The 243,752-nt window shown below is 40.2% G+C and overlaps 9 protein-coding genes and 1 long non-coding RNA gene across 19 annotated transcripts in view; 4 read left to right on the top strand and 6 right to left on the bottom strand.

The window, feature by feature from the left end:
- Window positions 1-5,885: 5,885 nt before the first annotated feature.
- ccn1 (cellular communication network factor 1) lies at window positions 5,886-8,695 on the bottom strand. Its single transcript, XM_018693999.2, has 5 exons — window positions 8,432-8,695; window positions 8,015-8,240; window positions 7,351-7,695; window positions 7,022-7,224; window positions 5,886-6,904 (listed from the first exon to the last, which is right to left on the bottom strand). Exons 1-5 carry the CDS (start codon window positions 8,477-8,479, stop codon window positions 6,602-6,604), a joined length of 1,125 nt encoding a protein of 374 aa, XP_018549515.1. The 5' UTR covers window positions 8,480-8,695; the 3' UTR covers window positions 5,886-6,601.
- Window positions 8,696-9,640: 945 nt separating this feature from the next.
- ddah1 (dimethylarginine dimethylaminohydrolase 1) lies at window positions 9,641-88,602 on the top strand. Of its 2 annotated transcripts, XM_018694003.2 has the most exons (8): window positions 9,641-9,751; window positions 10,060-10,137; window positions 16,646-16,985; window positions 67,974-68,073; window positions 69,392-69,465; window positions 75,566-75,685; window positions 81,385-81,528; window positions 85,768-88,602. In XM_018694003.2, the coding sequence occupies exons 3-8, from the start codon at window positions 16,692-16,694 to the stop codon at window positions 85,882-85,884; spliced, it is 849 nt and encodes a 282-aa protein (XP_018549519.1). In that variant the 5' UTR covers window positions 9,641-9,751; window positions 10,060-10,137; window positions 16,646-16,691; the 3' UTR covers window positions 85,885-88,602. The 2 variants fall into 2 exon arrangements, with proteins under 2 accessions (XP_018549519.1, XP_018549520.1); XM_018694004.2 differs by lacking the exons at window positions 9,641-9,751; window positions 16,646-16,985 and having other exon boundaries at window positions 9,773-10,137.
- Window positions 88,603-89,094: 492 nt separating this feature from the next.
- On the bottom strand, window positions 89,095-98,096 carry mpl (MPL proto-oncogene, thrombopoietin receptor). 3 transcript variants are annotated; one of them, XR_007814910.1, is made up of 13 exons: window positions 97,827-98,096; window positions 96,589-96,703; window positions 95,663-95,844; window positions 94,993-95,144; window positions 94,531-94,681; window positions 94,282-94,396; window positions 93,695-93,849; window positions 93,018-93,160; window positions 92,257-92,416; window positions 91,852-91,924; window positions 91,454-91,541; window positions 90,791-90,936; window positions 90,475-90,612 (listed from the first exon to the last, which is right to left on the bottom strand). XR_007814910.1 is itself a non-coding variant. In XM_018693996.2 (12 exons), the coding sequence occupies exons 1-12, from the start codon at window positions 97,954-97,956 to the stop codon at window positions 90,145-90,147; spliced, it is 1,932 nt and encodes a 643-aa protein (XP_018549512.1). In that variant the 5' UTR covers window positions 97,957-98,095; the 3' UTR covers window positions 89,095-90,144. The 3 variants fall into 3 exon arrangements, 2 of the variants coding, with proteins under 2 accessions (XP_018549512.1, XP_018549513.1); XM_018693996.2 differs by lacking the exon at window positions 90,791-90,936 and having other exon boundaries at window positions 89,095-90,612; window positions 97,827-98,095; XM_018693997.2 differs by lacking the exon at window positions 90,791-90,936 and having other exon boundaries at window positions 89,095-90,612; window positions 95,663-96,044; window positions 97,827-98,094.
- A 3,830-nt stretch (window positions 98,097-101,926) lies between these two features.
- On the bottom strand, window positions 101,927-140,665 carry tie1 (tyrosine kinase with immunoglobulin-like and EGF-like domains 1). 3 transcript variants are annotated; one of them, XM_018694013.2, is made up of 24 exons: window positions 140,528-140,665; window positions 118,492-118,791; window positions 118,247-118,357; window positions 117,924-118,079; window positions 117,013-117,144; window positions 115,348-115,488; window positions 115,087-115,215; window positions 114,382-114,527; window positions 113,272-113,416; window positions 112,988-113,146; window positions 112,268-112,408; window positions 111,012-111,314; window positions 110,232-110,522; window positions 109,406-109,596; window positions 109,144-109,290; window positions 108,975-109,038; window positions 108,663-108,773; window positions 106,066-106,256; window positions 105,708-105,821; window positions 105,132-105,202; window positions 103,928-103,968; window positions 103,466-103,562; window positions 103,241-103,340; window positions 101,927-102,974 (listed from the first exon to the last, which is right to left on the bottom strand). In XM_018694013.2, exons 2-24 carry the CDS (start codon window positions 118,769-118,771, stop codon window positions 102,903-102,905), a joined length of 3,333 nt encoding a protein of 1,110 aa, XP_018549529.1. In that variant the 5' UTR covers window positions 118,772-118,791; window positions 140,528-140,665; the 3' UTR covers window positions 101,927-102,902. The 3 variants fall into 3 exon arrangements, with proteins under 3 accessions (XP_018549529.1, XP_018549528.1, XP_018549530.1); XM_018694012.2 differs by lacking the exon at window positions 140,528-140,665 and adding an exon at window positions 119,991-120,331; XM_018694014.2 differs by lacking the exons at window positions 111,012-111,314; window positions 140,528-140,665 and adding an exon at window positions 119,991-120,330.
- Window positions 132,662-142,172, top strand: LOC108895291 (uncharacterized). Of its 2 annotated transcripts, none has more exons than XR_001962936.2 (4): window positions 132,662-132,832; window positions 137,938-138,517; window positions 138,753-138,975; window positions 140,588-142,172. It is a non-coding gene; the product is annotated as an uncharacterized LOC108895291 (long non-coding RNA). The 2 variants fall into 2 exon arrangements; XR_007814909.1 differs by lacking the exon at window positions 132,662-132,832 and adding an exon at window positions 132,901-135,941.
- Window positions 142,173-143,572: 1,400 nt separating this feature from the next.
- On the top strand, window positions 143,573-171,199 carry ap1m3 (adaptor related protein complex 1 subunit mu 3). The gene is made up of 12 exons (XM_018694006.2): window positions 143,573-143,778; window positions 150,209-150,365; window positions 151,096-151,163; window positions 152,194-152,324; window positions 156,677-156,824; window positions 158,627-158,753; window positions 162,377-162,519; window positions 163,611-163,682; window positions 163,973-164,131; window positions 165,980-166,105; window positions 166,684-166,759; window positions 169,527-171,199. Exons 1-12 carry the CDS (start codon window positions 143,737-143,739, stop codon window positions 169,547-169,549), a joined length of 1,272 nt encoding a protein of 423 aa, XP_018549522.1. The 5' UTR covers window positions 143,573-143,736; the 3' UTR covers window positions 169,550-171,199.
- Window positions 171,200-173,900: 2,701 nt separating this feature from the next.
- On the bottom strand, window positions 173,901-187,731 carry LOC108895287 (transmembrane protein 125). 3 transcript variants are annotated; one of them, XM_018694009.2, is made up of 3 exons: window positions 187,349-187,731; window positions 180,719-181,797; window positions 173,901-176,469 (listed from the first exon to the last, which is right to left on the bottom strand). In XM_018694009.2, the coding sequence occupies exon 3, from the start codon at window positions 176,074-176,076 to the stop codon at window positions 175,378-175,380; it is 699 nt and encodes a 232-aa protein (XP_018549525.1). In that variant the 5' UTR covers window positions 176,077-176,469; window positions 180,719-181,797; window positions 187,349-187,731; the 3' UTR covers window positions 173,901-175,377. The 3 variants fall into 3 exon arrangements, with proteins under 3 accessions (XP_018549525.1, XP_018549526.1, XP_050933104.1); XM_018694010.2 differs by lacking the exon at window positions 180,719-181,797; XM_051077147.1 differs by lacking the exons at window positions 180,719-181,797; window positions 187,349-187,731 and adding an exon at window positions 180,281-180,704.
- An 18,351-nt stretch (window positions 187,732-206,082) lies between these two features.
- Window positions 206,083-209,310, top strand: ebna1bp2 (EBNA1 binding protein 2). The gene is given in 10 exon segments (XM_018694007.2): window positions 206,083-206,294; window positions 206,665-206,748; window positions 206,852-206,950; window positions 206,952-207,025; window positions 207,215-207,338; window positions 207,471-207,560; window positions 207,774-207,849; window positions 207,951-208,041; window positions 208,151-208,322; window positions 208,444-209,310. Coding segments are annotated over 10 exon segments (954 nt in total). The 5' UTR covers window positions 206,083-206,198; the 3' UTR covers window positions 208,492-209,310.
- Window positions 208,865-210,581, bottom strand: cfap144 (cilia and flagella associated protein 144). The gene is made up of 4 exons (XM_018694011.2): window positions 210,384-210,581; window positions 210,005-210,064; window positions 209,751-209,854; window positions 208,865-209,431 (listed from the first exon to the last, which is right to left on the bottom strand). Exons 1-4 carry the CDS (start codon window positions 210,502-210,504, stop codon window positions 209,342-209,344), a joined length of 375 nt encoding a protein of 124 aa, XP_018549527.1. The 5' UTR covers window positions 210,505-210,581; the 3' UTR covers window positions 208,865-209,341.
- Window positions 210,582-240,375: 29,794 nt separating this feature from the next.
- Window positions 240,376-243,752, bottom strand: part of dmrt2b (doublesex and mab-3 related transcription factor 2b) — a 5,195-nt gene continuing 1,818 nt past the window's right edge. For both annotated transcript variants that reach the window (XM_018693994.2, XM_018693992.2), the window contains exons 3-4: window positions 243,202-243,304; window positions 240,376-242,581 (exon numbers count right to left, since the gene is read on the bottom strand). In XM_018693994.2, the coding sequence (XP_018549510.1) occupies window positions 241,728-242,581; window positions 243,202-243,304 (957 nt within the window). In that variant the 3' untranslated portion in view covers window positions 240,376-241,727. The remainder of the gene's footprint in view (window positions 242,582-243,201; window positions 243,305-243,752) is intronic.

Raw genomic sequence — 243,752 nt, 5'->3', positions numbered from 1 at the left:
CATTACCACCCATTTAATTTTAGCAGTTCTCTTAATTTTCTGTCTCAATAAAGTTACTCTATGTGACCACACAAAAGCTGTGCTTTTGTTTCTGTTTGCTGTTAAAAGTAAATCTGAGCTGTTTTTAGTCTGTGGAGAACACAGGCATTGGAAATAATGCCTCCAATTTGACTAAATTGCCCTTTGAAAAGTCTGAAGTTGGTTTGCACTTAATTATTCTTGATTTGGTGGGCAGGGCTCAATTGTGCTGCGTGCAGAGCTGGGTTTTATGAGACCAGCTTTAGGACACAGCTCTGCTGTGGTGGCCTTATCCAGAAACAGGCTAATGTTGGCAGACGTCAACACCAGGAAAGGCAGGTACTGAAGCACAAAATCATGTTTCCAGCGCCTGATGTCACTCATTTTCACATGGCACACAGACTGGTTGACATTAAGCACACTAAAAATAATTTATCAAGCAGAACCTCCAAAATGAATGGAAAACATCTTCAGTGTTCAAAATCAAACACTTTTCATCTGAAACCAAGTCTATAATTTTGCATGCATATTTGACATTTTGAATTGACATTCAGCTGATATTTCGCTTATCTCATTGTTCCAAGCACAGAGAAGTACTACTAAACAAGGCCATCTGTTCTCCTTAAAAGACATGCTGATATGTGGCATTTTAGAAGACTCCACCATTGTGGTTTTCTATGGGCTTTTCATTGTTGAGCTCATAAAACAATTATAAAATCTGAACACAGTTATTTTGTAATACTACAAGTTGTCTTTGGTCAACAAAAACGTTACCTTTTCAGGATACAAAGGCTCAGTCTGTGATTTTCCTTGTTTTCCACATAAATCTGTACTCACAACATGCAAGTCACTCATAGTATGAACCCTAAATTTGTGGGAAGACTTTAGTGTTTTATGTATACTTAAATCACTTATTACTCCATTAAATCATCCTTAAGGACAGATTGATTTAACTCATTGTTCACTTAGAATAAACAAACCAGCAATGTTGTCACCACTGTCACCTCGGAGACTGATCCCCAGTAAGATGTTTGCAGGAAGTGATTCACTTGTTCCCTTTTGTCTGTCTTGTTTCAAACTGACAGTCTGAAGCGTCTGAGCCTGCTGGTTGTCTGTGTTATTCTTTTATTATCAGTCTGGAGTTATCATGGTGAAGTAGCTGTTAGAGCACCTTCCACCATCTCACGAGACTTTCTGGTTCTAGTTTCTGTCTGCTACCAACTTTGTCCTAACTGACCTGATCTCAGGTCATGAACATTAGCAAGTCATTGATCAATAGCTTTCGTGTCCCAACGTCATACCCCAAATTGCAGCTGGTAGTTCTAGCAGGGGATCCTGAAAAAGGCCTTGTCTATGGACGCCACAGTTCTGTAGAGGGTGTTGTTAGTGGAGATTTATGTCTGTCATGGACTGTCCATAACAAACACCTTAGGCCTAAAGTGATTGATAGGCTTTGATGATTTGATGATTAAGTTTTAGCTGTATCATCTGACCTGGCATGATTGATCTTTTTGGCTTTGTTTGCTGTTGAGGGGAGCCAGGGCATCTCCTCGGGGGTGGTGTGCAGCTGAGTGTGAACCAGCTGGGATGAGACGTAGATCTATCCAGATTTCTACCCTCATTTATTGCCATGAACTGTGGTTATTGATGGAAAGAGTATGATTGCAGGTACAAGTAGTAAAATGAGGTTCCTGTGAAGGGTGTCTGGGCTATCCTTAGGGATAGATATTCATAGGAAGCTCAGAGTGAAAAGCTGTCTATTTGCAGAAGAGACTTTTCAGGCATTTGAGCAGGGTTCCTCTTGAGCTTCTCTCTGTGGAGCTGTTCTTGACACATCTGATCTGACACATCTGGCCTAGAGTGTGGAGAAATTGATATATCCCACTGGAATATGACATTTAAAAGCGTGATATGTGCTGAAATCATTGACACTTATATAATTCATCACATTCTCTTTACAACTGAGATAAAAACAATAAAATTATCATGACATTTTTAATTGTCAATAAACACCCTAGATGTCATCACATTGTGCTTTATGAACTATTCTGTTTAGTCTGTCACTTTTTATCCTGGCATTAAGACTACTAAATGTAATGCTTCTTTCCTTACATTTACATCTGTTTCTTTGTGTGTTAACTTAATTGCAGTTTGTGACAGGGGAGGCCAGCAGGCACGTTTTTAGTGCCACAAACCCTACAGTCATAGTTGCCACTCATTAGCGACATTTCCATGGCAGAACCAAAGTCAGCTCCACAGATCAAAAGATGCAGAAGAGATCAGAAATTGTGTTACAGGGGAAAGTGGGTGGCAATATAATGACTAAGGCCTTACTAGCCCTTATCCCTTCACAAAAGTGGAAACCAGGCTGCAATTACCCAGCATGGGGGGAGACAAAAGAGTCGGAAAATACATCACTCTTGTCACTTAATGTTCCATAGGAACATCAACACAATCCTGATCCTGAGGCCCACCACTGCTGAGGAGTTCAAAGCACATTTTAAAACTTTAACCAAGAAAATTGTATTTTATGACATTAATTCTTGTGGTGCAGATTTAAATTGAGTGTGAAAGAAATTAAATATATCTCCTGCAATTATATGTCCCACATTAACTAGAAGTTTTAGAGTCAATTATGAGCATATCTACGTGGACTGTAGCACTTGTATCACTTTTGGAAACCAGTGTCCACTAGAGTTACACTTTTTTGGGATTCTGTGGCTGTTAATCTACCTCATATTAAGAAGTTATATTGGTTGGATGTCTACAGGTGATACAAGGGTGAGTAAGGCAATTGGCATTCAGTACTGTCTCTGTATTCAACCCTTAATATTGAGAGTCAGCATTAATATATTAATTACATTTTAGCCATTTGGGGGTGCAGTCATAATAATAATAATTGTTAAAAGAACACAAAGGAGCTGTAGTGTTAAATCCCCCTAACATTTAATAGGGAAGTGAAGGCAACAATACAGCATCTGATTATGTGACCTCATTGGTCTGCCCATGTTGAACAATGGTGAGAGCGTCAAATGCCAACATTAGCTCAGCTGTTGACGGTATGTGCCCCCTTGGAGATTATTCAGTCCAACATTGTCTCCGTTGGGCTGAGATTCAAGACGCCCAAAGACTGAGCGCTGCCTCTCCCATCAATGCTCAGCTTGTTTGAGCAAATAATCACTGCAGTAGCCAGCGGCCCTCTGGGGACAGACTGAACAATCCAACAGCCTGGGAGGGAATTGACTCTGATTTTCCCCTAAGCCTGCTCATCAGTTATTCTTATGTAATTGCAGATGGGGATCTGATGGGTGTGTCAGAAGACTTTAATCACTGTCACTGCATGTGCATATGTCTGTGTGTGTGTGTGTGTGTGTGTGTGTGTGTGTGTGTGTGTGTGTGTGTGTGTGTGTGTGTGTGTGTGCGCTCAGGCTGACTGCTGTGAGAGGGTCCCACACCCTGTCAAGATTTGGCAAATGGATGTCCTTTACATCACAGTGCTGCAGTGAGAAATGTAACTTGTAATATGCAAATACATAATTCATAATAGTATTTGTAAGGTGTAAGTTTCTGTTGTCGTTTGATAGCAGTAATGTGCAGGTGTTAACAGGTGAGGCAGTCTGGATAAAAATCACACACAGACTGCTTTTTCCTCTTTCATCCAGCAGATGGTGCTTTTTAAAACAAATGGATGCCTCTGTATTTGTACTTGGTGCCCAGGCTCTAACCCTCCCTGCTTCTTGCCCCTGGGTTCCTTATAACAGGGAATATTAACCTGAGGTTGTAGACAGAGGGGTTGTAAAATAGCTGACATCAGTGCTCAGCAGCTTCCAATATGTTGTAATGGCCATTCTCGATCCTGTTAGCTTCTGGCTGCACAGCATTACGTAGTGCTTGATGAAGCTTTAATGCTAATGTCTTTGTCATATAAACACATTTTGGGTTCAGGGAATGAGGTAGTCGCTGAGTGACTTAATTGCAGGGGCGCCTGTGTGTGAGAGTCTTGTTTGCCTGTGCGTCTGAGAGCAACAATTTTTACAGGTTTGCACTGTGTTGGCTGGGACGCCGCAGTTTATTTCTGACAATAAACGTGATCTTTGGGTTCTCTGAGACGGTTAAGGCTGAGGGATTGTGAACCTCGCTACTGTGCTTGTCTGTACATTATGAAGGAATGCTACGGATGACCGAAAGGACTGCTCACATAACATACAGATGCCATTACATAACCAAGCTAGCTGCGTTGTGTTAACAAGACAAATGACAGTCTGATTGCCTGGCACTTTCCAAACTATGAAGGACAGAGATGGAAATTTTCTTCTTGAGGAAGCAACAGAAAGGGAAAGAGCAAAAACAGGTCTCCCTGAAAGTGTTTTGACTGTAAATCCAGGCTCCAAGGGGCAGCCACACATCTTTGTGATTAGGTAAACCTCAGAAGCCTTTCATGTGAGCAATCTGTAAAACCTCAGTGGGCACATCCTGTGTGGTATGCAGTTCAATCAAAGGCAACGTGTCCTGCTCAACCTCTTATTAAATAGACTTGATTAAGACTTATTTCCAGCAGCTATGCAGGAAAGTTGTGCACAAGTGCCATGTAGATTGAGATAGACAGCTTTTTATAGTTGTTTGTGAGGAGATAAAATGCCTTTTGTGGATACAAGTGAGTACTTGGGAGTGTTTGTGTATATTTGGAAAATCTTCTTAGCTAAAGTGAACATGTTGCTCTGAAATATTTTCCAACATCTGCCGCCCATCAGGATGTCTGCTTTCTGAGCCACTGCTGCATTCCTGAGCCGCTCCCTCTACCTGGATCAAAAAAGAAACCCTTCCCTGTCGTTGCCCCTGAGCTCTGCTCTCCCTACCCCAGTTCAAACTGTACTGTAGGTATTTATACCAGGTGCAAGCATCTGCCATCAGACCATGTGTCTCAAAAGTAAGAATAACACATCCTTTTCAGCTCAATACTTATTGTGTTGTTATATATTTCATATTGCATGAGGTTCATGTACCTTGGGGTCATAAAACCTGCAGGCTTAAAGCATACAGTATCAATCTGAGCTCAGGTAACATAAATAATGAAAACACCAGAGAGGAAGTCAAGTGGTGTTTATGTGACAGTAGCAACACACCGTTTCAGTAGCTGGAAAACTGAATTTGAAGTTTCTATGACCACAGAAGCAACTATGTCACCCCTGTTTCCTGTCCTTCCCCTTTTTCTCCCTCATAATAGTATTTCTTAATGCCTGTTAAAATGAAACCTGGAAGGGAAGCTTAAGCCCTTCGTACTCTGCAGGGCTGTTTACAACTCTTTAGCAGACCCCTGCAGTTTAAGAGCCAGCAGAGGCCAATGCAACTAATTCACCTTTAAAGGCAACTGCTGATGAATTAGGTTGATTTGGTAGTGCTATTCCACTGTGTGAAAAAAAAGCTTACCCGGGAATGCATGCTTTGTATACACCCCATTGTATACAATAATAGTCATTGTCCTTGTTGCATAGTGTCTAATCCCAGCCCATTCAGAGCAGCACTTAAGATTCTTGGCATACTCCCATACTCATTGCTACTCGTAGACTTAATCTTTTTTTTCCCCCTCTCAGAATCAGTCAAGTGTATGGCTTAGCCAGATCAAATGAAAGCAAGCTAGCTTGCTGCAGAATGGCATTCCAAGGCACAGAAAGTCAGGAGAGAGAGCCTCCAAGGTTGAGTTATATAAGAACAGACTGACCCTGCTTGGTGTCTGTCTGAGAATCAGTTGGGTTTACACAATGATATAACAGGAGGATTTAAATGTCCTCCCCCACCTTTGTGCATGGGAGTATTGCTTGTTTACTCTGTCCTGCAATGTCATTTGAACAAACTGAACTCAGGCGGTGTCATATTTCATAAATAAATCAGTTTTATTTGTAGCATATAAAATTAAATCATTTTACAATTTATTCCAGTATGACACATAATATCCAAATAAAGTAGCTACATTTTTTGATAAATAATATTAATAACAATAATAAAAACATTCATTCATCCTTTGACATGTTTCGCTTTGTCTTTTTCATGAAGGGAGTTCAATAGCTGCCACAAAACATGAACAATAATGCCCACGTCAGGAAGGAATGAAACCGCACACTTGTTAAACAAGTCGAGAGGTTACATTTCGGTGTTGTGTTCTTAAGATACAGGATGGTATGCTAATTGAAGTTGCGCATGTGCATATCTACATATACACACACAAGTCTACAGTCTGGGTCATGTCTGATGTAAAGGATCAAAATATACACAGTGAATTGATATCAGCGACTAACATAAATGTACAAATATTAATTACATCCTGCTCCATAACGAAGCTACTTCAGATGCTCCATTAATATGAAGCAGTTCTTATTAAGAATGCTGATGTAGTCACAGCAAACAGTGCACTTCATTAAGTCCTCATGATGTAAGCCCACAATTCCTTGGGAATCTAGTTACAACAAGAAGCTGGTAGTTGATTGGTGGTCTATCTACACCCCTGCATTCATCTGGACTGCCATTGGCTGCCAATGATGCTGATGATCTCTCTGTCTCGTCGAGGGGTTTGCATGTTTTTCGCCAATCAGTCTCTGAACTTGTGGATGTCATTGGAGAGGCGGTAGAAAGGGTAGGAGGCTTCGTTGGCATGGGGACAGTTGTAGGTGCACTTGCAGGACTCGATCATCATGATGTTCTTGTTGAAGGTCTCGCCGTCCTCGCAGCGGAACTTGACCCGGATGGTTCTGGTGTCGTGGGGGCTGCAGCAGCGCCCGTCCACGCAGGCTCCGCAGTACTTGGGCCTGTACTTCTTCAGGCTGGAGCAGCCGGCGTAGGTGAACTTCACTGGCTGACTGGACCTCTTGGTTCTGCTACACTTCTTTCCTTTCTGCAGGGGAATAAAAAAAGGGAGATAGAGATTAGTTTTCCACTCAGACCAAGCAGTGATGTATTTTCAGTATCATCCATGCTTCCATCTCATTCAGCCATGGTGGCTCAAGCTTACCTTCAGACTGGAGTAAGGTGACTGGGTGCATGGCCGCACTTCACAGATTCTTGACTCTTTGACCAGCTTGCACTCGCTGTTGTTGTTGGTGACTCTGGTGGAGATGCCAGTTCCACAGCTCTTGGAGCACTGGGACCAGGGTGTGGTTTGGACGATGCACTTCTGGTTGTCAAACATGTGGACTTCAGGCTGTGGTCTGAATGCTGTGATTAAAAGAAATGAGAAAAAACATCAGGTTAGCAACTTCAAACCTTACATATTTTAAGATCTTCCATGTATGCTTCCCAAAAAAAAACATTTCATTTCCAGAATGAAAGGCTGCTTCTTACCAGGTAGAGACTTGAGTCCTCCTTTGACAATTGAAATGAGCTCATTCCTGTTGGTGAGGTCTCTTTCCAACTCATCAGTCAATGTGTCCTTTCCAAAGATCCTCTCCAGGATGTCTGTCTCCTTGCCATCATCACACACCCACTCTTCGCAGCACTGGCCAGCAACCTTGACCAGTCTGGGGTTGGCGCAGCCCAGGTTGGGCAGGGAGAGCTCCTGTGGGCAAAGCGGGACGCATCCCACTGCCCCGTCGATGCATGTGCACTGGTGTTTACAGTTGGGCTGGAAACTCTCTCCATTCTGGTAGATCCTGCTATTGTACTCGCAGGGTCTGCCCTCTGACTTGGCTGCAGCGGGGAGAAAAAACAGGAGGAAAGGAATGTTATTCTTTCCTGCTCTGCTCAGAGACGTCTGCTGAAGACATCACATGGCTGCCAGATAAGGATCAGTTAAACTGTGAAATTCTTCAGGCTGCCTGAGGAGTCTCTTTCCCTCCACAGTGGGCTGTCTGTGCTTTGAGGTTTAGACTAAGTTTCCTCCTAGCTGCATTCCACAGTGTTGAAATCACACAGGTTCCCATACTCCTGAATTAAGCCCTCTTATTTTTTGAAAAAACAACTAATTCAACGGCATGCGCATCTGGAGCTGAATGATCTTTATACATACCTCGGCAGATGCCACGAGTAGTAGCAGCAGCAAAGCTGGCCCCAAAGTTACACTCCAGCCCTTTAGTGTGGTCACAAGGCTCGGTCAGGCTACAGTCCTCGTTCAGCTGCCTGGCGCAAACTTTGCAGCAGCCGCAGCCGTCCAGGACGACGCTCACGCCGGGTGCGCACTTGGGCATCTCCGGCGGACATTCACACACGGAGGGGCAAGAAGAGGAGGAGAGGACCTGCACAGCCAACGACAAAACCCCTTATTAACGACTGGAACTTCTGAAGACATGCCATACAGAATATCTACAGTAACTCTCCTGGCAATTGATCCCCTTAAAAGAAACAGTTGTTCATTCTCCTTTTACTTAGGCTAAATTAGAACAGCTTAAACGTTTCCCTCTTAAACTGAAAAAGAGAAGTAACTCACCAAGTTCAGGCTTCCAAAGAAGGAAACGACAACAGTAAGCATCAGCATCTTGGATAAATTTTCTTGTGCGCGTTCAAGAGGAATCCTGTTCCCAGTTTATGAAAAGTAGATATAGTCTGTCTTCGGAGGAGTCCTTAGGTATTCCCTCACTCAGTCGTCTGTCTCTCTTGACTTGTTTGCTGGTAGTCTCTAGTGTTAGAGGCTCCTTTAGAGTAGATGAAGCTCTTGGTAAAGCGGTTGCAGTCTGCTGAGGTCCGGCCACCTCCGGACTTTTATACCGTAGTGGGAAGCTGACGTCGTTCCTGGGCTGCCTGCTGAACTGTTCCCAAACTATGCCAGGAATGTTTCTCGGCGCATTTTCCATCCAAGACCTAAGCTCCACCCTGTCTAAACCTTTCTCTTTTTTCTCTCAAATGGATTTTTCCCCCCTGGATCCCATCTGAACACACTTTTCCGTCTCACATTTTTCCCTTCTTGTTTATCCCCCACCTTTCATTTTCTTCCTCTGCTCGCTTCTCACATCTATCAACTCAAGTTCAATGGACTTTTCTGTAGAAGTGGTGGAGTTTATTTGCTTTGTTGTAACTTTTTTTGGTCTAAGATAAAAGATAAATCTTGTTTTTTTTTCTTCCTTCACTTTTCTTTTTTTTTCAAAATTCCTTGATATTTTATAACTTATTGGTTTCAGTTAATCAGCTGACAGGTTTTGAAACATGTTGCCCTGTGATTTAAATATCATAAAAAAAACATGCCACCTTACATCCTAAAGTATCATCCCAATGTGCAAAAAACATGCCAAACACTATTTTTATGTTACTAGAAACTCGTGTGAGTGTCATTTATACGGTGTCCTCTCTATCAGATCAATGGTCATTTCGGTGTCAGTGATGCTTTTGCTGATTAAAGCAATTTCCAAAATTCACTTTTATAGGCTGTTGAAGTGGCCACGTTTAAAATAGTTTAAAATAGTTTTTCTCTGTGAGTCTTAAAGGTGTGGGCAGAAATACGTTTAACAGTGTCTATTTCTGGCTCTCCAGTGCCTTTATTCAGAGAAGCTAAGCATTTCCAGATGCGCACCAGAACTCAGACGTAACAATATTGCCATATTTGGTATGGCAGTAGCCTACATTATTAACATATTTCTCTCCCTTTGGCCAGCAGACCACAAAGCATTCCTGACAGCTTAAAGGCTTGTTAAATATGTTCTTCATGCAGGGAAATTCCTTTGCATTCATTCCTTGGGGCAATTTGACTTTTCACGCAATCTGTCCATCACGTTTCGAGGGGGGGAGAGGAAAAAAAAAGTGGGTCCCGTTGTAGGTAAAGTGATCCAAATTTCCACAAGAGATGTTGTGGTGTTAGTGGTGTTGGTGGGGGGAGACAAATACTTGGTCTTTGTCTACTTTTCACATCAGGGGTCTCAATAAGTCCCCTCCACCCGAAGTTTTCAAATTATTCCGATTGATGAAAACACTCACCAGAGGGGAAACGATATGCGTAAAGTGGCAACACAAACCGTTATTATTGCCATGAGCGGCTGGCAGATCCTAAAGAGGACACTTTTGCATGAGTGTTTATTTGTGTTTATAGGGATCGGACATTTCTCTACTTCTCTCTTCCCCTTGTAGCCTCCTGTGTCTAGACTTAACATAACGATACACTGAGACAGCAGCACTGAACCAGACGGCCGAAGAGGTGCCTCTCCGGTGAGTCTTTCTACTTCTTTTCTTTCTCACTTTATTCCACGGGCTCTGTAGTTGACTTTGATGGCTGTGAATCAGCTTTTACCTGCAAAATCCTGACTCAGCACCGCACTCCAGGTATATTAATATGAATATGAATCATAGCAGCTAAAGTTAATTCTTATCTTAAGATCTTTCAGCAAAAGTAAATAACTGTAGGTAGTGATTTTCCTTTTCGGGTAGCTCCGTACCCGAGTTGGGACAACTTGACTCTTTTTTTAAATAAACTTAGTGGTTTCTCACGCGGACTGTCTGGGCTTCGGTTTTTAATTTAATGGACATATTTTAATACTTCCAGTTCAAGACACTAGATGGTGATGTGTAAAGGATCACTGTGTGGGTGACATGTTTTTATTTAAAGAATGACCAATGTCCAGATGCCAGTAATCACTCCCATCTTCAAATAGAAAAGGACAGATTCATACGATTACGTTGTTGATCCATATAGCCTGTTGCTTGTGTATATGTGACTAGGTGCGTCTGTGTGAGTGTGTGTGTGTGTGTGAAGCCTATTTGGATAGGGGGTGTGTCTGTGTGAGCACGTGTTTTCTTCTCTCTTGTGTGTATTTCTTGGCTGTACTATGTAGATGTGTGTGTCCATTTGCCCATTTAAACATCAAGTTTAAGATTCTAAAGGGGCACTCCACTGATTTAATACATCAACATCAGTTTACTCATCATGGTGGGTTCTAGTCAGCTCATGAAAACAGTTAGAATAGATCCTCTGAGGCCCTGAAAAGAGCTTAACAAAGTTTGAAAAACCCTGATGTTATCATCTCTGTTTGGGCACATGGGCACTTACCAGGCAGGCATGGTTTAATGACAACATGATACTGGCTGCATTATGGAGAGTGTTGGATCCAGAATCCCTGGATCATGGCTATGGCTGGGCAATTGGGCCAAAATATATTGATAATTATCACAAAAATGTATTTTTTTTCCTCTGAGTGAAAGTTGAAAACCGAGGGAACCAGATGCTTATTAGTAGTTTTAAACTATTCTTTATGGTCAGAACATGATCATAAACACCGTGAACACTCAACATTTCACAGAGCTGAGGTAGAGAAGGTTATAATGATAAAATCTAACCTAACATATCTGTCTCTGGACTGCTTGGACAGCAGGTCTTATGTCATGTTTTGTTTGATTGTCCTCTGCTGTGTTGACCTAAAGTCTCTCGAGTGTGTATGTGCATGCTGTGTGTGAGTCTATGTATACGGCTGTTATGGTGAGAGGAAACAGTGTTGTCATTGTGCGTCAATGGAGACTAACATTCATTCCATAATTACCCATTCAGTTCAGGAAACATTCCAAAAGCTGGACATACGGCTCCGCGTTGTAATTGTCCTGGCATAATAGTTTCCATTAAGGCTGTCTGAGAACCCCCATCACACACACACACTTGCATACAGTATACACGCTGCTTAGCCCCCCCGGAAAAAAAAAATGAGGAGGGGGTGTCTTTACTATACAGACATTATCATTGGACTGTACTCTCAGCTCTGTATCATGGCTATCTGAGCAGCTTCACAGCCTCCAGCTGGGACGCTTATGTGATTTCACTGTTGACTAAAGTTTGAGAGACTGCGTGTTGTGTTGTGGCTCAATGTAATGGAAACCCATTGTCAGTTCCCACCAGGAGCACTCGCAGCTGAAGAGACAGCGGCCTTCAGAACTGGTCCTCAGGAAGTCTGTGGCGAGCTGCCCTCAGCCTCCCCATTTATGTCTAAGTGACAGATGGAACAGAACAGGACAGCCCGGCATGTTTAGACAACCGATTCCATTGTACTACATTCAAGATAAATGTCATAACTGGTATGCAGTGTGTATTAGCAACACTTCCTCTCCTGGAGCAGCAGGAAGTCAGCTGAGTTATGGGTCAATCTCGTGTAATCGGGGGCAGAGATGAAGCTGATGAGTAAAATACAGAGTCTAGTTGTGAAGAAATCTGATGGAATTGAGAGAATTAGATCACAGATTCACATGAATTTCATGGGATCATTTGTGTACGTTTGGTTTCTGACTCTTTAACAGCGAAAACAGGCAGAGTCCTGGCTTTAACCCATTGAGTTAGATCATTTATCTTTGACGTAATTAAACGAAAAGTCCTTGAGTGAGGATCGACATTTCATAATCTTGTTAGAATACACTTTGTTCATTTTTATTATTATTTCTTAACGCGTTTATACATACAATTGAAGATTGTACGTTTTAACTTGAAATCAGTCAGAATTATTATGAAATTATCTGCACGTAGTCCAGCTCTCTGTCCATGATCTTGCGCAACAAAAAGTCAGTACGTACCTTGTAGCACGTCTCCTGTTTATCTCTATAGTAATGTTAAGGACATTTTTGTCACAGGTCTGTTCAATAGGATTGTGGTCAGTGCTGAGCTAAAGGTTAAGGTGAAGCCAAAGGCCATAACACAGGACAGTCAGGCCTGTTCTATAAACAGCATTATGCAAGGGGTTTCTTGTGTTGTGTACAGTGAAATGAGTAGTCCAAAATTTCTAAAGTGATGCCAAACTCTGCTGCAGTATCAGGAAGGTGTTAGCTATGTGGGCAGAGAGCTAGCATATCCTTCATCCTAGTGTTAATGTAAGGTCAGTTTGACAGTCCTCGTTGTCTTTTCTTTTCAGGCTAGATAGCTTTTTGAGAGAGGTCATCAACTGTTGAAGTTGGCTGTAAAGGTTATATTCAAATGTGGGGTAACTCACCCTGAGAAATTGAAACATATGAAACAGGGAGGGACAAAGTAATCCCAGAGAAATAAGGTCAGTTAACATTCACATACTGACAGAAACTTACCGTAAAAATTTGAGGAATCTACTGGCCCTGTCAAAAAAAGACAAAAGAGGAGCCTTCGCTTTGTCAAAAAAATGTAATCAGCAGTTATGATTGCGTGGAAACATGTCTGCCATTTGTGTCTAAATCAATTACGGGAAAGACAAGTTCAAGGAAAAATTCTCTCTTTGATACTCCGACACAGTATCATCAATCTCCAAAATTCAGTGCATTCCAGGGGTTATTGTGTGATGAAGTGTACTACTTTTTTAGTATCCGATTCCTCTCAACCTGCCTTGTCTAGTTTTAGACACTTAATGTGTAAATCTATTACTTAAAGGATAAGGCCAGTAGTATTCACTTTTTCATTTTGTGATCAAATCCAAAGGAAAGACCAAAGCAACAGATGTGGTAGTCAGTCTGTCGATATATTATGATTTCCTTGGGCAGTGTACTTTCTAGCAAACTTTACTCAAACAGGAGTAAATTGTGCATTTGTTTAGAACTATTTTCAGCCATGGATTAATACACATTTTGTACACTGGCGAGTATTCACAACAACAGGACAATGTATGCTGGATTTTATGTTCAAAAGCTCTTACCTATAGTACCTATACCTTACTTATAGTATCTATAGCATCTGCCTCCTCTTCTGTGTGTGATTTTACTTGCTCTAAGTCCTTTAAGACTTTGCTCTCACTCAGTTGTTGGCGTAAATGCATGTAAATAGCTAAACAACTAGTTTATGACAGTGGTACAAGATGAGAAATGTCCTTGCATCACTTCCTCTAAATGAAACTTATCTTGTCCGTTGCTGTTGAATGCTGAGAAACTCTTAGCAGAACTGTCATTTACTCCAAATTATCTTTGATAGCAGAAAAACATCTTGTATCTAACCCAATTGAAGCTGCTATCAGAATGCCTCACTTACAATCGTTTCTATCTAGAAACATCCATTTTTATCACTTCATCTCATGTCATTTCATCACTTTATCCCCTGTGGTAATTAGGCTTGTAAATTCACTTGACTGCCAGGAGTTAAATATGCTCTGTGCACCTGGGTAATTATGCATGTCTGTGTCACTTTAGACGTCTCATCGTGAGTCCAATCATACCAGACAAATAAAGAGGTGCTGCTTTTGGTGCTGCAGCTGGAGCATCGTGTCTGCTTTCACTCATTCTCTTTTATGGCTGCACAATGTACCAGCCAGGTGTGCCTAAAGTATGAGGGCTTTCCTTCATCTGAAGTAACCCAAATTCCTCAGCTTGGAGAGAAAAGAGAAAGAGAGGGTCTTTTCTTGGGCCACGTCCATCCATGATGAGGAATGATGGAAAAAAAAAAAAAAGAAGTCTGGGTGGGGGCAGGTGTTAGTGTTGGGAGGAGGGTGGTGGTTGGTGATCCTGGCTGGAGTGGAAAAAGGAATGTGGGGCTCCTGGAATGTTTAGAGCAGTCGGGGATAATTGAGTGAATCTGGAACAAGAAAAGACAAACCGAGGTCCCGCGGTGGAAGAATGTGCTTCTGGGACGTCTGAAGAAACATTCCATCCATTCAGACGGCTTCACTGGGCCCAGAACCTTCCTTAGATGGCACCATAGGGAATATAACCCCCCCCACACACACACACCCTTCCTCCTCCCATACACACGCATACTTACACTGCTCTTCATTTCACACTCTTCTTGCCTTACACTTCACACACTGCAGGATATACAGGGACCCTCCTTTATACTGTATATATTGTTTGCCCTTGAAGGTTGTGTACATTATTTCTTAAGGTCTGCCAAGAATGAAGCAGTTACACATGTCTTCAAGCTCTTAAGTTCAAGAGTTTACGGTCTTTCCATCTTGGTTTTTATTTGCAGCAATAGAAATGTATTTTAACAAAGCATGGGAATCGAGTAGGGTCCACACATCTTTCTCTCTCTATGTCCTTGGCTTTACATAGATCCAGATCCAGCATCTCTCTTGTTTCCAATAAAGGTCCATTGCTTTCATTTTCCTTAAGTTAAACATTACTATTTTCATCAAATACATCCCTTACTATGTCCATCCAGTGGTAAGGATGTTCTGCTTTATACTTTATTTTTTCAGTTACAGTTGCTTTTATCAGTTTTATAGAGATACTGGTCACTTTTTAATACTACTTCTTCTGTAATAAAACCAAAATAGAATATCTCGGGGATCCCATAACCTTAAAATGTCTATATATATTTTGGCAACATATGTCAGTCTTGTTACATGTCCAGATTAGAATTACCCTCTTTCGGTTTTATGCCAACCAGTCTAGTTGCAGTTAGTTAGCATGCAAATTCTTGAGTTATGGCCACCAAAATCTAAACAGTTCATCGTTTAGTCGAAGTGGACGTTTGTGCCAAATTTGAAGACACTCCATAAAGTTGTTCCTGAGACACTGTGTTCATGGGGCTAAAACAGGTTTTGTGAGGACACAGTGACCTTGCTCTTTGAGAACCACATTCTGATCAGTTCATTCTTGAGTCCAATTGAGTCTTTGTAGGTGTTACTGAGATATTGTGTTCACAAGGATGGGCTTGATGGACAGACAACATGGCTGTCACTGGTATGGAGGCATAAAATGCTCAAATGATTGGTGTCCATGGGCCCACACAACTTCCAGTACTGCTGCTGAAACGGTTAATGTTCAATTCACTTCAATTCAATTAAATTGTCTTCTCATATTGCATATTGACAAATAATTTCTTTTGATCTCAATGTCACTTGTTTGTTGCAGATTTAAACAACTTAAAATAACCTAATTCCAGAAAGCATCATTGATAATTCTTAAAATACAGGAGCATTTTCTGCAGGAATATTGAAGTGGTCCAAAGTCAGCCATCATTATAGGAGAAATCAAGCTGTAACCAACACTTAATCGTCTCAGATTAAGCGGTTAATCTAAAAAAAAAAAAAAAAAAAAAAAAAAAAAAGAGAGAGAGAGAGAGAGAGAGAGCTGAAAAGACTGGAAATTGTTAAAAATGACCATCACAGTATTTCAGAGCAGTTCAGATTGTTTGTTTTGTCTCGCCAACAGTAAAAAACAGAACTATTTTCAGTTTACTATCATGAGACTAAGAAAAGCAGCAAATCCTAAATACCGAGACGCTAGATCTTGGTAGATGCGTTGTGTTTTTGCTTGAAAAATGACATAAGCCGTTGATTAGGTATCAAAATATTTGCCGGATAACTTTCTGACAATCAACTAATGGATTTATCAGTTAACTGTCGAATTATCTCTCATTGGCTCCTTTGGTAACTTGTAAGAACGATAGAAATATGGAGAAATAATATGGTATGTATAATAATAAATGGAGCATATTTTTAGGACTTTTTCATGAGACTGTTAGAGCATGGATGCAGATCCAGTGTGAAATTGATTGAGCCATAGGTTCAGTGTGTTTCTGACTGTCACTTGTTGGGCTGGACGCCTCACTGAGAGCTGACAGACTCGCAGGCTACACGTGATGGTCGGTGCGCGTCACCGAAGCACTGTCGCTCGCCTGGAGACTGGAACAGGGCTGACTGACACTGTGTGTAGCAGGCGACTGTAAATAAAGAATAAAAACCCAACAAACTAACGAGGAGCAAATAAGCAAGCCAGGCAGCATCGGGTTAACTGATAGTAGTTTCTCTCATTCATTCGCTGAGTTGTCTTTGAGGGTGTTTTTCAGTCCTTTTTTTCAGGTTTGAGCGTGCCAAGTGAAGGGAAAGCAAAACATGGCTGGTTTAATGGCAGGTTTCGGTCATTACACCCACGCCGTCGTCCGGGGAATCCCCGCGTCCCTGGCCAAAGAAGCGCTCCGGAGCAGCCAGTCGGATGTGGACCTCGCCAAGGCGCAGAGGGAGCACGAGGGGTACGTCGAGGTCCTGAGGACGAGGCTCGGACTGGAGGTGGTCGAGCTCCCCGCGGACGAGTCGCTCCCGGACTGCGTGTTCGTGGAGGACGCGGCCGTGGTGTGCGGTGACACGGCGCTCATCACCAGACCCGGGGCAGAGAGCAGGAGAAGAGAGGTAGGGAAGTGTCAGCATTTGTTCCACAGCATGATTCATTACGCCGAAAATTTAAAAAAAAAAGTTTGATGTGAAAGTGGAGAGGAAGGCGTCCTCCCCCCTCGTTTGCCTGTGGTGCTCACTTGGCATGTAATTAATGAGCTGCAGAGATGCATGCCATAGTAACACTAAAGTGGCTGATCTATGTGACAGTCTATAGGTGATTATAAGCAATGGATTTTAAACAAACAAAAATTATTCTTGCCAAATCATCATTTCCCCTCGAAGTGTTTGAATCAATTCATAATTAACCCAATTAACGCTCTCTCCAGCTGTGTAATGCAAAATAAAATCTTCTGCAAAAATATGTTAAACTTGACTTTTAGGAGTGTGTGCCCTGCAATAGATCAGCATCTGTGAAAGATGCACAAGTCACCAGCTGTGCCACATCGAGATCATATATTAACCATATTGTGCAACAGCCAATGCAAAGAGATAGGGACATGGTGATTAGGCACGAGGCAACGCCCATTTCAAACATGGCAATGCTTTTGTACACAAAATGTGTGCTTGTGCAGCAACAGATCTGTTTGGAAAAGATTGATTTTGTGAAGTGATTTGTTTTGGTTTGTCTGTATAGTGTACTTTTGTGATAATGTGTGGTTACTAATGTCTGCTGTCACTTCATATTGTTGTGTAGGTTATCAGTAGAATTCATGGGATGTTCCTCAAAGCATTTGTAGAGTTTTTACTTTATAACTCAAACAGTATTAGAATCATTGCATGACTTAAAGAGCAAGGAAAAAAGAAAGTAAAGGCATGCAGTTTAGGAACTGAGAGGCTCTATGGCTGCTGAAATGAATGAATCAAGACATTTTTTGGAGACAAAGCAACAGTATGAGTGCACTCAGTTGCCTCGTGAGGGTAGCAGCAATGTAGGGTAGCCTTGTGCGTGTGCGTTGGAGTGTGCGTGTGTGAATGACAATGAGGTAAATGGTAGGACAGCTTCTGTGAAAGCCCCTGTCATTTCACATCAGAGTCACTTTACTTGGCTCACTGGTGCTAATGGTCCCCAGCCTCACTGGCGACCAGGATATTGATTGAAAAGCTTGGTGCTGCTACCTTCAGCCACCACATTTCATTTATGCTTAACGCGGTACAAGTTACATTTGCATGCACATGTGTGCACAGCATTAGTACTCTGCCAGAAACCCTTTCGCCCATTTAAATTGTGAAATTTTTCATATTTCATTCAGTGATAGCACTAGTTTGGTCTCTGTCCCGTATTTTGCTCGTGGGAGATGTCAGCTGTGATGAATGTTGAATTGGCAAACTCTGGGGTACAAGCGCATAAATAACATGTTTGCAAAAACAAGCCTGTACAAATCACAGATGGATTCCAGTGAATGCATGAGTATTTATTCTCTCAGGGAGAATTAGAAGTGATTCAGCTGAATTGGATACTCTTGTCCATAGGAGATCTAATTTTTCATTTCAATTTCATTATCATTGTGTGAGCTAAAGTGCTGTGGCCTGCTGGATGCACTGTGAAAAACCATTAAAATGACATTTAACACTGAAGAGAAAATAGAAGCTTTTGTTTAATTTTTGAGGTTATGTGATGGTTTAAGGGTCAGAGGCAAAGGATGGTCATTTTGCTGGTGGTCATCAATACCAAGATCCATGTTTCTGGACTGTCTGTCTATTTACACAGAGAAGAGTGCCACAACAATAAAACCACCTGCCTACTATTGCATAGGCCCCCTCTGTGCCGTCAAAACAGCTCAGATCTGCATGGACCATGGTGTCCTGTGGTTTGGCATCAGGACATTGGCAGCAGATGCTTTGGGCCCTGTGGGTTGCAGGGTGGGGACCTCCATGTATCTGGCTTGTTCCAACATGTCCCACAGATGCTGAATCAGATTGGGATCTGGAGAGTTTAGAGGCCAGGTCAACGCCTTGGGCCATTTCTGAGCAGTTTTTGCAGTGTTGTGGGTGCATTGTCCTGCTGGGGGAGGCCACTGCTTTGTGCTTGCTCTGCAACAATGTGTTTGTGGGTGGTATGTGTCAAAGTAAGATGAATACCAGGAGCCAAGGTTTCCCAGCAGAACATTGTATTGTAACAAGTGTTATTCACATCATCTGTTAGTGGTTTTAATGTTGTGGCTGATCAGTGTAGTGGAGTGATATTACATTTTCTGCCTTTTTTGTTTGCGTAAGCGAGGAATAATGGCTGTGATGACACTCAACATGCAGTGTAGTATATCATTAAACACATTTTTATCATTGTAGTTGTTATAGCTATAAAACTTGAGCTGTCAATCACGTTTTCTGGAAGTTCCAAACATTGTCAGCATCATCAAAGTACCGAATCATCATGGGAGATCTGTGCAAATACTTTCTGAAAAGTTTTCTTCAGATTCTTATCAAGCCCATTGTTTACACAGTTGCTATGACAACAGACGTATTTCAGCCATCAGTAATGTATGAGCACGTCTTTGAACAGTCAAATTGCTTGCCTGAACCTCCCTGGTGTGTAATATATTATACTGCATGTCAAAAATAATTATAATGCTTGTAATCTGCTAATGTTGTTGTAAGTTTTAAAAATAGTGCAGGTGCTTACAGTGTGTATGTGTGTGTGTGTGTGTGTGTGTGTGTGAGCGATGCCTTATTATTCACCTCTAAGCAGATGGTGCCATAATTATTAGGTGCATCTCTTTTGACCTGAGAAATTATTGAAAATGGGAAACAGCAGTTTTTATCAGGCCTCTTTTAGAATAAATCATTCAGCTCATGGAGCTGGAAGTGAACTGCAATTGTGTGATCAATCACTTCCTGTAGTTTTTTGCGAATGCTTTTCCTGCCTACTTTTGCTCAGTCAGTTACAATTATATCGTCATGTTTGAAGGCTCTGAGTATAATTCTGCCTGTGTTGAAATAATTTACATCTTCTACTCATTAATGATTGTGAGAGATGCTTTTTATCACTGTTACCTCTGACATTTCAGCAGTGCTGTATGCAGACTAGATTAAACTACTGCACCTCAGCCTAAGGCTGTGATAGTTGTTCATTACTAGACTGAACAGAAGTTTTATTCTCAAGTGTCAACAAACACACTTGGTGATTTAATATGATGCGTTTTCTAACCCTTAAGATTAACAAGTGACTATCAGGAAATGGCTTTTCTATCTGCTGCATGGTTGGCCTTGGCCCTGTCCATTCTGTCTGCCTTGATTCCCCTATTTTCAGCCCTGTAAATCTCCCATTTGTTACTGCCAGTTCACTGCCAAGATGTATGAGGCAAGCTTCTGACGGTTTCAGTTGCAGACAGAAGGAAGAACCTGTCACTGCTAGTCATTAATGTGGCCTATTATTCAACTTCTGTAAGTCAGTTTGTAGTTATACAGATATTAATATGCTGCAGGGGCAAGTTAGTGATCTTCTAATCTTGATATTGTGAAGATGATCATAAATTCAGGTTACTTTATCGCTTGCCAGGATAGTTATATTTGGTGCCAATGTAACTTGGACTTTATCCAGGTCCTTTGGACTGTCAGGGGACAAAACTTTGTGCTGAACTTGTGCTTAAAATCTTTGACTCAGACACTGTAGAGAGCAGGTGTGCAATGCAGCAAGAGAGTGGATGTGGGAATTCAGAGGTGTACTTATCTGAGTTCAGATGAATCACTTGTTATTTTTTATCGCTTCAGTCTGTTCTAAATGCTGTGGGATTTTGTTTTCTGGTCTAATGGCCTCTTCCATCAGACCTGCTTTGAGTTCTCTCTGCTTCTGTTGCTCTAATAATCGTATAAAGTCACTGCAGGGAATATTAACTACTTGTTTCACACAGTTTGATCCCTTTGCTCTCTGTCTTTCAAGGTTGAGATTACCACTTTTTGTAGCTGATTTAATGCAGCCTTATGAAGGCTGATATTGTTCAACTCCATAAGACAATATGGAATGGAATAAGTTATTAACTTTCTCAAAGGTTGCAGGAATCTTATCCATTAAGCTGTGGCTTAAAAGCTTTATTATTGAAGGAAATGCTTTTCTAAATGGACTGGCTCTCTGTGCACTGCAGACTGGAGCATTCACTGAAAACAACAAAGAGCCAAAGTTAATTATTCCAAGATACTCAACATTAGTCTGAGCTGAAACTGGTCACCAAGCTGGATGCAGAAGTGCAGATTGTCAGACAACATTTACTCTCTTACCTGTTGTGAACCCATTTACTCATGATGGAAAATAGCTTTTAAGGCTGCAACTAATTATTCTCAGTATTGATTAATCTGCAGATTATTTTCCCACTTAATCAATTTACCATTTAGTCTGAAATTCTAAGAAACTGTGAAAAATTAACATTCACAACCTGTTTTGTATTATTTATTACTTATTCAAAACAACAAATGTCACATCTAAAAAGCTAGAACCAGAGAATTTTTGTTTTTTTTGCTCAATCAATGATTAATTAATTATCAAAATGTTGCAGATTAATTTTCTGTTAACAGACTAATTGATTAATCAGCTAATCATTGAAGATCTAGTGGGAAATCCTATGCCTTAGTAACTTGACTGTTAACTGCTAAGGTGAGATACCAAATTGTTGTCTTTTTCAAAATTTAGATAAGCGTCCTTGCCTGCCACTGATGTGTTGCTGATGACCTACAACACCCCAGTTTTGCTCTCTTGAAGGTCTTGTCTTTAGGGTGTAACAGCACAGATCTGAAGGTGTTGAATGGTTTGTGCAGGCGTGTTGAATCCTTGTGCCCTCAAGACTCTCACTAGATCCTCTGACAGCCCAGCCACAAGAGAAGGTCTCACTGGGATTTGTTCTGCATGCATGGAATGACTGACTTGAGAATATCTCCCCATCAGCCCTTCTGTCCTTACATATTGGTTGCAGAGTAGCAGATGCTCCCAAACTTTGCTCCCTGTGACCTTCACTGTCTAAATAACTGATCTATACATTTGAAAGAAGAGTGAATCCAGCAGCTTGTTAATGTTCTAACTAAAATATCCTCAAGTATTTGTGTTAGGAAGGAAGTGAGTGTGCTGCAGATCTGTTGTTGATGAGCTCACATTCATTTTTATTGTTGAAGACTGTTTGACAGAGTGTCGTTACTACACTCTCTGGATGCTCTGATGCAGGTTTTGAACTGCTGGCACTCCTTGTGCCAATCAAAACCCACATGTTTTTGCTTGCTTACATACTTTATTGATCGTTTTTCAGCACCAGCTCAGGTAAAGGAGTTCAGGTGTCTCTACAGCTTGATATTCGGGAGGGTAAAAGAGTATTGCAAAACTCAAATACAGGGGGAGTTTAAGATACAAATGTATTACTCACAGATCAGGAGCTGTTTTTACACAGATTGACTTCAGATAAACGTCTTAAATTATCAGTTGCACTAAGCTGTTGACTATCTGAGGAGAATAGAGCATTAAATCTCAGCTCAGTACAGACCTGTAGCAGAGCTCAAATGCTGTGGTTTCTTAGTATGGCAGGGCTCTGCTAACTCGTCAGCCAGACAGGTAATTAGTAATCATTAATTAAGTGGTTCATGGGGTGGTTCTGAGGGATCATGTTTAAATCCTTGGCCCTCTCTGGTCCCTCTCTCTCTGGTTCTTTCCCAGACCAAAAGTGGGAGTTAGCACGACAAGGACAGCAGTGCAGGAATTAACCGTTCTTCATTTTTTAAAAATAAAAAAGGTGACAGAGTGATTTACTCCATATTGCCCATAATGTTTTATGTAGCAGTTTGTGTTTTTGAAGGTCAGTTTCTGAGGGTGAACTGAGCCACAAAACAGCATTCTCAATTGACCTTTCATTCTTCATTCTCACTGTTACAAGCTTGTGGTAGTGACTGAGAGGTAGAGAGAGGTGTTGGACACAAGTGACCAAAATGAGTTTTCCCCACAGGTATCTGGGTGTCCTCTTTGTGGCACAGTGAAGAGTTTAACAGTCATAGTCAGTTTGCTGCTCTGCCACATTCAGACAGTTAAAGGGTCAGTTCACGTAACTCTAATTCTTCTACTGAGCAATGCAGATATCAAAGAGAGACAGATACATACCATATATACATGAAATAGATTTTTGTGGTTTTTAGAGAGGTCTGTGTGCATGCTTACACTAGCTAAAGCCACAGAAAATGTTCTTTTTGCTTGCCTATGCAAGACATAGTGGCTGATTTCAAGCCAAAACTAGCTTCAAAATTGCACTGCGCCACCTAATCTCCATAAACACAACCCTGGCTGTGCCACTTCACCCACTTCAGAACAAGCAGGCTGTCTGGAGCTATAAAATTACTAAACAATCACAAAATTGGATATGTAAGGGAACTAGCATTACAACAGCTACCCTTGCATGTCGGTAGAACCCACTGACCGATAACGTCTGGAGAGAATTTTTTGCAGGAGAATATCAAAGTTGTGAGCCTTGCTTCAGCAGATACGTGGTTTTAATTTAATGTGGTTTTAATGATAGGTGATTGCTGGTTATTGCTTCAGGATCAGGGCAGGTATCTGCTACTAAGACATTTTGATCAAATTGGTGTAGTTGCACCTGTCTGACAGTGCCAGTTATTTGCAGTCACACTATGTAGCACATCAGTGACACTTTCAGTGCATACTCAACAACAACAAGGTGAAGCCACTCAACAAATACAACTCTAGAGTCTCCCTTCTCTAAAACGTTGTTAAGCTTATTCACATATCATTTCAGATTAGCTCTGATGAGGTTTACAAGAGCTTAATTAGCAAAGCTGAAAGGATTTGTGTTGTTGAAATTAGACTGTGTACAGCACTTGTACATTTTGCAGTACTCTTTTTGCAGTACAGATAGTCAAAACTGGACTCAACTCTCAACCCAGCAGCATGACAAGTAGTGATTTTGCTGAACTCCGATAAACTACTTATAATTTTAGCTGTCTCCCAGTGGCTGCAGTGGGGTTATTTTTTCTCTTTCTCTGCAGTCTCTCAGTTTACCATTCTAAAGAGAAAATCCTCTTCTGATTGTCCACTTTCACTTTTTATTTCTTTGCCACTGTTTTTACTCAAGCAAAAAGACCTGGGCTCAGAACAAGTGAACTGAGCAGTGATGTGTGATTTAGCTTTATTGATCAAATGAACTTCAGTTTGAATCCACCATGAAGTGATTATCAAACTTGCCTCCTTTTACTGGTACTGCTCAGACTCCATGATGACTTTAAGTGTAGCTGTTAACCATTTTAGAAGTGCCAGTCAATACCTACTTTATCTTATAATGGTATACTGCTGTTAGGACTTACTGTAAGTTAAGCTTACTGAGCCTGGAAAATAATGGTCATTAGAAAGTGCTAAAATCTGTCCTAACAAGTGTAAAAGGCTTAGGTGTCAATTTAAGTCTGGAGACAGGATGGAAAACTCTGCTCCACAGACACAATATTTAGGTCATGTTTTTATAGACGTAATATTTAGGTTCAGTCCTTGCAGTTTATGTGTCCATGCTGGCCCCTTTCCGGTCATGCCTCACGTAGCTGCCCCCAAACTAACACCAGACAGCACAGAGGCCTTGTTTTGACTAGACAGCCTGCAGATGCAGATTCCTCGCCGTCCTACCCACTCTTATATGACTTCCCTAACGGAACCGACCTGGTTTCCTACAGGGAGGCTTGACATCCGTGTGTGAACAGGGGAGGCGGTTGAGACACCTGGAACCTGCCAGCAGTATGTGGGCTGGGGGTCAACGTGCCTTCCCCAACTGTCTGTCACATTCCTACCACATTTAACCTGCCCTTCCCCTCACTGTTTGCCTGTCTGACTCCTCGTCTCGTCACTCTGCTGCCTCTTCTATCCTCTGTCTGTTATTCATTTTCTCACAGAGGATCATGTCAAAGCATAAGGTTTTCTAAGGTCTTACTCAGATTAATCTGGATACATTTACATTTAACAGCCTGAAATTCAGGATTATTGTTGCCATGAATCAACCACTCAATGATGCTGATGGTCTGCCAGTAAAAAGTAAAAAACCTTCTTTGAGTGAGCAATATAGGTTACCCTACTTTCAATACAGGAAAAATAAATTATATTTCCCGTAATACAATAATAGCGATAGTAAATTACTGTGCTGCCAAGATGTCTTTTGTTGGCATGAAAATGTACTCACATTGAAAACACATTGAGAGCCACCAGTGGGATGAAAATGCGGTCTTTGCATTCCACTCTAAACACTTTTGCAGTAAGCCGGACATGTCAACCTAGCTCCTCATGCTTTGAGTTGGAGCTCTCTGGTGTTATTCTGACTTATACTAAACCAGGCTAAATAAAAGGAGAAATATTCAAAGGATACGAGTCCAAAGGCCAGGACCTGGTTGCAAAAACCGTTCTCAAATTCAAGCCTAGCCTTGTTATAACAGTACCTTAATAAGCTGAATGACCAAAAACTTAAGATAGTTTAGTGTAATCATACACTCATTCTACACTGCATTTATCCACCCCACAAAAACAAACAAAACAAACAAAGCCAAGCTATGAACTGAACCATGGCTCAGAAATCACAATCTGAACTGAACTGTAGATTTGGAATATCGTTGCACCCCTTACACATTACTAAAGACATTTGTTTAAGTTTTAATGTTGCCTGTACTGTAACTTGATTTATTTGAATCACTGGTTTGTAACTAGCTAATTGTACTAAGATTTCAGGAAGGACTTGACACACAAGGTTAGTCAGTTGTTTTTTCTTGGTTTAGCGTCATCATTACAGTGCGTTCTGGAACACGTGCCAGGATTTTGCCTCTCAAACGTGTTGTGTAAAGACAGTGCCGCATGAATAGACAGCTCTCTCACCACCCTGCCCTCGTCTTGGAACCCTGCCCCCTTTTGGCCCCGGGTTCACCCATCACATCCCCTCCAAAGCCGCCACAGCGCAGCAGCCTGCAAGACAGCTGCGGGAGACTCGGGAACAGGAACTCCTCTCAGCCTCGCAGAATGACCGGGTCACGCTCAGCCGTCACCGTGGGTGTGTGAACGTCTGGTTTTGGTATGTGAGACCGAGCAGTGGAAGACAGGAAGTGGGCCAGGCATGGTGGTGTTGAGAAAAGTCGCGCTAAGGTCAGAGAGGGCGCAGCATAAGCTGAGACAAAACCCCATTTTTCCCTGAAAGGTTTTGGGGTCCAAAGTCTCTTTCATTTTATAAAAATGTCAGCTTTTGTCTGCAGTCTGAGTCAGAACCCTCATAGAATAAATACAGAGCAAATCATACAGTAGATTTGTGGAAACTTGGCTTCCAGAGAAGATTTACTTTTGTATAAGTGGTTGATAAATTCTTTCATTTTTTCAAAAGGATGATATTAAACATGAATAAGAAGGATTTGCATAGGCTTAAAAAAATCCAAGTCTGTATGTAATTTTCTCATTCAACATGCCTTTGCATGGTTTAGGAGGTTGCTTAGTAATATTTAACAAGTGTACAGAAACTGGAGTCTAGATGTCTTGAGCTTTGTTACTCTGAAGGGTGGCCTTGTTGACCTTTGATTCCAAGAGCGTTGATGAGAGTAAATGTATAAACCCACAACCCCCTCTAGCACCTGCACTTGAACACATGGCTAAAACAGTAATGGCTTTTTTAGATTTCTAAACTCTGAGAGGAGCTCTGAAATACTAAGTCATTGTTAATTTGTACTGGGTTGCGTGCTTTGGGCATGCTGGTCATATTTGCTTTGTTAAAACAGAACTGACAGATGTTGTTTGAAGGCAGAATATGCAACACACACCTCTAATACTGAGGACTCAGTGGATGCAGGAGAATTGTGTTTGTGTACTTAGTGGTGGCCCTAAGTTAACCAAATAAATACTTCACTGGTAATACCATGATTGCTTCTGCCACATTTTGCTGTGCTCTTTAAACAGCAGAAATCATTCAAGACTAATTGAGATAAATCTCAGCAAGCTCTTATAATCTCTCTCCCCCTTTTTTTTTCTCTCTCTCTCTCTCTCTCTCTCTGTACTTTCTCTGTCACTCTTTGACTTCTCACTCTCACCCCTCCCTTTTGTTCCCACCCTTAAAAAAAAAAACCTTGCACTCCCTGAGAGATACAAACTGTCAACATCAACGTTATTGATTGCTGGAGATGTAGAGCCAAAAGAATCTCTTACATCTCACAGGCTTTAACCATCAGTCTTGCCTGTCAGTCCAGCTGACAGTTATGGTTAAATGCCCAGTTTTCTGTTGCCACTGAACAACAACAGTCTTAACAGCCTTCATTTTATCTCAAGGCCCGTTGATGGGATTTGGCTGCCACCTCTGGAGGGTAAAAATGAGATATACCTGTGTCTGAGGAAGTGGTGCACCTGCTGCCCCTGCTCTGCATCCACTGCACATCCATTTGTTGATAATATACAGCTATAATATACAGTATGTATCAGTACTACAACGCACAGACATCATCTGTCCATTAAACTGTTTTATTGTCTTGGTCTTGGTGTTTGTGAGCAAAAACCTCAGCTGGTTCTCTGTTTCTGAGATGCTTTAACCACACTGTTTAGCATCCATCTATATATATATATAACATCCATTCTAGGTTTTTTGGAGCCATTTTAACCATAACCAGGACTGTCTGCTTTTGTTACCACTTTCTGACATTTTAAAGGCAATAGCTTGATAATGGGAAATGATCAGTAGTTGTAGCAGTAACAGAGTCTATCAGCATGCTTTATGCAGAATCCTGAGGCTCAGACGTGATTTTCTATTTGTGTTAATCAACAGGTATATCTCTCAAAGTGGCCTGGGAATGTAATGGAAATGTTGAATTTGTAGAAAAGTTGAAATGTGTCGTGCCTCTGCTGTGTGCGACTACAGGTGTGAACCTGTCAAAACACTCCTCATATCCTACTTGTAATTATCACCAGGAGGTTGATGTGATTGTGTTTTTCCGCAGTAGGCAGTTTAAACTGACAGAGCATCAAAGGAACCCGTGATCAGACTACTTACTTTAAATGGTCTACTTTCCAATGAGCTCATGCTAGCTGAAATAATTTAATTCTGCACACGATCACTCACGGCACTGAGTATGCAGACATGTAGTGTAGGCACGGTTCTGTGCAGTGTTGAAAGAACATGGTTGAAACTGTTTTGGTTTTGGCAGCACGTTTCTCTGTGAAACAGATCAGTGCTTCTGGTGATCTGGAGTTACATCAAGAGTGAAGTAAGCGATGAAATATTGAACACGACCAATTACATCATGATGGTAAGAAAAAGGGAAACAATGCACAAGTTAAAAAGTAACATCAAGGATTTCTAACTAGTTTGAAACCATCGCATTTTCTCCTTGTGAAATTCCTCCCAAGTGCCACTGTAACTTTAGGGCCTCCATGTCAATTCCACTCGGGTTGTTTCTGAGCGAACTGCCTCACAGACACTGGGCAAATTATAAACTCTTCACCCCTTCGCCTCACATCACTTGGAGGGGCTGGGTTTTGTATTTACATGTCAAGATTAAGCCAGCGTGAACCAGACCCCTGACGCACAATGGCACACTGCTATGATGCCAACATCCGTTTCAACACACATCTTAAAATAGACTGGCCTTTTTCACCCTTTTAGTCATTCACAGTATAACTAGTCTTTGTTTAAACCATGGAAAACAAACAATAGACAGGCAGACAGAGCTAACTTATAGTGGTATGCATATAAATGCAAACCAAATTCCTCACAGAGTAAAGCTTTCAGACATACCTGCATTTCACCCTCTTCCCCTCATCCCCATCTCTCTTTTTTCACTCGTATAGACAGCAGACACGCACTCAGTCATGTCAATTTCATGTCTCATTGTTGGATGGCGTCCTGGGAGGACAAGCTAAAGCAAAGCTCAGTCATATTTTCTACATCGCTGTAGCGGTGTCTGTTGAAAATGCGAAGCCTCCAGAGCACTGCCCAGGCAAAAACCGTGTTTTCACATCTGCTCGACTCTCAGAACACACAGCCAATATTGTTTCAAAATTATCTTTCTGACTGGAACATGAAGTGATTTGTCTCTGCAGCACGCTCCAGTTTATACTTCATTCCTGCCAGTTGTCTTCTTGTTTCTTGTCTGCAAAATTTCCTTTTTTTTCCTTTTCGCTTTCCACAACAAACGTGTGATAGTGCTGCGGATTCATAGAGATTCAACCTGCAACTGAAAAGGAATGCATCTTTCTGTATTTGTTGACATATTCACTAATCACAAACTGATGATAACTCATCATCAGTGTGAATACTTTGTCTTTGATGCATGGTTCACGTGTCTTCTCTTAATTTTTGGCCTATCCATCAGAGTATGGAGCAAATATTCCTGTCTCTGTATGAACTTGGTCTGCTCTCTGGCTCATTGGAAAGGCTTACTCATCGGTCTTTGATGAAAGTGATACATAACATACGTGGTTTGCTTTCCAGAACCACCCTCTCTGAGTTTGCATTTTTCTTTGCTCCATCATTCGGTCTGACTAATGCCGTTTGTAGAGTAGTTCTTAATCATGCCCGAGTACGAGGCACTCTGATAGAATTAAACAGTGAGTGAATGTTGGCCAAAGTATTATGGGAATCTGCTGCTGCTGAACAATACGTGTGGTCCTTGTTGTAGCCATGTGTTTTATTGTCATGTTTCTGAACAGGATAACATGTTTCTTCTATGCCACTGTGATTTTTATTCCCTCAGGAGAAATTACTGTTGGACTCCTGAATCGCTGAGCAATTTGAACTAAGTGGGATTAACAGAGGCCAGGCTCATGATCCAGTGATTTAGAGGATTCAGCAAGACACAGAAGCATTCATTATGCACTGAATTTGCTCTGTACAGAAGCACTCACAGCTGGAGTGAGTTCATTTCTTTTCATTAGTCCGTAGGAGGAAGAAGACATAAGCCGATATCAATATTCTGATACTGAACTAACTATTTAAATGTTAAATCATATTACGGCTGTTCTGATAGTCTGTCCCCTGGGTATAAAGTTTCTCTCAAATTGGATTATTTGGGTATTAGCATGTGTTTGAAAAAAAGCCCATTCCAAGTAATTAGTACAAATTAATTGTTAAAACCGAAGCTTATTGAACTCCGCAGTCACCTCAAGCTCTATGATGTGCCTTAACATCTTTCAGCTCATTGTTTTGGGTTTATGCCCAACAACTCTTCTGCTCTCTGCTTTTTTGAACCCCTTTTCAGTCCCAGCACGTAACTGCTTTCAGCAAGAAAACTATGCTAGTTTGCTACCTGCCCAGTGCAAAACAGCACTTAGCCACTAGCTGGTGGATGTAGTGAAGGATTTAACAGCTAAAACACCGGATATTTTCCTGACGAACTGGTGGAGACCAAAACAGAGCTAAAAGAGACTGACTCAGAGTGGAAATTAAAAAAAAAAGATCAGAATCGATGCAGAAGACCCAGAAATATCATCTATTACAATCCGTGTATTTTTCTTGCCTCTTCTGCCATAACCTGTCAGCTGTGTTACCCATAATGCAGTAGTGGCTAATGTAGCCTCAAGCCAGTAGCCTCAAGCAGAGATGAGGAGTAATACACAGAGGTCTGGTATGCTCACTATTTTTTTTTAGTTATAGTTAGGTAGTCAGATTTCTTTCAGCTCTTTCTGTAGCCAGAAAAGATTCACTACAGCATTTTCACATATCTAGCAGTGCTCCCCAAGTACAATGACTGTGGTGTGTAAAATACCGAAGTAGACGTTTCTGCCCTGCTTGTTAAAATGCATGAATTCATCATACAGATGTGTGTATTTGCATGTGTGTGTATTAACAGTTACGCATGTCTTCATTCACACAGACATGCTTGCTGTGAGTGTGCATGTCCATTCATTCTCATACGCAGGTGAGACTCAGGTGTCTAGTTTCCACACGAGGGTGAGTCAGGAGACAGTATGTGTCGACTGAGTGCCACAATGTTCTCAGAGTGTCAGGAGGAGGCTGGAGGCCAAGGGGAAGGCGCTCGTCTTTTGCATCTCTTGCACCGATGTGTAATTTGTGCATGTGTACAGTAGTGTTTTCCGGTTACATCTGTTCTGTGTGCTTCTGACATCAAACAGCCTTTAAAGGATTGGTTCACCCAAAACACAAAAGCATTTTATCACTTATATCCAGTGGTATTGAGCCATTAGGAGTTTTACTCGATCAGGTTTTGGGATGTATCTCAGATCTTTGCTGCCACACTAGTGCAATTGAAGTAAATAGACTTTTATTTGAGATGCTTAAAGCTTTGAAAATTGACTTTGAAAACTAAACAACAACATGTGTCAAGAGTCAGTGTCCCTGTTACTGTGGATAATCCATAGACATAGAATTCATTAGAATTACTGTATATCTTTAGTTGAAATAGGTTAAAAAGATTTCACTCTTTAGGAAACTGAATTCACCCTCAGGTTTTAAAGTAGTATTTTCTATTCATCCACCCTCCAACAGTCTGTCATACAGCTGCTCAATATATATAGCTTAGGGCTTTAGTCATTAGCTACCAACAAGCTAACACTCCTCTCAACATACCAGAATACTGTATACCCTACAGCAGTGGCCTACAGCTTGCGGCTACATGTGGCATTTATAGTGATTTGTGGTGATTTACATGCATGTCTTCATTGACATTCGTGCTCTGCGGTTTACAGCTCAGTCACTTTAAATGTGTCTGCCCACACTGCCAACACCTCTGATGTCATACTGTATTTATCTAATTGAAAAGAGAGAGAAGTGCTTAGACTTGAAGAAGCAGTCTCAGCCAAAATAATCAAGTATCAGTCATTAACTGCATATTTTCAGGTCTTTGATATGTCTGAGTGTAGTCTGATGATCGTTGTCTCCAGCAGCTTTGGACATGTTCACAAAGAGGCCATTAGCAGTTTTGTTTGGTGTCTTACACAAAAGGTTAAAGAACTAGAAGAAAAATGTCTGATAACAGGAATCCTGTGTAGATTGTTACGTTTCATCTGGTGGTTTTAAATGAAGCAGTGAAAAGTCACTGTATGTGTGTGCATGTACATATTCACATGTGCATGATAAGAGTAGCAGAGTGCATGGTAAGAGTTTGAGTGTGTGTGAGTGTGTGGATGTGTGAGAGGTCCGGAGGGGCAGGGCAGGTATCAGGGCTGGGCAGGGAGGTGTTGTGTTGCCTCCCCTGTCTGCTCTCGGCTGTCACAGTGTGGTGTGATGTCCGCTGTCAGTCTGTTCTCACGCCAAGGATCATACTGACAACACACGCTTCTTCTCTGCTCACCGTTCTCCTCAGTCACGCACAGGCAGAACCAGCGAAAATGTGCGTGACTAAACAATTAGTCATTTAATTCAGTGGTTGAAAAAACAAAAAGTAATTCATTGATAAAGCAATTTATGCCACATTTATTAGTTCCAGCCTCTCAAATGTGAGAAATTGATGATTTTCTCTGTTTTATATAATTATGAATTTAATATCTTTGAGGTTTGGGCAGATGGCAGAACAAAATAAGTAATATGAAGATGAGGCCCTGGTCTCCAGGAGATTGTGATGGTCATGTTTAATTGGTCATTTAAAGTTACAATCCCTATTGTGTATTCACAGTAATAAAACTTGCACAAATAACAGTTAAAATGTACATTAAAAAGAGGAAAACATAGATATGTAGTGCAAAACACACACATACATGTGTAAGCTAGCTTCTCTCTTGAAACTAAAGTCTCAAAGCTGGTCAGAAAAGCTTTGGCACACTGTACATTTGAGTTCCACTAGCTCTCCCATACATTGACTTGTAATGTTACACCACTGAGGATAGGGATACTTCTGTATTTTTTTTACTGTCAGAAGCTGAAGGTCTAAATATTTATTTCTTGCTTCCATTATTTTTAATTAACAGTATAGATTTATACTATTAAATTAGGCACACTGGACATTAAATCATTACTTTCCCTCAGAGACAACTTACATTTGTCTAAATAAAATTTCTGATAGATGAGATGTAGTCTTTGGCATCAGAGTTTAGGGAAGTTGGGTGAGGCCTGACAGAAGTTTCTGACAGATAGTACCTTCTGTTATGCACATATTGACTGCGTAGTCATGTTAACATTACTGTATCTTATCATGCAGCGGTCAGGGTTGTGTAAGTTGGGAATCCAGCAGGTGACGTCCTCAACTGTCATTTTTTATGTTAATTTAATTCTGGAAAGCAAACTGTATCATCTGTATCAATTCAGTCTCAGGTATTGATTCTTTTAGCTGCAGACCAAATTGCCTTTCTACTGTGACTCACAAATATGCCTGACCATGTATCACAGATAAAAACCTGTCGTACTGCTAAATTTAGAAAGTACAGCTGTGGTGGATGGGGCTGATAGTATCATAATCCCCAAAGTGTCTTATATATCATTGCAGCGTGTATTAGATGAGTAAATAATCATCTGATTTTATCATTAACACCTCACCTCTTAACTGTATGTGGTAAAATACAGAAGCAAGAATGCATTAGTGGATATTGAAAGATAAGTATGACCACAAGTGCATTTTATTTTTAACTCTGGGACCCTTGAAAATGCCACTGATCATGTTGCATATTAGTGACCTTAATATCATCACCCGTAACTGAGAGAGAGGTTAGCCTCATTCCCATGTTGTTTTTTTAGGCGCCATTCACAAATCCCTGCAGATAGACTAAGAAAACACGTTACATTGCAGGTGGATGTTGTATATACAGTATGTGTGTATACACATGCGTGGGTGGGTGGGTGGTTGAGGGGGTTTTCAAGTTCAGGGCCGTGAAAATTGTTACATTTGGGCCACAGCACGACTGGTGTTAGTTACATAAGACCCCTTTCCATTGTGTAACTGTGTTTATTTAGTTTTCCAGCAAATACTTTGGTAAAGAGGTGAATCTCGTACAGAGACTCAGGAGGATACACAGGCCTCTGAGGTGGAGCAGATGAAGTATTTTGTTGGCACTGCAGTTGGAAAAAAAGACATCAACAGTGTTGAGAAACGCTCTTGGGACTGCATGGGGAGGTGCAACATAGATTTTTTTTTTTTCATTCATGTAGGGAATGCTATGCTAGTGCTTTCACTGTTTATACTGTGTTTTTACTCTGCCTGTGGAAAGAATCTTTTGAATTTCACTCCTGTTTCATGCTACAGAGGAACACTTACTAACTCCTTTGTTTAAACTTATATTGTCTTTGTTGGTGTCTTTTGAAGCTGTTGGGTGTTTATACAGACCTCTGTAGCCTATGAATACCTACAACCTCCTACAGCACTTGGATTTTATGATGATTTTTTTATGATGATGGCCCACTTCTATTCAAAACAAATGCACTGTACTGCAAATATAACTAATAAGATCTTATATGAAAAATTGTTTGATAAGAGCAGAAGCCCCGAGGAAACCTCAGTGCTCCACCAAGCCACTGTGGGTCCATCTGTCTGTACAAATGTATCCCAAAATTGGCAAGATCCCATCAGTCCCCCTTCACTGGGTGAAAATTATTTACGTTGCCAGGCGTCAAGTACAGTTGCCACCAACAAGCATATTTTGGCTCTAATCACTTAGCAACAAAATATAGTTACAGGAAGTAAAAACTGAATCACTGCAGGGTTCAAAAATGTTCCACTTCCCTAAACACTTTTTTAAATAAATGGCTGTGGCCCACGTCCACCCTTGGCAGCCAAGAGAGGTCGGCGTTTGGAGCGTGGGGGAAATCAGCTCTGACAGAATGACAAGCTTCTCCGCTTCTTAGCGCTTACCATAAACTCATCTAATTGCTCTGGGGCTCCAAACCCACAATAAGAACTCATCCGCTGGGGCCCAGAGCAGTGGGAGGCTCCAACAGACTTCCGGAAAATTGGAAAGCGTAGAAAAGGCTCACACGTGTGCGCACACACACAGTGAGCTTGTAAATTTATCTTTCACAATTTGAAACTTTTTCTTCTTGCAACTACTGATGTACACAGATACACCCACACTTGCTATTGGCTAATTCTCTGCTTGTTTTTTCCCCCAAGCAGATGATCGCACAGAACTAAAAAACACGTGTCTGCTGCTAAGTGTGTGTGTGTTTATGTATGCGTACCATTGTATCTTTGTCATAAGATTAGGTTAATAATAAAAGCACTGCAGGGGGTAAATCACACTTGGCCGGTCTCTCACTCGAAGCCCAGGTTCACTGGAAACAGTCTTGGCAGGTGATCACAGGTCAGGGGCTGCAGGGTCAGGAGGCAGACTGTTGAAGTAGAATCCTGTTGGCCAGTAGAGGATGTTGCTATCAGCCGGTTAGCAGACTGGATCAGCACATTAGCACTCCAGGAAGCCTGATTGCCCGTATCAACTTTACAGGTCACACAGTTATATCAGCAACAGTAACTGAATGTGCTCCTGCAGTAGTGTTTGCCTCTTAGTGATTTTTTGTAGATCTAGGGCTTCAACTAATCGATATTTTCTTTATTGATTTCTGTTTTGGTCAGTAAATTAATTTACTGTGATCATTTGGTACATAGATAAATAAATCACCATCCTAATTTTCCAGAGCTGAAAGTTGAAGTTGAAATCTCCAGATTGCTTATGTTGTCAGTTTACAATGATATAAAACAGAGAAAAGCAGTAAAACCTTATAATTGTGATGCTGGAAATATGAGGTTTGGCAATTTCTACTCAATAAATTATTTAGATAATCAAAATTGAATTTGCAGCAGCAGACTTGATAATCATACCAGAATGTGCTGTGGTTACTGGGGCTGCAACTAAAAAATATTTTCATTCATTCATCAACTACTGGATTACTTGTTTGGAAAATAAAACCATGAAAAATGTTCCCAACAGTTTCCCAGTGCAAAGGTGATGTCTTAAGATAATATGTTTGTCTGACCAACAGTCCAAAACCCCAAAATCATAAATTTACAGTAATAGAAAACAGAGAAAAGCAGCTGTTTGAGAAGCTGGATCCAGCGAATTTTGCTTTTTTTGCTTAATAGATTACTGAAGCGATCAATTATTAAATTTTTTACTGATTACTCAAGAATGTTTTCTATGATCTAGGGAGGCAACAGATTATTATTTCTACTATTGATTAATCTGGAGATATTTATTTCCTGATTAATTAACTACTTCCACCAGGGAGGTTGTGTTTTCACCCATGTTTGTTAATTTGTCAGCAGGATTACACAAAAACTACCAAACTGATTTGCACAAAACTTGATGGAGGGATGAGGCATGGGCCAGGGAAGAACATTTCAGTGATTTTATTTGTTTATTTTTTTTTTGGAAGTTTTTGTTTGACATTGGCCTTGGTGGAGGTCTGCCCTTCTGATTAAATATTTGAACATGAAAAAGAATGAAACTATTGTGTAAAATGTCCTTCACAGCTTTTCAGAACCAAAGGTCAAGTCTTCAGAATATTTGTTTTTGTGACCATCAGTCCAAAATCCAAATATATTCAATTTACAATTATATAAAACTGAGAAAAGCAGCATATCATCATGTTTGAGAAGCTTGAATGAGAGTTTTTTTGGGGCATTTTTGCTTAACAAATTACTTAAATTATAAATCAGCTCATCACAATTTTTGTTCATAGGTTCTCTGTCAGTCAACTATTTGATAAATCAAGCTTGATAATACTCTAGAATGTGTTTTGGTTTGGCCCAGTGACATGCTAAGTAATTATATGGGCAAAGCATAACTACTGTGGTTGGAAGAGATATGGAGTCATATCACACTCAGTCACTGTCAGAGGTAAAAAGCTTTGCATGACTCAGGGGGATTTGTTAATGACTTGAAAGGTGGTGATGACTCAGATAGCCTGGAGTCAAATAAGCTCTTAAAAGACTAAATTAGGCTTGTTGTGATCTTTTGCCTTATCACAGAGCGCACAAATCTCTGCAGGGGTCCTACCAGTCTGGATGATGGCCAAGTAGCAGTAATGTTTTGGAGACTGTACAATGTCTGGTAGATGCCAGGGTCATTAAAGCAGAGCTATTAGGAAGAATCTGCCATCTTTTCCTCAGTCATAATGGGTCCATTTCCCTTTTAGCACACTCGGCTGTAAAGGTTAAAGCACATGGGAACCATTGGGTCGAATAAATTTGAAATTACACTGTTGTCACTTTGTGGAAATAGTCTAAATCCTCAATTTTGCTTGACAGCTCCAAGGTAATTACATAATATTGGTGAGATGCATGGCAATTATTGCTCAGAAACTGAAATGTCAGACACTGTTAAAGAGGAGGCATTTTGTAGCTTGTGGCATCTGTTGCAGTCGGTCCCAAGTATGAAGTTTTAGTTCTGGTACAAAATCAATTTGTTTAAGATGGAACATTGAGAAATCTGCTCACAAACGCTTGTCTAAAGCGATCTATCACATTATGAAACGTGTCTTCAGGGGGAACAACATGTGATGGAGAGGAGCATGTAGGTCATGTTTTGGGTCTTGTTTGCCAGAGATAATGTGGATAGACCACAGGAAGAGGTTTATGCAGCGGTAGCAGCTGCAAAAATAGAACAATAACTCAATAGTGCCGGGCTAAATCTATTACAACCTGTGGTCTTTCTGTCTGTCGTAGCTGAGGAGTCTGCAGTGCAGCACAAAATGTACACGCACACAGAAACACTATAAAGTTACATTTAGAGCTACATGTACAATATATCAAAGGTTTTCAAAGTCTGGGATGTACCTCCTCTGGGGGGGTGCAGGAGGCACAGAGGGAGAGACAGGGTGAAAAAGACAGGTGCATGGTGGTGTTAGTTATTGTAGTTTGGCTTGCTTTCCAACACAGTCAGCAGTTGGAGTAGTAGCAGCTGTGACACGCGGTTCATGGAGGCAGTTAAGGTACTTTAAAACCCACTGCGCCTGATTGCTACAGTTTGCATCAAAAATTGAAGTCATAACTCAACTCAGATCTGAACACACTTGATACACACTGTTAGATTCAGTGTGACTTGCACTTCACAAGGATACTATCTCCCTTGTGTCCATTTTGAATGGAAGTACATAAATATGCTCAGAAATCATAGAAAAAGACACTCCTGTCTCCAAAACTTGCCTGTGAATCATTATGTTTTCAAGGTTTCTTCAGTATCAAAGTAACCAGATGATAGTTGTCTGTACATCTATGAATTCAAGGCAAACAGGAACTACTAATGTGTAATTCAGGTTGCTTTTAATGGTGCCACTTTGCCAAAGCGTAAACAAATATTGGCTAAAGATAAGAAAACAGATCCAAAGCTGCAGCCCACAACCATGGCAACACTATACTTCCTGTTAATATTCACCAAAGTCTCCAGATTATGGGAACTGTAGCTCTCAAAGTTATTTCACGATTATCCCTCGAATATAAGTTAGACAAAGAATAACAAGAGGAGTTGCAAAATCCATTAATAATTATTTTTTCATGTTGAACCATCAATATTTTTGGCATTACTAACACTCAAAATGTATTCATAGAAGACCAGCACACTATTCTGTCTATTCATATACAGATAATTGCTATATACTGACAATGTGTGGACCTGTAGACAAAACACTCCATCTATTTTAAATTGAGGCCAGAGGGTGGTGGTGGGGGGGGGGGTGCAGTTGTCTTGATTTTTTTCATCACTTTCAAAAACCCCTGGTGTAGACTACACACACAGTTCTCAGATAAGCAGCCTGGAAGAAAGTATTGAGAACGTGCCAAGCTTGAGCCCATGATTCCTCTTCTCCATGTGTCTTAGACCAACCTATTAACCCCCCCAGACACACACACAGAAGTTTACAGATAAATACACAAATGCATCCAGAGCCAGACAGATGCATGCACACAATTAGATAAGAAAACAAAAGTCCAAGAACAGTACACTCCCTCAAAAGCTTGTCCCGTACACTCAAAATACAAACCAGTACACACAGACATCCCTCCCAGACACACACAGGTGGGTGTGTCCCAGCATGCAGCAGTGAACCAAACTCATTGTTTGTGTCCTGTTGGCCAAGAACCGCTCTCGTTGTCCAGCCATAACAGACATTGCAGTTCCTCCTCGTCACCGCTCTGCTCTGGGATGCTATTGATTGACCTTTTTTAAACCGGGCATGTCAGGTCAGCCTGTTGTTGCTGCTGCTTTGTGCACCAGTGTCTGTGTGTGTTTTACATGCTGCTACACTGTAAACTTGAATCGCAATTTATCTGATCACTGGCTTTCCTATATGTTTCTGTCAGAGATTTCCATGGATCTGCCCAGAGGCATCAGGTTCACTGATCCTCAGCTGCTTAATTCATCTACCTCATTAGCTCTGGCTATGTAACAACAGCAGCTACACTCTTATAGTGGTTAGGGAACCATGGAACAAAATTGGAGACAGCTAATGGAAAATAGGGTTATTTGTAGACGATATACAGCACTCACAGCAAGTACTGAGATATTGAGTTCCTAAGTAGTGGTCTGAAGGACTCAAGTTATTGAAACAGTTCTTCCAGTTTCAAGTGGCCTTAAATACAGTATGTTAACGTTATACCCAACAAATCAAAACCTAGACTGGTTTAAAAATAAAACTAGAAGCCTCAGAAGTATTTCTGATGCAGTTTCTGTTTGATTTTAGTGGAAATCCAAACATATGGCACTAGACTTTAGTTCTTCTGATTTAATTAATGCTGTGCAAATTTACCATGTCGAGGCTCGAGTACGCCTCTCTAGGATGCACTTATCATGAACGTTCTCAGGGGTTGTTTGGAGAGAAGGACATGGCTGTTTGTTTTGAACTTTGTATGGATTTTGATGATGAAAGTATATGACTTTGTCCTTTCAGTTGGATCACCCAATTAACTTGATGGACACTCAGGCCTGCACAACATGTTGTACAGATTAGGGAGGCGTATGCACTGGCTTTTCTGTGAATCTCTGCTTAACCTACAGTTACCCATAATGCTCTTCTATGCGCAGCCCTGCAGAAACGTTTACATGTGTATTCAGAGAACCATAAATCCAGCCTCAGACAACCTCCAGATTTACAATATACAGGTGACAATATAGTGCGGTGGCCTTAGTCCTGGCAGTATTGGTTGGTCAGTTAGAGCATTCATTCATTCATTCATTTAGCAGACACTTTGTTCTGTAAGCACAGCTGAAAGTCTGCACACATTTAGAACCAGCACTGTTACCTGCTATGTAACCTTGTGTTGGTGCTGTCATGTGCACAGGTTCTGTTTCTTGCCACTGTTTTACAATAAAATTTCATGGATTTTTAGTAGGATCCTGAAGGATTTTCACTGTAGTGAGCTGATATCACATCCATGCCCGAGTGTGTGTTATTAATCTAGGCCAGGTATGAAACATCCGTCGCAGCTCCATTCTTCCTGCTTCAGGCCTCTGAGGAGTTTGTCGTGTGCCAGGTTTCTTTTCATCACAACATGATTAAAACCCCTAATGTGACTTTGCCACATCATTGAGTATTCACTTTGCAAATCCACTATGAATAGCAAGCAGAATAAAATGTTTAACTGAATAGCTTTGGTGCCGCTAAAGGCGTTGCATTCATGAATACTAAACTACTCTGACATTTTCTATAATTGAGGTTGTAGCACTCAGGGATTGTAAACAATCCTCTTATTTACTGAGATGTTAATACTTGTGACCCTTTCTGACTGCTGAGAATTAGAGTGAGAAACAAGACACAGCGATAATGTCCGTTTATCACAGTAAACCATTTGAACATTAAAGATCGTCACGCAGCACTTTTTCTCCATATGTTTAGTCTGGACTTGATTGAAAGATCAAAAGGAGGCATTAGGGTGTCATCACCTACTGTGTTTGTTGTTAGCACAGTTTGAATTCTTGTCTTCTAATAATTAATGATATACACTGATCAGCCACACTGACAGATGAAGTGAATAACATTGACCATATTATTATAATGCAGTGCACATTCCCCAGTGGCAAGGGTCTCCTCCAGGCGTTGACCTGGTCTCCAAATTCTCCCAATCCGATTCACACATCTGTGGAACCTGCCTATTATTGTGTAGGTTCCCCTGTGCTGACCCATTTGGGCATGTAACCTCTGGAGCCGCCCTGTGGTGCCTGGCACCAGGACATTGGCAGCAGATCATTTGGGTCTTGTGGTTTGCAGGGTAGGGGCCTCCATGGACCTGCTTTGTTCTGGCTCATCCCACAGAAGCTTGATTGGATTGGGATCTGGGGAGTTAGGAGGCTGGGTCAACTCTTTAGAGTCTTTGTCATCCTCCCTGAACCATTTCTCAGCAGTATTTGTGGTGTAGTGGACACATTGTCCCGCTGGGAGAGGCTGCTGCCGTTGTGGAGTGCTGTTGACATGTTTAGGTGGTTGGCACGTGTCAGAGTAACATCCAGATGACTGTCAGGACCTAAGGTTTCCCAGCAAAACATTGCATTCTAACAAGATGATCAATGTTATTCACTTCATCTGTCAGTGGTTTTAATGTTGTGGCTGATCAGTGGTATAGTGTATGTACATGTCAGGTAGGTCTCCATGATGCCTCTCAGATTAAAGGTCCTCCTTTAAAATGTTTATCAGACCGATGAACTGAAGGCATGCATTACATCAGCCTTGCACACACTTTCTCTTACACACATACACACTCAAACACACACTGACACGTTTTTTGCATGCTGTCATCCACTTTAAATAGTCTCTCTCCTGCCATGCAGATATAGTTGAAGTCACCAGAAGGTTTACACACCAAACCTTTAGGTAACACCACTGTTTACACCAGTTTTTTATCATTAGTGTACTCAACTGCATGTGAATGGAAATATTAGTGGAATATTAATTTTCATACCATTTCAGGGGCTTAGTAGGGCAAAATAAATGGAATATATATATATTTTTTAGATATTGCATATAAATGTAGCGAGTGTTTCTTCTGTCTGTGAGGAAGATGACATCAGCTCCATATCTGCTTGAAAACACTTCCTCGCACACATTGCAGACCAAATATCCCCCATCCTCACTTCGTCTCCTCTGCTGCTGCAGACACACGAGCAATAACAATAACACAAGTAGTCTGTGCTGAGTTGGTGAGAGCTCACCTTTGCTTATCAACTGTGTATGTTTACTGTTGAATTCATGCTGAAGAGGAAAATCTAATATGCTTTGCTTTTTTTTTTTGCTCTTTGAGACTTTCACCACAATTGAGGATAGAGTATTTAAAGCGACAATTACAGCAAGACATGAAATTTTCTGCTTCTTTACAATCTACATTTCAAAATAGTTTTTTGGTCAGGTCTGTTTGGAAAAAAAACTGAAATTGCTTAAACATCTTCAAAGAAAGTGAATGGGGCAAGAAATGGGAGCAGTCAGATGTTTATACAAGTTTAAAATAGGTTAGCCAAGCTTATTTGGAAGACGAAGCGAAGGCGAACAGTAAAATTATGACCCAAACTGCCTGTTATAATCATTCATCACAGTTTACAGACTGTTTTTCTAGTTCTAAGTGACCTAGTGTACTCGTTGTAGTTCTACATAGTTGTAAAAGCACACAGTTTTCTTGTGCCATGAAGTATTATTTCAGACATCTCAGATGTGCACTCTTTCTGTTTTACTTTTAAAGAAAGTGGTTTTGATCATCTCGATAAACTGTTGGCTTATTTACAGACAGTCTGAACGTCTGATCTGTGTGTTTCCTGCCCTGTCAGACAATCCTCAGGTGCTGGCATGTTCTCAGATCTCAGCAGTGAGTGCAAATGATGGCCAGACTTACAAAAATAAACCTGAATTTTCCTTTAAAGCTCTGGTCAGTGGCAAATAAGGTCAAAGTTAAAGTGTTATGAACTTTCCACACAGCAGCACATTATAAAATCAGCCTGAGGCTACCATGATGTTTCAGCACCATTACCCTCCTTGTAGGAAAACAGCTCAACTTCCCTTCTCTTGTCACTACTACTCTCTATCAGACATAAACACAGCCCTGCAGACAGATGGATAGACAGACCAGGGGTGTGATAGACTAAACCGACTGATCAGACAGCAAGGGGAAGTAGAAATGAAAACATATCAGAAGGAGTTGGGGTCTAGTCAGGGAAATAAGGTCAGAATGCTCTGACTGTCGTTGTTGCTGCCCCCTCCTCTCTATTTCTCTCTCTCCTTCTCCCTCTGTGGCACTAGCGTAGCCCCAATCACAGCACCTGCTTTCCCCATCATCTCCTCGTAGCCATCCCACTTCTGTGCAGAGCGAGTGCTGTGCTGTTCTACGGCCCGCTGACTTCAAACATGAGCTACTCCAGGAATGATAATGACAGAAACATGCCTGGAAAAATAGGATTGTCCTCCAAAAATACACTCTGCTCTTTGTGTTGCTGGTCCGTTTTCTTGTGTGTGTGTGTGTGTGTGTGTGTGTGTGTGTGTGTGTGTGTGTGTGTGTGTGTGTGTGTAATTGGCATGAGTCAGGTCTCAGCGCACACAGTGATTGATGGTTGTTCTCTTCTACCTGTTTACCAGTGTTTGGATGTGACTGGATGGGCATGAGGCGGTAATATAAGGCTGGCTGGGCAATAACAGGGATTGTTCTATCCCAAGAAGCACACCTGTCCTGTGCCAGACCTGGGGAGTTACACACACACACACCAGGAGCCTGTGAGACATTCCCACTGTGCTCCATTTCACATTCCAATCCTCTGACAGCATGTCTGCTTTTATATGATCATATTCAAGGTTTACAAAAAAATAAATGACACCTTCAGTTTGAAAGACTTGTTTTTGTTTGACACTGTTTGGAAAAAAACTGATTTTTTTTTTCACATGGGTAACAGTCATTACCGTTACACAGCCCTCCAGACAGATCACCCTGTGGCTCCATCACTGTCTCTCTATTGATCCCCTCATTATTGATTTTTTAATTTTTTTATTATTCTATATTTTATGTTTGCTGTGACATTTTACTGCATTTCATTAGGTCATACACATAGAAATCACATGCAGACTGATGGAAAAATTGGAGAAAGTACAGCAATCGTAAACTACAATTAAACGCACAATTTCACATTATGGACTCAAGCTCAATTACTTTTGACTCTTTTAATGCATCGTGCAAGTCAGAATTACATTACATAAAGACACAGTGGGCAAAACTACATACAGTGTCTCCTAGAACAAAGTCACCATGATAAATCAACAGTTTGATAAAACAGTTATTTTGCCATATGTTGAGATTTTTTCTTTCCCTCTCTTTCAAAAATACATTTTAAGCCTGAGCACTTAGGCAAAACTCTCCACTCATAGTTGCACCCACTTGAATTTTCTATAGTTCGATGATGAATTTCTATGATGAAAATTTGATTCCAAGTTGGTGTCCTGGGTGTTCGTTTAGACTTGTGTACCTTTTTGCATTTCTGTTTTCAAGGGGATGTGGATCCTTGGTTCTGACTGTTAATGATGGTCTGTTGTTGGTTATTTGATTGGTGCAATAGTGTTTATTTAAAAAGTTCTTAATATCACTTAACGTCCTGTAACCAGAAACGTTGTGGTTACTGGACGTTTAAACAGTCTGGTCATGGAAAGAGAAGACAAAAGAAAGAGAGACAGCTCATTCTACCTAGATAGTTCTATTTTGTATTGGATGGACATAAAATTTACTGTGCAGGAGCTTCCAGTGATTTAGCCAGGAGTAAAATCTTGTCTAGGATTAGTGCTACTGGCAAGCCTCCATTTTCTGAATGGGAGCTACTTAGTCTAGCTTGCTAATATCTGAGAGAAATACAGAGTTAACAACAAAATGGGTTCTTTCAGATGTTGTATTTGATAAAGGAACAGATATCTTTAATTGGTACATAATCAGTTCTCTGTGAGTTTGTTGAGGAAGGGGAGAGAAACGTGTAATGTGAACATTTGTAGGGCTATACAACACTATGATGTTCTCCAGTTAATAGCACAACATAAAAGTTGACACCACGTCTCCTGTCATTGCCGGCTCACAAATGTCAGATGTTCATTGTTCATATTTTCTTACATAAAAAGTGAGTTCAATTTAAATTTCAGCTCAGTTTTTAAATGCATATAAATTGCAGGCCATGTGATGTCAGTGACATTTAAGAGGAGCGCAGATAATGTGATGCCTTCAAATATGATGACTATGAAAAGGTTATCTATTATAGGTTATTGCTGACACATTAAATGTCACAACTCCTTTAAGCTTCACAGCTCAGATTTGTTCATATTAAATCATTATGTGAGCATGAGTCATATATGAGATTCCCCCATCCGTCACCTGACTTCAGCAGTTACATCATGCTTGTCAACATGCCGGCCACATTACAGATAAACCTGCAAACAGATGGAAAGTCACGCATGCAGCTCGCAGGAATGTTCTTGTCATGGCTTCACAGCATCAAGGTCTCCTCAGGAATGTCACAGAGTCCCTGGCTGTCACCTGCTCAGTACGAGTCAACATGACTGGCAGAAGCATAAATGGACAGACTGACCATGTAAGGCTCGGGTGCCAGTATGGATCATGACTCAGTGTTGTATCTATGGCCTCATCGTACAGACTCATACATTAGGAATGAATAGAAACAGACACCTGTTGTTCCCATGATCTATAGGTCAGGGGTTTTTGGACCTTTGACCCTGTGAAACAAAGCTACGTCTACTTTATTTATACGTCTACTCCATTTTTATGACTTTCAATTGGTTTGTTGAGCAGTCACAGGTAACATTGTCCAGTAATTTGCAAAGTAAATAACTGAAAAATATTAGCACAAAATTTAACAGAACAGTCTCACCTCAAGGTGCCTTTAGTAGCTGTTCTGGACCTTTCATATCATGGTCTTAGTGGTAACATATTCATTGGGAGATGAAACTACTGAGGCTCCAGAACATCTTCTAAATTGACTTGGAGGTGAGATTGTTTTGTCAACTGTTTCCAAGGTTAAAAATGAACTTTGAGACTTAACACAGTTTTGTATAACAGAAATAAGGCTTTTGTTCTGCATTCCAGTCGTGTCAAAGGAATATTTTGGTATTTAGGGATGAGGAACTCTAAATATGAAGCTGGAACAGATTTGCATGCTTGCATGTCCGTTCTGTCCCTAAACGGCTCTCTAGTAAGTCAGAAGTCAAGCAGTGGGGATTAACCCTGGCTAGAGGGTGAGAACAAACCATTTATGGAGCCTAGCACATTGAGCAAGGAGTCAGCAGAGGAAGCGGATGGAATGACTTATTTAACCGCTATTTTATGATGGATGCAATGTACTGAAATACAACCTAAGGAATGTAAAATATGCGTGCTTTCCAACTGAGCAAAAGATGTTGTTCTTTGTGTTTGTCATACAATACCATATTTGATCACTTACTTAGTCATCTGCTGTACTTTTGTCCTTGGGAAATGTTCTGTGCTTACTTTGTTGTTTATTGAAGTTGATATGTAATGGAAGTGGAATCGCAATAATGAAACTGCTACGTTCTTCCACCTCAATTGTGATTCCCATTCAAGGACAATGACTAATGGAACATAAGAAACAGAGTGCCATTTTGTATGCATCCCCTTCCATTGTCTCAGACTCATTTTTTTGTTTATTTCCTGCCGTCTTGAGGAGGAATCTACTTTTGTTAGAGGAAATACAAGCGCAAGGCTGAGCATTTACAATGGAACAATTTGGTGTCGAGCCAAACCTTCCTCCGTAAGAAGGAAGAGATTAATGTGAGGCCAAATTCCTCGTCATTCTTCCCATAGTTTGCCAGAGGAATCCACATTTTCCTTCAGCTAACACACAGTTCAGCTCTCCCACCATCTGCATAATCCTCTCCGATTGGGTCCATGACATCATCTGGTGATAACAACATGAGAGCCATCGGCTTTTTTGGGGGAAACTCTTTAATAGATTGGGCCAGAAATCATAACAAAGTTTAAAGGATTTGGAAAGGTTTTGCAATGATGTACGAATAGATTGTTTCTGTCAGATCTTTTTCCTTTATGGTGCATGAGAACATTTGGTCCTGGTTTCCAATGCTTATAGCAAAAGGATAGAGCTGGTCATACTCGGCCTGTTCAACTCAGAGCAGAAGTTCATCTAGGGTCCTTTATGAATGGATAACGCCCCTTAAGTCACCCATAGAGCCTTAGTCATCCCAGACTCCTTTCCACTGAATATGTTTCTCCTCCATTTTCACCAGTCAGTTTTTGAAGTTTAATTTGTTTTCAAATTAGGCCTTTGCCTTCAAATGGTTAAATTGCCAGTTTACATCATGTGCTTTGGTTTCACTTTGCATTTTGTAATCTACTGTATTATGCAATCGTTTAGCAGATTCCTCAAGCCATCCAGCGGGGGGTTTTGGTGTCCGTGGAGACACTGATGGAACAAGTGGAACTGAACCAGCAGGGTCATGATTAGTCACAGGCATAAGCCACGGTCTGAACTCATCGAGCAGAGCCTCGTTTATCGCAGTTTCAGCCAGCTGAACTGAGAGCTTAACTGGAAGGGAATGATAAATTGAAGATGGAGAGGACAGGGCAAGAATATGTCAAATTAATCACATCTGACAGATATTTTATACGCTCGCTCACTGTCCTAAGATGGTGTCCATGTGATTGTTGAAGTTTACATAAACTTTGGCTTTGTGTTTTCTTGTCTTTCAGTCATGTGTTCATTGTACTACTCCAGACCTCTGTCCTTGAGAGTTGCAAATATTCAAGGCTCTACTATAAAGTGTCTTAAGCTTGTCATGATGGAAATATTTTCAGACCTGTGCAAGTTTTTCTCAGAACACCATCCTCACCAACGATAGCATCAACAAAAGCAGGCCTGGCTTGATATCAAGGAAAGGTGTTCAGTATCAGAGACCAATGTTTTAACGTCAGGTCCAGTGGTAAGTGTTAATGATAGTCTTCTCTGAAAAAGAAGTCTTCTTAGAAGCTTGGATTGTTTGTCAAGAGTATGGACTGAGTTGGAGAAACTGCTTTTTGTATTGTGTATGCTGACTGTGAGTGTGAACATGATTTTTTTTTTACAAATTAAGTTTGAAATGTGACATTAGATTTCATCCTCTCATTTCCAGCCACTGTATATTTTATAGATGTTATTCTTGATTTTATTTTGTGGCAATAATCATATATAGTTTTGCATGTTGTGACGTTAATGAGGAGGAGGCAGAAGAGGAGAATTTAAATAAACTTGACTAAAGGCACAGTTAGCATTTTGCAGGTGATAGGAAAAGACAAACTGGAGCTAAAGCATTTGCCCTTCAGCTGTCTATCACTAAACTATGTTACTACTTATTTGCATTAAGCTGAACTGTTCCGCTTCACTGAAGTTGTTAATATGTCTGCGACAGCTGTTGCTCCGCTTTTTGCCACTCCTCTCTTTGTCACTCCAATCATTTGAAATGAATGACTGCGAGTCACTTTGTCTCTTGATGTCACTGCTGGTATGAGCCACAGAAAGTGTGTCGAGTGTTTTACACCATGCATGGAGATCCTGCTTAGTCCGGTGACTGCATGGCCTGAGCAAGGGGCTAAACATAGCTGGGACCCTAAATGAACAGCCTTTGTTCAGCCCTCACAAAGGTATTTGTCATCATGTGTGGCCCTGAACTGTGACTCCAAAGTGAGGTATTACTCTTATTCTTGGCATGAAGTCAGCACTCTCATGTGTGCGCCTCAGCAGCTGTTGATTAGACAGTTAGGTGTCGACTTTGTCTGAGTGTATGCACATGCATTCATGCCTGATTATATGCACGCATGGCTGAATAAATGTGTGCTGTCTCTTTGAACTGCTGCATGTGTCCTCTTGACCTCAAGGTTGAACTTTGTGGCCTTGTCCCTGTAAGGCAGAGTGTTGGACATGCTTGCCATAATGAGCACACTTTAGGTTGCTTGTTCATGTGTCATGTTTATTCAGAGGACTGGGGAACTTAATCAGTATTCAATTTCGGATATGCAGCTGTGTGTCTCAAGTGCTACCATAACTAGATCTGATATGCTGTAGGTTCACTTGAGTCTGCTTCCTTTTGCAGCAGTACAGATATGAAATCTGAGTTATCTGACAGCTCTCGCCTTAAAGAAAGATCAAAACTGTTATAAGAGTTTAAAAATAGAAATGCAGAACACAGACTTTTTTTTAGTGTTCTTCTGTCAAGTCTCCGAACACAAAGCTTATCAGTTGCAAGTCACTCAAGACCATATCACTCTCAAGATGAGTTATGTGTTCATCTCAGACAGAATCACATTATTGACATCTTGTAGCAGTAGTTTCACCCAGTCTGTCTTGTCTTCCTACAAATTTCAGAAATGAGATGATGCAAATATTAAAAGATCTATTTGGCATCAAGTGTAGAGTATGTATTGTCATTTAAGGAGCACAGATTCTTATGTTTTCTTCTGCAAATAAATCCATTGCATCTGTTAGAAAGAAATGAATCCTGTTAAAATCTTTGCATTTCTTTTGAATTTGATAAACCTAGTTTCAAACTATTTTCACTTCCAGACCATTCAAACTGCATAAGACTGATCTCAGGTCATTCTATAGATAGAGAAGCAATTGTCATTCTCAGTAGTCTCTGTTCTCAAGAAGCATGGTCTCTTAGACGATTCTCCCTTTTTTAATGATTTCTTTTGGACATTCTGCCTTTTATTGGAATAAGTCATAGTAAAATATAGAGAGGAAATGGTGAGGAAAAGAGAGGAGGGTGCGACATACGACAATAGTCCCTCGCTGGAATAGAACCAGGGATGTTAGGATCACAGTTAATGGCATGTGTCTGAACCTCTAAGCCACCAGACACCCCGATTTGTAGAGACCTTTTAGCACCGTTTCAGTCTTAATCACATGGACGTGGCAGTGTAGGCAATCACAGCTGTAGCAAGAACATTTAATCTCCTTAGAAAGACAAGAAGGACTTTTAATTAGTACTTTTAATTAGTACTTTGAGCAGTTACCCACAGACTTACACCTCCATTAGTAACCAAAGCCAACTGGGTGAAAGAAGTTCAAGAAAGGGTAAATCATCAGGACAGGCTTTAAAAAAAAATCCACCTGCAAAAAGACCAAAGCATTGGTAGGAAATAACAAAGAGCAGAGGGTTACATTTCCCTTGTCGTGTGGAATGCTAAACAGTTTTCCTCCAGTGGTGAAGGAGCAGACTGCAGTATATATTAGCCTTAATGGTGCAGAATTTTCAAGAACTGCAGAGGAAGGGGAGGTTACTAGAATTCCAACAATGTTCCAGTTCAGACCTACCACCAGGAGGTTTTCTGTGTTTGCGTACGTGCGTCTGTGTGTGTGTGTTGCTGGCATCAACCAAAGGAATGGAACGATGTTAGATCAAGTGGTAACCGTGGAATTTTCTCCTCATCTGCTTTAAGCTTTCCTAAACCACCGCTGATGCTGCCAGAGACACCATCTCTAGATGATAACAAAGACTCACCAGCTGTGTGAAATATTCATCCCAAACCTTTAACCTAGCTCCTCTAGCACGCCTACGCTCAGACAGACACGTATACACATATACACACAACCTAAGGCCTAAAGTATTCAAACCCTTATAAGGTAAAATCGCAGGTCGGTTTAGAGTGAATCTGTTTTGCAGCGTCCTGGGCGAACTTTGGTATTTGCGGCTGGGAAAAGCATCAAGTATGCAGAAAGGACATCCTTCAGTGTTTGTTTTCTCTGCTTCCCTGTATGCATCCTGTGGTTCTGACTGACTGGCTGCTGGCATTACGTAAAAGCCAGACTCCATGCTTATATATTTTTTTCCACCTCAGTTTTGGTAAATGATTCAGCAGAGCCTGACTAAATGAATGTTTTCAGAGCCTGGTTATGAGTATAAACAGCTTTCCTTTTTTTCTTTTTTTTCTGGACCTGACGTGCTGATCGCTCCAAATTTGTGGTTTCTACATGTGTGTATGGTGCACATTCTAGGCGACGTGACATTTTATGCGTACATGTGCCATTTTTCTAAGCATTTGCAGATTTATTTAATAAAGCATTGATTATCTTTGATACATTTTCAGATGTATAGTCTACTATATGCAGGTGCATATGTCCCTGTGAGTCTGTGGGCGTGTGTGTGTGTGCACGCCTGTATGTGTGTCAGTGCATACCTGAGCTCCCAGCTATGTAGTTAATCATGTCCACCTACGGTCATTCAATAAACCCTAGTAGAAATGGCAACTCACGCCACAGCTATCCCACAATGCCCCCTTCTCCTCTTTTTTATCACCAGCTAGTAATTATGTGCTCCAGTGAGAGGCATGCAACTCACTCATACACAACACACACACACGCAGGTACACGCACTCGGCTTGATTAGCAAACCTAATGGATCGCCTTGCTCTGTATTCCAAGAACATTCCATAAAGCAGAGAGCCATATAATTGCTTTCTACCGTCAGAACTGTGACAAGCATTACCACACAACTTCAGGCACCTCCTCCTCCATCGCCTCTTCCTCTGCATCCACCTATACCTGTACCTCCTACTTCATCCTGGATCTAGCATGAAATCAGTCCTAGATGCCATGTAAATCTGCATGATGTGATGTTTTTTTTAATCCTGATATTGACTCAAGTGATTCCCCATATTGTGAAAAGGGTTGTTTGTAGTATCAAACCATTTAATTAGCACCTACTCAACTGCATCCCTCTATATAAAACTGTGGGCTGCAGTTTCCAGTAAACAGTCTCTGACAAGCCAAGTTTTTGCTGCCTTTCCCTTTCCAACATGAAACAGAACATCAAGAATCTACCAAACTGAATATTTTTCAGAGGAGATCATGGAGACTAAAACAGAACCTGAAACATCAGTGAATTGTGGACGTAAAGCGGCAGAAACATGAATCTAATGCTATGCTGAAGCTGCCTTGCTGTAGACAATTGTTTGCAATTGTTGTTAAATTATAGTTTTGTGTTATCATTTGTATCTAATTCCACATTCCACATTCCACATACAACACCAGCCAAGATTTGCTCCAATGGCTAGTTAAACTTCTACAGTTAGAAATATAAACAAGTTTTTTACTCACTAAAGCAAATAATTTGTTTATTTAGTGTCTAGCATTAGCCTTTCAAAAGTTACAATAGAGTTTTACAGTCACTTTGCGCAAACTGGATGAGGGTAGAGAACCGAAGGTATCATTCTACTATTTCTTTTATTTACTGTGAGGTGCACCTCCCCAAGGGGTGCAGGAGAGTTGAAATGAGGCAAAGATACTGCTTTGGTGCATGCCAGTGCTTTAAAAGCAACAGGAAATTAGTTATTGCAGTTTGGCTTGCTGATTTGGCCCACTTAACAACAACAAGGTCAGCAGCTGGAGCTCATGGAGGCAGTTAAGGTACTTTAATACCCTTAGTGCCCAACTGCTGCAATTTGCATCAAAAATCAGACTCCCTCTCAACTTCGTCATATCTGAACACACAGACATGGTATAGATATTTTTAGATTCATATGATTTCCAATGATGTCATTATCTGAAATGTCTATTGATAATGAAGGTCCATAACCATAGAACAAAAATGCTCCTTGTAATTGCAGAACAGCCTGAGAATCATCAAGTTTTTAAGTTCTCTTTAGTATCAAAATAATTCAGTGATAGTTGTCTGTAATTTGGCATGTGAATGCATGTTAATCACAGTGATATTTGAAGTGAAGTGCACCTTGAAGACTGTTATTATTAACATTCCAAACTTTGGTAAAACTTTGGTGATTTGTAGGTTATCAGGTTTCAGCTGACACAGTTGCTCTGTCAGTCTGATGCAGTTCTTTCAAGGTGCAGATAGGTGCAGTGCCACTGTGTTTGCCGGTGGTGTGTGAGCATGTGTGCAGCCTTGAACCATACAGATGCTCAGACTTACATTTGACATTTGCACCTACAGAATAATTTGCACACTGGAGTGAAAACACATTCGCATAGGAAAAGATGTTGTTTTCACTCACAAGTGCAGCCACAGTCAAGTTTGCACATAGTCATGCATTCTTTGTTAGCTTAAGTTTCCATGTTGAAGCAAAGGCTCGGCCGGGGGCTATTTTCCTACCAGCTTTGCTCACCCAATGAGGTCACACCATCCAGAATCCCGAGAATGTGAAGAATGGCCAGGTTTAAGAGCTTCTGAACAACACTATATGTTATCAGATGGAAGGCGGCTGATGGAGAGGGGGTAAGGCTGAAATTTGATCCAGTTCTATAACGGTGAAATGAAGGAGGGGAGGAGGGAATGACACACGTCCTCACCTTATAGCTTCTTCTCTAATCTGCAATCCACCTATAGCAGTTACCAAGACTTCACTTCAACAGTGCTTCATCACATTGGTGTTTTAAATATAGTGTGGACACCTCAAGATATTAACATTACCCTGACACTAAAACCAGGATTTAACACTGCACTCACAATTTGTTAGACCCAGTGTAGGTTGTGTCCCAATTTAACCCCCAAATCAGTTGTAGATTAGATTGGATTGCCCCACGTGACCTAGTTTGGAACAAATCCACATGCCTTATGACTCAGATGTATGTTTTCAAAGGTGAAACAGGTCATTTAGGCTAATTGGGTCTAATTCTATACAGTAACGCCTTTGTAAGCTGAGCATTTCTTTGAAGTTACACTTCAGCCTCAGTCTCAGCTTATGGAGCTGTGTTTTTATGTGCACAGTCCCACTGTTTGTTGTACACCATACAGTACGTCTGCAGCAAACAGTTATTTTGATTATCAACTCATCTGCTGATTATTTTCTTGATTAATTAATTAAATCATTTGGTCTATGAGATGTCAGAAAATAGTGAAATGTTTCTTTCATCATATCCAAGGGTCCAAGGAGATGTATTCAAAAACACTATCATGCATATCATACATTCTTGCAGTAAATCCTCAAATAGAAGGTGCCCAGGAGGCATCTTAATCAAATGCCTTAACCACCTCTGCTGGTTCCTTTCAATGCAAAAGAGCAGCATCTTTGCTCCGAGCTCCCTCCGGGTGTTAGAGCTCCTCACCCCCATCTCTGTCTGAGACTGAGCCCAGCCACCCTCTGGAGGAAAGTCATTTCAGCCACTCCGTATCCGTAATCTCATTCTTTCAGTCACTACCCAAAACTAATTATCTAAACAATAAGTTGATAATCAAGACATGCTTAATAATCAACTAATCAGCCCTCCCAAAATAAATGCATCCATCCCCAAATCTGGCAGGTACACAGGTGAAGCTTGAAATTACAGAAGAGAGACTTTTGGACAGATTATTAGAAATCTGGGAAGTCTAAATTTCCAGTTCATGAATCATCTGTTGAATCATAGAATGATCAGTATGCAACACAAAACACGGAAATGTGAGTCTTAGGAATGTCTGCACTTCCAACCCAAAGTTTGCAATACTGTGTAATCTTGCATCACAAAAAAACAGCAGGTACAGAACACACTGTATGCTGAATCCCAGATGAATGTGGCTTTTCATTGTTTTTGTTACATTTTAAAAATCCTCTCACTTGAGGGTTTATTATCTCCAATGTGTTCTAATCATTATAACCTGCCCAGTTATTTCCTGAAAGACAAGATGTCCCGTTGTCCAGACGAACAGAGAGGGTGGGAGTGGGGGGACCAGGGCTGGTAGTCTGCATGTTTTTTTTTGACGGGGCTCAGGCGGAGATGCTTGCTATTCCCTCAAGTGTCTGGAAGTGTGCCGTTTCCATTACAGTCTGTCTCATTTCGCTGCAGCAGTGGAGATGTTTTTGCATGGAGGCTCAGGGCTAAGAGGCAAGCTCTGTGGCCTTGCGAGCCCAGGCCTCAGGAAAGCGAGGTAGGGGAGGGAGTGGCTGTGGCCCTCCTAGACACACACATGCATTACATGTGGAGCTTCAAAGACATAGCTGGATGAGCCTGACTGCTGGCAGGCTGTTATCGCTGACAGGAAAGCAGAAGCAGACTGCCAGGGACTGGGTTCAGACTAGTTAGCTAGATGTTGTGGTGGCCAAGTAGAGGAATAACAGGATCACTGGTCAGCTAGATAGCAGACTTACTGACAAACTAGCAGGCAAACATATCGGCTAAGAGCACCATCATCAAGTTACAGTGTAGATTGCATTGAGAAAAATAGTTTTGAACGTTTTGAATACTATCTTTTCTTTCTTTTTTTTTAGTTTGAAACAAAGGCCTCTAAACACAATCAGTAAAATCTCATTCATTTTTATTCAGCATTTTATCAGCTTAGTCATCCTCAAACAGCTGTAGCCTCCATGATAACGTCGGTAGTAAACTTTAATAAGCTGGACCAAAGGAGACTGACACACAGCCAACAGCCCATCTTGGCATCAAAGTGTAATGATGCAGTTAAGGCAACTATTCAGCGATGCAAAATTAGCAAGGGTATAGAATATCAACTGTAGTAAAACTGTCTGGACGGTAAATATGCATGAGCAACTAACTGTAATCCTCTCACTAAAATGAGCATCATCGTTATACACTGACATAGTGCTTGCTGCTTTATTGAGTGAGAGTAAAATTGCCAAATAGTTTGGCTCTAATGGCATATCTAAAATAAATATTAAATATTTTATGAGTTCAGATGTCTCTGCTATTTCTCACTGTCAGGATACTTAGATAGGAAATACATCCTACATTTCAGTTACATAACCATTAAGTCTCACTTCGTACAAGTGAAACTTGCTTTTAATGTCTTTCCTGGCATTTCAAAGTCAGAATCTTGTTGGATTGTCACACTATAAAAAGTGTGCACAGTAACTTAAGTTAAAAGCTAAAAAGTTAAAAGATATTCATGCAGTACAGAATGTACTTTTTGGGTTGGGACTCTCAGAGGTGATGATTACACTGGCCAACAGTACGGGAGCAACTTGTAGGGTATGTTTCATCATCTGATATGACTGAACTTACAAGTGTTGAGTGTTGTGCAGCAGAACAGAGAGAGGCAAATAGTTCCACAATTACATTTTTGTCAATATTCAATTCATCCATTTATACACAATCCCAGAGCAGTTTCTGACTCAGTTCTTGCTTATTCCTTAGTGAATATCCTATGCATAGTTTTGTGTATCTTATCCTAAAATCTTACAGAATTGTTCTATAATCCAATCACTGAGCCCAGACTAGAAATGTACACATCAGACTGTCAGACTGGTACATCCATTCATTAAATGTGACAGAGTTAGGTGTGCAAGCTTAGATACACTGTGTCACTAAAGTTATTTAATAGCCTGAATGATTTGTTTCATCTGGGCTACATTTCCTTCAAGACAACATTGATCTGTGGTGTCCCAGACCTAACTGAAGCTGCTTCTGCTACCCTAGCCCAGCACAAAGAGTTGTGTTTAATTGCTCCTAAATGAACTTCTGAAGTAGCTATTGATTCAGAAACTGAATCAGAACTGACTCAGCTATTGCAGGCTGAAAGTTGGTCTTGACAGTTAGAAACCCAGTCATATCAACAAGCTAACAAAGACCCGGAACAATAAAGATAGCAGCAATCCCAAGCAACCATGCAGTAGTTGTGCAAAGAATATGTTGGCTAATGTGCAACAAACCCCAAAAACCAGCATTTAAATCTTTCAAAATATTCACCAGCCATAGTGCAGCTACAGCAACAGCTGTCTGGAAACATACCTGAGACATTACAGCAGTCTACCTGTGTGTAAATGTTGATGCTGTTTCTAAAAGTAAAAAATGATGCAGTCATCTTGGCTTTTATTAGATTTGTGTGCGCCTGTGTATAAGGCCTGCTCAATTCTTCTAACACATCATCATACAAAATTAGCTACCTCACTGCTAAATCCCTGCAGTATGGTTCATTCCACATGGTTTTCTTCTATTATACTTTAAAGGCAGGTCTCTGGATCCAGCCCTGCTGGTTAACATTAGCACCTGACCTCTTGTTTCATGCTGAAAGGAGGAAAAAAATCTTTCTGGGAAAGCCCTTCATTAACATTTATGGGAAACCTTTTGGCCCATCTCGTTTTTTTCCCCTTACAAGATTAAAACACATACTCCTTTTCCTCATTTTTCCATACCAGCCCCTCCCATACATCTAACTTCACATGGCTGTTTTGGGAAATCCCTCATAATGGGCAGTTAGTCTGTACTTTGCCTGGCAAATTTAACTTTTTTTCCCCTTTGGGAACACATCCATTGCATTCTTTGGAAAGCGTGGGTGTAACCGTGTGGTATGAGATGGTGTTTTCTTTCTGCAGAACGCACTGTGTTTCCAGGTTCTTTTTAGTATCCTGGACAGAGCAAAGAGGAACAACCACTGGAACACCTCAACAATGAAAAGAATGCAGATATGAAAAGACATCAACAGATTTTTTTTTTTTTTTTTACAATCGAGACAGTATGCGTGGCTTCAAAAGGTGGTCAAATACCGCAGTTATGCAACCTTTCAGCCAAATTCTGGTTCACTTTTTTCGCAGATATTCAGAATAGCATGACCAAAAACTAACAGTATCGGAACCCTTGGTGAGAGGAATTTTTGAGGGAGCAGCTCTTGTCAGTCAGACTCCTCATATCCAGTGAGGTCAAAATTCTTGGACTCCGACTCTCCTTTCCTCCCTCCTTACTTGTGTGGCTTCCCTGACCTCTCAGCCAGGGGGGTTCCTCTTTCTCTGAGCAAGCAGGCACCATACACTGAGAGGACTCCCTGCGTGGGAGGAAATAAAGAGAGAGGGGGAAGCCTTCAACAAAAACTTCATCTTAACATGACTCACCCAAACTCTCCACCTCTTTTCTCGGTCCTTCTCATAGCTCTGCACTCTGTTCTCTGCGCTGCACTCAAAGCACCAAACATATCTCCCTCCTCCCATGGAAAAGGCTATGGTAGGTCAGGCATAAATTCAGACAAACCTTTGCAGGCAGTTTTTGGTTGGACATTCTGTTCTGTGGCACACCTTGGGCCTCACAAATATTGAAACAGCTTAAATGTGTGGGAGCTCTGGGTATTTTTACTTTGGCTTTCCAGGGGCCTCAACTCGTGGAACAAAAACAAACACAATGGGGATTCCTACTCAAATCATCTCAATTGAATCATCTTTAGTACACGTGAGGCTGGTGCCAAGTTTTGATTCTGTAAGGGTCATAAGCGGTTAACCACAGCACTCGGAAAGCCTGACAGGTTATGGGAAATGACTTCTGGTGACAGTTGTCAGGCATTCCACTTTCCATTCAACTTTTAGTCCTCAACCATATGTACTTCCACAAAACCTCCCTGGCAGATGTCTACTGGAGTATATTGCCATAATACATTGGTTCATCCTGTTTCCAAATGTCAGTCAGTCATTGTGGTTTAATTGTTCAATAACAGCTTCTAGAAATTTCAGACAGCCCACACTTGTTTCCCAGCTCAAGGGTTGTTTCATCCAAATTACTGCACAGCACTTAGTGCATATTATTTGATTTTGGGCAATATAACTGAAATTGGTTTGACTTAACTCTAGTGGTACTAACAATGCATATCATTCTGGTTTTATTCCCCCAGGTTTTGAGATATCCTTGTCTGGGATTTCTGCCTCATTGCCAGTACACTGAATATGATTAGAACTTTATGCTGCACATGGCATTACAAATTGACATTTGAAAAATGCTACAGCAGCTTGTTTCCCCAGAGATGGTGTCCCCATCGTTTATAATAATCCACAGAACATTTTGTCCAGTTTTCATGGGCAGTTTTTCTTTGGTGGAAAGTAGTTCCAGTGAACTGTTGACAGTAATGTCTGTGAATTATACAGTTTAGGAAAAATTTCTGCTTTACTTTTTGTGTTACACACTAGAAATGTAATCCCTCCATTGTACTCGGGTGGGTACCACTAAGTATTTTGTTATTTGGGTGAACTGAGCCTTTATGTGTTGACCATTTCTACAGTTTTGTATTAGATTAGATTAATGTATTTTAACTAGCCTATCCAGACATTCATTAACAAAACAAAACAAAAACAAAGGCAGACTCGATGTTTAACCCAAGCAACTTTAAATACATTTTCATATTTTATAGAAATGAATGGAAACCAGTGAATGCTTGGTTTAATAGGAAAACACACTCAAACTTTCAAAACATGGTTTGTCATGGTTGTGATATAAAGTTTAAATGATTTGTAGTAAATCATCTAAAACATGGAAAAATCCTGGTGTTGTGCTTTAAGCACTATGGATACTATAGTCTTATAATATATGACCCTCTCTCAACACACAGACTTTATATTTACACTGCAGCACATGGAATGATTGACACACACAACATGCTCACCTTGAACTCCCAGCCTTGTCACCTTTTACCAGAAATGTGGGTGGTCTTGTTTCTGTCAGCGCAGGTAGGCCAAAGGTGATGGCGAGTAGGGTTTCCCGCTCAGGTTTCCTTCGAGGAAAAAGAAAGGGAGGAAGAGGAAAGGGCATAGAGCTTCTTTTCTCTGTACATTCTCAGTGTTGACAACACTGACTGTCTTGTGCTTGCTATAACGTTGAAATATGACTTTTCACTGATTTGGCTGTTAGCGTTTTATTGCTTTGGATAATAACATCAAGCAAATGCTTTAGTATAAATCTCAGTTTATCAGAGAAGAGCTGAGGAGGTTTATAGCCCTGCTTAAAATGTTGGAAGAGAGTGGAACAACCTTTAACTGGGCTAGCACTCACAGTGCTTACACCAGGCCCCCAATCTTCAGAATATTTCACTTTTTTCCAATTGATTTTATGCAGCACAGGAAACCTTGGTCATGAAAACAGTTTACTGGCATTGCCTGTTGGTGGTATAGAGCAGAGTGACCTGGAGGGCATGCAAGCTGTTCGTCTATTGCTGATGTCCAACCAGTCTGCATTGCAGAAGTGCTTGCAGAGGTTGCATATTGTTGCGTTGTTGTTAATTCAGCATGAATTCCTGGGTGTGAATGTAATGTGTAATAAATCATCCCCTCTGTGGTAACTAAATTTTTAGGTAGTGCAGTGATGTTTGAGATATTTTCTTATCAGATCAGTGTAGTCAGGCTAAGGTGAACTGTAATTCTCCCTGAGGTAGGCAAGTTTATTGGCTTTCCCCCCCTTTGGGTATAGAGGTCCAGTCCGTGGGGGTCAAACCCAATAAACACAGAGGAGTCGGTGCCAAGTGGAGATGTATTTACTGAAGCCCCCTCTGTTTTTCCCTACGGTGGAGGCTCGCGTCCATTTGTAACCAGCAGCCTCCATCCCTCTGCTTTCCAGCAGTTCCTAGCCTGCAGCTCTCCTGTATTTGTGGAGCCGTCACAGTGAGAGGTAGGCAGCAGACACATTCTTTACAGCCCTGCTGATTGGAGCGAGCACTTTATTTGCTCTGGGACAGACTTTGGACTTGTCAAACAGACTCATGTTACTGTTTATTTTTGCAGTACTCTGCTCTGCTTGGGTGTCTCTCTATGTGAGCGTGCCCTGTGACCAGCAAGGTGTTACAGAACGAGATGTTACTTAAGTCACTTCCCTTAATTGAATAAGTTTCACAATATTACCTTTTTTTCATTTACATTTTCTAATACTACATATTTATCTGCATATTTCACAGTTAACTTCAGTTTCTTGATATATTTGCTGTCCTGCTCAGAAATGAGGCCAGACCCTTTGACCCAAATGACTTAGGAGGTTAAGAGTGTTATCTAAGAGTGACTCTACAAGCCTTACTCAACAGAGTTACTCCCTAATCTTTAATAGTTTCTAAGAATTGCTGTAATTATGGTGTTTATCAGTAAAAGGGCGCAAATCTTTAAGGATGTGTAGGAGGTTTTATGATTATCTATCTTACATTTGAAATTCATTTGGAAAGTTTGACCTGAATTCTTGGAACTTCAGTATCATAGAGGTAGATTAAGGGAATGTTTTATGCCACAACCCTTCGTTAGACTTTTCAGGACGTGAGAAACTACTATTTCTGTTGCTTGGTAGAGAGTCTGTTGTATCATCAACCCAGGACATAAATTGAGACCCCTGTTTATTGAAGGATTCAATGATGAGATGTAATTTTGGTACTCTTTCAATTTCGGTTCTCTATCTAAAAATAATAAAAGGACTAGATAACAAAGAGTCACTAGAGCATTAATAGAAAACAAATTATGGAGAAATTTTTTATTCCTGTTTAATGAGTCTCTATACAGCCAGTCATCCACACTTTTTATGTGTAATTACATGAAGATTACAGCCTTTCTCAGTTCTCTGAAATGCAATAATCTGTCTCACACACCATATACTTTTACAAAGATGAAGATGCACCATTTAACAATCAGAGCCATGCCCTGCACATTTACTTTGTTTCTCCCTCTCTTTTCAGTTGATTTGTGTAATCCTGGCTTGGCCGCTATCTCCCACCATTCAGACGGCTGTTAATGTGTCCAAGCAGGACTATAGTGTGGCATTTTCTTCCTCGGAGCCCTGATATCCTGGGAGCCCCAAGTGAAAGTGTATTTCAGACAGTGCAGTGGGTTTGGCTGAAACAGCTCTTTTACTGGGGCAGACTGCCAGATCCTTGTGGTTGATGTGGTGCGAGGGTCTCCAGATCTGCTACTGTTAACTGTGCACGCCTTCACATTGACCTACTTCTCAACATTTATGTAATCCTAAAGCTGGTGGGGGACTGCAAGGGAGAAGGGGGGGATGTCATGACTTGGTTAACCACAGGTATGTTCCAACATACACCAAGGATTTGTTTAGATATTGCAAGGACAGGCCACGGAGGGTTTGTTTTCTCTTGGCTGCTTCTAAATGACTTGTTGTCATTTCATACTTTGGTTACGGGCTGTGTCAGTGCAAACCCTCGCAGTTAACTGCTTTTAGGAATGTGCCATTTGACCACCATGACAGCATCAGACTGGGCCCTTTTTTCCATGTATGCACCCACCTGTGTGACTCATGTATGAGTGCTTTGTGTGTCCTGTGTGATTACTGTTCCTGTAAGAGAGACTGGGGAAAAAAAATAATTAAGTACTGATTATCAATACCAGAACTTAACACTTTGAGATTAATATCTTTTCTGTGTGCGTCCTCTGTGTGTTGAGTGTGGGTGCATACATGTGTGTGACTGTCTGTGTGTGTGCAATGGAGTATAAGAGGTGTATGAATATAACAATAGCCCTGTCAGAACCCTATTACAGCTTCTGTAGATTTTCTCCCTCATGGCTGCCATTTATTCAAACCTTCAGGCACTCCTTCTAAAGAAGCACTCAGTGAAACCGCTGCCTCTGGCAAACTTTTGACAAATCTATAATTGAGCCATTTATTCGCACTTACTTTCCTCAGCAAACAAAGGGAATCATCTCCCCATTTCCTCCCTGACGTCAGAGACATAATACCTGAAAGGTTCAGATAGCCTTATCCACCAAGTTGTTCCATAGCTAACGCTGTGCATTTATTTAAAATTCCATGCGTTCGATTGCTTTGAAATGCACTCATTATTCCCATTCTGTACTCCACTGGTCTTTGAACTCTCTTCTGTGTTAGGCCACTGCTATCTGCTACGATCATCATCTGTGTCCCGGATGTCCAGCCAAAGCTTTAACTGTGACGCACGAGACTCACTGTTCAAACCTGCCCATATGTCAATACGATACACTTTTTTGTCTCTTTCTTTGTTTTTGCACACAGACTGCAACTTTTTATTGACTCTTTGTAATGTTTTTGTGCCACTTCAGGTGTCATGGTGATAAATCTGACTCTTGAGTTTGTCTCAGGTCCACAGAGCCAGTGTCTTTCAGCTTAATGTTTTGTATTTATGGCCCTCAGCTTTACTGGTTCACTCTCACTGCTCTCATTACCCAAGTTTCTCTGTCTTGCTCTGACATACCAACTTTAAGTTACCTGCTCAGAACCAAAAGGCAGACCAGTTGGGGAACATAGCTGAGCATTTAGCTGATGGAGGCCAAAACAGAGCTAAAAGAAGAGTGACTATTTGACTTGCATTTGCTAGGTGGACAGACATTTGACTCCAGATGAATGCTAATGTTGAGTATCAACTCTATAAGGTGATAATATGTCAATGTAGTGTTCGCAGCTTGTAACTGTCTGGCATTATGTGCAGTTGATGCACAAACTGCAGCTGATAACTGTCATTTAAAGAGGTTAACATCCTTGCGTGTGAAGCTCAGAGGAATGCTGTATCCCCATTATGTTGGAGCGTGGGACTCTGTTGCCTGGTGTAGGGAGGCTAGGATGACCTTCAGGAATGCTATTGTTGTGTACTCTATTCCCTTTCCAAATGCACCGTGCCCTATCAGACTGATGGTCCTTTTTAGCAGAATGCGATATCCACGGGTACCAGGGGCGAGAGAAGGGAGAAGGGGTCCATAAAAAGCCCCAAATAAAAGGCTGTTCTCTCTGCTCCGTCTCCCCTGTCCTGTGCTGGAACGGCAGGAATGTGGCAGGCAGACCGACTGGCCCTCAGAGCCTTCTGCCCCTAATGAATTTTAAAAGGCCTTTTTCATTCAAAGCAGGGTGCTGGCTAACAGCATGTTGCCTGGCCAAGCACTCAGGGGAAAAGGAGGAGAGAGGAGAGAAGAAGAGAGGAGCACAGGAGGGTTGGAGGGAGAAGAGAAGGAGGTGCTGGCAAAGTGAGTTGGCACCTAGGCAGGATGGGGTATTGGATATCCCTCACAGCGAGAGATAATAGGGCACTCTGCATGGGAAGCTACTGTAGGAGCATTCTTGACCCTGCCACGAGGGTCTAAAGAGAATAAAGGGAATGTGAGAGACAAAGAAAGAAAGAGAGTGAAGGAGGAGAGGAAGAGAAAAGGGCTGGGGGGGAAGTCAGAAACACTGAAGTGAGATTAATTGATGAAAGAGCCTCAAATGCACTCAAAGGTCATCATGTGCTGCTTTAAATATCAGCACTTGTTAAAGGAATAAGTTAACATTCTGGAAAATATGCTTTTTATATTCCTAGAGTTATATGAGAATTACTTTGCCACTCTCATGTCTGTTGGGTAAACTTTAATCTACAGCCAGCAGCAATTAGCTTAGTTTAGCACAAAGACTGGAAAAGGGGAAACAGCTTGCCTGGTTTACCATGCAGTCATGAAAGTGGTATCAGTCCTCTCATCTAACTCTTGACATGAAAGCCTGTGTGTGGATTTCCTAACATGTTAAAACTGTTCCTTTAAAGCCTGCCACTTTACTGTTGATGATAGAGTGTTCCTGCAGAAAATTACCCTCAGCTTGACAGTGTATTGATCTATACTTTATATCACCTTCTAAAACAAAGACAATGAGCACTAACACTTCCACAAACCAGTGAGGTAAAGTATTGACAAAGACATACCTGACTTGATGATTAATGGGCCTGATTTTGGTGACTGTACCCGGTGGATTTTCCTCTGAATGCAATATGAACCACGAGAGGAAACTGCAGAACATTAACTTTCAAGCTTAATCTACTCTGATTAGCAGTGTTTCTGTGGGGAGCTGTTTAGGACTTGCACTGGCATGCTAATTGTTTTCCTACTATGCAGCAGCCAGCAGAGCTTTGTCAGTCATGATTACTGCTCTTAATGCTCTGCCACAACCTATAGCAAAACTCATAAACAAGGATCAATTTGATTATAATGCAAGTGAAGATGGTTAAAGAAAGGAGACTTAAATGTCAGTTACATTCACTGGCTGCTTTATTGTCGAAGCACACCTGCCTGTTTACAGTAAAAGCAGGATCTCTGTTTTTCTGTACACATGGCAAACATGGTTAAAAGATTCAGGTATTTTTGACATGATGCTACAATGTGCAAGATGCATGATCTAAGTGACTTTGTCATATTCACTGACACAGAAATTTCATTCTCCTGGGACCTTCCTGTGTTGCAGAGAGTTTATTAAGAATTGAGTGATCCATTCATTCAGCTGTCGTCTTATGGACAAAAAAAATGACAGTGGACGTTTTTGAAAACTTTGAGAATAACAGCTTGAGATATGCATGATCACAGAGAGGTATGTCAGAACAAAAACCTCATTGCAACTCGAAGTAGATGTGTGACAGCAGGAAAAACGTGCACTCCTGCCAACTACACATAAATATATAGGTTATCTGCTTCAGTGATTCACTGTTTCTGTTACAACCTGCTGATGGCGTCAAAATGTGCTTTAAACAATATGAAGAATGTAGACAGGTGGAGGTGTGATGGTGTCAAGAAGGTTTTCTTGTCTCGTGTGAGGCCTTTTGCTGCCAGCTAAGAATTGTTTAAACACAGCAGCTTATGGAAATATTGTAGCTGAGCAGGTGTATCCCTTTATTACCATTGTAGTCTCTCTGTTGAAATGAATACTTCTAGCATGAACATTTGCTCCAGTGACTCCTGCACAGCTCCACAATAATTTGGAATGAGATGCAGTAAGATGTCTGTAGCTTTTGTTTTTGGCCTGTACTGGGTCTGACTGATGCTACTCAGTCTAGAGTTCTACTGGTTTATTTGGGACTCTGAATGCATGCTTTGAAATTCAGGCTACTTTGAAGTCAAAATGTAACAATTCATTCTAGATAAAACAATTTTGATGATTTCTTTTGCTGCTGCTACCAAGTAATTAAAATGGTTTGCGCCAAAAGTGGCTTAAATCCAGCACAGCCCATGCTTACCTGTCCCAGTTTTGACGGTGGCACTGGCCCAAAGGTAGCCTGTGGTACTGCTGAGTGGAGATGATTCCAAGTAGCCGTTCCAAGTCTGCGCCACAAAATTTACCCCAATCTTGCCACCATATATTGGGGAGAAACAGCTCACAATTGGTTCTTTAGTGCAAGGACACAGTTGAATGTGTCACTCTCAACCTGACAACCTGACAGACGACCGAGCAGAGTCATGCTACACCTGACATTGGAAACTGATGGGGAAGTAGATTGGATGATGATATGGCTGCTTTATGAACTGTAGGTTGACAGAATGTTATCTTTATTTTACAGGTATTTTGTATGCTATTTTTTTAATTATTATTGCAGGATTTAAGCATCAGATTTTATTCAAATGATAAATTACAGTAAGTATGTGGTGACCTAGTATAAATAAGTTATATTTTTCAAATATAGATTTTTCTTCAATTAGTTCTAGTTCTTTGTCTATGCAACCATCTTTTCTTTTTTGTCCACATCTCTTTTTCCATATGTACTAAATCTCTCATAGAAACACATGAGCAGCACTTTTCGCTTCCATGTGGAAGGATTGATGCTCTGTAACACGCATGAATACAGCCAACAGAGCAGATACCATACTGCTGTGTATCTATAAGGGCCATTACGTTTCACATGGTGCAGGGGGACTAAACACTCTTTGGGTCACATCACCTCCAGTGATGTCAGAGGAAATGCCAGAGAGCTGAGGTAAAGGGCTGCCTCACACAGTCCAGCAGATTCCTGGGCAGACAACCACTGTGATAGAGGGATCTGGAATCAAGAGTCAGTGTTAAACAGTGACTAATGAGCAGAGGTATATCCTCTCACAACAGTCAAACAGTTAAAATAATTTCTCAACCTTTTGGGCCACAATATGAAGACAGTGCTCCTCAGCTTTGTTGTGCAACCTCTCAGCCGATGGGCACAGACATGCACATGGGATTTTTATGAAAAAGTGTTTGACTTGACTCATTTCACTGATGTTTCCTTTGAAATGATGAATCAATGACTGTACAGTAATAACTTTGTTGGGACCAGCCAAGACAGCACAGAAGTGACACGCAAAGACCACAAAACACATGACTTCAAACAAACAAACTTCAAACCAAAGAAGCATAAGTTATCATCAACCATCTGGATTGTGTACTTCCTCGGGAACCAGACTCTAACTTTTGTTTGCCACCCAACATATCTACAAACCGAACAAAATGAAAAGCAGACAGCGCATTGGCGAAGCCTTGGCTTGCCTTTCCTTTGCTCGAACAAAAAATGAGAGGGATTAACTGTTACCTATACTTAATATGTTGCACGCTGTTGCTGTCAGAGCTTTTAAGAAACCACTAATGAATTTGTGAACCCAGTCACTTGGAAGGACGCTGTGTTCCTCCTGGTTAACTGAAGCAGAAAGATGAGTAGAATGCCTGCAGTGAAGATGAAACATGAAGGAGGAAAGTTTGATTATTCTGTGGGATTCCACTGTCTTACTTCTGGAAAGTGAATAGTTTGGAAGGATGCCATTGTGGTTGTGAGCCATTGGGTCATAAGGCAACTTAAAGAAACAGTCACTCAAGCAAAAAGCCGTAAAATCAAATAAATGGTAGCTTATTGATTGTGAGGAAGGGAGATTTGTGCCTTCTTTTGTGTATACACAGGCCTCTACTGTGTTATCTTGGAAGTGCATGGCAGTCTACCTGGATGACCTCATGGTTCGGCCTTCCACAAATGAGGAGAAGCAGAAGCATTGTGTTCGCCAAAAAGCACAGTGAGCAGGCTGAGGTCATAGTGAGATAGGGCTTGTGGAAACACTGATGCTCTTGCTAACATGACTGGCCTTGGAAACTACTCCCACAGGAACCCCAAAAACAGGACAGTAAAATCTCACTGGGCGGTCAGACAGTTCAGCCAAAAAAAAAAAAAAGCCCTGCTCTTTCCTCAGGTTTCAGGATCGGCAAGAGAGGACGTGCAGGTGAAATGTGGATTTCTCGTAACTTTCCATCCAGTGAATGCGTTTCATAATATATGCTAATGTTATCCCGGTGGCAGCCATCCTTCCACTTCCTTCCTATAAATATATAAAAGACAGATGACCCAGAACATGAGGACAGGAAGAGGCATTTTGTAGAGTTTGTGTTGGTCCTTCAGCGTACCTATTTTCCGCAGCCACTGCCTCGTAAAAGTTTTAAACATACTTCCCCCAAAATGACATCATTTCATGGCCCATTGAGATGATGTCATCGCAACCTGTTGGAGAGTAAAGGTTTTGTTTCACTGCACTCAATCTCAAAAACCTGGATATTACTAAATACTGTGTATTACAGAGACCCAGTGAAAATCCTCACTGATTTTCTCTTGTTTACTCATGTCTGATTAGAACTGGACCATATCGTAATATTCCTGAAGATAGGAAATGCTGATGGTTCGGAGCAGTTGATGGTTTAACTTACTGTAATGTCATCATGATTCAGTCTTTTGTTTAATATCCGCAGATGTTTTAAGTGAATCACTGTTTGTGTGTGTGTGTGTGTGCTTCTTCCAGACGGAGGCAATGAAAGGAGCTCTGAAGGATCTGAATCTGAACATTGTGGAAATGACTGACGAGAACGCTACACTGGATGGAGGAGATGTGCTTTTTACAGGTTCGTTACACTGTCGGTTGGATTACCCAGTAACTTCTACATGATCGTGTCTGTCAAACGTCCACTCACACATAGTAGACTTTCCTCATATGCTTATTGTTGCCAGCACAGGGCCATCATTTGTTAATTTTGGGCTTAAACATGAACTCAGGCAAGATTTTCCAAACATCCTTGGATTTGTTAATTTTGCTTGTTTATACAGGGTGAAATATACAGATAAAAATCATAGACATGAGACAGGCTAACTTTGGCCATGTTTTTTGTAGTGTACGTGTTTCACGCTGGTGTCTTTTAAAATCGTATAACAAGATGTTTTGTGTTGTGGTGTTACATAATACACTTCACATATGTCACTCTACAAAAGGTCTGGGAAACTGACCAACCACATGTACAATTTGAGTCTTACTGTAATCCATGAACTGCATATAAGAAATATGTATGTACTTGTTGAATGTACAGGAAATATTGCATATATAGCATATATAACAGTGAGATAGCAGAACATGAGTCTCACAGACAGTCCACCAAGTGAGCGTGAGACAATTGTGTGTCTGTGTTTTGGGATCCTCCATACAAACATTCCTCTCTGCGACCTCGATGACCCAGTGCCTCCGCATACTAAGCAGAATTTCCCCCGAAAATAATCTGTAGCAAAAATGTTGTGTATCATACTGCATGGTCAAATTACATCAGCAGGACTCCAGGATCTCACCACGGGCCTCTTAGTACTCTGGCATCAGGTAATAAAACTGATGAAGGCAGAGAATCAAGAGCATGGTGGTCTTTATTAGATTTTCTGTACATTCTGTTACAGTCGTGTGGTGAGTTAAAATGTGGGTCAGTGTCTTCTACACTGCGCAGGCCACTAGGAAAAAGTATAGTACACTTAATTGGGTTTCTAGACACTGGCTCTGTGCTCTCGTTCCTTCCAGCTGAAATCGGTTTCACATGGCAGGGCTAGAAACATTTCCTGTTGGCAGGGCCCCGGCTAACGGCTCATTTTGTAAAGGCTCAGCAGCTACATTAGGAGCCCATCCCTGAGCTCAGTGTGCTGCAGCCTCGCCAGGCATTCAGGGCTCTGTCTGTTTGTGCCCCACCATACTGACCACAGTTGGCCTTTCTCACAAGCATGCATAAAGTAGACACTGTGGTAACTGCAGTGTTCAGCTACTGTAGCTCCACAGACTCACTGTATTGCTTGTGTTTATATATTTTTGGATTTTATCACTGCAAACCTTACAGATACACCTTTCTATCTGTCATATGTATGTTCATAGATATTTTGTATAACTTCATTGGCCTTTGATTCTTTCTGCAGGTCGAGAGTTCTTTGTGGGCCTTTCCAAACGGACCAATCAGAGGGGAGCAGAGATCCTAGCAGATGCCTTTAAGGTGAGCTGAAGTGGTGCTTTGATTTGGAAAATGGCTAAATTACAGTTCATACTTAACTAAAAGTAACAATACCTTGCTGGACAATGACTCAAATAAAGTGTTAGCAGCCTATTACACAACTTACACACAAGTTTAACTCCTTAAGTATCTGAATTTATAATATTGTTAAACCTGGATTAATACATTTTCATGGTAACTGATAAAGGAACCAAACAAAGTGCATGGTGAGAGTCTCCCTGAGACAACTTAATGTGGCAGGTTTTGTAGTGGCTTGGAGCAGGTGCAGCCCCACCCACCAATCACCTGCAAAAGAGGAGAAAACAAGGCACAACCCAACAGGCCAGTGGACTGTCATATCATAGAATTTCCTGTGGACTCTTCACCATGAGCCATTTTTTTCCATTAACCCTCCTGACCAATTGTTTATATGAAAATATTGATTAGAGCAGCTACAGTGTCATGAACCGACTCAAATTCAGGACAAAAATGAGGGAGACCACACAAACAATCAAGGTTTATACCTAAATTAAATTTATTTAACTAACGACAAGTCAAAAGCAAAGTTTACTTAAAGTACTGTAAGTCAGTAAAGTCAGTAATGTAGTGTGTTTGAATAAGTGGAAAGGATGTATGGGTGTGAGCATAAAACTAAAGATAAGTCTAACAAAAATCCAAAGCCCTGGAAGAGAGAGAGAGAGAGAGAGAGAGAGAGAGAGAGAGAGAGAGAGAGAGAGAGCGAGAGAGAGCGAGTGAGCGGAGCGGTGCGCGAGCGAGCGCGAGCGCTGACAGCTTATAGCAATCAGGACCTGAGTGAACTCAGGTGCTACTCCCAGTCACCTGGCCCAACAGCACTGCCTCCTGAAGAGGAAGGGGAAAGAACACCAAACAAAGAAACCAAACAGAGAGAAAAGGGTCATGGGGTCATCACACAGCATATCACCTCTGTGTCTTTAAAGATTTAAAGATGCATATTAAACTTAAAGGAGCGACTGTCAGTGACACAAAGTACAGTGAGGTGAGTCACAAAAATGTAAGCAGAAGTTTTGCTTCAGAGGATGGATGCTAACTTTGTCATTATGAAAGTATGGAATCACATTGGATCTGTTGCTCCGGACACTATACAGTAAGAGTATTAATGGAAACTTAACAAAGCAGAAATCTACTTTTCTAAATACACAATCACCACTCAGCCTTCTTTATTCTCTTAAATGGTCCCTAAGCATGAGACTACTGTGAGAGATCAGACATCACAGAAAAGACAGGAAGAGATAAATATGTTATCAATCATAAAAGCTTTAGGGCAGGAAGATAACAGCATCATCACTCCATTCATCTTGCTTTTTCCATTCTGTTCCACCTCCCTTTCTCTCTAATTCCATTTCTCTCTCTAACCATGCCTCACTCCACCCCCTCTTTTTCTATCTATTATATCTATCCCTTATCCATCCACCTCTGCCTCCATTTCTTCCTTCCCTGTATCCACTTTGCTCTGCCAGCTGCAGATGTCTGACTTTCAGACTGCATCAAGGCTACACTGTTTTTGTTTTTGTGGACTATACAGTACAGTACATATAAACATATGAATTGTTGCTAGAAGATGTGGAAAAGGAAAAAAGCCTCATTTCTAGGCCTGTACATAGGCTAGAACATTGTATATATCTGTGTTTCCCACAACTGCCTGTATACTTTGCAGTAAACAACAAAAATAGTGTGTGTGATAATGTGTTATCAAAAAAAGTATTTTTGCTTTGTTACGTAGGGCCGTTGGAGCATAACACCCTGTGATTATTGATGGATATGGCAATAAAGATTCCCAGTGGCAATTAGTCGTTAGTGGCTGGTCCAGGCCTCAGCTGGCTTGGAGGTATTTTTAATCAGCTATTGATGTAGACCTCTGCCACCTCTGTACACAGTGATTAACAAGCAGTTGGTGACACTGATTAAATAGGTGATTTGGGAGGAAATTTTGTGAACATTCTCCCTCAGTGTTATCAATCAGCAATTAATTAATTTTTTAAATTTATTTTAATTTCCGCTCATAACTGCTGAATTGACAGGTTGTTCCCACTTATGGTAAAGAAAAGGAAAAATGTTTCCCACAATTCTCATTAAACTCAGATGAGTCATTTTTATAATTTAAGCCAATGAGCCTTGTTTGAATGACACTATCAACATCAATTAATGTCTCCACCCTTGAAGTTGCATTCAGAGCTCATTCTTGCATCATGCCTCACCCTGTGAGTAAATCTGTCTTCTTCTTTTTAGTCTCTGATTAAGTCTTTTGAAAGTATGATTTACAACTTTAGATTAAAAACTGTTACTTACTAAAAATTAAACTAAAATTACTCCTGTATTTTTCCTTTGGGTTGGACAAATTCAGTGTGATCTCCAACTTATTCATATTTAAAGAGCTGTCAGATGAACTCACATCAAGGGAAAGCACCGTGAAAAGAATTAATCTGGTGATAACCTGTATTTTTCTTATTGTTAATGACTGATCAAATGTTGTCTGTATAACTACAGCCTGATATAGCTTATTCCTCTCCTTAACCCACTAAAATCACATAAAGGAGCCACACTGTAGTTCATTTTAAGTTGATCACATGCACACTGTCCTTCCACTGTAATTATCCATTATAGTGCTCCAAGAGTAACATTTGCTAAAAACTACAGTGCCCAGCTACTTTAGGAATTATTGAGCCTTTTTTTTTTTAAATGTACAGTATTTGTTACCACGTTTTAAAGACTTAAGTCTTTGGTTTGATTTGTTGACAGTCAGAAAAATATTGATCACCAGCCTTATCCTTCTCGTAAAAGACAACAGTGTGCATGTAGTCCTGGTCTATGTCTCTTTTCAAACCCTGTTAATGTCAAAGAATTTGTATTTTCCTTTCCAACTATTTTCTGACTAATATCCCTGTGCTCTGGCCTGACCTTGATAAACACAACGGAGCTCAACAATCTCCACTCCCATATGACACAAATGTCCAAAGGCAACACTCAGAAAAATATCCCAAACATCACTGAAACAACAGATTTGTTCAGGGAGGATTTAGACATGCAGCCTACAAACAGGGTCACAGCGTGGGTCACAAACACAGACTGATCCTATCTATCTTGTTTATTGTTATTGCAATGTGAAGAAGTTTTATACCACAGACTTGTGTGTATCGCTTTTAGAGACCATGACAAAAGAGCAAAGTTCAGAAGTGGGTCATGGCACCAAGAGTTCAACACATTACGGTAACCTGAATGGTTTTATTGTAGTGCTTCCATCTTCCCATCTGTGTCTGATTTGAATTCCTCATTATGGATTCCTCTGTGTTTTCTGTTATCTTTGATAAGACGGGACTTAATGATGCGTCTCTGGCAAATGACAGAAGGAAAAATCACTTGGGCGTCCATTATTGTTTTTTCCGTTTTTTATCAGATCGATTTCCCCGTATCACTGTTGGTTTTTCCTTTCATTATCAAATTAAGGATCACTTTGTTGCCAGGTTTGTTTAGCACTCAGCAACTGCATACAGATGTTGCAGCTCTTTGCGGTCCTTGCAGAGGTCGGAGTAATTGGTGCTGCTGATGGAATCAGTTTGTTCGGGAAGTAATCTCAAGGTTAAGACACTTCTTTTCTGTTATAGCTAAGAGGTGTTGACTCCTAATTTGTACTAATAAGACACTAACATAGACTAATGTTCTTCTGGGTTTGTCAATAAGGTCTTTTCAGGTCACAACAGTACAGTGGCACAGCATCAGCCCGTTACTGTAGATGAAAAGCAACCCTGTCTCTCCCCTAATTCCCTTGAGGATTTATCTTGATAAAGAGAAGAGTATGACTCGGATTTCTAATTTTACACTGAAGCTTCCTGTTCATAGATAAGGAATGAAGAAAGTTCAGATTACATAATTCCCAGTTGTCCTTCTGTATCTTCTAAACAAGTACCAAGGAAAGGGTTCAGGAAAACATCAATGATTGGGGAATTCAAGTTTTCTGCATGATGAGCTGCCAAGTGTTATTCAGTTTTTCAGTCACAATAACTATTTCAGTGAATCAGAGCACTTTAATGGCACTAATGATGCCATGCAAATATTGACCTGAGACGTGTTAACATATACTTGAACAGAAAATGTCACAATGGAGTATAACGATGGAAAATGTACAGAATACTTCATAGGGTTTTATGAATCTTAGAGCTATAAAAACCCATTCAAAACATATTATGTGATTAAGAAAACACATGGATGTAAGTTCAAGAAGTTATTTTCTTAGGCGCAAACCATAATTTATGCAGTCATATAAATGTATTCACATAGATTCAGGAAGGAAAGGTCTTGGAAAATAATCTTAAAGTCTCATATCCTATCATAATTCACATTACAGCTTGGTATCACTTCAAGGTTTATAAGTCTCAGTAGGACCCAACTCTGGCTTTAGCAATTCTCAGAAGGCTTACAGTGTGTCACTGACTGTGAGTCCCCCAAATCAAAAGCTTAATCAATCAGCTTAAAAGTGGGAAATTCTTCCAGGCCAGTGAATCAAAATCAAAATAAAGTCAGTGGTAAAATAATGTTGTTTCGACAGGGTATGCTGTAATTCTTCAAATATGGACTCCAAGCTTTAATTCTTGTAACAATGAGGCTTTCAGCTGACATTTTAATGAAAGGGTCAGTCCAAAATCAACTCTTGAGGGCTAAAGACAAATAAAACACTATATGACCCTTTACAGTACTGTGGAAATGATCCTATCCTTCAGCAAAATGCACTTTATACAGTGTCAAACAATATGGATGCAACTGTTGAATGCTGATTTTACCCACAAGGGCAGAGATTTAAAAGCCCTGAAAACATATTTTCTACCACAACTCATGATTTTCTATACAGACATAGACAGGACAGCTGTGGTCAGGGACAAGGACAACAATCAGACTTGCAGATTTTACCAATATCAGTCATAAAAGGGAAAAAGGCCATTTTAGTAGTTGCAAGACAGCTCAACTATTGCTTACAGTTTTCAGGTGATTTACTCATTGTAGATTTGTGAAAGAGGAGATCATCTTCTGAAAGAGGCTTGACTTTTGCCACATCTTGCTAGCAAAGCCTGTCATGTGGTCACATGTCACCGTCCTTGTGTCAGTGCTAGTGATGTGACTACAAAACTATCACTACGATTAAATGTCCTTGTCTGGAATAACTAATAATAATTACTGTTGATGCATCATGAATAATATTGGATGACTATCTCTTAATTCATGGCCTACTTGGTATTTTTGTGGTAAGGCATATATAGTACTAATTACATTGATTTGGATGTTGATTACCATAGCAGTGGGCAAAGCCTTGACTCTCTGAAGCATTTGAAACTAGATTCTCAGGGGGCTCCACATTTCAAAGATGCTTGAATCCCTCATCCAGTGCCCAAGCTCAGGTCTTGAGAAAACTGTTACCACTGGCAGTTGTTTTGAGTGCTGTTTTATATAACTTCTGTTTTTAGAACATTTCTGATGACAACATATGGTATACAACATCCCTGCAGCCAGAGAGAGCCTCTCCAATCAGACTGCTACAAGGTGCTTTGTAATCTCCCCATGAGACCTCAGCTCAGTGACATCATCTTCCAGACACTCCTGCTGTTTCCGCTCCTGAGCTGCCCACTACTTTATTTTAAAGGTCACTTGAGACTTCATCTAATGATACTGCATTCCCTCTCTCTCTTTATATTGTAATATAAAAAAAGGAAGACTTAAACTGAGTTATCACACCTGTCTAATCCATTGTAGTATGATACAATAGCCCTGTAATACAATAAATCCTTCCTTTTACAAAGATGATCTAATTGGGATTTAACTTAATAGAAATTTCTTTCTAATATTTTGATAACCCACATTTGGATAAATGGGGAAGCATTACATTTGACAGCTATACAGATATTACCACATGTATACTGGGTTATGACATTGTTGCTGTACATAATATTTCTCTATCTTTCTCTCTTCTGAGAAGTACCATTAATTGAAATATTTTTTTATTACCTGCACTTATCCTGTCCTCACACAGCTTATCATATTCTGTTTTTGCTTCATCTAATTGAATTGTGTTTTGCAGGACTATGCTGTGTCTACTGTGCCTGTGCTGGAAGGGTTGCACCTGAAAAGCTTCTGCAGCATGGGGGGACCAGGCCTTATCGTCATCGGCTCCAGTGAACCAGCGCAGAAAGCCCTCAAAGTATGGAGCTTGTGTATGTGTGTATGTGTGTGTGTGTTGTATGTATGGTAAAAGCATCATCCCATTGCTATGCTTTCACCAGCCGTAGTCATGGAAACCACCGAATCAATGTAGTGGCATTGTGAATGGTGATGCACATTGACGCAGCAGATTCATTTTTTTCTCTGGTCGACTCTTGGCTCAATCCAGTTGGTATGAACCTTGTTTTGTTTTTTTTTCTCTTGTTCTGCAAAGTATTCAGCAAGAATAACACTACAAGACAGGACATTGCACGTGTTGATTCAGAACAGACTCACTTACTTACAGCTTGATGGCTGATCCCCACTGTAAGCACATTGAAACCACCTGTCACCTTAATCCTTCCTCATTAATTCATATTCTCAGTTAATCTGTGGGGATTGCCCCTGGCACTCACACTCGCAGCTTCAATTACAAAAGTATCGTCCTTCCATTAAACAGCTTGAGCTCATTACTTTCGAAAAGGCTTCTGAATCGATCGAGCTTCACTGCAACAATAGAAACCCCAAGGGATGCTTAAGGACAACATGAAGAAGAGACAGTTTACACCCTGACAGAGACAGATTGTCATTTTCACAACAGCCCATCCCTCTGGTGGAATTAGCCCTGAAATTCCCAAACTTCAGTATATGAGGCTGTATGTGAACTTTTATAGTGGTACACATGCAGTACATCTAATTTCACTTAGACACAAAAGCACATACACCCTTGCCTTGACAGATCCTCTCTGGCAGGGCTCCTCACCCGCCTCCTAGTGTGATATCCCCCCCTACTGGCCCCAGTGTTACTTAAGTCAAGTAAAGTCACTTTACTGTATCTCAGGAGTAATTAAAAACGGACCATCAGACAGCACGTCCTAATGAGGCAAAGCACTTGAGAGAGGTGCAAGGTCAGGCTTGTCGGTTTGTGTCTATGTTTGCATTGCTGAAGTGGCACACAGGAACTCAAGAATCTGTGCATAAACACACGCGCTAATTAATTTTGTATTCCAGCATCGACTCATTAACATTCCTGCCTGTTTGATCACCCCAGTAATTATCTGCTGGAGCGAGGAGTGGCCGTTAGCGAGACTTAATGACAGACTGCTCGCTTCCTAATTACGGCTTACGTCACCCTCTCTTGCTGCAATTAGCTCCTGTTTTAAAGGACTTTTTAACAACCCTGGATTTGTAATTAGGTAATGTGCTCTTTGTGGGGGGAGTGAGATCTTATGAATGTTGGTTTAATGAATTCAAAGTGCCTGTTTTGGATGTGGATGCAGCTCTTATAGCATAGGGGCTCTTTGTCTGTGGACAAAGACACTTTGTACAAATTAAAGTTGGAGCCTGACTAATTCAGTTTATCTTTAGGGAACTGAATTTTACTGCAATAATATATTCACTGAGAAGAGAGGAGGAGCTGATCTGTATCTGGTATGGGTTTAGAAAACTTGTAGAAGTGTAGAAGGTCTGTAGCGTGCTGTGGGACTGTTCATTTTTTTGTTTGTTTTTCCTGGGTTTCTTTAAGAGGAAGGTGAAGTCCTCAGAATATTTATATTTGTTGACCAGAGGTAGTTTCCTGTCTGTGTTTAGCTCCTCCTGGGATGAGAATACATGCTGACCTGATGGATTTCGTCATCCATCTGCTGCTGTCACTGCCAAGCTCCTCTCATGAAGTCATCATCCCAAAATATCGCCTCTGTCAGGGGATGCAGCACCCACTCCACCGCTCTCACACACTATTCCCTCGCTACTTTATAGCACGCTGACCGGCAAAGCTTTAGCTCACCAGTCACCAGCTTTTACTCAGCTCTGTTTGATTCATGAGGTCATTACTCTCCACTGGTCCGGATTTGATCTTCACCTCAAGGATGTTTACACGCTCTGGTTTTATAGATAATGAGGTGACAACACAGTGAAGGTCATATGTATTTGATGACCAAATCCTTATCACAAGTATTCCAACATACACGAATAAGATACCAAAATATTAGCATATTCTACCTTTATGATGCTCAAACTGATGAGTTATCTACTATCTGTTAATATCAGGAAAAGTACTGTGTATAGCTTTTGGAGCATTAGGTTTCCTTGCCTTTAATGTGAAAGCAGTCATGCACTGAGTCCTTGAGTCAGCTGCAGTGTCAGAGAGCAGCAGCTGTACCACAGTTTATGGTTTCAGATTTAGGTCTCTGAATTGTTGCCCTGTTTCTTCCTGAGAAAATAATCAAACAAAACTAAAACTGTGTCCCCAAACCATACTACATGGTAATCCTTTCATTACATACTAATCATAATTGTTACTGTTAAAGCAGTTAGTATTCAAGAATATCAACATACTTAACTATTTTATATTACCACAAAATTATACTTGTGACGTTAGCTGTCAAAATGGAATGTCACTGGAGGTTAATCTTCACAAATAGAAAACAAATGCTTTCCCCAAATACGTAATTATATATATATATATATATATATATATATATATATATATAAATTTGGATCTGGTGATGTTGCTGGATGAATACGAAATTGACCTTTAGAAATCAAATTGTTACATGATCATGAATGTTTGTACTGAATTTCACACAGCAACTCGCCCAGTAGTTGTTTAGGGTAAAAAATGTCAACCTGCTGGTGGAACTAGAGGTAAAGTTAGTAGGCTTCATCCTCTGAGGAGCATGAATGTCTATACAAAATATTATGGCAATCCAACACACTGATTCTGTGGCTAAGAAGACTGATGAGTTCTACAGCGTGTATCATATCAGGAAACAAGCCATATAAGACCTGTGGCTACTGGGTTTCCTCGCCAGTGATGTTATCATTGAGTCCCTGAGTCAGCGTCAGAGTCAGACAGCAGCTGATAATATATCAGTATAGGGTCTCTGATTGTGGCCTTGGTTATACCTAAAATCAAAACAATCAACTAAAATTATTTTCCACTGGATATCTTGGGGAGCAACAATAAACACTCCTTATAGACCAATAATATTTCCAGAGTAAATGTGTGTCAAGGAACCATAACAAACATTTATTGCATATCAACAGGAAGCAATTTCAGTCTCATTTCCCCACCGGATTTGGAAGCAGCCTCAAGACGGATTTGTCTTGTACATGCTGCTGTTGTTCATCAGTAAAAAGAAGTACTGTTAAACTTTTAAAGGCTCCTTGGGAAGTATTTCTAGAATGAGCATTATAAATATTCATAGCAGGAGCCAAAATCCTGATTATGCTGATGATACGCAGTGGACAGCATCAGGTCCAGTAAATTGTCAGTGTTTTTGTTAACCGGTTGAGATTGTCATTGCCCAGGGGGGATTTTATTACCTTCCAGTAAATATTTTGTTTTAGCAGCTCTGACTAAGCACATTCTGCTGCCCAGTTGCCACTCTGTGTATTAACTGGACTTCAGCCACTGTCCAGAAGTAAGCCGCTGCTAATTTGCTGTAGCTTTATGCTTGGTCGAGAGCCAGGATGACAGTGTAGAGGCCTGAGTTCTCCATTGTTTCTTTTCTCTTAAACACTTGAAAAAGATGAGGCACACTGAAGATGGCAGGCAGATAAACTGATGTTAGCAAGAGCCACTGAAAGTCTAAGAGTTTCTCAAAAACATGCACTGAGTTTGAGTTTTTATTTCTTGAGATCATAATAACATCTTAAATTTTTACAAGTACACAGATTAGTAATCTGGCTTTATACAGACCAGTTGTTCCTGCTGATGATGAACAGAGAACCAACTGTTCCATGAGTCAGGTGAATTTTCAGGATTTATTTGCATTTCGTGGCTCAGAACTTTACACGAAGCACGATGAAATCTTGCTCTGGGACATTTTCCTTACACCCCAAATAGTTTTTCCTCTCTGTTTTACTAAGAAAACTAGATGTTTTAGAGACGGTGAGTAAAGCAGGAACAACTGTGATCTTTGGTGGAGTCGACGTTTGTTCTCCCCTCTACCACTCTTAATCCCCCTGTGTGTGAGAGACAGTGTTGGCGGTCACGCACATGGACAGTGTTTTCATTTAGGGCCGCTGCAATCCCGTAACACACCCACAAGTGACCTGGGAATGTGTCTGGTCTGGTTACACACACTCAGGCCTACACACACACACACACATGCACACACACGCTGCTTGTACTCCACCCTGCAGCCCTGCACTCAGAAATGGCAATGTCAGCTCTTATAAAGTTGATTTAATTGATTTTTGCATTGTCAGTCATTTGCAGGATCTGTTAATCCATTAATCAATGAGTTCTTGTTATTAGATATATAAGAATATTAGTTACTCTAACAGTCTGATGGTATAATTTCCTTTTTTAGCCTTAAGTCTGTTTGTTTTTAACATTGTTACAAAAGCTCCATTACTCCAGAGATCACCATTCCATTTAACAATGAGTCCAGTCCTGTGACAACTTTTTCCTTGGTTTTTTTATTTAATGATGGGATTTACTGCTCATACTAACCACACAATTGTTCTTCTATTTATTCCAACCAAGCACTTCTGCTGCTGCCAGAAACATAAAATGTGTCACTTCCTGTGTGCTGAATAGATTTTCCCAGGAAAGCCCTAACAAAACACTTACAACAGCACATTTTCTGTTGGGTTGGATCACTTGGTAATAAACTCCTATTTACGTGACAATGACCCATTTTTTATTTCAAAGTACGAGGAGTGTGAGTATATTCAACTTATTATGCGAGTAATATAATGCAAAGCTATCCATATTTGTATATAACTCACGCAGCAAAAAGGCTTTTTCATCTCACTACACACCCGGTCTTTCCTATTTCAGCAGGAATAGTCAGTGGGAAGCGAAATGAAAACATCTTCAGCCACAAAGCCCATTGTGCTCACAAACCACACATTTTCCTCCCACATTTGCACTTGTGTGTCATTGCATTTGCTCACCACCACTCCTCTAACCTATATGTGCGTCAAACTGGCGTCACTCTTTTTGGATGCAATGTAAAGCTAAAGGTGACATTTAGTGAATTATGTGAGCAAAATCAGTTCTTTTAAATGACAATAAGAATTTGCATTTCTTTTTTCATAATTTCAACTTTTTATTATGACCTTTTTTGACTGCAAATGACCAATTCATCCTGCTCATTATTAAAGACAAAAGATGACTGAAGGAGAAATTGTAGAAAAGCACAAGAATAGAGAGAGAGAGAGAGACAGAGGAGGTCCATATCTGGTGAAAATCTCACTCCTCAAAATATCTTTTCTGAATGTTAACACTTTGGATTTTGTTAAAATTGCTCTCCACCTCCCCTCCCCTTCTCGTCTCTGAGGTATCCGTCTGCAGATGTTTGGCTCATAAACATTAAGAGGCACCTGCCTCTCCTCTGGTCATAACATCCTCACCCCCCGACTTCCACTTGGCAACACGGGCGTCTTCTCTGCCTCTCTTCCCCCACCGTCCGTCCCACCTTTGACTCTTTCAGATTACATAAATAACATGACATCTGCTGAGAAAGAATGTCTGTCTGCTCCTGTGTTCTCCATTAAGGCCCCCCAGGCCCCGAGAGTGGTTTGGCCAGCAGAAAGATGTGGTGCTGCCTTTGGTATTGTGGCCTTGCTTCTGACTCAAAGTGTCTGAATAACTGTTTTCTGTCTGTCTCTCTGAAAGCCCTATGGACTCTCACAGGCCCTTACCTCATTGTCTATTTTCTGTCTGTGTCTTATCTTTGTGTGTAGATCATGCAGCAGATGAGTGACCATCGCTATGACAAACTGACGGTGCCTGATGATCTTGCAGCCAACTGCGTCTACATGAACCTGCCTAATAAGGGACATGTGCTCCTGCACTGCACAGCAGATGAGTTTCCAGAGAGTGCAAAGGTAACGCCCAGCACATTTCACATCCATACACAATAACTCACACACCACAGTCACACATTCATTTACAATCCTGAGGTTACACCTTTGGGAGGAAGAAACACAGTCAGGACAGCCAGACTGGTTTAGTGGCTTAGAATTAAAGAGAACTGCCCTTTGTTGCTTTCTATCCTGTCCAGACCTCGGAGAAAAACAACTGGCTGGAGAGGGAAACCCTTCATAAGCTACGTGGTTGTTTTACACAGACCAACCACAGCCAGGGCTGTGTTTTTTGACAAAGGAACGTGCAGTTTGATGTCAAGTGACCTTTTGTGGACATGACTCAGACTGCAGACTAGGAGTCAGACACGTTGAAGTCTTACAGGAAAAAAACATATGTGCTTTTTTCTCAGAACTTGAGTTAATTATAGGTTGATCATCAAAACAGTTCTTAGAGCTGCTATAATCAATATTTGTATATCAATAATGGGACAAATGTCTACTTACTTGGGAAAGGGGTAGCTCATAGCGGTGAGCCCATAGATTATCACCTGACTCTGCAGATTAGCTTCTTTTAACTTGTTGTTTTTGTTTTCAGTCTGCATCTGTACTGTTTTGATTCAGTCTTGCTGCTCTAATTAGTCATAAATTTATAATAATATAACTTAATGAGATAATAAATCCACAATACCTGCCAAGCACCAAATAACAAACAAATTTAGCAACTAGCTGGTGAACATAGTGAAGCATTTAGCTGCAAAAGAGCCAGATATCTCCCTCAGAAGTTGTTGAGAGGCCAAGGCGACAAGGAGAGTGAATATTAGACTTAACATTCATCAAGTTCATTCCTTCTTTCATCATTCACCATCATATACAAAAAATACACAAATAATTTCATCCTTAATAAGCCAGCAAATTACAAAGTTAAACTTGTTGCATCTAATTTCTTTTTCTGTACTGATTTGTTAAGTTCCTATGGCCTAGTGCTTTAAGGTCTATTGTCACCCAAAAAATAAAGGCAAAAAGCCAAAAATGTAGCTGCAAAAAAGAAGATACATCCCTGACTGACAATCCAGATTAAATTAAAATGGCTTACTGTTGGATAGAAAAAACTCTTTTTGTACTTAGGGTTGCCAAGTTGGCACTATTTCAGGAGCTCATAATGGAAACCCTGAAAGAAATCTGTAAGGATCAAACTAATTAACAACTCTCCTTCCAGCATGTATTCTTTGTTAGACTGTTAAGCTCTGTTTGCTGGCTCAATATACCAGGCTGAGCTCATCTCCAACAGTGTCTCACAGCGTACACTATCACTGCATGAACACATGTAACATATAAGCTTTCGTATACCTCTTTCAGACATACAGTGACCTACTTGCAAACACCTAAAAGTTGTGCTTTTCACTCGTGACACTTAAATGTTATTTTCTACCGTAGCCTGACGTGAATGACATGTTATCATCTCACTTTGTCTATTGCGTTTTGGAAAGGCTGAGCAGGAGCCGCAGTGTTATTTAGATGCTTCAGGGTCACTTCACATCACAAGAAGTCACAAGGATTCTCACAGGATCAAACCCAGCATCCTGCAATCTGCAGAGACAGTGCTCAGACCTCAAAATGTACTCTGTGGTTAAAACCCCAACCTCCGCCAGCTATTTTTAGAAGGAAGAATTCACAAAATTATGCGTCTTTGGACTTACATCCATGGCAAAGGCTCCATTTTTTCCAGGAAGATTAACTGAAGGAATTCGACTTGAGTATAATAAAATCTATTTGTGTATCTCATGCTTCCTGCTTTGGTAGCACCTTTTAACGGACCATTTGGAGCAATATTTGAGAAATGTATGTTTGTTCCGTGATCTAGTTTCCTTTATAGTGTTCAAACCCACCAGAAATTGGCCTGGAACCCACTCTTGGTTCCAAACCTATGTTTAAGAAATTGTAGGTTAAAGAAAGAGGAAAAATATTAATAGCACAAGACATAACACAAGCAGTAAAATAGTAGGAGTAGTTTTATCAGAGTAGACTGTTGTGCCCTCTTGTACAGTAGGTCTCTCTTGGTACATGTTTCCCAGGGGAACTTGTTGCTTCTTCCCCTCAATGAGATGTGGAGATTTTTCAGCACAGTCACAGAGACAAGACTCTGCAAGAATTGTGCTGCTTTCTAACTGTAAACATTGTCTGTCCTAATCTCCAGTCTATTTTTAGTTAGCTTGTGAAGTTACATAAGAGTTCCACATTAACAAAGGCAGGGGGTCATGAGAGAGGATTGGTGGGGTCGGAGGGGGTGGAGACGGGGCATCTTTAATGGTTAGCAGTGGCGACGGCTCCAGAGGTCTCGGTTTGGAGATAAAGAAAGTGAGCAGACAAAAGGCCCAGTGAAATATAGCAGCCTCTGCTGTGTGGGACCACGCCACCCCCCGACCCAGCATATAAATCTCAACCGCAGTAATGAGAACTCGGCTGGAAATGATCAAAAAAAGAGACACGTTGGAGGCGGAGATGCTATAAACAGCAGGGGATTTACTGATGTTGTTTTGGGGGAGTTATGCAAAAGCACAACCTCCCCTGAGCTGACCCTCTGATCATGTGGTCTAATTAGAAGGTTTCTGAATGGTGATGTCACTTGGTTGGTTCACCATTTTGGTCCAGACTGAAATGTCATGGAGTTGACATTTTTTGCTTTTTTCTTGAAGTGTCTCCACCACGGCTGGACAGACTGCTGTGACACTTGATACACACATTCATGTTGCCCAGAGGATGAATTATAATGACTCTGGTGATCCTTTTGGACATTTGTGGTCTGAGTGAGATGTTTGGATCTAACTATTGGATTGATTTCCAAGGCATTTACTACACAAATTTGTGTTTTCCCCAGGGTGAACTATAGTAACTTTGGTGATCCCTTAATTCAGCTAGTGGCATTCTCAGATCATGATTTCTGTTTAATACATTAGTTTGTGATCAAATACCTGCAAAACGAATGACCATCCCATCAGCTTTAACTGTTTTTTTTATGTTATTCAGCAATTGTTAGCATGCAAACAGGCTGACATGGTAAACATTACCTGCCTAACATCAGTGTGCTATCATTGTTATTGTGAGCATGTTATCGTGTTAACATTGGCATTTAGCTCACAGCACTGCTATGCCTAGGTGCAGCCTCTCAGAGCTGCTAGCATGGCTTTAGCCTTTTTTCTTTTTCAACATTTACAGTTGATAGGGACCAAAAAATGTTGTCTTCAGTATGATGATGTTTCTAATTAAAAAAACAATTATGTTTAAATTGTATGGAAATATGCTCTCCACAACACATTGTTAAGTGGTATAATAGTGCTACATGAGAGGATGATGGTGCAGTGCCAAATAACTGAGGGAGGGTCATGACCTGTACTCCTGCCCACATTACACAAAATGCTGTGGGTAGAAAAGAATCAAGAGTTTAGAAGGCACATGGCTGCGGTGGCTTTTAAGATGGCATCTGGATCACCAGAGGCTTCGTCAGCCATATTGCATCATGAGATAAGAATTTGTTTAGTTGGTCCCTCTGGCTGTGCCGCAAGGCCTTGCTCAGTATCACAGCAGGGTTAGATTGAGAGTTTAAAGAGAAAAATATCCTGGTTTGGAAGTCTGGTAGGAAAACAGTGGTTTTCTTCTGGAAAATGTCCACAGGGTGACACACTACTTTACGAGGGTCTTTTGAGAATGTCGTAATAGTTCTCACTCCTGTCTTTTTTAACAATTTGCTGTGAGACCAGGAAACCTCACTGAATGCTTGTTCTCCTACTTCACATTTTGTTTTTCTCTGCAGGGTTTTTAATATTACAGAACATTACAAGTCGACAAATGAATAAACATAGTGTTGCATAAGTTCCTGCTTTCAGTTTACCTTCTCCCTGCTGAGCTGTACTTCAGCTTTTTCTAAAGAGCAGCTGGTGGTGCTGGCTGGTCAATACCTGTGATACTGGCTCCTAGATCTGGTACCCAAGGACAGAGTCAAGAGGCAGAACAGGAACAGCTGTTGCTATGACACTATCTACTGTATTTGATTATTTCTGTAATGTAAAGAGACAGACTCTTGATTCCCAAATATATCATAGAACTAAAAACATGCTGATATTTGGCTGAACACTGTGATAATCTATTATATTTCAGCATACATCATTTTAATTTTTATAATAACCAAATAAATTGTAAACATCAGTGTAAACACAGCCTGGATGTCAGTTTTTCTATTAACGATCTTATCTGTGGGTCATGCAGGTGTTCGAGAAATTGAAGGACCACATGCTGATCCCCGTGTCCAACATGGAGAAGGTCAAAGTGGATGGAGCCCTCACATGCTGCTCTGTACTCATCAACAAGAAGGCCAACATCTGAGTCTGCTCGCCAGGGGGGTCTCTCAGTGCATGGTAACCAAGCAGAGCCTGTATCCAATTCACCAAGCATCCAGAGGTTTGACAAAACTATCTTGGTACTTAGAGGGAAGGATAGGCAAGTTTGTTGATGCTGAGGGACAAAGAACATACCCCCCACCCACCCCCAAACTCCCCCACAAAAAACAACACTCAAATTACATTGTCTTAAAGGGAGTGTGAATAGTTCATTTGACTCAAAACAAGTAGTTACAGTGAATCTATGCCTCTATAAGAATTAGGATATTGAATTAAAATTAGTTTGAATATTTTGCTCTTGATTTGGATATTAAGGAAAAAGAACAAGCCGATGTTAAGCTATACGTTTCTGAGAGTATTCGTTCTTTACAACTAGTCAACAAACTCTTAAAATATATATATTATTCTAATTGATTCCAAATATTATTCTAATGTTAGGTACTGCAGAGTCCCTCCTTCTCGTCTTCTTGGTCCTTGCACTGCACCAAGAAAACCAGACGGATCCGTTTGATAAAATTGTTTCTGTTGCCATTGAAAAGTACAGTCTTACCAACACTGCAATGCAGATTTATAAATTACATAACTAACAGACATCTACAATGAAAAAATGTAGACAGTTGGTTTATACTGTTTACATGCACCATTTTAACTGTGATTTAATTTGTGTGTGTGTTTGGTTATATAATGCAAAAGGGACAGAGTTTGTAATCCTTTTCTCAAGAACTGTATTTTGGAGCAAGGAGGAGGGTGAAGGGAATAAATCCTGCTACTGCTGTAATATTGCTAAATCTTAATGACACGGTTGCTATTTAGCAGGTTTTCTTAAACTTGTTTATTATAACCTGCTCTTTCTTTACAGTTGGTGCTGAGCAAAATGTCATGACCATACTTGATTTCAAAGCCACTAATATACCACTCTTTGATGTTTTGATTCCTCATTCTGAAAAATACAGTTCTTGAAAATCCCGCTGGAGATGTGAGCTTTTAGTACGATGACAGTGTTATGATTTTTAGTGATTTGTTATGATTTTGTGATTAATATTAAGAGTACTGCCACTGAGACCTGAGGTGCTCTTACTTTTCATGACTATTGCTCACTTACCATTGTCATTGATTGTAGAGCACTGGAGATGATTTTTGAATGATCCTTAACAATTGCCACCAGCTGAAGAAGCTAATAGTAGCCCGTTATTTTATTCTACAAAAACCATCTGTGGCCATTTTGTCGCAGCAATTTTGCATCCCTCCTGATAAGCGTTTCTTATCTGTGGGGATGCAAACTTATTAATCTGTGCCAACCCTGCAGAGGACAGATAAAAGCTGCCTGTGTAGGAAATGTAAGTTTTCATTATTATAACATGAACTAAGCTTTCATTTATTCCAACATAACACCTCTGCTCCTTTTAATGTGCAATGCCTGTATGGAAATCAATGACTTTACTCCTGCTGAGTGATTCTGAAGGCACTTGTAGTTTTCTCACATCATTGGTTCTGTCTGTGTTGTTGATTACACTAGTTGTGTTTTTTTTTTCCTGTCTGGCAGTTTTTACTCCAAAAACTGACTTAGAGCATGCTGTGAAACTGATGTCTGTTCCACTAAATCCAATGGCACCAAATGTGAGTGCAGTGAGAGAGTTTGCACTCAGCATGCAGAACAAGCTAACTGCCCATTTTGGTGCATTTCCATGTGTCCGCTGCCAGTGGGAGTTTAAAGGATGCTGATGAGCTCTGTTTTTAGTGGCCTTATCTCTGTTGTTGCTGAATTCATGTTTGAGGCCTACAGATATGACAGCATAGTACATGTATAGTGTAAATATACTATATACTGTATAAGGCCCATCACATCTGAAACCATGTTGTTTCTCATTGTGATTGTAACTGAAAGTTGAGGAAATGACATCAGGAGGTGATTCAACCTCCTTCCATAGACATTTGCGTATGGGCAAGTGGGCAGTGATGAAACATGGAAAGAATTCCTGTTGGAAGGAGAGGCTTGTACGCCAGTAAACACTGACTCTCTTAAACTTTCTCTTTCTCTCAACTGTCTCACTCCCAACATTCGACTTCTCCCACACTCCGCTATTGCCTCATAGATGATTCTGGCCTAATTTATGGCTATGATGTCATAGAGCCTGGCAAACACTGTAGATGTGATGGCCTGCCATTAAGTTTGACACTAGTAGTATATTTTACAGGAGGCGGCTGACTGGATGTAGGGTGATAGCAGCGTTGCAGAGCATTCAGTTCTGACTCTCACACAGTTACTCCAGAAGGCTGAGCCAGGCAGGACCAGTCATACATTGTCTGATCACTACATAGCAGACATTGGGTTTTAGGCAAGTAAAGTAATTTCATCTAAAATTGTCATCACCTCTCAGACTGCTCCAAACCACCTCTTGGTTCTGCTGCTCTGGGACACTGTAACCTTTTCCTACTGCTGATTTTAAATCAAAATAACATTTAATACATTTTTGGCTCTTGGCTGGCAAAGCTGCATGTGAGTAACTGCTTCTGACTTTGTCGAGGGCTCTTATTTATCCTCTTACTAATCCCCTCACTCATTCCAGTAATCATGATGTTGTGATTGCCCATGTTCCAACTCAGGTCTCTTGGTTTTCATACAAGTTGTGAGTAATAATTATTTAAGTCATGTTAAATTGAGCCGTTCGTCTACTTTGTGTAATAAATTAACATCTAGCACTCAGCTGTATTGTACTTTCTTTTTAATTCAGGTTAGAATTAGCCCCCGGTGTGGAAGAACATAAAATTAATTTCATGATTATTAGCTCTAACACTAATAATCATGAAATTAATATTATTTTAATTCTTGTTTTGTTAAGTGGCTCGACAGTGTATTTTATTGGCACTACCCTCAAGGACAAGGTTGGAAGATGGCCAAAATCTAATTGTTCTCTCTTTTTCAGTGCTGTAGAATACCAATTGTTGTCCCAGTTGGAGATTCGCTGAGACAACAGAGATGTCTCATTTCTGTCTGTTGATATCTGCTGCCACCTAGTGACACAACACGTAAAACAGACAAAAATGAGGTTTGTACCTAGGTAGGCACAGCAGTGCAGTTATTGTTTGGTTGGAGGCAAGAAAAGCTGCTATCCAGTAAATGCTTGAGCAGCCTTGTTACCATTTGACCCAACAAAGTCCAAATGCTGGACTTAAAAAAAATGCAACTAGAGGAGAATAAGTTTTTTCATATTTATTGTAAAAAATACAAAGCCTCAGGTTTTAATGTAAAAAATGGATAAAACACTTGTTTAAGCTGTTATTTGGAAGGAGATAATAGTGAGTTAAATTAGTTATAGTGAGTTAAAGTATAAAACAAGAAACAATAGCTGCCAAAACAATGGAAAAGATTTTAAAAACTTAATTCCTTTTTTTTTTTTTCAGATTAATCTAAGCATTTAACACTCATCAGAAATGCAGAAATTATTAGTAGGTAACACTGTACAGTACAGTCCTCTTGATAACCAAAGCCACAGAGAAAAGTATTTACATGTACTATAACAAAGTATCTTGTGAGCTACGGTTTCCTCTAGTGGTCATAAAGACAAAGCAGTGGAGATTTCCAGCCCTAATGTGGAGGAAATCCTGTATACAATCACAAACGTAAAAGTAATATATAATGTCTTAAACAGCATTTTAATCTAAAGCTTAACCTGTAACAAAATTTTTACAAGTTTTCAAATGTTGATTTGTCCACCCAAGTACTTCACCTGTGCTGCCTTTGTGGCATTTCAGCTCTAAAAGACGGTGGAGAGAGAGGATGCCATGATTGAAACTAACCTCCATTATACTGCAAGTACATGGTAACACACCTTTGCTTAAGGCATAGGGTGGGTTAACTATTACATCTTTGTGCAATTTTATTTCTACGGAAGCCTTTTCCACAGCTGGAGCTACTGATGCAGTAAACTTGGATGTGTAGATCTGTATAAATTTACAGTGTGTTCTTAGGTCAGTGTGAAAGTGCATAATGTACAGTAACCCTGGTATTTTTGAGCCTGATAACTATTTTCCCATGTTTTTGGATGTAAATTATTGATAGGTAATCTTTGGAATTGGCACAGTAGTAAGCAAGAACAGTACACCAAGCAACCGCAAACAGCTGCTGCGTCACAGTTCTTGCTCAATACAGCACTGTTGTCAGATTTCTCCCTAAGATCCCTATCAGACTTATCCTTTAAATCTGCACCAGTGAAAACAAGGTGAACTTGTTTTACTGTACATTTTGCTAGCAGGGTAAATTAGTATAGAGGTTGCCTGGTCCCCTTGCAGGAGTGACCTTGCAGTCAAATCTGTCTGCAGCCTCAGCCAGATGCATGTAGGAAAGGTTAAGAAAGTCACTTCCTAAGCAAGGTGGGACACAGACTGAACCATCGGTGCAGGAACACTGATATGCTTGGAGTAGCTCATCATCCACCCCAGGGACTCCTTTCTCTACAGCCTTCTCATTCATATAATTGTTTCCTTTTGGGCAAAGAATAACACTGTCTTTGTTCAGAGTTACATAGTCTGGAAATACTGTAGTCCCAGGGCTCCCATCTACCTGTTCTCCACTGGAGATGGTTTCCCCTGGTGACAGCAGCTGGGTAAATTCCTCCAATGGCTTCCCCAGTTCAGAAACATCGTCTTCAGACATTATCTCCACGACAGATGTAGTGGTTTCCTCGGAATACAGCTTTGATCTCAGAGGAGGATCCTGTAGAGTGAGCACAAAATAGTCAATTTTTAATACCTGGGTGTATCGACATATGTAAAAGTGCGGGAAATTAGTTTAAGATGGACTAGTAAGGTGGTTATATCAGTGACAGTTTATTAATCTTGTTACGGTTTGTGTTTTATCTACAGGTGGGTGACAAATTAAAGGAAAAACCAACCTAACATGTCTTGGTAAGGTGATGGACCACAACAAGCTGCTGCACAACAAACAGCTTCAATGCACCTTGGCACTGATAATACAAGTCCCTGGAACGCGTCAGTCCAAAACCTCCCATTGGTGTTCAACTGGGTTGAGATCTGGGGACTGCAAAGGCCATAGCATATGATACACATCAGGTTTTTCCTTCAGTTTGTCACCCATCTGTACCCATTACCACAAGTTTTGGGTAATGGGAAGCAATGTACAAGGGTTGATAGATAGATAAACTTCTGTGGTATTTCTGTTGCAGGTAATTGAAAATTGCATGTCAGCATTGAAAATTTTCCACAGCAGCAATGATGTCATCATCGCTGTCAAAATGGAGACCAGTGAGCTCCTTCTTCATCTTGGGGAAGAGGTAGTAGGTCTGAGCGTGCCAAATCAGGTAATAGGGTGGTTATTAGATAAGTTCAAATCCACATTCAGCAGATGACTACACAAAGGTTGATATCCATTTTCTCAGATAGTGCTGACTTGCAATCTTCAAAATGGAAGTGCCACAAACGTAAGCAACTTATTATTAACACACTTTCTGTGTAATTACTAACTAAGAGTTAAACTGCACATGCATGTAACAATAGCTGTACTATATATTATGCTCAACTGTGGTTAAATAATTTACCCATTTCTGTCTGCTGATCTCAGTCAGAAAGCTTTGCAGGACTTTGTCAGGGTTGGGCACCGGTGGCCAAAAATACTGCTTGAGTTTACTATAAAAATACACAAAATAACAGACTTGACTTTAAATGTCGAGTGTCATTAAACAATGTGGTTGAAATAGTCAGTAAAGGCATTTGTTAAACATTTTGTAAGTAATAGTGATCTGAAAATGTCAAAATACTACAAAAATGTTAGAATGATTACACAGTGCAAACTGATATTCATATAAAAAGAAATGGAGAGAGGGGTTATCACATTCTTTCACATGATGAGTATCTTAGTGTGGAAATTTTAAATTTCCAAGATGTGTAATCCTAATACAGTAAGTGGTTGATTACATGAGCTGAAGTAAGATCTTACTTGTGGTACATGGAAAGGAGGATGACAGCAGTTACTGACATCAGGACAGGAATACACACGAGGAGCAAGCCACCTGAAAAAGTTATTGACAATGCATTAAGGTTTGAATGATATATGTAATGTTTTTATTTAATTAGAGTAACAAAGAACTGCATTTCAGAGGTTTATAATGTTTTAACATATCAAGGCACAGCAATGTATTTTATACACTATTAGAATTGTTATCACAACCAAAGTTGAATTCACTACTTGCTAAAGTTATTACTAAATAATAGAGTAATAATCTACTAAGATACTGGATTACATTTGTTGAAATTTTGCACATTTTGGATTGTGATTTTTTTTTTTTTTTTCATAAACAAATGTGTTTTACACTGATTTTTGTCACACTCAGTGGGAGCTTACCTATGTCAGTGGTGGTTTGACAAGTGAGCACATCTGACCAGGCACTCCAGTGGCCTGAGTAAATGGACCCATCAGGTTTTGTTCGGACCTTAACGTTGTACTTCCTCCCCATTGAAGCCTCTAGACAAGTGGCAGTCTTTGGTCCCTCTGAGAATGCTGTCTGGGGATAAAAAGGTTGATTTGACATTCAGTATTAAGAACACTAAATGGCAGTCTTAGGGATGATGTACTTGTTTTGTGTCCTCTCACAAGTTTTTGCACTCCCCTTAAATTATACTCAACAATATAATGTTTTAATGAAACTGTTTTCCATTCCCTGAATACTGTTTTTTATATGTTTTTGCTCATAAGTATCTTCCAACAAATGAATCATTTGTTTACACTGACCTTGTAACTGTATGTAAAATTGAAAATTCCTTACTTTGGCACCATCTGGTGATCATATCTGAAATGACACTGTGGCAGCAGCAACACGCTACTGTAGTGTAACCAGCCACATTCCAGCATTTTTTACTGACAAAAACGTTTGCTATCAGAATAATTCTAGAGATGCTATAATCACGTAAAATTATACATACAGTACTTTAAATACACCAGTGCAAGAAAAGTATGAGGGAACACAAAAAGATTTGGAAGGGATTGCAAAAAGTTTTTTGAGTGAACACATTACTATGATAAAAAGTATTTCTGAAACAAAAAATCCTAACATGGACCTACAATATCTTCACCATCACCAGTAAACAAAGTAAATGACATCTTACCATCCACGCTTCATCCTCGCTGGTCCGGTAGCCAACTTCATACTGCAGGTGAGCCCCCAGAGATGGAAGAGGAGCTTCCCATTCCAAGCACAACTTGTCTGTGTTCGGTGCTCTTCTCAGATGACATGGTGGGGATGTCTTGACTAAAAACAAACAGCACACACAGTCTGTCAACAGCCATGAAAGCACACATTTTTTACGACCTACTGGAAAGAGTGTGAGAGAGGTAGTGCTGTAATTAGGCTACTCAGGCTCTTAACTACAGTAACTGAGAAATGCATTCTACCATAAGTAATGGAGGTCAGTAAGACATCCTCTCTACCTAGATCTTCCAAATTCAAACTTGCCTCATTAGGCTACAGCTGTATAAAACCTGCTAACCAAGATGTTGACAATTTTCTAATTTCTTTGTATTACTAAGCAGCTGTACCATAAATAAGCCAGAGGTCTCTCAACATCTGCCTCCATTTGACCTTTGACGGAATATTTCACTAAAACTAAGCACTACAAAGGACAATATCCAGTCTCGTCCTTGTCACATATAATCATATCACCTGAAAACTCTTTAACTAATCATTTTAAAAAGAAGACAGACAGACCAATGGGTCACGGCTCTCGCCAGCACGGAGGCATCCAAAAGAAACAGAGAAATATATACAAAGAATTAAAAAACTCACTGATCGTGATAGAAGTGAAATCTTGAGTATAGAAGGTTCTGCTGAGTGGAGTTCCAGTGCAGTTGAGCTTGACCCTGAATTTTCCGGACTCATCTCCATTGAAGTGAAACAGGTCAGTAAAATTCTCATGAACCAGGCATTCGGTCCATTCTTCACTGCAAGGGTCATAATATCGTGTTAAATTATAGCCAAACAAAGTGAACACAGACACATGTAACCCAAAAGAACTAAACTCATTTTGTTAACAGTCCCGGCTACACTACTATCAAAAGTTTTAGAACACCTAATTTTTACCACTTTTTATTGAAATTTGCATAGTTTGATATCTCAATGTACACTGAAATTAAAGCACAGAACAAATGAGCAATTAGAGATGTAATTTAAAGAAATCTAACTTAATCTAATTTTTTTGATATAGCCTGGAGGTATATTTTAAGTTATTACCTGGCTGTAGGACTGACAAACTTGACAAAGTCGTCTTGGTATTCCAGTAAAACTGACTAAAACATGCAGTTACATTTACAGAAGGATTTGAGGAGTTTAAGTCAATCAATGAATCACATTTTGTGTTAGGAATTTTGTGCTACCTGAGACCTATCTTGTAGAAGGGTTTGCACTCTTTTTCCACACCATATCTGCTCCCATTCCACTGACAGGTGATGTTTTGCAGGTTAGAGGTGTAGCACATTATTGAAACATCATCTGAAAAGAAAAGAGATTTACCACTGAGGTACTGCGCTATGAAATACAAAGAGAGGAAGGGATGGATAACATTTTTTGCCCTAACTCTTAGTCATCCACTGAGACATTCATAGTCTTTTCTTACTGTAACACACCTGCACTTTGGGGAACCATGGCTCGCACAGGGTGTGACCAGCTGCTCCAGTGTCCTGCAGTTGTTTCAAAGGCACATTTGACAGTGACCTGGACCTCAGTCTCCTCCCCTGGTACCAGAGAATCTAGTACATCTCCATGTATGTTCCCTACCTGTAGAAACCACAAAGCCGACAGGTGAGGAAATGTTGTAACAATGCTCAATGAACAAACACCACGAAAAATATAGGCTATAAAGTTTAGTGCAATAAACATGCTGGAGAAGAAGAAACAAATCACTAACATAGTTAATTAATTAATTAATCAGCCTCATAACTGAACTCTGTAATGTGTGTCTATTTTCAAATTAACAGCATGACTTTACATTCTTGTGCTACTCCTCAGATTGTATTAGTATGTATAGCTTTATTTCAATGTCATCTTAGAAAAATAATCTAATTGATGTACTGAAGAGTTGTACGTACCTCTTTAGTCTTCTCTCCAAGCCCCTTGGAGGAGTATCGAATCTTATACATCTCTGCACAGTATGTTGGTACCTCTGTGTGCCATAAAACCAGCAGCTGGCCTATTTTGCCATTTTGGTGTAAAGACACATTGAAAGGGGGAGCCACAAGAACTAGAAACAAAAAGGTGAGAGGAAAAATAAGGAAAAACACATTACAGAATCCACTGTTGAAAAATACTCACAGGTGTTCAGCAACAGATGGGGAGGCAACATGTCTTTCTTGGCAGACAAATGTACTGACAGGAGATCCATGCACTGGAGGGACATAAGTCTCCCAGCCTGGATCCACCTGGGATACCTAGGATCAGCTAGCCCTGGTTGTTATGTTGGCTGAGTTACATTTATCTTAAGTTCCTCCTCCCTTCCTTAACTCACATATCTTTCTAGGGTTTTAGCTACTTCCAACTGGAATGCAAAAGAGAGATGCAAGATTGAAGAAATTACATTCACCAAATGGAAAATTCCATGCTCCCTAATCACCATTAGATTTTAATCATTAATAAACACCCAGCATCTATTTATACATATAACTTCATGTGTGTGTTTACTTTTTCCCCGGACAAGTGATCAATACATCTCCATTTATTTTTTGTTGAGGGAGTAAATATTATAAAAAAGAAATGTCTTACATTGATCCTCCACATTGACAATCCGGTTGTAGAGGGTGGTGTTGGTATTATGCTCCACAACTTCAACATGTATGTCCATAAACAACTGAACATCTGTGTCAGGAAATGAGCAGATGTGGAGGAAAGTTCCTTCTTCTGGACTCTGGACAGAGATATCACACCTAATTGGCGGGCTTGGATGTCTAAAGTGACAAACACAACAGATAGTGTAATATGCATGAATCAAACAATAAAACATAAATTATCTCTTATACAGGTTAATGCAGTTTTAAGTGTTTTATAGGTGACTAATAAGAGTACAACTCAGCTTTGCGAAAGACCAGGTGTGGTCAGAATGTCAGTCGTATAATAAAATGATTGGAGCTTGGTGTATGGTCCTTCCCTACAAAAACAAAAGACATATAACACTGTGCAAAAATTTAGGCACTTCAGATGTTTAGATTCTTATCCATCCAGTACCATCAAGGAGGAGTCAGATCGGTTCCAAATTCACTCTGCAGTTTGACAACAACCCCAAACATAAAGCCAGAGTCATGAAGAACTATACCCAGCAACAAAAAGAACAAGGAGTCCTGCTACAGCTGGCATGGCCCCTACAAGCCCCTGATCTCAACAGAAAGAAGAAACTGACTAACTGACCGACTCACACAGACGCACGCACAGAGTAACTGTTGCTTCTTGATGCTTGGAGCAACCTAACTGCAAATGACCTTGAAATGGTGGTTACGCTAAATACAGACTTCTTTTTTTTTTTCTTTTCTGTTTTCTGCACATGAATGGCATTATTTCTGACCCTCACTTTACTTTTAGCAGCAAATTCTGTACAGCAGCATGTAAAAGATCAGTGTAGACAAAAATTGTAATAAAATAATATTTTTGATGAAACAAAGAACCTGATTAAAAAAATAATAAGAACAAGAACATACATGTTAACCTTCCAATCATACGTCCTGCTGTCTGCAGCCTCAAAGAAACAGGTGAAATCCTCTCCTGTCCGGGTGAAACATTTTGGATCCTCCTCATCCTTCAAGAGTAAAACCTCTGCTCCGTAAATGACAAACATAGTATATTAGGACTAGTGGAGTAAAACTGGTCCTCTCAAGCCCAACAACACAGTATTTTTTAACTAGTGAGAGCAAGATGTTAAATTGTGGGAATAAGTTAGTATATTGTGGCAAGTCTTACAAGAGGACTTGTATGTTATGCAAAACACGTTCTCCCTTTGTGTTAACAAGACAAATTCTCAGCAGGAACAAGCTGATACAACTTTACAATTTAACTTTGCATAGATAAGAGTTTGTGTATAACACCATATTATCTTGTTCCCACAATTTAATATCTATTTTAATATCCAACTTTGTGGGTTTGTATTATATCATTAACATTCAACATTTTCAGCATAAATACACAGTAAATGGAAAAAATGAAGCAGTTCATTGGACTAAAATAAATTCAAATTGTAGTATTTTTGAACCTGGGCACCTGAGCAAAAACGGTAAACCCAGCAACCACAAACAGCTGCTGCAATGTAATCCAGTGGAAAGTAAGTCCACTAAAGTGCTTGTTCAGATTGTTCAGTACCTAAACAACATTGGATTCAACATAGGATTCTTATAGAGATAGGCCATTTTTATTAAATTGGAAGATTCTTTCCGTTTAACCAGAAACATTGCTACATATCTCTACCAGACTCCAATGACAAAAACAGCAATTTTACCAAGGAGAACACAGGAGCTGCAGGAATACCGCTGCCTGAAAAGGTTAGTTTGTTTGTATCATTGTGTGGTACTTTTACTTATGTATAGGATTTAAATAGTTTCTCTGCCACTAAAAGTCACATAATAACACAAACTAATTGATCAAGGTTGCAATATTTCAGCAACTCCCATGTTTTTCAAGGTACAAATGATGATTTTGTCAATGAAGTCCAGTAGTGATATATGGTTATACTTCTGGTTAAACAACAAGGACCCTACTCTTTAATAAAAGGTCTCTCTGTCACAGTAGGAATCCTATCCATAATGTTGTCAAACACTTACAGTGACAATCTGAGCCTGTCAGTGGCATAAACAAGCACTCAAAAACAAGGGAAAATGAGACCCAGGTTCAAAAATGCTGGTGTTATCCTTTGCAATGCACAAAATAAACCATTCTTAAGCCCTACCTTCCCTTGACAGATGACTGACAGTTCCATTCTTGCAATATATCCCAGGCACAAAACCCCCTTGAATCAACACACTAATAAGAAGCATCTCCCATCTCCAGGGCCAATTCATGGTAGAAGGAGATATCATGAGGTATTATGAATCCTAAACCACTATGACACTTAAACACAGCACATGCCAGTGTATGAGGTTTGTGTGTTGTCTGTTGTGCATGGTTTTAAGTTGGCAGTTACACAGTGCTGAAAGGGTTGGTCTAATGTGACAAGTTGTGCTTGAGCAGGAAGTGTGCTTTATGTTAAGTGGAAGTAAACACCAAAAAAGGAAGTTTGGGAGGAGTGATCGAGAATAAACACAAGTTATATTTTTCCATATTTTCAGTTAGTGACTGGACACAACAACACATGAGGTGGAATCTAACATGTTTAAGTCCATTATCTCAATGGGCTTGCAGTTCCCTCCTTGCTCTACATTACATTTCTCAACTTACAAGGAGAGCTTTTTAATCAAAGGTATGGAGAGGGACTAATCACTAAAAAAGATTTATGAGCTCATCGTCAACTTCAGGAAATCTAGGAATGGAGAATACTCAGTAGAGAGAATGCAGAGTGCTTTACAAGCTTCATGTTTCTTAGCCTCTCTCAGATTCTCAATACTTCTGTGATGAAGGAGTGCTTATGCCATCTACACAGTCTGAAAGAAATTAGCTTACCCCAACAGCCTCTGCTGATTATCTCTACTGATTTACCACATCCTGGCCTATTTGCAGTATACTGCAAAACAGCAAGTCCTACCTGCAAGATGTTGCTCTTCAAACATAACTCAACTAATCCAGGTTTCCCTGCAGTACCCTCTTATTTATAAATAAAACCAATAAGAGTGAATGACTGGAAACTATGATTAGCATGACTGCAGTGATTGGCTGCTACAGACAACATTTTTTTGGAACTATATAATAAGAGTTCATTTAAACCTGAGGGGCCAATCTTACGGTTGGCATATTCTACAAGACACAAACCCACTAAAATCTCTCATACAACAGATGCTCTAAAACCACACACTAAATTGTATGACCAATTCCCCACAAACTGAGTTCCTTAATCAATCTGTCTTAATTAAAGAACGTAACATATTCCTTGAAAAATAAACTTTTGGCTGAATTCGCTCTTTTGCTTGAAGTGTCTCAAACTAAATATGGATTGGTTCTTTTTGTTGAATTAGATTTTATTGTACAGCTTTCTTGGTTTGTTTGGGTATTAAACTCTTTATTGTGACAATTATTGTGATATATCAAATTTGTAATAATTTACATGTTCTCATCTGAAATCATGGTTTTATCAACATTGCTCTATTAAAAGCAGTAATCTAGACCTAACAATGAGCATTCACCTTGAAAATTCCACACTGGTCATGACCCAGATTAACTGAGTACTCCTGCACTTGTGCATGTTTGAGCTAAAGTACTTGTTGCACTGGTAACAAACAACTCTGGATCAATTTTAAGCCATCTCTGAAGAACTGAACAGAATCTCAACTTGTCAAATTAGCCACAAACTAATCAAGCTAACTCAGTTATTCACACTCAGCTATTACCCAGACAAACAGTGCCATGTAATCTCAAGGGCCCCACCTTACGCTGTGCCCTACACATCTATAAAAAGATCAAACATGTGAAACGACAATTTATAATTTGATCATCTAAGCTTGTGTTCTGTGTGTTAACTCCTGGAAATTGCAGAAAACAGTAAATTAGGAAAGATCTTATTGTATATTAGAAACTGACTCAGTCCAAGAACATCTTTAAAACAAGAACAATAGGGTTCCAGCAACTTCACTGCTTAAACCCTATTGTTTCTGTTCTGATCATTATCAATACTATTGCCATTTTTATAATCATTATTTATTTATTTTTCTTTGATTGATGATGTTCTCATGCTCATGATGTTCTCATGCTCTATTAGCACAAACTAAAAATGAAATGAGCAGGAGATCTTGGTACCAGGAAAACATATTTCTGTATAGTTGACTGCTGACCACAGACTGATATGATCTCTACCAGCACAGTGGGGCTTAGATGACAGTTTGATTAAGCTGTTTTGAAAGTAGTACACAACTTAACCATTAGTGTCTATGATTTTTATCTCATTTTTTTTACTTGAGGAACTTGGGGATTTCTAAAACAATAAACCTACAAAGTCAAACAGCCATGCAGGACTGGCACTGCCAGCGAGGAAACCAACAGATGATTTACTGAAACACTGTTGTCATCTTGACTTTTAACTGGTATCCTTTAAAGGACACTGAGAAATTTTCATGATGATAATGAGGTTTGATGAGCCTGGCCTAACTATGATATTTTGGGGCAAAGTTAGACTGTTTAGCCAACTTCAATGGAAAAACTGCAGAGATATTCAGGCTTCCTAAACGGGGGCATTTTTTTTATCACTCAGGGAAAACCACTGGATATCAGTGCTTATTATTAACATAAGAATGATGAAAACGTTCCTAATACTGTGACTAACGTAAATATGAAACATAAATAAACAAGTTGGTTAAGAGGTCACTGTTCAAATTGGGTAACTTAATATGTAATGTTATATATATATTTAAGTAAGGGTTACCTTAGAGCCAAACACAGCCACATACTCACCAACTGAAAGCTTGAAGGTGGCTCTGAAGAGTATATAGCTTGCACCATGTCCGAGGAAGGCATCTGTAGTCAATCTGGAATTATTCCATGCTGAAAAAAATATTTTTAAAGAGGTTAATCAGCAACGTGGCATCTTATAGGTATTTCTGTTATCTTACTGTCCGTCTCTCCTGGCACTCATAATGTCTGCCCGTGGCAGAACCAACGTTTAAACCCGCTGTTTCTATGACCTGCACCAGCCTGCTAAAGCCATAACGCACCTAGCAGAGATAAGGAGCCGTGTGGCCTCGCAGCGGTACAGTCCGTTAAAATGTTTGGTTTCGTCCCCGAAAACATTAATTAATCTAGACAGACCGTACACATCTGTGAAAATATCAATAAAACATATAAATATATTTGAAAATGTACCTTGCTGCTGGGTAGGTGTTGAGGTCACAAGAGGTTATGAGGGCTAAAACAACTGTGAACTAAATCAAAATGTCCACATAATCAAAATGTCCACGTTGGTCCACTTCTCCGTTGGCTGTGCCTGTGTCCAGAAAGCTCACAACACTAACGTTGTTGTCATATGTGACTAAATACACAGTTTTCTGAGGGAGTAGAGCGGCTAACTTTAGCTAGGTGTTTCCGTGAACGTCGTTGGCGGCAATGGAAAGTAGTGAAACATAAGCTAAAGCTAGTTGTAGCTACATGTTTGGTTTCTAACAGTGTTTGCACCCAACAATAACCACGCATACGTGGACTTGGTTTGGGAAATTTCTGCAAACGTCCAGATATTTTATTCGTGAAAGTTATCGAGAAAGGTAGCAAACAAACTTTCGAGAGCCACATTTCAGGTTAACGTTAGCCTCCCACACCACAAGGTCTCCAACCAGGACATTGGAACAGATTTAACAAATTTCTTCTATTTGTTATCCCGCAGCGACCTGCAACTTTAACTTTATTTTATTATCTCGCAAATATGTGGTCAGAATGATAAACTGTTTGCCCAGGGCAAAACCTAACTTCCATCCAACATTTCAACGGACTGTACCGCTCCGCTTGACGATCGTCAAACTCTTCCACAATTTAAAGCTACGGCAGCCGGGCCGGGGCAAAGGTCAACTAAGCTGTATAAAATATTGGTGCGCCTAATAATCTGTCAACTGAGTAGTGTAGGTTTGCAAACATGGTAGTAAAAATATATTTCGTTCCTTTGCTACAAGTTTGTGTTACATAGCCTGTGTCTGTGTTCACAACTCACCAGGAAACATGTCCTCTGAGACCATATTTGACAGACAGTTCTGAGCCTGCGGTTGGTTTGTGAAGGAAACCCAGTGACAGATCAGCTCAGTGCAGCAGGGGAGATCAGTGCTCCTGAACTCTCCAAGGACACTTTGACCCCAGTAGCCTGGTCTGAGTAAGCAGGCCAACAACAACAACAACAACATACACTGGACATGCACATGAAAATTAAAGTACTTGTGGTGATGGGTCCAGTCACCACACAAAAGCTTTATTCGAGGAACTTGTAAATGAAAACATACTGTACATTCTTTATATGGTGGATACATACCATACATTGTGTTAGGTTGCATAATGTTAAAGGTAGACTATAATGGTGGTGGCTGGTAGACTGGCTGTGCATCAGCCCTTTATCTTAAGAGTTTTGAGAAAAAAACTATTCTTGTGGTGGAGATCTGCATGCAACACACTGAGCATCTACTGTGGCTGCATTTATATCAGTCTGTAAATCTGACTACATTTGAATAGGAGACTTTGATACATCTATGTAAAGGAGACAAAATACATACAGTAGTAGATACATTCACATGGCAGTGATAGGCAAATACTAAAAGACACAGATGGCATAAAAGAGGCTGGTTTTAAGTGCTACATTGAATGTCTTTCGTCCTTTTCTGACAGTCTGAGAACTTGAATGTTTGTGATCCACACTGTGCCTTTTAATTTCATCTTCATGAAAAGAATTCCTTCTCCATTTTAAGCAGTGGAGAGAAAATAAAGTCCAGCGTTGACACCCCACAGACCCTGTGGTGTTTCAGCAAGTCACATAGCTCCTTGTTTACCACTCCCCCTGAGCACTCAGGGAAAAAAGTCCAGCATTATAACCTTTTGTTACAGCAAGAGGTACAATGCTGTCTCTTTTTTCTGGTCCTTAATGGCAAGGGGTCAGTATTTTCCAAGAGGTTAGTAGCTATCTCTCCATCCAAGGCCCAGCCATACTCCACATCTCCCATTGCCTCTGATATCTACACACTCCACACAGTGTCCTTTCACAGTCCTCCATCTATAGCTGGGTGGTTTTGGTAGAGCGCCAGGTCCTCCTGTCTCGACGTTGAGCGGCAGGGAGGTGGCAGTAACGTGGCGACCATCCTCGGGACTTACTTTTGGAGCTACGTGGCATGCTAGGGTCTGGGGGGGCTGGTAGTCAGGCCTCTTCAGCTGTGGCGTCTATCCCAGCATAGGTGAAGTTCTCAAAGAGAGCCATGTTCACATAAGCCTGGAAGATGGAGGGGAAGCTTGTGGTTATAGAATTTTAAAATGAATGAAAACTTGAAGGCATGCATCCAAGGCATATTATGGATTTATCTGTGTCTTGATGCTGGATCCCTTTGCCCCATTTCACTTTCACAAAATGGTGGCCAACTTACAATTGTGCTACAAGCAATAGGGTAACCATCTTGGGATAATGTTGACCCAAACAGCAACAACAGGACGTTTTACTATTCTTCCCAGTCTGCTGACATGGTGTGAATGCAGCATTACCTTCCTGGCCTCCTGCATCCTGTTGAGCTGGACAGAGATTTGTGAGAAAGGGGGTCTCTCATAAGGCCGATCCCTCCAGCACTGCCTCATCAGCTCATAGCTGGACAAAGAGAGAAACATGAATGAATATGGGGAAAAAAGAGGAAAGAAAGGAAGGAGGAAAGAAAAGGAAAGAAAAACAGAATAAGCTAATCATTAGCTACAGAATAAATTCTGAACACTTACACCTCATCGTCACAGTTTTTGGGTTTCTCCATCCTGTATCCTTGCGGCAATTTTTCATAAAGCTCAGCACAGGTCATGCCACAATATGGCGTGCCACCTGACACACAAACAAACAGACGGGGAAGATAAAGTGCTTATGATCATTGCTGGTGATTATGATTGTGGGTAAGGTAATGATAAGTATTGCCACCACCATCTTTTCATCAATATAAACACAGGAACACTGAATACGATGGAGATATGATCACTCACACACAAACACACACATACACACACACAGACACACATAAGCAAGATTTCATGAAAAATTAAGAATTGCCCTTCAAAGGTTTAGCAAGTACTGAAAATGTGGTACAAGACATAGGAGGTTTGTACTCTGTATTACAAATTTACATGGGAGTAAATGGTAAAGCTTCTGTGCTGAAAGCCATTGGGTTCATTTTAGGCTGTAAACTCACTTACCTAAGCTTACAATTTCCCAGAGGAGAACACCGAAAGACCACCTGGGATGGAGGACAAGACAAGACAGAAATGTTAGTAAACCAGGAACATATAGAGAAAGATTAATAAAACATAAGGTTTTTATTATTTGCACCTGAAAATAATAATTGACTTGTCAGTGTCACCTGGGACTTTCATTAGTGATAATATTAGAAGTTAAAATTGAAAACCAGCAACATCATCCACCTGCTAATCTACATATACATAGTTATACTTTGTTAATACTTAATTTTAACGGTGAAAATGCAGACCTTTCTTAACACTGGCACAGAACCTGATGAGGAATCTCAACACCGTAAAACCACCAACTTTCCTGCAATCTGATTAGCGACTAAATTCAAGAGAAGTACCACCACTGTCACGTGTGACAGTGCTGTGTGGTAGATCATATGAGCAGACAAGTGCTGTGTGCCTGTCCCTTTGTCCCTTTGCGCTTGTTTGTCACTTCTCGTCTGTGCATTACATTTCGCTCATGTCTTGCATCTTTTTTTCTTTGTCTCACACTTTGTTATTAATCTTCACAAATCTTTCTAACTCTACAGGCAGCCTTCACACTTCTTCCGTTTGCTGTCCTGTGTTCTTCTGGCTGGTTCTTGGCTGTATATAAATAGGCTCCCATTGACAGACCAACGTCTCAGTCCATCTGCTAAGTTGTACCCAGGGCTTCCTGGTTGTGCTTATCAGTTACACAGCACACTATTATCACTCTACCAGTGACAGAGGGATGATTTGTTGTTTTCTGTGGCCAAGCTCTTTGTGGTGTACACAATCAACACCGTAAAACCACCACCAAAACTTCACTAGACGGTGAAATAATTTAAAGATTCCTGTACAGCAAAAGAAGAAATGAGAAATAAGCATCATGATTATTATACTGTAAGTATTTGATCAGATTGTCGATTATCAGAATACAGGAAGTGTTCATCAACCACTTAGCCAATGTTTTCGAAATCTGCTCTATACTGTGCCATATCACTCACTACACCCATAAAGTTCTCAGAAATACTCTTGCAGATTGGTGCAGCAGTTTCAGAAATATATTTAGTATTCTAGCTGTAGAAGCACCTGGGTGATGAACTTCATGAGCTTGGCCTACCCTGAAAAACTCCACTTAATGTGTTGAGTTAAACGTTAATTTAACAGATGAGCTGACACTGTAACTCACACATCACTCTTGGTCGTATACACGCTGTAGTTCAGGGATTCGATGGCCATCCAGCGCACAGGCAGCCTCCCCTGAAAGCCAGACAAGATGGCAAACTTTCAGCCTTATGTATGATGACATACAGCATCAAAAATACAATCCTGAAACAAAATAGGTGTAATAAAATGGCAAATTGTTACTGTGGTGCCACAAGCTGGTGATGGAGTCCAAGTCCTCAATGTAGCACACCGCTGAACTACTATTACACACTGCCCTTTACAGGTGATTTGTTGTGTAAATCAGTTGCTGTTGGAGCAGCATTGAACAGAAAAACTAGGTAAAAATGAATCAACAAAAATATTCCTGAGCTATTTAATTGCATTTGACAGACTATTTTACAATATATGCAGCAATCCTCTTTTAACTATCTGTCTGTGCAACAGATTAGTCTTTTATTGTTCCACAAATGACCTTAAAATTGCTGTCTTCAACATATGACAAATGAGTGCATTACATCAACCAGTGTGTGCAAATTCATGGAGTACAAATCATTGAATCATTGAAAACAGTGCATCTGTGCTTGACATCAACACTCACCATTGTCTTCTTCACGTAAACTTCCTCGCCGCGTGACAGGCCAAAGTCTGCTATCTTCGCCACAAGGTTGTCGCCTACAAGAACATTCCTGGCTGCCAAATCCCTGTGGATGAACTAATGCCAAGAGGGTGGAGAAGAGAATAGTCATTACTACCAATAATAATACCAGGCCTGATGTGTTAATCTTTTACATAGAAACATAATAGATTTTTGAAAGTAAATTACATTTTTGTAGCAAAAAATACACTTGGAACAGATTTAGGTCAACATGTTCCTATGAAAAGCAAATATACATTAAGTAAGGTAAGTGCAGAGATACATGAGCAGCCACCCACATACACACACTCTCTCCTCCTACCTGTTTGTCACTTAGGTAATGCATCCCTGTGGCCACATCTACAGCAAACTGCAGCAGCTGTTGGGAGGTGAGGGTGGAAGCCGTGCCATGTTCTTTGGCAAAGGCAGGGTCAGTCTCCAACACTCGACTCTTCCTCAGAAAATCCAGGAGGTTACCGTAGGGAGCGTATTCAATGGCTATGTACAGGTAACCTGGAGAGGACAAGGGGACAGAGGTTGCATTTTACCACATACTCTATATAGGCATTGTATCCCTCCCGTCATTCTGTTACAGTTTCAACCCTTTTTGATCTGGTGTTTGATGCACTGAAATCCCTGTGAAGTGTCATAGTCATTAAATAGGTCAGGGCTCCTGCTGGTAAACATTTTATCTTCTGTCTGTACAAGCTGTTACCACTTCAGCCAGACTATTACAATGAGAATGTCTTCCTCTTCCAGGCCTTGGCTGGCCTGCCTGCATTAGCCTGGGAGGAGACCCAGCTCCAGCTGGTAAGAGGTTTGGCCTTCAACAGCTCTGTCTTGACACAGACAGGGGTAGACCAGACCTTTCATGAAATCCTCACAGAGCTCAACCAGATGGCTGAGTCTTTGTTAATAGATGACAGCTTCCAGCCAAAGCCAGAGTTCCTACAGGTCACGAGGCAGTTGCGCTTGTTGGAAGCTTTTCTTGTTGATTTCCCCAGAACAGTCCTGACACATTTAGTTAGCACTGCGTGTGGATGGAAAGAGTGGTGGGGAAATCGACAGACTGGTCAAAGAACTGAAACCTTATACAATTATGTTCCCTTTGAGCTACAAGAGGTTATGTTAATCAGGACATGCTGTGTTTCCTTTTTTGTGTTTTCCCCTTTTACAAATTAAAAAATACATTGTTTTAGGCTCTTTTTGCAGTGAGGAAAATTATATGGATTAGCAGACAAAGGTCTAGAGACCAGTAAAATTTTTATGCTATAGCAGCTGATCTTTTGTTTTTCAATCTTTGTCTTCCCATTGATATTTGACTATCTATCAAATATCTGCTATGTTCACTTCCTTCACCTGTCCTGCCATCCCCCTGGACACACCTAATACTTTCACAGCATTGGTATCTGAAGAGCGAATTATTTCCAGACCTCTGTAAAATGAGAAAGTGTATGAGAAGCAAACAACACCATATATCTCCTTTTTTTTGAAAATGACAGACAGATGCTCAGTGGATCTAACACATAAAAACCTGAAACCTGAAAAAAAGGAAACAGAAAACTCTTAAATGCCAGAAACAGCAATTGAGTAACTGCTTGTATTACCACTGTAAGCCAGTGGCTTTCTCTGTCGCAATAAAAGACATTCTTCCATAGAACTGACTCTAAGCAAAGGGAGAGCCAGCACAGCAAGACCCCATGCAAATATCACTTCCTGAAAGTGTTTAGTACCGTTCCTCATCACTTCTTTATTTTCTCACGTTCTTCCGTTCTCACTTGCTTGCTTGCCTTCCTCTTCATTTCTTTTTCTCTTACCCGCTCCCTTCTTCCTCATTACTCTATCTCATCCCATCTGTTTGCAAGTTGAAAACCAAGCCAGTTTTTTCATGAGCAAGCAATATACATGTGTTACTGTAAGCACAGAAAAATAATACTGTATGTTTACACTAAATATATATATGGAATGTAAATATGAGTGTATTAAAACTGTATTAATCACAAGCATTAGATTCAGCTGCTGTAGTTGAGGTTGAAGTGGTATATTTGTTTTTTGTCCTCTTATCATTTATCCAGAGTTAACCTGAGTTAAATAACAGATGTAAACATGGCAGATTGAATGTCTGCAGAGTCAAGTGCTACCAGTGGTGAGACACACTGTATTAGTCAGTTGTTTTTTAAGGCTGATTTGGTTTTGTGATGTCCTCACTGGTGCACCTTCCACACTGGACTTCCTCTCTCATATGGTATCAATCTTTGACCAAACACAAGCAACAACGAGTTACTTGTTATAGAAGCCATCGGATATAGATGGAGGAACTTGATACTTCATCATAAGAACTGAGGCCAAGGAAACCTTCAACAAATACATGCCACAGCTGTTTTGTTACAAGGCAAATGGACAAACCAAACAAATGTGAGAGTGTAAAATGCTTCTGGCAGAAAGAGATTATTTAGGTTGGACTCATTCAGGGGGCTCCCCAGGTGCAGATGACAGAGGATCAGATGGGATGGGAGTATCTCTTTAGATCTCAAGTAAGAAGAATTTAACCTGTTCATGAACAGTGCTACATACTGCTACTACATATAATATCTCTGCATTTCTTTTCAAATATCTTTTTCTGTCATATAGTGACAGTGGTGTCCTCTTTTTTTGCTGGAGTCTGTCTTCCTAAAATTCTGCCATAGTCCATAAAAATGTCAAAGGAAATATATGGTTATTATAAGGCCTGGACACAAGACTGTAGGGAAAAATACATACAGCCTTCAAAGTTTTGTGCGCCACACTGATTTGTATGACTTGTGAAACACTGTCTCTGCCAAGAACAGTACTGCCCATTACACAATCAACATTTCATTACAACCCACAAACTGAAAGCACATCAATATCCGCGAAAGCCACTAGGTGTCGCTCACTAACCTCTGTTTTCACAGGCTCCGATGAGGTTGATGATGTTGGGATGCTGGCCTAGTTTGCACAGCACCTCCAGCTCTCCTGCAAAGTCTCTGTGGTCATTCTCTGAGGCAAACTCTGCGGGAAGATCAGCACACACAGCATTGTTAAACAAAGCAGCTTCAGCTGGCGCCTTTGAGATGAAATTTTCACATTTTCACAGAATGCTCTGCCCTGGGATTATATCTGCTATGTGTCTCTGTGTCAGTGTGTTTGTGTGTGATATATACACATCTGTAAATGTTTGGGAATTCTTGCATGAATGTGTTCAAGAATTACCTTTCAACATCTTGATGGCTGCGCTCATCTTGTTGCCGTCCTTCTTGATCATGGCTTTGATCACCTGGTTTAGAAACCATTGTTAGCTTAAATGTGTGACCCCTTGCAAAAAGAATGACAAGAGAGACACTTCAAATTTTCAGAGAGTATATTAAGAGTCAGTAAACACCTGGCCGAAGTTGCCCTCTCCGATGACATCTTCAAACTTAATATCCTCCCATTCAAGGATTGGATAGGTGAGGGGCTCTGGGGTGGGCTTGGGCCTCCGTGTCAAGGTCAGAGTTCCCGAGTTAAACTGCAGAATAGTCTCTTCACCCTGGGGATATAAACAGTTTTAAGCACCACAATAAACAGAAATATATTAAAGTCAGGTTTTCAAAAACAGTCACACTTCTGATTCTGAAAGAAAAGTGTAATTGGTGTGTTCTTACAGATCCAGACTGGTAGGTGAATGTGCGCCGACGGTTAAGCAGCGTCTTGCGGATGAAGAAAAGAGCCAGCAGTGCCAACATGATAGTTACGCAGGTGACAGTCACAGAGCCCACCACTGCCACCAGCAGCTGGTAACTGTCCCCCGAAGGCTTGCTAGTCACATTGGAGGTGGTCGGGCTTGAACTCTGGCCTAGTAGGGAGATGAAGGTGATTTTCAGACAGTGGAGAAAAACAGGCTGTTCAGTGGGATGTATTACTGTCATGAGTAAATCCCTGTCTCTTTGTGGGTGGTCCTGTTCAGAGCCACCTGGGAAAAGCCCAAAATTGGCCTCAAGTACAGCAGTGTAGAGATTTTCCACTGGGAGCTACTTTTAGCTTGAAAGGAAAATAAATTTATATCTAAGTCAGTATGCTGGGCTGTTTAATCATTCCTTTTGACAAGGCTACCAATTCCAGTAATCCAAAATTTTACATTTTACTGTAATATTGCTGCCCTGGTGTGCCAACTCAGAGAGAAGAAGCTTACAATTAAGTGTTCTCAAACTTCTCTGGTCTGATATCCCAGTGTTTCCAAATGTCTTGTCATAAGTTGTCAGGTGAATTTGAATGGCCTACTACACACAGTGTTTTTGAATTCATTTTTTAAGACCCTGTATGAAACTCTAAGTGTGTGCTAAAGAAATGAGAGTCCTTTTTGTTAACTCAAAGTGAATGCAACAATATCAATACGTCAGTCTTAGAAATCTTCAGTGAGCACATCAGATCCTGCTGTATTAATGCTGGGCTAAAGGTGAGTGTGCACTCAGACAGTGAACTCCTACTCACCGCCCCCTTGCGTCCTCGCCTCAACAAACGTGCTCCACTCTCCAGGCACTTTGGAGAAAGCTCTCACTCTGAACTGGTAGAGTGTGCTGCCGTTCAATGCTGTCACATCTTTGGTGGTCTTGTTCCCATCATCTGTGTCCACCCAAGGGTAAAGGCTCCCCTGGCCGACTGGCTGGTACTCTATGATGTATTTAATGATGCCTCCATTGGGATCCTCAGGGGGCTGCCACCTCACCTGAATGGCTGACATGGATAGGGGCAGGGCCTGGACGTTGCGTGGGGATGAAGGGCCTGAGACACAGAGAGATTTTCATCATTAGGGTAGTCAACAGTGAATACTATGTTGTAAAATAAGATTGGTGTTCCACTCAAAGGCTTTTGGGCTTGGTTGCTCTGGGAAAGCTTTAGTATCAAAGACTATGGCTTAAAAGCATTCATTACAATTCTGCTGGATGGATCTGTTTCTGTTTCTTCTAACCTCAATTCACACAACATTTGTGGGCAGATAGAGAGAGTCACCAATCAAGAAACAATCATACTATTTCCCTGAGTGAATCTAAGAAGCTCTTATCATCAATCTTTTTAAAACTTGTATATTTAGCATCAAAAACTAATATATCACTTGAGCCTATAACATACTATTAAAGTATATTGCATTAGGCTCCATATTTTGCCTCAAACCACTGCAAAGGCATTTTAACCTGCTTTGAAAATCGTACAACATTTAAAAGGAGCATCCATTGCAGCTTGTTCCTAAGCAACAGCAGAGGTTTTAGTTACCCTGGCTGTTGATGCGGAAGTGGTAGGGTTTAGATGGTGGCCCCTGGCTGTCACAGTTGATGAGACGCACCACCACAGTGTAGTCTTGCTGGTACTCCAGGTTGTGGAACTTGATGGAAAGCACATTGAGCAGGGTGAACTCCTCTCGCAGTTTCTCCCTGTTGGGCGGTGGCCCGTAGAGCTGCACTAAAAAGCCACTGGCTGTGCCAGAATTAATGCCATTGTTGGCGGGCAGTCGCCAGCGTACAGTGGCATTGCGGCCTTCCACCGAACTGATGTCAATCTCAGGTTGAACTGTGGGCTCTACAGTGACAGAGAACACACGATGAGCTGAGGGGACACACAGCTCGTTGTTTATTTCTCCTCATTAAGCCAGTTCCCCTAAAATGAACTGGATTGTTTTGATTTTGCTTGACGTGCACTGGGTGTTTTCTTGTCAAAATGTACAGAAGGATAAATGACTAGCATGAATAAAGTATTTTCCTTTGGATTATTTGTCTAATATGTCTTGTTGATGGTCTCAAACTGTTCTGTGATCGTTTTCAATGTGCGCACCAGATGACCGCAACATCCCCAGTTCGATTCCAGCCCAAGGACCTTTGTTGCGTGTCATACCCCCTCCTCTCTTTCCCCACGTTGACACTATTACAAACAGTTTGTGCTTGTGCAAGAGAACAATGTTCCCTTGTAACAAATAAATTTGTTCCATTTTACACATGGACCAAGCCACATATTGCCAGAGTCAAATAGAACTTTCACTCCAAAACAGGCATGTTTTTATTTCAGCTTTTCCACCATGATTCTTGTACTCACACTCTAAGACATGCTCTCTCCCTCTGCACCACAAACATTGAGGAATAAAGTCCCTGACTCTGGTATTTGAATACAGGTTGCTTTTGATTCCTGGACTTGATCCCAGAGGGTAGTCTTTTTATTTAAACAAAGATGTATCCACAGATAATTTGAGTCCACAAGCATCTCACTATATTTGCCCCAGACTTAAGTCATCAGGATAGATATTCTCACTGGGGGAAAAAAAGATAACTTGTTCCTTTAAGCATAGGAAAAGCACCGCTCAGCAGAAATGATGAGAATTCACTATTACTCTAACCAGGCACAAGATAATTATGCTTGCTTAAGTTCTGTGGTCAAGACTATTGACATTTATTCCCAGGCAAGACCTCCAGATAAATATAACCATGTAGAATGTTTGTGTGTTCCCTATGAACCACAGCCCAGTTATCTGTGGGTCTTACCGGGACAATCAGTCTCCATGATGGCCTCTGGCCCTGGGTCCCCCTCTCCTCCGTCTCCAGGACGGCTCAGCTGGACACGGACATGGTAGCATGTCGAAGGCTCCAGGTTCATCAGCGTGATGGGCTCTTTGTCACTGTAGACTGAAATACAGTGGATGCAGGATTTGCTGATCACACATGATTGTACTTATGGTTCACAGTAAGATCTTTACATAATATTTTCCTTGAAAGATGCAACTATAGAGGCATTATAGACACACAGAATTAAAATTATGCATAATGCAGAGGTTATACATTTATTTGTTAGATCTTTATATGATGAATTGTTTTAGGGAAAAACAGGTAGGAATTTGAGCTCAGTGCACTCTGAAAAGATCTTTGTGTTTATATAATCTGGGGCATGTTGGAGAAGAAACATTGGTGGGCTGTTTCTTATAAATAAGATTTATTCATTTTGCTTTGTCTCTGCCAGTGTTTCCATTTAGAATTAGTTGTACTATGAATTTGAACAATGATTTGTTGCACTTGTAACTGCAGTTAATACATTATAACCTTGGCTGATCTCTATCTTGATTATGCTGAAAATGTGGTGATGAGTGGTTACTGTAATGTTTGCTTTTGCCACTGATGAGCAATGAAATAAAAGCCAAAAATAATCTCCTGATAATGCTGCTCTCCGTGATAAAGGCAAACTAAATCACTTTATCGTTGCCTGTTTACCTATGATAGAGGACCATGAATCTCCGGTCTTCACAGGCTTGTAGAGGAGTCTGGTGGAGACAATGGGGCCGTCTCCTCTGTAAGAGTCCACCGGCATTACCAGCAGCTGCTTACTCCTCTTTTCTAGCAGTTTGGGAGCAGTAGTGGGCACAGGGGGCACTGAGAAGACACAAGAAAACAAAAAATCACTCACAAATCTAAGATCTTTGTTCCTATAGTGTGCAGGGGTGGCCTAATAGTATCTTTCTCTCTCTTGATAGTATTTTAAATCATCTCAGACAGACCTTTAACGGTGAGGTTGAACTTGCGGGAGTCCTGGCCTCCATTGGTGGATACCCTGCACTCCCACAATCCTCCTTGTTGAGCAGTCAGGCGAGGGATCTCAAAGAGGGCTGTACTCTTATCTGAGTCCATGGTGGTGCGAGAGGCCTAAGAGTAACACACATAACACACGAAAACAAAGTAATGCACAATGAAAACCACATTTCCATTTCCTGTGCCTATTTTTACTGTTGCTTGAATCTGTGCTCTTCACTCTCAGAAATTTCTTTGTTCCTGTGGGAAATGCTGGCACAATTCTTTATCAGATTGTCTCTATTATCAAGGAAATAGCACAAGAAGAATAACACAGAAACTGAACATGTCACTTATGGCCAACACGTGGTAACTGCCGCACTGTAGAGTGATACAGCCTTATCTGGTCAGGCCATTGTGTTGTTGACTTCCTTAGTGCTTGACTCAACCTTGTAATCATCAGTTCAGACTTAAAGGCGCAGTGCAGTTTAACATCCAGAACAATATTGGTAGAGGTCCGCAAGTTGCTTTACATATTTTACATTTTAACTGGGTAATTGATAGGATAATTATTACCTTTTATACTTTTAAAGGAATAGTTTGACATTTAGTTTTCTTGCAGAGTGTTAGATGAAAGGAACTCTGATCACTGTCCTGGCCATCATTGACTTAGCTGAGCATAAAGAAGAGAAACAGCTAGCTAATAGTTACACTTCCATAAAACCACAACTGTCATTTTTATATTTCTGTTTCTATGGCTTAAAGAGGTATGTGTTGATAAACTTTACACCAGGCTTGCTGCTTCCAGTCTTTATTCTAAGCTAAACTAACCATCTCCCTGCTCCTGCTTTAGAGTTAACATGTAGATATTTTATTAAAGTAATATTACATGTATTAGATAAAATAGTGTATTTCCCAAAATGGAAAAAGTCTCATGTACCAGATAGCCCTCTTACTGTGTGGCCTTTCTGTTTTATGTCTGCATGACAAACTCATCATAAGTTTTATCCACCCTGTCAATTTTGTTTATTTTTATTCAGGCTTACTGTAAGTTACAGTATCTTGGCAGGAGTGTTGTAAACAACTGCTGGTCCTCCTACCTTGAGCACAGTGCTGTCCAACTTTCGAAGCTCAATGCTGTTGTGGCTGGGCAGGGGGTTCCCTGTGGCTGAGCAAAAGATCTTGGGGCTGGAGTTGAGATTCCACTCCAGATTACTATCCAGGTCCAAGATTTCAGGAGCCCGGTCTGAAGAAGGAGAGATGGAAAAGATGGTAAGAAAAGACAAGGTGGATGTATGATGTAACAGTGTTTTTCAAAATCTGTCATTATCCATAGCTGCTACATACCTCATTTATTAAAATCCCAACCCAAAAATAGTCAGGTTTTAAAATTATATGTCCCACTGATTATGTTTTATATTTAGCTCGTATTTGAAGAAACAGGATACACAGCTCTTTACTGTTTCAGGTGCAGGCACAAGGACGTATTACCAGACAAGCTGGCTTCATCAGGGTTTCACTAGGATTTTATCTGGTACTCAGATGAAGCTAGCTTGTCTTGTGAAATATTGGTTTAATCATCAACATAATTTTTGTAACTTGTGCATGTTAACATCTGTTAAAGGTCCGCTGTTGTGATGAGAAAGAATGAGGTGGAATTTTTGGGGAGCTGGTTGGAAAAGGAAATGTACTGTGTAGTATGAAGAGAAAGACTATCTATATCATTGCCATCAATTACATTCCATGCAGAGCTAAAGGACAAAATGGAAAAAAAGAGGGATTAATATGATTTAGACGATACCTACCAGACCTCTCGCAGTTCTGTCCTCTCCACCCTGTGGGACACTGGCATCCACTGAAACGGTTGCAAACTCCTCCATTCTGGCATTTACAGCTCAGCTTGCAGTCCGGTCCATACATGTCATTATGGCAGGCTGACAAGAGAAAACAGAAAACTATACTGCAAATGATGCCACACAAAAGGGTAAAACCATGTTATTAAACCCATATGCAAATAATCCTACTTTAAAAAATACAGGGACAAATTTGATTGATGTAGTGCTTACCCTTCTCACAACGGCTGCCAAACCAGCCGCTGGCACAAGAGCAGCCGTAAGGGTCTGGTAGGCAGAAACGAAGCCCTGTGCAGTTCAGCTCAGAGCCACATGACTCCTGGCAGTTTCGACCAAACATTCCTTCTCTGCAGGCTGCAAGCCGTCAAAGAAAGATAAATTCACAAATGTGTTTATTTAAATTCCTCATGTTTTGCTCTATCATGCTGCAATCTGCCTTGCAAAACACCACAGAGGACAATGTAACTAGTCAAAACTCTAATCTGTAATCCCTTAGATTTTGATTTCATTGTTATATTTGATTACATTATTTGCATACAGTTTGGAAAATAAGCACATCTGGCTGCTAATATACAGTGTTCAGTGACAATAGGATGATAAAGGAGGAGGAGGTCTAAAGAATCTGTCCAGACCTGGCACATCATAGCAAGAATTGACTTAATTTCCCTGAGGAAGTCATCCCAAAGGGATCAATAAAGTCTGTGTAAGTCTAAGACTCATTTTAGGCACAATCATTTAAATGTAGTGTACCTCATATATAGTTTAGATGACCACACCTACAAATCACTGGGTCAAATTCACTATATCACTGATGCAATACTGGGTTAAATTTACAAAGTGCCCATAGGTAGAAAACCATTGGTTCCCCAAACAAAAGATGGACGGTTTCGATCACATTAGTGTTATTTTATTGGGTTATTTACCCAAACAAAAAAAATATACTGTTGTTGACTACAACAGTCATTATTACTTTCTCTCCTTATTTATGTATTAAGGTTCCCATTAGCATCAGTGTAAAGCCTTCACTATTCATCCTGGGGTCTATCTCACATATAAATACACATTAAACATATAACTGAGTTAAAATTACAGTATGTGCAACCTTTGCAGGTTTGAATGTAATAAGCACATAGTTTCACACAACTAGTAAAATATTTGTGACAGTTGTGATAATTTCATTTTGGTTATCAAATGTTTTTCTATCCACTGGTAGTGAGTAGTGATGAGTCAGTTTTGACCCAGTTACTTTAGTGTGTGTATTTTGTGATATCACAGTTTTGAGTAGACTCCTCATCTCTCATCTAGAAATTGCTGATCTTGAAAAACAGGAAAACCCCAGAAGAATCTGAGGAGGAATGCTGAATGAATTTGAATGAGGAGCACTTGGCTCATCAAACCTAATACTAAATATACATATGCATACTGTGCTGAGACAAGGTTCATGGATTTCACATTGCCATTTGATGTGTCAAGAACTGTCTATGGTTGCTGAATCTTATTGGCACCTGTGTATCAATCATTTATCACCATGGCTTGAGCAGTGAAGCTAATTCTACAGTGTCTAAAACAGCAGTCCCTCTAATGGCTGCTTGATTCCAGTTTGGAAAAAATAACTCAGTGGGTCAGTTCAACACTTTGGTCTTAACTGAAATATTTTATCTACAAGTCAAATACTGACACTGGTTATTCAGAATATCTGACTTAATACAAATCATCTCTCATTCTCTCTCTGTCTGTCAGTTTCACCCACTCTCTCATTCACACATACAAATAATAATTAATTAATAATTAATTCATTTTTTCCCCTTTTTTTCAATAAAGTCTAGTCTAAAAAATATGAATTAATTGTTAATTAATTGTATTGAGTACAATACAAACCTGTCTCACAGCGTGTACCCATGAATCCTGGAGGGCAGATACAGTCTCCGTTCACATCATGACACACTCCACCATTGACACACTCCGGACAGTCCTTATCACAGTAAGGACCCCACTTTTTACTGGGACAGTCTGCAGAGAAACACAGTTTTCTCTCCTTAACATGTAAAAAGTGTAAGTTACATATCCCATGCACTCTTGGATATGTTTGTCTGAAACTGCCTGTAAACCAGACACACAGTGTAACAACTTTGAAAACATACCATACAATTTAGATGTATTTTGCCATTTGTGTATTTGTATTACATTTTAGATTTTTATATTACAGATTTCATTAAACAAACTTGAAAGGCAAAAAAGACATGGGATCATAGTAAAATTCCCATAAGAACTGCTGCATCTGGTGAAGAGAGTAAGAGGAACAGAGAAAGCTCAAGGCAGAGCAGGTGGAGGGTGGAGATGGTGTTGATATTCTCTTTATAATACTGAGATACAGGAAATGAAACAAATGTGCTGTAAATGTCCCACCAAAGAGTGCAGATGTAACCTACAACAACCTACAAGCTCAGTTTTGAAAGGACATTTGGGGAAATGTCAAAATATTTCTACTGTTGTTTAAATTTATGTAAAATATAAAGGTAATTCAAACTTCTTTTTCACACCAAAACCTTGCTCCTTACTGTGCTATTTGTGCGGTGAAAAACAACATTATGCACTATTATTTTTATCTTGTGAGCTCCCTTCAAATGCATATCCAAAAGTTGTATATTTCTGGGGCAGAATGCATTACATCTGGACTTGAAAAAGTGTCATAAAAGCCATAGCTCAATCTGGCCCTGAGACTGTCAGTGGCCATGTGTGTGCATGTGTGTATCTGTTTCAAATTGAGTGAGTGTCAGGACTCAACAAACCTCTGACAATGAGCCTCATCCAGGCACCCTTAAGTGGACTGTCCCCCACATAGCTGGCACTGTAGATGCCTTGATTGGCGAAAGCTGCATTCTCTACTGCCAGTACAGCAGTGCCATTAATCATTTCGTTCCAGTGTGTCATATAATAGTAGTTTCCTACAACACAAGAACATTGATGGCATTGTTTCCAATGTGTCAAAAAGCAGTGTTCTGTCTTTATTTGCTCAATATCCTACATTAAAAAACTTCCAGTGTATGTTCATTATTTGTGGACGTCACTTCACTGTTAAATCTCCTGCCTTGAGTTGTGTAAGCTAGCTTACCGTTGTACTTCCAGGTCACATCTCTCTTTTCTGAGCTGAGTAGCTCCATGCTGAGGTGAACAGTTTCTCCTTTGTTGGCAGTCAGAGTGAGGTGGGTTGGAATTAGCTTTGCTGTAAGGCCCAGAGAAACACACAGTTATTTTCCAAAGATGACATAAGAAAACTATAGAGAAGAAGTAACTGTGTCATAAATTAGATGCTGGTCATAGCAAGTAAAAACTCAAAAAACTGAAGTCTGAACACACCGCCATCACAATTGTTGATCATCGTAACCGTCTCATGCGGGGGATTGGCTTCCTGAGTGGCTTCACAGTAGAAGATACCAATGTGATCCAGGTCACGGAACTCTCTGGCTATTACCTCTTTGTTCTTGGGTTTATGCACTTTAAAATTTGGCCTCTTAGGGAATATGAGAATTTTGTTGTCTCTCTTGATGTCCAGCCCACAATTGGCCAAGCTGCGCTCCCCATTGATACAAGTGATGGTGAAGTGACTGGCGTGGCTGACCTCCACTGTGGAGATCATGGTCAAGTCGATCACAGCATCTGTAAGACAGGTGATTAGTCTCTTATTCTCTGATGTGAGGCAGAGTTGCTAGGGTCATTATGGGTTTGATTTGTTTATCAAACTCCAATGGGGCTTCACCAACCTTGAGGTAGGATCCACCGCATCAAGGTGTTTCTATTATTTACTCTACCTTTATTGATATAAATGGGTTAGACATAATATTAGAAAACACCTCTCGATGTGATGCAACATAATTTAACAGCACCAATCAAATAGGTGTACCTGGTAAAATGGCAACTGGGAGTATATTATCCACTTGGTTTGCAATCATGGTCACATCTGTCTCAGTATCTCTATGATGTGTTAATATATTGTTCACTCTTCATACAGTAGATTTCAACAGAAATATTCTTATTATGATATGAATATGCAATGTAAATCTTAATCTATTGTGACAATATAGATTAATTATTTTAATTAATCCTGTTTCTAACATTAACCTTGGCTCACATACAGTGGACAGCAGCAGTTTAGCTCACATGTTCCAGTCTAAATATGTGAAAAGTTTTTCTTCTGGTTTAAACAATGGCTCATTTCAGAAACCTGAAACAGTTAACACACAAATGTGCTGTGGGCCATCCCAACACATAAAGTACAGTACCAAACAACAGCTGAAAAATCCTTAGTAACCAACAAGTATTTATTTTTGCCACAGGTTATAGTATGTCTGTGATCCCATAAAGTAAGAAGTGACTCTTTGATTCACAGCATCTTATACACTGACACCTGAGAAAGTGATAGACTAGACATTATCAGCCACTCCTTCTTCATAATTTCTGTTCAAAAACAAAAAGAGCCTCTAGGAATGTAGCTATTTGAATAAAAGTGCCAAACTCAATAATGTCAGTTTGTCCAGCATTCCCTCTCCCTGGTATGTAAGCCCCCAGATCCACAGAACAATGGCAGGAAACATGGATGAGCTCCTTTTTTTCCCTAAGGGTTCAGAGATTCCTCTACAATATGAGGATCCTAATAACTTAACTTTAACAACAACACACCCTTAAAAAAATATTGGTCCTTATTATTAGTAAAGATATATTAATGGAATAGTGTAGACTGGGTGAAAAACTGTTCTTTCTTAATATCCATCACATTTCTCGAAAATGGATGTCGATTACAATTATTTTTGCTCCGTTTAAATTCTTTTCAACAGCTTTCAGATGAAGTTCTCTCTTACCTGAGAAATGAATGAAGCACAAGACAAACAGCCACAAAATCCTCATGATATATATAATCCTCACTGGGAAGAAGTTGTGTTACTAAATCAACTGCCAGTTCGGATTTACAAGGAAAGCTCTACATCCAAAACGGTGACGCTGCGTCACGACGAGCGGTGCGCTTTTTTACGCATAACTCGGCGAATAATCCAAAGCCCCGGTTCAGGTGTAAAATCTCTTAGGTAACGACAACAACGGTCACGCGTCGCTTTAAGAAATGGTTCCACTGTCCCTAACACTTAGCACGGAGTTAGACTTGTGGTAAAACTCTGCTTTCTCTGGGTGGGAAAGGAAGGAAGAGCGTCACCAGACAGCGGAGGACTGCTGGCGCTCCAGACCTCCCCGATCCGATTAATGTATTTATGAGTTTAAACTTTGTCCACTTTGTTCCAAGACAACGCCGATCACTCTGATTGCCTTTACGTACAATCGATTCTGTACTATTTTACGAGCCTTTGCTGTTACTGTTGTGAAATTCTAGTCTGGTGTTACTTTATTTTAACTATGGGTTAATAGTAACTATAATGTTTATAGTTTTGTTCTATTTGTTAAGTGCTCTTAAAATTGTCACAGGAACATTTTAGTTCTTTGCTGAAAAAACATACTGCACCCTTATTGTCTGGGGAAACATTCAGCAGTGATACATATACAGTAGAATATATATTGTTGGAAATTTAAGAATGTCATTATATAGATCTTGTGCATGTTGATAAATGTATACTCAGCCCCAGTACTTAACATTGCATTTCTGTGGCTGGGCTCTACACTCTACATGCTCCGTATGTCTCCCAAAGCCTAACATTTGCTTGCTGCCCTTGATTTTCTTTGTAGAGATGCTATAGAATGCCAAATGCAGCAACAGCTGGTATCATGTTTTGCCAAATGCAACAGCTTTCCTCCCTCACTTCAATGAGTTGGTTACAATCCCTGCAGCTTTTATGGTCGGCCTCCCCCCTCCCTCACTGTTATAATCAGTCAGCCTGAGGAAATGATGAACAATATGCTTGTTGTGTCTGTTCTATCATTTCTGCCCCAGTCCTCAAAAAGTGCTGCACTGTCTCACTTTATAACATCAAGTTGGAACAACTACACGCGCCTTTGCAGAGACTGTCGGGCTGATTTGATGTTTTCCTTACATTTCCTTGCTCCTCCAGACAATCGACTTGAAGTTGACTCAACTTCTTATTGTTTGAGATTTCCTGTTTTCAATCGCAGGAGGGCACATGGTTTTCTTTAGCCTGAAAGGAATATTCAGTTATATTCTGGATTCTCAAAAAAGAATAGAATAATAAATAAAATGTCTTCTCAAATTGTTGATACCCTGAGGTCCAATTTAAATAAATAAAAATTGTCATATCCTCTCAGGTGAATGATTCAGTGAATAAATCACGAGTCACTGAAAACCATAAAACATGTCATACGTCATAATCCTGCTCGTTCAATTAGCTGAGGTAAAAAAAAAAAAAAAAAAGGAAAAGAGAGACAGAGAAAAGAAATTAAACCAAAATTGAAATGGGTACACCCAGGTTGGAATTGTTTTGTCTACAAATCAGTGTTTCCATTTTGACTCTTGGCAAACAAAAGGTCTTGGCGCCCATGTTTGGCTCAGATCTGTATGATCCCTTTGACCTGTTAGTGTGTCCCATGGAGCTCAGAGGCCAGAACAACTTCTTTAGAAAGACCCTCTTATTAGCTCTGCAAACGCTTCAAAAACACCCAACAAAAGGGCATGGACTCACCGGCGAGTACAATGATACTGGACTGTCACATGAGCAGACAACTAGCTACTTATTTCTGGCTGCAGTACATGCCTATGTACACAATAACCCAATTTGTACAATATAACAATATGCAACAAGCTGAACTGTCTGTGCTGCTGTCACACTAGTTACACAGTATTCTAACAGAAGAAATTTTCTTATAATTGTTGCAGATTTTGCAGAATTTTGCAGATTGTTTTTTCACAAACAAATGAGAAGAGCAAAGGAAGAAGTGCAAAGATAGTAATGTGTTGTGTAAAGCTTGGTGGAGCCTCAATAGGAAGCCAAAAGGGAAAAGACCAAAGGCTGGATCAACACAGTTTCTCTCTCTGGCTACATTAAGGCTGTTAGGAGCCAGAGACCAGAGATGAGTGCTTTTGTGGGTGTGTGCGTGTGCATGTGTGCATAACCATGTGTGTGCATATTTAACTGTGCGTAAGAGAGAAAGTAACACACTGTACATGCATGTATACCGTAACTGCAGACTGTAGGCTCCGTGTGTAGGTACAATACTGTGGTGTGTGTGTGTGTGTGTGTGTGTGTGTGTATTTGTGAAGGAAATTATTCTGGTGGGGTGAGCATTAAGGGCGGAGGACACTCTGTGCTCCTCAGACATCAACCATTGTATCCAAAAGTCTTTGTAGTCTCATAGTAATTACTATGAACTTTTTTTTTTTTTTGTTGTTGAGGTGACGGTCGCTCGCTTTGTGATATTATCAGATGAAGAAATGGCTCGGTTTGTCTCCTGCCCAAGTTGGCCAATATTGCTTCCCCAGATAACAGTGCGACAAACAATGAAAGGTCTTTATGAACTGTAGTGTGCAGCAGTGGGCTGAACAAGGAAGAAAGGAAGAAAGAGCAGTGTTTGTTTGTTTGTTTGTTTCTTAAGCTTGAGGCAAAAGAGCATAATTGTTGTGATTTCAGAGGTGTATGTGTCTTTTGTATTGGATTCACTTGTGATTGCCTCTGAATCTAAAGAGCAGTATGTTTCTTTTTATTGAAGTGAACTGGTGGAAATAAAAGCATGACTTAATATAAAGGCAGAATTAATGCAACCTTAAATCTTGGTGTTCTTGGTGACAGTGGATTGTCACCAGCTACTTGTGTAGGGTATTTTTGCACAGCAATAACAATCAATATATAGTCAGGTTTTCCATTCATCTTTGTGACCTTATTAGAAAATCAAATTCCTCATCTCTATCCCCTTTTCTGTGTCTGCTGTAACAGTTTGCATTGAACCTCTAAAACGTATTTTCTCACAAACCCCATTCAGAGAAGTCATTGTGGTCAGCTGAAAGATTGCGGGGAACGGCTACCTAAACTGTGTTAAGTAGTATAATTTATAGCAGCATGCTCCCAGGCATGTTTTAGTGGTTTCTGACATTTTGTTGTGATTGTAGTGGAGGAGGTGGTGATGGCGAGGTTGGGGGTGTCTGGAAGTGAGACCGGCAACAGAGGCGGGAGGTCTCTGGGACTTTGTGAGAAAGTTTGTATTAAATTCCCATTTCCCCTCATTGTGTAGCAAGCTGGCCTGGCTCCACACGCACTGATCCTGCTGGGCCCTGGGAGCCACAGCAAGGGTGTCACTCACACCTCTCAGACCCACTACATCACCCCCCTAACCCCCCAAATCCTTCCCCAACTTGCAGTTACAAACCCCTGACCTCCATTGCAACTTACCCCCTGTTGCTTGATAAAGGAACCCTTTTCAAGGATCATGTAGACCTGGAGAGACTCGAACCATGTGTGCATGATTACATGAGTGTTTGAGTGTGTGAGAGAAAAGTGTTTTAAGAAATGGAATGAATGAAATGATGAAAGATGCAAAGACAGATTTAGAGATAGAGCATGTGAGTGTGTGTTATTAGTCAAATTTAAAGACCTAAAGATCTTACAAAGTCGGATTTCCCCAAAGATAACAAGCTACAAAACCCCGATAACTCTCCAGCACTACCTCTGAATGTGTTTACACTCTCACTGACCTATCTGCCAATCGTGTTTTTTTAAAGCATGGAGACTTTCAACACTACATGACGACAAACTGACAGGTCTACCTTAGCTACATTTCCCACTCAGTTCAGTGAACTAAGGCAGTTGACTAATCCTGTTCCAGCAGAGTTGAGTGGTGTCTGGCCTTCAGGTTTTAAAATAATAAACTGAGAGAGCTTCCCATTCTACAAATATCCACGTTCCCATGTGCCCTCGCCAACTCCTTCAAAGACTGGTGAATGCACATTATATTGTACTCTAGAATCCTTTAGCTATTAAAAGTTTGTCTGTTGAGACTATCACAACTGGTTACCATGTTCCAAAACAACATCCCATTTATTCCTGCTGACACCATGTGTACAGAAATGGCTTATGATAACAACAATTTACTGATGTAGCTATTATCTCTCTTGTATGATTTTAAGGTGGTTGAGTGACTGACTGTGGCAATTATGTATTGTTGCAAAGCCCAGTGCTGTTCCTAAGGCCTTGACAAAGCTGTACTTTGTGTTTAGTGCTAATGTTAGCACGCTAACAGCCTAAACTAAGATGGTGAACGTGGTAAACATTACACCTATTAACTATCAGCATGTTAATAATGTTATTGTTAGTATGTTAGCATGCTTATGTTAGCATTTACCTCAAAGCAGTAGCATAGCCCCGCAGAACCTTTTGCATGGTTGTAGGCTCTTGGTCTGGTTTAGATACTAAGCTTTGCTGATTTTTGAATCTGTTTCATCAAGGCCTATTAGGTATTTACTAACAGTATCAGATCAGGACCACTAACGTAAAACTATCAGGATGCAGGACGACCAAGACTGACTCCAACCAGATTTAATATTTTCATCCAACCACACTTGGGAGACAGAGGACTAAATGAATGATTTAGGACACTGAACCACCTCCTTGGCCAAAGGACATGAAGATAGGAATGTATTCAGACTTCAACAAATGTGATGCTGGTTTCCAACCTTTGTCGCATGTCACTTCCTTTTCTCTCCCATATTTCCTGCCACTTTCCACTGTGTACTTTCTCACAAGAAGAGCTGCCATTTAAGTAACCTTAAGGGGAAAATGCCTCCAACAGATGGATTGACACATGAAATGATGGGAAATGATTTGACAGAGGATGAGAATACACAAAGTCAGCATGGCCACCGGGTGAGCAGGATGTGTACAGCTGACAAGACACACAGGAGCTGTGGACTGTGTGCTGATATGTATACAGACTCATAAGCCCTCATCCCTTTGCCACACATGTACACACACACTACCCACCCAAAAAGCTGAGTTTTGGGAGGGTGACACAAAGTGAATTACTGACAGGTTTCAAATCGACATGATCTGGGTTTCAAGTTCCCCATGGAAGGAGAACTTCCCTTCCACCCTTCCACCATTTCCTCAGGCTCCACCAGCAATCTCATATCCCCATTACAACATGGTGATTCAAGACTTGCAGATATTACCATTTACTCGTTAATTTCGAGGCATAACACAGACATACTACCAGTTGGCAAGGATGGTATAACCAAGCAAATATTTTGGGTTTACTCTTGATAGCCTTAACCACTCAAGAAAATGAAACTGACGGCAAGAATCTGTGAAAGAAAGAAAATTTAAACTGACAACTGCTTCTAGCTCTTTGAGAAATGTTCATCTCAGCTCATGTAGCTTACAGGACAAGTATGAGCCAAGTATGAGTGACAGTCTAATTAGTCACTCAAGGCAGGCATAGGGAAAAGATGCTCTTCATTTTCATCATGGATGCACTGTAATGCATTACACAGGAGCAGATTCCCCAGCATAGATTGTTTGCGAGTTAAAATTGTCTCATAATAATAAAAACAATGCAAAAAATTGAACTTGTTTACTATTTAACTTAGCTTGTTTTACATTCACTCAGGGGAACTTAAGTTTCTAGGTTGAAGCAGCTCAAAATGACAGACAGATTGACAAAACTGCAACAGCAAATGACTACACTGTTGAAGGGAAAACACCGATGCCAGTATAGCCCACAACACAGCTGTCTGTTAAATCAGTGTGTCTACTTCATCCTGTTTAAAATCTGTTGTTGCCTAAGTTATACTGTGACAGAAATGTTACCGGTGTTGGGGCTTTGACTTTTTCTCAAACCAATCTGTGGTGTCCGGGTTAGTATACAACTGCTTTCACATACAGCAGGAGTTAATGTGTAAAATATCCTTTAGTGTCAATTTCTAATCTAACTTGGCAGAGGGACCACATACCTTTACCGGTTTTAATGTTATGTTTTAACACATTCTTTAGAGCTACATGTTTTATTAGCTGGAGAAAATAAGCTTGATGTGTTTCATAAAGTTTCTTCTCTCACATACAAAACCACTGAGCACTGACTGCAGTCAGTGCCATATCCACCATAGGAATGAGTAATGAGGCTGAGAAAAATGACTAAAGTTTACCTACCTGTCCTGACAAAAATACTGCTGGTGCTCAAAATGCTAGTTTATCATTTTGTGACATTTATGTGTTTACTTCACAGCATGTTGAGTGACAAATTTAAGCCCTAAAGTTTTGAACTTTGGCCTGGAGAACATGCAAAAACAGTTACTGCCGTTTAAGGCTAATGAGACTAAAATGTGTGAGTACTGCTGTTTTAAGGTCTAAACAACTACAAAGTGCTAATTTTTCAGGCTCAAATCAAGGACTCTGTTTCAAAGAGTACAGCAACTTGTGTCTGTACTTATCTGTTTCTGGTTGATTTCCATACAGGAACAAGCCTATACCAATAACTGCATAAATGCAATGACTACACTTTAAACCATAATACCAACAGATAACATAATGTTTTAGCAAGTGACAGTGATTTATCACTACATCATCCAATAGTGACTGTATACCTATAAACTCACATTTCTTACATATACAGTAGCTCTGTGTCTGTTTGCTGTCCCTTTACTGATTTACTGAGAACACTTTTGTATACTATGCACACATGACACGACTATGACACATGTATTAACTCACACAAATGTTACTAGGATGAAGCAACTTGTTCCTAACTTCTCTTCCTGTCTGTTCAGTCCCTATTCATTTCATCAGTCCCACACTGGAAAGAAAATATGGGCCAGACCTGAGGCAGAGTGACCCACCACCAGCCCTGGTCTCCTAATCTGCCTCCTGAGGTGAGGCTGGGGCACTGGGAATGAGGATTCAGGGATCTGGGCCCATCACCAGATGCGAACCATGGTGACCCTCCAGTCTGACACCAAACAAACCCTCTATGTTGTCAGGATGTTGATGGATGTTGATGTTATAACCCTTGCTGACCTCATACAGGTAGACCTACAGTACGCACAGACACACATCTCATTAATGGTGTTATGGAAAGCCTGATCAGACTAAGGAAGCCCTAATCATAACAGCATGTAGTCGACCTCTAGTGAAGGTTTAACATGAAAAAAGTACTAAGTTTCCCCCCAGTACAGGATCATGTAAAATAACATGATTTCAGAGAGTCAGCAGGCATGACGAGATAAGAAAAATGAGACTGGGATAATATTTTCCAGAGCTGGAGAAATGGTTTTGCAATTGTTGTCTTGTTTCTAAAGGTGAATGTCATATAAACCTCACAGCCTGAACCTTTCCGTTTGCTGTGTATATCAAATACAGTTCCCACAAGAGTAAGGTTTTATAATATCCAACATTTCAGTCCATCTGTCTCTGGTTTGGACAGTTTTGGGTGCAGTTCATGTTATAGTACTAAAACTGTTCCTATATTATCAGAATGAAAACACAAATTATACCGAACTGTCCAATGAATGAAAGGAAATATTGGCACAACAATCGCACAAACATAGCTTTATTCCTGACTTTATTTTGTTAGCCGCTGTCTGAAGCTAAATATGGAGGGGCTGTTTTTTTCACCACCATTATCTTGCAAGTTGGGACCAAAAAATCCTAATTACAGAAATAGAATATCTGTCCCATCGGAACATGGGTATCAAGGAAAGGGAGTGGCACTGAATCCAGCCAACATGTCTCTGGAATATTATAGGCGTTTGTAAGGAAGTTGAATAACACCCTTGGAGTGCTGTGCTGAAAGGCAGAAAAATGCATGAACATGAGTATTTAGTGTAAATGTCCGTTGAGACTATACACAGAGGCCCCAGAAGTATGATTCAACGATGTGTTACCTGTAAATAATGTGAGAAGATAAGTTACAATGACAGAGTTAACCGGGGAACACTTTAAGTGAGAGTTTAAGAAAGGAGAGTAAGCAAGAGAGACAGGGAGAGAGAGCGAGAGCGAGAGATGGATGAGCTGTTGTTGCTTGTCCACAGTGTCCACAAAACTTGAGCCAGGTTCAGGAAGAGGCACTGCTGCTGGAGGCTGATATGTGTGTGAAGGAAGTAGAGGGAGCACAGGGGCAGGAATCACCCTACAGGCAGGAAAAAGCCTGTGGAGGTGATGGCGGGGGTGGAGGGTCTCGGCTCCTGTCTGATAGCTCTTTTCTCAACACACACTCGCGCACACACAGGCATGGTCGCAAACCTCTGCAGGCCACAGGTTCTCATTCCCATTACCCACTGAGCAGGGGAGGACGCAGAAAGAAGGAGTTGGATGGCTTCTGGTTGCAAAGCATGCATGCACCCGCACTTACTGAGGAAGCTGGTGTAAAAACACATTCTTACATGCCGCAGTGCTGCCATGAACACAATAACTCGAGCGAGCCATTGTAGGAAATCCACTTTTTACTGCACAGCTGCTTTTGTCAGAGAATCCAAAGAAGCTAAAACTATAAATGCACAGCTTTTTCATTTAGTTTTTGAGTGCACAGATATTTGTTTATGACAATCATGAGTTTGGCCATGCCAACGCATCTCTCTGGCAAAAGCTTAAGTGATTCTTTGTTCTTGCAGTTTTACATACAAATTACTGATAAATGCCAAAACACAGTACTCCCAAATGTGTTTGAGTTGGAAACACAGGCTTCTTAAATCTCTTTGAAACCTTTCTTTATAGGGAGTTATCTTGAAAAACACTTCTGCCTTTTTTCAATCACAATATACATATTTTATAACAGCGAGAACAAAAACATTTATGAGACAGCAGCTGGACACAGCTGTGCATTACAGAGTAGGAAGGGGGTTCCTGCACTGACCACAACAATATTTGTAGATGTAAACAACTTGTTTTTTGAGCTTTCATGTGGCTTCCATCCAAGAGCCAACAGGAATACATCTATCTAGTGATTCAGTTTCAGTTTAAAGCCAAATACTGTGTACCCCTAGATAATTTACCTGCTGTATACACACAATGGGTACCTGCAGAAGGACTTGCAAATACACATTTCTTCTGCAGGCCAAAGCCGAAAAAGTAACAGTAGTAAGTCTCCCATACTGTGTCATTATAAGCACAACATGAGACGTTTCAAACACAAATTCCTCACTGAACCATTACTGAATCCTGCAGCACTCTCACTTTTCACATAAATATTCTTGCTTTCACCGAGGGATTAGAAAAATGCACAGTTGGATCTTATTAAAAATGTGTTGACTTTTACATGAATCTCCCAAAGTTAGCAGATCTACAGTATCAGACAGAGGTATAACACAGTGAGCCACTGACATTTTTAATGCAGCTCTGTCTTTATACTTCCACAGAGGGTGTGTTTCTGTGCTGGTGGGGCTGTTTTTCTAACAGTGAGTTTATCAGTCAGCGTATTGTCCAAGTCTGTTAGAGTACTGTACATTCACATACCCATGACAAGCAGCGTCATAGAAACTACTGATTAACAAGCCATTAGGATAAATCATTTTCCTCCTGAAGCATTCACATCATTAAATGTAGACCTGAATGCACCTAAGGGACCATTAAGGAATTTGTAGGTATTCAGACTTATGTTTTATACAGTAGGTGTTTAAATAAGTAATATTCATTCAACCTGAAGAGTGAAAAAATAAAATAAAATAAACATCCCCTGCGATCAAAGACAGAAACGGGAAGACTGATGTTAATAGTATCCATTTCTTCTCTTTCTATATATACAGTATTACACCTGTAATAGGTGGCAGGAGTTCAAGTCAAACAAATACAGACTCTTTACTCTTCCTGCTGCATGTTAGTGCCAGTGAGGTATGTAATGTTACACCACTGAGTATATATAATCAGGAAACTCTTATATTAGATTAAATTAGATGAAATTTAAACGACCTTTGTGTTGAAACTGGGTCATCACTGCAGCGAGGCAAGGGAAGGAGAAAAAGACAAAGGGGCCTATTTAAATGTGCAGAAGCACATCTTATATGGCATCTTGATTAAAGAAATTAGAGTCCTGATATCGAGTATCACATTTAATCTAAAAGTCATTACAAGACCACTCAGAGAATAATGCAAAATTTAAATAAAACTGCAGCTGTTTCATTCACAGTTTTACAGATTTGAAGCAGATGTGCAGAGAACCCCACTCACATTATCATATTTCCAGATGGAGCCCACATATGGACTCTCAAAAATGAGGACAATGCGCAGCTATCACCTTGTAAAATTTACACGTAGGTGGTTGCAGATCATGATGGTGCTGACAGGGAATTTTGTGAGAGGCAAGAAAAAAAATGTATCCATCACTCCACCCTGCTGAGGGCTGTGGATTGTCTCTTCTTGAAGCTTAATGGCCAGAGGAAGGCTTGTTTGTCATATAGCTCTTCCTCCTCAAGTGCAACTGTCCATTGTTATGTACAGCGCGACACGTGTTGTTATTTCCCTCCGTCTTAAAAGACTTGGCAAGGCATTTCAATCTTCTCCAAAGAGGTGAGCGTGACCTCAGACCCCTACCATTGCACTGAGAGGACAAACAGTAAACAAAGTGGGGAAAACCCTTTGTCTGCTCCAAGACTCAGAGTGCAGCTCTGCTGGTGCTAATGACCTTGACCTTGCATTTGTCTGTAAAGGGACAGAAGACATTTTATATAAATCCATAGCTGCTGTCTGCATCATTTGGAATCTTAATGTAATCTTTCTAAAACAATCCTGCACACTGTCGATCACTTGTACTCATTTAATTTTGTAAGACTGAAACATCTTAAACAAAGTCAGTACAAGTGATCAATAACATGCAGAAATGTGTGGTTCTTTCTGTGTGCTTCAGGTCAGAATGTAGAAATGTTGTGCTAATTTAGGTTGACGTTCACCTTTAACTACTGCACAAAGTCTGCCTGAAAGGTTGTTTCATTTTTAAATGGATAGACTTGCCTTTTGTTGCTGTCAGAATGGTAGCTGTAGGGTAAAAATACTGACACACTAGACACCAAACGCTGACACGAGTTAGATCAAATAACTACAATAACTAGAGGGGAACAAATAAACACAAAAATAACACTGTGAACTGTATATTTGCAGACATTTTACAGCTACTTATCTTCAAAATATGTCATTTCACAACAAAGCTGGTTTACTTCTACTCTTAAAGCTGTTGTAATCAATATTTTTATATTAACGGTGAAAAAAATAACTACAGTATGTGTACTGTGAAGGGTGAAGTGGGGAATACTTTCCTCCTAGCCCCACAGACCTTTTTAGCATCTTTCAGCTTATTGTTTTGGTTTTACTGTCCCCAACTTTACTGTTTTGGTTCAGCCCAACTGTTCTTATCAGTGCTCTTGCCACATTAGGGAACTAAATTTTATCAAAAAAGCTCCCTGCCCAGAACCAAAACACAGACAGTCTGTCTGTGCTGTCACACAGACAAAATTAGTCAGATATTTTCCTCAGGTGTAGGGTGAACCAGAGCTAAAAGGAGAGTGATTATTAGACTTATATTCATCAGGTGGACAGAGACATGACTCCAAATAAATGATTAAGTTGCTCTGTGCCTGCAGGATGTGTAAATAATATTGATTTAAAAGAATTTACAGCTTATTTCTGCTGCCCCCAATTGGTCAAAAAAAATCTGTTATTGTAGCTTTAAAATAACAACAAAATCCTATTTGCCTCTTTTTCATTTCAATTAAACTTTATACTTTTGTTGTAATGACCCAAACTCCCCACAGTAGCTATTTAACATAATCAATACCCAGGACTTTCTAAAAGATACTGATTAGATAAAGCGTGGCACTGACTTTCATAATCCAACAGTCAACCAACAGCAAATAGCTCCTTGTATCTGTGGTGGGAAACCCCGCCTGCTTCTTTCAGCTGATGCTGAGTTATCATTTTACTATCTCCCCCCATCCTCGTCCCTGCCATCTGTCCCAAGACATGCAGCTGAAGCATCCTGGAACATACGGAGGGAGGGAGGGAGGAAAAGTAAAGGAGGGAGATGTAAAGATGTAGAGTGCACTGCCAAGTGGTCAGGAAGTAGCCCTATTGTTTTCAGGGTCACCTCGCTTTTCCTTTTAGAGCCACCAGAGGTCTGTTCTCACCCCTCAGATGGTACATCTTAAATAAACAAAACTCCTTGTCACCACAGACTGTATCTTGTCCAATTTCCTCCCTCTGAAAAGCACTGAGAACAGGGTTTACATTTTAGACTAACAGAGCAAGGTGTGGCACCTGACAGGCATACTAACTACACTACACTTGCACACAAACACACATACACACAAGAGGAGGTAGTAGCCACACAAAGCAGATATCAAACAAGATTATTTGATTGCTTATTAGAATCGTATCTATACAAACAGAACATCTATTTGCAAAAAAGCAGGTTTGACTGGTTGCTTATAGTTTCACTTGTGTATGCACATTGGCATTTGCAATGACATATTGCTCATAAGTCATATTTACCTCTTCCTGGTTTGGCACTGCTGAGTGACAACACTGCCAGTGACCAGGTCTGTTGTGCCATTGGACGGAGAGGGGGAATAGTGGGCGGGAGGGAGCACACCTTAGTTACAAAGTTATCCATTAACTTGTCCTTCTGGGAAGCAGCTACAAAGCACACCTCGTTCAACCTTTGCACAACATTTCTCCATTTTCAGACAAAGCAAAAGAAAATGTAGTTCAGGCGAATGTGAAATGTGGAAGTGGACAGATAACAGGTGAAGCTACAGAGACCTACACGGACAGGTGACCAGGTAAGACTTGTAATGAACAGCTGATCTTCTAAAAGAGAGAGCTTTGACAGGCTTTGTGTTACATTATGTAAGATCATGTGACTACTCTGACTTGCTTTTTGAGCTGTAGCTTATCTTGCCAACTGATAATGTAATAATTACCAAATAATGTGATAAAATGTGACTTTACTTTGGCTGGAAAAGCACAAAATCATGTTAATGTGTTACATTTTTCTTTCTTGTGGTTTTTACCAAAAAAACTCAACCCCTTTGCCAGTAAAATCTATATGACTGAATTACTGTATATAAAAACATGAATATAATTCTGAGCAATGCAATGATAGAAATTATCATCTATATTTCTCTACAGTGTAGTTATTCAGTGTTGCAGTGGCTGCTGAAAGCCACCCTTTCTAAATACAGATAATAATGAGATAATTATTCAATAACCCAAGTGTTTACATTTTAGTCTCCTGCTAGCCAAACCATTTCCTGCACCTGCTGAGAAGCTAAACACCACTTTCTTCTCAAGTTTAGAGCAAATAGCACAATAATTGTAACAAATGTAATTTGTTGCGTATATTCAGTTTTAAAGAATGACTGTTATTCCCATCCTGAGCAGTCGTATCCCTACCACATCCCTTTGCTAGTGAGAAATCCTGACCCACATGTTGATGTTGGCCACTTACTGTTTATAGCCAAAACACTACCGCACCATTAACAGATCACTTTCATTAGATTACGCTTGTACACACATTCAAGTTTAGGGTATTTATTTAATAAAGAATCCAGGTGCTAAAGGTTTAAATATCATATACCTGTTTGTGATCATAATGTGGGTTATGAATTGTGTTGTTTTATTAGCTTTTACTGAGCGACTGACTTTACTCATTGTGTCCCTGTGGTTTCTCTGTTGACACTGCCATTATTCCAGGGCTGACAGGCAAAGACCAAACATGACATTTGAGGACACCTAAGCTACTGTGACCTTTAATTAAACTTGAAGGGAAAAAAGAAAAATTTGTGATTATTCAAAGGTGCAGTATTCATTTGTAAATACCTGGTTTTACCTCAAAGCCACAGACTCTGTGAGCTGGATCTACAGTGTATGAGTTAAAATGCTCATAAACAAAGTTTCTGCCAGCTGTTGTTTTTATACTCTCTGCTCTATCAGACCTTATACCTTATCCTTGACAAACAATGGCACAGCCTGACTCCTTCACACATTTTCAAAGCAATACAAAAATACAGAACTTGGCAGTGGGATAAGAAGGAAAGAGGGAGGCTTGCACGCTGCTCTGTGGATTGTTGGGGCGAGGGTCAACTGAAGGGCGGCTCTGTTATTATCTATGAAGAATGAATATCTGGTGATTACTGCAGCCAAGGGGAGAGAGAGATGTTTGCTCCGTCAAGTATGATTTATAAAATTTGTCATAGAAGCCAAATGCTTTTTGCAGTAAGTAATTTTTCAAATTCACTTTGATGTAATTTTATCAAGGTTTTTTGGGGGGGGTTCTTTGTTACATAAGTTGACACTAAATACTGTACCATTTCAAGTGGCATAATCAAATTTCAAACCGTAAAATAGCTTACAGTTAATTTGTCTGTTCAAAGCAATGCAATCAAACTCCACAAGCAGAATATAATTTTGATGTTTAATTCAGTTTGATGACAGAAGGAACATTTCACACCCTCTGGCCATCATTAGTGTCACAATTTGGGGCACTGAAACAAAGAATGACTAAGAAAAACTGACTCCTTGCTTTGAGAATGATATTCAAACACAGACACATGCAGACAGAGATGCAAATGCAGCCTCTTATACATGCATGTTCACACACAAACACAAATGAATGTACAGTAGCAGTGCACACCAGAGCTCACAAACACTGTTAACATCTGACACACATGCAGTGCATTTCTCGCTCCCAGGCTTCTCTTCTGTAGCTCTTGATCCTGTGCTGCCTGGTGTGTATATTTTGTTGTGCTTTGCGTGTGTGAGGACAGAACAGGAAGAGATAAAGGCAGTCCTGTTGGTGTGTTTACAGCCAACACTGCTGAAGAGAATAGCTGTAGAAAATGAAGGGGAAGAGGCCTAATGGCTGGCGCGAAGAAGCCGGACCCCCCCTTGCTGTGAAAAATCACCTCAGGACCGAGAGAGAGAGAGAGAGAGAGAGAGAGAGAGAGAGAGAGAGAGAGAGAGAGAGAGAGAGATACACAAATCCTAATCTCGATTTAGAGGAACAACCACATTTTTAAGGAACCAAGGAAAATGTGGATGAGATTCTAAATGATTTTTACATGTTGTCAAGACCCTCAAGCCATGATTTCAGAAGTGTGGGGTCAAACATAATTGCTTCTGAACTTGTTCTCTTTTTAACAGCATAGTTTGACTTTTATTTGCCCAAATTATCCCACTGCAAGATTTAAGTAAATGAGAAACATTGTCACAACATGTGGGCACTTTCTAATAGGTTTCTCCCTGGCTAACAGGCTTCTTGCTCTTCCAGGAAACAGTGATTAAAAGTCATTCTCAAGCTTTTTCCTTTTCTTGCAGAACACAGAAACTGGTTGCTGTTTTAATCTCTGGAATATTTGTTATGTTTCTGGTTTACAAAAAAGATTCTTACACTTTAATTAAAAGGTCTATCTCTGTAGGAATCCTAAAAACAAGCATTTTAGTGGCTATATATACACTTTGACATGGAAAGTTGCCCAGTTGAATTACATTGCAGCAGATGTTCGCAGTGGCCAGGTACACCGTTCTTGCTCAATATAGCACTGATTCCTAAATATTTTTATTTTATTTTATTTTATTTTTTGCACCCAAAAACATGGGAAAACAAGGGTTAAAAAACACGGGAGTTATCCATAAAAAGTGTGGTTTTAAGTTTGTTCAGCTGGTTTTATTGCGAAGGTTGTGCTTTTATTTTGAAGGAAGGTTGCGGTAGTGAGAGGAGGGAACTACTGTGAGAACAAACTGTCAACACGGAAACATCGTGTCCTCTAGTTTAAGGGAAATTTTAATATTGTTGTTTGTTCAGCAGCTGGCTGATGGGGGCACAAGTTTGGTGTGTGTTTCATTTGATGTTTTGTGTGATACTGTAGTGCTGTTTTTACAGTATTTCAGGTAAGAGATCTGCTTTTCTTCAACATCCCAATGAACCGACTTTATATATTGATATTTTGTTTTGAATATAGATTATTTTGAGCACTCCAGTGAAAAGCAGTTGTAACAAAAAAAAAAAAAGAAAGAAAGAAAGAAAGAAAGAAAAGGTGTGACTGAACTGAACCATAAGCCGAGGACGCTACAGCATATGAGTACAGGAAACTGAACCTGTTCAACAAGTTACGTCATGGTGACTTGTATTACGTATAAACAAGCCGAGAAAACGTGCAAAGTTTAATTCTTACAATATCTAATTTAAGCATCTACATATCTCTTCCTCCACTACCGCAAGTTATTATTTTTGAACCAACTGAAAAATTCAAAAAAATCTTTCGCCACTGCTGGATGCAACAGTTAGGTGGTGGTTGCTTCGGTCTATTTACTTAGACTTATAAACGCACTGGGCTACAATCAATGAAAGGAGAGGCAGGAAGTAAGAAAAAATGTAGTATGTCCTGCAAAACCTTGACCTGGAACATCTCAAAAATACAGGTGCTAGTAAGGCATGTCAAACATAACAGTTAGTGGAATGAATGGATAAAAACTTGTCTGACTTCTTCACAGCTGCACTATAAATACAGGAAGCCAACCTGGAAACTCATGCATGCAAATATCTGATAAATTTGCAAATAGCTGCACAGAAAGGTCCTCTCTCTGTCACACATAAGCTAATATGGATGATGGGCTTATATTTGCATTAGGAGCAACATGGAGGTTTTGATGTGAAAATTTGCTTGAGTACTTGAATCCATGTTAGATGGGGATCATGAAAATACAGACCACAACCAGGGACAAAATTAATAGGAAAACCATCGTGATTTATAATACATACAAGAGTCTGACATTTGGGAAATATGCTTATTCATTTTATTGAGAGTTAAAGGAGATGATCAATACCACTCTCGATGTCTGTATTGTGAATAAGGAGCTACAGCTAACTGAAAACAGTCTATATGCTAAGCTAACTAGCCTGACTCTATCCAAAGTAAAAAAAAAAAAAAAAAAAACTTCTACAGCTCACTAATTGATATGTAATATCTTGTTTATTCAATCTGCACAAACTGTAAAAAATGTACAAAAGTGTAAAATGGCAAATCACTATTTTACAGGGGGTTAACACATTAATTAATGATCTTCACAGTTGCTGGTAGGCGAGTTTTGTTATCTTTCAACAGAGCTAAAGTAGCTGTTAACCTGTTTCCAACTGTTGTGCCAAGCTAAGCTAACTGGCTGCCAAGCCTCATATTTATCATACAAATGGATAAATGTCTGTCTCTCTGCCAAAAGAATAATTAAGCTTATTTTCAAAAAATGTTGAATTTTTCCTTTAAAACCTAATGTTGGCCATACGCTAACCAATTTAAAAAACTTTTACATGACATCGTTCTCACCAAATAATTTCTGGTTGGCTTTTTTTAATTGTCCTTTGAGAACCATTAAGCATGTGGCTTCTGTATTGTAGGAAGCTGTGAAGCATACAAAGTCAGATTCTTTCACACACACACAAATGAGTGATTTTGCCAGTGTTATGTGTCAGCTAGACCTTCAGAGGAAGGTCTTACAGTATGTGGGACTTCCTGTTTGCAACACACTTTTCCTGTTGTGGCTGATATTCTCCTGAGCTCCTGACAGCTCACACTCAATTATGACTTCTGGATTTAAGGGATCCAGGCAGCATTTCATTTTTATGATGACACTCTCACTCTTCATAGATAAGTGAAATATTTAGGTCATTTGATTGCTCATGTTCTTTTTGTATGGTTCACTTATGAAATATGCATTTACTGGCATAAAGAGTCCAAAAGAATTCAAAGCCACAACACACATGGGACGCGAAGGCACTGTGGCTTACTGATATCTGATATCTATTTGCTAGACGCCTTTGTAGACACGTGTGTAAAATGAAAGGATTCGTACTGATTTAATTTCCTATTTCTGTTTCCCACTTTCTCTAAAGCCTCGTTTCACTGCAGCAAGAGGACTCTCGCTCATATTTCAACTCATACATGGGATGATAATGCTGCCACCACCTTTCACACTTTACTGAAGCCAGGAGTCCACTGTCACACAACCTTGCCACCTAGTGGAGCTCTGAAGGTTAACCTCCCTCCTGGTCAACAGAAATCTCCCACACAACTACCTCCCTCATCTGGGGAGATGCCTGCTCTACAACATTCCCTTCAGATCCCATTTATTTTTTACCTGCTGAAGACAATATAACACTAACCAGCTTTGCATATACATATACAGGTATTCAGGAGTCTCCTGGATCTTGCAGAAAGGGGGGCTCGTCACTAGCAGGTCACAGAAACTGTTCTTCACCCAGCATATGTGTGATATACTCCCATGACCCATGTTTTCATGTTAGAGTTAATGGTGTGCCAAAGCAAGAAACAGGTCTCATCCAACAAGAAGCAAATTGAGTCACACAGGAGAAGTCACTCCGCAAAAGAGACTGCACAAACAAGAGGAAAGCCAGATGGAACTGTCATCAAATGGTTCTCTCTCTACAGTTACACCAACAGCAACACATAATGGTAAGAGTTAAGTTACAACTTTAAAGTGGCTTTCAGTCTGCTCAGTCATTTTTGGTAAAGACAGTCAGCTTAAGAGAGAAATCGACAGACACAGATGTATAACTGAACATTTGGTCCACTGCTCTAAGTCAAGATTAAGCTGAGTTTGGGTATTTAGGTGCTTTCCACAGTGGGGCTGCCTCACAACCACAACAGACTGACTAAGTGGAATGTGATTTATTTTCCTCTCTTGCAGGCACTTTGACAAGCCAGACACGCAAATATACCAGTCACAACTGGGAGTTCTTGGTGGCTGTCCTGGTAACAGCCATCTCTATCTCCATTATCATCGCCCTTCTGGCTAAATGCCAGGTGGTTCGGCGCTACTTGGCCAGCTACCGGCACACACGGCTGAGGGAGGCAGACACTGAGCGAGACAGACACTGTCAGCCAGTGTGTCCCTGACTGTATTCCACGAGGTTTGTTTTTGGTCCTTTTTGTTTTTTGTTTTTTTTTAAAACAATCAATTTTTAGGACTCATATAGACATAACACCATTTTTCTTTATGCAGTACTGCTGTACTTAACACTCAGTGTGTACAGTCTGTTTGCATTAAGCATTGAAACAATGGTCCTTTACTGGTGTTGACCGTAAACATTTAGGAGTGCTGAACATCTGCCCAAAAGCTAAGAAATTTACTATTCAGCTACCTCTTAGTTCATGAGAGCCTTGATATTTGTTTTTCCTAAAACTCGTACCCTTGGGCTACACAGGAGGTGATGCATTTTCTGTTTTACAGAAGTAGCACCAATACTAAGTCTGGAATAAGTTTCAGAATGCAAAAATAACTAGAATTGCCACTTCACTGTTGTATGCCTCCACCAACTGGTCAAGTTGCAGGAAATATGATCACAATCTCCCCCTTTCTACAGAACATCACAGCAGGATGTCACTGTGAAACTGACCTTTGACCTTTTGGAAATAAAATGTCATCACTTTATAGTTTAAACCTATTAGACATTTGTGTGTCATAATTAGTTTATGAATTCCTGAGTTATGGTCAAAAACACCTTTTGTGAGGTCACAGTGAACCTGACCTTTGACCTTTAGTCACCAAATCCTAGTTCATCCATGAGTCAAACATTTGTGCCAACTTTGAAGAAATTCCCTTAAGGCATTACTAGCACCATGAGAATGGGATGGACGGATGTATGGACAACCAGAAAACATAATACCTCGGGCCACAACAACAATTCAAAAGTGTCCTGTTTACCATAGTGTGTTTAGTGACTGCTTAAAGCTGCTGCACTACTACCAAATGTACACGGCAAACAAGTTAGACTAGTCGGTGAACATAGTGGACCATTTAGAAAATAAATAACAGTATAATAAGATATTTCCCTCAAGAGTTAGAAGAGACCATAATGGAGCCATAGGAGACCATAAACATGTGTGAATATTGGACATGATTCAAAATGAATGCTAATGTTGCTGGATGTGTAAATAGGTGATGGTCTTAAGCCGTACACCTTGTTGTCCTGCCCCAAAATGGCCAAAACATTAATTAAAGCAGTTTTAACACCAAACAATATCACCAAAGGTGTCACTAACATCAAGAACAACAAATCAGCATGCGCATTATTCATGCAACTGTAAGGTCCTGTTCACATTTTTACACAATGTGACTTGTCTAAAAGAACAGAAATGCAGCTCAAACTGAAAAATACTACAGCCTACAGAGTCTTATGGCGAAAAAACACAGAAAATGTGACTTGCATCAATGATGATTTTCTTTAAGACACACTCTGTTTATGAGCTGATAAAACAATAATCATTAAAAGCTCATTTGGAAGCAAAATTTCTGTCTAATCACACAAATCCAGTTCATTAGTCACTGTTCATGAAGCAGTTCAAGGTTGTACATCAATGTGATGTTACAGAGTACCACTCTCCATCTCCTGTTTACCTATGGGATACAGTTTTTTATATTTGTAAATGACACCGTCAGTTAGAATGATATATAGGTCTTACCTTTAAATGGTTGTTATTCATAATGCAGTACAACGCTTGTGTTTCTGTTTCTGTTTCCAGGCCTAGAGATGGAGTACGGCATGCACATCGGAATAGTTGAGAGGGCTCACTGTCCCAATCACGTGGGCGAGGAAGATGATGACGGCTTCATTGAGGACAACTACATCCCAGCCAGTGAGAGAGCGAGGGCTGAGAGAGCAGCAGAGAACATGGAGGACCCTGAGGAAGAGATAGACGAGATTGAATTTACCATTGCGTAGTAGGAGTGTCTCCACACCTTCTCGGCTGAACCACCAATTCCACTCCCACCTTTTCCTTATTTTTCTGTTCATTTGAGTTAGAACGATATAGTCAAGTCACAGATTTGGAGATTTGGCACTTTGTAAACACTGGTTGAGAACAGGACAAATGCCAATGTGTCAAAAGCGTCTTAATTTTAAGGCAGCACAGAAGTGCATTATTATGGCAGTAGTTCTCTACATGTTGTCTCAGGACCCACCAAAATCCCCATGAAAGAGAATTTCAGCATAATCTCAGGAAGGTGAATATAAATCGAGTTGGTGGTGCCTTATTTATCATTAACAGTAAATTATATGTTTCTTAGCTTTAAGTGATAATCAAAGGAGTGAAATTGTGTCCTGAACAACAAAAGTTTTAAAAAGAAGATAGTGAAAAAGAGACCAAAGGGTCCTCTATAAATACGAACATTAAAGCAACTAAATGTAACACTTGATGAGCAGCAGCAGCCTTCATTCACGTGTGGTGATTAAATCTGTTGGGCCCCGAGTCCAAGTGCTTAAGTGGTTTTTATTTACAGCAAACGAAGTCTGTCAGTCTGTGTAGTCTCACTCGCTTAATGGAAAGACACCAAAATGGTGCATATTACCCATGACCCCTGGCTTCCAGAGTCAGAACTGCTGTTGCTGTAACAAACACACCAAACTCTGTGTGTAATTCTTGATATTTTCCAAGTTTCCTCACCAGCTATCAAATATGAACATTGGTTCTTGATGATTTTTAAGTCTTTTTTTACTGACAAACTACACTACAAACTAGTTTGGCATTACTCTTGAAGTCGCACGGCCTGATTCCAGCAGTTTAACTCACTATTTATCACTCAGTCTTTTTTTACTGATTACACTACAAACTACAGTTTGGCATTACTCTTGATCTTGCGGGGCCTGATTCCAGCAGTTTCAGTCACTAATTATCACTCAGTTAGTGGGAGTGCTTACCAAAGTTACATAGTGCAGGAACAGGCCAGGAACGACGTATGCACCATTCTTCCGAACAAATCAGTGTACCAGTACAACCAGTGTTGCACTGGTACACTGAAAATGATTCTGATTCTGTTATTTTAAGATGTAATAGTTACATAATGTTGTTTTAACCAATCACCTTTGTATCTGACAGTGTTTGGCTGCGCTGACTGGGAAATTGATTTGTTATTTTTGTGATAAAAGTCAGCCAAAAATATCTGTGTATGATTCAGACAGATAATATCAGCTGTGCTGTAAACAGGAACATTTCACTTTGCAAAGTCATGTTTTGTCAGTGACACGTATACAAATGTGTGTGTGCATGGATGTATTCGATTCAAGACTAATTCATGCTGTAATTAAAAAGCCTATTTAACTGTTCAAAATGTTTGAAGAGTACTCTGCAACTAAGCCATGAAGGGACACTGTGAGGCTCTACAAAGTTGAAGCCAATGTTATATGAAAGCTTTCAGACACAGTTGCGTACAAGAGAAAATACTACAACACATTTTTAAATTACTATCTTTAAACTGTGCTGTTACACCATCACTTTTCAAAATTTGGATACAACATGTCATGAAAAGATTTTTAAATGTAGGACTACAGGGGAAAAAAAAAGTATGGCAGCTGCTACATGAAAATGTAGGGCGGCTACACCAAAGGTGGTGCTTGTAATTAGTTACTCTCCACTCATAGCTGCTATTTTTAAGATGCTAACAATAGAATGGATATGTGGATGCATTAAGTACTTCCCCTCTGTAAACTCAACATGCGGTTTGGTCAGGAACTTGTGAACGGCGTGGCCTTAATAAAAATGCAGTTCTAAGTAAAAATCTAAGTCATGTGGTCTGTGTGTCCGGTCAAGGCCGTTTTTAGACCCAAACAATGAACGTAACTTCAAAAGAGTATGGTTTCACCGCCGTTTGGTCCCGTTTGGCTCATTGGTCACAAAATGGAATCACCACACTCACCTTTCTTTTTAAACTTTACAACACTGGTATCAACAACAGTAATTAAGCTTGACAGTGAGTCTCGAAAAGAGGCCTGGGGCGTTTCGGATCCTCTGAGACCATCCAGCTGATGAGAGCGGTCTGACAGGTCTGTGTGAAGCTGTCAGGCGAGGAGCTCCCTACCCGGAAACACAGCAAATCAAGTTCACGTAGGCGAGCCGGAGTGACACCGGAAAAATGTTTCTACCTTCAAAATAAAACTACAATTTAACACTTTTGACCTCTGTGGGTGTGTCACTTGATCCAAACTAAAAATCAAAGCAAACTACCAATTACGATGATTTTATTGAAAAATAAAATAAAATACTAAATGAATTATACTGTACAATTGTAGATTTTCACAAATAAGTAGGCTACCACACTGATGAGTAAATGTAGCCTAAATGTATTACTCAGTAATGGAAGAAGTATTTAGAGCGTTTACTTAAAAAAAAAAAGTATAAATAAAAGTATATATCCAATATATAAGACTGGCAGAATAGGAAATTTTAACAAAATTTACCTGAAGCAGTAGCAGAAATGAAATGAAATGAAATAGTCAAGCAGATTGGGCCCTTTAAGGAGGGTGTATAATATAATACAACGTATAATATTTTATTATATTAAACAATATCATGTTTAATGTTATGGTACAGGTTGAGCACATTTTCATACTATTGAATACGACATATTACAAAACTGAAATCATGTAAAGCCCTCAAATCCCCGGCATCTAACAGACGGAAGTCGTATTTCTTTCATCATAACCGACTTGACGCTCCGGTCCGGAAAAGCAGCGAGTTGCAGTTAAACGCAACGACTGAAGAGAGTGGAGGAGAGGAGGAAGGAGGAGGATGATGGGAGCGAGTATTACAGCGTATAAGTGACCCATATCTTACAGTTAGACCCACATATTATTATCTAGGCTAGTTCTTGTACTCGAGGATTTTTCTCCACCAAGATGTCGGCGTCTGCGATATTTATCCTCGATCTGAAGGGAAAGGTAAGTTTGTAGTGACTTGTTGGTGGGGAAGTTGACATCAGGGTTACTAACCAAGCACCTGCTACAAAAGAAGAGTGTATTAGCTTATATAAGGAACAAAAATATCTCAAAATTGAGGGATTTTATTTTTATCGGTGGACTATAGCAACTGTAAAGCACATGACAGATGTATTTCCTGACTAACTGACAGTATGTGTCCTTCTAACCCTCATATAAGACAGAGCAGCCAGGAAGAGGCTCAACTTGCTTAACTCGTTTCACTAATGTCTCAGTATACACAGAGGGCTTGTTCTTGTGCAGCGATGCAACCTTCATTGTATGTGATGGGTCCCATTTCAAAGTTAAAAACTTTACTCTTCGCTGCTCCAATAGGTCACCCCATAAAAATGTCATTTGCTTATGCTCAGTATCGTTTTGAAAATATCGCCAAAAATCAATATGGCAAAAAAACATATCAGTTCCTTTTAGGTTACGTTATTTAGAGCTGAAATTATTAGTTGATTAATTGATTTAAGATTGTAACTAAGGATTATTTTTATTATCGATTAATCTGTACAATATTTTCTTGATTAATTGGTTACTTGTCTATAAATGTTAGGAAATAGCCAATTATTCTAGTTATAATTTCCCATAGCTCCATTCAAAGTGCTTGTTTTATTTGACTAACAGTTCAAAAGCCAAAGATATTTAGTATGTGATCTCGTATGATAACATAACATAACAAAAACATCAAATCCTCCTGTCTGGGAGGCTGACACCAGCAAATGTTCAACATTTTTTCTTGGAAAATGACTCTAAAGATTAATCCTTTATCAGAATAGTTGCCAGTTAATTTTCTGTAGACTGTGTAAATGTTTAATCCAATAATTGCTGTAATATAATTATAAATGGAAAATCTGTAGGACTGTTGATCATCCAAAACAAGCAGTTTGAAGATGTCACCTGGGGCTCTGCAGTGTTTTTATGGACAGCAGATAAAAATAGAAATTAGCTGGCAGATTAATTGATAATTAAAATAATCAGGTGCATCCCTGAAAGTGTAGAAAATGTTTTTGCTCTTCTGGTTTGTTTCTGCACCTAAATATGAAAATATTTCTCTCTATTTGAAATTTAAGGAATGTATACTACAGTATGGAGTGAATAAAAGAGGACATTGAATTTTCCCAGTTTCGTATCCCATCAAGTTTTACATCTAAACCTCACAGGGTTAATTTATTTGAAGGCATGAAAAGGAATTGCTGAAGAAGCCTTATATGCTAGACAATACCCATCAGGGAGTGGGATCAGTCCCTCATAGCCTAGATGTCTGATTGTACAGATTAAAGGTTTTCTTTTTCTCCCTCTCCCTATCTGTCTATCTCTGCCCTGAGGCAAGTCAGTAACTCTTCACCTTCAGTCCTCTCCCTCCCTCTGTCTTGACCAGGCGAGGTCCTCTGTCCTCAATTACAGCCGCGGATGCAGATAAAAGAACTATTTTAGTGTTCCTGTGATTAAAATTAAAATGCAGTAGAGGGTGAAACTATTCAAAATTACACCATAGATAAAATAGTTGTACATAGGCAGTCCTGAAAACATTAACCAAAACCAATCATGCACAGATAGACAGGTCACTCCAGTGCACACATTCATAGACTCACGTGAAAGGACACAGCTACTGCAGAAGCCAGTTTCCACCTCTGCCCTTTATCCCTCTACCCCCTCACCCCCCCTCAAACTTGTAGCTCCTGGGCACCAGACTGCATGCTGCATGCTGCTGGGACCTGCTATGTAGACTGAAATGTCAGGCTACTGAAATCAGCATGGCATCATTTGTTCCCAGTGCCTCCCAATAGAATTTTTAATAAGTGAACACGTTCAAGCAGAAGTTTTGGGGTTGTCACAGGTAGCAGCAGACCTCATCAGCTGGATACATAACATGTGGTGAAAGGAGGATTCTGGACTACTAAGTTTAATAAGGGTTTTTAAGTATACAGCTCTTAGTCTTGGCTTACTCTTGCTCATTTACATTCTAGTGTTGTTGAATCTGCACTGACCGTGATAATGAAATAATTACAAAATACAGAACTGGCTAATTTTAATGAGTTTAATCACTTATTTTTAGCCATGCTAGCAGCATGATTTTTAGGATGGATGGATGTTGGTCTGTCGGTTGAGCCACCACTTTGGGCCAGAATGAAATATTTCAACACCAGAAAATGAATCCTAATAATTTTGACAATCCCCTGACTTTTCCTCTAGTACCACCATCAAATTGACATTTATGTCATTAGATGTGCTACAGACATTCATCTTCCCCCCAGGATTAATTGTAATGACTTCACTGTGACTGTAGATACTTGTGCTGTGTCTGATGTCACTCCCTGTTTACTCTATAGTGGAGTGTATTTATTGTTCATCATTTATGTGACTGTCCTTGTCCTGAGTGTGTACATGTGTCCACTAGTGCCATTAAAATCCCTACAGTGGAACAAAAAAGTAAAGTACTACATTTGACATACAACTGTGGCTCTGAGTGAGCTACAGTTCTTAGTTTTTTTGTATTTTGTAATTATTTCTTTTTCAGGAATGCTGTACCACAATTATCCACACTAATACTAATTATAATTACTAATTCTCATCAGTTTGCTCTATTTTTGAGAAAAGACTACTGCAAATACAACAAGCCTCTAGCTGCTTTTAAAAAAGAGGCACTGTGAGCATACACAATGTTAAATGGCTGCAATTGATGGACCAACTCAGTGGCGTCTTTTTGAATCTTTCAGTGTGCCAGTATTTCATTTACAACTAAGCTACTGTTAACTTCATAGCCCCATCACTCTAAAACATCATCATTATTCTGCTGTTCTATTTTTCTGAGTGATAATGGAGTTCTGTTTTCAGATTTGTGATGTGATTGTTTTCCAAGCTGTTGATGGTGATACAAACTGGCACCAGCTTTTTAGACTTTTTTTCTCCTCTTGTTTGCCTGCCAGTGATACACTGGGTTTTCTGGTTGTCATTTGGCTTTAGAGGTCAGCAGCGAGTGGTTCCTATTGATTCCACTCAGTCACTGATTGCCCTATGCGTCCCAATAACAAACTTTCCATAAATCCCTGCAATGATTTTCCCCTGATGATTTTTAAGGCCATCAGTGCTTTTAATAGAAAATATTTTGTTGTTGGTGGTGGGTGTTTTGCACCTCATTTAAAACAATGCAGCAGTGGAACATCATAGTAAGAAATTGCAATACACCAGTAAAAACTGCAGTTTTAAACTATAACTTCTTAAGGGCTACACCACTTCTCTTAGGGCTGGGAGGTATGGACAAAAACAATAAATAATGTTATCATTCTATCGTCCAGCTCCTATCATTCCTCATAGATTTTTTTATTAAAGTCTGTCTGACTGACTGTATGTCTTATTTTTAATCTGTTTTCAGTTTTGATATTTTATTCCCTTTACCCTCATTAGGTTTCTGCAGCTAAAACATGCCTTAGTTTTGATATTTAATCTCAGTCTCATATTCTCATTATCTTTTACACTTGCCTATTTTTTATTTTTACATAAGGGAATTTGAGCCCCTTGTTATGTGAATGTGATGTATAACCAGGTTTCAGGGTCTAAAGGAAGGACGTATGAGATGTAAAATATTTGTAATAAATATTTGTGTATGGCAACACAACTCGCCAGACTATGTATGATATTTTAACTTGAAAGACACATTCACAGTAGACTTGGATTATTAAGTAGCTGTGCTCTGCTTTGGGGCATGAAATATGCTAACTGTTTGTGTGAGGTGTTCTGTTTGATGTGCTCTGCCTGCACTGAATATACTATGCCATCTGATGTGTTCCTTTTTAATCTGAGTTTAACTGACACACATTGGAACCAACATGACATGACAATGATGTGTTGACTCTTGAATATCCTTAAGGTGAAACATCCAGTTATCAGCTGTGGAGCTGGCTGACTGAAGTGGCTCCAAGAAACAAGGGGCAAAAGAAACACACATCACAATACTCACAATGGAGGATTAGAAGGAGCCGAATAGGGAGTAAAGCAGTCAGAGAATCCCAGAGAATGACTGGAAAACAGTGAGATTACTTGATTCACTCAATGTGTTCTTTATAAATCATTTCTGCCAACTCACAGGTTTCAAGTGTGTGCATATGACTGTGTACCACCAACATCCTGATCTTTACAAGTGATATTTTTGTGGCATTGTATTAGAGGAACCAATATGCAGTGGTAGATTATTGCTTTTTAACCCCTTGCAGTGCTCTGTAGGCCCTGATGAAGTGCATTGTGGTTGGCAGATGAGTGTTTTGTTGTTTTGGACCATTTTTAATTAATCAGTGGTCCATTTTATAAAGGGCTGCAACAAAGAGCTATTGACATAACCAATTAATATGTTTGTTTTTTTTTTTTTTAAATCAATCAGTTAATCATTTATTCTACAAAATGCTAATTGATAGTGAAAATCCATCTCAATTTCCAGACCCCAAGAAAATGTGGTCATATTGTTTATTTTGTCTGACCAACAGTTTAAAACTCAGATATTCATGCAACATGCAACACATTATGCACATGTGTTGCATGTTGCATAACACTGTGTTCAACAAGTACTGTTCAAGTAAATCTGCTGATCTCATCCTGTTCGTGCCCTGAAGAATCTATTGCAAAGTTGCCACTGAAATCTCTTTCTGTTGCAATAAACAGTAACATTAATGGCAGCGACAGAGTAAACTCTCAGTTCAGATTTAATTTGAAGGATGTGCACAAAATGAATCCCTGGTCATTTTTTTACAGGGGCCCTTAGTATTACAGTTCTTTTTGATACAAGGATTTGTCTATACCTTATTCTCTGTCTCTGGTGACCTCTGACCTCTTCACTCTATGGTTTCCGTCTCCTCTCACAGAAGCTGAGCAGTGGCCTGTTCATATCCCTTTTTCTCCCGCAGATTACTTTATGTTGCTGGAATTTCCTTTTTTTTATTTCTTATTTCCTCCTGCCTTTGTTGTATCTGCTGCTGTGTGACCCCTGCTCAACACACTCCTCTATTAAAGACGAGGGGAGGCTTTGTGTGTGTGTGTGTGTGTCATCTAGATCCCTCAAGCGTAGAAGCTTTGATCTCTTTCTTCACTTCACTTTGTGTGTCTGGACTGTGGCAAGACTGCTGACTCATCTTGTTTTGTGTGTGTGTGTGTGTGTGTGTGTGTGTGTGTGTGTGTGTGTGTGTGTGTGTGTGTGTGTGTTTCCATTAAAATAAGGGGGCGTGGTGGTTTCTCAGGGCTAAATGAAGCAAATCTTGTCATTTCTGTGAACCCTGTAGGCTGATTAGAAATGTTGTCACACTTCTCACTTGTAACTTTATATTGTTTCTCTCTTAGTTACAGTCCCTAGTGCTAATCAAACATATATCAAAGTAAATGTCTGAATGTCTTAGATTCATAGAGACTCAGCAATTTGAATTGACAGACATATAGGGAGAAGTCTGCTAAAGAAAAGCCAGAAATAACAAGTTCTCTAGTGACAACAGTCTCAAAAGAACAGAAAATTTGTAGTCATAAGAGTCTCTACTTTCAGTATTGGGAAAGGCTGCAGTCATACATGTTTCCACAAGTAACTGACTAGTTAGTGAGCTACAGTTACAAACCCACGCCCTCCTGTTATTGCAAACGGGTTCTCGTTTTTTAGAGGGTTGCAGAGGATGAGTCATAATACACGAAAGGGTATATGTGCAAAATTTTCATTTCATATTGTCATCCCTATAGCCATGCTGTTAGTGTGGTTAAAAATAACAGCACCTGTTTTCTTGCTTGGAGACATTAAACAAAACAACTTAATGTTTTTAACCATGTAAGAGTAAATTCCTTTTTTTTTCTCCTTTACAGACGCCTCAATTTTCACAGTGTCTTTTAAGTTTTAAAAATATATACTTTTTGGGCATTTTGCAGTCAACAGCAAAGGGAAAGATATGCAACAAATGTCCCTGGCCAGAATTGAACTAGGGATGTTGTCATTTCATGGTATGTGCCTCAGATCACTGGGGTTCACATGTTTTCTAACTTTCAACCAGTGGTTATGTTTATGAAGTTTGCACACCTTTGTTTGCCATAATTTAAAACCTGAGAATCTTCTGAGCCTTGCTAAAGTCTGCATAAGCTCTGATACCTGTTTCATGCCAAGAAGCTGGTCATTCATCATTCATTGCCAGATATTCAAGCTGGAAACACAGTTTGCCCATTTCGTCAGTGGGCGAACTTGGAAAAGGGTTTTTCATCCCTCTAGGAGGTCGAGGTTTGTAGTCAGCCACTGGTTCATGAAGCATCTTTAAGGTTGAGTGCTCAGGTTTGGAATCTCAGCCAAAAACTATAAATATTTAATGTCTGGATAGTGCCTCTATAATAGTGTCCACTGTCTATTTTGTTCTTTCTGTCATGCATCCAGGTGCTGATCTGCCGCAACTACATGGGCAACATGGACATGAATGAGATTGACCACTTCATGCCCATCCTGATGAAGAGGGAAGAAGAGGCTGAGATGACGCCGCTGGTCAGCCATGGCTCTGCACACTTCATGTGGATCAAGCACAGCAACCTTTATTGTATCCATTTGAGTTCATGTCTGAATAATTTGCTTTGCAAGGAGCCTTTGCTATAGTAAGCAGAATTTGAAAATCTGTCTGAATACATCAATTTACCTTAGTAGTTTTTAGGGTGATCGGCACTCCTACTCTTATCAGTCATGGGTATTTATTATAATATCTGTAGAGAAATTTGTAAATATGCACTGTGGCATAGACTTGCAGCATCTAATACATATACCTGAATGGCTTCTTTTCTGATTCATCTGCTGATCCAGGCAGTCCTGTTCTTCAGGTCTCTGCAGCAGTCAGCCTCTGAGCCTCTGTTTTATCACATCATGTATCACAGCCAGTTGAAAAATTGAACACAGATTTACTATGATGTGTTATGCACTGTATATGCTCCTTTTTTCATTGCGAGATTGGGCAGTCAAACTTCCTTACACATTATTAATTCAGCATGATATTGCGGTAGTGAGTAAGTGGTATTCCCAGTGCACTGCATTAGACAACTGAGCTATTTTACCTCCCTGTGGCCATGTTCTCAATTGCTTGCAACTGTGATGCACTCTGGTAACTTTTTTATTTCATTGCATTCATCTCATAACCACCCACAGTATCTGAAAGATACTCACCACGTGGCTATATCTTGTCTATTTCTGATTTAGACCAATGTGCATGTTTTGTCAGCTCAGATTTTCTGCTTTTCACTTGTAGATACAAAGTTGTTTCTTAATAGTCTTTTCTTCAGTGGTCGCAATGACCAAGAAGAATGCCAATGCTGCTCTGGTGTACTCCTTTCTTTATAAAATCATCCAGGTAAGTCTGGTTTTTTGAGACATTAGACCAAATCCACCAAGAAATAGTTAGACATTTTGGAAAATACGCTTCTTAAATACGCTTATAAAATAGAAGTCAAAAAACGATAAGTTGCCGTTTTAGGTATGTGGTATGTGCTGGACTATTTTTTGGCCAGGAGCTGTGACTACCTGGAGTCCTGCTGTCACTGTGACATATAACATGTTAATTAATGAGCTTTAGAGGTACTGGGAGGTGGCTTTTGTTACCTTTGGACAGAACCAGATTAGCTGTTTTCCTCTGTTTATAGTCTTTATGCTAAGCTAAGTGACTGGTGGCTGTAGCTCCATATTTACCACGCAGACACTGGAGTTAATAATCTCATCTTTCTTTTGGGACGAGAGCAATTTCATAAAATTAAAACTTATTAAATTTTTATTAATTTTATTACTTATTAATTTTCTTAAATTAAAACTATTCCTTTAGCTTTTACCCATGGGAATGGGAAGGGAAAGCTGTGATGCTGCCCCCTGATGTTTGTGTTGAAATGTGTTAACAATCAAGTCAGCCTGATTCTATTTTCATTGGTGAGGATCAGTTTCAAGTTGGCTGAGATAAGGCAACAAAGCAACAACAATACACGGCAAACTGTCTGAATATATTAATACATGTAATGTAGCTTGAAAGAGATGTATTGCTAGTTGTGTGCAGTTTAACCTGTCCAGTTGTACCATTTTGATAGACACATGCCAGCCAATCAGAAATTAGTATTTCAGTTGTCATAGTGTCTTATTGTTGGAGACAGTGATTGTATCACATATCGAGCTGTATTAAACATCATGAGGTCCAACTACACTTCCTACTTCTTTGGCTGGTCTCTTCCTCATTTATCTATTTAATGCCATGCCTTAAAGGAATATTGATTCATGAATACAGCCGGCAGATTTACTATACACAATACAAAAAACATGAAAATAGAGCTAAATAATTAACATAAAATGTACCTTAGAACTGCATATCACAGATTCTGTATTCATGCTTCTGTGTGCAGGTATTTAAGGAGTACTTTAAAGAACTCGAGGAGGAGAGCATTCGTGACAACTTTGTGACGGTGTACGAGCTGATGGACGAAGTGATGGACTTCGGCTTCCCTCAGACAACTGACAGCAAGATCCTACAAGAGTAAGAAAACTATTTCACAACCTTTGATAGTCCTTCATGATCCTGGAGAAACATAATATCTCAGGACAGGCTGAATCTTAGATACACATTTTCCTAAAGGTGGCACCATAAGAAAGGTAGGAAGTTTTACAATTGACAAAACTTGAATCAGTAATGTTTGTTGGCACTGTGCTCTGGCATGTAAGGGGGAGGCTATTCAGGCTGATGAAGGTATAATATTAAAGTTTCAAACTCTCAAAGGCCATAATTACTGCACTCCAGTCTGATTTTAATGTAACTGCAGCAACTGAAATGGCACCTGTGCCATCCATCAGGGACAGAAATGTGACAGTTTTTCAGTGAGATAATAGCTTTGTATTTTATAATGTAAGTGACCAGCAGAGAGGGAATAAGAGCACATTATGATTCTGTTTGAAGTGCCATGGCCTTATTTGGGTTTTTTTTTTTTTTTTTTTTTTTTTTTTCCCATTCAACAAAGTACAGCTGGTGACTAAAGCTGTAATGAACGACTGAGCTTTATTCAGTGAGTGAAATGAACTGAAACAACTACTATTCTTAGGTTCCACAAGTGTTTTGTCTTCTCGGTGTACACAGGGTTGTTTTGCTTTTTCCCTCCTCTTGGCTCCTCTTGAGAGGCATTTGTTTCCAGAGGTTCAACATTCATTGTACTGCATTGCAAGCCTGCAGTAGCATGGTAACATGGAGTCAGCGGGCACATGATCAGCTTTGTCTTTAACAGTGGACTGTATATTTCAGACTTTAAAATTTGCAGTGTATTGTTTACTCTTTTCTTGTGTCAAATGTAATTGGGTTTTCGTAACGTGCATGTGTGTGTGTGTGTGTGTGTGTACACAGTATGTGTGCATGTGGGTCTGAATAGGGCTGATAATTACCAGGCTCCTGTTGGCACTCAAACACAATGACACCATCAGCTGGACACACTCGAGACTCTCAGACAGAAAAGCCCTGCTCTTCTCTTCTCCAAGGAGACACACAAAAGTATCATCTCTTTCTTGTGCATACACACACACACACACACACACACACACACACACACACATAGACAGTGCTCCCACACATTCACTGTGTGTCTCTGGCCCCAGGCTATTCCAGTTCTTTGACCTTTTCATGCCCCGACCACCACAGAAATGCTCCTTTTCTCTCACATTTTAACACTACCTACCTGGTGAGAGTATCAGTGTGTGAAAGCTTGTGTGTGTGTGTGTGTGGGTGGATGCAAGAGACAGAGCGAGTGAGACTGCAAGGATGCATATGCATGTGACTGTGTTCATGTGTGTGTGTCTTCATATGAACCTTTGTGTGTGTGTTTGTTATGATTGCTATTGTTATGCTAATCTGTCAGTTTGGTGCCAAACCCGCTTCCAGATCCTTTCATTAGCATTTCTGAGGAGAAACAGGGCAAAACACAACAAACAGCAAAGCAACAAAACAACCCAACATCGACCCCAAGCCCACTTGTCACTGTCTTTCATCTCTCAGCACTCTCAGACTTTGCTGTATGTCAACATGCGTTCAGGACCCTCTAGGTGGGAGGAACTGGGACAGAAAACAAGGGAGGAAATTTTGCCTCAATGTGTCAATCAATCTAAATCTTGTTTATTTAGCACTTTTGTTGTTGACATTTGGAAATGAACAGTTGAACTGAAAACAAGACACGATTAGTGTTTGTGTTTTGAATTTGTTCAGTAGTGTTTGATTTGCCTCGTGGGTCATGACACTTGCTTTTGGTCAAACAGTTAACTCATAACGATGTGTCAACTGACAAAGTAAAAGCAATGTGACAGTGTGGAAGAGGTCGCTCATAGTGACTAATATGGAGGTTCAGATCATTGTTTAGCTGTCCGTCTCTCAGTACTCTCATAGTGTGGGCAGGTAGCTGTTACCAAAGATAAAGCTCTTAAAACCAACTGTAGAGTAGACCTGCCCAACATCAAAATGGCAGACACAGTTAGCAACTGGCAGAGCATTTAGCAGCTGAAACTGAGTTGGGAGAGACCAAACACAGAGCTATGTCAGTGTTGTGTTTGCTGCCAAAAAAATCAGTCTCTGTTTAAGAAAAATGTAAAGAAAAAAAAAGGAACAGAAGTAAACACAGACAAAAACACGACAATCAGTTATTTGAACAGAAAATTCAGGTCTAGTCAACATCTTGAGCCCTCATTCTTTGAACAGTTCAATCAATGACACAGCTATACCACCAATATTACAGATTAGATTAAGACACATGGCTCAATTTTCCTTGTAGTCCAGTGAGTTTCATTCATGTTGTTTAAAATCACAAATCTTCCTCAATGGACTTTATAATTTGTACAACACACACCCTCTATCCTAAGACTCTTAGATTTTCGGTCATGGTTACAGCACATGTTGATGTGACTTGATCATTTTTAGAATTTTGGTTGCCAGAAGCATGATGCCATCTGGAAAGGAATCTGGAGCAAGACGGACACATCATTAGTTCTCACACTGTTTGACTTGTACATTACTATGTGCAGCCGCTCAAATTAGAAACTGTATGTGGAACGCACATCACATTCCAGCTGCTGCATTTAGCCCTCAAAGGAAGGACCTTAAACATACACATGGACACAGGATATCATGCATGACAATGGTGGTGAGAGGCAACATTGAACTATGTCTGCATGAACACACACAAAAGAGGAGCTTGAGGACAGCTAAATTCATGTAGAGCATTTTCTTCTCCTCTATAGGTCTGGGCATGTCAAAATACCCAGACCTATAGAGGAGAAGAAAAGGTGACGGACTGAAAATAGAAGAGAAAAAAAGGAGGAGAGAAGGGGTCAGAGGAAGGGATACAAAGGGTGGATATGAGAAAGTGTAAATCTGTCCCCTTATTTGTGTTAGCAGTATAAAATATTAGTGCACATTTCAGTTTGAGTAATTGGTGGAGTCAAATTTAAGTAGGTCTGACGCACATGACTATGCAACATCTGTATCATGTCCTTGTGTGATTATTAGCCATTTTTCCACAGCTGGTTCAAGTGCAGGTCAATAGCACCAATTCAAAGTGTTTATAACAAGTGTCTAAATCACCATTTGTTCCCCTGAAATGCCCGTGTCCAGCTCACTGTACTTCAGTAATTAAACAGGGAAAAGACTTTTAGCTTTTTTTACTGAGTGCTAAATAAAAAAAATCCATTAACTATGAATACATTTTATTCATTGTTGGTATTACACAACCCTTTCAGATTTCATTAATTGTAATGAAAACTGGAATAACTGCTGGTGACATTACATTCCAGGGAAAACTGATTGGGTGGCATAAATACCCAGACAGCTCTGCAGCAGAAACGAGGCCAGTGAGAAATAAACAGTGGCGGGGGGCAGGTGTTTGGGTAAAAACAGGCCTGGTCACATGTTGTTTATCTAAGTACAGCTCCCTTCTATTCTCATGACAAGTCATTATGTCTCCCTGGACACAGTCAGAGAGGATTGGTAAAACAAACCAGCTCTCTAGTCTGTTTACCAAGAAACTGAGAGACAAACCAGTGCACAGTTATTGGAATCAGACATAAATTTGCCATATAGCTAGAAACACACATCCAGTTCAGTCTTTACTCCAGTTGCTCAACTTGACCAAAGTTACCAGCAGTCCTTTGTACAGTATCAGATTCCTAAACTGTGTCTGTTATTTAATAGAAGACCTGTATCTTTTCAAATAATGTAATGATCTTAATCACCGTGTCTCAACCCACTTAAACACTGACAGAAGACTCTCCACCATTAAATAAATACATAAAAAGGTTCAAATCCTTGCAATCTAAGTGTATTTAAGCCGTTGTGGCATCTCCTGGTGGCCCAAAACCCTTTTAAGACACTTGATTCTGGGGTTTCATTCACCAAAGCAATACTTAATAGTGTAAACAAATGAATGTAAGCTGCTTTATTATCTGTGGCTGGAGTCACAATGGGTTTATGTAAATCTCCATTTTCCAATTACATCCATGAATAATCTTCATACAACACAAGTTCCTTTAATTTATTCACTCTAGAGTAACTCATTTATTTTAAGTCATGAGGTGTGATTAATACAAAAACATATTTAAAAAACATTCCTCAAGAGAGGTGGGCTTCGTGTTGCAAGATAAACACACATCTGGTTTGTTGCTATTTCCTATTTAGATTTCTTTAATTTAAGAGACTTAAATGATATTACTCCTCTGTTGATGTTTAAAAGAGATTAAGAAATTAAATTTCACACTACAGCCCTTCCTGCTGCTACATCTGTTTTCTGGTGTTCCCACTCAGCAGGGTTACAGACTGAATATGGAAACAGTCTTAAAACAAATTTCTGCCTTTGTCTCTTTCAGGTACATCACCCAGCAGGGTCATAAATTGGAGGTCGGGGCACCTCGACCTCCTGCCACCGTCACCAACGCCGTGTCATGGCGGTCAGAGGGCATCAAGTACAGGAAGAACGAAGTTTTCATGGACGTCATTGAGTCAGTAAATCTACTGGTGAGGACAATGTTTGCACAAAAAAGAGATCTGAGATTTTTTGTTGTTGTTGTTGGTTTAATTTGTATCACGGTATGTCTGTGAATGCTTATCTCCAGTGTTACATTCGAATTTAATTGTCCAGCTCAGTGAAGCAGACGTTGCACACAGCTGCACATTGCAGACTTATCACACAGGTGCACCACAGTGTAGAAAATATCTGCAGCATGGTTTGTTTGTCTTTTATCAAAGCCATTACATGGATATCACTCATCCAGTGAACAGAGTGGAGAGTGTGGACTTTTCTCAACACCTACATTAGAAGATCTATTATTATGCTGCTATTTACTAATAGTCTACATATTGTGCAGCCCTAGTAAAAGCTGTACAATGAGGCAGTTAATTCACTTGATGTTAAGTGCTGAATTGTGAAGAATTTACTCATTGAAGGACTAAAGATTTATTTTATGATGTCTGGCCTTCACAGATTGTCAGCTACAACAGGCCATGTTACTCTGATAGTTAAACAGATTTTGTTACAGTGTTAGTTCATCATTCTTCTTCCATCATCATCCATTTTTTAAACCATCTTCTGAAACTCATGGATTTTCTTGAACAGTTCGGTGTAAAATGGATGGTTGAAATTTGTGTGCGGTGAGGCCAGCAGCCAGTGCTGAAATCGTCTTTGCCAAAACCCTGACATGTTTTGACTCCTTCAAACAGTTTTCCTCTTTCCTTGAATTGAGTCGCTGAGGAAATGGTTTCTAATATCAACAATACTCCATTCTATTTCAGTGCAGTCTACTGTGGTATTTACATTTCTTCATTGTGTACAGTGAAGAAATGTAAAAGGTTAGTCAGTAAATCCAGCAAATAAATTACATTAGGATCAGCAAGGTACAATGAATACCTTAAGATATAATAACTCTGAATAAAATGTAGTGAAATGTCTCTATGCATGATATGAAAATGAAATGAATCCTATCAATGATACATTTTGGGAGTTAACATCACATTCTTATATTAAACTAGTGCAAGTCCCATTCAAAATGTAATCTTGTAATACTTTCATTACAGTGCAATGAAGGTAATAATCACTGCTCAATTAAAAACAATGTTATTAAGATACATGGTGAACTCAGTTAAAGAAACGTTTTATATTTTTCATTAAGGAGTGCAGGCAAGGACTCAGGTTTCCTGCAGCAAAAGCAACAGAACATATTTGCATACAGGGACATGCTGCATCTTTCAAAGCTAAAAAGAAGGGAAATGACTCTTCTGCCTCATTTCTTGTCCTTGAATTATCACCTCAAGGACAACTCATCACACTACTCCTTGTTTTTATGAGTTAAAGGGAAACTGATAAGGCGCAGGTATTTAACCACTGTTAGAGAACTGCAGTTCCCACTTCCTTTTCTGTGACCAGGGACTTGATTTCAGAGCTTCTTCATCCTCTTTTGTACTAGTGCCTTACTTATATTTCTCCCATTGCATGCTGAGAGCCTTTCAGTCTTGTCTCTGTCTGTTCATATCTGCTGAATAGTTCTGAGAATCAGTTGGTTTGTTTATTTCTCCCAGTTTATGAGCAGGAGTCTCTGTGATTCCGTCTCACTGCAGATCTGTATGAATATTTAAACAAAGTAACTTAAAGTGCACAATTATTTTGCTAGCATTAAATGTTATGTACTCTCAGGTGAACTCAGATAAGCGGATCTAACTGTAAAGCTGATATTGTAGCCATTAAAAAATATTTTAGGACAACCATGATATATAATCAGATATAAATTCATGCTTAATGTAATGCTTTGCTCTCTGTCCTGTAGGTGAGTGCCAATGGCAGCGTCCTGCGCAGTGAAATAGTGGGCAGCATTAAGCTCAAAGTTGTCCTGTCGGGGATGCCTGAGCTCAGACTGGGCCTCAACGACAAAGTGCTGTTTGAAATCACAGGCAGTAAGTAACAGTGACTCAGTCTCAGTGCCAACAAGTAATCATACTGCATGTGTAGTAGCATTTATGAGGAAGCGAAACAAATCATGTAGACAGTGAACTTTAACTGAATCAGATTCAGCAGAGATGTGAGAGGAGAAACAGGAAAAGACTTCATATATTGACAAAAACTCATTTGCTATCAATTGTTCCATTGAAATATTGTTAGTGTAGGTTGGTCAGCAGTTCCAACCCTTTAGGTCTGACAGACTGTACCTCTTCATCTACATACATACATATACCCCCTGTCATGCTGGAAATGTAGATGTTATTCAGCTCTGTTGATTATGCAAAAGCAGATACTGCTACAGTAGTTTTTATGTGATACCCTTTAATTATTGATATTTAGGCTTGGTCTCTCTCTCTCTCTTTTTTTTTTTTTTTTTTACAGTCGCTGCAAAAAGACACAACTGTTTAGTTTGACAATATAATTCTTCTGCTTGATTAGCAATAAAATAGATCAAATCTGGTCATGAAAAAGCAATATTTTATACAATCCAGAGGAATGCGTTTATGGCATCAGATTAGAGGTCATACGATCATCATGAGATTTCATACCCTATATATATATATATATATTTGATGGTTAAGCACTTGCCTTTTCATTCACCACTCACCTTGAACTTACCCTCACTCTTCCACCTTCACGCCCTCTTTCTATCATAGTGCCTCACACCCACAATCCCACACTCAGCTTTTCTTTCATCCTTCCTCATCCTCCTTTTCCCCCTCCTATTTTCCCAATTTTCCAGATAAAGTCTCCCACCACCACTACATCTCCCATTGCCTATCCGCCTATCCTTTTGCCTTCTCCTCCTCCACCTGCTCCTCCTCTTCTCCCTCTTTTCCACCCCCTCTCCTTTTCCTACATTTCTTTCCCCCCCAACGGTTCCTCACTGAAGGGGAAAGGCTCCATCACTGTCTAGTCTCTTTGCCTCTGAGTTAATCCTCACCCCAGGCTACGGCCCTGCAGATGAAAGGTGAGGGTCTGCAGATATCCTGTATTTGCAGCCCACAAATTCCCCCACTGTGTGTTGCAGTCTGGGAAATAACATATCCTCAGAAATAATGATCAAAAATAATGATCAAACAAACACACAGACAGATACAGAGACGCTCTCACTGAATGTTTATACAAATATTAAAATGTGTTTTGCAATCTAAGCTTCAACAGTTCCACTTTTTACATATCATTTCTCAGTAAATTGGTGATTATCATATTTGCATGATGTGCACTTTTTTTATCACAGCTGGATGCAGCCAAAATGAAGAGTATAAATCACTAAACACTGCCCTCTCCTGGCAGAAGTCCAGAACTGTCACTTGACAGAACTGAGATAAATGTCAATTATTTACCAACATATAACTCACATAGTCCCTAAGATTAATCACAATTGCTCATGAGAGGTGTGATTCTGGGAGTATTTGTTTTTACCCCAAAGATGGAAGAAAGACATTTTATGTCTACTCCCTCACTACTCCCTGCAAGGGCTGCCACTAATTATTTTGATTATCAAATAAACTGCTGATTATTTTCTCAATTACTTATCTTGTCCATAAATGTCAGACTAGTAAACAATGCCAAAGTGACATCTTCAGATGACTTGTTTGCTCTGATTAACAATCCAACTATAAAGATTTTCTATTTACATTCATATAAAACAAAAATAAAGCAGGAAATCTTCTCTTTTGAGAATCTGGAACTTAGAAATATTTGCTAATTTACTGTCAAAAGAGTTGCAGATTAATTTTCTTTACAGTGGATAATCCACTTTCATTTCTACAGGCTACATATCATCTGCCTCCAACCTCCAAATGTGAAGAATTGTTTATTAAATTGTCCCTTAGGCCACCCAAAGCACTGTGAGATGCCTTGGACAGGAGCATTTACCAAATGTCACTTTTAAACCATTTCCTGTGTCTGTGTGTATTAAAAGCATGGAAACAGGTGAGAGCAGCCTTAAAGGTGAACCACAGGGGACACTGCTGCATCTTCACTCCTCCCCTGACATGTCCATGCACACACATGAACATGCACACACCTGTCTCTTCTTCCGGCCCCTCGGGTCCTAGCAGTGACAGAAAGTGTCCCATTCGACCTTTGTTTCTTGGCTTGTCTTGATAACACTGCATGCAAGTGTGTGTACAGTGCGTGGGTATTAGTGAAATACATAATAAGAGGCTTCCCTGCTTGTCTTGTTTAGGAGTCTTGTGCTGTCTTTAAATCTGACCTCAGCCAGTCCCCATTCACTCATGAGGAAGTGTCTCACACACACACGGAAGCAAAATCAATAGAGAACCATGCAAGTTAAACATATCTGTAAACATGCATAACTCCATGCACGTACACACCCTCAAGACGGAGAACAATGAACACGAAAGCTAATGCTTCACACACACACACGTGCACACAAATGCACACACACGCGCATGTATCCTCTCCGACAGGCCCAGTCCAGGGTTGCATTCAGAGCAGGTGAACCGGGCTTTAGCTGACTGTTGAATGGGAGATTTAGCTGAAGGCCCACAGGCCCACAGTCATTACAGCAGTTTTCCACCACTCAGCACCCTCCATTAACCACAGAGGAGGAGAACACTGAGCTTTCTCCAGCAGACTACAGATGCCACCATTAAAGAGGTCGCGCTTTTAACTGCCTATTGCAACAGTGCTGCAGTCTTGCTCCACCCTTGAGGGGAATTGTCTGGAAAAGTCTAATTTTGTTCACAAGGAAAATGGTCTAGCCGACACAATCTGCTGGTTTTTGTCTATGGCTGCCTCTGTAGTACTCCAGCATTAAATATATAGATTAAAAAGTAGAGCATATCTTTTGATGATCCCAACTCTACATTAGATCTTAATCGAACCATTCATCAGCAGATAATGACAACAATTCTGATAACTGATCATCTTTTCAAATAATTAGAAATTTATATCTCCTCCTGAGGCTGTCTGTGTTTGGCACAGATAAATAATGGTTGTGTACTTTTGCAGTCACATCAGCAGTGATATAGTGGGAAAAACAGTGTGACATCTCCTTGTAGGCATAAATAAACCCATAATACAGACATATATTAGTGTGGAAGGTGGATTAATTCCACAAGCAATAAATCAGAAGTTTTGGCAGAGAAATAAAAACAACACCTCTTAAATGCAGACATATACATAAAATTTCACTAACAGATGTGTTTTCTTGTCAGAAGTGTTTTTCTGGTAATACATTGGTTATTTATTTTGTGTGTGTGTGTGTGTGTGTGTGTGTGTATAGTGCAGTTGTGGATGTATTTGTGAGGCAGCTGAATGGGCATCAGTGGGGGAGAAGATGATGGCAGCATGTTTTGAAGGCAAACTGTGTGTGTGTGTGTGTGTGTGTGTGTGTGTGTGTGTGTGGCAGCTAAATAATTGTTCGGTGGGGGGACAAGAAGAGGGCAGATGGATTTGGTAGCATACTGCGCGTACAGTGTGTGTGTGAGAGAGAGACAGTTTGTCAGTCATCATTACCTTGACCTTGATTTCCCAAAGGCTGCGTGGAAAGCTCTCAATCTTTTTTTGTGTGTATTGTTTGTGTGTGCGTGTTTGTGTGTGTCAGGAGAGAAGAGCAAGACAGTGGAGCTGGAGGATGTGAAGTTCCATCAGTGTGTCCGTCTGTCACGCTTTGAGAACGACCGCACCATTTCTTTCATCCCCCCTGACGGCGAGAGCGAGCTCATGTCCTACCGCCTTAACACTACAGTGAGTAGGATACACGTAAACAAATCTTTCTTTGAACACACACACACCCACTCACACCACCTGCATACCAGCAAGTGCCACCAAGAACACACTCCCTATTTGTCTCTCAGTAAGTATCAAACGCATCTGCTCAGTAGCTTCAGTGGCCTAGTTTGTAGATATGCAAATATCTGTTCTGCAGTTTCTAATTGCAGTACATAAATGTTTTTATAAGTTCTATTTTACGTACTTTGAGCCTTGTTTTTACTAACTACTTCTACTACTACTTCATGTTTACATTTTTGATTTTGAGTCTTTGAAAGTTCATTAAAGTTTATTTTTCAGCTGCTCAGTGTCCTTCCTCAGTACAGTTCTTTGTTACAAATCTTGTAAAAAAATTAAATAGCATCACCAAGTATGTTTAAAGCAGCTACAGAATAATTTATAGTTTCATAATAACAATGTATCAGATGATAGAGTGTTAAAATGTGTGAACAGGCCGTGCATAGTGATGAACCTACAGAGAATTATCACTTGAATCTGCTGCTCCCCTCAGCTTTACAGAGCTTTATAGTGATCCACTGTGCCACTCAGTTGTCTACATGATACAACATGTACCCACTACGAAAGCTCCAGGATTTCCTGTATACTTAAAAATGCACAAGGATGTGTACCAGTTTAGTTTCGTGACAAAACTTTCACTTAGAGTTTAACTGCAATAACCTGAATTTTGATCTCCTCCATACATAAAATTCACCCCGTGTGCTCTTGGTCTGTGTTACGAAGCATGGAACATGGTGGCTTTCCATAGGATGCACAGGTGGATACATGTACTGTACATGTCAATGTGTGTGTGGTGGTGCTTATGGGATGTCGTTGTGGGACGGGTGTGTAGGAAACTGGCTGGGAATCATCACAGTGGGCTAAACCCAGTGTGGTACTGGCCATCTTCTCTGTGTGCCTTTCATACGGGGTGCACATGAATGTGCTGTGTGCATGTTATGGGTCCATGTTGCGTCATTCTGGCGATGTGTGTGGTAGTGATGCACTTCAGCTCTATGCTCATCCCGCTGACCTTGTCCACTCTCTCTCTCTCTCTGCCTCTCTGACAGGTGAAGCCTCTCATATGGATTGAGAGCGTGATTGAGAAGTTCTCTCACAGCCGTGTGGAGATCAAGGTGAAGGTAATGATGAGTGACACACAAACATAAACACACACATACAGTACAGAGTGCTATGCCCTTATTCCCTCATCTAGTCCCTTCACTTAGTATTTATGACACATATGTCTCAGGTGGATCGCAGCTTACCATCTGTTTGATGCAGTGACGGCCATACAGACTCAAAATAACAAGCTGCAGTTTGCATAATCACAAAGACCTCCATGATTTGAATTTGGATGTGTTCACTCTACAACATTGTTGTAAAGGTCTCAGACGACAGTTGAACTCTGTCCTCTGTCACCTTCCCGCAGGCTCGGAGTCAGTTTAAGAGTCGGTCCACCGCCAACAACGTGTCCATTATGGTGCCAGTGCCCAGTGATGCTGACTCACCCAAGTTCAAGACCAGCACGGGCAGCGCCAAGTGGGTGCCAGAGAAGAACGCGGTGCAGTGGAACATCAAGTCTTTCCCTGTAAGTGTGGCATAAGCAGATGTTTATAGCCTGATATACACTACAGTACAGTACTTGTTGCTGCAGAACAGTGCTGATTTGTTCCACCACTATCAGGTTATAAAACAGTCCCAGTGTCAATAATGAAGTTGTGTTGTGACTAACAAATATTAAGCAGCAGCCATTTAACACATCATGATCAACATCTCGTCACACATACACGTCTTCTCTCTTTACTTTTTGCCATTCCTTTCACAGCTTTACTGCCAGTCTGTGCTATCACCAAAAAATAAGGTGTTCAAAAGAAAATTTCAGTGTCTTTTTAAAAAACTTGCAGGGCGTTAACTCACTTTTGGTTCCTTTTATCCATCAAGTTCTGATATCTCCTCAGTAATTCATTACACCTTCAGCCTGCTGAGGAGGGCTAAGAATTGCCATTACTGGTGACATACTGTTATCTAGCTCGTGTGTTACAGTTAACCTGTAACTTATGATGAAGTTTGAAGGGAACTAATATAAAGCAGTGGTGTGTCATGATAAGGAAGTGATAAACCCTAATCTGCAGTCCAACAGCCTTCAGCTCTGTCCACTTATTTACAACTCTGTTACTCAAACATTACCTTTCCTTAACACAAGGAACATAAGGAAGGTGTAGAAATTATTCCATGTACCATCAGCTGTTTTGTAAGCATCAAGATATATGTCTTTTACAGATTTCTCATTTATTTGGTAAGGGTACATTATGCAAAAACAGGATATTATCTTTTCAGTTGTAGACAAAGGAAGGGATAATGAGACTGTCTACAGCAACTGTATAATAAGCAATATTATAGCTGTAGATAAGCAAAGGATCTTTTGTAAAGAAATAAATAAATAAATAAAGTTACTTTAGTTTTTCAGTTTATTGAAGGTTCTGAAAACTTATTCTCTCAATCAGATTCTTACCATGACAGAAAACCTTTTGTGAACATACAATCTTCTGACAGAATTAAGGTTATTTCCAAGGAAAACATTTCTGTATTTGTGTTTTTGTCTGAGCTATTCTCACTGGTTTGAAGCGAGGAGGGCTCAGTTGGAAATGGCTGATGTCACACACCTGCAACATTTGAAAACTAGAGTGGCAGTCAATGGAGCACACACCTCCACCAGAGCCTAACAATCCTACATGTTTGGTGCAAGTTGGTTCAGTACTTTCTGTGTAGTCTTGCTGACAAATAAACAAACAACTTAACAAAGAGACATGGGTGAAAATACAACCTCCCTGTTGGAGATAAAAACTGCCAATCAAAGCTGATAAACCCACACCCACACAGGTGTGATGCAGCAGATTAGCTGAGCTTTTTTATTTATTTATTTTAAAAGTGTTTTGACACTGTTTGAATGAATGGAATCTTAAATGTTACAGAGAAATAGTGGTTTGAAACCAGTGTTTCTTGAGCTTTTAAGTTAAAATGGTAACTGATTTCCAGCAAGTAAAATCAAAGTACAAACTATGAAACTCAGTGCTCAGATGACATGTTGCACAATTGCCCAAAGAAAGAATGATTAACCTGTTTTATGTTTTTAAAGCCAAGATATGCTTGGCAAATGTTACATCTCATAAATGGACATCTGATTCACCTTGATGTGACATGGGAGTTGCCTCACGTTACCATGACTACAACATTTGTTTTGATTTTGGACAAAACAAGCCTATATTATTTGGAGTCGGACATCTGAGAGCAGAGTTCATCAAACAAACAAAACTGTCTTATCTGAGATTTAATGTTTTACCAGATGTAGTAACAACTTTGTGGCTTTTTCTCTTCTGTGTTTGTGCATGTATGTATGTGTGTGTTTGCGTGTGTGTGTGTGTGTGTGTGTGTGTAGGGTGGTAAGGAGTACATCATGCGGGCACACTTTGGGCTGCCCAGCGTGGAGAGCGATGAACTAGAGGCGAAGAGACCAATCACAGTTAACTTTGAGATTCCGTATTTCACTGTGTCGGGAATTCAGGTTAGACCCTTTACTAACACCCATCAGAAAGCCCCTTTAAAAATCCCAGTTCCTCGTTTAACGACTGTTTCAGCAATGCACTGGTTCATATTCACACATGGTTGTTCCTAATACTAGACTCAATAGGTAACTTATTAAGTCTCACAATCCTGGAAGTACCTGTTTTTTTAAACTCACTTCATGACAGCTCACTCTCCACTGTGGTGGAGTGTAAATCTAACATATGAATTTACAGCTGATCAGTGTAAGAAACTTCAGTTGCTTCAGTTTAACCTTTTTGCATTTTATCAATGCATCTGCAAAATTAAATAATCTTTGCTAATGGACTTTTAAATGGTTTATTTCCCTTACAAGTAGAAGTAGAGACATTTTCTCAGCCCATAAGATAACAATTAATCAGTCATCTGAAAAATAAAAAATCACCAAATTTGGAGATATGTGGTTTTTTAATGGACAACAACTATTTATATCTGTGATAAGTGAGCTGCTAGGAACCCACACAATATGTACTGTACAGTTGATGTTAGTGTGTGTTTTGTGTATGAAATAACTATATTTAACCTGCCTGTGTTCCTCAGGTGCGTTACCTAAAGATCATAGAGAAGAGCGGTTACCAGGCATTGCCATGGGTGCGTTACATCACACAAAGTGGAGGTGAGAAAATAACACACCAAAACAGACTTACACAGAAAACACACACTGATAATGTGTGATTGCATTCAGATAGGGAGACACACATTTTAATTTAAAATCTATATGGAACTCATTGGGATTGTTTTTTGTTAATACATGGCAACGTAAGGCCAGGGATTATAGTGCTAAAATCAAAGGTGGCAGCCTTATATGACTGAATGATAATGACAGTTTAAGAAACTGTAATATGGATTGGTCAAATCCACTAGATCAGACCCCCACATCCCAAGATTTAAAGCATTGAGCATTAACTAAAGTATAAATATAATATATAAATCTCACCTCGTCTGCTTCATCAGGGCTGTGGCGGTGTGGTTAAATGACAATATGATAAAGATGAATGTCACTAACAAACACCCAGTTCCCACATTGTGTTGGCATTATGAACGGCAGTTTTCTTTTTTTGAATTCAAAGTTTACGATCCTTAAAAGCAGGATGGTTTCACGTCTAAACCCATCAGCAAATCTGAGGTTACCCTGAGGTTAAATGCGATGTTTTCCTTGTGAGAACAGTGTCAGAATCAGCCTTTCTTCATCACTATTCAGTGTGTGCCCCAGGAATGAACCCAGCTGTGTAACATCCATCATATCCATTACCTGGCTCTATCACCATGAGCCATGGCCTCAGGGGCGTCGAGTGACACCAGACAGGATGCCAGGGACAGAAACTTAACAGAGCTGCTGGCTTTTGCTCAGAGTTGCTTGTTCAGTCCAGGGTAAAATGTTTCTTGCCCAAATTTGAACAGAGTTACTATAAGTCAAGAAAAGGCAGTCAATTTTGTTTAGCAAGGCGAGATTCAATCGCTGCCCTGGAAATGAATCTATCTGCATCACATTTGTCGAACTCAAGGGTGACATTAGAGGAAGGAAGGACCAAGACATGTGACCTTTAATCAGCCCACTAACTTGAAATTTAAAGGGGCTTCTATCGTTACATAGCCAATGTTAGCATTAAAAGCTGTTAACTTACTAAGAGCTTAAGTCATTGATGCATTTAAACAAGAATACGCCCTCTACACAGTGCTACTTCTAGGTCAGTCTTGAGGGCAGACTGAACGCTACAGTGACTCACTATTGCAAAGTAATATGACGAGACAAGATGGGGCTAGCTGGTTAGCACGCTAACTTTAGTAGAAGAAAAAATGAATAGAAATAGAAACAAAACGAGAGTTAAGATTGGCATTGCTTTTCACTACTGGAGACAGCTCTTGTTGAGTGAAGGAATGAAGTTTGATGCTGAACTCATAGTGTGTCTTCTAGACTGTAAGTAAACCGCTGTTAATGCTAATATGGGCTATGTAATGATAGCAAAACTTATATACAGCACCTTTAACCTTTTAAAATATATTGAAATGTATAAAAAGCAACATCTTTATTTTACACACATGCTTGATTTTTGGACAGATCACACACCGCTGCATATTGCCACATTAACACTACAGTATATTGATGAGACTGCAGCAAAATCCTCCTTTCTAGCTCACTAGTTTCAATGGGGGGGCGAATGGAAATGATATGGAGATGGAGGCCCAATACCACCACTGGACCACTGCCAGAAATCCTTAAGTTTCATACCTGCCATACACCCTAGGAATGAACCCGACTCCATTACATCAATCATATCCATTACCTGGCTTTGTCAGGTACGAGTCAGGGGCTGCGGAGGTTGAATGATGCCACCGAGTGCCAGGAGGCTCCCAGGGTGGCACTCAGCGAATGTCAAGGTTACTGTTGCCTTGCTGTAACATCAGCAAAGAAGCAAAAGAGAGAGGGAGAGAGGGGCATAGGAAGGAGGAGGACAAAAGATTAGTACGAGCAAGAGAACGAAGAGTGATGAAATTAAGGGGACTGGAGAGGAGGCTATCACTTTTCAGTGATGATCACATTTCACTCAGCACTACACACAGACACACTCACACTGATTAAACAATGCCCTGATACAGTAGACTGACTGTGCTGACTTATTAATGAGTGATGAACAGGCATTTAGCGGTGGTACTGTACAGCAGTATGCGAGGACTCCACTGTCACTGCTTAGAATATGATAAGGCAGCATCACACACTCCAGCTATTCAAGCATGGATGTTGACATAATATTGTTGATATAACATGATTTTGGATTGGGAATTGGTGAAACATTCATAATTGGAAGCAGTGCATCTGTTGTATTCTCAACATAGGCAAAAGTATCTAAACATGACTTCTATTAACATCTTACATTACAAAAACATAAATGTTAATCTTTATGTTCACTCTGCTGGCTTGGCTTTCAACTTTGGAACCTGGCTGCAGGGATTAGTCCCCATTAAAGCAAAAGAAGTCAGTTATTAAGCATTTTCTGTCATCAGCCTCTGTGAAAAAATTACATTTGTTCCTGGGGTTTACTGTTCATATTCCAAGCCAAATTGGCATCCACAGGTATTTGTGTTGTTACAAATGGCAGTGTGATTTTTAATGAAGTATTAATGAGGTATGACTAATACTGACTGAAATGTGATAATTAGATTTGATAATTTCTTTCATAAAGACTCTTAAAAGTCTCCCAACTTCAGTAAGTTAGTGTATTAAATGTTGGTAATGTGATTTAGTAGAGTGGCACTACAGCTAGTATTAGTGCAAATCTTGTTTAGGGATTTAATAGGGCTTATATTGGCAGTGATGTGATGTGCAGGGGTGATGAGGGGAAGAAAGCTGTGCGTTAATGCTCTGCTGTTACATTTCTTGGCAGATTACCAGCTCCGGACAAACTAAAGGGCACAGATGCTGCTAGACGAATGGATATTTTCTCTCTCTGTCTGTCTTCCTCTCTCCTCGCCTCTCCTCTCCTCTCTCTGTTTCTCCGGCTCCCTGTCTGCAGTGGACAGCAGAGGACAAGTGCAGGAGGACACATGAAATTACTCCCCATGCTGAGCGGAAAGAAGACATCATCCCTTCCTCTATGACTAACTCAGCTCAGACGGGAAAGGCTGTTACATCACCTCTGACCTGTGATTCTATGTTTTTTTTTTTTTTTAAGGTTCCTCAGGACTCCAATAAAACGTTTTAATATGTGAATAATGAACTGATAACTTTGTGACACTGTCTGGTTCTGGCAAGCTCTCATTTCCTGACTTTTGATGCAATGTCCCTCGAGGTTAATTTAGAATTTGGGGAACATAATTTTGTAATTTAGTTTTCCTCAAATAGATAAAACTCTCAAATATAGAACTGAATGAAACCTTATTTATTTTGAGCTCTTGGTTTTCCCACTGAAATGTGGCTTTCTACTGTGTAACATGCAAACCAACACATTATGTAATGCCAGTATACAGTAACTGTGATGGATCATTGTCACTTTCTATTTCTCAAAGGGCCATGATGTTGCCAATTGGTGATTTTATATTTAATCAAAAGTGTGCCATGTACTCCATCTGATTTTTTTTTTTTTTCCTGTAAAGGTTACGTGTTACTTCATCTAGCATTTTAATCACCACACCACATCTGGGCACATCTGTCAGCACCTGTAACTATAAGGATTTTTATTCCTTTCATGTTTTGTCCTTAATATCCGCTTTATTACCCATATTCATTGTTACTCAGTTATTAATCGTCATCCCTTTTGCATATATTTTCCCAGAACCTCTATATTATATGTTCATTGCCTTAAAAAATTGCCTATGTGTCATCACCTTTAGCACTGTGAACATAATCCCCAGTGCATGGAAACTAACACCAGCGACCAAATCAATGATTAATAAGGCACAATATTGTCAGAGGCGTTGGCAGTGTAACATAATACTGTTGACACACTCCCATGGGGCCTGTAACCTTGCCCTTGTGCTCAAAAATCAGCTTGCAGCTTTGAGGCAGACTGAAGGAATGAGCACAGCACAGACATTTTTGTCATATTGTTATCTGTTGTTTATACTGTACTAGTTAGTCTCCTGTGGAAAATGCTTTGAATCGGTAAGGAAAGGTTTCAGGGAGGGGAGTTAGGACAAAGGTAAAATAACCTGAAGGGATTTCTTTCTTTGCAGAATATTGACAATATGTTGAGGTGATCGTTTTTTCATGACTCGTTATTTTTTTATATGTCGACCTCCGCAGGCCTCTGTTCTTCTTCTAAGCAGTTTGTGGTGTAATTCACTCCCTCTGTTGTGCATGCATTGCACCGCATCAGTTCAGCTGCACTGCCAAAAGCACAGGAGAGGGTCCTGAGTCATTTTATTGCATCGCTGCTGTTGAGAACAAAAACCTTCTGCTATAATCAATCCTTTATCTTGTGTGGGACATACTGTATTTCAGACACCAATGAGGATTTTTAATAAGTGTGTGTGTTATCATGTGTTTTCATTAATTTATCAACTACTGTTTGTCCATAGGAAGCAAAGGGATATATTTGGAAATAAACAATTTTTTGTATCTTGTTTTGAAATACACTCCTTTTTTGTTGTGTAAGTGTTTTGTTACAGAAGAGATTTTTTTTTTCATAGTTCCTAACAAGGCCTAAACACCTAACCAACCAACACCCTAATATATAACCCCAAATATTGCATACACGGAACATATAGAACAAACATAAAAACAAAAAATGTCAAAATTGAATATGTTATTCCAAGTTAAAATAGTTCAAAAATATTATCATTGAGAGGCTGTGAACTTGTTTTGATTCATATGAGTGCAAAGGGATAATTAGATTTTTTTTTTTTTTTTTTTGAAACACACATTTTTGCAGAGAGCTTAGCTTCGCATAAAAATTGTAAATGAGTCTGTCTCTGTCCAAAGAACGAATCCACAATTGCAAGAGATGTGTTGTAGCTATGGGTAAGGGTCATACCAGTGCCAGTATTAAGAGGTAAACATGAAGGTTAATGAATTTGTTAATACTACACCTACAGCAGGTCACTGACCAAACTACAGCCTTGCATAGCATGAGAGAGAACATAAGGACCGACAGAATCCAACACAAATATACTGTGATGTGGATAAAAAAAAAAATATTTTTATATATATATATTTTATAGTGTCAGTTGGAGAGGATATATAAAATTTTCATTTGGCTTTAGTGAGCTATAGCGGAGGACATTTTGTCTGGTTTATGTTCTTTGTGTTCAGATATTTTCACACTCTGAATCCTCTCCTCCCACACAGTCGTCTCTCCTCAGTATTAGACCTGCCTCCATCCTTGCTCTGTTCACCTCTTCTTGCTGTCATGCATGGATACACAACCTGCCATTTCTACTGTATACTTCAGGTCAAAAGACAGATTCATGTAAGTGAGGATTACAGGATTTCTGCGTGTGTTTTAAAAATGCAGCATGAGCCTTGCTTTTTTTTCTGTGCGTGTATTAGAGAGAGTGAAAGAGAGAGAGTGGTGCTAGTTTATACCAGTCCCTGCAGATTGCTGCCTTGTGCATTGTGCCTTCGGTTTGCTGTCCGTCATCACACCAACAATGGTTAACTGTGTGACCCCTTTTGTCTCAAGGCAATAGGCTATGCGTATGTGCAGACAGATAAAGAGGCGTGACTGACACACACACACACGCATACACACACAAATGTGACACAATGCAGGACCTTTTTCTGAGGTTCCTCTGTAAGGTGATGTGAGGAATTACTCTCAAAGGCTTTAGAAACATTTCACAAACACAAATGACCTTCATTTGCCACACACTGCAGTTTTTTTCTTTGTGTCTTAAAAGCATCATAAATACTTTTTCCAGCAGAAATGGAACTCTTTGCATTTCAAAGTGAATGTTTTAACACCTCTGGAAACAAATAAGACCCAATAATAACAATGCAGCAGTGTCAGCGTACTGTAGATTTACCTAATTCAGTGAAAGATGATTAAGCATATTGACAACCCAGTTCAAACTCTTGCAAGCGCATTGAAATTCTATGACTGGCCATTTTGATATGATGGATTTAATTTCACTGATTTTTCCCCAACAGTCGTTTCTCCTTCTCTGCTCTGTGGGGAATGATAATGTACTGTTATCTGAGCCAAAAATACATCTAATAAATTCAGAGGTGCTAGGACTACAATTGTCACATCCCAACTATGGACCCTTCTCTTTTCACTTCAAGTGCATCAGGGATTTAAATACATTTAAGTTGCTCTCACCAAAAATATACATGAAGTTAAAGTCTATGAATTCAACTGCTAATTGATCCCCTTACTCTTTCAGGAAATCTGGCTTTTGTTTCCATTCTTCCACAACCACCAAAACAATCTCTTGAAAATATGTCACATGTTCACAAAATCATGAAAAATATACAGTATAAAGATGTCCTAACTTTTCCATTGCAAGTTTGCAAACATCCTTCATTTTTGCACGCTTGCTGGCGTGTTTAAAGCTGCATTCTTTACTTTTAGCTAGCAGGGGGCAGAAAACACACTCACCGCCATATCACTAGCTTATAAAGTTGTTTTGGCTTATTTGTTGGCACTGTCATTGCCCAAACTGTACCAGAAACCTGATTTGTTCTACACTATGTGTTATCCTAACCTTCACGCATACGTAGAACAATTCTGGTTTGCAGTGCAGATGGAGCAGTGAGAAGCACACACAACACATGCAGATGTTCATAAAGACAGTTTCATGTTATCTTGTTTATTTTAGATCCTCAAAATCTTCCAGAGGACAACAAGGACAGTCTCAAACATAACAAGAAGAATCTTTGGTAACTCCACAACACAGGTGTAGGCTTGCTGAGCACAGTTTTAAAACTTGACTTTTACACAGGGCCCTTCTATAAGCTGTTGCCACAAGATGTAATAATACAGGACCCACTTGCTATTGTACTTTAAAGCATGAACTATATGACATCAAACTGTCTTCATGGACTATCACCTTATACATTCAGCAGACAGAGGATAACATAGACAGTTATAAAGTTATTTTTCTACTCATCTGTTTTGGTACCCACTAACTCCTGAGCAAAATATTTTAGCTAGCAAGATGTTTGAATAGGTCCATCAGCCACTCTGTAACTTGGTGCTGGGGAGCTGATGCTGATGCTCAGTTTGTTTATCTGAACTTTATTGCTTGACACTGCTGCCTTTGGGGATTGATGAGAACAATGAGATTCAAACAATGAGCTACGAGGCTAGAAAACTCAATAGATCTGAAGAGTTGGTGATTCTCCATTTCAGTACTGTGAGTGACCATTTTATATTACACACAGTCGAATGATTTGGTGTCAATATAAAAAAAAATGAACAAAGCAGGTTAAAGGAAAAGGAGGTGCTGCAAGGGTCACAGGTTAAGACAATACTGCATTGATGCACAAAACCACAAATTATCCATATATTCTAAAGTGCTGTGAGATAATCCTCCAACAATCATGCTGTCTTCTCATGTGTACAGGCAGCCAAATATTACAGTGAAGTTTGGAGAGTCTGTTACAAACACCACAGTCCTACTGCATGAATTACATACAACTGAGGAGAGAAAAGAGATCAGGAGAAGTTATTCCAATTAAAGTTTAGCCTTGTTGAGCCTCTCACCTATTGACCATCCTCAATTTTACCCATGGTTAAATTCATCAGCTGCATGTTTTCATTACTTCATGTGAACATGGACAGGGTGAAGGTGGTACAGAAATTACAAATGAAGAAAATTTAAAAAATACAACTTTTGTAATTTATGTTTGTTCTGCAGTTACCATTTACATTTCAGCCATTCATCTGGTGCTTGTGCCCATGACAACTTACAATCATAGAGCAGGTAGTGGTCAGATGTGTGGTCCAAGGGCACTTTGACAGGATACATATTCATGACAGATACAGACATTATACACACTGATGGCCCTTTTAACCACAACCTCATATCACTTTTTTCTGTCTCTTCATCTGTGCAGGCTTACACTACTTACAACCTCTTGTTTACATGTCATCTGAGATGATTTGAGAAGAGCTTCATTTCACACATATCTATGTATTTAATTGCATACTGCTGAACCCATCTGATAACGATAACATGAAAAGATGTCACGCCTGTTTTGGAGCCAACACTTCTCCCTTTCGTTTCAGATGTGTTTCAGCTAAAATGGATCCTTTTCATTTGACTCAATCTTCTTAAATATCAGTCAAATCAACTTTTTTTATTCTTGTTTTGTGCTGGTGACCTGCATACTAACACTGACTCTGTCATATGCTGCCTCAGGCACCAGTCTTTTGGCATTTAGTCTTGTGTAAATGGTGTATGATTTACAATTGTTAAAAAAAAAATAAAAAAATGCTGATTTGAACTTTCAAATACGTCTCACGTGTACTCACGCCACTGTCCCATCAATTGGGACATTTTCAGCTGCATTGTGAGCATTGCCATGTACATACTAATCAGTTCTTCTTCAGTATGCTACTCCTGCGATTTGACAGCTTATTTATAACATCATCACCTATCAGAAATTACAAATTCAACTCATTTTGTCTCACACACACTCTGATCAAGCTGGTGACAAAGCTGAAGCATGTAAAGAGTGAATCTTGTTTTAGTCTCATGTTTCTCGTAATGTGTGGGATAATTTAGCTGAGGCTAAATGTTCTGACATTAAGAGCAAGGGACCAAAATACACAGTCTTAGTGTGGTTACATCTCATATGAGGTTAGCCAGACTGGAGGTAGTCTCTCTGCGAGCCTGGCGTTCCATGTGTCCAGAGACAGTGAAGATATTCAAAACCCGGTCCACCAACCTCCGTCCGTGCCTTGTCCTCTCAAGCAGGATCACCACAACCAAGTATATCCCAACACCCACAACTGCAGCCCCCCCTCCAGCCAACAAAACCACTCCAGAAATGTACATGTCATTAAGGGCTTGGCCAGGCTTCGGCATGTGGTTAGCCAGGGCCAGACGTAGTAGAACCCCTCCACAAATCAACAGCGACAGCCCGGTAATCAAAACCACAAGGAGGTCTGATAAACCGCCACTTTTTAGCATGTCAATCCGCTGTCGGCTCCTAACGCAATTCATGTCCTGCACAGCTGAGCTGAGCAGTTGTTTGAGGAGGACTCCCAGGGCGAGCAGGCAGAGGGCTGTGCCTGCGCCCAGACGCCATTCGCTTGAGACACTGGTGGTGGTGGAGAGAAGTCCAACTCCTCCCAGCCCACAGCCTAGGATTAGAAGCACAGCCACACAGTAGCAGAGCAGAGACTTCCCAGGATCTCTGAACCACCATAGCTCTACCTGCTCCTCCAGGATACTGTGCTGAATTTGAGCTGGGTCTGCCGGTCCATTTAGGCCCAGCTCAGGGCCTCCGGGGCCCCTCAGGGGGGGAAAGTTATCCAGTTCAGGCATCCCAACGCCACTCCCAGCCTGTTGAATAGGGACGCCACCACCACGAAATCCAGGTAAGAATCTTTAAGTCTTAGGGGAGTTGCTGCTTTTATCCTGAAAATCTAAAATGTGGCTAGAGTTGGTGGCAAATCTATGCAGGAAATGAACCAAAGGCAATGCACCAAATGTCCTAAAACACTTGACTGATTTCAATCTATTGTAGTTTTATCCACCCAGGTCTGTATCCAAAGTTTCCACAGCAGTTCACAAGTCAGTTCAGGGCTCTTGCTCCTCTGTGAATGAAAATGCTTATCACTCGCCCTGACTGGATACAGAGAGGAATCCAGATCTGAAGCAAAGAATCCAAACATCCACAGAATTTCTAGTTTAGTTTTGCAGAGTGGCGGCAATCACCTGGAAGAGAAGACAGATGAAGATGTAACAGGGTTTGTACAGAGTGTGATTCCACTCTCCATCTATTCAGTAGTGTGGGTATATTTTCTCTGAATGACTGCTGGTTCCTAGCAGACATGTCCCAGGTGCTCAGTGGCCTGCACAAATTCAGTGAATTCATATCAATATGTCCCGTGTATGAACATGATGGTGTTGTGACTCATCAGGACTGGGGTGATACTGAGAGATGTAACAAGAGGATGTGGTGCATTTTACAGTGCTGGACTGATAATACATGAAATAGTGCACTCAGCAAACTGTTAGCTGCTGTAGTAAGATAAGTTGTTAATATTTTACAGTGCGCTAAGTCTAAGCTAACTGTATGACAGACCTGTACATAGATTCTGTGTCTGACCTCCACAGAGACAGGTGCAGGGGTCCCATCCATTTTTCCTTCACCCAGCACAACAACACAAAGCAGAGTAAAGGGATTGTCAGTTCCAGAGACTGGTTTTACTTTTAATCCACTTTGTTCTCAACATTAAAGGCTCTGTGAACAAGGAATGCAGGTTTAATGTCTGTTTGTTTTCCACACCCTGAAAGATCTAGTCATACAAATAAAGCAGTATAAGGGTAACTTCACAACATTTGCAAGTTGCAAGTTCCAGTGGCTGAAATTCTTATCTTGCTGTAGTGATGTAGACGTGCACTTTGGTGACCATCACTTTGGTGTGATAACAGGTGCTTCTGACCACATCTACCAGCAATGCACTGATCCAGTGCTATTCAGCTTGATGTGAAGTTACTGTTTAAAATTCTAAGTTTGTGTATCTTTGCAGTACATGGAGGATAAAAATCCATCAAATTAAAAATGTACGTACACACACACACACACACACACACACACACACACACACACACACACACACACAGTTTCTCTGAATGCCCAAAACTGCTGTTTTGATGATGTAAAAAACTTGGTGTGCTGACACTGGCAACCTTCTCTATCTCTCATTATCACTATGCTAATGAGTTGCCACTACAGAGGCGGCTGGATGAAACAAGCATCAGCTGCCGATAGAATAAACAATGCCCATCCACACACATATGCACACACACAGAGAGACACACAAAATCAAACAACTAATGCACAAATGTAAATTTTCTCCCTCTCATTCTCCCAAACACACACCCACAGCAGCTCACGTGATGAGTCCTCACATTTGAATTCTCCAGTACCTTGAGTCCAGTTAATCATCCTTCCTCCCTTGTGTGTCTATTGTCTATACTATACTGTACCCCATGTCAGGTAAAGGCTCATTATACCTGAAAGACAGTTTAATTCCCCATCCTCTCTTTGTTCGTTCTTTGCCTTACCTCAGCATATTGAATCTCTCTACTGTAGTTTGTACTCATCACACATCCCCCATAACACAATCATGTAAACATATACAGCACACACACCCACACACACACACACACACACAAACAAACATCCTCAAGGTTATGGCTGTCGACAGCTTGTCTTTAAAAACCTGTCAGCGGCTTTATTTCTATCAAAGTCAGCAGTGCACGGCACAAGCCCACGCGCCCCAACACAAGCTGACAGGAGTTACAGCTTGTCCTCACTGGCCATGGATTTTGCTAACACAAACACTGCTCTGCAAGATAAAAAAATATGTCAATCTGAGCAAGTATAACATGATCTCCCATTCAGTCTGGAAATCTTGTTTAAAAAAAAAAAACTTTTGGCACCCCTAGAAACCATTGAAAATGCAGTGACAGGAACAATTCTATATTATAAATATTTTCCCCCACGCCTGTTCAGAAAAGACTATAAACTAAATGCAAGATCACATTTCATATTAGTGTGGACAGGTATTGCCTTGCACTGAGGCAGAGCAGTAACACAGTGACACGGAGAGATATGAAGTGCATACACAAGGTGTGAAATCAAGAGTGAGGTAATTACAGGAGAGGGAGGAGGTGTGTTTATTGGCAACATGCTGTTCTGGAAGCTTTTCACACTCTGTATCTGATGGATGATTGTGTGTGTGTGTGTGTGTGTGTGTGTGTGGGTGCTTGTGTGTGAGTGTTTTTGTAAGAGCGAACAGCTGTAAATACGTAGTAAAAGGTGAAGATGTGAAAAGTACATGAGTGTTGGCATGTGTGTTTATTCACTTGTGATGTGTGCATGTGTGTGTTTCACACACAGATGGACAGAGATGAAGCTGCATTTGTGTGTGTATGTGTGTTGAGTGACTAATTAATCCCAGCTGGTTTGAGCTCGGCGTCACTGACAGGTAGCGCCACAGAAATAGCACAGTAATTGAGGTGTGTATCCTTATGTTTTTTGTGTCTGAGGTGGAGGCGCCAAAGGTGTTAAGGTGACAAAAACAATATGTGCGATACTCCACCACCACCCAAACCTCTCTCTTACTGAGGCTTTGAAAATATCACCTCTCTCCATACAGCACAGTTTCGTGAAAGATCATTTTCTGTTTCATTAGATAGCTCACAGTAAACTGTAGCAGGGAAACAACTGGGTGATAGAGTGAGAGGCGATGGCATGCAACAAAGATCATAAGATGAAATCGAACCCTTAATGACTCTAGTATATCTTACTCCATGTTGTGTTTCTCACACTCTGGTCCCCATAGACATACACACACACACAGCTGCTGGACTGTGTCTGCCTTTCCTCTTTTATCACTTATATGACCTCTAGACTCTGTCATATCAGCCGTGTCATATTGGCCTCATAAATATCTTTACAAAAGCACTGACTCACTGCTCCACTCTCCACTGGCCTCCTTTTAAGTAATAGAAAACAGGTACAGAGGCACAAACAATTTACACAACTCCACACAACACCACAGTTCAGTTTTTCCAAGGACCACAGTGCTGGAGTAATCTGGAATTAAAGCCACCAATTTTGTGCCATCTGTTGAGAAATGTGGTAAAATATTTGTGCACAGTGCGCGATGGTCAGTTGGGAGCTTTGGCAACCAAAAGCTCTCAAAATTTAGAAATTCTTCAGACTGGGAGATTCTATTATGGTGGTGACATGCAGCAAACTTACATGATCATTAGTGTTGCACAGCATAAAAGCGCATTTAGTCAGGAACAAAACATTTAAGTCCTTTACATCTGTGCAGTAAAAACCTTCAGAACATTATGTCCAAACTTGAATCTTTACACCTCAGCTGTGAATTTTCACACTACTCCCACAATACTCTTTTGCATGTTCATAAAATATGAATGCTCAGATGTACTACTTTATCCAATTGCAAAAACAAATAACAGTCAGAAAACTGTGTTAATGATGATCCACTTTATCCCTTCATTTGGCCCAATTAGGGAGTTTTAGATTGACAATCCAAAACTCCTGTGAAATCAAAGAAGATCAGAATTTGATGGTCATTAACTCATCAAAAAAACAACGGTTATACCAACAAAGTATCTCACAGAAGCTATAGAAAGCTGCACCAGTGATCATTATCACAATTTATTTGAAACAGTTACTAAGAACATCCTAAATGGGTTCCTTTTAAGTGACTGGAATAATAAATGTGTCCTGGACACTCAGCTCTGCTCTGAAAACTGAAATGACTGAAGAGAGGCTGACGCTAACAGTCCAAACTTTCTCTGTTATGCTAATGCACCGAGAGTAATGATGAAAAATCCCAAAGATAATTGTAAACCTCGGACATAGAGTATCATTCTCTTTCTCTTTCACTCTGTGTGCCTGCCTCCTCTTAGTTTTCAGCCTGCAAGGTCACCAGAGGAGCTGTGCTTTGGAGTAAAAAACACTATACTGCACTCCAATTACCTGGGAAGCTTTGGGACTCCGGTATTCCCCCCTCTGTTATGTTGGCCCGCTGAATTCATTTCACCGGCCATTAGTGTCTCATTTTATTGTTGAAGCGTGGTTCTTTTAAAATTGGTTGTCTGGCATTATATGCTAATCAGAATGCCGGTCAGCAGAGTAGGTTAGGAGACAGCAACAACATCCAAGGAAAGTGGAGTAGTCGAAAAATTGAGGGTGAGATTTTTAGCCAGAGTGAAACTGCAGATGCCCTGACACAAAATGGATGTGTGATCACTTAGCAGAGGTGCAATGCAGGATGTTACAGCTTAGATGAAGGTATATGTGCACACCCAAGGAAACTCTGACTGGAGTCCCATATGTATTTCCTTTTTACTTTCAGTGAAAAGCTTTCTGCTTTATTAAGGTGTGGAAAGCACAACGAAAAAGTGGCTTGCTTACTGTAAAAAGTCTCTCCTGTGTGTTGATCTGTGTGTTAAAATGGCTAAATTTCTGCCAGCGATTGCAGCTTTTACCACCGTAGTTCATTTAGATCACAGAAGCCAGAGGGAAAAGGAAGTGTAGGGCTCAGACTGAAACTTTTGTGGTGTTCAGAAAAACTTCAGCTACACGTTTGACTCTGGAGTGGGTTTTCCTTCAGCATTTTTAGATACGTCTCCTTGTGGTTTCCTGCTTCTTTCAAATGACGTTTCCTATATTTAGAATTTTGTCAATGTTCGCTTCTTCTCTCCATGCAAGCACGGAACAAGATACCTCTGCCAAATAATCAAAGAAAAAATATGTCAGGCACAATTGAGGGAAAAAAATGAGGTCCTTCTGGTCCTGCTGCTGACTTTCCTGCTGTGCGCCTTTTTATCCCAGAGCCTCGGGTTTGGTTGAAGGGGAGTCCACGGGAGACTGGGCGATGTGTTGCTGTGGTGACAAAGCAATACTCTCCTCTCCTCTCCTTCCTGTCTCCCCCTCCCCTGCTCACTCTCACCCCCTCTCCTCTAGTCAGGCGTTGATTCTCTTTGCGTCCCCACGGGCGAGGAGAGGGGTCAGGGTTGGCTCCATCTGTCTATGTGATGGGCATTGGTGCCAAGCGCCACGGGGGCTGGAGGGAGAGGAAAGAAGGCTCGTGTGGAGTGGGAGGGTAACGGATGTTTCTGAGCTGTCATCTGGGACTCTGAATGGGGCAGAGGCTGAGGCTGAAGCTCGGGATGGGGAGAGGGAAGGGGCCGACAGAGTGGAATAGGGATAAGGGGGTTAGAGGAGAGGGGGGCTGAGGATGGAGGGGAAAGGCTTGGGGGTAGGGATAGTGCTGAGACTTCACTGCTGTTCTTAGGGTTGCAAATGTAGCTAGCAAAGAGAAATGATGCTGAATAGGTCTTTATACAGACAAGCTGGATCTTTCTTTCTTCTCTACAGTCACAATGGACAGCTGAGGCACTCGGGGTGCCTCACTCTGCTCGGAAACAGTCAGGAGACAATGGCCGAGTCAGTGTCACTGTCCTCGCTCTGTCAGGGATCACAAGGAAAACCTACGACAGACAGAGAGAAAGGCAGACCTTTACATCAGCTGCACACACTGCACTGTAAACTTGCCCTTATGGTTCACCTTAACAGGGCTTATCTGTTTAATCCTCCCCTGCTCTGTTCTGCCAATGAATGCCAGCTTATATCTGTCCAACAGCAAGTGCATCACTTTGTTCAAATCTCAAAGATGCTTCATCTCTAGAAATGGCTGTTTAATTATCATCCTGGTTTAAAAGCTTAATCAAAATGAGCCAGTTACACATAGAGACGAGGGGAGATGCACAGATGAGCCGCTCAACTGGAATCATTTAGCTGCTGCACCTACAGCCAATTTCCTCACAAAATAGTCCTCTTTTTTTCTTTTCATGGCTCTAGAGATAGCAGTGTTAGTAGGTATTTGGATTGGTTGGTCAGTCCATGACTTTGGTCTCTGGTGAGATAACTGGACAACTATTTTGTACAGATATTCATGGCCCTCAGATGATGGACACTGGCAAGTGTAGAGATCCCCTGACTTTTCTAGTGCTGCCATGAGGTTGATATTTGTGGTTTAGAGCAGCGGTCCCCAACCGGTACCAGGTTGTGGATCATTTAGTACCGGACCGCACAGAAAGCATAAAAAATTTATATTGTTGTTATGGTGTTTTATTTTGAAAAGTGACCGGAATCTCTGCCCATCACATCCGTCTGTGCCTCCTGATACCGCTTGACACATACCTGTTTGTCATGGCTGTGATGCCCGATAAATGAAGCTAGCGAGCTAACTAGCTAAAATGTGTTTTTTTAAAAATGTCTGTGAAGAGCGTCTTTGAAAAGGGAAAAATGCCCAATGATGAAACAGCAGAAAAGCCTAAGACTGTCAAGAAAAACAAAGCTGAATTTAGTGGGAAATACCAGGAGTTCAACTTAAAATACGGCAGGTGATTCACCTGCTCCAGGCTGGCTCTACATAATGTGGCAACAGGCTATCAAATGAGGCAGTGAAGCCTTCAAAACTACTTTGACAAAGCATTAAAAGATAAACCTGAACTTAAGTTCGTTGGGGGAAAAAACCGTGGACAAGAAGGACAGTCTTCAGGGCCACCACAGGAACAACTGTAGCTGCACTGAGAACAACGTACTTCGTTGCTAACCGCGTTGCTAAGGCTAAGAAGTCTTTCACTGTTGAAGAGCTGATGCTTCCTGCTGCTGCGTTATGGTGAGTTTGATCTATAATGCTCGTTACGTTTGTTTGTTTTTATGCCAAGTCTATTTTTCGGTGATTTGGACCATCCCGACGACGGCCGGTCCGTGTAAATGTCATCTTGCATGATACCCGTCCGTGGTGCAAAAAAGTTTGGTGACCGCTGGTTTAGAGAGAAATGTCTGGATAACAATAGGATATTTGCCTGAAAATGTGGTGAAAGCATTCACGTTAATCTCAGGACGAAATATAATACACTCCTCTTCACTGAACGCCATCATCAGGTTAAAATCATTTTTAATAGTTGCGTTTATAACCAAATCTAAAGTACTGAGATCAGCACAGTCATTGTGAGCATGTTGGCATGCAATGGTGGCTGCAGACTCCTTGTGTTAACAGTCACTGATACCTTTAGAGACCCTCCCCATTTCAATTCTCCCTCTTGCTCTCTGGCTCCTCTCAGATGGTTTAATTCCACCATTTCTGAGCGAGCTCATTTCTCAGCTTATGGCACACAGCATCACCCCGACCTGCACAACCAGCCAAGACCTGCCCCCCTGACACCTTATCCACACACACAAACACACACACTCTCATCTCCATCTGTTTTCTCCCCTATCTTTCCTTATCTCCCCAGTCCTCCACACCTTCCTTTCTTCCATCTTGCTCCTCTCCTCCTCCTCTGTCTCCACCACCGATGCTCCTTTATCTGGCAAACTTCTTATCTCTCCTGTCTGCTGTCTGCCCTGGCGTTTTGGTGTTGGGAAGAAAGATGTGTGCATGGGGTGGGTGGGGGGATTACTTGTCTTTGCCACAGATCCCCCTCTGGCTCCAGGTAAAAGGCTGCCTGATGCAAAGCCCCTGTGGCATAACGCATGCAAGCACATACATATAAACAGTGTGCTGCACCCATGTTTACACCATTTTCTCGGCAGGATTCTGGTGTCATTACCCCCCTCACTTCCTCTTGTATTTTCCCTCTGTAATTCCCAGCATTAAAAATCAACCTATTCATCAGCCTCGGTAAAATTTGTGAGCATTGTTAACTCCCAGCACAAACACACATTAACAATGCAGGCCCTGATAATCAAAACATGATTCATATAAATGCACAGAAAACATTTTCAGTCTGTTATCTAATATGGCATATGGCATTTCCCTCTTTTTAAATAGAGCTTCCTCCTCTCAGTGGTGGTAGGCTACACACTGCTGGTGACATAAATGTAGCCCAACTAAGTCTAGTTCAGTTTAGCACAGGCTGTGGATCCCATTCAGCCACTTTTCTACAGCAGGAGCCAAATGGGGCTCTTAAACACTGGGCCCAATTCAAAATGGCTTGAATCTTTCTGCTTCCGTCAGATACTCTCCATTACCAAACAAGAGCAAAGAAACCATTTTTTTCTCTTTTCAAAGTTGAGGAGGAAATGAACTGAATGACGTGCATAATGACTAAGCTGTGTGATAACCCCCACGGCCCCTGCATTGGAGGAGTGACTGTTGATTTTAAAAAAAGACAGGAAAAAAAAGAAAAACCTCTGGGCAGCCGGTTGCTTTCCTCTGTCGTGCACAGCTGCAATATTAAAACACTAATCAAATCACCAATTAACATGCTGGTCCCCTTCTGCTTCACTCCTGCTGACGATGGGAAAGAGGCTACCTTTTCTTTTTTTTGTTTCCGTCTTTATTTTTTTTTTTAACTCTCATCCCCACCTCTTGTGGGTTCAGAGGTGATATTCAGCATATTCTAACTTGATATTGGCTGTCTAGAGATAATGATTGTAATGAATGAGATGGCCGACTCAGTATCTGGCCGTCTGTCTTGTTTGTTGACTACATGAAGTGACATCTCTATATTGCAGCAGCACCTTATGGTTTAGGCTGAGAAACTGTTTTTCTGAGCCTCACAGATTGCCATGAAATTTTGCACAGACAGTTATGTCCCCAAGAGGACCAATTACTTTGCTGATCCCCTGTTATTTTCTCAAGTATCAACATAAGGTTGAGTTTTGTGGTTTTATGTGAAACATCTTGATAACTATTGAATGGATTGCCTTAAATTCAGAGACGTTAGACTTTGACATTTCACATAAGATGACTTGAAATAATTTTGGTGACCTTTTAGGAAATTATTATCTTATTTGCTTTCTTGCCAAGACTTGGATGAAAAGATTGATACCACTCTTATATCTGTATGCTACAACCAGAAGCTAGAGCCAGCAGTTGCGTAGCTTAGCTTAGCACAAAGACCGGAAGCACAGGAAAACACTTAGCTTGCATCTGTCCAAAGGTAAGCCTAGGCCGCTGTCTTCCTGTTGCTTAGCAACTCATTCTGGCCAAGAAACAGTCCGGCTAAATACCTGCAAAACTAATGACTTTCCAGTCAGCCTCAGCTGTAACATGCCAGCTAAACCTCAGCATGTTAACGTTGTCGGTATCAGCATATTAACATGCTAAAGTTGCACTATGCACTTTAAAGTTATGATAAACAATTTGAGAATAATACAAGAGAGAATGACTTTCCTCGACACAAAAACGTCTGTGTCTTACTCCAGCTACTGCTACTGTATATTGAATTGGACGACTTGAATTGATTATGCTTGTTGGTGGGTGTGTTTTATGCGCAGAGACAGAGGTGGTCGCACTCGGCACAGCCGCTATTGACGACACACTACATGCCTGACTCTGTGTATCTGCTGACTGTGAAACAAAATGCCTCTCGGGGATATTTAAGATTCTGGCCTACTCTCTACTCCACTCTGTGTCTGGCATCCATGTCACACATACAGAGAGAGAGACATACACACCTCACCTATACACAGCTCTCATATAACTCCTCCACTCTGCACGGTCATCCACAGACTCAATCACTGACGCACTTTGTTTTTTCCCCTCCTGTTCTTTCATCCAGCGCTCTATGTTAACTTGAGGCTCTTTCCTAATGAGGTCTATCACATGTTGTTTTCAGCCTGAGTTGTTTTTAAGTGTTAGACCCCATTTTAAAAGATCTTTAAAGTGTTCCTGGTATAGTGGGAGCGACAGCACAGAACCTGCTTCGGATGAACTGTCATGATTAATCATTGGTCTTTAGATACTTAGAACAGATCTGCATGACCAAGTGGCACGGGGGGGTGGGGAGTGGTGGTGGGGGGGTCATGCCTGGACAGTGTATTGATCTCTTCCAATCCCAATAACTTGAATACAGCATCAACAACACTTCCCCTCTATGTGCTTTATGGATTTTCCACAATGCAGCAAAAATGACCTCTGACTATATGACAGTGGCCCTATGAATTGATGATCTACAGTGCAAATGAGGCCATCATTGTTACAGTATCTGTTCTTGGTGACTGCAGGCCATCCCACAGGTGCAAAGGTTAGGGTGTAATACAACATGTTTTACTTCCTTGTTTTGATGGAAACAAAACTGTAGTTCATTCTTTTAGGGAAAGTCCTGAATACACAAACATTAACGTGGAATGACTGGAGCCATTGCCCTATAATTTATAGATACAGTAATCCTCTCTTAGAAGTCATAATTAAATTTATTAAGATTAGATGTGTTTAGAGGTTAATGCCTGTGAATCTACAGTCTTGGCTGCTAATGTGTTTCTTCATAATGATTTAATATTCTGTTACAGGTAAGAAAATTTACACAGTGTGTGCTTGGAGAACAAAACAGGTTTGAAAAGTCTATTAATATTTATTGTAGTCGAGCAGCACAGCATGTCCTCACAAACAACAAAGGCTGCTTTTCATTTCAGTACTTTGGATGACTTTGGAGATCATGAGAGGAAGTATGATAGTGTTAGACAAAGAAAATACTACATGGGATTTAGTCAGATAGTCAAATCATCTGTCTGCTTTGAAAGAAACAAAATAAAAAAAAACAAGAGAAAGAAAATCTTCATTGTTACCATTTATTTTGGATTACAGGAAATAAGAGGAAAAAGGAAAGAGAGATTTATGCAAGACACAAACACACATTAAGCTATATGTTAGTAACACATATAGCCTAGTTATATTTTTTGCAACAGTAGCCTTAATGACAGGATAACCAACAAATGTTTTTTATTGTGTAAGTGATAGAAGTTCAGAATAAACTCACATTGTAAACAAACATTTACAAAATGTATAATTCAGTAGTGTTAGAATGTAGTATCATAATTATTTTATTTTGGGGTTTTTTTTTAATCCTTTTGGGGGTGGGGAATAAGATGATAAATATATGAAACGGATAATTTAGCTCCTAATATTCCTCAAAAATAAGTTTAAATACAATAGTTAAAAGTGAAAAGCCGGTTCATTAAAAAAAAAAAAAGTTGGAACGGGGCAGTTCCTCTCTGTGTATCTTGTTTATCAGAAGCGTTCCTTACCTGTGCGCTCAGCCGGTCAGACTCGGTCTCTTATTCAGCAGCGAGCAGCTCCGCTCGTCTTTAATCTTAATTCCCAGCCAGTGTACACGGTGACAAAGTCTCAGCGCCTCCGGTCGCTGCCCGCCTTCACGCTTTGATCCCCGTTTATATCAAACAGTCCGGGGGTACAGAGCAATGCGATGGGACCTTGCTGTAGGTGCTCTGTTTCCTGCCTCCGCTCTCTCTGAAGCCCCACAGTCCCTCTGCCTCTCCAGCGGACGGACTTTCCCCGTTTAATGCAGGTGTGGCCGCGCACGGCGGCAGGGGACGCCGATGGGAGGGGACAGAGAGTCGGTGGATCGACCTCCGCTCCTCCGTAGGTCCCTCGTGGGAAACCGCAGCACATGACACGGGGTATGACAGCTCTAATAAATAAAAGCTACACTGTGATTGGGATATCGGCTGATGAGCTGAGAGCAGACGTGGTTTAGCCAGTCAAGTCCCTAAAGAGGAAAAATGCAATTTATCTCTGTGCTAGGCTGATCAATAAAGGCTATAGTCGTTATTGATTGATTGATATAATATGAATATGGTCATAATTGATTACCACTAAGGTCATAACTTCTGGTGAACTGTTTTTCATAGATTTATCACTTCATAGGCGCACAACTTTGTTATGTTCAGATCGAAAGGTTATTTCTAACCAGTCTCACCTCAAAGTCCATTTAACAGCTGTTCTGGACCTTTTCCAGCAGATGGAGTTTGACCAGGTGTCATGAAAGTGTAGATGATACAACCTCAATTTTCTGAGCACTTCAAGAGATTACTTTGTCTGCTTCATCTGAGATATTCACCTCTTCCTATAGCTGCTTTATATCTTCAACATGTATTCAGTCTTTGTGTTTCCATCCAAAACTGGCCAGCTAGACTAATTTTGTTTTATGCCAGCTTTATTCCTACTATAATAAGATGTTTAACAGTATGGAGTTCTATTTTTACCCATTTGTTCCATATCAAGCACAGCTATTATTTTCCCAATGATAACTAAAAGATGAGTTTTTATGATAAAGCACTAAAAACTTTTCCATTCATCATGTGTGTATCCAATTTCCACATGTTTTGTTTCCATTCCAGTGCACAGTGGTGGTGCACACCACATACAGCTGACAAGTCTATAACAGGGCTCACACAATATAAACATTTACACTCATGAGTGTGTTTTCAGTGCAAGTAAAGATTATTTTTATTGATTAATCTGTATTTTCTTGTGTAATTGTTTAATCAATTCATCTACAAGATGTCAAAAATAGTAGCAGCAAAATCTTCAAAGCTAAAGTCGAAAACAACTTCAGCAATTATTAGATTATCAAAATAGTTTCCGTTTTTTGTCTATCAATGTACCAATTGCTTCAGCTCTCTATATATGTGTTGCAATGTGCCTCCTCATCTGTTGATTCTTCTGAATTTGGATGATATTCGTTAATCTCCTCCGTTTCAGCAGCAGGCTTCTTTCTCCACCACTCCTTCAGGTTTGATATTTTCATCCTCTTCAGGGCCACGATCCAAAATTAGATCAAGAGCTTCATTCACAGTTAGTCTCTTGCAGATTGTGGTGCTACCACAGAATGGCATGTGCAGACAGAGAAGTCTTATTTATAGACCAAAGCTACAAGATCTGATCAGTGGAGTGGTGTTGGTTGGATACAATACTGAGTATATGAGAGAGAGAGAGAATATGGGACTGGAGCTGAATCTGTATGTTCTCATTTCTACATTACTGTAGCGCATGAACATCAACTTGTGTAGCCGACATTCAGTATGCAAACAATTTCAACTTTTTACAGAAAAAAATGCCTTCAGTTAATTGTTACTTATAATAAATGGCCTCCCTGTGGCATAACCCATCGATCATGGCATCTCTGACACAAAGGCTGTTATTGATTGATTTTATTTGGCTGCTCCAAGAGTACCTCACATCCATTTACCTCCTCTGTAGCCTTGTGATGCATCATAACTGGGGTAATGTTAAAATAACATTTTATTGCATCCAGTGAAAGTATCCAGTAGAGTAGATTTAAATGTGTTTAAATGCAAGAGTGGAAGTTGGAAGAGCAAAGTACCATCATTCTCACTGCCAGTCGTGCTCAGAATGTATGAACACAAAGTAAGATGTATTTAGATCTACTGCTTGGGTACAGTGTTTAATTTGTGTCAGCTCTAGACCATCTCAAGTTTGTCTCCTATTTTTATTTCCATTTGCTAATGTTCCTCTTTGACTTTGTTCATAATATTTGATATGGAAAACGTGGCTGTAAAGTAAATCATTTGAAAGAAGAGCAATATGCCTTCTGAATTGGTTGGACTTGGTTGTGATCTAGTCTCTCAGTCTGTGTCTCAGGTGACAGTTCACTGCCTCTTGTGATTCATATAGTTATTGAATATCTGGTTTTGAGGAGGTTCTGAAGAGCAGCTTACTGCAGCAAAGAATAAGCTGATATTAACTTGTGGGTTAAATTTAAGTTTTATGACCTGTGGAGTGTCAGGCAAACCATTTTTGAAATGTGTTGTTCCCAAAAAACATTTTCAAGTAGATCTTGTGTTTTGCATCTACAGGTACTGATGCAGTTCAGTGTGCTGCTGTCAATTCAGCCGCGGCACTCTCTCAGGGAGATGAAGGGGGCTGTAGTGGGGGGTGACTGAGAATAACAAAGACAGTCTTGTCATTTAGTTACATTAGCAGCTGACTTATTTATTTGTTTTTATAAATATTTTTTTTCCAGTTGCATAATGTGCCCCCCTACTGAACTAAACCAAATATGAACAATGAATGAATTTAAAGTAGCTGCCATCAAATGGCCCCAAAGAGGGAAGTTGAAACTTTAGTGGGAAGCAAAATGTTACTGATGTATTCTCACAGCAGTATATTTTATTCAAAGTGAAATTAAATTGCAAAAAGGTCATGTTTTCTTAAAAAGGCCTCTCACACAGCATCTGATCAGCAGACTGCAGTTTACACACACTCATCATCGGTTTGGTACATTATATGGATTATTGTGTGTTCTTTCCAATGCTGTTAGACTTTTATACCTTTCAGAACCCACTCACTCATTCATACAATAAAAACAATGAAGACATGGCCAAATCAAGTTCATTTACTGCAAAAAAAATTCTGATAAAATGTATTTGCTTTGCTATGAGGCCAGATCTTTTTTGTGTTTGGGTTTTCTGTGAGCAAATCAACAAGGACACACAAATAGCACACACACAAAGACCTTTATTCAAACATGGATAGTACTTTATTAGAACCTTGATAATTCAGACCACATACAGTTGTGAACTTTTTTAGATAAAAAAATGCTCTGAAATACAAGGCACCAATTTCTTTTTTCAAATTAAAACTGACTTATCGCCAACACAGCCCAACTGCCAAAAAAGAGGCTGACACTTGAGTCTCAGTAACTTGTTTTTCATCGTGTTACTCTTCAGAGCCGCCATGTTCCTGTCCTGCTGCTCCCTGTGGCAGGAAAACTCCATCTGTGTTTATTATACCTCTAGCTCCACCTGGGAGAAAAGGGGAGTGTTCTCATGAACAGATGTACTACAATCTGTTAGTAGTGGTGGCCTTGCTGTAAGAAAACATCACTTTTATCCCTGAAATACAGAGAGAATTTATTCACATCTCCCAAAAAATGGTCAAGTAGTCCTTTATTTTAAGGATATGTGAATATCTGCTGTAGTGTTCATCTTGAACTTAAAGATAATAGTAGGATTGTTCTGCGGCAGAGCATAATTTGGTTTATCTTGACTTTGTTTATAGGAGATAAGACAGTAGAGGAGGAGTGAGAACAAAGGGAGAAAGAGGGAGAGGAGAGGAGAAGATGGGAGATGACCTGGGACATTGGCTCTGATATATGGAAGCAGTTACTGATGCACGCAGGAATAAATACAGTCACTTCAATAACTCTTCATTCTACACACATGAACGCTCAGAGGCTCAGATTCACACCCACACACCTGCACAGTTTGCAGTTTTTGCCCAGTTGAAAAGTGCATGGTGCTGGCACATACACACACACACATACCCCGAGTCACTATTTGTTGCTATGGCTTAAGAGGACATTACATTGACATGCATTCATTCCCTAATGGCCTTAACCATAACCATTAAATGGTAGAGTTAAAACCAACTTTTGCCACTAAAACGGAATGATTTATGGGATGGGGGACTTGATTTCTGTCCCCAAAGGAGAGGTGAGAACAGATTTATTTCCCCACAATGTGAGTAATGCGTGTACACGCACACATACACACACACAAAAAAACACAGATTTTGGACCAAGTTCTGAACAATGCACAGACAAATAGACACTCTATCCTCACTTTCCGGTCACACATTAGGAATAAACATGCATTAGAAAACTAATCTTCCTGATGTAAATGTAATATTTTATTTTCCACAGCCTGTTTATTGATCTTATTATTGATCGCACTCTAAGAAATTGTGGGCAAACTTACATTTTTTAATGTAATAGATGACATGTCATCTGACCTTGCTTTGGTCTCACAAACTTTAAACTAAACCTTATCTTAAATTTAAAACTAAAACCAAGTTTGAAACCTCACAAACAACCTTTTGAAGAGGAGCAGAGTGGTCAAAATGTCCTCACTTTCCAAAAAAAAAAAACAAAACAAAAAAAAAAACAACGCAATTTCAAGGTATAAAACTCACAAAGCTAAAAGACACACACATACACACACACACACAGAGTGAGAGGAGAGGCTGATCAAGCAATGATCATGCACCTGATCTTCGATCTATAAGGACCAGTGTCTCATTTCCATTTAAATTAAAGATCCCCCCAGTTGGCAGGACGATACAAACTATCACCAATGATGAGGGGAACAGAAACTTTTCTTGGCCAATAACAGCTACAAAATGAGCTTCTTTGATCAATAATAGTTTGTTTTTGTGCTTTCTAATGATCTGACAGATGTTTGCCAAGAATCTATAATTGCCTTTTTTCAGCGGTGGGAATGAACTATTCTTTCAAGATGAATATAAATTATTCTAAGTGTGATTCCAAATACAGTACCTAAAGTACCTAAAGACTGTTACACTGAAAAAAGCTGTGGATCACAGTTCTAAATCAGATAATGGAACAAAAATCTCTTTTTTAGAATTAAATAATCCTTTCATCCATTAATTTTCCGCTGTTTATCCAGGTTGTGGTGGTAGCCCATATGCTTATTTCCCTAGCTACTGTTCTTCCATGGATCCATGGATGGATGGATCCAGAGGCGTTCTATGCCAGATGGAAAATGTCCAGCATATTCTGGGTCTGCCCTGTGGTCTCGAACCATTTGGATATGCCTGAAATACCTCCACAGGGATTCTCTCTGAATGTCTGAGCTCCTAATCCCATCTCTAACCGGGCACTCAGACTGAAAACAGACCTGTGTTAAAACAGTGCAAGGGGCTGCATTGATTGGGACGTTTTGCTCTGGTACTGAGATAATGAAATAGGCTGGTTTGAGAAACGGATCCATGAGTTTGAGGGCTTATCAGACACAGAAACACTGCGGAGAGGATTATAATGCTGTAATCAGGCAGGGTTTAAGCTGGCCTTAAGGTGAGCCAAGTCACCCTGTGAAGGAAAATCATGTAGACTGAAAACTCATAACCACAAGTGACTGTTGGAGCATAGATCAACGGACTGAAATCAAGAGCTTTGTCTTTGGGCTCCACTCAACATTTCACTAAGATCGTCTGGAAAAAAATAAAATCAACATTTTCTGAGTTCATTAAGCTAGATCACAGTTATCCTTACGTTTCAGAAAAACTTCCTCACGTTCACCAAAATGGACTTACACAATTTTAACCTGGGGATTAATGCCCCGGAAAAGGCTTCTTTTCCTGTATATGTGTTTTATTTTATCTCTTTTATGTAATTCTCATGGGGTTCAACATGTTTTCTTTTTCTTTCTCTCTGTACTCCAGTGCAACCTTGAAAAACTCCAGCTTCCTTTTCTTCTCTCCTAATCCCACCTCTCCTGTAAACAGGAATAAGACAAACATTCATCTCAGCGGTGTGCCATCAGAATGTACCAGCGGTGCTTTTTAAACCTTATTTTTATTTTAATCATTTATAGGTTAAGATGGAAACTCATGCATCAATCAGGAGCACGTCAACAGAAAATTTGCTCCATAATCTTTATTTAAACTGCCATACTATACAGTCTTTGTGTGTCTAAACTTTCAAAAGTTTAGTTGTATTTTTGGTTCTCCCTCTACAAAGATAGTGCTTTGATATGCCATGAAAGAGAATAAATATCACTTCTATTTTACACAGCTCTCGGCAGGTCCAGATCCAGTGATATGATCAAAATGAAACCCAATTGAAATGTAAGCAGCAGTGTTCAAATGGATTATAATTAGAGGCAGCCACAAACCAATCTGACAACAGAGCATGTGAACAGCAGCTGCTGCACTCCAAGCAAATCTTTATTCATGAATGGGCGGTGAATGTACAAACTCTCTCTGTTTGACACACACGCAAGGACACACATACACACACGAACACACACGCTCCCTCTCTGTATTCAAAACAGAAAGTCAAATTACTTTTTTCATCCAATTAGTTTTCAGATACATAGTCTCGCTGTTGGTCTCTTTTCATAGTCAGCATCTGTGACATTTACACAAAAAACTTATCAATGAATGACCCCCCTCCCCCCCCACACACACACACAAACTCCTCTCCTTGGCTCACAAAGGAAACCACAGACACACAGAGACCGCAGACGGGATGTAAATTTCTGCTGGTCAGTAGCATGGTGGTGCTGATGAAATATGGACTTGCTCTTTCCAAGGAGGGCAAATGCCAGACTGTCACACACACACACTGCAAAGACAGACAGTAGTGAGCTTTGTTACAGACGATCTGACTTCTGCAGAGCTTGTGATGAATGGGTAGAGTTTTGGGACAATATTAATGAGCTGTATCGAGCAGGGAGTCTGCACAACACGGTTGCATTGCTTAAAGAGGTTGATTAAATGGACTTCTTGTTGCCAAAATCAATTTTAACCTTTTCAGTTTTTTTTCTCTCTCTTTTTTCTCATTTTTTCCCCCTCAAGTCAGATATCCTTTCACTTTACACTCCAAAAGATACACTTTTGGAATCTATTTGGCCACCTACGGTTAGGTATTTACCCTATTTCCCTGACGTTTTGGCTTCTATAGCTGAACAGATACAGAGGAAATAAGGAAAATAAATTAGTTTAGAATGAATCCACAATGAATTTGAGAAGGATCAGCAAAAATAAACATGCTGTGCCTGAGTTTGTTTCCACCTCTGTCTGTATGTCTTTGTGTTTGTATGCTGATTCAGTGAGTTCATTCCTGACCCACACTGCTGTTCAGTCACCTTGCCTGCTATGATGTATGAAACTGTGGCTCATTAAGCACAAACAAGGAGAAACTTTATGGAGAGTTTAGAGAGGCTTGTGCAAATGTGATTGATGGTGAGATGATCTGATGGGATGAGATGAGATGAGTCTTTCCAGTCATATTTCTTTTTTTTAAAAAAAGAGAGAAAAAAAAAGATGATGGCTTGCATCTCAAACAACTTCATCCGATAAGAGTTACGATTACCATAACTTTGATTACTATTCTTTGTCAGGAAAAAACAATGTCAAACGTTCAACCTCCAACTGTCATCTATGCATTAGAAATTGGAATTGTGCATGCACCGTGTTTCTTGCTTTAGGAACAATTTCTTTGGGTGTCCAGTTCAGAAACTTTGTGTGTCACGACGGCACTTTGTAATGAAAGGTCTCATCTGTCTCAGTGATCTTTTTCTTCAGAGTCTGGAAGCTTCTCTCCAGAGACTGACTGATATTTTACAGCCCAGCCTTCATCTTGTCAGTCTCTAGATTTCATTTCTCTGTGTCCTTCTTCAGGCTGTTGAACTGTAGCATGGACAGAGTCAGGCAGTTACAAAAAGCATCACAAACGTTTAAAATGTGTTCGTGAGACTTCTAGGCTGAAAATATCTTATTTTAACAATGATTTGAGTCACAACACATTATCACAATCAGATAAGAGGAACCATTTTTATCAGATCATTCACTAGTGGTTTCACACAATCTCCAGTATTTCCAAAACCAGGGCCATTGTCTAATGCAAAGCTATTGAGGGGCTTTGGGACTGTACAGCACTCATGGTACTCATGGTAAGAGATCTTCATTAGCACCACAGCTGGCACTGCAGACAGGCATTTACCTGGAACTGATAATTACAGATATGGACTTTCTATAAGTAGATTAATGTTCATTTACACCTTCAGCTACAAGCCCAAGCTTTTAGACCCTGGAGGCTCAAATGCATGTCACTTGACACAGCTGAGGTCCTCCTTTGAAACACCTAAAAAAAAGGGGGTATTTTAAAGATTGTCTGTATTTGTGCTTGGTACGTGGATTTCTTCTTTTTTTCAGTATATATTCTCTTTTAGTCTGACCGGGAGCCATGTCCATTCATTGGCCTTTGCCTGCATGCAACCAAATATGTATAGACTTTAGATTTATTCAGCAACTTTGCAAACAGAATTGGACAGAGCTTGATATTTGACACCATTCTGTCTGCTTGTTTGGCAGAAATGTATCTCATCATATCCATCATATGGACGTGTGGACCAAACTGGACCAGATGACATAGAAAACATTCTCTTTTCTTTATAATTTGGCATAAAACTGTGTGGTTGTGACTATAGATTCTTACTAAGAGGGATAACTTCCTAAGGGACCGCCATAACACTGTTAGACTTCATGTGTCTGTCAGCAGAGAGAAAAAGAGGCTAAACCTCCATTATTGGCCAAGTCCAAAAACAATGGGGCACTAGAGACTACATTTGCAGTTTAAACACTATGCCAACTTTTTCACAGGTTGGCAGGGTGGTAGACAGGCAGCTCGAAATGCCACCAAGTAAATACAGAGCCTAATTTCAACTGTGTTGCTAAAATTTATAAAAGGCTGAAGAGGAGAAAAATGCAAGCTTCTCTGTCCAAGCTAAGCTTTACAGAAGTGACAGCACACAGTCATTTTAAAAGCTTTCCACAACCAACAACTTTGGATGATATTTTGTACAATCACACTAAAATATACAGTAACATTCATATATATATATATATATATATATATATATAAAGCATTAAAAATAATAGAAGAACAGTCCACAGAATGTTCTACATGCAACTGACAAAATGCTGAAGGCCGTACAACTACAGCATACAGAAGTACAAGAAGCTGTTGGGAGGTACGGTCGGATGGCGGAACCTGATTTGCAGAGCGGTAATCAAAAAGATAAGGGGACGGGAGATAAATGAGTGGACGATGAATCTGTGAGGAAGGCAATTATTTGGGGGGGAGGAACACACTGAAGGGAGGAGAGATGGGATGGAGAAGAGTGGGCAAAGAGAGGACGACAGACAGAGACAGAGAGGGGCACAGGAGAGGAAGAAAACAAAGAAAGGGAGAGGGGAAGTGATAAATGGAAGGACAGGTGCAGAGGAAGGAGGTGAGGGAGAGATGAGAGGTAAGAGTGAGAGGAAAATGTCATCTGTCACTCCCATAAGGCACACTGCTCCACGTACCGTGTCAAATATAAATTTCATTCTGATCTGCAATAAACAACACACACACACAGATGGTAGAAATGGCAACTGAATTAGGATGAAGAAGCATATATATATATGCATGAAAACACAAACGCACACACTAGTTAGTGTTGAAGTGTGGTGTCAGGTACCCATGAATACGTTACATTTGCTGCCAGGACATGCATTCAAATTATTCCCCATAAATGAAAGCGATCTATTGGCTGTTGTGAGGGAGTTAGTGGAGCACAGAAGGCCTAAGTATGGCCAGATGGACTAACTAGCTGGCTGGCAGGAAGTAACAGGCTGTACGCTTCTTTTTGATTGGCTCTAATTATGATCTACTGCCGTGCCTCCCAGAGAATTGCTGACTTGGTGATGTGTGTTGTATGTGTGTGTGTGCGTGTGCACACTTGTCTGTGGTGAATGCAGAGTTTTCAGAAGGAAAACAGGACAGGCTGAGGTGTAGAGCAGGTAAAGAGCAGTTTGTGTTGATGTAAAGACTGGCCATCTCAGTATCTCAGCAAAGTGCTATATTTGTTGCAGTTCTCCAGTAGTTTCTTTTTGTAAGTAAGTTAATTTACAGGCACACAATTGTCAAGAGCTGAACAACAATGGAACCAAATTAAGACAGAATGAGATAATATTCTTCCTGGCTCCGTCTTGCTGTGTACAAGTGTTTGCATGAGGCAGTCTACTCATGAACTGTAGTAGAGGAATAGCCTATTAACCTCTTCAATGACCCAATGCTGAGTCAGGCCATGCTGCCAAACATTGTTCAAACCAACAGAATTTTATTTTAAATTCTAGCAGTGATCCCAAAGTTTCCAAAAGATAACAAATGTGTCAGGCTGAATTGTATCCAGAACATTGAGTCTTGGGATGGCATATTTCACTCACCAAGCTTATACTGAATGTCTTCAAAACCATCAGAGTTGGTTAACAAAAAGTTTCTGTACAAACTTATTTACCCACAAAAAACGCACTGAACACACTTCTGTTCTCAAAAAACATCAGCAAAGCCTATTTTTTCATAAAATGTTTGAAACCTCCATGTTTACTTGGCAGCAGCCATCTTCTTCTGATGCACTGCTCGGTTTTTGGTGCATTAACTGCCTGTAGATCAGTGGAATAGTGTGGAACCACTAACAGGAATCTGTGTCACATCACAAACAGAACAAGGCCCCACGTGTATAAAATATTGCTCAATAGCACCGTCAGCTGCCAAAAAGTCTTTAAGTTAAGGACTCTTATGTCTGAGGACTTAAAGTATGTGTAAAGCAAATTCAGAGATTTGTCTCTCTAAACACATTATTTATGTTTGAAAATAGTTCCTGTAAACATGTGTAAGGTCTGTAAACTCTGTATTACTGCATTGTGCAGTTAGACCGTCTCACAGTTTTCCATCAGTTTGATTCTCAGGAGTTTATGGGCAGGTCTGAACCGGTGGCTCGATGACGCACTGGAGCCACCACTCAGCATAACCCTGCCCCTAAGACTGTGACCGTTGCAGTGCTGCATTAGCATCAGCGCCCCTCCTGTTTGACTGCAAGCTATTGTAGGTTTTCCTTGCTAGCTATGCTTTCGTCTCGCAAATGCATCTTCCCTGGATGCCAGTTTGCAGAACAGCTCAGTTGTCACCTTATTTAAATTTTCAAAGGCATTAAAAGGAGGTGGATTAAGTGACCGCTTCACTCCGGTTAGTTATACAAACTTTCCTTGGAGGCAATGGGAATTCACCTGTAATCTGCTTTCACTTTCGAATAAGGCCTAACTGATCGCGTTAGAGTGGGCGTGGTTTCAGCGCCTGTAGCAGACACAACCCCAGCTATATATTTGCTGATTTTTTTAATCATTCAAATTTAGCTGTGTGGTTAATGGCACATTTTTCTGTGGTGTAATTAACTCAGAATACATTTGTATGGCTGCTTTACATGGACTTTAAGAGGATAAATATATTCATGGAGCACAGAAATCCTCAAACACAGACTCCTCACAAGAACAAAAACAGAAAAAACTATCTCATGAAGCCCCTTTAGCCAAACATGGATTGGAGTGATGTCGGGTGGAAACTAGGGTCAAAGTTTGCAGGGCATTTAATTCGTGGAGGAACCTTCAGCTTTGGGGACCAAAACCGACCCTGAGCTGAGCTAACGTTACTGCAAAGCCTGTGAAATCTATTCTGATGCTGTAGTTTTAGCTGGCTAATACTGTCCAGGGTTAGCTTTCATGCTAACATGGACAAATTGTTCCCAGGCTGCAGGACACTTTCTCACTTAGTTTCAACTTGACCTTGTAAATAGCCAACTTGGACAAAATGTCCTCGAAATGCTCATAAAAATGGAAATTTAAACATCTACAATTCCATTTCAACTAGGCAAACCATCTGCTGTGGAATTGGAGGATTCAGTCAAAAGCTCCAGGGCAGCTATTAAATGGACCTTGAGTTGAGACTATTTTGTCAAACATTGTTTCATTGGCTTCAACATAAAAATCCTGCCCCTCCCTTCTCCTTCCTTCTCATGCCTTTGTTACTGCCTATTACCTGAGTTTATTTTCCATCCGCATCATCTTCTCCTCTTTTAGTCTCCACTCTCATCATCATCTCTGTCATCCTTCCTTCCTCTTTATTACCCTCCCTCATCCTCCTTTTTCCCTGTTCCTTCTTCCTCCTCCTTTTTTCCCCCTCTCCCTCCCTTCCCTCCTCTTTCAGTGGGAGCTGCTCTACATGCTAGACCTCTCCCCTTGCCTTCTCTTCTCATCCAACCTCTAATCAGATCAATTCACTATTCCATTCACAGGGATATAATAAGGTGATTATGCATGGGCCCCGCGCTGCTCCTACCCATACTCTCACTCACATACACACACCCTGCCCCTTTAGCATTGATGGAAGTTGACGTCGCATTTCCCTTAAAAATTCTGTGGATGTCCTCCGTCAGAGAAAGCTGGCAACCTGGCGCTCCCCTGATTAATTTGTCTCTTCGCTTCTAATCAGTGTCAGGATGGAGGAAGGATGCAGAGATGGAGGAAGGAGGGAAAGAAGGAGGAAGTCAGGAGAGAGGAAAGCAAATAAGGAAGAGAGGAATGTGCCTCTAAACGTTTGATTAGAATCCACCAGGAGACCTCTTTAGGTCAAACCCCAAAAGCTCAGCACACTGATGAATGAACACAGATGAATGACCTCTACTATTGCAGTTCACCAACCAACCCTCATTCTAAAATACATCAGGTTTTAGATGCTTTTGTTGTTGTATGACATTTTTAGATGATAATACATACTATAGTTATGCTATATGGCTAACAAAAAGCACTGACTGATCTGCTGGGGACACATGGACCATATGACCAACAGGCCAATCACCCAAGAACTAAAGCTCTCAATCACCGGAGTTTGATAGAGGCGTGTAGCTCTTTTACCAAACAATATGTAGTTGTGGAAAAGAAAAAGGCAGAGAAGCACACAGGAGTGACAACGAGAAAAAGCAAGAGTCATACAGTAGATTGGACAATAAGAGGAAGCTCACCACTGAGAAACAGAGGGAGATTGTTACTTAGTACAGTATTCTGTGTTTGTCCTCGCCCAGTGATCCACCAGGACACTGCAATGCAAGTATGCAATTTTTACTTTGTTTAGACAAGGAGAAAGCAGACGATGGGAGGGGAGCAAGTGAAGAAAGTCTCAGAGAAGTGCTGATACATAAAATGCCTCGGTTGGGCAATAGAACACCTGGCCATATGGGGGAATAACACACTGATTGGCTGAAGAGTCAAACACTCCCATGAAAGCAAACCATGCAGCTTTATGAAACCCATTATTTCTATATGGATAAGCTACAGCTCATGTAAAGCATTAAAGGTAGTGAATGGTGAATGGCAATATGTGCATCACAATGCCACAGAATGCAAGCTGTTTTGAATCTAATGTAAACTAATGCTTTGTACCCTAGGTATGTGTGCATAGTCTTTTCAAGAGCAAAGTGATGAGGATGATAGCTTTGCATTCTGGGGTGTAATAAACATTTCAGCCTCCAGGGGCTGCTACTGGTCCTTACATTAATTTATTCTTATCTTGATAAAGATTCTTCTGGTTTTTCTTAAGGGAAAGTAGCTCTTTTTGTGTTTGCATGTTATATGTAAAACCACTATCACCTTTTGTTTAATTTCCATTATTGATTTAAAGGACCTCTTATCTCTGCTTCAGAAGAAGACTATACCATGTCTGTATAGTGGGGAGATAACCAGAGCCTCCCATAGTCCCTATCCATACCAAACACAACCACAACCATATCAAACTCTGCTAATTTTCAAACTTAAGTATCTTTTAAATGCAGTTTAACAATGAAATGTAAGTAAAAAGGTCATGAAACAACATCTCCTTTCTGTTAAACAAGATTTCACTTGACCTGTTTTCAAGTACAGATGTTTCATAAAGAATAAATGAAATACCACTTGCTGTCTCCACCAATGCAACCATAGAAGGCTTCAGATATAATATTTCAAATGAAAAAGATTTTCCTATTTGAATGAAGCCCAGTGATAGAATTTCTGTGAAGAGCAAACTGATTTTACAGCCAAGGAATCTGTACACAATGCCAAAAAGGAGACCATCTGGAGAACCTCTGATAAAAAAAAAAACTGCCTCTTGTGATTTAGGTGAAGTCGATGCATAAATTCCCTTTTTACAATTCTAAGAATTATGTGAAGTCCCTGTAATGACTACAGCTTTTTCTCCACTGCACCCTCACTAATTCTGTGGTATGCTTTTAATGTATGACTGTGCTTTGAGTGTAATTTTAGGTATAAAACAGCAGCTTTTCAGCAGTGAATTTCTTGTGATTTGGTAATAAAGACCCCATAGTTTATCTCCTTGTCTCTTTTCAACCCAATCACATATTGTTATTCAGACACTTGGCTGCACAGCTGCTTTCTGGGTCGCAGGCTGGGGCTGGGCCAAAGGAAGCTGGGACATAACATCTGACACTGGGCTGTGTTTAATTTCTGGTCTGTAGGGAGGAAGACATTGAGCTGCAAGTGGACCACTTGCTCTCTCTTTGACACTCAGTGGCTCTATGGACAAGGTTGGAGAATGTCATGAGGGAATTTTACATATACCTGTCCAAAATTTCACTAAAATTGTCTTAACATTATCCTCAACAGCTTAAGTCCATGTTTTAAAAACCTGGCAAAACCCTTAATGCCTTCCCATGCATTGAGAAATTAATCCATGCCTCTAGTCACAGAGTGCATTTTTATTGTGCTGTTGTGTAAAACATGAAAAAAGAAAAGCCAGTATGATTGTCCTCCTACATAAAAACTTCATTACTGTTAAATATTACCAAAATATGGTAATATTCTTGTGATTCCCACAGCAGCTGCTGACAGGCCTGATGTGAGCGTTGTACTCAGCCCAGTCAGTGGATGTGTTGGTCATTGGATGCTTAATGGCTCTGTTTGTGGCAGATTCAAGACAAGTGAGGAACAGAATGATGCACGGTTTATAAGCCATCTCTTCAGCAGTCAAGTCACGGATGTTTTGATGGAAGGAGAGGGAATGAACATCCACTCAAGACAAGACAGATCAGGCCAAAATGATCTAAAATAGCATTACCAGTAATTTATCCAGACCATTGTTTACTCACACATTGCCAAATCTCCTCAGGCTGATTGAATGCCATAGGAGCTAAACCATCATCCAGCTTAGGGCCCAGACATTCATGACTGTGTTCCTTTTTTTGTCCCAAGCTCCAGCAACCAGGAATAACTCTAAGAGAGGAACTTGACAGAGTGAATCCAACTTATTTTCAATCTGCTGTCAGGAAGCGGCCTGTCGCTCTGGGATGAAGAGTGACAGTGAGATGTGAATTCAATGGATTGCATTTCTGTCTGGCTCAAGCGATTATAATGACAGAAATGGAAATTATGGTATTTTTCCTTTTGAAGACATCTCAGACTGGGGATCTGACCGTGCAGGGAATGGGGGAATTAAGGGTGGTGAAGTACAAATCGTAAATATTGATTTCCTTTAGAATAGAAAGAATGTCACTCTCAGGGGGATCAGACAGTTTCTGCTTTGAGGACTAGGAGGATAAGCCACTGACAGAGACTGATGGCATCTTAAATGAACAGTGGTAGTCATCACAGAAGTCCCCAGTCTTCTGTCTATCCCATGTCTATCTGGTATTAGTGTTAGAGTAACTTCTCCAGCCTTTTGAGCTCTAAAATAAATGAAATTTGCATGTTGCAATACCAATGTAAATGTCTCTGACATTATGCTGAAGAGAAGTGAAAAGATCATCTTCTCTTGGGGAGTTTAGAAAACACATCCCTACACAGTATGTGAAGAAAAAAGTAGTAACTTTTCAATGCCTGCTCTGCACCATTAGTAATTTAATAACTGCTATAATCAGTGGCTGTTGATCATTAAAAAAGAATTTTGATAGTAACTGCAAGTTTAAAGACTATTTAGAGCCAGGCTGCTGTGGACCAAATTAAAATAATGTCAGTATAACCTGAAAAAGCAATTTTCCAGGGGGAAATAACATGTGGAACACATTGTGTATCTGTCATGGTGCAGTTATGAAAAAATGAGCTTGCTATTAGGAAGACGACTGCAATCCTCTATGCGGTTAAGGTGCTCCTGTCCAAAGAAGATGACTCAAACTGTCAGTAACAAAATATAAGAGCAGCAGAGTGTGGGTGTAGGGAAGAAAAAGTAATGTATAAGTGAAATAATAATTACCACCAGAAAACTTTTGATGTTGTTCCCTGCTCCGGGAAGTAGAAATTCTGACATACAGTGGTACAAGAATTCATATCTTTTACTTGTAGTGAGGAAATTTAAGGTATTGCTACTTTTAACCAAGTACCAAATTCAAAATCTTACTTGATCTTGCTAGAATCAGTAGCAGCAAAATGTAATAGTAGAAGCTCTCCTAATTAAATAGAATGGTATAACAATAATATATTATTGGATTATTATTACTGTATTTGCACCTTTTTATATTGTAGCTTGTTAATGTAGAGCTACTTTTAACAACTTATATACTGTCAGGTGGTTTAAATTATAGCAGTGCAATAATATTATATCAACTGATCATATAGTTCACATGTAAAACCTTGATTTATGAGTAAGAGCTCTAAAATATATGTAGGAGTAAAAAGTATATTTGCCTCCATAATGTAGTGCAGTAAAAATACAAAGTAGCATAAAATAGAAACAAAACAAAACAAAAGACAAAGAAACCCTGCAATTTGTCTCAGTGGGTTGCTGCCAAGAAAACACTGGCAACAAGTAGAACGATGTAAAATGGGGAAATTACTGTTCTGAAGCCAACTGCAGCTGACTTCCTACTGTAATCTCTGGTTAGAAGTATGATGATCAGTTACTGTTGTATGTGGCTGAAATGAAAGTCTGCAGAATCACAGATAACATCAAACAGTGGCCACACATGCCTTACCTCTCACCACTTTAAACATTCAAGGATCTCTTGGACAGAGAGTTGCAGTTTTAGTATGCACACTCAAATGCATGTCTTGGTCTTATACAGTATGTCCTACTGAAAATGTCTTATGCAAATGTAAGAAGTGCGTGTTTGAGTGGGCCCAGAAAATGGTTGTAATCTTATGTAATGTAATTTGTCTTGTGGACAGATGCACAATATCATGGTTGACAACTCTTAATACAGCCCCTGGTCGGGTTGAGATCCTTGCTCGACCACTTGAGATGAATCTCTCTCAAGTGACATTTTGAGTAAAATCAAGTCACTTTCATGGTCACTGGCCAAAGCACACGATTAGCATTCAGGGTGTGCACACTCTGGCTCTAACTGCAAGCCTTCCACTCACGACTGCTACGTGACTAAAAACGATGAATACAAAAGGTCTTTAGGGAACATAAAAGTGAATGATTGTGATTCACATCCCTTCTCTTGCTACAGTGTACAGTGACAGTGTTGCAGGTTGCACACAGTAACTTTGACTTCTTCTCACTGTACTTCATGGCCTTTGCATACTGTCCTAAAACTCTCTTTAGACAAAAGAGTGAGATAAATTTGTGTGGGGTGAAGGTAGATCTGTGTGAGGTTGCAGTAGATTGATGTCCAACACACCTGTTTTTCAGGAGATAAACAATTTGGAGGCATTGGTTAGAGGCTTAAGTTATTGAAAATGTAGTGAAAAGAAGGTTAAACAAGAGTGTACAAGCTGATCAAATCTCTTACATGTCCGTTACATTCACAGAGACACACACAAACTCACATACATACTTCACACAAATGGAGACCACTCTGCAATTAGAAAGAAATGAATATCTGATAAACAGTATCAGTTATGAAATGAACACAGGTAGATGTATGCAGGAGAGAGCTTTAGTCAAAGTAGCACTGTCTGTCCTCTTCCCTGCAGACCAAATCAGCACTGGGCCAGACAGTTCTCTCAATAGTGTTATGTCAAAGTGACAGACATTGACTAGGGGAGAGAGCTTTGAAAGAGTGATATCCATAGTTTATTTCATGGTGAGGTGGCAAGTGAAACTCATGAGGTTCCATTTACACAGTCACACTGATAAAGATTTAAAGTAGAATTTCTGAGAGGAAAATCCTCTCCGAATGATTTTGGCTCATCTATCTATCTATCTATCTATCTATCTATCTATCTATCTATCTATCTATCTATCTATCTATCCTTTTATTATAGAATATTAGAGACATTAGTGTATACTATAATATTTACCTGGTGCAACAGTCTGCTCAGGTGCACAACAGCACCTCCAGGAGGATTCTCTTGACATTACATAGGCTGTTGAAGGTAAAGTTATTTTCACTGAGTGACTCGCTGTTTTTTATTCGAGAAATATGTAGAAGAAGATTGCAGTCATCAAAAAAGCGGTAGTAAAATATATGTATATAGGTGAGTAAAAAGAGGATTTTCAATTTTAAAAATTGCATACGATATTCTCGCTTTCTTTTCAAAGTATTAGAGACAATATGTGTATAATCATTAACGCCATAATATTTGCCTGCGTCCGATTTTATTTATTTATTTTACATGTAGGAACTCTGTTTGTAGCACAAGCTTTCCACCGGCGGACTGTGCTGGTAGGACGTTCCGTGTCGTCACTTCCTCCCCACGTGAGTCGCTCTGTACATGTGAGGAGCAATACGTCTACAGAGGTTTTCGTCTCGTTTTTAAACCGACGAAGTCACATATTCTCATCTTATGGTTATCGATAACGGGATCATGGACTCAGCAGAGGAGGAGGCGCTGCTCGGGCAGGAGTCAGAGGAGGAAAACTCTGAATTATCGGACGATGAGGTGAGTTTACTCCTACGAACTAAAACTGGTTTCAAACATCTCAGTATTTTTCCCACTCATACAATAATCGCATATACTGGCCTGTAAATCGTATGCTGTAAAACTGACTGTGATTAACTCTGTTAAGTGTCTTACTGATGTGAAATTGTATAGAAGGGACAGATTTGTTTACAGTTAGCTACATTAGCAAAGATGTAGCATGCTAATATTCCTGTAAAATGACAGGGAAATGGCCTTATTCCGTACTTTGCTAGAGTCGCTTTAGTTCAACTTGTGGGTATGTTTACAGTCAGTGAGTGTGTTTTATTGAAATTCACGACATGAGAGTGAACGTACCTAACCAATAATTTTTTTCAATTTTTACTTTTAGCTTCAAGAAGCTTTCGCTAAAGGGTTGTTGAAACCGGGGATGAACGTTCTGGTGGATAAACCCAAAAAGTTGGTCAACAATGTGGTGAGTGAGTTAATTAATTGAAGCATGAAATGTTACAATACTTGTAACAATACTACTTAATACACATATTCTAATATACTATATTACATCTGTGGTGATGCAGGAGGGCTTGAAACAGTGCCTTGCTGACTTCCGTAAAGACCTTCCCTGGGTGGAGAGGCTTGATCTGACCAACTTGCCGGCTGAAGACATCATCTTCCAAGGCTGATGGGAAAGTTCCCAGTCAGACCAATGGAGAACTCAATGCGGATGATGATTTCCAGAGGGAGATGTTCTTGTAAGTGCCCAAAGCAACAATTGATTTTGTCAATTGAGTTTAGATATTTGTCTGTTGTCACTCTGGAAAATACATGACACTAAAACTAAACATTCTACTTGCTCTTAATGAAAAATTTCCCTTTGGTAAAAACATCTTGACACTGCTGCTACAGATGAGTCTTACTGTTCTGTGTTTGTTGACTTCCAGCTACCGTCAAGCTCAAGCCACAGTCCTTGAGGCACTGCCCCTCCTAAACAAGCACGGCATAGCCACGAGGAGGCCTGATGATTACTTTGCAGAGATGGCAAAGTCAGATCAGCACATGCAAAAGGTGAGTAGTTTCTTTTTAGGATAAACAAGTTTGAAGCTCACATTTCATTACACACAGTGGCTCAGGAATTTGGCACTGGGCTGTGCCTAAATCCAAATATTGGTGCAAACATGTTTCTCTTCTTCTGTCCAGATCAGGAAAAAGCTCATTTCAAAGCAGATGATACTGGAGAAGTCAGAGAAGGCCAAGAAACTGCGTGAGCAAAGGAAGTTTGGCAAAAAGGTTGGTCCCTGCTTTTAAGGTTACTGTTACTCTCATAAATCTTGCTCTGGGAGTCCAGTCTTTCCTCTGTGTGAACCAGAGGCCTGACATTACACTGCTTGCCATTGGTATGGAATGATAATGGAAATTATGCACAGATGAATGCCAGACTAATATTTTTATGGTACTTCACCCTAGTGTTAGGAATTAACATAAGTTTTGAATGTGTGCCAGGTCCAAATAGAAGTGATCCAGAAGAGGCAGAAGGAGAAGAAGGCAATGATGTCAGCTGTGAAGAAATACCAGAAAGGTGCAATTTAATTAAAAAGTATTTAAGATTTTCACTGCACACAGAAAGGTGAAACAGCAATTGTAAAAAGGTTTAATATTTCTGATTATCCCCTCTCCCAGGAATGACCGACAAACTGGATTTCTTGGAAGGAGACCAGAAGAGTGGTAAAGACTCGGCTCAGGGCTCAAAGAACGCGCTGAACAAGAAGGGGTAAGGTGTCAGATTTCAGTTGTGTGCACTGCAGTCATAAATATCAAAATTAATATTTGAACTCCTGTAGTTTCAGCAGAGGCTAAAAATTTAACTGTTGTTTTCATAGCCCCAGCGCCAAGAGAAAATACAAGGACCAGAAGTTTGGCTTTGGAGGCAAGAAGAGTGGAAAGAAGTGGAACACCAAAGACAGCTACAACGACGTTTCCAGTTTCCGCGCCAAGGTGGCTCACGCAAAGGGCGGCAAGGGAGGGAAGAAAGGCAAAGGAGGAAAACAGAATGTGAGTCATACACACATAAAACAGTCCTGACTGATTTACTGAATGTAGATACTTTGTCAAAGCAAATGATAGAGTTACTGGACAAAAACATCGTTCTTTTTTTTTTTACTTTGACTTTCAGAAACGCCCGGGCAAGTCGGTACGTAGGAAAATGAAGGCTCGCTCGTAAAAACTTACAGGCTGGTCAAGAGACTGGACTAAGACTTGCTTTTAGGCAGGATTTCCCACACCTGCTCCCCAGTCTCTCCTTCCAGCACACCTTAGGAGAAATACAGGGGAGCTCTTCTACACAGTTTGTACAATATGCCTTCTGTAACACTGGTCTGGACTGATATGGAGGACTGCCTTCAAGCCACAGAGAGAGAGAGAGAGAGAGAGAGAGAGAGTGAGAGAGAGAGAGATGTCCTGCTATATTTCTGAGGAAGACATTCAAAGGACATCACTGGCAAGGAAAAGAGGAGAGTGGACTGCACAGAGCTACGCAAGATTCCCACTTGAAATTTCCATAATACTTGTAAAGAAAAAGAGAATTTAAATGTGAAGAATTTGTCATGGCAAGTTTTTATTGTTTGCGGCCGTCGTTGCCTCTTCTTGCTTGTCAGATAAAGTGGTTTTAAAGCCATTTTCTGTGATTACACCCCAGTGTTTTCACCAACCATCTGATTTACATTGTGTGTGCTCTGCAGAGTTTGCTTTATTCTGTTTTTTTTTCTAACTCCGCTCCTTGGCTCATTGATTCTCTCTCATGTGACATGACATTTTATAATATTGAGCAGCTGTCAGCATTGCCCTTTCCCATTCATTAATATGATTAGTATGTGATGGGTGAGTGTGCTTTGTATAGACCTGTGCAAATGTTTCTCCCTGCAAGTGTTATTTTTTTTTCTTAGTTTGCAAAAATAGAAATGTAAAAAAGGGCAACTTCTGGTGCCGACACCTGTATGTTTGTATGATAAATAAATAAATCTGAACATAGGTGTTCACTTTACGGAGATCTCCGTTCTGTTTTTCATGCTCATTCATTTTCGCAGGGCAGATTCTTGGTGTTTGGTGACGTCCGTGCTGAATCGGTAGAAATTGAATCTCTGGTCGTGGCGATTCGATGGAATCTGGGGAAAGAAATGGTCAGATTTAGTATTTGATCAGGATCTGGAGATAAAGTTGGGTTTAAATGACCAGGGAAAAACGTATCTGTAACCAAGTTGTACAAGTTGCAACACAATACTGCTTTGAAATCTATAGAAAACTCATGTTTACCATGGTAATACAAATCCAAAGCCAAACAAAACAACTGAAAGTGTGGTGTTAATCTGAAAACCTCTACATTCTGGAGTGACAGTAAAAATCCATAGGTTTTCACATTTTACACGTTATACAACATCCCGCAGCTCTCTGTTAATTTTAACTGTCAAAGCATGTTTTCCTCACCAGTGGGGTTGACACCCATCCTATCTCCTGACTCTCAGTCAGTGGCATTGTGTATTTCTTGGTGGGTTCCTGGCGGGCCTTGTGGAAGGCCCCAATGAAGTCCGCTGGAAAAGAAAGACGTACAGGCATAATCTGACTGTGACACAGATGTTCATTCATTGTCTCTAACTGCTTCTCCCCCTTTTGGGATAACAGGGCTCTGGAGTAACATGACTGGCATTTATCCAGTATCAAGGAAAGCGATGTGAACTTACAGTTCTCTGCAATCACTTCTGATGGTTTCCTGGACATGGGTTTGTCTGGTAGGACATGTACTGAAAGGCAATTGAGACACATTGTGATATACAGTCCAACGAGCAGTTCAATGTAACAGCAGGCACATACTGAGATGCTGTCATTATACATGTTGTGTTGTTACTTTGTCATGTTTCACTTTTTGTAAGCAGGGACCCTCCCTCTTTAAACTCCCAATCTTTTACTAATCAAGTGTAATTTGTTTCTGGAAGGACACATTACTGTTCAGGATTATCAAATACAGGCTTGAGCTCCACAGACTAGATTTAACTTAAATTGCGGTCAGTTGTTCAGTGTCCGTCCATCAAACATGTTTGAGGAAATGATAGGGTTTCTTACGTTTCCTGTGTGGATTGATGCTGAACTCCGTGTGAAGTTTCTGGTGTCTTTGCTCTTTCCGTATCGTCTCAACGTGAATGGCGTTTTGATGGACCACATCGTGCTTCTCGTTTCCTGCCATGTTGAAAAAAACAAGACTCTTTTAGAGACGTGTGTTGATTTTATGTCTGATTTCTGTGCGCGTTACCTAGCAACGGTAAACACTGCTTGAAGCTGCAGTAGCGGGGAATGACCACACGATGGCGCCACGCGCTCAGATTTGGTCATGGTGGCTGAGCACGTCACATACATCTGTGGTAGTTCAGCAATCCTTTATATTGTATACAAATATCTCAGCTACACCACATTATACAGTAAAAACCAACACACCTGCAGATACAAACTTTTAATTAAAATTCTAATTCATAAAATTGCCTAATAAGGACTATTATTCTAATTGCTAATACTACTATTACAGCATTTTTCAATCGTTTCAGTTGTTTGGTCTATGAAACATCAGCACAGTGCTTCTATCTTCTATATGAGCTGAATGTTTGACATTTTTTTGTCTGAAAAAAGACTGAAATGATTAATCAATTATTAAAATTGTTTCTGTCAATAATTTCAGTCCATATACTTAATCTACAATATTCCACAGATATTTTGCATTTATAGCGGGAATACTTGATTCCAGAAAGATGAAAATGCTACTGGGCAGACACAAACACAAACTAAAATATTGATGAATCCTTTACAAAATTTAACTTTTGGGCAAAATTACATCTTTCGCTCACCGGGGAAAAAAATAAAATCTTCTTGCCAATTTTATATTTGAATAGCTTGTCTTAAAGTCAAGAGTGAAATCTGGATGCAACAATTTTGCCCACAGAGACTGTTGTAAAAGAAGATAAAAGAAAAAGAAACATCATCACATTAAACATTCCATATATTTCATTTTTTAACATTTAAAAAAAAAAATTTAAACACACTCTGGTTTACAGACATCAGCAGTACAATCAGTATTAGATCTAGAAACTGTAACATTTGTCAAAACTTCCCTGCTTTGAACAATAAATTTTCTCATCAACAAATCTTGGGCTTATCTGGTCTCTCACAGCTTTGCAGTCTTCCCATCGACTTCCCGGAGCCATTTGTTCATCCCAGTTTGTGCTGTATTTCCTTCAAAGCACTGCTGCTTTGTGCCATGAAAATGTTTGCCTGGAGCAAACAAACCCATCAAAATGTAGTGGAAGAGCACTGAATGAATGAATCTGTGTCCACACTGCGTGAAAATGTAGCCAGCCTGAGTACAGTGTGACTTTTTTTTTTTTTTTTTTTTTTTGCTTGCTTGCATATGCTCTCTCTCAGGGAGACAGATGACAGTTGAAGCATTTTTCTCAGATCAGTCACCAGGACTGTCTACACAAAAATACACTTATCACACTTATTGTGTGTTTGAGAAACTTAATGGCTGTGAACAATTTACAATAACAAGAAACAAAAGTTTTTAGAAAGTAACAAGAAAAACCCAGAAGACCAGTGACCTTGTGACAGTGCAGTATGTGTGAAAAAAAAAAAAAGAATAGAGTGGCATTTCCTCACATTCTCTTGGAGTACACTCGACTTCCCCTGTTCTCTGTGGTGTCATGAAGCACACACAAGTAGCAGTACTTTCACATCTTGTAAATACTACTTCTGGTTGGGTGGTCGCTGTGGGTGCGTCGATAAACTTTCAAGGCTGCAGTGACAATCCCACGCTGCCTGCTGACTTCTCACCACTTGTCTCCTCACATAAGGATATCTTATTTCATTTCTCTTTCATTTCGTTTCCCCTCTTCCTCCTCCTCCTTTTCTTCCATCTTTCCTCCCCTTCACACTATCCCATCTGTTTTCCTCGGAAGCAATCATTTTGCTCTTGTCTTTGGCAGCTGTGTGAGCTTTGTGCGTTTGTGTGTGTGCATGCACGCGTCCTCTCACAGTAACAGACAGCTTAATAAAGGTTGAGGTGTTTGGCTCTTGGTTCCTGTCTCATAACCTGATTCAAGCTTTATTGGCCCCGCATGAAAGATATAATGGAAACAGGTAATAACTCAAACACTGGAAGGGGCTGGGGGAGAGATTTCAGTGATTTCAGTGTGGGTGGGTGACAAGTCCCCCGTGGTGTTTGCGTATGTTTGTGAGGAAGAGTGAGCAATATGTATTACGGGAAGATGGGAGGGCTGTCGCGTCAAGCTTTGTTCCCTGGCTCCTGTCACAGTGTCGGACCGAGTTAACATCACAGCAGCTTTTGAGCTTCAGGCATGGACTAGTCAAAGGCCAGTTTGTGAGTTTGTTCAAACTCCACATGTCAGGGAAGGTACTACAGTTGGTATGTGATTGAATGAAATATGACAAGGTTTCAGCTAACTATTTCCCATTCTCTCCCTTTAACATGTATAGTTAATGAGGAGGTGTTTTAAGCCATTTGTATGTTCGGTAATGTGTGTGAAAGGGGAACGGAATCTCCATCATCCTCTGAGTGTTAGTAAGAAGAGAGCATTTTGTTTGGTTTTAATCTGGCTGAGGAGAATTATTAATGACTGACTAATGTGAGGTGAAGTGTGGTAAAAGTGTTATCCTGTTAAAATTTGAGGATGTGATTAAATGGCACGACATTTTCCTTGAGGTGCCACGTTATCAGCTCGCTTCATCAACAGAAAATTTAAAATGCATAGTTTCTCAAGCTTTTTGATGGCATTAATGTTGATATTAACATAACATTTTGGAATAACTTATGCCATGTATACATTTCCCATCTTATTTTCCCTCTCTCTCTACTTTTTCTACTTTTTTGTACTTTGTATTTTTTTATTTGTATTAATTTAAAAAATGTATATTCTTCATTGGTCAGGTTTTTACCTTTTTTGGCCTAAATGTTGGATTTTCCTCCTGCATGTCACATTTCAGAACAACAGATTATCACAAGAAGGTTAATGGAAGCCCATTCCCAGCAGTGTGATAAAAAAGACAAAAGATCTTATAAGTCATCATTATGAGAAAATGATATTTTTGGATGACTCTATAGAGAGCTTAAAGACACAGTTTCAATGTGTAGCTTAAATTTTACACTCTCTTTGATAGTAAATATAATGCAAATAGAGTGAGTGTAAATAGAGTGATTTCAGACACAGCTAATTGTGTGCAATAGTGAGTCAATTTGAACAAACGATCCACAGAATATCTCAGGCTCCAAGAAACGGTGTTAAGAAATTTACACAGTGAGACTTAGTGTCAATTTGAAGTGTGAAGGCTTTTTCTCAGGATCATCTCTTCTCCTTGCAGATCACATGCTTCCTTTCAAGTCAACTCCATGCCCCTGCACCACCACTCTGACCTCTCCTACCAGGACTCCGTTTTAATTACCAAGTACCCTCCATTACCTGCTAATTAAAACACCGTATCATGTATTATTCAGCCATTTTCTCCATCATTGCTCTAACACAAAACAAACGAGAGGTGCACACTTTTTCCCCGTCACACTCCATCTAATCCACTCTAACATATGTACAATGGCTAATGAAAGTGGCTGATATTTTTGTAAGAGGGGGGAATGTTTGCTGAGGTTTTTAACCTTAATGAAATGTAGTTTTCATTCTGGTAGCTTGCTGACCTTTGCTTTGGAGTGTCTGTGACCGAGATTCAAAGGATGCTGTACCATTTTCAATCATCACTTAATAAAAATGTAAATTGATTTTCTGTTGCACAAATGCAGCCTGGAATGGAATTTTAAAGAGCTGCTTTCATTGACAATGCCCCAGTATAACCAGTGATAAGCAAATGATGGAAGAACACAGTAACCTTCTAAAATAAGATAAGCACAGCGTATGTTTGCAGTATATTTATGGCACATCCAGGGGTAGATTATGTCTTGTCTATGCATTGCCCTGTGGTAAATACTTTTACTTTAGTGTTGTTCTTTCAGTGTGCATCTCTCTGTGGTAGTTTGTTACCTGGCAATTATCAGTTCATACAAACATAGCAACTTTGGGCATAAATGTCCCCTCTTAACCTTGGAAACAGCAGTTTGGTGGCAAATTCCATCGACTGAGGAAGACTTCAACTGTGTCTTTTGGCATCTAAAATGTAACTGAGTCAATAGTAATGTGTTTGTTACAGTCTCTTTCTTTAGAATAGTGTGTATCTCACTTTGTAATGACATGTCTTTATTCATGTAGAATGAGTTAAGGATGATTTTCTGGGACTTAATGAAAAGGTCCTTTAACAACACAACATGCAATTTCCTGCCAATATGACTCACATTACCTTTACAAAAATGATTTAAACACATGTTTTCGGATCTGCCACCTTTATAATTAAGGTATAGTGGTAGCAGATATGACAAAGAACAACACTGCCTCTGTCAAAGTTGCAAAATGTTCTTCTGATGTACACATTTTCTTATGTTTTTCATACAATATTCATACATAGCAACTACTAGTGATAAGTTTTAATAGTTATGTTTAGGAATTTAAAACACTTGGTAAAGGTTAGAGAAAGATTTATATTTTTACTTTGTCACCATTAACTGAAACCATGATCTTTTCCTAACCTTAACCAAAGTGCTTTTCTTGCATAACCCTAACCACACACTGGACCCGGGATATGAATTCTGGTCGTGATATAAAAAGTCCTACCCTTTGTGTGACCACAGTCCACATCCTTGTGACTTGTATGTGGTACCACTGAATGTATTCTAGGCAGGAAGTATGTTTTCCGCTACTTATGTATTTGGTAGAGCAAATTAGTAAGCAAACATAATTTCAAGGACACAGGGTTAAAGTAAAAAAAAAAAAAAGAAGATCATAATCATGGTTGAAAAAATGTAAAATGTTCTCTATCAGTCACATTTTGAATATCCAACAAGACCTCCTTACTAGACAGGTTTGTGTCCTCCATCATAAAACCATCTAAATTATACCATGGTACCATATGATCCTGTAATTAATGGAAAGAAGAAAAGAATAAAGAAAGAAAATACTGGTTTTCACAGGCAAATAAAATTAAGATTCAAAGCTTAAGTTTCTCCAGATTTGAAGAATTTGTTAAAGAGCACACTAAGCTGTACAGGGATCTCCAGCAAAGACCGTGAGAAAGCGGTTTTGTGGTTTGGCTCTGGACCCCCGTGTCTGCTCTGTCTGTGGCTGCCAGTCAACCAGAACACTAATCTAACAGCAGATAGGATCCCACCCATCTCAGCCCTTTGTCTCCTCACGTACTGTGATAATAATTTATCTCAGCTTTTTATCAGATTTTTTTTTTTTTTTTTTGTGACCCCAGTAGTGGGACTGTGGGTGTTTACTTATCTGATTATGGATTTTTATCCCCCCTTCTCTTTTAAACAACTCATGTTTGGAGAAGCAGGGCACCTTTACACACATGCAAACATATATACACACACACACATGCACACCTCTGCTGTGTGACTTTCCTATCTATTCACCTTGCACTGGAAACAACAGGTGATAGCAGATCACATGTTCTGGTGCACGCATAGACACACACATACACAGTTGTACTTTCCAGTTTGTTTTGATAGTTTTATAGGTGTCTGGGGCTCACTGGAGACACTGTGGCCGTGGGAAAGCTGTCTTCCCATCAGATGGTAGCTCTGTGTCACCACTGTTCTTGTCTGTAATCTCCTGTTTTGTCTCACAGAAGGAGACTTTCTCAGGTAGGACAGAGTGCAGCAGAGATTGCTGCAGCATAGATTAGGATAGACCTCACTGCAGATGGCTATATTGCAGTGTTAGTTCCTCAAACTATAGAGGACACAGAGGGAATATTTAGCATGTCATTTCATATGAGCACTAATGGAAATGGTGATAGAATAAGGGCCTTTTTTATTTGTAAACTGTTGTTAGGTTGTTGACTGTTGCTCAGTAGTGGAGCTGAAAAATCAATGGTTACAGTTGCTGTATCACCTCAGCTTTTTAACTACCAAAACAGTAGTGTTACAGCTAAATACAAGGTGGAAGTCAAAGTTAAAATAACTATCCTCCAAAATGTTGTCTACAGAGGTCATTGACGTCACGCAATCCCAGCATGCAACAGTCAAAATCAAAACACTGCCATATTTGCAGGAAAATGTGCTGTTCAGATTACCCTCCAGGCATACAACTGTTAGCAGCTAACTTGTCTCTTTGCCTGCTGTATTTACACAAAGTGAACATGGTGGATAGGTGGGATGCCAAAATAGTCAGGGACAAGCAAAGGGGAGAGCATTTTATCAGATTCCCAAAGAACTTGAGAGAACAGAACAGAGAACAGAAATAGATTACTTGATCACCTCATATCAGGTACAGAATCCAGTGCTTTCAAACTTTAATATCTTCTTCATGTTATGTACTTTTATTATAGTTAGGAACAGTTCTATTTTCATTAAAGGCATTTTAGACCTATGCATTGTGAAATAGATTTTGCGGGGCTAACTTGTTAATAAATGTGTTTGCAGAATTGTTGCATCTTCCTTAGGAAAAATTTTTGCTGTCTCAATACTCGCACATCGGAGCATTGTAAGGATCAGTAATTTTTAATCTGTTGAGTTTTGCGATATATTGTTCAATTTCCACAGATTTAAAGTGTGAAGTGAACTCTGACAGCTTGAAATCTGTGCTGGCGCCATTCATTTTTGCGTAGGCTTTTCCTGCCAACACGGCGGCGTAATCAAACCAAGTCAAGTGACGTCTGGAGCACTATAGTGGAATTTGTCAGAACTGAGGCACAAATATAATGCTGTAGTCGAGTGCCACTGTGACTTCAGAGCTTAGGTGTGTCGCACAACACTTGCCTTGTGCTGCATTTAAGGAGCTCATAATTACATTTTTTCCTCATATTTGTGTCCTGAGCACAGCAGCTTGTCTTCATTAGCAGCGATGGCCTGGAGTGAGTGTGTCAGGTTGATGTGTTTTCTCTGTCTTGCCTGCTAGCACGAATGAGTGATTAACTCAGCCTAAGCTGGGTAAGTGGTGGCAAGACAGGACACCCCTGGGTTTGCATGTGCCTATTTGTGTGTGTATAGATACAATTCATCTGTTTTTATCGCAGCACCAGATGTGGCCTCCTGAGTGTGTGGCCAGGTGTTTGATGTAGGGTTGCTGGATTTGTGTATTTGTTGTAAGTGCTCAGTGCAAAAACACTCACTCATATTGTACAGATATCTTGGACATTCACCCTGGTACACACTCTCTCTGTCACTGTCTGTTCCTGTTTCTCCAGCTTGAGTTAGGCTTAGGTGCTGGTCATGGCACTGACATATTTTATAGAGAGGATGATCCCACACTATTGTATCACAGCTTAATTTGGTCAGATACAGCCTTAAATATACAAATACCACCGATTAGCCAATTTGTAATCAGTGACATCACTAATGAGTTAAGAGGTAAACCTGAGCTCATTGTCACTGATGCGTGGAAACCTCCATATACAGTGAGGCCACACTTTCTTTCCATATTTCCAGGTTTGTGACGATTTTCATGAACAAAATAATTTGCTACTATTTACGAAATTACCATACAAACCCAATTAAATTTATTTTTGCCAATTTTACTCTCCTCACATCAAATTATGTGCTTGCCGGCAGAAAAACATAGAACTGTTGCGTATCTAGGTGACCTGCTATACACTGACAAAAAAGCAGAGGTTGCATTTAATTGAAAATGTACCACTTGTATGCTGTCTTTATTTTCCCTAGAGTTAGTGCCGAATTACATAGTTTTTAAAAGGAATCTTTGTAGGAAAATACTGAGAAATTCTGGACCCGTAAAGGAGACATAACATGAAAACTATACCTCTTAAGTGCACGGCCCAAAAATGTGCAAATGTCCCAATAACCCAACCTAAAGAAAGCAAACTATAAGTAATGGCTACAAACAAATGGACAAATGGACCTGTGTTCATTAGACCATTACAAGGCATACAGTATATAGTAAGGGGCTCTGGCTGAGAGACAGAATCATATAAAAACATAAGATGAAATACAAACAACTTTTTAAAGATGTTGAAAGAAGTTTCATCAGTGTGGGGAAGTCAGCCTCTATGGGCCAGTTGTTCAGTGTCCAGCTTTTTTGGTTTTGGTATGATGTGTTGGTTTGCTCCTCTGTGGTCCTGTTCAGTTTCCCTGGGCCATCATGACCCCTCAGCTGCCTGCTCAACCATCTCTGATTCCCTCATCAACCTCTCAACATAAAGACAGGCCACTTTTCAGAGCCACTACACCAGATTGTCTATGTTGCCAAGCAGCTGTAGAATTGCAACCATTTTTATTACCTGTAGCTGTTTTCCTGTTACCTGCCTGTAATCAGTTTTCTGCCTCACTACCTGTTGCTACACCCTGCTGCTTGTCTGATAACCTGCCTTCCTGCCGTAGCCCCCTTTTGATTTGTTTTCCTTATGTGACAGCGTGCCCCTGGTGAATGTGAACTGCCTTTGACCATATTTACTATATCAGTGTCTGCATAGTTGGACCAGTTACCAGCTGTTTCCAGCTTCAAGGCTCTGTCTGTCTTCCCAAAGGAGGAATAAATGTGTACCTCAAAGCAAATGCATATCAATCTGTTGTAAGCTGTGACCATTTTATGTTTTCAACACAATGTTATGAGTTGGACAGAGGGAGAAAACAGGAGATGAGAAAAGTCAGCAGCTTAATATCATGAGCAGTGGAAGTCTAATTTCAGTGAGTTTAAATGAGTTTGCAGGCATATCCAACCTTTTAATTTGTTTGGGGCTATTCTGTCCAAATGAATTCATATCAGGAGAAAAGACTTGCCTTAGGAAAGTGAAAAACAATTTCAAGGTCTTATAATGTTTTTACTGGTTGTCTGTGCAGCTCTGAGGTCTGACAGCTCACTAAAGCTTTATCACAACATGAAGCAGTCCCTTTTTATGATTTCACATTATTTTTTTAATGCGCTGATTTTCATTGTCATTGTGAAACAGGGGAGTAGATCACATTGAGACTTTAATGGTGCCAACCCCCCACCCCTCCACCCCCTCTTTTCAAAACATCTTGTGAGAGAATAATTTAGAGAACATCAGTAAATGTAGCCTGAGAAAGTGAGATGAGCCATGAATCCCTGTCCGTGCATTTGCTCACACAATCATCTCCATAATGACTGGTTTTCAGCCCAGTATTTTAGTGTCTTGCCATTAAAAGAGACTTTTGGTATTCATAGCATTACGGCCAAGATACACAGGCTACTACAATGTCAGTAGACAGTGCTGCCAGTGAGAGGGATAGAGGGAAGAGGACTGACGATGAGGACAAAATTTTGATCTGGAAGCATGAAAAAACTGTGGGTGGACTTGACAGCTGGCAGTAAAATCATCATTAATGGTCCTCAAAGTGTTGCCAAATATTGGCTCTACACTACAAATGGTCTGACAAGTTCTATTCATGCATACTCTACACTTTAAGTACAGAGATAAAGTTGGGAATTTAAAGTATTGCTCAGCACCTTGACCAAAGTTATTGTGTGAGGGGATAGTGTTCCTACTAATTTCTACAGTCATTGCTGGGATTTAATTACAGTTGGTTTCTTCAGGTTGGATTGGGTCATCTTAATTGAAACTGGATCCAGTTGCACCAGGTCTTCTAACCCGCAGTGTAGGATATTACGCAAGTGGAGATGTACTAAATCGAAATGAGTTGTATTACAGAGGCTTCTTCTGTAGAGATTAGTTGTTAGCTAATATTTACACCAAGTAGCTGCTGCTAAATTAAAAAACTAATGTTAGCTTGCTATATGACCCATGTGGACTGAGGAGTGAAAGAGGTAATATGGAATACAGTCAATACATCTGCCCTAATGCGAGAACTCCACCATTTTAATGACTCTGTTTTAGACAAAGAAATCTTACCAATCAGATTAGCAGTACTCTGTCTCCCTTTCTCTGATGTTTACTGCCTCGCTGGTTTGCATCATTAACCCTCTGTAGCTGTGGGGCTAATAACACAAACCCAAGTGTCCACGGCTCAGATCTCTTGAATAGGGAGATTGTTGGGAGAGAGCGTCTGGGTTATCATTCATGTCAAATTCCTGGCCAAAGTGGCCACTTTGTTTGGGAAAAAGATCTGGCTTTGTCACGGCTTGGCAGGCATTCATTCCCCCCCGAGTGAAAGGAGCTCAAGACAGCGGAACAAGACCTCAAAAAGATATCGTCACTGCAGCGTGGAGATCTTGTAATTCCAAAGTAACACTTTATTTTTTCTATTACTGTTGAGATTTTACATGGCTCATGGCTGTTTTCAGTAAGTGTCATGGCTTGTTGCTTTATTAGACACATTCACATCCATTCATATTCCACCACACGATTTCTCCTGTCATCAATCAGAAAACAATCTATTTTGTATAAGGCTTGGAAAACGGCTTCTGTGAGATATGCGATTTTCTTCTGGCAGTGATTTGAGACACTGAAAGTGAAGAGGGACACTTAATCACTCCTAACACAGACTTAGTGAAAGACTCTGAACCAGCCATGACATGCAGGGATAATAAATACGTCAAGCCATCAATTAGGAACCTTAAAATATATATGACTTGGCAGGGAGTTGAAGGTTCAAGGTGCAGTCATGACTGAGTGTGTATCAGCACAGATATAATAAGGCGTGATGATGGCTAAGGTCACACAAAAGATTATGTTTCCATGCGCTACTTTTTGCAAGAAAAGATGACTCACACAAGAGTTAGTGTAACATTACCCACTAACGGCATTAAGTTAAAGGAAGTTTCAAATGTATCAGAAATACGATGCTGCTAAACAGAAGTTCTGATATACATTAGTCACAAGTTAGTAAGATTCCTCATTAAGTCCTGAAAGAAAACTCTCTACTGCAACTTTACTGGAAATCTTGGCCAAGCGCTGCTTTATAAAGTGTTGGGTGTGTTACATCTGAAAATATTTTTTCCCCATGAATGATTACTGCACACCTAGACTTGGAAAAGTGTCATTTTTGTGGGGTTGAGAAATCAGAACCAAATTGCTGCTCCAGCCTCTTCTGTCTTTCTCCTGTTGACAGTCCAGCTAAATGTCAAATCTGTCAACGGCTACCACTTTACCCCAAGCGACAAAAGAGGGGTCAGGTTGCTGCTGCGGTTCAGTGTTTGCTAGGAAGCAGGAGAGGCTTGACACATGAGAGGCTGGACTCTGGAGTTAAAGATATTTCACTCAAGCACAACATTTGTCTTTCATCTTAACACGAATTTAACCCAGTGTGACATTGTTGAATGTAAAGCTCACACTAATGTTTTTCTTTTCGGTCTAGATTTTCAGCTTTTTCTTCACAATTAAACTTATTGTTGATTCTGTAAATAAACGCTGGTATTTAAATAACGGCTGAGTCTCAAGCGAATGCCTACCAATAGTGGAAAAGCTGGAGTACTTTTAATGTGAAGATTTTCCAGGAAGTTTTGAGTTTCATCATACTTAACTCAAAAGTGCCCTGCCCTTGCAAACAAACATTGACTGTTTCTCATCAAAATTCATTATGTGTCTTTGAGCCCTAACAAACTTGTTGGATCCATTTCCCTCCTCATAATACATTTGTAAAGTACATTTTTTGAATATTCTGAAACTATATTGTTTACACTGATGTTTTCACTGGCTAGCAGTGTTCTTTGGTATGTTTCTTGGCATCAGTTGAATATTATGAAACCATATAGTAAGTTTTGAGTTTGTATTAACCAGGGAACAGGGCAAATTGGGAATAAAGACCTTTTCCAAGTAAAGGCCTGGTTCTCTTTGCCATTGAGGTAAATATTTGAGAACCATTTATCGCTATTTGAGAAGTTAAGGTAGCTGGTCAAAGTTTGTTAAGAGCTGATTGAGAGGTGAAGCAGAAATGTAAAATGAGGGTTTAAAGTGAAAAAGCATGTGAAGTCAAAAAACATGTGAAGTCAAAGTGGAAAAGCTGGTCACACACTTGCCTCACTGGCGCTTCAGTGTTGGTAAAATTGTTTTTACTTGTGCTAATACTGGATGGGTGTTGGCAGGAGACATTTTTAATGGCTAACGTTGAGATACCTGAATGACAGCTGCTGTCAGACACAGTTTGACTAATCGCCGTCTGCTGCTCACAGAGAAGGTGGCCAATCAGAAGACACTAAGGTATGGTGTCATCATCTCTGGTTTTCATTACATCAGCCATTAAAGGTGGCTGTGACTCTGATGTAATTCCTTTCATTTTCTCCATTTTCCACTCCCCGTCATCTCTCAGCATCATCTCCGTTCTCTATCATCATTTCCCTCATATTCCTCCATTGAGACATTACCTGTCTCCAACCAGAAAACCTTGAGGCCGAATAAGAGACAACAAGAGAAGTAAACAGTTTCTACTCTGGACTTCAATTAGACTATTTATCAATAGGAGTGTCTGGCTGTAAAGTGAAAGATGGGAACTGCATTCACTCGTTCACTTTTTGATTTGGCTGTGCCTGGAGGAGAGCAGATAGAGATTGATGAGCTTATTAAATCTAAATGGACTCCCAGACAGACAGCTCATTAAAACTACAGTGTTTGGAGCCCTGCACAATGCAGGTCAGTGGTGTAGCAGTTTATTGAAATCGAGCTTGTCCATCATAAAGAAATGAAGGACGTTCAAAAAGAAGATACCAATTGTTTTTCACTGGTCAGCCTGAGTACTTGAAAGAAGACTTTAATGGATATATTTGTCAGATATTTTTTATATTGTCAAGACAATGCTATATCAGTAATGGTGAAACATACCTCAATAACTTCTCACTTGTTTAGAGAGAGATGTGGAGTTCTTATTGACGCATTGGATACAAATCAATGACAGAGTTGTGAAGTCTCTCAGTGAGTTCTTGAACCTCTCCTGTGTGTAATTTTGTGTTTTTTGATTTATTATTATTTATTTGTTGATTTGTATTCGCTTGTACTTTTTTGTGTCCTGAACTGTTGTTTTGTCTTTCCTTCTCTTAACTTCTTTTCTGAAATGCTGTTTTGGACCCCTGAGCCGTGAGAGTTTGGAGATTGATTGATAGAGAGCTCTGCTAGGCTTCAGCTCAACGATAGAGGTTGACCATTGCTCTGTTTCTATCAGCTTCACACGGCCCGCTAGATTGATGCAGAGCCCTTTCCACATGACTCCTGGCTTACGGAGTGCTGGCACCACTGCAAAGAAAGGACAAACTGTTTCATCTTCATCCAGACCCCTGCTCCTGCAAACATAAACTTTCAAAGAAAAAGGGGTTTTGCTGACATTTGTTGTGTAGTTTTGTATAATGTGGGGCAACATCATGTAGGATGGCATGGGTTTGCTTCTGTCTGTGTTAAAGTGGAGTGAAAAGAGAGGTGGAGTGCCATTCTGTTGGTTAAGTGTTCCCCTGCGCTCTCCCACAGTGGGTAAACTGCTGACTGGCACTTTCCAGTACCGAGATGGGGAACATGTACAATATATAGCTTCACACTCACACACACACACTCAGGCATGCACTTACTGTACACACACACACACACACACACCTGGAGGGCTTACATGGCTTTACATGGAGTGCTGGTCCTCAGCCAGCGGCTGCTGCCAACAACCCATCATCACACTTTTCACCTGGCAGTGTCTCGACAGTCCATCCTTTTACAGCTCTCTTGTTCAAATGCGCTAGCATGTGTGTATGTCTCAGTGTGCGTGTGAGTGCAGGTGTTAATGTATGTGTCTCCAATATAGCAATGTGTCAGAAAATAAAGTGCTGGCAAAGTGAGTTGCATGCGCCGAGACACAGAACAACAGTGAAGGCTGTTTATGTGCAGAGGGCCTCATTCCAGCCACATTATGTCTTGTAATAGGCTTCATCTTTAACTGATTACATTTGTTTCCACAACGGCAGCTGCCAGTGATGTATTACTTCTCTGTGTGCACTTGTATTGTGATGCCTTGAATACACAGAGAGAGAGAAGATAAAAGTTCAGGTTGACACTGTAGCTAGATGATGATAAAAAAGTTACATAGCTCTGAAATCATTAGTTCTTAAATGAATAGTTGATTGAGTAATTAGTTAAAGTGAATTGACAGTTATTTTGAGCAAGCAAAAAGGGCAAGACTTGCCAGTTTCACCAGTTTCAGGTTCTCAAATGTGCTTTTCTCCATGTTATATTATTGTAATTTAAATATGTTTTGGTTGATGGGGACAAAACAAGGACTTTTAATACACCACCATAGGGCTCTGGGAACTTGTGATGGATACTTTGCTCAGGGCCTTCGGGCCCAAGTCCAAATATTCCCCACTTTCCCCACTGACTTTTAATAAGTGCTGGGATAGACTCAGCACAAAGAACAAGCAGGTGTAGATAATGGATGAATTTTAAGGTGCAGTTCCTTGTCTTTGCCCCTGCTCTGTTGTTTCTTTTCTGGGATCAGGGGACGGAGGTAAGTCCTGCCAGTTCATCCTGCTGTCTGTCAGTCCTCACCAGCCAAACACAGAGATCTGGTTACAGCCGACACCAACAACCTCCACTTCACACACACACGCTCAGCTGGAGAGGCCTCCTTTGTCCAGGCATGTGTTCTGCCACAACTGGCCTCTTAACTCAGCAGAAGACACACACATGCAGAGAATGTGTGTGCACGTGCTGTGTAGAGATAGCTGTTGAGGTGCAGTAGCTGGTGTGAGTCACAGACATGTTTTGGTACTGACTGTGTGGTGTAAGGATATTTATTTAACCAAAACCATGATTTTACTCAACTTCAAGTGCTTTAGTAGTGGGATGCAGGATGCTAACAATGGTTTCCAGTGTAATGTAAGAAAACCATATCAATAGTATATAAATGTTTTTTGTATAAGACAAGGTTGTGCAGCTCATATGCACATAAATGAATACGTACTATCAGCATCACATTGGGATGATTCATCTCTCCAAAAAGAGGTTTGAAAGTGAAAGTCAAGGTGATTCAAAGGCTTGTGTTCTTCAAGTACTGAAAATGTACTCAGCTACACTTTGAGAGTGGGTGGCTTGTATATCTAATTTTAGAATCAAGCTCATTACATTTTTGTCTGATTCATCTCAGAGAGAGTAAATTTGCATTTTTCAACCTTTTCTGACACCAGCAGAAGAATAAAACACTGGCTGATTCCCACACACTGTTTTTGAAACTTGCATCGCGTCCTGTCTGCAGTGTTTCCACAGTTTGTTACTGAAGCCCTGAGGTTTGCATGTGGCCACACAGAACATAATCAGCTGATAGCAGTCTCTAGTTTGAGCAGAATGTCTTGATGGTGCAGTTTGGTTCTTAGATTGGCTTTGAAGTCTGAGGGTTTTTTTTTATTAATTAATTTTTTCTCTGTAATGCAAACATTTTATTTAAATTTCTTATCTGCCAAGTAACAGCTTGAAGCCAGTGAAGCCATGTGACAGCTTGCTGGGTTTGTGTCCTCAGCGAATGCATCCCTGTGTGAATCTCTCTGGAGAGTGAAGACACATTCATCACATCCCCCTTTGGATCTGTGTGTGTTTTCAAGTGTGTGCAATGCAGAAATTGTGAATGTGAGCACAAGAGTTTTTCTATAGAGTTTGTACGCATATAAACATGTGCTTGCATTCATGTTCAAACAAACATCCTCATCTTCCCATTTGCAAACTATTTTCTGGGCAGCTGTACAACTCAAACCCAAAATAATTTGACCATGGATAAAAGGTGGTTATATGATGTACACTTTGACTACAAATGCAGAAATAAAACAGGTCTCATGGGCCCTCTTGAGTCTCTTACAGTAAACAAGACAACTTCATTGGGTCAAATACAGAGTGGTATATAGTGCAGTAAAAACTGGCAGTGGAGTTTCACACTTCTTTCCAAAACAGCCCCAAAAAACATGAGAGCAAAATATGTGTTTGCATTGGAATGAAAAACGCAACTTATAAAAGGCAGCCACACACAGGAGCATAAATCACTGTGAAATAATTTACCCACAAAAAGCCAAAACCCATAATTCAAAATTTGTGTCACAGGTGATGTGTATTGTATTACATTGTATTATTTACATTGTGATGTACTATTTTGTGGCGGCATCGATTTTCAGGCAGCAGAAATGTGTCCAGAGCAAATTTCTCCCCGAGGAACAACAAAGTAAATGTTCATTATTCAATCCCAAAAGAACTCCCAGGCACCTCGAATTAGAAAAAGAAAACCTATTTATTAGCACAGCTCACTGGCACATTTCTGCAAAAACGCCTTCATCAGGGGACTGTTGTCTCTATTTACCCCATCCCCCCTTTTCAGTGTCCTAATTTGTCCCACATGGATTGTCATCTATTCCCTCCTGGCTGCTGTGACGCTCTCCAAAATGACAGATGTCAAGAGCTCAGTCCCAGATCTGCGACTCCATCTCTCTCGCACGCTTGCACACACACAAACATAATTAGACTCACACATCCCACAAATGCAAAGATAAATCTCAAATATGCACCAATATACTCTTACTCACTAGGATGCTTATTTGCCCACCTGAACTCACACGTGCAGACAGTCTTTTGCTCTCATTGTCTCTTGCTCACGCGCGCACACACACACACACACACACACACACACCACTCTACTGAAGTGTGATTAGTTAAATGGGTTTTATTTGGACTGAAATGGCAGTAGGCGGTGACACAACATGACACATTGCCAGTGGAGCAGGATCATTAATTACAGTCATTATACCTATCACCCCAAAAACACACATTTACACACAAACGCATATACAGTCACTGTCTAACTGCCCCCTGCCTTATAGTCTAATACCATAGCACAACTAAATAAATGTGCACCTGTTGACACAGCTGGGCATACAGAGTGTATGTGTGTGTGTGTGTAGAACACTAACTCTGCTTCATGAAAGTTTCTGAGGTAAATTTGTCTCTGTGCATGAATTTCTGTGTTTTTGAATATTGAGCACTTGAGGCACATTAGCATTGCAGAACATGTAACACACAAACTCACATTCATGCATCACGGGTGAGTAATAGCTGGTGGCCTCTGTGGTTTTCCTCTGACAAATGTCTTTCTTCATTAGACTCAAAAATGTTCCCTCTCTCCCCGTGTCCCTGTGCTGATGCTTCCTGGGGAAAAAGGTTAAAATATACAAGATTCTCTTTTCTGTCTTATTTGGATCATATATTCTGTGCTCTATGCTAGTTGCTACAACTACTGTATTTATCTGTTCCTCATCTTCCTCGCCAACTATGAACAAATCACCATCTAGCTGTGAGCCTGGAAACAAATATAGTCCAGATTGGAGGGCAGATAAACAAAACAAACAGGTAGATAGGCACCAAGCAACAAACAACATACATTTCTTTGTATTGGAGAGACTTCTAGATAATCTAATCACGTATGTCTCTTTTACTTCTCTTGCACCAGACCAAAATCATAACCTTTTTCTCTCAGAAACTTATCTTTAAGGTCTTCTTGCTTCATGCTCTTTAACACAATGAGTAAGTCAGCTATTTTCCCTATATCAGTTCTCATTTCTTATAAGATTAACAATATAATAAATTCCATCTGACAAAGAGAATTTTGGAAGTTATTACTTCTCACTACAAAACTTTATTTCTCAACTGAGTATAACTTTGTTTTACACACACAAAAATACCCCACAATATCAAACACAAAGGAGTGATGTGTCTGAGATTGGGGAGTGATGGGCAGATTGGGAAGGAATGGGATGACGGAGGGGAAGGAATAGGAGGAGAGGTGGAGGCGTCGGGTCTGACACGCAGTCTGACAATCAGCAGCCTCGCTGTCTCCATTCTCCTTATTTCTATCTGTCTGTCTACAATGTCTTTTCTGGCGTCTGCTTCCTCTGTCTCCATCTTTCTCTCACATTTGTTTTCACTTACACACACAGACACGCTTATTTCTCATGGAATCCAACACCTATGCATCAGCTATGACTAATTCTTTTTTTCCCCCCATAATATCGGTTCTATTTTTAGTCAGTTTTAAATGTCTCACATATTATTGCTTTCTGGCTGATGCTGAAAGCCTATTTAAATACAGAATTTTCTTTCAGTGATAAATGCAATGGCTCAAAGTAGAAACCAATATAATGACACTGGAGATACAATCTGCAAGTACATGGCTTTTACAGCTTATTCACATCCTGTTAGTCATAAGAAAAGTTTAAAAGTAGATCTACTGCTCCAATGTTTGCTGGTCAGGCACTTTCAAACCTACATTTAGGTTTAATATAATCTCAATTCACATCACCAGTCTCCTTGCTGGTGCATGAACCCTCTCAGAGTTCAACCGGACTTGTTAACATCAGTCCTATTTTTGTCATTCATCCATCCACAAACTATAATACTCTCTCATTTTCTGAGAGGAAAGTGGCCCCATTTGTCAGCACCATCACTGCCCATGTTTTCTCATTTGTCTGTCAGTGATTTGGCTCGTTGAGTTAACGGCAACCTAATTCCCGCCATTCATTCATTCGCCATTCACTCTCACTCGGGTGTTGGCGACTTGCTATAGGGCAGTGATTTACTGCTCATTTAGAGCTCCAAGTGGAAACTCAGAGAGGGGAGGAAGGGCTTTTCCTCCTCGTATGATGATTGATAAATGATAGTCAGGGGGCCTCCGAGCCTTCACTGCCCCGCTGTAATAACCGGTTATGTAGCGAGGACAGACACGCGACTAAATCCTTCCACTGCTCTGCTGTCTTTTCTGATTCTCTCCGTTTCTTTCCTTTTTCCAGTAACACTGTAGCCACTGTCTACGAATTTGCTCCTAATCTGCGATGACTGAAGCTCTTCTGTTTGACTTTGTGTCTTTTTCTGGCCGACACATTAGTTTGATGGATTATTAGAAAATAGTGGTGACCACACACTGCAATTTCAGGCCAATTTAGGCCACCTTAAATTTACATCAATTTCAACTGGGACAGAGACTGAATTCTGAAGTGCACTTAAAGAAACAACTCACTTTGGGAGGACATTTGTAATTTTTGGAATGCACAACCCCAACTGGGTTTTTGACAGGTTGAGCGCTATAACAGGTTTTCTCAAGCACACGCCACCATATTGCTCACTGGTTTTCAGTTTTGTGCTTGAAATTATTTATTTAGATTCTCCAATTAAATTGACAAGAACACATGGTGAGTACAATTCACAGCAATTTTCAATCACAACCCTGCATACCACTTACTATACTCTGACTTTCAAGTGCAGCACTTGAAGATGATTACCTAAAGGTAAGGAAAGGTGCTTCTCTTCAACAGTCAACAGATCACTTTTAAATTCTTTTATATTATTTATTAAGAGTTAACACTCAAAGATTCAACTTCTGTGTCAGACTAGATTTCATTGACTGTGGCCTGCCAACATGAGCAAACAACCCCACAACTCTCATACTGAATATTTTGAGTTCTACCCACTACAAACCAGTGACAGGAACAGACAAAACACAGAATTGCAGTCACTTGCATCAAAACCTGGTTTTGACTGACTGTATAATTTCAGGTATGAATGCATGAATACCTTTCACTCCCCTGTCTCATACTCTATGTCAAACACATATATAGAGCTAAGAGTAGTTCCCTAAACCATACATCATGCATGCAACCACTTCCGAGAGGTACAAATTGTCTGAGCCAATGTAACAAGAAACAAAAAAAGCCTTTTCTATATCATGCTTTAATAGAAAATGATATTTGGAATCAGTCTGCTGATGCATGCACCTTGAAGTGCTTTCACAACTAATTAGATCAGGTTGGACTGAAATATCAGAGGATTTGCATCTGCCAGAGCACTGATATTGGATGATTCTGCAAAACACAGGATTATGTTCAGTGATGTTGTTTATCGTTGGTTAATGCCAGCAACTTATTTATTATTTATTCCAATTATATTTGTATATGTAACTACAGTATGATTAAGGTTAGGTAACTAAAACTACCTGGTTAAGGTTAGGGAAAGACTGTAGGCGGTCAAGCCTCTTACATATGGGATACTCTACTCCTTGCATTGGCAGAAAATGTTGAATGGACATAAATCATGCACTACAGAATAATCCAATATGAATTCAATGCCCAGGGAAACTGGACCAGGTTTTATCAGATTTACATTTTTTAAGTTCTCATCGTTATTTTTTTCTAGTTCCTCTATTTAGTCACAGATTTGGAGGAGTATTTATAGTCTTGTTATGACAGATGGTCCAAATCCCAGCTGGGACAGGTGGAAGCGGATTCAAAGCATATTCTAATCTCTGAACATTTTTAGTATGGGTAAGCAGGCGGGGAATTATCCTCTAACCTCTGCAGGTTTGTGCTCAACGTATTGAGATATTACCTGAAGTTTTGTTTTCCCCCATCTATTTTTAAAATTTGTTAACGACTGCTGAAGCAGATCACTGTACTGCTTGACTGACATTGCTCAACCCAGTTGGGCTTAGTTGTGCTGAAAACATGTTTGGTCAGAGGTTGGACAGAAAGCAGTGACATAATCATGTTTAATTCAATATGATGTTCTTAAATTGGTTCTACTCATCAATTTGAGTCCTTGTCACCTTCTCCATTGCCCATTTATAACATTACTTTGACCTTGGTTGATTTAAATCTTGAGCTATAACTGCCACTGCACGATAAGACCTGACTACTCATCCACCCGGTTTTAATTCCCCTTCGTGTTTCACAAGAAAGACAACACCCGATGATGTAGATATCGCCCAGTGACTGCTACAAGTGTGTCTGATTAAATCTGCACTTGTCCTCCTCGCTGTCAACAAGCACGGTTGGCATCATCTGCTGTGATCCAGCTCATGTGAGGCTATAACGGAAGAGTGTCACAAGCTGTGTTCAAAGGAACATACCTCCATCTTGGATATCAAACATTTGGCAGTGGACCCAGTGCGAGTAACCCAATGAGCAATCGGCAGTACAAGGATAAAAGCTGACCCTGCGGGTAACATTGCCAATCTCTAAAAAAAAGTTGGTTATCCTTAGCTCCAGTACGGGCCAAACTGGGCTTTAGGTTGATGTATTATTTTTAAGATCCCTTAGGTTCTTAAATTTGAACTGACCTAAAAGAGAGAAAATATAAAATATAATGATCCTCAGTACCTATTTTTCCATTTTCTAAAAAGTTGGGTAATACTGTCTTGTACATATTTGTGAGAACACTGTCTAAGGTTTAAGCCTCTGAAGTGGGTGTTTCCCATGGTAATGATTGACTGACATCTGAGAGTTTCCGTTGCCAGGGGACACACTGATTTTCTGGGGTGTGCTACTGGGTGGAGCGTGTCAGAGTCCTCTAGCCTGCAGATGCAAACGCAACGATGGTTAACAACTGCAATTTAACACATATGACCCTTTATACCTTTTGTTTCATTCCAGACAGAGCTGTAAAATAAAGGTAGCAAGCTATGCTATCTAGCCTCCAAAACTTTTTGTTTGTGTTATATTTTCACCAACCTTGTGGTGATAGAAAATAACCAGACTTTCAGCAGTAAGTAGTCCTGTAAGGTTAGCACTCTGTGGTTTGCGTATGGAATTACAAGGCATTGTACAAAAGGAACATATTTACATGAGGCAGTACTCATATCATAGATGAGCCTGAGCAACAGCTGAAAACAAAACAAGAAAAGAAAGAGTTAAGTCCAAGTTTGACCAAAGTCATAGAGCTATTTAGAGTTTTTTATTTTTTAATTATTAACAATTATTATTGTTTTTTTATTTTATTTATTTATTTGTTTTAGCAAAACTGAACTTCAGTTTGACCTAATAGTTCTGTGCGATTTAGAGAAGCTTTAGCAATTTGTTGCTCAGATTAACTTTGGACTTTAATGGTTTACAGACATTAGTATGTCAATTCTGCTCACAAAGTGCACATGAATACAGAAAGCAAAGTCAGTCAGCAAATTCTTTCTATCCTATGTTTAAGAAAAACAACCATGATACCCATGATTCAGTTTACTCCACTCTTAGTTTTGCAGTTCTTGCAGTTCATGATATTACCTCTTTGTATATTCACACTTCTTAATGTTTGTTTTCTTGTTATTTTCTTTTGTTCTATGATGCCTCACTGAAAAAGAAAAATATTCACTTGTGGGCATACTAAACTGAATTGCGTAGGAATTTGGAGAGTGAAATTGTTCTTTTTTTTGTCTCTTACTGCTGCACTCTAAAGTGTTTTGTGTTGTGCTCCAGGGATTCCCTGTCTACCTAAATACAGCAAGCAGATATTAAACACCTCAGTCAAAGATGCAGGTCTTCATGCAAGTGCACTCTCACAGCTTTAGGCACATGCGTTTGCACTTTTTGCGTTTCTGCTCTCCATTAGCCTCCCTCTGGCTGTTTCCAAAATTTCCCTCCAGCTAATGTTTTGTCATCCGAAGCTTATGTGAATTAGCCTGTGGCGGAGATTGCCTTGTGGTAGTGATTCATCACCTGTTTGGCAGAGGTGACTTCATGAGCAACTGAGCGAGCGGTTACCGGTATGACGTGCGGAGCGAGCATCTGGTGTAGGGGGTTAATTGAGGGCGATTAAGGTGATTAATAGCTTTGTTTGAAGTGAAAACACAAGACAGAGTAGCTTGTGTTACAGAGCAAATATTTTGGGGAAAAAATCCATCAGTGGCAAGAGCGCAGAATGGTTGGAGAAGGTAGCAGTCAGGTGTGTTTGAGACTGCACCAGGAATATTTAGACTCTCAGCTTAATGGCAATATGAAAGAAAGACACAGTGTGTATTTGTGTGTGTTGGGTTGGGGAACTGGCTGTGTGTAGAAGGAAACAGAAACATAGACTTGTGTGTGATCATTTAGGGGTAAAGAGTAATATTGACATGGAGCCAGCTGGTTAAAAAGAGCTTCTGTTTCCATGCCGTTCCATTTCTATTATTGTCTTACAGAGAAGCTGTCTCTGTGTGTGTGTTTGTGAAACTAAAGAGAGACTGAAAAAAAATACAGCCAGAGTCATGCTCACATATCCATGCACAGTACAAACATGCTCAAACACACTTTACTTAAGCTGTGGTTGTGGAAATCAAAGGAAAAAAAGAAGGAAAAAAAAGAGAGAGATGCTGCTTTCCCTCCTTTCCAACCCCACCACCACCCTGCTGGAAATCTTGTTACTCTGAGACAGGAAGCCATTCCACTCAAGTGGGTTAAGAAATGGTTACATTTTCTTCAGGCATCAAGGTTTTGGAGAGGTGGGCCTCTGGCATCATAACACACATCACAGTGAAAACCAAAGTACTGATTTGCTTTGCTTTTGCTTAAGATTCCAAATTTGTTTTATGCTACATATATTTTAATCTATAATTATAACATATAACATATATAATTCATCATTTATACTTAACAGGACTGTCATTCATAAAAAATAAAAATTGTGACATGTAACTGTAAAGACTATGGGAGACTGCAGGGTCTAAGGCACAGGAATCATAGAGTTAACTTGATTCAAATCCCACCGAAGCAGCCGGAACAATCTGTCAAGGAGCTGAGGAAAGGTCCAGGGTTTAATATTGCAGCAGCTTGTGTCTTTGATGAGGTGATGAGGTGCAGGTGTGCAGGTGAATTGGCGGGAGCAAGCATCAAGTGACCACGCCCAGCAGTACAAACACACAAACAACACGCACAGAGGAGGGAAAACCGAGGGAAATCAAGGGAAAGGAGGGTGGAAACAGTTTAACCATGACAGCGACATTTTTCACAGGTTGAGTAATTGCACTCCCTGCAATGAGTAGATTAATGTGAAAAAGATTTAAAATTAGAACTATATAGTTATATGCCTTTTTTCAGTCTTTGTCAGCACATGGACTACAATGTTTGATATGAGCTGTAATTGACAAATTATTTTTTATTTATTTATCTTGTCCGTTATTTATTTATGGTGTGTTTATCAGTGTGGAACATCCAATTCTTGCTTCTTTAATTTTCAATTACATGTACAGAACAAGATTTGGAAATTTATAAGAGCGCTTCGTCCACTTTCCACCCAGTACTTCATCTGTTTACATCTTTGAATTGCTTCTCTCGTACACTGAACCCTATTTAGAAGAGCTGCTCATGAAGCATCATTAAACTTAGATTCGTGATTCATAGCATCAGGTAGGTTGAAGGTGGGCTGTCCACTGGAGCAGAGCGAAATACAAATTGGATAGCCTTACACTATAGTTGAATGCAGCCATGCAGTCAAGAGTATAAGGAACAATCTCTGTCTGCTCTTCCATCAGCCCCTATCGCTATATGTTATATGTACAGCAGGCTCAATGTATGCCCACCTCTAGTAGTTACTCAGGTCATATCTCCAGTACAGATTTATAATGTCATGTAAATTTAAAAAAGGCCAGTCAACTGCAGCATGGAGCCGCACATAAATGTCCAGCTAAACTACAGTGATTGTAGTTTTGCAGTTCAGTTTTAGCACTAAAACATTTGGGTAGCATGTCCGAAAATCTTCCAGTATTCAGGCCATATTCTAGCATCTACTCAACTTTCTGCTCATATCACTTAATCATGCTGCATTAGAGTAGAAGATGATGTTTTATGTGAATGTTTTCCTCCCAGAGATCTCTCAGAGAATTTGTAAAATGAGCTGTATTCAGCTCAGAGGGAGCAAAGCAGACAGGATCAGGATCTGTCAAGGTCGTCTGTCAAAAGCAGGACAAATGTCTGTATTCAAGGGAAGGAGCAGCAAACACCTCATAACCAATACTGACAGAGTTGAACTGGAAGATTCATCCCGCATCGCTTCCATCACCAGTCAGAACACCAACCTGAAATAGACTCTTTGTTCCCTATAAATGGCTTTAACATGTGCTCTGATGAAACTGGAGATGTATAATAACATCTTTTTACTGACACTATTTATATTGTGAAGGCTATTACTCCTAATTGTATGTCATCTTCTACCCCTCTGTGTTTTTGATCTCTTGGTTTTGGCACTGGCATGGCCAAAGGGTTTGTCTGTGAGTATAATCTCTCTTGACTAAAAGGGAAAGTAAAATGCTTTAAAACATGTTGCTGATCTTGGCAGGTTGTATCACAGTTATGGGTTACAGAGAACTACAGGGTTCCTGCTATCACGACATCTCAGCTTGCCCACACTTTTCCTTCCCAGCACTCTGCCTATGCCAGCTGTTATTGTTAAAAGGTCTGTGAACCTGACATGAAAACATGGTTTTATATGTCATTAAACTCCACTGTCTTTGCATTTTAGGCCTCAGGGATAATCAATCACTTGTAAGAGGGTGCCAATATGTTAGCATACAGGGGGTGTAGAGATCAGGACATGAATAACATCAGGTTGGATCAGATTACCAGGAGTCAGAATGTGGTCAAGGGGATTGTTTGAGTTTGGGTTTGCAGAATTTTCTATAGAATAAAATCAGAACCAAGCTGGGTAAATACTTCTTTAATGGTCAGGCAGCCTGAGTTGTTTTTGCACTAATGTTTTCGCTGCCACCCTCGGTCTATAAAGTTCCTGAACTTGCCCGGCATGTGCTGGTTTTAGCTTATAAAGGTGAGAGCTCTGAGGCTGGGGTACAAAGCTTGTGAAGGTTATACTAAAGCTGTGCAGAGCTGATCACAGCTAGAAGCTTTTTAACATTTTCCAAGAAAGTGCTGACATTTATAACCTGCATTACGAATGTATTTATATGCTAAATAACCATATCTGATGAAAGAGATTGGACTGTTCACCTCGTCCCCTGTCTCTGTTTGCCTCCACATCTGCGAAAGTGGTTCATTCTTTGTAGTGAAGAAGGGGAAAGATGGTTACTGATGAGAGAGAGAAGCACTGAGAAAGCATGTTAATGAGAAGCAACAGGTTAAAAAAAGTCCAACAAGTGTTTAACAGATGGCAACTGGCAAGAGATGACAAGATCAACACCAACCCACACAGTAAAGGTTTTGTTTTGACTTGATATCAGAAAGACAGATTTTTCAGTGTAATACAGCTTAAAAGGGACAACATATTAACTTTTGTTTTGATGTTACGGTTACACAAAGTTGATGCAGGCTGTTGTTTCGACACTTCAACGCTTCAACACTATAATGTTTTCTGGAGGGAGAGACAGCGATCGAGAGAGAGAGGTGAGAGAAAAGCGCGGTCTTGTGGTTTGACTTGGTTTCTAATATTGCAGAGGTAGTTCTTCAGCGGCCAAGCGGCACCATGTGACGGTAACTGGATCGCAACACAGCTGCAGCCGCGGACACCCTTGGTCGTCCCCAAGGCTGCTGGAATAGCGACAGGGCAGCTCCACACACATGCAGGCACACAAATACACACACACACCAGTGTATGGAAAAACCCAAATAGTACAGGATAGGGGTAAGTGGGGAGGTGCGGGAGAGAACTCTACCCTGCCTGTTTCAAAGATGTTTTTAAAGCTGTGAAATTTCTAGTCCAACCACGGCAGGCTTGGTTACACACAGGGCTGTCTTTTCAAGCAAGCTGGAGCTGGTGTGTTTGTTCTTCTGTTAAATGAAGGGTGGCGGTGGTCAGACGGGAACCCAACTACAGTCAATTAGGAATGTCTCTGTCAGAGGGCAGACCAGACGCTTGTTCTCTATTAAAGGCTTGTTGTTTCTATTAGCTCTGATGGGTATCGCTGTGAATTTATGGAACAACTGGGACAGATAGTGTATGTTACCTCAAAATAGCTCATATGTTAGAAAGAGAACAGGTCATTTCAGACAACATAACAAACATAAAGCAAAAATACAGTTAAAATCTATCTGTTTAAACATGATACTCATCTTTATCCAGTGAAAACAAACATGGGTTTTTGATTGTGTTTGTTTGTACCCGTTTTTTTGTGAATCATCCTTGACTTTAGAGCACAGTCTGGCCTGCACTGCCCAAAATCTGTCTGTACTGTGCAGACATATTTAACAAGGTTGTCTGGTGGTATGATCTATTGATTGCTTCTTGTTTGTTTGTCTGTCCATCCATCCCTCATATAAGATATTTCAGGTCTTAATCACCTCTGGTCTGACACTTGCAGCGACCTATATATATCTTCACTCTGTGCTCCAGACCTTAAAAACTTGCAAAGATTTGATCACTGAGGATTAAAATTTATTACACAAGCATCTCTCAGATATCACTGTCAAACTTGGACAAAACCCTGACGGATGATCCTTGGCATTGTTTTCAACTGTCTAAATAAATTACATCGTGGGCTGGGGTCAGTATGATTAAACGTTGGCATTTCAAAAAGAGGTGAAAGCACATTTTTTACTCTTTGGCTCCAGCTGTGCCTTAGTCATGCCAAAACAGCAATTTTTACTTTTATTAATGTATACTTGCATTTTCATTGAATGGCACTGAAATGATTGTGTGTTAACTGAGGCAATGCCACACCGAAGATGCTTTCATTACTGGTCTGTATCCATAAAGCAAAGCAAGACTGCTGTACCCACGTCTTAAACACACACACAGTCTTGTTTCCATGACTTCAGGGGACATAACATCATCTAATGTTCATTTCCTGGATTAACCATAACTACTACTTGCCTAACACTAACCCTAATCTTAAAACACATTCTCTCCTTAAATTTTATTGATTTACCTTATGAGGGCTTGCTTTTTGTCCCCATAAGGAAAACAAGTCCCCATAACTTATATAGGTCCCCACAACATGAGTAATACCTGGAAACACACACACACACACACACACACACACACACACAAGTTTGTACAGCTATCTTTGTCACGACATTGCATTGATTTCCATTCATTGTGGACAGGCGAACCCACACCCTAACCTTAACCATACCCAGTTCATGCCTAACTTTAACCAGGACCTCAGAAACAATGTTTTGTCTCATTATGACCAGGCTTTGGTCCCCGTTAGGACCGCTGGTTCTGAAAAGGTTGGTGTTTATCCTGGAAAAGGTACCAGAGAGGTAACACAAATGTGTACACACACACACACACACTCACAGCAGCAGTGTAACCTTACACCAGTATCTTAGAGTCAGACTTGGCTATCAAACACCAAAGAGCATGCAGGGCTGTTGCAGGGCAGGGTGGGACAGGAGAGAATCCAAAGTGCGTGGCAAGTTGGCAGACAGATCAAGCCCTCTGCCATGAACCCCGATACGCAATGTTGCAGATAGTTGGTGAAATAAATAGAAAGAATACTGCCTGGAGTTTAACAATAACATCCCTCAGCACACCAAACATAGGTCTTAGAACTAAAAAATCCCAGGAAATAAAACCTTGTAGCAATCACCAATCACCAACCAGGATTTGCCCAAACAATCAGTCAAAGCAACAATTTATAACAGCTCACCTGCAGCTCAACAGACACACCAAAACCACACAAAATCATGTAAATGTACTGTAGGAATCATCACTACAATACATCAGTACAATCTTGGATTGTAATGGCAGAACACCAGAACACCTTGAATATGCTATGGACATGGTGTGGACTTAAATTTAAATTCATCATTGACTTATAATCACAAAAATGTACCTTATCCCAACATTTTATGACAAATGAGTAGTATGCAAACAAATAGGAGGTTTTGGGGCATTTAACATACAATAAATTTTAATGTATTACAATAAATTGTAATGTTAAAGGAGACATAACAACTATGACAACTTGTCTTCAAACAAGTGCAGTTTCAGTTTCTTGACCAACTAAACATTATTATCATCATTAAAAAATAATTTGTGCAGGTGTGCTGTCTCTATCTATTCAAACTCTGTGTGTCTGCATCAACCTGAAGAGTTCCTTTCACTGTCCAAACATCAGATAACATCACTATTAAATTCAGATACCACCTCTCTTAGAAGTGCCAGGGGAAATGATCTCGCCACACCAAGACATATGCTTTTAGTCCATTCTCAGTCTGTAATGAGGAGAGCTGGCAGGACGATCAAAGGCTTTCCACTGAACCCTGATGCTAAATGTTGCTGATGATCTGTCCAAGGGGAGAGCTAACTGATCATACCAAGTGGAGGGGTCTGGGTTCTTCAGTCAGGACTTGAACTGTGGTTGGAGTCGTCTGAAAAACTCCCTTGAATGAGAATTTACCTTCCCTGCACGCTCCCTTTTGCACACAGCTAGTGTAAACACGGCAGCGTGGTAAAGGAAATGAAGGCAATGGGAAAACAAAGATCATTTTGATAGTTCTGTACCATACAGCTGTAGTATGATGGCTTCATGCTAGGCCAGAAACAGGGCTATGGTGTATGTGTAAAGACTAGAGTGCTTGGCTATTGGCAGAGGAAGGGAAAGAGGAAAAGAGGACCTCCTAGACTGAAATAACAGGGTGGCGGAGAACAAAAAGAGTTTTGAGTTGGGCTAGCTCTTTGTCATACCTCTCCCCCACCCACCAGCTCTCTCCAGCTCTTCTATTTTATCCCATTCTTTCCTGTCACTACTGCGACTCATATGATGAAAATATTGAGATCAGAGTTACAGGGAAACGCCAAAGCAAAGCTTTTCTACCTTGAACAGACTGAAATCAATCCTGCTGAAATGGAAATGAGGAACAACCAGAGAATGAACAGCAGGAGAGCCAGAGGTGGGCGACAAAAGGCAGAGGGGTGGGGAAAGGAGAAGGGTTTGGGCTGTTACAAATCCAAAAACATGTTTCAACCTGTTGAAACTGCTTTGTCAGCACACTGGCCTGAATCCAATCACCCCACACACACTCTCCTTCTCTCCCCTCTCCTCCCCCAGCCCACAAAGGAAAATGTTAATAAACTGGCGATTGTAGATCGAATCAGACCTTTCCAAAGAGCACAGAACAATAAAGCTAATCTGTCTGTCCCTGGCACAGTCCTAACAAGAATGGTGGAACGTGAGTGGCACTTCAGAGCAGGGTTGCTACACACCTCGTCTAAGGACACCCCAGAATGAAACATGGGGGAACTGGATAAATTAGCTTTTCTAGCTTTGCCGGGGGGGAAATTGATTTATATCCTCTGTGTTATTCTTCACAGAAGTCATTATCACCCCTTTGTGATTGATGCTTATCTTTTTGTCATCATAGTGAAAATGGCAATTTGCACTCTCTGCAAGGAAGAGGTTTTAATATTGTGAAAATGGTGCAGATAGCGTAGAGTAAAACACAATGGCACACATTCATTTTTTTCATGCTCACAACCTCATCTTCCTTTGTACCAATCTCCCCTCTCTGTCTGTGAAAGGACAGGGAGAAAGGCATTCTGATATGCTGGTACACACAAACAGACACGGAGCAGTGCGCTATCGCCTCCGTGTTGACGCCACAAGGTCCAGAGTTGTCAAAAGTATCTGACCTCCATCTTTGCAAGATTACAGCACAGAACAAAAAAAACAGAGGAGAGAAGAAGTAGAAAGTGGATATAGATCAAATGCGTGTTCAAACAAACTCGACCGGCGTCAGGCTCAGCATACAATAAAGAACAATGTTGCCTAGGCAACGCTGGCACCCTACCATTCACCCTTTGCTGAATATTTCCCATCTTTCCCGTTTGATGAAAAGATACTGTATTAAATATTAAACAGTATGCCATATGATCAGTGGGGTTTAGGTTATACAGTCATAATGATAGACTACACTCTGCCAAAATGGCTTACATTTGGAGAACAATAGAGCTTATGAAATACCAATAAATAATTAATACATATTTCTCACTTGGTAAAAAGAAGACAACAGATGTAGAAAAATCAGACTTGGATAGTTCCACTGTCAACCCTTTCTGTGCTATTGCAGAGACATTTTTGGAAAAGCTTTGCTCTTTTTAACTGTCTTCATGGCAAACCACATGCTTCACCTCATGTTCCTCCTTTCATTGTTAGTTTTCTTACAAGTTTAAAAGAGATTTCTGAGCAGCACCTGGTTTGTTTTGACACTGCAGTGCCCAAGAGCAGCTCAGAGATCAGTTAGCCACAACTACACTTTGATTTTAGAATCAAAGTGTAAAGTAAGAAACGGGTACAAGTTCAAACACTACTTGACTTTTTCATCAATTTTGCTTTATGGATGTACTATATATTTCTTCTTCAGGAAAAGAGAATAAGATATGATTAATGTGAAAGGATCAAAGTGGTTCAATACAATGTCACCACTCTGAAAACAGAGGACTATAAAAAACATTACATTTTTAAAGTATATATTTGAACAGAATTTGCTCAATGTGGGCAAGTATTCAAGTACATATATATTTTTGTTATATTTTTAATGATATTGAAAATGTAGTAAAATACACTTTTATGAAAAATTTAAAATACAAACTGGAAATTGTTTTTAAATATTTTTCCACTTTATAGCAACTGGCTCTTGTCCAGTAATGCAACCTGCCATTTTTATATTCATATTCTCAACTGCAATTCTTGGTCCACACACATAAACAAAGTGCTCACCACCATTTTCCATTTGCCTGTCAGGCCCTCAGCAGAGCCTCTACAGAGAAGGGTAATGGCCTCACAACAGGAGTCCTGACTGAGCTGCCATGAGGGCTCTTGACAGAGTCGGCACGTGGACCTGCCTGGGCGGCAGAAGTGTCCATGCTCCAAGCCTTAGCTGTTAGGGGTCTGGGATCAAAAGTCCTGCTGGTTGTGCTGACGTCTGATCCGCCCAGGAAACCCTGATCTGATCTAAACAAAGAGTGTGTGATGGCTGAAGGGCCATTTGAGTGCATTATTTCTGCTGGTTTTGAAGGAGATTTGACAGGTTCTAGCCCTGACAGACCTGTGTTGGCATGATTTTTCAGTCCTTGTTGCGATGGTAGAGGTGTCATCTCTGGTTGGTCTTTCTTCTCAGAGATCTTCCATCCATTGTGCACCTCTTCATCCCCCCTGGCTTGCTCTGAGCTCCGGCATAAAAAGTCATTATAGTCGCATTCTGCTGAAGATCTGCTCTTTAGCTGGAACAACTGATAGAGCTGGAAATCACAGTCATACAGAGGCTTATATTTATACACCGGCACATAGCTGGATGTCCCTGCAGCAGCGGGGGCCTTGCTGAGAGGGCAGCAGTGGAAGCCGGGGGAGACGGACAGGGGTGGAGGGTGAAGCACGGGGACGAGGGCTGAGGAGGAGAAGGAGAGGTCGCTCTGCAGCTCTCTCTGTCTCAGCTCTCGCTCCAGCATCACGTTCTCCAGCTCCTTGTCTGCGAAGGCTCGTCTCTTCCTCATCCGTGCACTCACGGACGGGCACGTGAAGTGAGCCTGATCGTGCTGTGCCTGCTTGGACCAGCGGGAGGTGTCTTCTTCCAGGGGCACCACCGGTTTCAGCCCTGAACATGGGAGCAAAGCCACATGCTGCTGTTATATACTCATTTATTTAATTTATTAACAAATTATGAAGTATCTCCAAGCAATTAATTGTTGTGTTTATGTTTGAGTACTTTGTTGTTTATTATTTTAATTATGCAGTCGGTTAGCGGTGTCAGTTTTGCTTTACTGAGAGCACAGGGAGGCTGAGAGGGCTATAAAGAAGACAAAGCTTCCAGCAGGAGTTGAGTGGAAGCCAGCAGGTATTAATACGCACTATGTATTACAGTAATGGCCTGTTGTGAAATAGTGAAGCCACAATGATCAGGTCTAGATAAATTAAGTGTCTGTAATATTAGGTCATGACATCCAAGCTCTGTAAATATGGGTACAATTACAACATATCTACATATGTACATATAAATGTATACACAATACACGTGTACAATATCACTAGTACTGTTTATGATCAGTGATCTTCCATGAATTCTAACAAATGCAACGCATTAAAAGCAACAAATTAAATACATATGTTAACTTTAAAGCTTTCAACCGATCTACTGGAAAAAAAACTGTACTTTCTATCACAGTCTGGGAGAAAAGAGGTAGGTTAATGAGAAAGAAGATGTTAATTAAACTTTACCCTGCAGAATGCTCTTAGCTAGTGTGCTTGGCTCGACTGCTCTGCTGTAACGCTGATACGCTGTCCTCCGCAATGGAGCTGCACACCTGACCCCCCTCTTACCCTGAGAGAAACATGGGAACAGGAATTAGACATTTGGACATAATCATATTATACTGAGACTATCCCCCAGGAGTAGGTAAAGAGATTTAATACATTATGTAAGAGGCAAGTAAAGGTCTTTGTGATTCTAGGGTTTAAAAATGTGAGGGATATTTGGTGATTCATATAAACAAGTATATAAACAACATGTTCTACAGTATACTTCTCATTTTAGTCTTTCTTTGATAGAATATTTAATCAACAATATTTATTTATGACACAATTCAAAATATGTCTTGACAGTTATTATTTTATAATTAAGAATTTCACATTTTGCCTTCAGTTACAAAGACAGACAGGTCTCTGGTGCTATGCATCTTATTAATGCAAAACAAATTAAAGTTAGAGACAGTCATTCCTCTGAGGGATGTTTGCAGTAATTTCTACTTAGATTTTTTTTAAAATATTTG

This window comes from Lates calcarifer, linkage group LG17 (genome assembly GCF_001640805.2).
Source record: "Lates calcarifer isolate ASB-BC8 linkage group LG17, TLL_Latcal_v3, whole genome shotgun sequence".
Classification (NCBI taxonomy): Eukaryota; Metazoa; Chordata; class Actinopteri; family Centropomidae; genus Lates; species Lates calcarifer.
Note: the sequence above shows the minus strand (reverse complement) of the source record. Positions and strands in the feature narration are given on the sequence as shown.

Bases quoted from the DNA above. Each gene is read 5' to 3' on its own strand.
- ccn1 (XM_018693999.2), bottom strand. From the start codon at position 8,479: ATGCTGATGCTTACTGTTGTCGTTTCCTTCTTTGGAAGCCTGAACTTG. The intron at 8,241-8,431 runs GTGAGTTACTTC...TTGGCTGTGCAG, and splicing joins TCTTTGGAAGCCTGAACTTG to GTCCTCTCCTCCTCTTCTTG. The intron at 7,696-8,014 runs GTATGTATAAAG...TCCCCGCTGCAG, and splicing joins TACTCGTGGCATCTGCCGAG to CCAAGTCAGAGGGCAGACCC.
- ddah1 (XM_018694003.2), top strand. From the start codon at position 16,692: ATGGCTGGTTTAATGGCAGGTTTCGGTCATTACACCCACGCCGTCGTC. The intron at 16,986-67,973 runs GTAGGGAAGTGT...TGCTTCTTCCAG, and splicing joins CAGAGAGCAGGAGAAGAGAG to ACGGAGGCAATGAAAGGAGC. The intron at 75,686-81,384 runs GTATGGAGCTTG...CTTTGTGTGTAG, and splicing joins CAGCGCAGAAAGCCCTCAAA to ATCATGCAGCAGATGAGTGA.
- mpl (XM_018693996.2), bottom strand. From the start codon at position 97,956: ATGATATCTCCTTCTACCATGAATTGGCCCTGGAGATGGGAGATGCTT. The intron at 94,397-94,530 runs GTGTGTTACAGT...TTTTCTTTTCAG, and splicing joins CATGGTTCCCCAAAGTGCAG to ATGATGTTTCAATAATGTGC. The intron at 93,161-93,694 runs GTGAGTTTTTTA...GTTTGTTTTTAG, and splicing joins TTTCACTTCTATCACGATCA to TCAAGACATCCCCACCATGT.
- tie1 (XM_018694012.2), bottom strand. From the start codon at position 120,036: ATGAGGATTTTGTGGCTGTTTGTCTTGTGCTTCATTCATTTCTCAG. The intron at 115,216-115,347 runs GTAAGCACTACA...TTCTCTTGTCAG, and splicing joins TGGCAGCCGTTGTGAGAAGG to CCTGCCATAATGACATGTAT. The intron at 109,597-110,231 runs GTGAGTAGGAGT...TCTCCCTACTAG, and splicing joins GGCGAGGACGCAAGGGGGCG to GCCAGAGTTCAAGCCCGACC.
- ap1m3 (XM_018694006.2), top strand. From the start codon at position 143,737: ATGTCGGCGTCTGCGATATTTATCCTCGATCTGAAGGGAAAG. The intron at 143,779-150,208 runs GTAAGTTTGTAG...TCATGCATCCAG, and splicing joins TCCTCGATCTGAAGGGAAAG to GTGCTGATCTGCCGCAACTA. The intron at 150,366-151,095 runs GTATCCATTTGA...TCTTTTCTTCAG, and splicing joins CAAGCACAGCAACCTTTATT to TGGTCGCAATGACCAAGAAG.
- LOC108895287 (XM_018694009.2), bottom strand. From the start codon at position 176,076: ATGCCTGAACTGGATAACTTTCCCCCCCTGAGGGGCCCCGGAGGCCCT.
- cfap144 (XM_018694011.2), bottom strand. From the start codon at position 210,504: ATGGCAGGAAACGAGAAGCACGATGTGGTCCATCAAAACGCCATTCAC. The intron at 210,065-210,383 runs GTAAGAAACCCT...ATTGCCTTTCAG, and splicing joins CATCAATCCACACAGGAAAC to TACATGTCCTACCAGACAAA. The intron at 209,432-209,750 runs GTGAGGAAAACA...TTCTTTCCCCAG, and splicing joins GATGGGTGTCAACCCCACTG to ATTCCATCGAATCGCCACGA.